The 237997-nt window shown below is 44.3% G+C and overlaps 2 protein-coding genes and 1 long non-coding RNA gene across 5 annotated transcripts; all 3 read right to left on the bottom strand.

Moving 5' to 3' along the window:
• Positions 1 to 25489: 25489 nt before the first annotated feature.
• Positions 25490 to 31367, bottom strand: LOC127693741 (uncharacterized). 2 transcript variants are annotated; one of them, XR_007979744.1, is made up of 3 exons: positions 30936 to 31367; positions 26721 to 30655; positions 25490 to 25922 (listed from the first exon to the last, which is right to left on the bottom strand). It is a non-coding gene; the product is annotated as an uncharacterized LOC127693741 (long non-coding RNA). The 2 variants fall into 2 exon arrangements; XR_007979745.1 differs by having other exon boundaries at positions 25490 to 30655.
• A 77-nt stretch (positions 31368 to 31444) lies between these two features.
• On the bottom strand, positions 31445 to 66732 carry Trap1 (TNF receptor associated protein 1). Its single transcript, XM_052194838.1, has 18 exons — positions 66599 to 66732; positions 58950 to 59114; positions 58330 to 58412; positions 55747 to 55887; positions 52758 to 52829; positions 51325 to 51485; positions 47328 to 47437; positions 46782 to 46855; positions 46034 to 46189; positions 44670 to 44790; positions 43776 to 43845; positions 40332 to 40479; positions 37407 to 37592; positions 36947 to 37085; positions 36058 to 36143; positions 35358 to 35503; positions 31785 to 31857; positions 31445 to 31684 (listed from the first exon to the last, which is right to left on the bottom strand). The coding sequence occupies exons 1-18, from the start codon at positions 66684 to 66686 to the stop codon at positions 31583 to 31585; spliced, it is 2121 nt and encodes a 706-aa protein (XP_052050798.1). The 5' UTR covers positions 66687 to 66732; the 3' UTR covers positions 31445 to 31582.
• Positions 66733 to 69503: 2771 nt separating this feature from the next.
• Positions 69504 to 198418, bottom strand: Crebbp (CREB binding protein). 2 transcript variants are annotated; one of them, XM_052197508.1, is made up of 31 exons: positions 197987 to 198418; positions 166144 to 166853; positions 141780 to 141956; positions 124239 to 124479; positions 122879 to 122992; positions 114967 to 115209; positions 113337 to 113439; positions 112953 to 113099; positions 112144 to 112261; positions 111307 to 111478; positions 110595 to 110639; positions 108034 to 108158; positions 107281 to 107469; positions 105461 to 105874; positions 103702 to 103881; positions 102741 to 102930; positions 96979 to 97097; positions 95929 to 96168; positions 95317 to 95405; positions 89329 to 89409; positions 87605 to 87661; positions 84428 to 84505; positions 84068 to 84135; positions 82876 to 83026; positions 82421 to 82567; positions 81515 to 81628; positions 80428 to 80593; positions 80022 to 80189; positions 76625 to 76786; positions 76067 to 76348; positions 69504 to 74379 (listed from the first exon to the last, which is right to left on the bottom strand). In XM_052197508.1, exons 1-31 carry the CDS (start codon positions 198312 to 198314, stop codon positions 72229 to 72231), a joined length of 7569 nt encoding a protein of 2522 aa, XP_052053468.1. In that variant the 5' UTR covers positions 198315 to 198418; the 3' UTR covers positions 69504 to 72228. The 2 variants fall into 2 exon arrangements, with proteins under 2 accessions (XP_052053468.1, XP_052053469.1); XM_052197509.1 differs by lacking the exon at positions 141780 to 141956.
• Positions 198419 to 237997: the final 39579 nt, after the last annotated feature.

The following is a 237997-nucleotide window of genomic DNA, read 5'->3' on the forward strand; positions in this document are numbered from 1 at the left end:
GTCGGCGTTAAAGAAGTGTGGTAACGGGAAATGGCTCAGCGGTTAGAGCAGTGGCTGCTCGTCTGGAGGTCCCGAATTCAATTCCCAGCAGCTCACAACCATCTCTAACTGTAGTCCCATAGGCGTCTGATGCCCCCTTCTGGTGTGTACATGTACATATGTACATGTAGACATATGCATAAGTAAACGAAAAAGGCGTGTGGTGGCATGCCTTCACGGGGCGTGTGTGTGTGTGTGTGTGTGTGTGTGTGTGTGTGTGTGTGTGTGTGTGTGTGTGTGTCGCGCGCCAGACTCAGGCTAGTGCAGCCCTAAGGGCGTGAGGCTCCGGAGATCCTAGGTAGTAGCTGAAGTTCTAATCTCAATGTTAAAAGAGCGAGAGGCAACACCCTAATCCAGAAGTCTGGAAGGAAATGAGAAGTAAAGAGAGGGAGGACGTTGTGATGATAGAGACGGGATCTGAGCTTTTGATCAGTCACTGAAATAACACTGGGAACATTTGAAGGAGGAGACCTGGAAAGAAGACATACGTTTAGTATTTTTAGAGATAGAAATTAAGGTGGTGTTGTGGGCTTTTTCGTTTGTTTCTTAAAAAACCAAGGATAAGCTTTATAGGTATGGTGAGCCTGACCCACGCTGAGGCATCCCTTCCCCCTAAGATACCAACCATACAACGGGTATAGTATAGAATAGAGTTTATTTGGGGGAATTGAGAAGGGAGTAGGGGCAGAGAGGTGGTGGAGAAAGGGGGAAGGAGGAGGAGGAGAGGGTAGAGGCCAGCCAGGAACACGTGGAGAAAGAGAGGGAGAAGCGGGGAGGGGGGAAAGGCATGGGGAGAGAAGAGAGTCAGATAGAGAGAGACAGAGAGAGAAAAGAAAGAAAGAGCGGGCAGAGAAATTGAGGAGGGGCCAAACAGTTGCTTTTATAGCAAGTGGGTATAGCAACAGTTACCAGGTAACTGTTGGGCAGAGCCTATAAGGAATGCCAACAATTGTGAAATCCTTTTAAAGTGTGTTTCAATAGACCCTTACCCACAAGAGACTATGTTGATGATAGTCAATATAGAGACTATAAGATGATAGTCTCAAGTATCATTGCAATCAAATCCTAGAACACTTTCTAGTCTCAAATAGAAACTGCTTGTTCTCATTAGCAGACAGCCCTGGTCCCTGCCTCTCAGCCCCTTAGTAATCTACTAAGTTTGTGTGTTTTGCCTGTTTATATAAACAGGATCATAAAATATGTGGCCTCTTTTGTTTGGGCTTGCATGAGTGAATATTTCATTTGTTTTAGGCTGAGTCATCTGTTGTAGCACGTACTACATATGAAGAATAGTATCTGCTCTGGGGTAAAAGGGATGGAGGTTCCTTGCAGCCAGAGCTCCACAGTGTCCAAAGGTCTTCTGGTAGACATATCAGGAACAAATAGAGCTGCTGTGGATAGAGCGCTTACATCAGAACATCCTAGTTCAGATATAAGGAAAATAGGTCTGGAAAGTAAAACATATAAAAGGTGGAGTGAAAATGTAAGGATGAGGATAAGAGGGAAGAAAGGAAAGATCAAGAGAAGGAACCAGAGTGGGAGGGAACCAAAGGGCCATGGCAGGTGGGGCCTTGTTACTGAATTTTGTGTTGTTCCCAGGCCTTTAGGCTCCATCTGGAACTGTTGGGGACCCAAGAGACCAACCTAGTGTAATCACATTAGGGTCTCTTTATTATAAACTCGAGTTTAGGGCCTGGAGAGATGGCTCAGCGGTTAGAGCACTGATTGCTCTTCCAGAGGTCCTGAGTTCAATTCCCAGCAACCACATGGTAGCTCACAAGCTTCTGTAATGGGACCGGATGCCCTCTTCTGGTGTGTCTGAAGACAGCTAGAGTGTACTCATAAATAAAATAAAACTGTAAAAAAAATTATTTGAAATAAATAAATTCGAGTTTAGGCCTACTCACTGCCGACCCTACTCACTCCCGACTGCATCAGCAGCAGGACAATGGTTTGGTGAAGCACCAAACCTTCGTTATGCCAGGAAACATCCGTGAGCCTCGACCAAGGAGCCAATTTCAGTGCTGTTGCGTTAGGGTGTCTATCCTAGCTCAAGCTCAGCCCCCCCCCCCCCCGCCCCCTGACACAGCAGGAAGCTGGAGCCCTGAGCCTGGTTTCAGGCAAGCATGTATAGAGGCAGGAAGACAGTATCTGGCCTGGCACACATCTGGTGGGGGTGGGGTGTATCATCATGGCCTTTAACATAATTGGCTGTGCCGGGAGCCAAACCATAAACTTAACTTCTGTTTTACTTCTGTTTTCCTCCTGATTGGTGGTTGTTAGGAAGTGACATGTCATGGGCAGGCTCTTAACCTGGGGATGTAGATTTGTTGGGGAATAATCTGGAAACTGATGCAGGTACCAGCCAACCTGTTGGTTAATTTGAGTTCAACCTTAGGTCAGGTTCTCTAAGGTGGAGTCTGAACCCAAAAGATTTGGCCTCTCACCTTCATTGGGACAGGGTTTTATAGGAAGTGAGAGTAAGTGGGGGGAGGGGCAGCTGTCTAGTCTGGCAAGCATCTAATAAAGTGACTGTTGTAAGCTGACAGGTGGGTGTTCTGAAGCAAGACTGAACAATCATAAATGGTCTGATAGTACATCTGAAACAATTAGACTGATCCTTGATTGACTGTTGCTAGGAAGTAGTTAGGAATTAACTGGGGTATGGGGTCAAGGATAAGCCATGGGGTCCTTTCTGGTACTTGGGTGTAGCTTGAGTTTAGCTGTAGGTCAAGTTTTTAGGCTTTTCTTTTTTTAAGATGGAGTCTGGTCTCAAGATAGAGTAGTTTTGGCCTCTCAGAACCATCTGGCTCTGTCGGTGTGGAAGCAGCACCGTTCTTAGAGGAGGGCACAAATCCCATCCTTAGCAGGGTCAAAGAGAATTCATATAAGTATGGAATACTGCAGCAGCCAAGAAATCAAGTTGGTCCCGAAGGATATTGTGCTGATCTGAATTTCTGAGAGTTGGTGAAACAGAGAGGTTAATTGATAAAAGTCTTGTAAAAGTAACTTTTGTTCTCCTGATGTAAATGTCCTCTTGCAGGCTTACTGCCTCAGTCTGCTGACCTAGGCCTAGAATGTTTTCAGTCTCTCAGACTTGCTGCTGAATAAGCTCACCCTTCTTGCTCTTTCTGAGCTCTGGCTGACTGGTTCAACTCAGCCGTTCTGGTTCATACTCCTCTCCACACGTACTAATTCAGTCTAGCTTCTCTCAGCTTCTCCTCAGTTGCTCTGCTTGGTCTCAAAACTACTGTGGCAATCTGTTCTAATCTGTCTCCTCATTTTCTGGGTTGTTCTGTCTCTGTCTGTCTGTCTGTCTGTCTGTCTGTCTGTCTCTCTCTCTCCAACCTGTCCTATACAAGTATCCCAATAAAACTGCCTCCTATCTCTGCACTGCCCCTCAAGTAGCTTTGCTTTCCTCTCCTCTTGAGAGTTGGCCACATCCTATTCTGTCAGATCTTTCTCTAATTCATCACTTTGTCTGCTACTCAATTAGACATTACTTTCAAACATTGTGCTTCCTTCTACAGACTAACTTTACCTTCATTGTTTGGGATGAAGGTGTGTACTAAGAGCATGTCTGTATTTCAACCAAAGGGATTAAAAGTTTGTGCTAGCCAGGCAGTGGTGGCACACGCCTTTGATCCAGCACTTGGGAGGCAGAGGCAGGTAGATGTCTGAGTTTGAGGCCAGCTACAGAGTGAGTTCCAGGACAGCCAGGACTATACAGAGAAACCCTGTGTCGAAAAACCAAAAAATAAAAATAATAATAATAAAAATAAGTTTGTGCTAAGGGGTGAGCCACAGCACAACTAGAAACAGGTTCTTTTGCTTTTGTTTTTTCAGTAAATAACACAGTCTCAGGATTCACTGAGGTGGAAAGTTCTGGTTGTGTTACGTGATGCAGACTCACGTGGTGTCTTGCTGAGGCAAGACCCGTGAGAAGACACGTGATGTTTAGAGGGAGTATAAATAAGACTCAACAGACAGTGGCAGGGCTGCTGGCATAGCTAGCTTTGCAATGCTTGGTTGGTCCCAAATCCTCACTGATCTTCACTTTGTTGAGAGAGGCACAGCAGAGAACTTCTCAAGGCATTCCAGCTGGACCTGGTGATTCCCACCAACTCCTGCCAGTTCTGCAGAGGCCTGGTGGTTTCTGCTGGATTGTGGCACAGCTGCTAATTTGAGTTTGGTATCCTGACACTACTGAACTGGACTACTGATATCCTGACAATGGAGAGTGGAATTACACCAAAGAACTACTACTAAACAGGTCCACATTGTTGGAGCTCTGGAATCACCTAACAAACCACATGGACATGGATCTTAGACAGGAATCGTTAGTTGAGCATACACCCCAGGACTGGTCAACCAGGAACATGGACCAGATTCAGGATCTGAACCATGACCCTGAGTTAAGATCCTACAGGGTTTTCAAGTCCAAAATCCATGAACATCTGTGCCAGTTTATCTCACAATCAGGATTTAGGGATAGGGGATTTCCTTAGGAATATGTCTTTGTTGTGCTTTTGTCCTGTTTCCATTGATTGGGGTATTAGCTGTGGCAGGGGGCCTGCCTTGTCTAATAATATTCATCTCCCAAGGATGGGATATGTCTAACATTCATGTCTTTACTTGCCGAGATATTAGTCTTTTTCTGCCAAGTATGATGTCAGTTCCAGAGAGGTCTTGAGAACTTAAAGTTTACTAGACCACTACTCAAAATGGAAGTCTTATTCTAAATTGTTTCTTATATTGGTGCAGGTGTCTCTCTTATATTGGGGTCCATCCCAGTAGCAGCTCATACCATAAGAGCTTATACACAGGTGCAGGAAGTGCTGCTGGGTGGTTGGTTCAGATCCAAGCTTATTGTGGGTAGGTATATAAAACAGTTCTACTGACTTCTATCATGACTGGTTTCCAGGGGCACAGAACATAACAGTATGTAATCAGTCTTGGCATTAGAAAGTTTCCTAGTAGCCCGGCGGGTGGTGGCGCATGCCTATAATCCCAGCACTCTGGGAGGCAGAGGCAGGCAGATTTCTGAGTTCGAGGCCAGCCTGGTCTACAGAGTAAGTTCCAGGACAGCCAAGGCCAGACAGAGAAACCCTGTCTCGAAAAAACCAAATCCAAAAAAAAAAAAAAAAAGAAAAAGAAAGTTTTCTAGTAACAGCAGACTTATGAGAAAGTTTGTTATAATGGTAGGCTTCCAGGTAACAGTTACCTAGGCCTTAACATCCCATTTAGGTCTTAATATTTTACAATCCCAACACACATCCACTTGTCCAGTTTACCATTTTTTCTCATCTACCTTTGGGACTGTGGGCAAAAATAGGGGTCAAAGCATTTGAGAACCCTTATGAAAGTAGGTTTTGAAAAATCTAATTCACAATGCGGTCAAATACTCTGCAACCAAGCCCTCAGTCTTGCAATTTCAGCTGTGAACCCTGAGAATGCCCTGAGTGGCAAGAAGAGGAATACTGGGGGGCTCATCAGCCCTCTTTTCAGGGGTCATCAAACTGCTTGAGTGGTTTGGGAACTCAGCTCTAACCTGATTAAAAGGGGTGGTGTAAGTCTGGCAGTGGTGGCACACACTTTTAACTTAGCAGGTGGATCTCTGAGTTCAAAGTCAACCTGGTCTACAGAGTAAGTTCCAGGACACCCAGGACTGCACAGAGAAACCCTGTCTCAAAAAAACCAAAAGGGTGTGTAGAGGAAATCTTTACTGTGTAATGACTCTCTCTTTGTAGACTGGATGCTGGTTAGAGTTCACTGAGGTGATGTTCTACAGTTCTAGAGATGGCCCACAGTTCCCTGGGACCTCATTGACCTTGGAGAACAAGAGGAAAATATTCTCTTTTAGTCCTGACAGTGGTAGAACAGCCTCCAAGCATGGCTACTAAATACCCAGAAGATCAGCTACACCCTTCTGTTACTTTAACTACTGTATGATATTTAATAGCCAAATTTTTCTAAATACATTTTTATTTGACATACGTTTTAGCCAGTTTTTATAATTGTTGATCTTAAACCTTATGTATTAACTTTAAGTTTTTAGTTCGATGGCCGGATACTTCTAAGCCTCCTGCGGCTAACCTGCCCTCACCTTCATGCCCAGCTCAACACCTCTGAGTCTGCCCTCAGCTTAGCTGCATTTCTAATCTCTTGCCTGCTACTCCAGGCCCAGTCAGAGAAGCAGCCAGTGGCCAGTCCACCTGAGCCCTCACATGCTCTCTCTGCCTCTGAAGCATGAGGAATTCTCTTTCCTCCTCCTGTGTCCCCTAGCCTGCCTGAGGGAGTCTGCAAGTTCGGTCTCTTCCTCCCAGCCATTGGCCACTAATATCTTTATTGGTCAATCAAGAACCATTCGGAGAACAAGACCTTCAGTGTTGACATGCAGATCCACCCCTTACATTGCTGTGATAAACACCATGATTAAAACAGCCTACAGTTTATCATGAAGGGGAGTCAGAGCAGGAACCTGGAGGCAGGAACTGAAGCAGGGACTCCAGGGGGTGCTGTTACTGGCTTGCTTCCCATGGCTTACTCAGTTTGCTTTCTTATAGAACCCAGGACCACTTACATAGGTGTGGTACTGCCCAGGTAGGATTGTTCCTCACACATCAACCATTAATCAAGTGACCCACAGACTTTCATACAGGACAACCTGATAGGAGCATTTCCTCAATTGAGGTTGCCTCTTTCCAAATGACTTGTGTCAAGTTGACAGAAACCTAACCGGCTGTCTTAGTGTTTCATTGCTGTAAAGAGACACCATGACCATGTCAGCTTTTATAAAGGACATTTAATTGGGGCTGGCTTACATGTTGGGAGGTTCAGTCCGTTATCATTGTTGACGGAAGCATGGCAGCACCCAGGCAGGCATGGCTTTGGTGGAGCTGAGAATTCTACCTCCATTGAAAGGTAGCTAGGAGAAGACTGACTTCCAGGAAGCTAGGAGAAAGGTCTCAAAGCCCACCTGCACAGGGACACACTTCCTCCAACAAGGCCACACCTCCTAATAGTGCCACTCCCTGGGCCAAGCACACTCAAACTGCGTACCAGGATAGCATCACCTCCTTTGGAGCTGGAGTCACAGGCTTTGTGATCTGCTCAACATGGGTGCTGGGATGGGAACACTGGTCCTTATGATAGAGCATAGGCATTCTTAATACCTAACTATCTCTCTGGCCCCAACAGCATTTTCATTGTTACTAAATTTTACCCTCTCAAGAGACTGAATCAGTTTCTATTCTCTTGACAACAATTGGAATGCCATGTTACTCATATTTTACTTTGACACAGAATATAATGTGAAACATTTTATTTTTGAACTGAATGGTACAAATCAGTCTTTTAGTTTGTTTTATATTTCTTTTATTGAGGAAATGTCCTATTACCTTGTAATATTCTGCAATTACTGGTCATTTTCTTTGTTAATGTAGTCTGCTGTACTTGTTTGCTTGTTGATGATACCACCTCAGACACACGTCACTACACACTCAGACCTGTACTGATGGTTGCAGACGGCAGGGCTCCCTGAAGTCCTTCCCCTTCTTCTACAGATCTGGGATGGAAACTACACAGCGTCTTGGGGATGGAGTTGGAGCAGGGACTCTGCCGCAGTCGAGGGCGTCAGGGTTACGTTCTTGCTGGCATGGGCATTCCAGGGGTTCTCACTCCTGGGAGTTTGTGTGGACCACGAGGTTCTGCTACACTCCTGCTCTGGCAGAATTTGTTGTCATGCCAGGAAATGAGTTTGTCAAAGTGGCTACTGAAGACAATGCCAGCCCCAGCATCAAAGGTGATAGTGGGTATCACAGGAGACATCCAGACCCGCTGATGCCTGTAGACCTCCTTGATGTCATTGTTGTGGCTTGAATGAAAATGTCTCCCATAGGCTCCTAGGGAGTGGCACAATTAGGGGATATGGCCTTGTTGGAGGGAGTGTGTCACTATGGGTGGGCTTTGAAGTTACGAATGCTCAAGCCAAGCCCAGTGTGTCTCTCTCTTCCTGCTGCCTGCCTATCCAAATGGAGAACTCTCAACTTCTTCTCCAGCACCACAACTACCTGTACACCACTATGCTTCCTGACTTGACAATAATAAACTAAACCTCTGAACAGTAAGCCAATCCCAGTTAAAAGTTTTCCTTTATAAGAGTTGCTATGGTCATGGTGTCTCTTCATAACCATAGAAACCCTCAGAGATTCATCACATTTGACAGCTTTTTCCGGGTGGCAGGTCAGACCCACGATGGACACATTGCAGGTAGACACAGCTCTGCCAATGAGCTTCTTCTTTGTCTCTGGTCTGACTTTCCCGTTAACCTTGGCAGTGCCAGTGGATACAGGGATTAGGATCTGGACAGCTTGACCATTCTACATTCTGTGTCTCCTAGAAGTGGAATCATTTAGTATTTTTCTAGTATTAGTATTATTTAGCATAATGACCTCAAGATTCATTCATGTGAGGGCCAGCAAGATGGCTCAATGGGTGAAGGGGTTTGCTGCCAAGCCTGAATCTGAGCCCCTGGAACCCAGGGTGGAAGGAGAAAACTGTCTCTGGAAAGTTGTTCCCTGACCTCCACCTGCTAGACAAGCACACAAATGCCAACCTGTGCCCCCGTGCACACAACATACATACATGTGAATACACATTATAGCATGTATCAGAAGACTCTTTGTAATTCTGTTTTTATTTCATGATGTATCTATATACCAAGCTTGTATTTTAGTAATCTATAGATTGACTTTGTATGACTTTGCATCTTAGCTATTGCGAATAACGTTTCTATGAACATGAAATACCTCTCTGCGACCTCAAAGCAGCATTGCTGGATCACCTTTAAGATTTGTTGGTCTTGTTAATGTTTTTACAGAACCAACTCCCTGTATTCTTTGTTTCTTTTTTAATTTCTACTTTATTAATTTTAGTCCTGACTTATATTTTCTCTTCTTGTCTACTTTTGGGGGCTATTGTTTGTTTATTTTTCCAAGGCCTCCAGGCGCATCATTAAGAAATACCATACATCTATGGGACTCGATGGCAGTCCTAAGAGGTCACTAAGTGACCACATCTAAAACCTGGAGGGATCTCATATTAGTAACTTATGATGCACCCGAAGACCTAACAAAATCAGGGCTGTGATGGCTGGTTTTGTGTATCACCTTGACACGAGCTGTAGTTATCACAGAGAAAGGAGCCTCCCGTGAGGAAATGCCTCCATGAGATCCAGCAATGGGGCATTTTCTCAATTAGTGATCAAGGGTGGGAGGGCCCCTTGTGGGTGGTGCCATCCCTGGGCTGGTAGTCTTGGGTTCTAAGCAAGCCAGTAAGGAACATCCCTCCATGGCCTCTGCATCAGCTCCTGCTTCCTGGCCTGCTTGAGTTCCTGTCCTGACTTCCTTTGGTGATGAACAGCAATGTGGAAGTGTCAGCTGAATAAACCCTTTCCTCCCCAACTTGCTTCTTGGTCATGATGTTTGTGTGGAAATGGAAACCCTGACTAAGACAAGGGCTGAGAAAGAGGAGGTACTTTAAAAAACCTATATTCCACTGAACTAGAAAATCTAAAAGAAATGGATTTATTGCTCTTCTTGGGAACATTGTGGTATAGGAGGTGCTAACTTCTGGAGAAGACATACTGTTTTGGTTGTTCACATTGTGTTTTGTGATAGGATTTGGGCACCAGTGGTGTTCTTGGTATGATGACCTTTTGTCGAGTGGGTGTTCAGATCCTTATTTTCTTTACCCCAGCCTGTTGGGGTGTGGACCAGTTGGATGGTGCTTGGGGTTCAGTCTTGGCACCACTCTGTTTATGTCCTAATGTGTTTTCTGTAAGTGAGCTCAGCTCGGCTTGGCCAGGGACAGGTGCAGCGCGGGATCAAGCCTGCTGTGGGCATAGATGAGTCATGCTGCCAAGCTTCGGAAGTCTGGAAGTCCCTGCAGGTTTCGCTGTTTCTGTGGTGGTCCTTAGGTGGCAGAGGTTGGGGTCACATTGGAATGGTGCTGCTCTGTGAAGGTGAGACCCAGCCCTGTGCTCAGGTGGAGGTAGAAGCCGGAATGGGGGACCCTACTGAGGCCGTGGTCATAGGACTCCACATGGTCCTATAGCAGCATCATGGGCAGGGTCCTGTTTGTACTTTTGAGATCTTTCTGTTTAATCCATTTACCCATCTAGTGACTGACTTGGGGTGGTTTTTTTTTTTTTTTTTGTTGTTGTTGTTGTTTTGAGACAGGGTTTCTCTGTATAGCCCTGGCTGTCCTGGAACTCACTCTGTAGACCAGGCTGGCCTTGAACTCAGAAATCCGCCTGCCTCTGTCTCCCAGAGTGCTGGGATTACAGGCGTGCACCACCACTCTCTGGCGGTTGGTTTTAATAGTATTTAATTTTTAGTCCTTTATTCTAGATATTAACTACATGTGTCAGTGGCACAGATTTCTCTCCCATTCTGTATTCTCTCTTCGTTCTCTTAATGGTTTCATTTACTGTGTAGAGGTAGGTGTGTGTGTGTGTGTGTGTGTGTGTGTGGTGTTCACAAATGCAGGTATGTGTTGAAGCACCATTTATAGAAATCAGATAATCTCAAGAGTTGGTCTTGCCTTCCACATTGAGGCAGAATTTCTTCATTGATTTTTCTACTGAATGTGTCAAGCTAGTTAGCTCCTGAGCTTCTGGGGATTCCTGTCCCTGCTGCCCATTTTCCTAAAGAACACTGGCACTCAGGGTGCTTACACAACAGCTCTTCTGCAGGTCCTGAGGGGTCAAAGTCAGGTTCTCATGGCCTGTGGCAAATGCTTTCACCCACTGAGCATTCTCCCAGCTCGTGCAGAAGCTTTTTAATTTCATGCATTCCATTTCTTAAATTCTTGCTATTATTTCCTGTGATGTTGGAGTCCTTTTCAGGAAGTCCTTGTCTACTCCTGGGTCTTGCAGTGATATATATAATTTATATATTTATATATATATGTGTGTGTGTGTGTGTGTGTGTATATGTGTATGTATATGTATATGTATATATCCTGTAGCTGTCTTCATACACACCAGAAGAGGGCATCAGATCCATTACAGATGGTTGTGAACCACCATGTGGTTGCTGGGATTTGAACTCAGGACCTTTGGAAGAGCAGTCAGTACTCTAACCACTGAGCCAGCGCTCCAGTGCGAAGTATTCTCTCTCTCTCTCTCTCTCTCTCTCTCTCTCTCTCTCTCTCTCTCTCTCTCTCTCTCTCTTTCTCTGTTTTTCTCTAAGAATGCCCATGTTTTAATTTTGGATTCATTTTAATCTGATTTGTTTTTGTATTTTGAGACTATGAAGTCTTAATTGACTTTGAACTCAGAAATCCACTTGCCTCTGTCTCCTGAGTGCTGGGTTTAATATATGTGGCACCAGACCTGGACTGAACTAGCTTTTGTACACAGCAAGAGAGAGAAAGCTAGTTTCACTCTTTGTTACCACCCCACGTTGGGCGCCAGCTGTTACCGATTGCGTGGGGGTCTGCCGCGGGGGTAACCAGGGTTCCTTGGTCCAAGAAGACACAGGTCCGGTGGAAACATGACAAACTGACATGACCACAAAGGTGGTTTAAAATCTGAGTGTATTTCTCAGGTATCTCTCAAAGTCTAGTCCAGTCAACATCTCGAATTAAACATCATATACATTTGTAAAAGACTAGCTAGGCTTTCTCGGACAATACAGGGTGTTTACCCCAAGTCCAGGGTCCATGTGGCTAAACTGCTTCTTCATCTTGGTCTTGATGTTGCACCGGCTCCAGAGCTGAAGAAAGATGGTTTTTGTGCCTAGCCTCCTGGTGAAAATGGCGGCATTGTAGAACTTGAGAAGCTGTCTTGCTTGCGCTGTCTTTTAAGAGTCCTTGTGCCTAGTCTGTTGGTTGCATTCTTCTCTGTGCCATGCTTGGGGCCATCGTAGGCCCTGGGCGATCAGCTCTAATGGTTAGCTCTGGTAGCAGCCTCTAGCCACTAGCCTGGTAAAGCTAACTGGCTGCAGCTTTATGAATTAACTAACTCATTTCTCCTCTGAGTGTCTCTCTCTCAGGTAGAGAGAATCTGTTGTCTCTCTGCAAGTCAAAAGTATCTACTGTCTCTCTGTCTGCCTCTCTGACATTCTCTCTCTCTCTCTCTCTCTCTCTCTCTCTGAGTTAGTAAGTATAAGTATAAACTGTATCCTGAATCCCTGAATCACACCTGGTTAAGCTAAGAAAAGTTGTTTTCTTTAAGGGCTCCCTGCATGAGGCCTATAAAACAAAAGGCCAGTTCCTCATAAAGCTTCCCTTGCTATTCAGGTGGGCCTGAGATAGCCTGTCTACAAACAAAAAGAGTTAAAGGCGGAACTAGATTAACTTATGGGGGGAGATAGCTAGGGACCAACTCAAATGTAAATTCTTTCTTCCTTGCCCAAATACTCATCTTTCTGACAGGGACCTTGTAAGATTATTCAGATGTAAATATCCTTAGTCCGGGCTATTGTTTGGAAACTATCTGCCCTGAAAGATAGTAGACTAGAACCTATGACTGGAATTTTTGGAATACCTTTTTACCCTAATAACATAAATGGTTAGAGCAAAACAAAGTAGAATTTTTTTGTTATATGATGGATTCTAACATATCTATATTTGCTTGGTTAGGCCATGTCTCAGCTATAAGAAAATAAGAAAGTTTAAGAAATTGCCAAGTGAGATTTATCTGCTTCTAAATATACGGAGAGTCCATTATTCCCAGGAGACATTTTTTCTTTCGCCTCTGTCTGTAAAATATCATGTTTGCAGACTTTCACTGGGCCACTGTGGCAACTCTTCTGCGTGTAAACTCCAAGCTGTCCAGAACCATTTACTGAAGAGGCTGTCAGTGTGGTACTTTGTTCTTCCTGCTCAAGACTACACTGACTCTTCAGGATCTTCTGCATGAAGTTGTGATTGTTTTTCCTATTTCTGTGAAGAATATCATTAGAATTTCAAAGAGGACTACAATGACTCTATAAATCACTTTCAGGAGTACAGCCATTTTGGCAACATTGGTTCTGTGATCCATTAATATGGAAGGTCTTTGATTTCTTGAGTGTTTGAAATTTTTCATTGTACAGGTTTTCCACCTTTGTGGTTTATTTAGTCTCAGTTTGTTCCTGGACATATTTTTCAGGCTATGATTAATGGAATTGCTTTCCTGGCTTCTTTTCTTTTTTGTTTGTTTTTTGTTTTATTTTGGTTTTGTTTTGTTTGAGGGGGCAAGGTTTGAGTCGGGGATTAAATTGTAGCCCTGGCTGTCCTGGAACTCACTCTGTAGACCAGGCTGACCTTGAACTCACAGAGATGACCTGGCTCTTGTCTCTGAGTGCTGGGATTAAAGGCGTGCACCACCAACACCCCACTGTTTTTCTAATTTCTTTCTCAGCAATTTTGTTACTAGCATATGTAGTACAACCGATTTAAGCTTGTCCCTGAGTAGCTTACAAATAAATGAGACTCAGACTATGGTTATTTTATTTGGCTTTGATAATTACTGGGGTAACCCTTAATCCTGATCGGGGTTTCTACCCTGCCTTTGACCATTTTGCTTCCAGATAAAAGACACAGAACTTTTATTATTTACAATAAGCCTTAAACAGCACAAGAGCTGGGCAGATATCTGCTCTCTGGGCTGTTAGGATCTACTTTCCTGTCAGTAACCCCGAGTAGTTCCTTGCTGTGTCTCACCTGGGCGCTCCTAGCTCAATGCATGAGTCTCCTGGCCTTCACGGCCACTTCTCCACTCCTTCGCTCTTCTCCTGTGATTTCCTATGACTTCCCAGGCCTGGGAACCCTAAAAACTACCTTTGTGTCTTCTGCCCAGCTATTGGCTGTCAGTATCTTTATTTACCAATCAGAAATAACTTGGGGCCAGGGTCACAAAGTTGCAGTCTCTGGGGCAATCAGGTCTTGGTGCTCGCTCTTAACATTATAATAACAGCCAAGACCAAATCTCAACAGGCACAAAGCCGCTCTGTGCTGTGGCTGTATCCCACTACCTTCCTGAAAAGATTTTCCAGATCTAAGTGCTTTCTTCCGCAGTGTTTGGGGTCCTTTGAGAGCCCATCCTTTTGTACAAGTTGAGGTCATGGGCTTTGTGTTTTGTTTAGTCTTCCTATTTGTATTCTTACCTTGTTCTGCCTGTTAATGCTGAACCAACCACCTCCTGTAACCAGGCAAGGCTTCTAGTGGGGGGGGGGGAGGGCTGGGGCAAAAACACAGCCACAAACCTTCGACCTACAACATGTCCTGCCTGCATAGTGTGCTGTGGTAAAGGTGGTGCCTGCAGAACTTATGGGAATAGCCAACCAATGACAGCTGGAACTTGAGATCCCTGCCACAAGAGGGAGCCCGTGCCTGACACTGCCTGGATGGCCAGGAAGCAGAGGCTAGACAGCCCAGAGACCCAGGATACAGCCAAACACAACAGGCAAGCAAGCAAGCAAAATAAAAAGTCAGTGAAATGATTCCTAATGATACTCCGCTGTATGCATAGCCTGGAGTCCAGTACCATCATCATCAGAGAGGCACCACCCAGCAACTGCCAGGAGCAGATGCAGACCCACAGCCAGACAGTAGGTAGAGTTTGGGGAATCACAAGGAAGAGGGGGGAAGCATTGTAGAGGTCAGAGAGATCAAGGGCACCACAAGAACATATCCCACAGAATCAACTGAGCAGGACTCAGGGGCTCACAGAGACTGAAGTGACAACCACAAACCCTGCATGGGTCTGCACTACATCCTCTGCATATATGCTATGGCTGTGTATGCTGTTCCTGTGGGAACGGGGTTGTCTCTGACTCTCTTGCCTGTGTTTTGGACCCTTTTCCTCTGACTGGGTTGTCTCACCCAGGCATGATGTGAGGGTTTGTGCCTAGTTGTATAATAACTTGTCATGCCATGTTTGGTTGATATCCCTGGGAGGCCTGCCCATTTCTGAAGGGAAATGGAGCAAGAGTGGATCTGGGGGAAAGGGCTGGGAAGAGGAGAGAGGGAAAACAGTGGTCAGGATGTAAAATATGAGAGAAGAATAAATTAATTAAAGAAAGAAAGAAAGAGCTGGGCGGTGGTGGCGCATGCCTTTAATCTCAACACTTGGGAGGCGGAGGCAGGCAGTTTTCTGAGTTCAAGGCCAGCCTGGTCTACAGAGTGAGTTCCAGGATAGCCAGAGCTACACAGAGAAACCCTGCCTCGAAAAAAACCAAAAAAAAAAAAAAAAAAAAAAAAAAAGTGGTAATGACAGATGTAGCCCCACTGACTGAGAAGCTGGACAGCAACCTGTCCACACCCCTGCCTCTGCAGCCTTAAGCTCTGGCACGCAGGCCTCTTAGCTTATCTTGCTTTTGTCTCACTGTGTTCCTGGGTCTGTGCACACTTCTCTTTTTTTTTTTTTCCCCATTGGCTCTTTGCAGAGGCTTCTACCTGTAAGGACTAGAATAGAACAGGTTCCTTAGAGATTTATCTGGTACAGTTGCCCTCAGGTCTGTGAGTTTATAATTTAAAGTTCTCTGTTGCTTCTTCAGATGTATGTAGTTTCCTTTGTGTGGGCTGTCAATCGTGCACACACTAAGCTGTTTGGCTTGACTGGCATGTTCTTTCTGTGGTCATTTGAACAGTTTATATTGCTGGCTCTTCCTTCAAATCACCGATCTCTTGTTTTTTCATGTTTATCTGCTGGTAACCCACCTAGCACACTGCTTAACAATTTTTATAGCCATATTTTTATTGTACAAATGTTTTGCCTGCATGTATCTTTGTTTACCACCTGTGTACCTGGTCCCTGTGGAGGTCAGGCAAGGGCATCAAATCTCCTGGAACAGGAGTTACAGGTACCCGCGAGCACAGAATTGAACCCCAGTCCTCTGCAAAAGCAGCCTGTGCTCTTAACCTCTGACCAATCTCTCCAGCCCGTACCTTTTTTTTTTTCATTTCAGGTATTTTTCCTCTGAAGGACTCAAGAGTCTTTTCATTCTTCCCGTCCCTTCCTCGCACTCCTCATGTAACTCCCTTCCTTCTTTCCCTTCCCTTTCCTCTTTCCTTCCTTCCTTCCTTCCTTCCTTCCTTCCTTCCTTCCTTCCTTCCTTCCTTCCTTCCTTCCTTCCTTTCTTTCTTTCTTTCTTTCTTTCTTTCTTTCTTTCTTTCTTTCTTTCTTTCTTTCTTTCTTTCTTTCTTTCTTTCTTTCTTGTTTTTTTGAGACAGGGTTTCTCTGTGTAGCCCTGGCTGTCCTGGAACTCACTCTGTAGACCAGGCTGGCCTCGAACTCAGAAATCTGCCTGCCTCTGCCTCCCAGAGTGCTGGGATCACAGGCGTGCGCCACCACTGCCCGGCTGACTCTGCCTTTATCTGCCACTCCCTTTAACACTGTTTCTGGATCAGCTTTCAGTGAGGGTTTTTTTTTTTTTTTTTTTTTTAAGTGTTTCGTGGTTCTAGCTTGTGTCTCCTAAAAATTTATAATAGCAACGCTTAGTTTGTCGCCTCTCTGCTCTGAATGTTCCCTGCCCTGGGAAAGGCTGGGCGCACAAGCCTTTCTTTCCCCCTGGCTGATGCGAATCTTTATCAGGAGATGGCGTTTGAGGAGAAACAGTTCCTTTTGGTTCTGTGTGTTTGTTGGTACTGTCCTCTGATGACTCTGACAAGAGGGTGTTGCCTTAGGCGTGTCCCATGGCTCGGCTGACTTCCAGCAACGTCCTGGTAAGGTCAGTGTTTTGGAAAACCTGATCTTAGTCTATAAGAACTAGCCTGCTAAAGGTGGAAGAGGCTGGAAAACCAAAGACAGAGGCCGATGGATTCAGGATTGCATAAAGTATTATTAGTTATTTAATTGTCTTGACATCGGGTCTGGGTTTGGAGCTATGGCTGGCCTGATATTCGCTGTGCAGCCCGGGCTGCCTCAAACTTGAGGCAATCCTTGTGTGTCACTCCCTTCGGTGCTGGGATTATAGATTTGTACCACCTTATCCTTACAAAGGCCAATTTATCAGAGACTTTAAGTAGAAGTATGTCCTAGATATTGGGAAGACCAGTGTCCCCACATCCAAAGGCAGGGAGCTACCAAGCTAGACAAAGGAGCTGAGATACCTTCAGCTGTTCTTCGTTCTTGACATAGTTAAAGCCCAGTTAACTGGTTAGAGCCAGCTGGACAGTTCAGCAGGTACTTACTGCAAGTGTAATCTCGATTCACCACTTAGGACCCACCTGATGAGAGGAGAGAGCCAACCCCTGAGTTGTGCTCTGACACCCACGTGTTCACTGAGACACACCCATGCCTGTCCCCATACACACATCATACACTAATAATAATAAGTCATTTTTTAAAATTTAGGGAAATGGTTCAGTAGTTGAGAGAGAGCGCTGCTTCCAGAGGGTCCAGGTTGGGTTCCCAGCAGGGTCTCAGGTGCTCACATTTGCCTGTAAGTCCAACTGCAGGGGGTGTGATGCCTTCTTTTGGCCTCTGAAGGCATTTGTATGTACTGGTGTGCGCAAAATATATAAATAAATAAATGTTAAGAAAAAAAGAGAAGAAACAGCTTAGGTGTCGGCAGATGGCTGTCTTAGCAGTGTTCATCCTTTAGGGGGTACACTGAGGGGCAGTGTACTACTAGCTGGTTTTGTGTGTCAGCTTGACCCAGGCTGAGGTTATCACAGAGAAAGGAGTTTCAATTGGGGAAGTGCCTCCATGAGATCTAGCTGTGGGGCATTTTCTCAATTAGTGATCAAGTGGGGAGGGCTCCTTGTGAGTGGTGCCACCTTTGGGCTGGTGCTCTTGGGTTCTATAAGAGAGCAGGCTGAGCAAGCCAGTAAGGAACATTCCTCCATGGCCTCTGCATCAGCTCTTGCTTCCTGACCTGACTTCCAGTCCTGACTTCCTTTGGTGATGAACAGTAGTGTGGAAGTGTAGGCCGAATAAACCCTTTCCTCCTAGCTTGCTTCTTGGTCATGATGGTTGTGCAGGGATAGAAACCCTGACTAAGACGGGCAGTTAACCAGCCAAGAGGCCGCGGTCCTGTCAGGCTGGATGCCTGCAGTGACCTCCACCCCCATGCCAGAGTGCCTTTGTCCTCCCACCACTCCTACTGACACATTCTGCCCGATTTTGTCATCACCTTTGCAGGTAGTTCGAGGCCACCAGCCGTAGAGGAACAGTAGAGGATCTTTACCATCCATGGCGGAGCGATGACCTTCCGTTTTGCCAGATCTGAACCTTGGCAGCTGTTTCCATCTGAGGTGTTGTATGGTAGTTTCTTTGGCTTCCTCCTAATGAATTCCATGTTAATATTTAATAGTCCTCTATAGGAAAGCTCTGTTGCTCAAACCGTGCACGGCCTCTGACTTCCTGAGAGGATGCTCACGGGTGTCAGGGGTTTTAAGTGTTGGTGAAGTCTGTTGTATTCCTTTAAATCATGTTGGATTTTGTTTGGCTTGGCAGGCAGAATTCCTTCAGAAGCCTGCTTCTAGGCTGACATCAAGTAGTGCAGAGCCACCTTGGCTTTGCAGGTAACTTACCCTATTTCCAAAGTGATGCCCCTCTGTGTATCCCACCCAAACTTGGGAGTTGGTAAGCGTGGGTACCCAAAATGTTCTTATCCTGCTTTGAACTCTGGAGGCTGTTCATTTGTTGATACACACACACACACACACACACACACACACACACACACACACATCTTTGGTTTATGTTTTTCCTACTTTCACGAAGTTTCCAAGCAGGGGTAAATCCCAGCTCTAGGCCAAGGGCGTTCTCTGCAGATCCTGACCCCTGGAGGCTACTCTGTGCCTCCACTTCCTCTCCAACTTGACCCTGTTAATTGTAGCCACTTCGGCTGCCCTGAACCCTGCCTTCTGAACTCAAGAGTTCCCTGACTGCACTCTGCGGTCTGGACTCTCCTTCCAGCTGGAGCTGGTATAGTCACGGGTTCCCTTGCTCATTTCCCAGCCCTGAGCTCTGCCCTGCCCTGTCGAAGCTGCTGCATCGTGTGTGTGCGCTGTGTTGTCCAGCCCTTTCAGGTTCCTGCTTGATACAAACAGAACAAGCAGAACAAGCGGGCAGGTGTGTCAGGATTGAGATAAAATTAAAAAGCAGGGAGTTAAGATACTGACCCCACTAACACTCCATTTTCTTCCTCCACAACCAGCTGCTGTGAAAACATGAGGGTCAAGAAGTCTATAGCAGTCTATAGAAGTCTATAGAGCGGTGGCCTCCTTGCCAGCCTGTCTTTCCATCTTGCTGCTGTGGTGTCACTGGTGAGCTGAGATACCTCTGAAGATTAATGCCTCCTCCCAGGAGCCCAAGAAAGGAAAGGAACTCTTGAAGACAGGGCTACTGCCTTACTTACCCCAGCGGCCCCATGGGCCCCACAAATCTACATGTCTGGCCAACCCTGGCTATGAGTTGATAAGAAGACAAAAAGCTAAACCTACCCTAGGTCCTAGGAACTCTTCCTATTCCTGCCCAAGATGGGGGAGAAGTGCTAACCTCCGATGGGCACTTGTGCTTCTATACAAGCCTCAATGTTGAGAGTCCAGAATGCCGCCCTCGCACGGTGAGTGAGCATGGGTTTAAGATGAGAAGACGGAAGAACTGGTGCTGCTCCCCAGAGTTGTGTGACTTCATCTAGGGGTTCTCACCGGGCAGCTGCCTTTCCCATTTCCCCCTTGGGGTGCCGTCCCATGCCACAGCCAGGACTCTACCCTGTGCTTCAGCTCCACTCGCCCGTAAGAGTTGTACCCAGACCCATGGCTGGAACATGGCATTGGGCTACTAAGTCTGTCTCTGTTCAGGCCACCTCAGCGACGGTCTGGAGGTGGGCGGCTTTCTGATGCAAGCCTTGGGTGATGAATGTCTAGGAGGCCATCACTGTTTTTTTTCTTGTGAATGCTGACTCTCCCTGGTCTTGTGAGCATGTCCTCACTCAAGAGAAAGGGTCAAGTAAGAGAAGAGGGCATGGGGTGTGGGAGAAGCCCTCATAGGAACTGGGGACCATGTTCTCCTCACACCTGAGGCAGAACTTCCTGGACTGGGCCTCTACTGCCCCACTGTTGCTGCACAGAGCAGAGAGCACCAGGTCCATGCTTTTAATCTCAATATTTGGGAGGCAGGGCAGGTGGATCTTTGTGAGTTCAAGAGTAGCCTTATCTACATAGCAAATCCAGGACATCCAGGACTACATAGAGAAACTTTTTTTTTTTTTTTTTTTTTTTTTTTTTTGGTTTTTTGGATTTGGTTTTTTCAAGACAGGGTTTCTCTGTGTAGCCCTGGTTGTTCTGGAACTCACTCTGTAGACCAGGCTGGCCTCGAACTCAGAGATCTGCCTGCCTCTGCCTCCCAGAGTGCTGGGATTACAGGCATGAGCCACCACTGCCTGGCGTTTGTCTTATTTTTGAAAGAGAACACAAGTAGAAACTGGCACAGCCAACAGGCCGGGACCAGGATGGGGAGTGTGAGACCGGCTGCCTCGCCTGAGGAAGACTGAGCGAGGGCTGGACAAACAGTGGTTATGACCAGAGGGGCACTGTCTGCAGCACCGTTGGCCTGAGAGTCGCTGGTACAAGACTCGAGGTTGGGTGTAGGAGGCTTCTCCCCACGGGGATGGCTCGTGGCTCCTCTCTGAGAGAGGTTGCCCTACAGTTGTCTGCCTTTTGCCCACGGCACTGTCAAGTTTCTCAGAGTGTCTTCATCTGAGCAGAGCCCCAGGGCCTCTCTCATGCGATAGCCATGCTTTGCAATTCCACACTTACCCACAGGTCACTTGTCACCCCCCTGGATTGGGGATGAGGCAGCATGAGAACAGAGGACTGAGCTGGAATGCCTCATGACAGGTGCTTGTGCTGTGGTCTGTGCCAGAGCCCAGGAAATGGCTGCTGCCCTTCCCGTCACGTGATGGGCTCTTGGGGCGCCGTGGTGATCCAGGTGCCATGTCCTAGCTCTTGTGGAGCTTAGATTACCCTCTGTCCTGTTGCTGTAAGAGAAACCATGGCCAAGGCAATGATGATAAAAGAAAGCGTTTACTTGGGGCTGGCTTATAGTTTCAGAGGTTGAGTCCACTATCAGCGTGGTGGGGACTGCGGTGCAGGCAGGCACTGGAGCAGTAGCTGAGAGCTACATCCTGATTCATAGGTAGCCTGGGCCCGGCAACCTCAAAGCCTACCCCCAGTGACACACTTCCTCCAACAAAGTCACACATACTCCAGCAAGGCCACCATTCCCAATCCTTCTAATCCTTTTAAACGGTTCCACTCCCTGATGAGTAGGCATTCAGACATAGGAGTCTAGGGCCATTCTTATTCAAACCACCATACCCGCTGGGGAGGAGACTGGTCACTAGTGTGCGTGTCAGAGGCCATTAGTGGAGGGACACGGTGTTTGGATGGTACAAATGTAACATTACATTTGACGGTTTTGCGTCACGTACTCACTAGGAACACAAGCACTCTTTTTGCCCATGGGCTTAGGTTACAAGGGCATTGACTTCTGAAGCATTTTTTCCGTAACCTTTCCATTTATATGTCCCCTAAAGCAGGTGCAGAGAGATGTCAGCAGTGGCAGCAAGGGTTGGGCATGTGGGGGAGGGGCCTGCCGGGGCTGCCGCTGATCTCACATGCCACGCAGTTGAACATCAACTGTTCACTGGTGTGTTGGGCTCAGCATGACTGGCCAAGCATGACTGTGCAGCAGCTGTGGAACTGAGCAACCCAGGTGCTGTTGTTCTGAGGAATTTTCCACTCTGGGTTAATGGCATCCTTCCAGTGAGTAGGGCCGACGAGCCTAGATTGGGTCCTGAGCCAAGGGCAGCTTGCTGAACTGAGGACTACCTGGGGCCTGCTCTGGAAACAAAGCAAAGTCATGGCAGAGATATGGCCACTGCCTTTGCCTCTGGAATGGTTGTGTTTATGGAACCAGTGGACACTGACTCTGAGGAACACCCCGTGGCTGAGAGGGAGAAGTCCTGTGGCTAGCTATAGCAGCTACCAACCTCCAGGGAGCTTCCAGCCAGGGCCATGGATGTAGTGGGTACTATTAGGGTGCCCCTATTGCTTTCTGCTCTGTCTCTGCAGGATCCCCACAAGGGATGCATATCAGGAGGCGAAGGTCTGGAAGCAGCAGGGAGGGCGAGCTTGTAGCTCAGCCATCCCATGGCTTTGTCTGTGTGATGGGCCGAAGGCACCAGAGACTTCTGCAGACAAGAGAAACATGGCCTCTGCCTCAGGAAGCTGGTATTGGCAAGAAGCTGGCTGCAAACAAGAATAAACAGTGCTCAGCACCTTAATATAACCAGGTGACGTGGGTCACGAGAAAATGGAAGCAGGGCTAATGCTGGGGGAGGGACTACAGGAAAAGTGGTTTTGCTAGAAGAGGTCACGTTTAAACCAACCCTGGAATAATGACAAGTAAGGACTCAGCGCTCAAGGGGAAATGAAGGGCTTTGAGCTCTGGTGCCTGCGGCCCGTAGGTCATGGCACGCACTGGGTTTCATGGGAAGGACAATGAGAACCTGACAACAGATGCTAAGTAGGAGAAGAATGTGATCAAAGGCCTGATTATAATTTATGAGGTGTCCTGGGAGCCCCGTGCAGTGTGGTTAGCCCTGATGCGCAAGGAGGCCATAGGGCATTGCTAATGGAGCTAGATGGTCTCGGGGTAAAAACCGAGATGTGTAGGGCCACCATGACTGGGTGCCTGCCACCTATGGTCCATTAGGACTGGAAGGTAAGGATGCCCGTCTGAGGCTAGGGCTCGCATTCCTAGCCCAGTAGGACCTGAGATGACGTCCCTGTCCCTGAGGAGTCCCAAGAGCGCTCCACACCGGTTGCTATTAGTCCCTGTCCTCAAACTCACCCACCCCACCCAGTCCCAGACCCACCTGCTCATTGTTTGCATGGGCAAGAGTCTACCTCCCTATCTCTGAGATGCAAATCTCAGAGCCAAATAACTCTGAGTTTTCATTTTTAAGTCTATTCTTGGGAGCCATACTGTATTGGTCTGTATGACTCAGGGCTATTTTAAGGAAATAAAAAAAAAGGGGGGGCTATTTGTTTATTTTTTTATGAAATATGATTGACCATGTCCCAGAAACATATGGATTTTTGTTTTTTTTTTTAATTTATAAAATTTAAAAATGATTCATGGGAAATTTCAATGTATCTAGACCATAAAAATCAATTAACCTTCACGTATCTGCCCCTGCCCTCCGGGGCTATCCTGCCAGGCTCGCCCCGACACACAGTAGCCTATGGCTGGTGCTGTCACCCCAGCACCATCAACCAAACCTGGAATCCATACACTGCTCATCACTCATCGGGCCCCATTCTTTGAAAATTAATTTTGAATACTGAGGAGACTTAAATTTAAAACTACTTGCTTGCCTCTTTTGTGTGTGTTGGGGGCACCTGCAGCCTTGAACATACTGGGTGAGTACTCTACCATGGAACTAAACAATTTTTTAACTTTCTATTTTGAGACAAGGTCTCAGTAAGTTGCTCAAGCTGGTGCTGACCTGTGAGCCTCCTGTGTCTCCCTCCTGAGTAGCTAGGAGTATATGGTGCACTACAGGTTTGGTACTTGTCTCAAATGGTTGGTTTGTTATATTTATAAGATGAAAAAATTACTGTTTTAACCCAGCATAGTGGCACATGCCTCTAATCCCAGCACTCAGGAGGCAGAGGCAGGTGGATCTCTGGGAATTCAAAGCCAGTCTGATCTACAAAGTGAGTTCTAGGACAGCCAGGGCTGTTACACAGAGAAACCCTGTCTGAGACAAACAAACAGAAAGAGAAAGAAGGAAGAAAGGAAGGAGAGAAAGAGAGAGAGAGAGACAGAGAGAGAGAGAGAGAGAGAGAGAGAGAGAGAGAGAGAGAGAGAGAGAGAGAGGGAGGGGAAGAAAAGATTACTGATTTCAGGATCTAAATAACTGTCGATGCTGCAATTATCAAGTCTAATTTGTTGGTGATACTGTGTCCCCATCTGGGTCAGCCATGTCTTCACAGTGGCGCTAATGACCCGTGTCTCCTCTAGTTGCTGGAGGCTGGCACTACAGACACAGGTGTGTCCAACACACATATCGGGATAGCTATGGATGCAGCCATAGCACAGTTATAGATCAAGTCATGTCACCATGTCACCGTGTTACAAGGTTAGATGCTCCTGATAGAGGTCTGATCAGACTCAAGACTGTCAGAGCATGACTAACTCCTGCATGTCACTGTACTCTTTAATGCAGAAGCACAGAACACTGGCTGTCCTCTGTGATATCAGTGGCCCCCGACCCTAGTCCTCACTGGGGACTGTAGAACCTGGGCTCAAAGTCTTCCTCCTTATCTTTTATCTGTGGGGAACCTTTCCCTATAGATAATGGTGGACGAGGATGAAAGGGGCAGCTGCTGAGTCTCAGACTTCGTTGTTTTGGAGAAAAGTTTGTTCCCTATCATTCCAGAGGTTCCCCCCTTATCACGGTGTGTGTGTGTGTGTCTGTATGTGCGTTCGTGCACACACAATTTTGAGAATTGGTTCTTCTCCAAACCTTTATGTGGGCTGCAGAAACTGAACTTTGTCAGGTTGGTGTGGCAAGGCCATCTAATCTCCTGTGCTGATCTCATATCAGTACAAACTCATGTATTTAAATACAGGTAAAATATGCATGGCGAGGGTTCTTAGAATGGTTCATGGAACGGAGAGTCTCTGTGTTCAGGCTTCTGTCAATACATACAGATACAGTCACAGGTACCACCCAGAATGGAGCAGGGGTAAGGAGAGAATGCACAACCCCTCTCCGGCCACACCTGACTCATCAGCTCAGCTCCCCAGACTTCCTCAGTGCACACAACTTAGCAAAGGTTGGTAATAACACTTCAAGAGGAAACCACCCACAGATGTATTTCTATTAGGAGGGCAAACCCAATCAGGATTTATGGCCTCACAATTTAGACATTTGGAAAAGTTAGCACACATAAATTTTTATTTTTATTTATTTATTTATTCATTTATTTATTTTTTTTGAGACAGGGTTTCCCTGGACATCCTGAAACTCACTCTGTAGACCAGACTGGCCTTAAACTCACAGAGATCCACCTTTCTCTGTCTGCCAAGTGCTGGGATTAAAGGACACCACTACTGCCTGTCTGGTTTTTGTTGTTTTGATTTTTTTTTTGTTTTGTTTTAAGACAGGGTTTCATATGTAGCTCTGTATGTCCTGAAACTATATAGCCCAGGCTGCTTTGAAACTCACAGTTTCTGTCTTCTGAATGCTAGGATTAAAGGTGCATACCACTGTGCATATTTTTACTTTTCATGCATTTATTGTTGCCAAAGCATGCATGTCAAAAGTCAAAGGACAACTTACAGGTGTTGGCTCTCTGCCCACCACGTGGATCCTGAGGATTAAACTCAGGGCATCAGGGCGGTAGCAGGTACCCTTAGTCACTGACCCACACATAAAATCTAAAGAGAAACTTTATTTTTAACCATAATTATTCCTGGGATACGTCCACTAGCAAGAGACATTGAAACTGCCATCCTTGCCTTGGTCTACATCAGATTTCACAGTAATGCTTTCTCAGTAGCTGCCACAGCACAGGTCACACGGATGCATACGGAAACTATAGGAAGAGAGAACGCAGTCGTCACATCGTGTCTGATGTGCAGACATGCCAACTTCACCACTTGTTGCGTTTCTTTGTGTTCCTTCTGTGTGTGTGTGTGGGGGGGGGTGAAGCAACGGCCACGCCCGCCCCACCTTGGCCTGCCCCGCTGTGACCTGCCTGATCACTTGTTTGGTCTCAGTACTTAAGAGGATTTCTTTCCGCATCCTTTGACTTGGCTTACACTTCAGTAATCCAGTGCTATTTGTTGCTTCCCGATTTGGTCTCTGTGACAAGAGTGATTTAAAGAGAACATTGTAAATCATCAGAGCTGACCTTTAGAAAGCTCACCTAATCCGGAAAAGTGGCCATTGGCTGTGAGCACATGCTTCCTTGGTGTGATTGGAAACTCCAGAAGCACGCAGCTGCATCGACCTTTCCGGGGTGCCCATTCCTGCACCTCTGGAGCAGGCCCTAGTATGGAAGGTTTGCTTCTGGTTCCACTGTTGATGTTTGTTCAGCACAGCAGAGACCACATTCAGATGTGAGAGCATCACATCTGTTATCTAGTGGGGTTTCCACTTCCCTCTTTTTGTCCTAGTCCAGTTCAGGGACAAGGACACCCCACCCCCACAGGCCAGTATACAGGTGTAAATGACTATTGCTGGGCACACTGAGCTCTGAGGCCACTGAGTGCACAGCAGTAGTGGACACAAGGAAAAGAACCCAGGAGAGAGGTGCGGCAGTGTAACATCCAGAGGCTGCTTCCCTTCTAGGAGTAAATCCTACTTAGACTAATCCTGTGTCTACTGACCCTCCAACCACAGAGCAGGCTGAGAATCCTTTACCCGGAGTGAATGTGCCCTAGATGAGTGGCTTTTGGGGAGCCCAGTTGAGGGGGCCACCACGTACAATTGGTGCTCAGGACCCAGCTGCTGCAGAAGCCTTAACCCTAACCTTTCTGTTGGCCGGAAGAAAAGTAGGGGTACCTAGGAGCTTCCAGAAGCAGGGAGTGGGCAACAGGCTTGCTTCCTTAGTTACCCGATGCTGAGAAACAGAGTGGGGCCCCATGCCAAAAGCCATACCTGTCAGATGGTCTTGATGCTTCTGCGTCCAGCTGCGGGGTCTCAGCCATCTTTCTCTGCACTCTGGTCTGCTCGCATTCTTACCATCAAGCTCTCAGATGTGTGACCAAGGTAGAAAAATATGAGCTGTGCTGAGCAGGTGCTTCAGCCGCCTTGCTGGGTGTGTGGGAACTGGGCGCCAACACTCACATCTACCCCAGCCTCAGGTGGAGAGCAGAAACATGGCACGTAGAGTTTTGAAAAGACTCAGATAGGGCTGGAGTGGAGTTTGCCGCCAAGCACCTTGTAACCAGCACACACCTGTAAACTGCACAGAATTTCAGATGTGCAAGGTGGAGGCAGGGGGATCAGAAGATGAAGATGGGGTTTCTGGCAGATGGAGAGGCAGGTGGCGATTGGATCTCTGATTTGTGCATGTGAGACATAGGAGATGTGCACCAGTGCCACTGTGACACCAGCTTCCCGGAGGTGTAGTTACCTTTGTATGGTGTATTAATTCTTTCTAGTCCTGCACACCAGGTGCCTTGGCAGCTGGCAGGTACTTTGCTGACCTTGGCTTCTTTCCGACTCCTGACCTCTAGGCTGTCCTGCTTCTGGATAGATCCAACCTCCTGTAGCTGCCCATTCCAATGTGCTACTTCCAATTCTCTCTGGGCATACAAGCTCTTCCTTCATCAGGAAGGTTCAGTCCCTAGAACATATTCATATTGTCCTTGGAGAGCCGAAACCCCTCAGCATAGAGCTTCTGATGGAGGGATAACTGGTACCCTAAAAGATGTCCACACCCTAATACTTGGCAAAAGAGACCTTTGTGGGAATTGGGAAGATGGCTCAGTTGGTGAAGTGTTCACCAGAAGCATAAGGGCTGGAGTCAGATCTGCAGCTCAGGTAGGATCGGTACGACGGTGTGTGCTTGTAAGGCCAGCACTAGGACGCAGACACAGGGAGAATACTCTGGGAGCTTGGTGGCCAGTCAGTTGAGCTCTAGATTCGGTGAGAAACCCTGTCTCAAAAATTAAGATGGAGAGTGATAGAAGACACGTGCATCTGGCCTCCATGTGCAGTTTAGGGGAGAGGACCAAGGCCAGGACCAAGGCGAGACAGGACTTTATCCTGGCCGTGTCCCAGAGGAACACAACGTAGCCCCGTCATTAGATAAAGGAGAGCTGATCCAAGACCCTACAGTGGGGCGCATATGGCCCTGCAGACACCTGGGCTGTGAACCTCTGGTTACAGAGCTTTCATAGATTGCAGTAGCTTGTTAAAGAGCCCTTGGGGATAAACACAAAGGAACTATCAAGGATTTTAAAAAAATGGCAAGACCTAGCCCTGGGTTACTCTGTCCAGTGAAGCAGGAACCTGAGGATCCCTTGAGCTTCTTGCTCCCCCAGGAAGAATTTCCATCACCCAGTACTTCCTACCCAGAGCCTCTAGCATCTCAGTGACATTGGAGGTGAGGGGTCCTTAGCCACAGAGCAGAGCAGCTGTCTTGAGAGTCCATGTTGAACATGTCAGTGTCTGGAATTTAGCTTCTGGTCTCAAGGTGACATCAACACCCCTAGACCAGAGACAAGAGTAATGCAGCCAGCCCTGCCTCCAATTCCTATTATCCATCCCTGGTAGTGAGGGCATGATGGGCAAAGGACACAAGGTTTTATAACCATGCATAAACATGGTATCAGACTTTGTTTTTACAGCAAGAGGCACCGTGTCTGTTGCTGTCAGCACGTGCCATCAGCCTGCCCAGGCCCCAGTGAGATAGCCACACAGGCAGCTCTATTGTTCTGTGCTCTCAGGTGAAGGGGACACATGTGCCCTGGGGAGGTCATAACTGCCTGAACCTTTAAAACTGGCAGAGTACGGCAGGCTGGCATTGCCTGGGCAGCGACCCGGAGAGCTAGCAGGTCTGCAATTCCACGCTACTTTTTGGTTTTTTCCCTTTATACATTTTGTAAAAAGAATTTTTCTTTAAAAGCAAAAGGAGAAATTAGTATCAGGATACTGCAGGTTTTGGCAGAATTCTTGTTGTCTCTACAGACATCTTGGTGTCAGGACTTGAGTGAACTTGCCTTGTCCATCCACAGCTCCAGAGCAGACTCGGCTCACCACACCCACAGAGCAGGTCCATTCCGCTGCTGCACCATCTCAGACTGGCTTTCACGTGAGTATAGGGCTCGCGCTGGTTCAGCACAAGCTGGGCTTCAGAGTCTTTGATGGGGATGGCAGGGTCACTGCTTCTTTGTCCTGACCATCTAATCTCACAGGATGAGGCGCACAGGGCTGATGGGAACAATGCTCACCCTGGCCAACCTGCTGCAGCTGGCCGGGACTCTGAGAATTGCAGCCTTCAACATCCGGACTTTTGGGGAGACTAAGATGTCCAATGACACCCTCTCTAGCTACATCGTGAAAGTAAGTTCATGGTGGTTGAAGCCTGAGGGCAGACATGCTGTCAGGGGACGTAGGGACCACGGTGAACCTGAGGCCTCACCATACCTGGGTGGATTTCAGGGTTGTCAGCCCAGATCACTGTCCACACTGTCTGGGGCTGCAGGTATCTGACAGGAGGGTAGGCTGCAGGGAGGGTGTACCGTAAGGAAAGGCAGCAGCTGTAGCTCTGAGGTCCCGAGCTGCTGCCCAGCCCTGCCCGCCCGGCTTGTCCTGCTCAGCTGTTGTGGTCCTACCCCAGATCCTGAATCGCTATGACATCGCTGTTGTCCAAGAGGTCAGAGACACACACCTGGTTGCTGTTGGAAAGCTACTGGATGAACTCAATCGGTGGGTGACAATTCTAGAGTCCTAGAGTAATGACAACCATTTATAGTCTCTCTCCCTGTGTGTTCCACTGTTGGAGCCTTGCTATCGGGTGCCAGGAGGTTCCCTCTGTGGTAAAAAGTACCTTTGGCTTCCTTCATTCAGGGACACACCTGACACCTATCGCTTTGTAGTCAGTGAGCCTCTGGGCCGCAAGAGCTACAAGGAACAGTACCTCTTTGTGTACAGGTAAAGCCCTATGCTGTCAAAGCCCGAGAATACAAGCACAGGGGTGTACAGACCCCAAACCTGTGCCACAGAGGCTGAGTGGTTTGGAGAGCCCAGGTGACCCTTTCACTTGGGAGGCCCTTACAGAGTAGGGGTAGCAGTGTGTATCTCAGGGCTCCAGGACAGAGTTCTGGCTGGGTGGGCGTCATCCTCTCACAGGCCTAGGGTCACCACTTGCCTGGTCTCTCTTTAGGCCCAACCAGGTGTCTGTTCTGGACAGCTATCATTATGATGATGGCTGTGAGCCCTGTGGAAATGACACCTTCAGCAGAGAGCCCGTCATTGTCAAGTTCTTCTCCCCATACACTGGTGAGTGCTGCTGTGTTTCACATCCAGCCCTACCCAGGCCAAGCCCCTCACAACTCAAGTCCAGACCTCTGGAAGCCTATGACAGGGCTCTTCCTTCCCCCAAGGAGCTCCCAGTGCTCTGAATTTATATTCAATTACAAGGACTGTATCTATCCTGCGGGAGACTGTCCCATATCTTCATCTCTGCTCCACAGCTAAAGCCACCACATGAGGGCCCCAGTGTATCCTCAGACCTGCCCCAATCCAATCTGGTCTCTGGACACTGACAATAGGATTAATGCTTCTCCACAGAGGTACGAGAGTTTGCGATTGTGCCCTTGCACGCAGCCCCAACAGAAGCTGTGAAAGAGATTGATGCCCTCTACGATGTTTACCTAGATGTCCGGCAAAAGTGGGGCCTGGAGGTGAGGCCATCCCAGGGACAGGGGGTTCTATTGACCCTGTTTGTCCCTGGACCAATAGGCATGTCTCCTGGCAGGACATCATGTTCATGGGAGATTTCAATGCTGGCTGCAGCTACGTCACTTCCTCCCAGTGGTCTTCCATTCGCCTTCGGACAAGCCCCACCTTCCAGTGGTTGATCCCTGATAGTGCAGACACCACAGTCACATCCACACACTGTGCTTATGACAGGTAAGCAGCTCCAAAGCCAAGCCAAGCCTCTGCTAGCCTGCTCCTTCCCAAGAGGCAGGAGCTCTGGTTCTCATGGCTTGGCCCCTAGCGCTCTTGTCAGAGTGGCTACCAGCGGGTGGGCTCCCACTGGGCCCTACACGCCAGCTCCTGCTAGTGCAGGGCCTTCTCCTGGTGCTCCTGGGTGTAGTGCATTTGGAGCCTGGGGCCAGCAAACCTTAGCCAAGGACTTACGTGGGAAAGAGGATGAGGGACCGTGTCCTTTGCTGTCCTACAGGATTGTGGTTGCTGGAGCTCTGCTGCAGGCTGCTGTAGTTCCCAGCTCGGCTGTTCCCTTTGATTTCCAAGCAGAGTACAGACTTTCCAACCAGCTGGTATGTGTCCTCCCTTCGTGCGGTCTAGCTTAGCCTGATGCCAAGCAGGAGCTGACTTCCTGATTCCCGACATTACTACCATTTTCACACTAGATGTGGGTGGAGTAGTTCAGGCCAGGAGCAGAAGGCTTTCTACCCACTCACCCTCTGTGGAACGGAGGACCTCACTCTGACCCCATGTCCTCTGCATCTCCCTGCCTCTGTAGGCTGAAGCCATCAGCGACCATTACCCAGTGGAGGTGTCACTCAGAAAAACATGATGTCACTGAGTGGTTCAGCCATACTGCTTCCAGTGAGGAAGACTCCACCCCAACTCTATACGGTACTGCAGCGCTCCACCATCTCAGAACAGAGACAATGTCTGCCAAGTGGACTAAGAAACGCTGTTTAATTGAGTTAAATAAAGCTGAGCTCAAGCAGCTGGTGTTACTGAGTACTGAGTGAGTCCTTCCTCCCCAGGCAGGTCCATCTATCACCCGAGGGACACTAGATCCAGTGTCCTGGCTGTCAGTGTTTCTCCAGGGCCTTGACCAGAAGGTCGTTCAGGCGGCCGACCATGGCCCGGGGGTCATCGACGAGTCCTGCTGCTATCATGGCGTTCTCATAGATCTGAAATGTAAGGATGGCATAGTGAGGCCATGACCCTCAGCAAGAGAGCAGCTTTGTAGCCCCAAGGCAGAAATGGATGTCAGACCCAGGCAGTCCTCACCTGCTCCACTAGCAGCCGGGCCAGCTCCGGCTCGCTCTCCCTCAGCTGGCTGAGCTTCTTTATAAGTGTGTGCCTGCGTCAGGGAACCAACAGAAATGTCAGCTCAGGCTGAGTGTCACCGACCTGGGGCTTCTGCTGTTACACGGGGATCATAGAACATTCAAAAAACTGCAATGTATCTGTCGAGCATGAAAAAATATCCTGATGCTTTAAGTCACCTAGAAACTCAACAATCACTGGAAGAGTGTCAATATCAAAAAATGCAGATAGGGTGCTGAGGAGCAAAATCAATTCACACTAATAGCGGTGACTTCATAAATTAAGCCCCATGTTTTTATGAAATCTAAATATATAGAAAAATAAGCTCAAAAAACCACTGAAGGGGCATTCTTGGGAGGCAGAGATGCTGACTCCTCAGACCGTTCCTACAGACCTAAGTACTCAGATTTCACGGCTAAGAATGGGAGCATTTCACGAGCAAGGAAATGGGTCGGCATACACAGTGAGGATGTGTGCCGCTGGCCAGCCAAAACCAATTCATTTTTGTCTAAGAAATGAATTCCAACACAATTCCAGAAACAGCGATCTTAAGTTATGAAGCAGATGTTTGCTTTCACACAGTACACAGATCTAGAAGATGGAAGGACAAGCCTGAGCCTACACTAGTTTCCGTCACGGGAAACCCTCTAGTGTAACCCTACAGGAAACACAAACCTACGGATTACATTTCCACTTATGAGCTGGAGAGATGGCTCAGCCGTTAGAGCACCGGGGTAGTGGCGCACGCCTGTAATCCCAGCACTTGGGAGGCAGAGGCAGGTGGATTTCTGAGTTCAAGGCCAGCCTGGTCTACAGAGTGAGTTCCAGGACAGCCAGGGCAATACAGAGAAACCCTGTCTGGGGGCGGGGGTGGGGTGGGGTGGGGGAAGCACTGACTGCTCTTCCAGAGGTCCTGAGTTCAAATCCCAGCAACCACATGGTGGCTCACAACCATCTGTAATGGGATCTGATGCCCTCTTCTGGTGTAGCTAAAGACATAGACAGTGTACGCATATAAATAAAATAAATCTTTAAAAATGTTTTTTTCTTCACTTATGCGATAACAGAAAGACATCTGACAAGCAATGACAGGGACAGAGAAATTACAAATCTTTACACAGCCACAGGAGGGCTCGACCACGAGCAAGCCTCACAAGCACCACAGGACACCCTCCCGTGCTCCTCCCTCACAGCGGAACCTGCGCAGTGGGGAAAAGGATGCTCTTAAATGCTCTCCCATGGCTGTGTGGGATGGGCCACGGTACTGTGAACTCGAGGCTGTATGGCTCACCGCCCTAGCTGCCCATTACACATTACCTGAAAGCTTTGCCATCAATGGCTGTTTTGAATTCTGAGCAATTCTACCAAATCTAAAACCAGATCGAATCAGAGTCCTCTGGCACTTTGGTGGCTCATAAACCAGTTTTGTGCCAGAGCTAGCGAGCTGACGTCTTAAATCACCCACTCTGGAGTCAGAGCATCGTGCTGGCCAGTGCGGCAGTGGGAGCTCAGCTTACTGCTGCTAGCACAAGCTAATGAGACCTCTCAACCCAGTCATAGTGTCTATGATCTGACTCAGAAAACAGGAGAAGTACCTTTATACAGTTTCTAATAAAAACTTATGCTTATAATGTGAAAAAAATGATGTGCTATATCAAAATCTCAAGTACACATAAGTCAAAGAGGAAATCAGGGGCAGGAGACTTTAGTAGCTAATAGCACATACTCTTAGAGAAGACTTAGGCTCAGTTCACAAGCCCCGTAACAGGCAGCTCATAACAACATAACTCCAACAGTATCCAACACCTCTGGCATCTGTGAACACCTGCATCCATGTCTACATACACTTATATTAAAATAATACAATATATCTTCAGAAATGAAAATAAATCAGGCGAGGTACTACTGGCGGTGAGTGATGAAGCTATAGATCTGGTTTTCTAACATTTTTAGCAATTCTATAACTTCATTAAAAACAACTATTGTTAAGGTGATGGAGCACATCTTTAATCCCAGCACTCAGGATTATATACTCTTTGAGTTCGAGGCCTGCCTAGTCTACAAAGAGAGTTCCAGGATAGCCAGGGCTACACAGAGAAACCCTGTCTCAAAAAGTGAAACAAACAAACAAACAAAAAAACAAAATAAAACTATTGCTATATGCAAAATTAATTTAGTCCTTACCCTTATACATTTCAACAGTTAAAAAAGAAAATTTAAAACACCCAATAAAGATATCAAATAACTAAAAATTGTGACATAGGCCTCTAACGCCAGCACTCAGGAAATCTGAAGCAGAAGGACTTTTGAGTTTCAGGATCAGTCTAGCCTACAACCAGAAACACTGTCTAAAAGCAACAAAACCAAAAAACCTCCGAACCTCATAAGTATGTCAGCATCTATGGTTTTGTCAGGCTTAACCTAAATATTTATATAGAAGGAAAGACCCAAGAATAGCCAGGACCTCACAGAGGAAAACTCTATGCGCCTCAGACTCACTGTTGCCAAGGAGATTCAAGGAGGATGAGGTCATTCCAGCAGACAGGATGGACAAAGAACATGGAAGGAACAGGGCTAGTGAGGCCAAACTCCCTGGGCATTCTTACAGAATGAGATGAAATCAGACCAGCCTAAAACAAAATTAACCTAAATCCTAACCGATAGAGCCTTTTAAGAAAGAAGAGATTCCACAGAAACCATAAAGCAGCTAAGGTTTCTAAATTTGATTATAATAAAATTAAGATCTTCATCTCATCAAAAGATACCTTAAAACAATAGACATCTGAAACCGACCATATCTATATTTACAAAGGCTAAGCATGGTGGTACACACCTTTAATTCCAGCACGAAGGAGAGGCAGAGGCAGAGGCAGAGGGATCTCTGTGAACTAGAAGCCAGCCTGATCTACACAGCAGGCTCCAGGCTAGTCAAGACTACATAGTCTCAAATAAACCAACTACAAATGAACACTAAATATAAGGTGTCACCACATCACGACCTGGACTTGTGCAGGAACAGGCTGAGGCAGCTCACACTGCTGCCCACCGAGGACTGCACAGTTTAGAGAAGCCTTCATGTGTTCAGAGCTCCCCGTTCCTAACAGCTCCACGTGGCAGGCTTATCAGCCTTATCAAATGTACCAACCCTGTCCTACGGCGCTCCATACAGTGAACTGCTGAAAACTGTCTGCACTCCACCACGTGTACCAGGATCTATCTGCTCCTAAAGTTAAAACGGCTTTCAGGATAGAGATGGCAAATCACCAACAGCCCAAGTGAGAGAATATCAGGTTTGTGGTTTAACTCAAGGAAATGGAACTCTAGTGGGGAACGGAAGACAAACTACATCAGCAATGTTCCATTTACACTTTCGAGGACCTTTTAACTTCTGCTTAATCCCAAGGGCTGTGTAGAACATCCTTACGTGGATGGCACAGAAGCTCTCCATCCAGACTCAGATGCTCTCCAGACATAAGATCCTATGCTCACACCTGTAGGAGCCCCTGGCAGGTGTGTACTGGAGCCCAGGCCTACCTGGGGTTGATCTCCAGGGTGGGCTGCAGCAGTTGAGCACGTTCCTCCTGGGTCTTGGCCAGCTGCTGCATGCGCAAGAAATGCCGAGCAGCCCCCATCTCCAGCACCGTCACCATGGCAGGGTGGGTATCCAGGCGGAAAGTCACCTGCAAGCAAGGGACAGGGTGAGGAAGGACCCAGTAGCCAGGGGCCAGAGGGACGGGTCTGAAGCACGGGGACGTTATGTAGGCCACCAGGTAGAAGGCAGGTTGGCCCTGTGGTGGTGCTGCCCTGGATCTACTGCTCCAGTTAATTTGTCTCCAGTCAGTGAGGACAAAGATCACAGCAAGATGTCCATGGGTACAGACTTAGGCTCAGAGCTGAGGAGACCGTCCTGTGTGGAACGGTGAAGCCTGAACTGCTCACGTGAGGTCTCTTCGTGACAGAAAGCACATACAAGACCCCTTTGTTAGTGGGGAACAAAGGAGGATTTGCAGAGGGGCACCTGCCCTGAGGCAGGGCCTAGACCAGCACTGAGACAGCAGCCAGTGGGCTTGAGACAAAGCTTTGATGGTGAGATGCTAGGCCTGTGGCCTTGGGAATGTGGCAGGAGTCCTCACCCTGGCTTCAGGGCCTTCCTATGGAGCCACACTAGGCCAGCCACTCACAGCTACAGCCAGGCTCTGGAAAGACAGGACATCACACGGGAGGGAAGCCTTACCTTCACATTGGTGACACGGGACCCCAGTGCGTTTCTCATCCACGCCATTAGCTCTTCTGTCTCCTTCTCAGAGAGGCGCTCACCAGCTGTACAAGAGGAGTGGATGAACCCAGGGCCACTAACACTGTTCCTTCTGCTTTGGAGCCTCCACTTAGCATATTCCCAGGCTATCTCTAGCTATACCACCTCACCAGGAACTAGGGATAGAGGTTCTTGGAATATAAATACTCTTCCCCCACATAGAAAACACTGAAAATAGCTGTGGTTGCTCCTGGCCTCTGTACATATTTTAGGACTTTAAAAATAAAAATCTGAAGCCAGGCAGTGGTGGCGCATTCCTTTAATCCCAGCATTTGGGAGGCAGAGGCAGGCAGATTTCTGAGTTCAAGGCCAGCCTGGTGAGTTTCAGGACTACACAGTCAGGGCTACACAGAGAAACCCTGTCTTGAAAAAACAAATGAAAACAAACAAAAACAAAACCAAACAAAAAACTCTGAGCCCAACCAAAGTTGCACACCTCAGAATGGTGAGGCAGGAGGATCAAGGCCAGCCTGAGCTACAAAATGAAAAAACAATCTTTAAAAAAAAAAAGGCGGGGTAGGGGGCGGGTGGATGGAGAGTCGTAGCAGCAGTCCCTCCCAGCTCTCTGTAAGTCTGGTCACCGCAAGAGCCTCCACAGGAGGGGCAGGAACAACTCCTGAGCCCTGGACATTTCCACTGCTGCCTGCGACTTTCCCAAGCAGCTTCCCGCACAGGCTGGTGAACCAGAGCCCAAGTGAGGAATGCTATGCACTCATGGGCAGGTCAAGAAAGTCCAGTGGGACACCTGAAAGTCTCCTGCCCAACAATCGCATGGGACCATGCCCCCCAGAGAGATATGGGAGTCAACCTGGAGATGTGTCCTCAAACTTTTCTTCCTTGTAGTGATCAACGACGATGTCGGTCTCTACAGACATCAGTTGCTTCTTGTCAAACTCCCTGAGGTGCAGCAGAGTGAGCTCATCGAACTGCTCGTAGCAGAAGAGCACCTGCAGCAGGCAGGCCCGTCAACCACAGCCATAGCCGCAGCCGCAGCCGCAGCCAGAGGGCACTGCTGTGGGTGCTGGGCTCCAGGGCCTAGGCAACAGTTCACAGAGCCGCCTAAGACAGGCTCTGGCTGTCCTGTCACATGCACACATTAGTCATGAATAAATCCACAGGCCACCTAGTGGGAATGACAGTCACATCACAGATGAGGCAGTGCCGCACACCGCATAGCCTCCAGGGCCCCAAACACAGTCATTTTCTCTCTCGCACCTAGACCCTGCAAGATACATTCTTGACCCAGCAGCAAGCCGGAGCCCACCTACCTCAGTGTGTTTCTGCTTCATGGCTTCGTAATAGGGTGAATGTTCAGCCAGGTGACGGTTAGGGGCACATAGGTAATAGATGTTGCGTGTGCCAGCCTGCATCCGGCTGGCATAGTCTGATAAGCTGGTCAGCTGCCCAGCAGGCAGGGCTGAGGACTCATACCGGAGCAGCTTTGCAATATCCTCCTGCAGACATGAGGGCAAGTCACCGCTTACTCCAGAGCCAAGACCTGAGTGTGATTCCTAACTCAGACTCTTGGCGAAGCCTGCAGCTTTCTGGCTCCCCAGCCTGGTCCCCAAACGCTATGGTAAACTCAGAGTTTCACATGGGCCTATGAACCCTACTGTATATAGGACCATGAGAAAACTGTTGAACCTAGGTGGCCTAGGGCGTCCTGAAGTGCTGGGTAAACCTCCTCAGGGTATCCAGTCCTCACTTACAGCAGAGCCTCCTTAGGGGCTCCGTATCTTCTCTCTGTCCTGAGTGACAACTGAACACTCCTCAGAGACAGGAGTGCTCATTACCAGTCTGGCTTCTGGAGCATGTGGCAAAGAGAAGGGCCTCAAGGAGACAGGACACAATACGAGCCATGCAGCCCACATGGCCGTGAAGAACAAAGAACAGAGGTGGGTCCCTGGAGTAGCCAGCGTGGCTGCTGCTGCTGCATTATCTAAGACATTGTCACCACTGACCATCCTGGCTCAGGACCTTGAGGAAAGGATGGGAAGAATATATAGGGACAGATCCAAATGAACACTACTGTGCCTTGGATTCCCCATAGACAGAAACAAAAGATTTTCAGAACCTGCCAAGGACTGGCATGGCCACACCCACATCATAAGTGCATCTGGCTCTCACCATGCACAACACACCTAGTCAAAGAATGTATTCCAAGCACTTGGAAAAGGCCCTGGCTGGCTCAGCAAATGCTAGCAGATGCTGTTAACTAAAAGTGAGATCAAGGGCTGGCAAAAAGGCTCAGTGTTACAGGAGCTTGCTGCACAATCTTCATGAGGGCTGGAATTTAGATCCTAGCACTCACATAGCAGTTGGGTGTCTCACACACCTCTACCCTAACTCCAAGCAGGGGCATTCTGGCTTCCAACCAAGCTGAGAAATATAAGTTCCAAGTTTAGGAGTTGTGGTGCCTTCCAGGGCAATGGAGAGTGCCAGAAGGACCCCGGCACACCCCTGCCCTCACAGCCACACACAGAAGTAGACACAGATGACTAAATCTTGAATAGTGAGGTCAACAAGAGTGAATGTGTCACATACTGATCATAAATGTTCCCAAGAGCTCATGAGCTTGGTGCCCAAAGCAGCAGTCTTCACAGATGAAGCCTTGAGAAGCGATTGGATCACATGACTGACAAACTCATGAGCTCATGGCTAAATGGGCTAACGGGAAGTGACAGACATTAGGACTGGGGTCTAGGTGTGGAATCACTGGGGTGTGTCCTTTAAGGGTGTGTTTGTCCATAGCCCCTTCCCTCTTTCTTGCTTCCTGTCACCACATGTTCCCAGTGTAATATCCATTCCAATGGGTCACCTCCCTCTTTCAAAGTCCTCTGCTCAGGTACTTTGTCACAGTGATGGACTAATAACAAATGGAGATCTTAAGTGCGCCAGTATGGCTAGAACCTGCTGTGGGCTGGTGGGAAGAAGGCCCAGAGAAGAACCATGGAGCCAGACTTGGCATCTGCATACCAGGGAGCTATGTATGGTCTCAGGACAGCGACATCGGTGGATTTTACAGCATGCAAGTGATATATAAACCATTTAGGAACAAATGTATTCTTTTTTAGCAATTATGCTGGCCAATGGTAGTATAAGAACTCTACCAAGTATACGGTAGCTACTGGCTACGTTTTTTGACAACTTGACATACGTTGTAGTCACTTGGGAAAGACTCCCAACTGAGAAAGAAGCCTCTATAACACTGGCCTATAGGCAAGTCTGTGGGTATTTTTCATTAATGATTGGGTGGTACCAACCCTGGGCAGGTGGTCCTGAGTTATATAAGAATGAAGGCTGAGCAGGCCCAGTAAACAGCGTTCCTCCATGGCTCCTGCTTCAGTTCCTAGCTTAAGTGTGCATTCATAAAGGATATAAATGTAAGTCAAATAAACCCTTTATCCCCAAGGGGCTTTTGGGCATGGTGCTGCATCATAGCAAAAGAAATCTTCACTAAGGCAGCAACTACCCCATCCTCAGCCCTGCTTTTCTGTTCTTTCCTTAACCTACAAACATCTGTCTTCCTGCCATCTGCTGGGGCCAGGGTGTCAGGAGACAAGAGACTTGGCCTTTCAGCTAAGACCCAATGCCTGTGGGTATGTGACGCTTGACTCTGACCATCCCCGACTGGATGGAGAAGGGCCTCGGAGACACAAAGCACGCCTCTGTATGGCCCTGTGAGGATGTTCCAAGTTCCTCCCTTGCATCAATGGATTCCAGCAGTTTCTGAGCACTCTGCTCTGTTAGTTTCCCTAGTGACAAAGTACCTGAGAAAGTCAACTTGAAGGAGCCACAGTTGACTGAGGAGGAGCACTCAGCTAATTCCTGAGTGTGAGTGGCACCGTTACATAGACTGGGGGCCCAGGTAAAATAAAAAAGAGAACAGATAGTCAGAAAGTACAGAAGGCCTGCTCCTCTCCAGCCACGCCTCTCTTGTTCACCCACATCACACCTGACACCTCTGTAAGCAGATAGATAACTTTGGCCTTGAGCAGCTTTTGTCAGGTGTTCTGTCAGTGACTGGGGCCTAGCTAACACAGGCAGACCTGCTGTGTCTACCAGGACCAACCCAGGAGCCCAGTGTTCCAACTGCTGCCTATGCGACTTGTCACCACATCTAGGACAGCTTCTATCAGCTTTCTCTGTAGCAACAGGGCTGAGGATGCCAGGGAGGACCGAGATCAGCCTACCTTGACGTCTTGCTCTGCAGTGGTCACAATGCCCTCCCTCATGAATAAGCCATAATCTTCAAAAAACTTTGCATATTTTTCAGCATCTTTTTTACTCTGGTCAATGAAGAACTTGATCAATCTCTGCTGTAGAACATCCCGGAGTTTCCTACAGAACACAAGTCACTCTCTGTGAACAAGTGTGACTCTCTCTGAGTCACTTTCTGTTAAGTACCAGGAACAGTGGGGAGTGGGGGTGGGGGGCAAGGGAAATGCACATGCACCGGAAAATGAAGGCACAGACAGGCACACCTGGAGCCAAATGGAAACCACAGAACAAAAGAGGCACTGTGCTGCCCCCTAATGGGAAACTCGCTGGGACGCCCTGCAGGAGGGTGGTGGTACAAAAGGTCAATCCCTCAGGACAATCGGCAGCAGACACCTCAAGGTATCTACTCTGAGCACCAGCAGGGATCACATATGAGAAATAAGGAGAGAGGCCTGTGCTGAAGCACGTGACAGATCACGAAGAACAGGCTCGGGGGTTAAAGCAGATCACACAGAAGCCGACCAGAAACGCTCTCTAACAGTTCTAGAGCACAGCATGTGTACATGGAAAGACTGCACGTATGCTGCAGAGCTTCTCGCCTTTCAGTCAGCTTATGTGCTACACACTGTATAGCCTGGGACATACTAAGCATATTACATGTACACTGTATAATTTGGCAAAATGTCACTCTGTAATCAGGACAGTTTTTACTGCATTAACCATAAAGGCAATTAGGATCAAGCGCACAGAAGTAGGCTTTAGTAAAAGATCGTCACTGAGGACTGGAGAGATGGCTCAGTGGTTAAGAACACTGACTGCTCTTTCAGAGGTCCTGAGTTCAATTCCCAGTACCACATGGTGGCTCACAACCATTTGTAGTAGGATCTGATACCCTCTTTTGGTGGGTCTGAAGAGAGCAATAATGTACTCATATGCATAAAATGAACAAATCTTAAACAAACAAACAAAAAAGACGGTCACTGTCTTAGGTTTTTCTATTGCTATGATAACGGTCACTGTCTTAGGTTTTTCTACTGCTATGATAACGGTCACTGTCTTAGGTTTTTCTACTGCTATGATAAAAAGAGCCATGAATCCCAGAGCCTGGTGTGCTGGGCCGGCACAAGGGCCCAGTGAGGCTTGGCTGCGGAAAGGAGAGGAGTCAGTGCAAAGGTGGTTCCCAACCAGAATAATATGAGAATACAATACATAGTGACAGGAATGATTGCCTCCTGACTGAAATGGGTAATCAGTACACACTGCAGTAAATATTTTTAAAATACTACTGAATATCGCAGAAAGGGGTTGTCTAGCATGTATGTACCTCTGAGTTCAATCTAATACCACTTAAAAATACACGATTAAGATACTGAAAATTCACCGGGTGGTGGTGGTGGTGGTGCACGACTTTAGTCCCAGCACTTGGGAGGCAGAGGCAGGTGGATTTCTGAGTTCAAAGCCAGTCTGGTCTACAGAGTGAGTTCCAGGACATCCAGGGCTACACAGAGAAACCCTGTCTTGAAACAAAACAAAACAAAACAAAACAAAACAAAACAAAACAAACAAACAAACAAAAAGATACTGAGAATTTGCTGAAGATCACATCCACACTCTTCTAAGTCAAGAAGTGCCGGAGCTGGAAAGGCAGCTCAGGGTGTGTGCTTGCCTGGCAATAACAGTAAAATCAAATGAAAACAGAAGCAAGCCCAAGAACCCAGCAATGTGTGCACTAGCTACCATGCCCACACGCGCTCTGCACTGAGAGCAGGAGTCACTGAATGTGGAGATGCCTTGAAGCCTTCCTTCCCTTACCAAAGTACCAAAGTGAACATCACCCACCAAGGACAAGTCAAACCTGCCCCACTGACAGGACAAGCTCTTATGTTCTTTCCTGGGAGCATCAACCATTTCCAAGGCAGGGCCACTTTACACAGTGACTGGTCTGACTGCCAAGGGAACCCCTCTGGGAAAGGCAGGTGAGCTGAGTTTATCTCTTCTGGCCTCCACAGGACATTGCCACCAGAAGCAAAGGACAGACTGGTTGGCAACCATGCAGTGAATGAACAGAACCAGACAACAGATAGCCTCCACTGTGGTGACATTTCCTTCTCCAGTAGGAGAGAGGGTCACAAGAGATTCTCAAGACAGAAACCAACTCTCCCTTGAGATTCCAACAATCCTCCGGCAACAGCTACACAATCTCAGAAAGGCTGAAGTGCAAGGCGTAGGATGTTGGCTGGAGAGGACCTGATGCAGCTGTCTGAGCCATCTCTCTCAGGAGACACACAACACCACAGAACCCTGGATGCTCACAACTGGGGGTAAATGCTTCAGACCCAGTGGGGCTTGAGGACAATCAGTGGCAATGATGCAGCAAGGGTAACTGCTGGGTTGGAGGTGCCACTGGGTAGAAAGAAATCCTTGTAGATTGGTGACACCCCAGCACAAAGAAGAAAACAGCCCCAGGAAGACAACACCTCAGAAGGCCCGGAGCAGACCTCTCCCCACTTGGGGAGTTCCCGATTCTCTCAACATTCTGAACAAAGCAGCTCAGACTGACCCCAGGCAGGAAGGAGGTGCTGGTTCTACACCTCTCTCTGCCATTTAAGCTCCAAGGAACATAGTGCCTCAGGGCCTAGACAGCTCTGCGCAGACATGCACATGACTGCTCAGTCAGGCCGGGGCACTGAAGCACAGGTAACTCAGCCCAAGGAGTCTACCAGCCGTGTCTCCACAGGCCTGACCTCCTGGTTTCAGAAGAGCATCTCAGACCCAAGTCAGCTATACTCTTGGTTCTAGGGTATAGAACCCTAGAACCTGCCTCACCCGACTCGCAGACATGGTGCCTAGAATCTCTCCAATTGTGGCATACTCAGGCTGGGGCAGGGATGGATCATCTCCCAACACCATAATCCTTCCAAGTCAGCCCACACGAGTGGGGAACAAGGCAGCTGTGCACGTCCCAGACATCCAGAGCTTGTACCTACACAGGTGCCACCCACCTTCACCACCAGCAATGGAAAAGCACCACCATGGAGCCCGGAGCCGCCCTGCACCACTGGCACCCATTCTCCATGTGGGGTTAGCAACATCAGAGTGGGCTGAGGAAAGGACCAAGTGATTCATTGTGATTTGTATTTAATGGGAAAGTAACTTATATTCCACCCAAGAGCCTGGGTAAATAGCGCCACTATTTCTAGGTTCAGCCTTAGCAGCTGCCCAGCCAAACCCAAATTCTTTCTGACTACAGAGTGAGTTGCTCAACAGTAAAGGCCAAAACACCTGGAAGGTCCTGGAGGGGCCCTGCCCCTGGCTGCTCTTCACCCTTTGCTCTTGGCTTCTGAAAAGCACTGGGGCAGCACCTAGTCAAGGACAGCCCTTAGCAGAGTGCCCGCCCACCAGGCGCTGCCGCTTACCGGATGAGCGCGCTCTCCTGCAGGAGCTCTCTGCTGAGGTTGAGGGGGATGTCCTCACTGTCCACCACACCTAGAAGACAGGAACTTCAGGACCCTGTGCCACCGGGACCTCGACTGTTAGTTACCAGAGCCTTCACATTCGGAACTGGCTTTTCCTCATGTGGGTGGTAAAGGAGGAGCAGGAAGGGCAGGGGAGCACTGCTCCTCAGTCCCAGGGTAAAACCCTCTCAGGGCAGGACCGGCACACCCCAACACACCCCAGCGCCCAACTCCAGAGTACTAAGTTACTATGTAATCTCAGAACTCAGAGACTGAGGCCTGGGGGACGCACAAGACCCAGTCTCAAAAGAAAAAGAAAAAATCCTAACTGTATCAAGGAGAGCACTGGTCTTTGTGCTATGAAAGTAAATGTTGTACTCTTTACTGAACTATAATCTCAGGTCCAGCATAATTCATTCGTAAATCTGATATTCAGGCCAAATTTCTTTTCTTTTCTTTCTTTCTTTTTTTTTTTTTTTAAGGTTTTTTTTTTTTTTTTTTTTTTTTTGAGACAGAGTTTCTCTGTGTAGCCCTGGATGTCCTGGAACTCACTCTGTAGACCAGGCTGGCCTCGGACTCAGAATTCCGCCCGCCTCTGCCTCCCAAGTGCTGGGATTAAAGGTGTGCGCCACCACCGCCCAGCTTCAGGCCAAATTTCTAAACATATAAGAACAGCAGCCCTCTGCTTCCAGAGGCCCCAGCTCCGCTCCTACCTGCCCCACGCTGAGCCCTGCTGCAGGGGATGGTTTGGGACAATGGAAGCAAATGCTGTGGGCAGCACAGGAACATGTGGCCATGACACTTGCAACACTGGGTCACAGTCCACAGCGCAGAGCCTGGTGTCAGCAACGGTACCTCGAGTGAAGCGCAGCCACTTGGGCAGGATGTCTGTGGCCTTGGTCTGGATGAGGACCTTGCGGCTGTACAGTGCCACGCTGGATCCCAGCTCCCTGCTCACGTCAAACATGGATGGTTTCTGGGAGAAAGGAGAGTATATGACCAGGTGGCACCAGCTGAGCCCACCAGACAAGGGAAGGAAGGAAGGAAGGAAGGGAGGAAGGAAGGAAGGAAGGAAGGAAGGAAGGAAGGAAGGAAGGAAGGAAGGAAGGAAGGAAGGGCGGACTGAAGACAGCACCTCCTGGGCTGCATGGATTATGAGCCCCAGGGGTAAACAAGGCCACAATGAGAAGAATGGACACAACTCCTGTGTTGGCTCTGTAGAATCCACAAGTGCTCTGGAGAGAATGGGGCAGGCTTCCCAAGCCATGCCCAACAGCGGACCTCAAACAAGTCTTACATGTCCCCTAAATAGAGCTACAACTTACTACAAGTTAGAACCAGCAAACCATGGCCTCCAGGCCTAAGTCAGCATGGGGTTCCCTACCACCACTGCAAGATGGCGGCTCTATTTATTTAATGTACGAGTGCTCTGTCTAGGGCATCAGATCCCACTTTAGACGGTTGTGAGCCACCATGTGGTTGGTTGCTGGGGATTAAACTCAGGACCTCTGAGAGAATTGACAGTGTTCTTAACTACTGAGCCATCTTTCCAGCCCCAGTTCTTACTTTTCTTCAAATGGTTGGGGGGAAAATCAAGCAGGAATATCTCCTGACACAGGAAGACATGAACTTCGGGTTTTGGCATTAAAGGTTCCACGGCCAGTGAGGCCCTCTCCCCACTGCGGCAGAGCTGGCAGCTCTCACATGGGGCTTGCAAAGCCCAAACCCTGCGCTCTTAGAAAACACCCACTCTGCCTCAGCACTGGCTGCAGTTGCAGTGTAGGCTGGTCTAGGAGGTCACAATGAGCTGAGACCCAGCATCTCTGCTGATCCATGGGTAGCTGAGACCCAGCATCTCTGCTGATCCATGGGTAGCAAGGGTCTTACCCAAAATCTTAGCTTATGGTCAGGGAGGGCCAAGGCCGACCCAGCCTCTTTTGACATCAATAAAACCTGGGTGCTCTCAGGGTCCACCGAAGTAAGGCAGGGGAGTAGACCCTGACTAGGCTTCTGAAGTATGGACTTGGCAGAACTGTTGTTGCTGCTGCAAGAGAGGAAAGCAGAGGGGAAGCGGGAGCAGCAGGAGCCTGCAGAAACTGCAGCCCTGCACCACAATGGCAAATACACACTGGCAAGTCTATGCTGTTCTTCTGAGGGAAGCCCTGGGTGTGGGCACTGTGTTTGCCCAGAGCTACACAGTGAGCAGCCCAGCCCCTCACCATCTCTGGCACGTAGAAGATGCTGCGGATGTTGAGTGGGGCATCCGTCTTGTAGTGCAAAGTGAAGCGGGGCTTATCATAAGCCTGAGCGATATAGCGGTAGAATTCCTCATGCTGAGATTCACTGATGTCCTTTGGGTCCATCATCCAGATGGCCTGGAAATTTATATCAAAGGGGAGGTGTCATGTTACAAACACATTTCTCAATGACTACACAGGACCCTGGCTCATGGACAGACCAGCAGGGGCTAGGAATCCCCCACACTGATGGCTCCAGCATTGGTGCAGGTTGAAGGTTGAAGCAAGAGTCCTTCTCTGTGACAGCAGGTTGGGAAGGACCACACAAGAGCATCAAGTCTGTAATCTATCCATGCAGTGGAGTACTACTCAGTCACAAAAAGGAACAAGGCTATGCCTGATACAATTTAACACCCAAATTAGGCAAATCTACAGACAGAGAAAGTTGACTGTAGCTGTAAGATCTGGAAATGAAATCTATTAGTAGGGATAGGCCTGCTTTTCAGGATGCTGAAAGTGACTCTACAACAACTGCCACTCACTGCTCTGGGCAGAGGGGCGCACTCTGTGATATGTAATTCATCCTTCAAGGAGAACTGCCAGCACTCCTTAACTCTCATCTCTTTGAGTTGAAGCACTTCCCTCCCCACCCCCATCGTCATCTTTGCCTCCACATCCTTGAGTAGGTTTCTATAGCTGTCTGAGTCTCACAGGGAGCCCAGGGCCTCACCTGCAAAGTGTTAATCCGCTTTCCATTAAGGTACAAGGGGAAGCTGACAAAGTTACTGTACTTTGTTACCACATCTGGAGGAGAAAGAAACACAGTGAAGACAGACAGCCTGCCAGGGAGGGCTTGCCTGCTCTGTGCAAGGGAGGCAGATGCTCAGGTCACCGCCCACCACGGGAACACGACACCACCTAGTGGCAGAGGAGCAGTGCTCTCAAGAGCTTTTGGTGTGACAGCCAGGGAGAGCAAAACAATGGCTGGAAGCACTTACCTTTCCTGCTCCTAGAAAACCTAGGTTTGGAAGGTCTGCCTAGCAGGTGTCAGGGTCCCAAGCCCTCATGGTATGACAGACTTCCAAGCCCAGCAGGCTCCAAACCACAAGGGCTACAGAGCCCTGCCATCAGGACTCCTGAAGCAGGGCTGGTGGGAACTTGGTTTCCACGGATGTGGGAGGCTGAGCTCTCCTGACCCTTACATGCTGTGTCGTGACCCCCATCCATGCGTGCCCCCATCCATGCGTGCCCGCTTTGCAGGCCTGGCTGGCCTCACCTTGTACCCGGGACTCGCTGGCGAAATCTCTGCAGTCTGACTTGAGGTGGATGATTATTTTGGTCCCAGGTCTAACTCCTGAAGCTTCGGCAATCTCAAACACTCCGGAACTAAAACATGAAGGAGCACAGCCAGCTGCACAGCTTGCTGCAGCCCAAGCCCTGTGCTCAGCTGATTGTTGGTTCAACAACCACTTCTGGAGTTTTCACAAGTGAAGCCCACACTTGACTGTGGAAATGGAACGGGGATCGCCCCGTTACTCCCTGTTTTCCTTTTTAAAATAAAATCTGGCTGAGTTGCACCCTGGACTCAAACTCCTCCTGCCCCAGCACCCTGCATGCTGGGCTCAGAGGCCTGGGCCACCCCGTGCAGCTCCGTAGCTCCTGGCTCTGGCAGACCTTATATACAGCATAGACATCAGGGTCAAGGACACCTGCAAAGTGCTGTCCTCAGTCATCCCATTACCCTCTGTGAGAACTTCCTGAGCATGTGACTGGAAAGTAGGCCCAGCCAGCTCCACAGCAGTGCAGGATGCTGGGTTGGGGGCTAATTGCATATGCACACTGAGTTTAAATGCAGTTAGCCTGTGATGGGCGACATCCTGCTTGACTCACAGGATAACAGAAAGCCCAGTGCCAGGAATAGGTTACTTCTCAAGTTGTTAGCTAGTGAGGTCCCATAGGCCCCCGAACATTAGGGCTTACTGCCAATGCTCTTGGGTACCCTTCGAAAGTTTATGGTAAGGGCTGGAGAGATGGCTCAGCAGTTCAGAGTACTGGCTGCTCTTCCAGAGGTTTGATTCCCAGCAACCACATGGTGGCTCACAACCATCTGTAATGGGACCTGATGCCCTCTTCTGCTGTGTCTGAAGACAGCAACAGTGTACTCATATACATAAAATAAATAAAACCTTAAACAACAACAACAAAGTTTATGGTAAGCTCTTATTACTGAAGACACAGTCACTGAGTCAAAGAACACAGAGAAATCAAGCCGGTGCTCAATTCAAAGCTTTACGCCTTGCTAGCTTTCACAGTGATGGAAGGTCCTATGCACACTCCCAGAGGAAAAAGAATTACCATTTAACCAGCTGTGAATCCTGCAAACTACAATGACTACCATGGCAAAACATGCCTGCTGGCACAAAGGTGTCACGAATGTCCTGGGAGTAACCACTACCTTCTGGTTAGACTTCGGACCTGTTCCACAAGCTGAAACCCTTACCCTGCACCATCACCAGTACCAAAAACCTGTTGGCAGACAGATCATGGGCCCTAGGGGAGAAGCTAGTACGAATACTTTGCTGAATGAACAGAGTATTAGACTGACTTCTAATAACTCAGTGACAGCCACAGATTAGTACATCTGCCACCCGTCATCAAGAAGCTTTTGTTTCCAACGTGTGGTCGTTTGGATGAGATCGGCCCTGCAGGCTCATATTTAAACACTTGGTGCCCAGTTGGTGGAAATGTTTGGGCAAGATTAGGAAGTTTGGTGGTGTTGGAGGGGTGTCACTGAGGGCAGGCTTGGAGCCTTGTGTTTTCTGAAGGGCAGTTCCCAGCACGCACCGTTCCCAGCATGCACCGCTCCTCTGCCTCCTGCTTTGGGAACAAGCTGTGGCTCTCAGCTAGCCCTGCCACCATGCTTTTGCTCCGCTATCAGTGACTCTAACTCTAAAACCATCAGCCCAATTAAATGCTTTCTCATATACCTTGTCTTGGCTGTGGTGTTTGTCACAGCAATAAAAAGGTACTTAGACAGCTGGGCGGTGGAGGCGCACGCCTGTAATCCCAGCACTTGGGAGGCAGAGGCAGGTGGATTTCTGAGTTCAAGGCCAGCCTGGTCTACAGAGTGAGTTCCAGGCCAGCCAGGGCTACACAGAGAAACCCTGTCTCGAAAAAACCAAAAAAAAAAAAAAACCAAAAAAAAAAACCCCAAAAAACAAAAAAAAAGGTACTTAGACACAGTGGATGGCAATAACTCAGAGACCCATGAAGTGCTAAGCATAAGAGATCGTGGGGTGCTCAGCCACAAATGGCCCACGGCTCCAGGATCATTATCAAGAGGGGTTGGAATGGTTGGAAGAGCCAGAGGCAGAGGATAACTACAAGGACAGAGTTTTCTGTACGGAGCAGGTCAGTTACACAGATGAATTTCACAGTAAATACATGGTATATTCAAGCCAGACAAAATCCCAGCATGGAGCAGAGAGGTGGGCACAGTGGCTAAGGAGATACTTACAAATTGAGAGTTGTTAAGAAAGAGAAAATCGCTGGGCAGTGGTGGCGCACACTTTTAATCCCAGCACTTGGGAAGCAGATGCAGGAGGATTTCTGAGTTTGAGGCCAGCCTGGTCTACATAGTGAGTTCCAGGACAGTCAGGGCTACACAGAGAAACCCTGTCTCAAAAAAAACCAAAAAAAAAAAAAAAAACCAAAAAAAAAAAAAAAAAAAAAAAACCCAAAAAACAAAACAAAGAGAAAATCACTTTTCACTTTTCAGGTTACCTGGCTGTTTGATCACGGTCCCATGAAAGGCATATACAAACATACATACATACATACATACATATCCAAGAATATATAAGCAGCACAGGTTGAAGTAGATGTGTTTTTAAAAAATGAGTGCACGAAGTTGAAAGGGCTGGAAAGAGGAATGGGTATGGGCATTGGGAAATGTGATCAAAACACATTGTATGAAATTCCCAAAGAACTAATAAAAATTGAACATCAGAAATCAAGTTTGGAAAAAAAGAAAACCCAAATTTGTCTGAGGCCCCATTCTTTTCAAATGCAACCTGAATTTATGTCACCTTATTACCCTGTCAGACATCACCCCAAAGTGTGGAGAACACTATCTGAGAGCATACAGCCCTAGCTGGACAGAAGAGGGTGACAAAGTCAGCCCTGTCTTTGGAAAGGCCCCACACAGACTTGCCTGTAGTAAGAATTTTGGTTTCTTAAAAAACCCAGGCGAATGTTTTTGTTTTAATCCCAGGTGTAGGATATGGGGCTGCTTCAGTTTGTCTATAGCCACTAACTAGGACTGGCTTGTGCTCTAGGAGGGGGCGTGGTTTCTGCCAGCTGCAGGCAGTTTAATTCTAGGGACTCTGGAGAGGGACTAAAAGCCAGAGGCCTGAGATGGCTAGGAAGTGTGCGAACAAGAAAGGGGGAGGCAGCTGCTACTGCTCCCTGCTGCTGAGCTTGCTACTGCTGGACTGCTGGGTATTCTGACAATGAAGACTGCACTTGCCCCTAGGAACTCAAGGCCCCTAATCAGCAGGAATTGGCCTAAAGAAGTCTCTGTTCCCACTTCCCCTCTAACCTTCTTTCCCTCCTACCTGGTGTTAGAGATTAGAAGGACTGGGGTGGAGTAAGAGTGGGAAGGGTGGTAGAGGCGTGAACCCAATAAATAGTTAACAGACACACCCACACTGGCCTCAGTGAGCCGGGTGTGTCACTGTTGTGTCAAGGTTAGAACGCTTAAGAGTCAGGAGGAAGAGGGGCTTCCCACAGCACCAATGCCAGCGAAGGCCAGCTTCAGGCAAGGGTACCACTGTTCTTTTACTGCACTACCAAGAGCCAGACCCAAACAGGACAGCACCACAGAGCGTTATGCCCACAGAGCGTTATACCCATGCCCAAGGCCATCTGGGTTCCCAAAGCAAAAGAGTCAGGCTTCATGTAAACAGCCAACAAAATGTACAACTGCATCTTAAGGAACTCCTAATTCTTGGATGCAATGGTGTGCATCTGAGATCTCAACCCTCAGGTGCTAAGGCAGGAGGACTGTTGTGGGTTCAAGGCTAGTATTAGCTATATATTTTAGAATAACCTGTGTTAAATATAAAGACCCTGTCTCAACATCTCTAAGTCAACTCTTATCAAACATTATCAAATGCATGCTAATGTCTAGTTTGCATGTCAGATGACACTAGCCCCTGAGTGCCATGAGAGAAAGGGGCATGGACACTGAGAGTGGGCCCTGTCGTACTTACCCATCTGAAAGCCACTGGTACCCTGGGCTCTCTGGAGCTGCCGAGCGAGAATAGACTTCGACTTTGTCAGCCACCATGAAGGCTGAGTAGAAACCCACTCCAAACTGGCCAATGATCTTGCTGCTGGTCTCTGCCTGGTTCTGCAGTGCTTCTAGGAAGGCCTGTGGTGGCAAAGACTGTTCAGAGGGTGGCCTACCACACCCGTGTTGTGCTGGGCAGGGTCCTCTATCATATGCTGAGAGTGCAGTTAGCAAGTGAGGAATCCTTCTCTACCACCCTACATTCTCATAAAGGACTAAAGCAACAGAAGCTGGAACAAGGCGCCCAAAGCCACCCAGCCGGGCCCTATTTACACTGCACTGCTCGGTGCCAACGTCAGGTCACACCGGAGAGGGAAAGAGGCAACCGGACCTTGTGGTCAGCAGGCCCAGTGGGGCTGTTATAATTGCCCCGTGTGTCACGTGTCCTAGGCTCAAAACCTTGCAGGAAACAGTACAAGTCCGGCACCACTGTCCCTTGATGCTCTGGAGTACAGTCCCAGGACCAGGGTACAAGGTCCATGGATTCTAACATCTTGTCTAAGAGCAGCTTTCTATATAATCTACACTCCTACCCCAATACTAAAAACCATTTCTACTTACAGTACTCAGAGTATAAATAGTCAGAGTGTACTGTTTAAAGGGTAAGTGTCCAGGACAGACACTGGGGGTCCCACAAACATAGAGGATGAACACATGCTCTGTAAAACACCCCAGTGCTTATTTAGCCATTTTCACATTGTCACTGTTGACTGATCCAGCCTAAGCCAGCTGCCCAGAACATCCTGCAAACATCTGTCTTCAGCATACATGCAACATGGCAGCTCCCAGCACATCTGGCTACTGTCATCAATGAGCTGACTTTACATCTCATTTAAATTCATTTAAAAGCAGCATATGTAGCTCCCAGCTGGTCTCTGAGGCAGCACAGACTACCTTGCACAGAAACTTAACAAGGAACTTCATGGGTAGAAGTCGTAGCACAGAAAATTTTTAAAGTAGAATTCCTGTGAGACCATAACAGAAACAGACAGACAGACATCTTGCCTTGCCAACGTATATTCTGTCACACCGACAATAAAATGGCCCCTAATAGCTGGTTGTCCTCAAAATCACTGCACCTGGAGGCAGAGTGGCTCAAGATCAGGTGCTGCTTGGGCGAGGTGGCCGCCTCTGGGTGTGTGGGTGTCAGGCCTCATAGCTGAGGGCTAACTGGAAGGGCAAATGGAATGGATCCTGCTGGCCTGGTCAGGCAGGCTTCAACATGTCTGTTCACTATGCCGCCGCTCTGAGCAGAGGGACTTCCGCCTCTGTTAGCCGGAGACTGCTAACAGACACCTCTCTAAGGCCCCACAGCACCTATCCTAGAGGGAAGGGGCTCTGGGCTGTACCTACCTTTGACCCCGATCTGGCGATTGTGCCAAGGTTGGACACCAGCTCCTCCTGTGTCATCCCAATGCCAGTGTCCTGAAGAAAGAGACATTGTCACACACAGGCCCTGTGTAGCTAGGCCAAAGCACATGGACAGGACCAGGAATCCCAAGTCCTCCCTCTGTGATCCTGCTAGGTAGGTTCGAAGCACACCACCGTTCATCGAAGAGTCCAGGCCTGTCAGTCCACAGCACCAGAAGGGTTGGTTGGAGGACCTCAGGGCTAGAGTGTAGTTCAGCCCATTTGTGGGGTCCTGGGTTCCATCCTCAGCCCCAAACCATAAAACAAACCAATCCCCGGAAAGAAGGTGCTGAGTCAGCAAGTTGACAGGTGACCGTGCAACACTCCTGACCAGTATGTACACCCTGGCCACACGCCTGCCTGACTCGGATCCATCCTCTGGTGGTTCCTCTATTCAGAAAAATGGAGGCAGTGATCACAACTGTTGGGTCCTGTGCAGAGTGGCAGCCCTCTGGGGGCAGTTCAGGCAATCCTGAGGCAGGAGGGACGCCCTGCAGCTGCCCTGCTCTGAGCGCTGCACCACTGCTCTTCTGCCGGCTCGTACTATCCAAGGCATGGTGACAGGACATGGGCCTCCGAAGGGGAGAAGCTCAAGGGAACAATCCCTCATGTGTGCGAGCAGTTGGTGGCCATTAAAACAGGGAGAGGCCTATGGGCTAGGGGTGGTGTGGGAGGTTGAGGCAGAAGGACTGACGCATGTTTGAGGCCAGCTTGTGCTACACTGTGACTCCCAGGCCAGTCTGGGCTACAGAACTTACAGGATGCTTGCCTGACATGCTCAGAGCCTAGGTTCCAATCCTGGGGACACACACACACATAACCCAAGCTTGGACCCCAGAACCAGGTCTGAGGAACCCACTCACATGCATCTTAGTTAGTGAGGAACCCACTCACATGCATCTTAGTGAGGAACCCACTCACATGCATCTTATGGTCACTAGTGCTGCAATGAAACACCACGGCCAACGCAACTCGGGGAGGAGGCAAGGCTTTATTTCACTCAGTTCCCGGGAACAGCAGTGAGAGCAGGAGGCAGGAGCTGATACAGAGGCCACAGAAGGCCTGCTCCTCATGGCTGGCTCAGCCTGCTTCCTTATAGAATCCCGGACAAGCAGTCCAGTGGTTGTTCCACCCATAGTAGACTGGGCCCAGTCTCATCAAGTGTTAATTAAGAAAACACCTTACAGCTGGATCTTACGGAGCATTTTCCAATTTAGGTTCCCTCCTTTCAGATGACTCTAGCCTGTATCAAGCAGATATGTAGCCCAAGCTGTACTGAATCGCACTATGTATAATATAGTATATATTATATATAAAATATATAAATAAGAACTACTATAGGTGTATACAATCTCAACCAGACACACTGGAACTTTCTAAAGATCCCTGAAAAACTCCACATTAGATGATTCAAAGGAGAACACGACTTTCTGCTTTGCTTCCTTCCAGACGGACTGTGCAGAGTCACCACACTCCATGACAATGTCCAAAGGCTTCGCATGACTCAACAAACTGACAGAAAGAGAGAACCTGGGATGCTTTTTAAAGGAACTAGTTGGAGAATGTGCAGTGGCTTAACTTTGAGACTATTTATAAAGCTGCACCAGGGGGCTGGAGAGATGGCTCAGTGGTTAAGAGCACTGACTGCTCTTCCAAAGATCCTAAGTTCAAAGCCCAGCAACCACATGGTGGCTCACAGTCATCCATAAAGAGATCTGATGCCCTCTTCTGGAGTGTCTGAAGACAGCTACAGTGTACTCACATAAAATAAACAAATAAACTTAAAAAAAAAAAAAAAGCTGCACCAGCAAAGGCGGCATGCTCTGGGCATCAAGCGCAGGGCCGCAGCTGACAGAACCCGAAGGGTCCGTGCACCCAGCAGCTAGTGCATTTCTGACCATGGTTCCAAGATGATGTGATGAGTGGGATTCTTAAGACATCACACCACACACACAATTCACTTGAAAGCATCACAGGTATTTTTTTTAAATATTTATTTATTTAATGTATTTATGTATGTATGTATGTATTTATTTATTTATTATATTTAAGTACACTGTAGATGTCTTCAAACACATCAGATCTCATTACAGATAGTTAGAAGAGGGCATCAGATCTCATTACAGATAGTTGTGAGCCACCATGTGGTTGCTGGGAATTGAACTCAGGAAGAACAATCAGTGCTCTTAACCACTGAGCCATCTCTCCAGCCCAGCATCACAGGTATTAATGAAAGAGCTAGAGTAGCACCTGATGGCATGTTGCCATGCACACATATTCACACATGTATACACACACACACACACACACACGCACGCACACACATAAATAAAAAATAAATGCTGCCGGGCAGTGGTGGCGCACGCCTGTAATCCCAGCACTTGGGAGGCAGAGGCAGGCGGATTTCTGAGTTCGAGGCCAGCCTGGTCTACCGAGTGAGTTACTGGACAGCCAGGGCTACACAGAGAAACCCTGTCTCGAAAAACCAAACCAAACCAAAACAAACCAACCAAACAAACAAACAAAACAAAAACAAAAACAAAAAAACCCCAAAAACATCTTTTAAAAACAGAGAAAGAAATGATAAACTTGACCCAAGGGCAGATCCAGCTCTGTGACAGAGCACTTAGCACACGGCAGGCAGGCCCTGGGTTCAATCCCCAGGACCGCCACAGTTCTCTTTTCAGAGACCACTGAGGTGATATAAAGGCAAGCCATACCTTTGAGTAACTTTAAATTCCATTCCCTTCCCTTCTGCCTGGGACTCTAAGAACCTAAGGTGGGTTAGTAAGTGAATGCAGGGTGCTCAGAACAGGAAGGAAATGGTCAGCTATCACTGGAGTCTAGCCATAACTAGAATGCAGTCCTCCCCACATCTGGTCATCCCAGCTGTTTCTTGAAAAAGAACTGGGTACTGTCAGGACAGAAGTACCTGGATGGTGATGGTGCCCTTCTCGGCATCTGTCTGAAGGTGAATCTCCAATTCTGGTAGCACCTGGCCTTCACACACCAGCTTGTGTCGCAGTTTCTCCAAGGCATCACTGGCATTGGAGATGAGCTCTCGTATGAACACCTAGGGAGTGGGAGCAAGAGGTAGGGAGATGAACGAATGGCACCCACTGAGACCTGGTTGCTGAGTCTGTAATGGCGGCAGCTGACGACCTGCACACAGTACCCATTCTCCCATGGTGGGTGACATCTCAGCACATGCTCTGCAGCTAACCTTTCCTTTCAGGATGTTCAGTGAAGCCTGAAGTTACGTATGAACTGAGACTTTAAGAAACCTGTGAAACAGTTGGCCAGAGGTGGCACACACCTTTAAGGCCAGGACTCAGGAAACAGAGGTAGGGAGATCTCTGAGTCTGAGCCCAACCTGGTCTATAGATTGAGTTCTGGACAGCCAGGGCTATAAGGGAAACCCTGGCTGGAAAAAAAAAGCAAAATAAATAATAAATAAGTAAAATAAACCTGTGATGGGCCCTTTCTTAATTGACTTGAACAGGATAGTAAATGTCCCCCAAATATCTGTCTCTCCTACTCTGTGTAGAAAGAGACACTGGTAAGCCAGGCCCGGGAGCAGAGGCTGTAGTCCCAGCTATTGAGGAGGCTGTGGTAGAGGACTGTGAGTTCAATGCATGAATGCAAGGGAGCCTTGGTAAATTTACTAAGACCCCCATCCAAAAGGAAAATTAGGGGCGGGGTGGTGGGAATAGAGGCAGAATGATGGTCCAATGCACACAAGGCGTGATTCAATTCCTACCACCACAAACACAACTCAACTGCTTCATTTTATCTAGTGGGGATCAAATACTAAAGCCCTGATCTTCCACAGAAATGGACATCAGAGGCCAGGAAATCCTTGCAAGGTCTGAAAGCGCCCTGATTCCACACAGAACTCAAGAGAGCAGACGAGGAAGTGGGTAACATGAGACCCAGGAGTGTTTCCTGATATTCCTGAATTCTACTTTAGAACCTTGGCTATTACTGAGGACAGTCTTTCATTCCCTCTGTCTCAGCCTCCTGAGTGCTAGCTCACAGGCGTACAACGCCCCCTGCTGGTAGCATTTCTCTTGACCTTTTCCAAGCCCTGCCATTCCTATATGGGTTTGCTACTGCTGTAACAAAAATCTCACTGTCTAGCCCAGGCTAACCTCAAATTCATAATTCTTTTGCCTTTGTCATCCCAGTACTAAGATTATGTGCACATTTCTCAGCACCCAACAATGAATGTTAATCTCCTCAAAAATAACATCTAAGAATTAGATACAGGGACACACATCTATACCACTCGAGCTCAGAGCTGGGTGAGAAGAAGGGATGGTTCACGGATTAGAGAGCCTCCATCTCCCAAGAACTTCCCCAAATGGCAAATACAACGAAAGACACGGCAAGCACCAAATGTGCCTGTTCCAGGCCTTGTAGTCAACATGTATGTTCTGGCCACATGCATGCAAGTCTAAAGAAGGTGCCACTACAGACATCGGGGAACAGGCACTGGTCACAAAGGAATGCCAACTTAAGTCTACGATCTCAGCTGGTGCAACAAGTTCAAGGCGAGATTGCTGCCAAGGGGATCCGTGGACATACTGAGCACATTAAGCCTTCTGAGTGCTGAGACAGCTTCCTGAGTGAGTGAAGGGAAATGATCAGGGGAATAAGGAAGCCAAAGAGACTGGCGCCTATGCTGAACTGAAGTGCCAGCCTGCTGCACTGTAAGGACTAACAGGAGGGGCCTGAGCTGCTGGAGCCTGTTCACTATGGATTCGTGGCTTAGGAAAGCCCTAGAGCGTATTAGAAAAAAGAAAAGAAAAGAAAAGGAAAAGAAAAGAAAAGAAAAGAAAAGAAAAGAAAGAAAGAGAGAAAGAGAGAGAAAGAAAAGAAAAGCTCCCAGACAGGCCAGCAAGGGCACCAAGCAGGTAAAGGTACTTCTGTCAAGTCAGATGAACTGTGTTCGATCCCAGGACTCAAGTGGCAGGAGAGACTCCACTGACCGACCGCTCCTTGAGTGCCCTGGAGCATGCACACAACACACACACACACACACACACACACAAATGTAAGAAAGAAACAGCTTTAAGTGCAAGGTCATCCATCCCTGGTACAAAACAACACAAGACCCTATCTTGAAAAAACAAAAACAACAAAATACAAACCGGAAAAGTTTTGTATTCCTCTCTGACCTGTGCCATACAGGTACAGGCCTGCAAGTTCAGCTGAAGTAGATAAACTTGAGAGCACATCAATAGTCCAGTTGAAACAGATCAAAGTAGCTACCTATGCCAGTATTGGGGAGATGTAAAAGTATAAGCAAAATTAACCCGCAGAAGTTGATCTATGAAACCAAAACAGACACTGTAAAAGCTCCTCTCATTAGTGGATCCAGAGTGAGGCTTGTCCTCAGTGCAAGCCCTCTCACGGGAAGCAGAGGACTTAGGTTAGGCATCTTCCCAGGATGGGATGGGAGCAGCCTTGCTAGAGCCCTGATTGGCCTGGGAACAATGCACACACATCCTACCTCTTTTTCTGAGTACAGGGAGCAGGCTACAATGTCCAAAAGTTTCTTTGTCTCTGCCTGGAACTCATGTTTGGAGACAGAACCTGGTAATGAATCACAGACATAATCAGTAAGATTGCCACTTTTGAGGAAGAACATGCTATTACATACCTTTGGAAATTTCTAAGGCTCTGACTTTTAAACACAGAGGAATGGCTAAGAGAAGTGGACATTTAAACAGTCTCTGTCAAACTAAAGGGCATGGGGCCCCTCTGCAGCCACAGAGGGGCATGGGGGTTACCCCCGAAGGTGCCAGCAAACTATGGAGCCGAGGTTCCCATGATGTGTGCTTGGGAGACTCAGGCTGGCATTATCAGGGTACAGTGCATTCTTCAGAAGCATTACTCAAAAAGCTGATTGTAAGGAGGCTTCCTTCACTTCGCAGCATCAACAGTCTGTCCTTCACTCTGTCAAAAGCCACAAATGCAGCCTGGGCCTGGGGATGGTCTTCCTGTCCCGCATCAGCAGGGTCAGCATTCCCTTTCAGTGTACTACCATATCTGTCATCATCACCAGCGGGGCAGGCCACAGTAGGTAAGAGCCAAGGGTTGGGTTGCCAAGGTGCGGGTCTCCAGGCTTACCCTGCACAGCCTCAGTGTTGCTGATGATGGAGTGCAGGGCCTCCTCCTTCTTGTCCTCGGCTGCCTGTGTGCTGTACGTCTGTCCTGTAGAGATCCTTGAAGCCAAACTTTGTATGGGGCCCCTAAACTGGACTGTGGTCTTCTGAAGGTGCAGAACTGGCTTTCCTGAAAAGACAATTGTAAAAACTGGGTGAGCATATTTTTTTTTCTTTTTTTGGTTTTTTGGATTTGATTTTTTCAAGACAGGGTTTCTCTGTATAGTCCTGGCTGTCCTGGAACTCACTCTGTAGATCAGGTTGGCCTCGAACTCAGAAATCTGCCTGCCTCTGCCTCCCAGAGTGCTGGGATTACAGGCGTGCGACACCACCGCCCAGCTGGGTGAGCATATTTTAAAGCAGGTGTCCTAGCTCACTTACACAGTGTTTAGATGTCTGGTAGAGACACAGTGGATCTGTCCAGCCCATGTCTGTGAGGATGAAGGCACAGCGGCTGTAGCAAGTAGCCTCGGTAGCCTTCCCTCATATACAGAATGTCAAATAAATGTACTTCACCAAAAGGTACTTTACCTGATCTATGTCTAGCCAGGAAGGGACTCAGAATTGCTTCTGTAACTTCCTGGAAGCCTGGTGGGTCTTGAAACCTCTGACACAGACCTAGGTGTGAGGTGTCTCCACTCGGTGGGGGAATCAGCCTAAGCCTTCACTGCCACAAAAACTCTGCAGAGTCTGTACTTCAGCCAGGGCACTGGCATTGCTTAGCAGGCCTTCAAAGAGTAAACATGTGAGTCCCCAACACCTGGCTGGAGGACTGTCTCTGATGTGGACTCCATCGCCTGCCTTTGGAGCCCTTGCAGCTGGGCTGCTTTGTCTGGCTCAGTGGGAGAGGACTCCGTCAGTCCTGAGGAGACCTGATGTGCCAGGGCAGGTTGGGTGGCCAGTCTCCCCTTCTCTGAGAAGGGAAGGGTGAGTTGGGAGAATGGGACTAGGAGAAGAAGGGGGGAACAGTGATTGGGATATAAAGTAAATAAATAAATTGATGGAAAAAAAGTCAACATTTCAGGGATACACAGTCCTCAAGGGTCTATGTGAACATCTAGACTGAAGGAAACACTCTCCTGCCGGCTATCACCCTTAACTTCTAATACATGTGAAGGAATAAACAATATCCAGAAATGAGTAGATTTTAAAAACAAATATATCTGGGCCAGTGAGATTACTCAGCAGGTAACGATGCTTGCAACCAAACCTGATGACCCAAGTTTAGTTCCCAGACTCACACTATGTCAGGAGAAGCAACTCCTGTTGTCTTCTGACCTTCACACGTGCCATGGCATATGAATGCCCACACATACAAACAAATACGCATATAATTAACTTTTCATCATTTAAATAATGAGCACGCATGCCTCTGTGTGTGGATCTCTATAGACACCAGGTTGGCAGAGCAACAATCCACGAGGCAAGATGGAACAACCTTCAACACAGCTCAACAGCTGGTGTTCTCAAACGTCTAGAGCCTGACACAGGGCAGTTTATTGTAGGTATATTTAAGTATCGTACAATTTGGATAAAAGTTTTCAGGTGTAACACAATCCAACACAATCCCCTGTGCACAATGAGGCATAATTACATCCAAACCCTTCTCAAAATACATGAAGATGGGTTCCAGAGATAGGATACCTGTTTAAGGACCTAGGGGAGGTTCTAGTGTAGTCTAGGTCATTTAGATAGTATAGAGGTCACCCAGGCTATTAGCCACTTCTGGTCCTGGATGTAGGAGCCAATATAGATCACCAGGTTATTAACCTCTTTCATTCCCAGCCTCCTAGATAGAAATCCAGGTTATACAACTCCTCCACTGAAAACACAACCCTGCATGTTTAACACTCCTATTTTCTCTAGTGCTATCTGTGAGCACAAGGATCTCTGTGCTCCCAACATCTGTGAATGAGTTATGTGCACAGAGTGTAAGTGCCCAAAGAGCTCAAGCAAAGACATTTGATCCCTCTGGAGTTGGGAGTTACAGTTATAGGTGTACTAGGAACTGAACTCAGGTCCTTTGTAAGAGCAATGGGCTTTCTACCTGCTGAGCCATCTCTAAGTACACTTTTGTGTGTATCCTAGAGCTATAGTAACATGAACGAGCTACTACACCAATGCACATGGTAAAGCACAGCAGCCAGGGCTCCTCCCGCCTCCCGCCTCCCTGGAAGAAGACCGTAGTGACCTATGAGGATGTGCATGTGAATTTCACTCAGGAAGAGTGGACTTTGCTGTATCTTTCCAGAAGAGTCTCTATAGAGATGTGATGCTGGAAACCTTTTTTTGTTTTGTTTTGTTTTTTGTTTTGTTTTTCCAGACAGGGTTTCTCTGTATAGCCCTGGCTGTCCTAGAACTCACTCAGTAGAAATCTGCCTGCCTCTGCCTCCCAAGTGCTGGGATTAAAGGCGTGCGCCACCACTGCCCGGCTTGGAAATCTTTAAGATTTCCATTGCTATAGGCTACAAATGGGAAGACCACAAATATTGAGGAATACATTCAGAGTTCCAGAAGACATGAAAAGTATTATCATCTGTCACTCGGGATGCAAGCCATGTGAGCATAGGGATATGGAAACAGCATACCTCTCTCTCCCACAATAGTCAAAAGACATATAGCAGCGCTGCTATCCTCACCATAAGCACACTTGGTAAATGTGATACAAGTTTACAAGTAATTGTGTTTCCAGTGTGATCTTAAAAATGTTTTCGAAGACGACTGAAATGTATAAGGGATTTATCAGAAAATGCGTTTTTTACTGCAGGTTACAAAGCTGACTTCCAGAAGGACTGCATATGTTAGCAAATCTATTCAGCAACCCCAGTTATCAAGGCTGAAACTGTCTTCGGTATAGACTGAGGTCAAGCATATACTAATACACTGTGAATGAGCCTGGGTCCTCAAAGCTGGAGGAAGGAAAGGGAGAGAGTTGAGACCAATATCATTGCCCTTTAAGTAAAGGTACCATGAGATCCCCTGAACATGAAGACCAGAAACAACCTGTGTGAGTACATCCCACCTCCGTATGCATTTTCTAACCCAGTCTATAATACACACACACACGAATACTATATCAACATCAATGCTATATGTCTGTATCAGTCCCAGGATGACTCATCACCCTGGGAGCAACAAGCACCATGAGGCCAGGGCCGTCTTGAACGTCTAGGAGTCACTCCTGACAAGCCTTTTCTCAAGAATACACTGGTCCTGGGCAAACTGGAATTACTCTGCATTCCCCAACGAAGGGACAAGTGCTCTGTGGAGCAGAGGTGAGCCTCGAACTCTGATGCCAGACAGTGCTAAAAACTCAGAAATGAAGGTATTTTTAGTAGAGCCTGGGATGATCTGAGTCAAAACGTTCGCAGTAACTGACTACAGACTTCAGACTAGCATGTATTAATCCATACTTTAATGTACATGGGAGAAGGGACAGCTTCTTCTTACAGGGAAACTGCTATGGAATGGTAAAAAACAGACAGATAAATCATATTCAGATAGAAATTACTGACAGATGTCAACAAACAACTATACAATATTAGTGTATCCTAAAAAACCACTTGCTGATTTCAAAGAGAAAGTCAGTAATTTTACCATGGGGGGCGGGGGGAGGCAGATCTCCTTTGATTGAGTGATTCCCACATCAGGAGAGACCGGCCAACATCATGATGTGACACAGCACTCTAAGAAAATGTTAGCTAACCCCCAAACTGACAAAGACACACTACAAGACCAATGGCTGAAACTCCTCCTAAGTGCTGCAGTCCAGACAGACAGACAGACAGACAGACAGAATGACCGATGATGGAAGACAGAGGTGATAGAATCAGGAATATAGGACTAAGAGTTCAAGAACTGCCTGGACTAAATGTATCTCAAAGAAAGACCTGAGCGGCTGGCAAGACGGCTCACTGGGCAGTGCTTGCCATAAGCCTGACGGCGTGACTTAGATCCCTGCGACCCGCAAAGCGCCAAAACCTGATCTCTCAGAGTCGTCTTCTGGCCTCTGCACACACAATAAAAAATAATTTGAATGGTGCATAGCTGTAATGCTAGCACTTGAAGAACAAAGGCAGGAAGACTCTAAGTTTTAGACCAGTCTGAACTATATTTGGGAGACAGCCTCAAAATAGAAAAACAAAAACAACACAACAACAGAAACCAAGCTCTTTCATGCTTACAAATTGTGGATGAGATGTGACCTCCCAGCTGCCGCCGGGCACCATGGCCGCCTGCCACCATGCTCCCCGCTGTGATGGCTATGGACTAACCACCTGCGACCGAGCGAGGGACAGACGAAGACTTCCTGCTGCTGGTGTGCGCACCAGGGTGATGGTCACAGTTAAGACAAAGGAGAACTAAGACAAAGGTCCATCCAGCAACGGGTCTTCAACAGCAAAAGTCATGACACGGTAGAAGAGCCGGGTGTGCTTTATTTGGAAGAGAAAAGCAGAAGACACAGTGAACACCACAGATGAGAGCTGCAGAGGAGCGTGCAGACTCGTGGCCCAGGACTACACCCAGCACAGGCTGCACTGCATGACTCTCTGGTGTATTTGTAAAATATATCCATCAAACAGTTTTTGCAAAACCACGTGGTAGTGGCACACACCTTTAATCTCAGCCCTTGAAAGGCAGAGGCAGGTGGATCCCTGAGTTCAAGGCCAGCCTGGTCTACAGAGTTCCAAGACTTTCAGAGCTACAGAGAAACCCTGTTTAAAAAAAATAAACCAACCAAACCAAACAAAAAAGTCTTTGAAAAAAAGGAGGGGGGTAAGGGGAGAAAACCAGATACTAGATTTGATTCCAGGTTAGTGTAACTTTCTGTAACAACTTACAGAATAAACCAACAACTTAATATATGTGCCTGAATCAGACACTAAACACACTATCTACACAGTACTGGTCTTCATGTTTCCTCCACATCCTAAATAAAAAGCCACAAAAACCTCAAAGCCAGGTAGGCCACAGTCTCCACCTGTTAAAGTGCTGGGTGGTTTGGGGCTTACACAATAGCACTGATAATGTGACTATGATATTGCAGACATGCATGTGTATATACTCACGCTCGCACGCACGCACACACACCCGGCTCAGGGCCTCCTGTGCGGTCGGTCCGCCCAGGCCTGCCCTGCCCACTAATCACAGCAACCTCTCACTCTTCTCTATACTGCTCATTCCGGTGCTGGTTTGGGGCACTCCTTCTATTAACTCGCTAAGAGATAATTAACCTCACTAAAATACAACAGAGACAAGCTTTTCATCTCCTGGTATCAAATTTTCATAAGCATCTATTACAAAAGCAGATTTTTCTCCAGCCTGAGACTGGTCTAGGGGAGTTGGGCAACTTGCAGAGGCTTTTTAGCAGAGCTTTCAAGAGGGGGGAAATCACCTGGACACAGGAACCACTCAAGTGAGCAAGGAGTGAAAACACATGAGCTGTGGACTTCTACTTCAAAAAGGTGACCTGTGTTCCCTCCAGGTTCCCTCACAGGTTCCCTCCCTGTGACTGTTCTTACTAGAGCTGTTCGTAATGGCAACTCATTGGTGAACAGTGATAAGTTGTGAGAGATGCTGGCTGTTCTTTTTGAATTACTGGTTTCTGTCCCTGGGAGGAAGGACCAAGGCACAAATTCTACATACCAAAGCAGATCCAGCCTCTAGGTTCTCCCAGTATCCCTCCCTCCCTACCTGGCATAACCTGCCCTAATCCTACACTTTCAGCCCAGGGGCTCCCAGAGGTTCTTTCCTATATAATCCAGACATTTTTGGTGTGTGTCTCTGTCTCTCCCTCTCTCCCCACTACACACACACACTCCTTCCCCATGTCAATGTCCCTGGCCTCAGTCCTTGGGGCCAATGAACTCGCACACCCGAGAGCAGCTTCCCAATGAACCTGCCTTTAATATAATCAAATCTGGCTTATTTCACGAGAAATAACCTATCAATTACCAATGTCAGTCAGATCATCTGCAATTTACAGAAGACACAGGTGAGAGCTAGTTACATGGAGTGCCACTTCCTGTATAGCCTCCTAGTTGCATCCTACCATGACAAGTTTATTGTAGATGGCAAGCAGGAACTTAGGAACGTAAGCAAAGTCAGAACTCAGGGACGCTCTGGAGACACAACCAGTACCACCAACCAACCGCATGGGGTTCTGGATAGCTTCCCAGAAGAAACCAACACAAGGAAGCAGGCTGAAATCAGAGCTTTAATGAAGTGGCCACCTCTCCAATAGGAAATGGAAACTACATATGTATTTTCTCCACCTAAGACCAAGGAGAATTAGCGCCACCATAGCAGAGTCAGTGAAAAGGTACATCAATGTTGCAAATAAAAGAGTTGAGTGAGACTCCAGAGTCAGCCTCTGGGAACAGACTGAGCAAACTAGTCAAGGCTGAGAAGGTGTTTGCAGAGCATGATGCAAAGATACAAAAGAAATTGTAGAAAAGATACTGATCCTCTGGTAAGTAAAAACAGTCTCTGCAGTATCCCTGAGATATGAATAACAAGAGGACTCTTCTACACAGGGCTCTTTCTCGAGGGTACTGGGGACCAATGCATGGCCTGTGCAAGCCAAGCACAAACTGCCTTTGGGACACTCATTTTTTGTTTTTGTTTGGTTTTAAAGATGCACTCAAATGTTAGAGAAGATACTATAGACAATCGATTTTGCTATTAGATACATATATAGACAAAAAGTATTTTGAGCACCAGGCACAGTGGCACACTTTAATACTAGCACTCTGGGAGGCAGAGGCAGGTAGATGAATCTCTGTGAGTTTATGACCAGCCTGGTCTATGTAGCAAGTTACAGGCTAGGCAAAACAACATAGTGAAACCCTGTCTCCCTCCCCACAACCAATAAAAAATTGAGGTCAAATTTGGCAAACTAGCTAAAACCGAAATAAAAAGGCAGACTCTGAAACCGAAGACATGTTCCTAAAGATTTAAGCAATCGCTCACTCAAATCTGTGAAACACTGTAACGATTTTTATGGCCAGCAGAAAGTTTAGTGGAGGACAGCGACAGAACTTCGTAGCCATTGGAAAGCTATGGGACCTGAATATGCGTAACATAAAAAAAAATTGTGTAAGGAATGCTAGAAACATTAAGATTCTTTAGCACAATTCATACTTGACTTGGGCCCTTTTATGTAAAAAGTTGTCAATACATATAATTTATGTGTATGTAACGCTAACACCTTAACTATTACTTGAGTGAGGGGTGGGAAAGCATAGACTGAGGTTATTCTCTCTCCTTTCCTTGTTCCTTTCAATTCCAGGGACCACACACCCGGAATTCACTGGTTCCCTCAAGTCCTGGGTGACCGTTGGTTTTGTTCATCGTAGTTACCCCAGGTTTTGACCTCTGCGAGAGCTGAGCATGTGCACAGCCGCGTGCAACGAACTTGTCAACCCAAGCGTGGGAGCCTCTGCAATCAGGAATGCTAGGAACTGACCAGAGCACGCTGTGGCTGCCGAGACTTCGCTTCCTAGAAGCGACCACACTTTCCTACTCCCGCCCAACTTAGCAGCCCCGGCGCAGTGCGGCCTCTGGGAGCACACAGCCTCAGACGCTGCGTCTGCGCTCTCGTGCCGCGCTCACCTCGCAGGACTCCCGCCAGCGCGGGGGCCCGCAGTGCAGTCTGCAGCCCGCGGCCCCACAGCAGCACAGCTCGCAGCTCGCGCGCCATGCTTCTGTTCCTGAGCGTGGCGAACAGCCTACGGGAGCGGTGAGGGGGCCTTCCGCGGGGGCGGCCCAGTGACGTCACGGCGCGCGCCGGGCTGTCCAAGGCGTTGCCTGTGCGAGAACGCGAACGCGGCAAAACGCAGCGCGGGGGGCCTAAACACCGTAGTTTTTGACCTTGGATCTCAGTGACAAGGGTGCTGATCCCTTGCGTTGTGCGTATGAGGGTTATAGTGTCCCCGGCCTGGCGGGAGCATCCCATTCTCGAGATGTCACTACCCAGGCTGAAGTGTGGGTTCGCGGACCTATCCAACTCTTGTGTTTCTGTGCATTTGAGCCACTGGAAGATTCTTTACAGCCATGCCAAAACCTACACTGACAAAGAAACTTTTGGTTTGACTGTTATTCGCCAAAACGTGAACTCAGTAACCAAGAGCTCTGGACTTACCCGTTTATTGTGACTTTCTCCCTACTGGAAGTTTGAGGATCCAGGCTTTAAACCTTGTCTCTAACGTTTGATCCAACTCCAGCCGCTTCCTAAGCAGATTGCCACAGCCCTAACCTCAGACAGAGTAAGGCCCCAGCGAAGACCTTTCTGACTGGTTCTCGCTTGATTCTGACACACGCCAGATACATTTTCCTATGATCAAATTTTACAAAAACATTAATACGGTTGTCTAGCTTGTAACCAGGCACTAGTTCCAATTGCAGGAGCAGTTAATTCCTGGATCCAGAATAGCCTTGAAATGTTGGTATATAGTGCTTGTTTAGTTACTGTTCTAGGTCGAATGTGTCAAGGATAGCTCCACATTTTGACTTTATAGATGGAAAATAGAAAAGAATGGGCAGATATAGAAGTCCAGACAGATGGCTCTGTATTTAAAGTGCTTGCTGCCCTGATAACCCCAAGAAATTGACAGAGCACTGTGTGCCTGTAATCTCAGTGCTGGGGAGACAGAGACAAGAGAATCCTTGTGTCTTGCTAGCCAACCAATCTACCTCACAACTACTACCCTTAACCACCAGACAGTTTTGCTCCTGCCGGGCCCACAACCTCCACAACCAACCCCACCCATGCTCCCTAGCGACTTTCCATGTTCGTTCTTAAGACCCTCAGTTTCTAGCTGCTTCTGCCCACAGGTTCTGTATTACGTCTTCTAATCTGCCAGTCATCACACAGAATAGCTTCTCTGGATACTACTCCTAGAGGCTTCATGTTTCATTCTTTTAATTCTCCATTCTGGAATCATCTCTTCAGTCAGAGGTGACACTGTAGACATCTGTAGACCATTAGATCTGGCTTGAGAATATTTAGAAAGGGGAAGTGACATTTAGCAAAGGAAGGGTAATCTGGACTTTAGTTAAGAAAGGGGATGTAGGGTCTGTCCGCTAAACTTCTAACATTCCAGGGAAACCAACTTTAGGCCCACCTGTGGCCCATCAGGAAACCAGTTTGGAACCAAGGGCCAGGAACAGGAAATGGCATCCCACAGAATTCCAAGGGCCATCTACATTCTAGTACAAACTACAGTGGTTGCCTAACAGTGGTCCACTTCAGATACCTCTTGACATCTGCCTGGTGTCACTTCCCAGATTGAAACTTGCAATAGTTTCTTCAATGCTCACTGCAGGAAGGACTGTGGAAAGCTAAAAGTTATCTTGTTAATGGTCCATACCTGTGCCAAGGACCGAGAAGTCCTGGGCAGTGTTTGAAATAATAAAGGAATCCTGGCAGCAGGAGGGGAAAATACCCTCAAGAGATGGCAGGAACCATCAATTGTCCCTCTCCCCCGACGCCCAACCCAATAGCATTCAGCAGATTCTCCCTGTAACTTAGAACTTTCCATATTATTCTCTTTCAAGGAGCCTTTTCCTGAATTCAATAAACCTACACATACATGTAAGTTTTCTTGTGGCAAGAGCTACAGAATATAAGCCGAAATACCTAAAGGCCATTTCAGTTTCCAAGCCTCTGGTATAGTAGAATTTTGTGGAGTGGACAAAATGCTGTCTACGTGGCTCAATTCTGTGGATAGTTAGGCTTACCTGACTCCCTCTGAATTTTTGTTTAGTGAAAAGTGAACTGTCAAAGATTTTGTAAGTCTTCTATAAAACAATGTGAGCATGATGAGACAATGTTTCAGACAATATAGATGAGCTGCAGTCCTAATTCACTCACCAAGGGCCTAGTTTTAGTTTTGCACCATTTCTTTATTATCTGATCCTTATTCTCCCCACACTGAGCCTAGAATGTGCAACAGAAATTAAACATGACCAGTGCATGTAAAACACATACGGCTCTTCACAAGAAGAAAAATCTTCAGTCACAGATGGGCAGGCAGACTATCTTTCCTACAATTCCCCAGGCTTGCTGCTGTGTCTGGACAGACCTGCTTCCCAGTGAGCTGTTCTGTATCTCCTGGCAGCACAGTGGCCACCAACACAATCAACTTAAATACAAGTGTATACCCCCTTCCTTGTTTTAGACAACTTTTATCATGCAGCATTTAAAATCTAATGATTCAAATCCCATCCTGTCCACTCCCTCTTGAGATATGCATTTCCTATATACATCAGGAAGGCCTTAAGCCCACCTGCCTCTGGCTCTTCTGATTAAAGGCATGGGCTACCACACCAGGCTAGCACTCTATCTTTGCACTCTAACAGTGCAGGATAGCAGTGTGTTATCTGTGAATGTAATGTTCAGTTCTTAAATGCTAGTATTTCTTAAGAGCTTCAAATGCATGTAGAGATACCAGGATCTTCAGTCACTGACTGGTAGTTGAGCTAATGCTAAGGGGACCATTAGCCAATCGGAACCATCTTTGAATCCAAGCAGTTTTACCAGCTTTTATTATAAACACCAGCACATTTCAAGTTCCCTCTTTTTGATCACAAATATAGGACTTTTTTCTTCTCCTCTTAAGTATACAGCATGAGACACAGTGTCTGGGCACTCCAGCTCTTACAGACATTTCCTTAGGACAAAATTAGGGATCATATCCACAGGCCCACTCTCAGCCACATCTTTGACATCCAGATGGACAACTGCATAGGATGCAGACTCCAAGGAGGTTGTACAAAGCTTTGAATTTCAGGACAGCCTGAGAAGGATGCCCCCAGTGCCCACATTAAAAGGCTACACATTGTCAAGTGCCACCTCCTGAGTGGGGCTGAGAGCAGCTCCTCTGAGGCTCCAGTTCCTCTTCTTGTTTGAACACATGGCTTGGGACTTCCCAATTGGCAGCAAAGGGAATTCTGAAGAGAGCCAAGAATGTGCAGGGACCCATCAAGTTGAGCAAGACGGAGCATCACCTCTGGAGGACTTGGGACAGGGCTTAGTTGAGGATGTTAGATGATGGTCTATTCCTTACCTGGTCTTATCCACAGTATTAAAATTCAAGATTCAAAATTCTACATTGAAAACTCTAATCTCGAATAGCTTCAAGTTTAGATTTCCAAGCACTGAGAATTTTGAAAATACTTCTGTGAACTTAAGAGGCCAAAAGGAAGGCTATTTGGGTCATGATTTCTAAATTTAGCAGCCCCCCACCCCCATCTAGACCACTCTTTTGTTGGAAGACAGGTATTTAAAAAAAAAAAAAAGTTCCCTGGGAGCAGCAGACTAGGGGCACCTTAGTCCCCTGTCAGTGGTCCTCCTCTGAGAGTGACATTTACAGTATTCCGGAGCTACCATCCCCTGCTCAGGAAGGTACCTGTAACTCCATGACTCCATAAGTGGGTAAGACCATCAAGTAGCAGCCCCCAGGGTGGCACCAGGCCTGCAAGGCCCTAATGAGGCCACACGGGGCAGGCTGAACTTTGGGGGAGGGGAGGTCAGGAACCACCTCAAGTCCCTGGAGCACCCTTTGCATTGATTGTGGGATCTGGGTAGAGAAGGGGGGGTGTCTGAAAAAAAAAAGGGCAGGAGCCCTCCCCACAGGGGCAGCTGACCAACAAAGAGGAGGACAGAAGAGTGGGCTGGAGGCAAGGAGCTGCTTCCGACCCAGTGGTGACAGTCCTTCCTGGCATGGGTGACATTCACCTGTGAGGACTAAATATGCACGGTGGTCCTGAGCTGCCCTCTCTCTGTGCAAGGAGCTCCCCTTTTCTCCCTCAGTGGCTGCAGTCTGGGACAGTGCCCAGCTGCCACACACTGCAGCCATGACTGCAGCCCCGACCGCTCCACTCTGAGCAAACAATCAGAACCATGTCTTACAAAGAACAGACTCCAAAAATATATATAAATAAATAAAAACCTTAAACATTCTTACAGGGATCTTAAAGAACAGAATACATGTTAAAAACTTCAGTAATTTATATCAATTTTAAGCGATACTTTATATACAATGGGGAAAAAAACACATGCATAGTCCAAATACAATGTTGAAAACAGCATTTTCATAACAAAAAAACCCCCGAACACTAAGTGTTAATACCATGTACATGAATTCAAGAAGGACCACCCTTTTTGTCTGTTGCACACAGTTTATTTAACAATATGATATAAGAAATGAGTTGGTACGTTACCATTCTATACAGTGATTGAATCTTCTTGAATTTTCTTATTTATAGTAATTATAGCGCTTGCATGATTTACACTAGAATTGCTTTTCCTCATTTCAAGTTTCACATAGAAGAAAGAAAAGAATGCTTCTTCTCTATTAACATTAGCATGGTCTAAGAGAGTGATCATCCCTATTTTTGTCTAAAACCAGTTTTATCAGAGAAACAAAGCAACAATTTCTACATCTGCAAGACAAGAGGCTGGCTTAAGCCAGCATGTATAGATAGATGTGTGTGGGTGTGTACATGTGTGCACGCCGTAGTCAATTCCTATCGTCCAGGGGTAATACTTGGAGATGCCCACAGAGTTCACTATAGAAAAAAATCTTCCCGCAACATCAGCTCGTTATCGGGACACATTATAAGATGCATTATTTCTGGAACCAGTTTCTGAGTATTATTTTTCTTCTCACTTTTAAACATAAATGTTTAAGTCTTGAAAATACAAATAAAAAATATGAATATAATGAACTTGTTTTTCCCGTTAAAAAAAGGCATGAGTCACCAGCAATGACGACAAAAAGAATCCAAACAACCCCCCACCCCCCAAAACAAAACAGAAAAAAAAAGAAAGAAAAAAGCTGAGAGAGAGAGAGAGAGAGAGAGAGAGAGAGAGACCAGATATTTAAATCAACTGGTTTTTAACAAAAAATATATTCTTTGTATTGTTTCTTTAAACATCAATCTGCCCTTCCATGCTTGGGAGTCACAGTCCCATCTAGGCTTAATAAAAAGAGCCCAAATGCCTGGATTTTCAGTACAAAAAGTCCAAAAACATGAAAGGGGAGGAGGGGAAGGAGAAAAACAAAAACAAAAACAAACAAAACAAAAACCCCAAAACAACAAAAAGAAAAACAAACAAAAAAAATACAAAAAAAAAACAAAACAAAAAAACCCAAAAAGGAAAAAAAAAAAAAAAAACCCTCCCAAATCCCCAAAACAAAAACAAAACAAAAAAACAAACACCCAATGCTCTCATAATGCTACAAACCCTCCACAAACTTTTCTAGCGTGTCTCCCGTGGTATCACCAACCAGGGACAGTTCACTGGACAGTGCGCTCCTGTTGGGGGTGTTCAGCTGGGGGAGCATTGCACTCTGTTCAGGGTTCCCCAGGTGTCCCTGATCCATGGAGCTGGCCATGGTGACTGCGAGTCCGGGGTGAGGGGAACCAGTCTGGGGTGAAACATGGTGTGGTGAAGGCTGGGGCTGTATCCGTGGTGACGGGCTGGAATGTGGAGGTTGGGATTGGGGCCGTGGAGACTGCACAGGGGCTGGAGACCGCACCTGGTTACTAAGGGATGTGGCGATCTGCTGGCCAGGGAGATGTGAGGCCTGTGGCTGTCCTGAGAGCATGTGCTGCTGGGGGCTCATGGGGTTCGGCTGGCCTGGTGACCCAATTTGTTGCTTCATCTGCTGCTGCTGCAGAATCCGCTGCTGCAGGGCCTGCTGGATATTAGGGGTGCTGTCTGCCCCTAGCCCAGGCTGCCCCATCTGGCCAAGTTGTCCCATTGGAGCAGCCATCTGGCCCATGGAGCTGCCCTGGATGGGGAGGTGCTGTTGCATGCGTTGCTGCTGCATGGCTGGGGCGTAGCCTCCAGGTCCCTGTGGCTGCTGGAACTGGCTGTGTCCCGCCATGCCCCCGGCCAAGCTGGCACTGCTTTGTTGCTGCTGCTGCTGCTGTTGCTGCTGCTGCTGCTGCTGTTGGTGCTGTAGCAGCTGTCTCCTCACCATTTCTCGGTACTGTGGATTCATGTTTGCCATGTTGGGGTTGTGTCCCGGGTTCATGATGTTCAGAGCCTGACCCTGGGGGTTCAGGCCTCCCATTGCCTGCTGTGGTGGAGGCACACCAGGCCGTGGCACACCAGCTTGCATTGCGTTCAGGTTTTGCAAGCTAGGCTGCTGGTGCATGCCAGGCTGGGGCTGCATGCCAGGCTGGGACTGAAGTCCGGGCTGGGGCTGCATGCCAGGCTGATTGGCCACATACTTGGCTGTGCGCTGTTTGATGAAAGCTGCCATTAGCTGTGGGTTTGATTTGAGGATATTCAGCACCTGCTGCTGCTGCTGAGGAGAGCTGGGTGACTTTAGGGTCCGAAGCAGGTCTTGCAGGGCACTTGGCGAGATGCTCCTTGGTGGCTGCACATTGGGCATCCGAGGCCCAGCCACCGCTGCCTGGGCCTGCATGGACATTACAGGCCTGGGCATGCCTGGCATCGGCTGCTGCTGAGGGATGGGTGCCTGCTGCCACTGCCCAGGTGGCATGCTAGACATGACAGGCCCACTGACTTGGTTGGGACGGGGCACATTCATGCCCACAGGAGCCATTTGGCTTCCTGGGGTTCCCATACCTGCACGCCCTGGGGGCATGCCATTGTTGATGTTTGCTCGGTACAGGTGCTGCTGCTGCTGGGCCTCGCGTTCAATTTGCCGGGCCGCTTCCACTGCTGCAGGTGGGGGCTGGGCAGGGGGTGGGGGAGCTGGCACCTGGTTGGTAGGCTTCCCAGCAGATACTATTGTGGGGGGCTGAGTCCGGGCTACATTAGGGAAGCCAGCTGGTGACATGTTTACAGGTGAAGGCTGAGGCTGGGCTGGGGGCTGTGGTGTTTGGGGTGTGCTGGGTTGCTGTGTAGGAGTCCCGGGCGGTGCTGAGGTAGGAGAAGGCAAACTCTGCTGAGGCACATTGCGGGTGTTCATGGTTGCCATTCGCCGGCGCATGAGCTGAGCCTGCTGCAGGCGGTGCTGGATCTGCTGCTGGCGGAGCTTGTGTTTGATGTTGAGGCAGAAGGGCACAGGGCATTTATTTTCTTGGCAGTGTTTGGCGTGGTAGCAGCAAAGAGCAATGAGCTGCTTGCACACTGGGCATCCTCCATTAGTCTTGCGCTTGCAGCCTTTGGTGTGCTGCACGACCCGCTTCATCTTCTGGCAAGAGGGCAGCGAGCAGTTGGCATTGCGACACTGGCAGGCATGCACCAGGGACTGGATGCAGCGTTGGATGCTGAGACGCCGGGATTCCTGGGGGCTCTTGGACTGCGGCTCACCCTGACTGCTGCCCTCGTCATCTAGGCCTAGCCCCCACTTCACCATCTTATGGGTGTGGCTCTTTGTGTTGTAGCAATTGATACAAAGGTCATAGTCCTGTAGACAAGAGGAACGAACAGACCAGCATTAGCACAGGCCCAGCATGAACAGATACTCTCAGGCAAGGGGCACATTGTAAGACAAGGTTTGAGTAGTAATTAATGGGTCCCTTCCTTCTTTATTTCATGTGCTTTAGGAAAAGCATCAAGACTTAGAACTTGAGACTTAACAAGGACTAAGAACACTGGAGTCATTTCCACCAAGCACTTATCAGTGGACTGTGTAACACTCTCCCTAGAAGAAATGATCCTTCTCCAACAACAGAAGACTTAGTGGCTGACAGACACTTGAACCTAGAAACTAAAAAGGAAGCATTAAATCTGAAGGATAGCGGGGCGGTGGTGGCGCACGCCTGTAATCCCAGCACTTGGGAGGCAGAAGCAGGCGGATTTCTGAGTTCAAGGCCAGCCTGGTCTACAGAGTGAGTTCCAGGACAGCTAGGGCTACACAGAGAAACCCTGTCTCAAAAAACAAAAACAAAACAAAACAAAAAAAAAAAAATCTAAAGGATAGGAGCTTGGGAGACAGTTCAGTGGGGAAGAGGATTAGATAGTCAAATATGAGGATGAGGACCTGAGTTTCAATCCTCAGCATTCACACAAAAATCTGGGTATGGCTGTGTGCTTTAACGACAGCACAGGACATGGAGGAAACAAGAACTACTAAGGCTTGCTGGTCAGTCACCTGCCTAGCTCAAGATTCAGTGACATTGCTTTTCTTTTCTTTTTTTTTTTAAAAGATTTATTTATTTATTATATGTAAGTACACTGTAGCTGTCCTCAGACACACCAGAAGAGGGCGTCAGATCTCATTACGGATGGTTGTGAGCCACCATGTGGTTGCTGGGATTTGAACTCAGGGCCTTTGGAAGAGCAGTCGGTGCTTTTACCCGCTGAGCCATCTCTGCAGCCCGACATTGCTTTTCTTAAGGAAATGAGGTAAAGAGCTACAGAGTAATTCTCCTCTGGCCTCTGTCCACATACATATAAATATGCTTACTCACAAATAACACACTCACACCCACCCACAGAACACATCTGAAGATGAAGTCCTACGGCTGGGCCAGGAAACTGTGCACACAGAAAGCACACACAAAATCTAAACTCAGCAAAGGAGAAAGAGGACTGAGAAAGAAGTGTGTGTGTGTGTGAAAGAGAGAGAGAGAGAGAGAGAGAGAGAGAGAGAGAGAGAGAGAGAGAGTGTGTGTGTGTGTTAAGAGGGGAAACGACTGATGACAACCGTGAACAAGAATTCAAAGGTAGGCAAAGAAGGAAGGGTAAGGCAACCTTTGACCTGGCCAGGACAAAGCTCTACGAGTGTGAAGAAAGCTACCCATACGTCAGGAGGCAGTGAGAACACCATTGGCCTACATCAAGTCTTCTAACCACATTCTGTGATCCTGCCACTGGACCTGAACAAAAGTGCCAACTTGCCAGCAGGGTCAAAGGCATCCTTAATCACGTAGCAAGTCTAGAAAGATAAATACACTGGAATCCCTGTTTTGCAGGGCTCTTTCCAGTCAGGCTGACTTGGAATATGGCCTGTAGCTGTGGTGGACAAAGCACAGATGCATAAACAATGCTATACAGATGCGAACACCTGCACCCATTCCTATCCATTCCAGATACTGTAGGGGGAAATGCTGCATATGGGGGAAGGCCAGGAGGCAGGTGGTAGGGCTTACCTCACACACAGTACAGTGCCAGCGTGTTTCTACATGGTGTTTGCACTCATTGCAGGTATAGACAAAGCGGTCCTGGCCCTGTGTGTGCAGCTCTACCAGCATGCACAGAGTGGACCATTTGGAGCGGCGTAAGGAAGAGAATTCCCAGTGCTTGTCTCTGGCCAGGGTGAGGAAGGCGTCGCGCCCATCCATGAGGTCACAGCTAAGCAGGGGGTCGGGGTCCACGATGGGGGGCTGCGTGCTGATGACAGGCCCAGCATGCAGATGAATCACAAAGAAGACCTGGAAGGAGGAGCTACATTAACCCCACAGAGAAGCAGTGCATGCTGAGAGCTACATCTTCCTGTGGACAGGAGGAAACCAAACCCAGGGGATGCTTGAGGTTCTGGTTTCCTGGGATGGAATTTAACTGATAAAAAGCCAAACAATATATGAACAAAGTACTGTTCCACCTCCTCCTGTCCCAGACTTGTGCAGGGAAGCCCAGCCCCATAGGCAGGTACCTGCTGTTTGTCTGGGTACTGACTACCCTCAGAACCCCACCAGCCTATGCACTACCTCCTTGTGCTTCTCCATGGTGGCATACAGTTTCTGAGACAGGTCGTTGGAAACGTTGGGCATGCTGGGCTTCTTCTTGTTGGCGCGGCTAATGCTGCTTTTGTTTTTGTTGGTTTTCTTGTTGTTCTTTTTCTTGGCATTCTTGCTGTCACCCTGACTGCCCTGTAATCACACGAAAAGCTGTCAGACCAACACCCATTTCCTAGGCTATGGGGTTCCACAGACTTCATATGCATCTGTGCCACATGCTACTTCCAGAGGGCTAAGAATGGAATCCTCCCAGCCTAGCCACGGCACCTGTATGTCTGGTTACTTCTCCAGGATGTTAATTTGCAATTTATGCAACAGAGGAAGTTTTCTACCACTCAGCATAATTCCACTGGCAGGAGTGCTATGCTGTCCTGCAGGCTCAGTACCCGGCCCCTGGCCTGGGGAAAGCCTGCTCATTTATGTACATTTCAGGAGATATGGGGAAGATATAAATGGGAGGCAGCGCTGGAGGGCCCTGCACACTCAATACCTCCACTAGGAGAGAGCATGTCTAAGCTTGTCTTGCAGGCTGCTACTTTCATTATTGTTGTTACTATATTCATTAGACTTAGCTGAGGTCTAAAAGGGACTCACTCATTCCCTAATCCAAATACTCCAAAGATCCTACTATGAAAAGAACTTAAGTGTCACCCATTTAGAATACAATATAGAAAAGCTAATCTGATCCAGAGACATTTTTTATCCTGTAGTACTAAGATACCTAGATCCTTTATACATGCTAAGTATACCACTGAAGTATATCCTCAGCTCCATAATATAATTTCTTTAACGGATGCTATATAACCTAGGTTTCAAACTCCTGCCTGAGGTTCTTGAGTCAAATTATTTAAAATAAAAATTATTTATGTGCATGCATGTGTATGTATTTTTGAGAGTTTCACACGGTGCCCATGTGGAGGTGAGAAAGCAGTTTTTTAGGGCTCCTGGCCATCACACATGCAGCAGGTACTCTTAGTAGACCCATTTTGGTGGCCCCCAAATAAATTTTATTTGGGATTTTTTTTTTTTTGAGACAGGGTCTCAGTATGTAGCTCTGTAACTCACTGTGTAGATAGATCAAGCTGGTCTTGAACTCAGGGAGATCTGTCTGCCTCTATCTCCCAAGTGCTGGAACCAAAAGTGTAGGCCACCACATCCAGGTTCACATCAATGTTCTAAAGCAATGGAGCGGGGATAGTGGTATATGCCTTTAATCCCAGCACTCAGGAGACAAGCCGATCTCTCAGTTTAGGCCAGCCAAAGCTAGTCATACATGTACAAAGAGACAAAAAAAAGAAAAACAAAAACAATAACTACAAAAACAAGAAAAAAAGGAGAAAATTATTTTTGATCATCTGGTGCAATGCACTTTTGGTTATTTTGCCAGTAGAACTTTACCTGTGTTTGTACTCAGGTCTTTCCCAAAACAATGGTTGAATACATGATATGGTGTCCTGTCTCCCCTACTTAATATCACCATAAACATTCCTCTACTTTCGCTAACTTGAAATTCTTCATTTCCTTATTTTTCACCTGCTTGAGAATTCCATACATGTGTAATAGTATGTAATACATGTAATACATGTATAGTAATACATGGGTAGTAGTATGCTCTGACTAAGCACTCTGTGCCCACTTCCCTTCTCCATCTCCTCCCACAGAGGATCTGAGTTTTAACAGCAGAGCAGCATCCCCTATAAAGCATTGGCCATACTTAAAGTGAATCCCACTAAAAGGTTGTAGATATCCTTGAGGAAGGCAAGGCCTTGCCCTCAGCACCTAACTGCACACAAACACAACAGCAGGTGGACTTTCAACACGCCCCTAGCACGTGCTAAGTCCTTGGAGACCCAGTGAAGGCCAGCTTAGGCACAAGACAGGTCCTCTGGATAGTTTGACTGACATCACTCGAGAGGCCAACCTGGATGCTCGGCTTGTTTTGTATTCCCTCAGAGTCCTGTCCCCTTGGTAGCAGGGGCTGTTCCTGGCCCTGCTATGCTGTGACCCAGTGATTCCTAAGGCTAGACCCACATTCCACTTCCTCAAGTGAAGCCATCTCTGCTGGCATTCATAAGCCCAGACAAACTGTTGAGGGTCAGGCCACCTTCTGGCTCTGAGGCGTGGTTTGGCGTGGTCTCCTGGTCACTACAGTACACTTGTGCCAGCCAACGAGACCTGCTTGTTCTTTAAGGCCAGGTTGAACATGGCCCCTCTGCTCCAGCTTCCTTCTGAACCATTTTGCAGTAGAGTAAGAAACCAAACTTTGGTGAGGACCAGTCAAGTTCTTGAGACAATGGAAGAATAGATCATCGGCCAGTGGAGGAACCTGGGCCATGGGCAGTTTGGGAAGCACCAGGGGCTCAAACTTGTTTCATTTAGCCTGTGCTTTCTCTGACAAAGCTGCCTTTCTGAAGACATAACTCAGTGCTGGGCAGGCTGCTAACTCAACAAATCACGTGTGCACCGAGCGAGCGTACGTGCTGACCTGTTTCTGAGGTTGCACGTGCTTCCAGCTCTCCTAGCCTGCTGCAGCCCGGGCTCAGTCACTTCCCGGGACACTGCAGGCACCACTGCGGTCCACTCTTCGCTTCTCCCTCATCAGATAATGTTCCAGCTTCGCACAAGACACTACTTAATTCATGACTTCTTATATGCCAAACATCCTGAGCAGAATTATCAGTGCACATCTACAACCCGAACCTACAACCATAAGCACTACACACCACTGTGAGCTCACACAGTGCCTTTTGATCTTCAGTACTGCACATTTCCCCACTCCCCTGAAGACCCCATCTCCATAACTCACATGGAATCCCCATGCCATTGTTTGAAAAGCCACCTCAGACCTCCCCCTGTCTTCTTTACCTTAAGCTCCTTTCTTCTCAGAGTTGCCCATCACCTGAAAACACACTATGAAGCCAGTCCCTTCCTATTCCTCCTAGTGTAAGATACCTGTTATAGCGAATAAGGACTTGTTTAATTCACTCTGTACTCCCTGGTACATAGGGATAGCAAACAGTGAACAGGTTGAGAACAGGGAAGGAAAAAAAAAAAAAAAAGAAGCAACACAAAATGAGCTGCCACAAGGTTTAGCGCACAGCCAGCAGGTCAGTGGCAGTAACTTCAGAATGCTTGCAAGTAAATTCTACCTTACTCCATGCACTTTTCTGCCTCTAATAAGACATCACTTATCCTCTCTACTCTGCAGGTCTAACCACTAAGCTGTATAGGAAGTATCACATTTGCTTATCATTGTTGATGGTGATATTCTATGTATGTGAATGAGAACATCAGAACAGAAACAGTATAGCAAACATATACTGTCCAGCCTGCCACTCCAGGGGCACAGCTCAAGGTAGGGATGTACCTCAGGAGTCTCACTCGCCGCAGTACTCTCTTCTTTTTTCCTCTCTTCTTCTTCTTGTTCTAACTCTTTAATGCTTTCTTCCAACACATTAGGCCAGAAATCTCCTTCAAAATAGGGCAATTCCTTGGCACTTGTGAGCCTGTCTTCGTTCGCTTGTTTGAAGATGTCCTGGGAGGAAGCAGAACAGAGGTGGGATGAGGTTGCTGGGGGGCGGGGGCGGGGGCGGGGGTTACTGACTGAAAGGCTCACTGCTTTGACTAACTGTACAGTTGATTCTGCAGTTTCACCAGATTATTCCAGGCTCTTGCTTTCTATTTCTTGTAAATGATCATAATTATAAAGCAGAGTGCCAGAGGAAAATACACAATGTATGTCAACCAGCTCTGACAACCCAGCACAGGAGTACCTTATAGTCGTTAATGATCCTTTCTGCGAATGCCTTGTCCAGCATCTTCTTATACCACTCCTGCAATCGTTTTGGTTTGGGGATTTTCTGGTCAGGGGGGTGGCAATGAAAGATGTAGTCATCTCCTTCACTTGGGGGACAGGCCCAAATGTGTCCTGTAACATACCTATAGGAAAAATATGAAGAAAGCCAGACAGAAGTGTCACTGAATTCAGATCTACTTTTGATGAATGATAGCTTAAGAACTTAAGGAACTAAAGAAAGGACAGAAATAAATGATAGACAAAAGTAAAAGACACGACCATAATCTTAGTGTAATTCTTATAAAATACTTGGGCTCCACACCAGTATGTGAATGGGATAGGAGTAGAGGTGTTATCTTCATCATTTGCAAATTCAACCCTATATTCAGTTCTGAGCACTTTGCTCTGAGCAATGCATGGCGCTGAGCCTGGAGGGCAGGGTTAAGGATGTGAAACACTGGTCTCCCCCTTACTTCCCCCTCTTGTGCCCTGGAAAGGCAGCTCAGGCAACTAATTCATGTCAAACAAATCTTAGCCACTCTGCGTAAGACACTTAAGCAAACACTTTCAGGTTTGGGAAAAGAAATGTAACAAGTGTGGTATATAAAAAGAAACACCGAGTATTGAATCATGATTGCCAATTCTAACAGAAGACCAGAGAAGACAAATGTACAGACACAAAGTGGATGAGGGGTCATCTGTGGGCAGGGCAAGGGGCAGCAGCAAGAGGGCCCAAGGGCTCTGTGCGGGAGTGAGGGTACTTGGAGCCTGATTAACGGGAGTAGTTACACCAGTTAAGAACACAAAAAACCATTGACTCCAAGACCTACTTTTGATGAAATAGAGCCAATAAGCATGATATGAAGATTATGTCTCAATAAAGTGGAAAGACAAGGAAAAGAAGCAAAGGCAGAGTAGACACTGCGCTCTGGGCTCAGCCTCAGCATACTTCTGAACCAACTTTGATATGTTAGAATAAAATACATAACACTAAATGAGAAAAACGTACTGCTTTACAATATAGACATAAATGTTTTTATTGATTCTGAATATTCTGGACTCACCCCAATTTCTTCACATACTCTAGATATCCAATGAGGATCTCGTGGTAAACAGCTGTCCGGAGGCAGCGGGGCCGGAAGAAGTGAATACTGTCCAGGTAAGATATGTACACACGCCTGTGGGGGGAGCAAGGGGTCATTTCTATTTTTAACTTCAGGTAACCCTCAAGATTGAAAACAAACAGCAACACCTAAAAGCCCCCAGAAATAGGGTTTGATAGCAGTCACAGGCCACCTAACAGGGTGTGGAAAAACTCTAATCCCAGCCAAAAACTAAGAAAACAAATAATATCCAGCTGTCCAACAAAAGTATGGAAACTTACTCCCCACCCCAGGGAGACAATTTAGGAGACTCTACTTCTTGGTCCCACTCACCCATAGTTCAGACTAAAACTGACTCTAGGTCAGAGGCAGTTAGTTTGAACAGGGGTATTTAGTTGTTGCTACCTTGACTCCCAAGTGACCATCTTGATGAACCTAAGACTGCACTATCACCAAGAACCTTCTTTTCCTGAGAGTTTATGGAAACAAACAAACAAACAAAAGCACTAACAACAAAAACAAAACAAAATAAAACAAAAACTAACTGGTTGCCGGGCAGTGGTGGTGCACACCTTTGATCCCAGCACTTGGGAGGCAGAGGCAGGCGGATTTCTGAGTTCGAGGCCAGCCTGGTCTACAGAGTGAGCGCCAGGACAGTCAGGGGATACAGAGAAACCCTGTCTCGAAAAACCATACACAAACAAACAAACAAACAAACAAACAAACAAACAAAAAACCTAACTGGTTAAGTAGGTTAACTATGGCTCTATCTTAACCTAGCACCAAAATATACAGCTCTAAGACACCTGAGCCTTGATCATACAAAATAGGGCTACAAGACACATTCAGAAGAAGATGGAAGACTACCTTGTATTTGGTGGAGGGCAATCAGAGCCATACTCTTGCACATGCATCCCAAAAAAGCACACATCGACTCCATCGATCTCCTCAAAGGCGAAGAGTGCTTTGGTACGATATGGGAAAGATTCAGACATCTCTCCAGAATCGACAAACCTGAAACAAGCCAAAGCCTGGTGTTTACAAATGTGTGTTCCAACTGCTTCTAAGCTGAACCTGCTCTGCAGAAGAGCTCAAGGCTTGGCAACCTCTTGCAACAACAGCCATAGCAGTTTCAGGGCTGTGCTGTAGCTCTTCCTGGTCCTGTTTTTTAGGGAAGAGAGTGGCATCTCTGCTAATAAATTGGGATTCAGAAAAGAAAGTCACATGCTAGTTGCTACAAAGCTTCTGTATAAGGACGTCACACTTGCAGTCCTTCAAGGTAGGGTCTCCTCACAGTTAGGACAGGAAGAAAGAACACACACCTTGACTTCATTCCTGGCTTGACCTCCACAGTCTTGTCTGAGCTGGCCACCACTCTGACAAAAACCTCCCCAGCTTCAGGGTGATTCTGGCGCCGCAAAAACTTGTTCACTCGGTCTTCCAAGTGGTTTCCCAATCGTGTGGTCTGCAGCCCTAAAACAGTTTCGAATGACAAAATTAGGCGGAGCTGTTGGGGCTATTTCACCTCTTTCAAGGACTCACAGCTGTTTTCTAAGAGCAGAAGAGCACCATCCTGTGGCTTCAGTGTCTTAGGAAGGAAAGTACATGTACAACTTAGGTACTGTGCTTCTTGCCAGCTACTTATCTGTCCATTTCTAACAGTAAGGGACAGGAGAACCACAAAGATGGCTAGAATAAGACAGAACTGAGGACATTGGATTCATGCCCTTTGCTTCAAGTCCTGGGTACCTCAGCAGAAGCTGTGGGACAGGCCCTGGCCTGGACCTATGCCGAGCAGAAGTCTTCTGTGTGGAGGGTGAACTACCTCACAGATGCCAACAGGCAGACTACCTATGACTCCAGAACTAACTTGAACTCTAACAGGAACATGACAAGGAACTTGGCCCAGGCAATGGCTGAGTTCCCTTCTACCTAGCTCACTTGTAGTCGAAGATGGAGTTGAAAACTCCAGGGCACTAATCCAGCATCAGCCAAGGACTGCTTACTGCATCAGGGCTGAGTGACTAGTCTGATAAACACAGGTGTAGGCCCAAAAGGCCTCACAAGACCACCATTCTTGTTGAAATCCTTGAAGGAAATTCTTTTCATTCTCACCCATACACTATAAGGCAGCAAGCCTTGTTCTCATAGGAGACAGCCTGCAGCTCAAAACCAAAAACAGCTCCCACAAGCCAGTGACAGCATCCTTTCTGGATAGGGCTCTTAGTTCTGAGCTCCTTGAGAAGGATCTGGCAGCCAATGTCCTCTTAGTATTTTTGAAACCTACTTTCTAAGCTGTCTTCACTGTTACTGAAAACATGAGCTGATCATAAATGGATCACGCTGAGTGACTCAACGAGAAATGGACACAGCACTAAAAAAACCTCAAACATGACAACTGTTGACCACTGAGCTTGGAACCCTCCCTCGCACTGAGAGGTTACAAAAGAAGAAGAGAATCTAGAGAAGTTCAAAGCACACAATCCAGGAAATAGAAATCTTTGGTAAACTTACTCTTAGCACTGAATTTGTTTTCTTTCCGAGGTCTGCCAGTTTTCTTCAAGCAGTTGTCACACACAAAACTGCACAACAAATAATGAGTGTGATCAGATTATACTCAACAGTGAAATGCAGCGCTGAACTACTTGGCTGGCAGCTGAGACCACATTGTGTGAACAGAGTGAGCAGACAGACTAGCTGGAGTCTACAATGTGTAAAGTAGGCAAACACAAGAATTCACTTTAGAACCAACTGCCACCGCCCTTAATTGCTGAATTCTTGCTGACAACAAACAAGACTTGGGAGCACAGCCACCTCCCCCATGACTTATACAGAGCTGCTCCCCCTGCCCAGAGATCACAACAAATGACGCACCCTGAAGGCCAAATGATGTCATAGTGTAGAACGCAAATCTGATGCATCTTCCGGCCACACTCTTTGCAGTCAACAAAACTAGAGACAAGAAAACCAAGTTATACACCAGGAGACACACCACCGCAGTCTCCAACAGGAGCTTGAATGTAAGGCACACACTGCTGTCTGAGCTGCTGTCTGAGCTCTGACATCATGCATGTGCTGAAGTTTCCCAGATGTGCTGAGTTTCCCAGATGTGCTTTATAAAGTCACCTACATTAGTTAGTTTTATTAGGAAAGAAACTGTCCCCCCCCCCTTTTTTTCTTGAGAAAAAGAAGTCTGGCCATGTAGTTCAGCCTGGCCTTTAACATGTGCTCCATGATTCTTTATTTGGATTCTTGGGATTGAAATCAGGTTGCCCCATTTCCATAGCAAGTGTCTTTATCCATTAAGCAATCTTGTTGGCTCCCAAAACTTTTGTTTGTTTGTTTTTCAGACAGAGGTTCTCTGTGTAACTGAACCTTGGCTGTCCTGAACTCACTTTGTAGATCAGGCTGGTCTCAAACTCACAGTGATCTCTGCCTGCCTCTGCTGAGATTAAAGTTGTGTGCTACCATACCCAAACCCTGAAACCTTATTTTTAAAAATTACTGTGATAAAAGTATATTTCACAGTTCAGTGATTCTAACGTTACTATGCCCTTTTAAGACCAATTCTTTCTCTATGTAAATTTTAAGTACCTAAATGGGCTTAATAGCCAGAAAAGTATTTTCAGTGTTATAAATATTTGCTCCTAATTTTCAGAACCCCTCCCCCCAAACTACAAAAAGAAAAGTAGCTAGATGATAGCAGCTCTTGTCGGCCTGAAGCATAGGAAATATCTGCTCTGACTTGGTGACAGAAGGCATCAATGCTTCTCTGAGTACACTCAGTTTCCTGGTACCACTTACACCATTTAGCTACAATCACTTCCAAGAGCATTCTTCTCACTCTCAAGAGCAGACTCCAATAGAACTCTCAACACCAAGCCATCCAGTGATCAAACCTTTTGCTTGCTAGTTTACTGTCTCACTGCTATTGAAATCTACATGGCAGGAAAATTTAGGGCACCAGAAAGTATCCCAGTTTCCTTGAGAGAAGCCAAGCTCTTGATAATGCCTAGTTTCTTCTTGTCCCTTCATCCCGACGTGCACCTGCTACACAACCATCCAGCTGAGGTCTGTCCTAATAATGCTGCTGTTCTCTTTAGAAAGAAGACCCATGTGGAAGGAACACTGTGGACAGTGGCAGCATGATTTGGTTGTGACAGCCAGCTAAAATGATGGTGGAGGTCCCCTCCCCATACACTACTTGGTCATTTATGGCCTTCACTCCATTATCCTACCAACCATGTGCAACACCAATCTCTGAAGTGAACCTGGTTGGCTTCCGTGCTAAGGTGAAGCAACTCTCTTGATTCATCCTATGTCTATAGGTAGCCCATTCAATTCTATGGAGCCTTCTACCTCACAGGTCCAGCTTTAGTTGAGCTCTGACTTCTGGCCTAGGTTCTCCCCAAATCTCCTAAATCTCCCCAGGAGTTCCTAGAGCCCGGAAGCTGAAATCTTATGCTTCATGTTCCCTACACAAGCCCATTCAAATGGTCTAGGGATCAGTCAGTTAGTGTGTGTGCATCTGTGTGTCTGTGTGTGTATCTATCTGTCTTTGTCTCTTTCTTTCTCTGTTTTTCTGTAGAAACAGGATATTCGTTAGCCATCCTGCCCCAGCTTCTCAACTGCTGGGAGTAGAGGGGAGTGCCACCATACCCTGCTGTAGAGGTGGTTTTTCTACACTGGAATCAAAACTGTTTCTCAGAACATGTGGTTAAATTCATTAAGTGCCCCTATCACCACATCCCATGGGAGTAGATCTTTCCCCTCAGGCTTGACTAGCCACTCACTCCTGTGGCATGTATGTTTTGAGGATCTCGTGTTTTTTCCTTCCTTTATGTTAACAATGTTTGTTCTGTCCCCCTCTCTAGCACCTGCTCTTAGGTAAGAACCACCAACTCCAGGAAGCCAACCCCAACGGTGATGCTGCTGAGCTGACCTAAAGCCTTTGGAAAAAAGGACACTGCCTCTTGCTACCTGCATTCATCTGTTGCTACAAAAAACAAAAAACTTAAATCCTACACAAAAAGACTGGAGAGATGGCTCAGGGGTGAACAACACTGGAGCCAAGTTCAGCTCCTTCCAACAAACATGGTGGTTCATAGCCAGCTCTAACTCTGACACCCCATTTTAGCTTCCAAGGGCACCAGGCACACATGCCCTACATATAGATACATTTAGGCAAACATATAAATTCATCATTAACATGGGGTGGTAGGTAGGGTTGGAGGATGACAAATGCCACGACAACATAACATGGAGAATCAGAAACAAAACTGAATTGCCACTAAAGGTACAAGTGTGTGTCGTGGGAACCATACAATCCTGTCCCGAGGTATCAGAGAGGACAGAGGAAGCAACCTTCCCGAAGGAAATGTAGCATGCATGGGTGGAGAGTCGGCTTATTCCATTATAGCAGTTGACCTCTCTGGATCTGGGAGATTTGGGGCCAGGAGAACAAAGGAATTACTGATTTCATACCTGCCCTGAGCTTTAAAAGCCATTAGACATCAACATTTGCAAATGAAGCATTTTCATGAGTGAAGGGAGTGGCACAAGACAGATTTTTAGATGGTGGTCCCAAGATGTTTTCATTTTGGAATTTCTCTGGGACATTAGCACTTCAAGTTACTGCCTCTGTCTGTTATAGAATTATTAATACTGAGCAGTCCTTAAACATGCCTATGACCAATCCGCATAATCTTATCACTATTAAAATCCAGCAATAGAAGAATGTTAGAGAAATCTACTTTGAGTTTTAGATAACATCTCAAACTCCACTTTTATTATCCCATAACCTAATCACAGGTAATAACTTTCCTCATCTAAGACTCAAGGTAAAAAAGAGCCAGGTATAGTAATGCATACTTTTAATCCCAGCACTCTTCAAGGCAAAGGTGATTTAGGATCTGTGAATTTAGGATAATCAGAGACACAAAGAGAGAACCTGTCTCAAAAACAAAGGAAAGAAAGAAGAAAAGAAGAAGGAGTAGGAGGAGGAGGAGAAACAAAAGAGGTGTGTGTGTGTGTGTGTGTGTGTATACTCACGGTTCAGGATCTAAGGTATCGTTTTTCTTCTTTTCAAATTGATCCTTGGAAATTGTCCTTGTTTAAAAGAAAAAGAAAAATCTTAATTGACTGGCATATATTCCTCTACCAACTTTTTTTTCTAAAAATATCTGTTTCTAACAACGATTAGCTTTACTCTAAGATTTAATTAAGACTCATTAGTATATGATGGCAAAATTGTGTTGAGATTTAAACATGTTTATTTTCATCAAGTTCCTATGGACTACAGCGGAATGGCAACACACCCTCAATACAAGGTGAGCATCCACTGAGGACTGCCCACTGTGGAAGGGTGGATTATTTGGGTTTCAACTGAGTGTGAGTTACTTCTGACATATGCAATTATATAACTTTTTTTGGTGGTTGTTTCTTAAGAAAAGGAGTACTCACTTGTATGTGTATGTATGTGTGGACATGTATGTCACAGTGCTTGTGTGAACCTCAGGGGACAACTTTGTCAGGTTGTTGGCTCTCTTCTTCTACCTTCATGTAGGTTCAGGGATAACTTTCAGGTTTCCAGGCTTGCAAGCAAAGTGCCTGTACCTATCAATTCATTGCAGTACCCCTTTTCTGCAGCTTTAGTTTTTATTTTAAGTGACATACAAAAACTTCCTAAGTTGGACACATCAATGATATAATATAGTACATGGAATGTGATACCTGTGCATCCTTCCTTGTAAGCTTTTTAAAAAGTACAACACATAACTGCTATCTACAGTCACCATACTGTGCAAGAATACTCCGTAGCTTTTGCTGGTATCTAAATGAACCTTAGCACTTATTGATTAGCCTTCTCCCATTCCTACCTCCAACAATTCAATGATTAACTTCAATCAGACCAAAGAATTAAGATGACAAGGGTAATGAATTATTTCTGAAGCATAGGTCTCCTGCTTTTTGAGACCTAGTAACTCTGAAGCCAGATTTCCACCATGAGCAGAAACATGGAAGACTAGGGAACTTAGTACGTAGGAAAGAAGAACCATAAACTGCCCAGCAGGCTAAAGGTAGATGGACAGGCCAGCAGGCCTTGGGTATGTTACAAAAGCCGAGTATACCCTGCGCTTTTCATTTCTCTTGTTAAGGTTTGTTTATGAGGACACTCAAAAGGAACATTATCATAAGGTAAGCAGACATATGTAGGAATGAGTTAACATACATGTTGTATGCAGCTAGGAAGCAAGAGTCAGACCACCAGCAAGGAATGATAAATATAGTTTACATTATTCTAGAAAATGTGGATGGAGAATTCTAACCTGTATTAGCTGGGCTGCTTAAAAAGACCACAGGTTTAAAAGGTAAAGTTTAACTCCAAAGGTTTTGTTTTTTGTTTTTTTTTTAAGGTGGTGTTGGTGATATGCATATAAAACTTATTTTCTGTGGATAAGGCTGTCTGGCTTCTTAGATATAACTAAAGTTAACACTTTTCAAGCAATGGTTACCCATCATCCTGAAAACTCTTCGTCAGTGAGATATATGAAGGTCAAGGACTAACTGAATTAATCCTGCCTAGAATGGAGCAAGATGGAGAATCAGTGTTGCTGTGTAGCTGACACCTACATCTTTAAGTACAAGTATACATTAGATGTGGGTATAGTCAATGCGAAGAAAAAGAAAATACAAATTGTACAAAACTCAAAATTGTACATTCTGCCTTCTTCTTCAGTCATGAACATAAGGAAGGATGACAAGATCATACTTACGTCTGAGGTTGGGAAGGGTCGTCACCCAGGGTCACATTCTCGCCCTGGATCTCTGTGAAACACTTCTCACAGAAATGATACCTGTCAGCAAGAAGGCCATACTTGGGTGAACTGGTCCATCACAACATACAGCCACCCAAGCAACGAAGCCACCAATCAGAGCAGGGCAGAGCACCACGACGAAGGGGGGGCGTTGTTGGTTGATTGATGGGTCAGTGAGGACAATGAAAGGAACAGGGGCAGGTGGGGAAGGGCAGAATTAGAGAACAGGGAAGGGGACAAATAGCACAGACACAGAGGTAAGACGCAAACACCAGACAACACAGAGCAGAAAGCCAAGGCAAAGCATTGATTAGCATTCGGTCTCATTGCACGCATCATAGGCCATCATCACTAACAACGACAGGTTTGATCCGGCTCCAAGATGCAAATGCTTTCAAGGAGTGAGTACTAGGATTGCATGGAGCCTAAATTTAGAAATCTGAATTTTGTTATAAAAATCAAATATTGAGCCATGGTTTAAAATAGAATTTTTTTCTTTCAACAACAGGATGAGAAAAAAAGCCTTTAAAAAGCAAGTTCAACTGGAATAACTTAGTTTTCAAAATGGAAATTTTATGCTTGACAGCATCAGAAGTTTTATTTCCAGTATTAAGCCAGATCTTTCAATGTGTGACAATGTTGAGCACCCAGAACCATTTTTTTGTAGTTGTTATTTTTCTCATATTAATCACTGAGTTAATAATTACGTTCCAATACAAATGAAACCAAATCCATATTCTAGACAAACACTTAACAGAAATGCAATCAGGGTCAAAGACTTTCCAGCCATTTATTAATAAAGATATACAGAGAAAAACTGTGATATATTGTATAAACAATACAATATATACAAACCCACAAACAATTTTGAAAAGTTGTGATTCATTTCTAAGCTTTGATATGAATTTTGGTACCGGGACCAATCATTCATCTTGAGATACATGGCGAATGACTGTTCTGACTTGGTAACAACCCAAGTTAAGCAAATTTAGAGAGTTAATCTTTAAATAGCACAATCTGCATTTGAAAAATTCCCCATCATCCCAATTTCTCGTGTGATAATAATACAGAGCCTGGGCTCATGCTGGTAAGTGAACACAATTAAAAATAAAGACTAGTAAATGTTTGGAAAGGACATGAATGAGAAGTTAACAAAAAGCAGGTGGATTCTGCATAAAACAAGATGAGCACACAAAAATACTAAAAATTAAACAAGCTGAATGGAGGTAAATTACACAGGCAAAAAGATGAGCATAAGCCAGCAGCAGCAGTGCAATCAATGCAGGTTTAGCTCAGAACTACATCTACAAGATGCCAAGAGGGATTAGTATTAGGGACGCTGGTGAGACTTAAGAGCGCTGAGCCAGGCCCAGTGCAGACTGAGTTGCAGCAACCGCTCACTCAGTGACTCATTCCCCACTCACCGGCATGCTCGCTCATTCACTCCTTTAATCACTCACTCAGCTACAGAATGAACCATGAGCCATGAGGAGAGGCCCCCACAAGTCCCAGTTTTCATTGTCATTAAAACATTGAGCATTTTGTCCACAAACTTTACTAACGGACACATGCAGCCAATTTAAAACAGAAACCTTCATTCAGAGCATTCATCTCAAGGTTATCTAATTTTTCACACTCTGTTGATGAACAGGGCAGATTCACTGCAGATAACTGGGCTAATTATAATTTTTTGCCAGGACAAGATTAAAAATTGAGTAGGAAGGCAGCAGTTTTGTATATTTTTAAATGAACCATAGTATTGTCTGTGTCATTTACTACTTTGTAAATATTCGTACAGATCCTTAAGAAAACCCTCCATATACAGCAGGACATGGTACAGAGCAGACATTCCTTCAAGCCAAGAATCTCACTGTTAGAAGAGTTAGAAACAAGGCAATCCATTCATTCTATAAGCAAATGTCCTATTGGGGTCCAGCGAGGGAGGACCGCTGGCAGTGTGGAATGAAACCACCACTGTCACAACTGAGTCTTGAGTTTAAAAACTTGGAAAAACTCAGCTATTTTATTCAGTCATTAAAGCCTAGCAACATCCAGGACACAAAAATAAGAACCCATCATTTTCTAGTGGTGGAAATTAATGAAGAAAGAGGCACGGATGATTGAGAGATAGTCCCAAGAGTGGCTAAGGAAACCTAAGCTCTCTAAGGTATGTGACCAAGTCCCACTACTGAGAATCTCAAGGTCACAAAATGTAAGGGATGGTGTTAAGACTCTTGGATCTGTCCCAAAGCACTAGCAATGAAATTGTAGATAATCAAGTCTGCTCACTAAGGTGAGAGGGCAGGTCCATGACCTGACCACGTCAAGCTTCACTGAGAGGAGGACAGGCATCTTTCTAAAGACAAGGAAACAGTCTGGTCTTGGATAACAGATGCCAATGCAGACTGTCTTATTTTGACAGTTTACACTTTATTCTCCCTAAAAATAAAGGTTCAGAGGTTCACTTTTAACCACTAATAGGCTTGGTAACATTTTGTCTGGTGTGCAAGAAGTAGTGTGATGAATATGGAACCACCAAGGAGAAATATTACATATAATCCAATATAAGCCCAATGCAAAATCTGGGCTGCTAAGCTGGCACATGTAACTACATGGTTTAGCTGTGAGGGTAGTTTAATGTATGATTTTTTTCAAATGCAGATTGTTTTAAGAACTCTATCGGTATTTAGTTATCTATAGCTAATTTCCACATTATCTTCAGATAATTATTAGAAAAGCTGTATCCGTTTCCTAAAAGTGAGTTATTTTCAAATTTTAAAAGGGTAGAAACAAGTGAAAAAGTAACCATACACTAGCATAAACATTAAGAATCTCACTTGTTTAAAGGCTGTGTAGAATGTTTTACTGATTTAAGTGTCTAAAACTTTAACAAAAGCGACAAAACAATTATTTATTGGAACACAACAGTGTTCATAGTTTATCTGAAAAAAATTAAAAGCAATTAGCTAGAAGGCCAAAACTTGGCCATTCCTTTCTTAGAATTGTGGAGTATTAATTTATATTCTTCATTCTAAGAACACAGAAGGAATGGTAAAAGCTTTTGAAATGTATCAGATACAGAATATGACTCCTATATTTTCATTCAAGAAAAATAAATCACTTTTGTTCAGTAAAAGTGTAGCTCTACACAAAAATAAAATTGGGCATTCTAGGACTTCCAGAATTATTTTGGTGTTTGTTCTTTACCACTGAACTTTTCCTTTTCCTGATTGAAGCTATGAGTTCAATTTACCTTTAATTATACTCAGTGGATTGGGCTCAGGTCTTTGTAAGTCATCAGAACTGGTATCTAAGCATCCAGTAAGTCAAACAATGCAAGAGCCCAAACATTTACAAAAGTGGGTAGTTTCTTATCTTCTTTCTAGATTAAAAAATATGCTAGCTAAAAAAGTATCAGGCACAGTATTCAGGGCATAATAATACTAATCCACACAATCTTGTAACTCTAACTTGTTATGGTCATTGCCTGTAATCCTAGCACCCAGGAGACTGAGGCAAGAAGATCAAGTCTGAGGCCATCTACAGCTACACAACAAAACAAAACAATACAACTTACAACTTTACACAGATCACAATGGCCTTCACAGTATATCCCTATGTACTATTCCACTGAAGACAGGACATGAGCTATTAGGGAAGATGCTACTGAGCATGTATCTTGGACAAGGTTAAATTTGATACATCATGAGATGTGCTAAGGGGACAGAACTTCTGTATGTGGGAGAATCCCATTATGGGGCGTTATGGTATCCTTTTCAATTTTGTCTTAGAATGTTTCTACTGAAAGGTTGAGGGTGGTGTTGCATGAGCAATGTCCCGGATTCTATTCACAGCACCAAACCCACCACCGCCATAGTCCACAAGATAAAACAAAATCTCCACAACACCACCCCGTCAACAAACCATTGGATTTGAGAGGGGGAAGGTTTCAATAGAAACCCAGCTATATGTTGAGTACTCAGTAGCACAGGTTGTTCACACTGCGCTTCTAATAGAAATGACCCTAAGTTAGGAGGGAGAACAGTCAGTAATACAGGGCTTAGAGTCTTCTTTTTTAAACTTTTCTATTTGTGTGTCCATATATGATTGGAGATTAGAGGGCAGCTGAAGGGAATCAGTAGTCTCTTCTACCATGTAAGAGTGGAGTTCAAACTCTGTCTGCTCACCAAGCTTGACAACAAATGCTCTAACATCAAGCTCTGTTTTTAGGGGGAAAACACCGCATAGGAGCCAACATGGAGATAGTTATATTTTCTTTGAAAATTACAAGCATTACTCTCTCTCCTTCTTGCCCTTGCTCTGTCTTGTCCCCATTCCCCTCCCTCTCCATGTGCTCATGGCCAGCCTTGTCTCCTCTACTTCTCTCTCTGCTTTCCTCTACTACCCTCTCAACTCCCCTCCCCAGGCCCTGAATAAACTCTACACTAAAAAAAAAAAAAAAAAGAAAAGAAAGAAAAAGAAAGGAAAAGAAAAAATTATGAGCATAACTCAAAAAATACACTTGAGAAAAAAATTCAAAATTCCAAACTTGTCAGGCATATATATATATATACACACACACATACACACATATACACACACACACACACACACATACATATGTATGTATGTATCTCTGAACAAATTAACAGTTTGCTTTTTATTATTATGGCCCAAATAAGAAAAGGGATATAAATATATAAATATATATATAAATATCCACAGCAGTAATCCTGATGCAATGCTTAAGCCTAAGACAGAGAACACGTACGAAGCTCCTTGGTCACAAAGGTTCTCATTTTTGGTTCACAAAATGGAGTCAATAGTGCTGACATCAGTTTAAGTCCTAACTCAGGCTTCAGTCATGAAGCCTGTGTGCCGCAGTAACAAGAGGTCTCATAAGAGAACTGACGGAAAGGAATTTAGTTTCAACTTCATCTTAGCAAAAAGCCAGGTAAGCGATTAGAATTTTCAACATAAGATCCAAACTTCAGAGTTACCTGTGGATTATCACTATTCATTCACTTTCCTCTGTGTAGGAGGAGATCTATTCTAGTCTAATCACCTTCACAGTCCAAAAGGATGGCAACTAGTTTTCAGGCAGGCCTACTACTCTCAAAGCCTTGACAGTAGTATCTCAAATAAAAATATTATTTAAAACAAACAAACAAAACAAAACACAACATCAGGGCCTTGCCATGCTCATACCAGCCTCACACTTGAAATTCTCCTTGCCTCGGTCATTCGTTCATCTGCTGGAGTACCAGGTTTACAAATAAGACCAACAGGGGAGCTATTCTTGAACCCAATAAACAACACCAGCCCTTCCTAATAATGCCGTGTTAGAAAAGAGTATTTTTGTGTTCTTTTCTTCTATTTCAACCAATAAGTTTTTCTACCAGACTAGCAAGGCTAAGTGATATAGATATGCAGTGCTGTAGAATAAAACACAACTTTCTATTTTGTAAGTATCTTAAAAGTCATTTCAGGTTTTTCCAAGGTTAGCTTCAACTTTAGCCTCTTGGTTACACTGTTCTATTTTAGGTAATTACTACAGAGCTACAGCCTCAGACTAAAGTAAGACTACAAATTTTATTATAGATGTTTGCCTTTTCCCCCCAGACAGGGTATCTCTACATAGCCTTGACTGTCCTGGAACTCACTATGCAAACCAGGCTGGCCTCAAACTCATATAGATCTCTGCCTGTCTCTGCCTCCCAAGTTCTGGGATTAAAGGCCTGCACCACCATGCCCAGCAAATTTATGCTTTAAAAATCAGGAAACCAAGGGGGCTGGCTACCTGACCGACCAAGAGGTACAGAAACTGTAGCACTTTTTATAGGAATTTCAGGGAATAAATAACACATTCAGGCTATGATCACATGCACAATCCTTGCCCTAACAACTTCCTTTGCTCTGGAATGCAGGGTCCTGCAGGATGCTTACCTATTCTGATAGCTGTAGTAAGCTGCATCACGAGGAATTGTACACAGCTGCTTTCCATAACAGCACAAAGTCTGTGGGGAGAACTCATACTGCAAAAACAAGAAGAAAATACTAAACATATATTCAATTTACCATCCTCAAGTATTCTAGCATATTATGGCATTAGACCCAACTGTTATTAACTAGAACACAAGGTAAAATTCTAATGATGTTCATAACTATTTCAGGGCATTTTCGGACTTATTGGTGTAGCTCTGGTTTCAGGTACTACAGACAGACGCAATGGGCACAGGGCATTCAGCCCTCCAAGTGAGTACCTTTCACTTTGACCATGACATCAGGTCAGGAAGTCAACTGTTACAAAAACCACACTAGCCAGGCAGTGGTGGAGCACACCTTTAGTCCCAGCACTTAGATGGCAAGGGCAGATAGATCTCTTTGAGTTCAAAGCCAGCTCCAGAATAGCCAAAGACAACACAGAGAAAGCCTGTCTCAAAACACCAAAACAAACCACAACACCCAAAAAACCCAAGAATAACAGTATGCCCTAGAATTTCCAACACTATCTTGGCTGGATTAGACAGAAAAGTTGGATTTCCAGAAATACTATACCTTTCGTCCACAGCAATATCCAAGAGACTGCATGACAGGGTCAATTTCTTGTTCAAAGACCTCTGCAAGTTTACTGCAAAATTTATATACCCGGGATGTCTTACGATTATATAGCCACGCATTGTTGAACATAAGCCAGACATCATCCACATATTGCCAGGGTTCTTGATACTGCCCTGTGTCCAGCTTTCGTTTGATGGTAGAAAGATCCATAGGATTCTTCACAATATCAAAATAATCCTTTAAAAAAAGTTAACCCCGTGAGTGGATCCCAAAAAGTTTTAACAATGAACAGAAAATACCAGATATTTTGTTCCTAAGAGTAAAAGATGGAACTAAAAATAATCCCAAATATTACAGGATTTAACTAATTCATTAACATGGCAGCTGGTAAGAGCAAGTGTAATTAAATTACTGCAAAGGCTAAACTAAAGAGAAAAGAGGAAAAAGATTATCAGAACCCATTTTTAATGAAAATTAGAATTTTAACTACTGAGTTAAAATGTATACTTCTCTAGATTCCCTTTGGTCTACATAAACAAAATACAACCAACTGAAACTATTGCTCATCAGGGCCTGTGGGTGCACATGCCTTTCCAAGTCTCCAAGGTTATCGGATATGGAGAATTGATATGGACAGCACAGTTGATATTTTAATCCTTCAAGCCAATTCTTTTAGATAAAACTTGTACACAAAGCCTCAAATGTCTCCGTGCTATGAAGTGGGCTGGAGGCCCAGCAAGTCTTTCTGATCCATCAGTAACTCTGACAGACAGTGACTTTTATATTAGAAAAATCACCTTCAGAGCAAGGTTATTTTACATCTTTTTTATCTTTTTTTTCTTCCTGGTTTTCTAAGACAGAGTTTTCCTATGTAGCACTGGCTGTCCTGGACCTCTTTTTGTAAACCAGGCTAACCTCAAATTCAGAGATCCAGCTGCCTTTCCAGTGCAGGGATTAAAGGCATGCACCACCACTACCTGGTTTATTTTATTCAATTTTAAGACATAAAACTATAAATACTCTAACATAGTTTTCATATTAACTTACTGGGATTCCTAGGAGCTGAGGATCTACAGGCTGACGAAAAGGCAAAGACTCTGGGTCCTGTCGATAGAGTGCTTCTAGAGTTGGCATAAGTGCCTGGCGTAGCTCCTCAGGTTTAAAGACTAAAGGAAGAAAACATCAGAAGAAATCACAAATGGGTGCACAGACACAGCCATTATTACCACGTTCAAACTGTTGGCTAACTGGCCTCTAGTTCCCACCACAATCCTTTCAAGTGCTCTGCCACTTCATTATCATCAGATTCCTTGGACTAGATGTGTATGTTTTGCTTTCTAAACACATTAGTGGGGCCTTTAAATCTGTCCGTGAGACAAAACACAGCACCGAGGAGTTTGTTTCAATAAAAATTTCCAATCTTCAAATATTGCTGGGATAGAAAACAAAGCTAATTCCCAACTCTCTTTCCCAGGTCAAATTAGGCAATAAATAAAACTATTACATCGAAGGGACCTTTGTGAATCCTCTGGGGGTGCTATTCTAGCCTTGGCTCACTTGAATTCAACTCACCTGAGATAAACCTTTATCTAATGCACCCTCATACACAAATGTAAACAATAACTGAGCTAAAAAAAATAGGAGGTTTCTGAAAGTCTGATGGTGTTTCTCCAACATTTGTCAGTGCCTTCTGCTCTCACCTCTTACCCATCAGATTTCCTACCTACTCTGGTGCTACCAGTATGCCTATAATTCTAGCTTGGGCTACAGAGTGAGACCCTGTCTCAAAAAAAGCCAGGTAGCCAACAAAAACTTTTAAAAATTAAAATAAAAAAATTAAAAATAAGATGGCTGCCAAATACCCTTAAGATGACACAGTCAGAAGAACTCTGAATCTGCACGGCATGGGAACATAACCTACTCCAGTCCTAGTGTGCAGGTTAGTGTGTCATAACCCTTAACTTTTTTTCCAAAAAGAAACTGAACAGAAGGACATATGTCAAAGCAGTTCTGATGACTTGGTGTTATAAGTGATGCAAACTCAGTGTTAATCCTAGCATTTGAACAGGCAGAGGCAAATCTCTGTTAGTTCAAGGTCAGTTCGTGTATATAATGAATCCCAGGCCAGGCTATACCAATCAAGAATACATAGTGAGAGGCAGAGGCAGGTGGATCTCTGAATTCTAGGCCAGCCTTGTCTACAGAATGAGTTCCAGGATAGCCAGGGTTTGTCTTGGGGGGGGGGGGGGAGGGTATATGAAGTGAGACACAGGTTCCAGCAGGGCCACAGCCTTTATCTGTCATCTCTTCTACTTAGGAGTCTATCTAACGTGTCAAATTCTAGAATTTTACTTCACTGTTTTTCTTACGTGAAAAGTTAAGAAGTTAATAGTAAATTTCAACATCCTCACTTTAGACATGTAAACAGCGGGACTAAATCCCCATAACTTATTTCCTACAGAGCCAGGACCCATCAGGTCTCTTGAACACCCAGTCACAGACACTGCCTCTTTTGCAGGACATCTGGCTATTTGACCTTCATAGACTTGGCTCAAGGTCTAGATGAGCACAGAAAGCTCCCTATGAAAACATCCCCAGCACTCAGCAACACTCTGGTTGGCCTACTCAGTCATGCAGACATACCTCAAGTAGCCTTGTAAATACATGAACAGTCTTCTTCTCTGCTAACTTCATTCTTCTGTTTATAAAAGACAGTTACAAAGGAGCACCTGACTTTCTTTTCTTCTTTTGGTATATTTTTGTAGTTGTATCTTCTGAGACAGGGACACACTATACATAGCTGTATATGACTACATAGCCCAGGGTGGCTTTGGACTCACTTCCTGCTGCCTCAGTCTCCCATGTGCTGCCCTGCCTCACTACATCTAGTATCCTGGAGAAAACTGCTCATGTGCACGCACATGTATTCCTATGCAGGTCCAAAGGCAACGCTGTCTTCTTCTCAATTGCTCTTCATTTTATTCAGAGTAAGGCTCTGTTAAGCCGACTCAGAACTTGAAGGAATGCTCGTCCTGATAGCCTGCGTGTCCCAGGCCCTTCCCTTCTACCCCCAGAGCACTACACTTGCACAGTCAAACCAGCACTTCCCCGTCACCCCGTCACGAAGTCTGGGAGCTCGGAGAGCTAGTCCCCATGTCTGCTGCCTACGCATCAAGTGCTTTAACTGCTAACCAATCTCATGGCCCCTTCCATTTTTATACAAAACCCTAATCCAGCCAGCTCTCCGCTGACTATTTGGCACGACCTCAAAATAGCCTAAAATGGCCATTACTTTTTTTTTTTTTTTTTTTTTTGGAGACAAGGTTTCTCCATGTAGTTCTGGCTGTCCTACAACTTGCTCTGTAGACTAGGCTGGTCTCTAACTCAGAGAGTTAATCCTGCTGGGATTAAAGGCGTATACCACCACCACCACCACCACCACCACCACCACCACCCTGCCAGGTCTTTACCTTTTGATAAGGACCAGGATAAGTTTTTTTTCATGACACGGTAAAAATTGAATTCAAGTTTTAGTTTCAAAAAAGAAAAAAGAAATAAAGCTTTTATTGGCACACACACACACAACCAAGTTCTCATTTACATAATGTCTGCTGCTGCCTTTGAGGTGATTAGTTTTAACAGAGACCTTATGATGTATGAAGCCTGAAACATCACCTAGGCCTTTCACAGAAAGGCTGCTGACAGGTGGGACTTACCAGGACATACATATGTCCAGGATTTGAGAGGTAAAGAAGCAGAGCGGTCTGACCTACCCAGAGACCTTATCTAAAGAAGGCTGCTCATGCTAGGTGTGGCAAGCACAAGCCTTTAATCCTAGTACTTAGAAAGCAGAGATAAATGGATCTCTGTACATTTAGGCTAGCCTGGTCTACAAAGTAAATTCCAGGTCTCATAGTACTACATACTAAGACCCTGTGTCAAAAAAAGTCTGCTCAGAGGCTAATGAGATGGAGCCGTAGTAGGTAAAGCCTTTGTTGCCAAGCCTGACACTGTGGACAGACACAGGCACACACATCTTAAAAGAAAAGGTCTGCCCACTCTCATTCCTCTCCCCAGTGAGAACTGAAATGACTAAATGTGTCTCATTGTGTTTATTAATTAAACAACTATTTAAAGCCTATGCTAAGTAAAGTATTTTCAAGTTCCTATCTTTACCATACTCTGTAATAAGACTCCTTAAGTGCTCAAAGAGAAGTCAGTAGCCGTATCAGAACCAAGTTCTCTACAACTAATCAGCTGGTGTGACACAGAATGTGTCATTCCACTTTGCTAGTATCAAAACCTTAATTCAGTAAAAATGGTAAACTATACAGTTTTCAAAGTGTGTAGATCATAAGCCTTATGCTGTCCAATGTGGTAGTAACCAGAAATACGTGGAACTAACTACGGTTCAGCAAAGCAGTTTTACATAAACTAATCAGTTTGCCAATCACCCCTGTTACAACATAAGTGGTCGAGAAGTAAACAACATTAAGCGCAGGTGTGACATATCACTGCACTGTTCTAGCACTGTGCACAGCCTTGCCAAAGGGTCTTTGAGATTAAACTACCCGCTAGTGCAGAAATGTGCTATGTCAACAGTACTAGTGAGGTGACAGATGAGTGGGTGGCTCTTTCAGTTTTTGCGGCCACTCTACTCAGAAGAAGACTAGCAGCCAGCCGAGCACACCCCCGACACTCTCAGTAAATGTCCCCTTCCCTCACGTGCCTCCATGCTATTCTATAATGGAACAGAGCACAGTGCTGTGGGAAAGCAGTCTCGGGAACCAGCAGCAATGTCAGGACTGCTTTTCTTCCAGAAGACAGACAGGAGAGTGACAGATACACAACTGTTACTCAGTTCTACTTTGCAAAGTTTTCTTTAAACAAACAACAACAACAACAAAAACAAAATAAAACAAAACAAAACAAAAAAAAAAAACAAGTGAGCTGTTACTTTAAGGACAAATGACAGTATTTGTTGCCAAGAGTAAAATCTGGGTTGTTATCAATTAAATGTTTTTAAAAACATATCTGCCACATGAGCTTGATATTTCTCAAAACTTTTTAAGATTTATTTTATGAAACTGATATTGCTATAGCAAATGTGGGTCTCTAGAGGAGCGGGGTTGTTACTACAGCATCAGGTATGTCAGTGACAACTCAGTGACCTAGTACTCCGCAGGTCACACAGGGTGACGTCAATGCACTCTCAAGAGCTTCTGCTAGCTGTCTCTTGAAGCATCTACCAAAGCAGAGTGTCTATCCCCAGTAATCCCAAAGAGCCACTCATCACTTCTCTCTTCACTAGTAAGTTATTGGGATGAGAATGGATGTCCCTCACACAGTTCAACAATATTAAGAGCCTAATTCAGTTGCCTAACTCTCTTCAAAACATTGAAAGAGTACAAAATAATGTCACACTTTTGGACTATTTTTGCTTGGAAAAAACTTTTTATACAGATGTCTTAAATGAGGGTAGCAATATCACAGGTACAGTACTAGTTTTATTCTCCAGATGGGGTGTGGTAAATGGTACCACTAACAGACTTATTTAATCTGTTAAAATAAAAATCAAATATTTTTCTCAGGTTTACTTTTTTTATTTTTTAAAGATTTATTTATTTATTATTATTATATGTAAGTACACTGTAGCTGTCTCCAGACACACCAGAAGAGGGTGTCAGATCTCGTTACTGATGGTTGTGAGTCACCATGTGGGTGTTGGGATTTGAACTCAGGACCTTCGAAAGAACAGTCAGTGCTCTTAACCACTGAGCCATCTCTCCAGCCTATCAGGTTTATTTCTTAAAGGAAAAAGTAATGACAAGATAGTCCACATAACTCCAAAGTTCTCGGACCCAGTCAGGTATAAAGGAAGTACGCAGTACGTGCTTTTCCCACCGTGGAGCTTTACTGCCTCAGCCACCGACATTCTTTGCACTATGTCTGAAATGTGTCTGTCACCTGCAGCTCTCAACTTCCACAGTCCTGCTAAGCAAGGGTCACTTGACAATTTTCCAACACCCTATTGCTTTTTACTGTGGACACAGCTTAACTGGAACACACCCAATTTCTACTTGTCCTAACTGCACATATCTGTAGCTTCACATTCCCACCTCATGCCACCTCACAGCTCCCTACTGGCCTTCAGTGCTCACACACAACTGACAATGAGACTTTGCCTCAAATTACAGCATTTTTGCTCATTTTCCTTCCTGGCTCTGTAGAACCTACACTGCTTAGCCTGCTCAAAGACCCAGAAGCATTTCAACGCTGCCTCTCTACCCAGCAATCTCCATCCCAGGGCTGTTTCCGCAGCCAGTCTGTTGTTGTCTCTTTGCCCTCTCTTTCTGTATGTGCGGAGGGGAAGAGGCTGTCTATGGTACTCGAGTGTGTATAGGTATACACGTTTTTGCACTTATTCATGGATGCTAGCGTACAGCTGGTTCCCTGCCTTATTCCTTTAAGAGCTCTCTGAACTGACTCTGGAGTTAGACCAGCGGCAGGTGGGCAGGCCGCAGCTTCCTGTCTGACTCCTACAGTGCTGGGGCTAGAGAGGCCAATGCACAGCCACACCCAGCCTCTTCCATGAGTGCTAGAGTCCAAACCCAGGTCTTCATGTCTGCCCAGCAATCTCTCCTACACATTCAATCTCTCCAGCCCTGCTGTCTCCATTCAGAGGTAAAGCTTAGAAAATGAGAGAAAAGGAACACGAAAAGGAATGTGTAATGATTTTCCTGCCTCAGCTTTCAGTCTTTGGTGTGGAAGCACAGCTTCGTCTATATGTTACAGAAAATGTGACCTACTTTTTTTGCGTGGCTGAGACGGGGATGTTGACTGTGAGGCTGTGCCATTAGCACTGTTCTCTTCTTCCTCTTTAGCTTCCACTTTTACTTCAGGTTTCTTTTCTTCTACTTCCATTGGTTCTGACTTCTGCTCTGTTGTATCTGTTTCTTCTTTTACTTGGGAAGAACCCTGTAAATCCTCTTCCATCATCTTGAGAAAAACAGAGTCACAGAAGACAGGTGACTATCAAACTCTTGTAACCCAGTCCAGCTTTCCTCTTTACGTTTTCTGGTGCACACAAGCTTGCTGATTGTTCCCTTAGTCAAAGGCACCTGTAAATATTCTTTTTAGTTCCCCACTATAAAAAGGAACAAAATATCTGATATCTACTTAGTCACTTTATATAGCACCAGTACAATCATAATTCTAATTCAATTTTTTTCAATACAAAACTACATTTACGTGCTCAAAAAAATACTGATACATCTAGTTTGAGAATAAGAGTATCTTAGAAAATCAAAATAAGGACCAAGACCCTATGCTCTGAGCTGACAAGTGTGATATGAGACTTGGACTAACTGGAAAGCCTAGGCCACTGCCATGGTGCACCCACAGCAGGTGTGACACTAGCTGCCATAAAGAAGTGCAGATGACAGAGTTGTTCAACTTTTGAGAAAAAGCAAACTATCTAAAGTTTTATTTACAACTTCCTGATTTTTAAAATACTGATTAGACCAAAAAAAAAAAAAAACCCACATTCCCAGGCTGGATGGCTTACTGATTTCAACTTCCGATCTAAGACAGTAAATGAATCTACTGCCCCCTTCTGCAGAACTAAAAATGAAAGAAGAACATTAACAAAAAGATTTGTGGAAAACTGGAACATTTAAACTGAATATCCAAACACTACGCTAGTCCCTGAGGGTATACACTGAGGCCGCCGCTGCACACTGCCATGTCCACGGCTGAGGGAGCATCTACCTCAGAGCGAGCTTCTCCCTTGGACTCAGTAGGATCAGGCTCAGCATCATCTGTCTGCACGTCCGTCTTCATTTCCAGCAGGGGCACATCAGGTCCTGGCTGCTGGGAGCTGGTTTCAGCACTGGTCACAGAGGAGGGAGTAGGGACTCTATTATCAATGCTGGCTGCTGCCTGAGAAAGCTGTAAAGAAATCAAAATCATTCACCTCTGTAAAGTAGACAACATAAATGCCCTCCAGCCAGTCATTTTAGTGTTTCTCCTTACAACCTAGGTACTTAGTATGAACGCTAAAGGGCAGAGGCTCCCTGGGGAGCTGACCAGTAAGTCACTGGGTGCCAGAAGTCCGATGACTGGCTTCTTAGCAAAATGAAGAGCTGGACAAAAAGAGTTTACTAAACTAATGACATAACATTATTTTATCTCTGCTTTTTGACTGGATTATTTTACCATTATTTCTCTTCACTAACATTCCTATTTATGGAGAAAGGCAAACTATAATCATGTAAATGTTTACAGGGGTCAGGAAATAAAAGGCCCATATGAAGCTCCCATCCCAGGACAGTAGGTGGTGAGGTAAGCAAGCACTCCACTACCACCAAACAGGCTGTACCCAATGAAGCACTACATAAACTAATAAAGGAAGATTAAAAAATTAAACAGAAATGTTTTTTTTGGGGGGGGGGGGGAAGGCATAGGATGCAGCCAGTGGCAGAGTGTTTGCCTAGTGTTTGCAAAGCCCTGGCTTGAAGACAGGAAACATAACTAATTAGAGACAAAAACAATGAGAGTAAGTATATGCCCTTATGGAGAAAGTGAAATAGTAGTGTCATCTTTGCAATTGTTGCATGATTAATTTTGTTATTCTACAAATATACCCTAAGTATCTAATAATGGAATTAATGTAAAACTGGGAGGAGGGGATCTGTTGTTTCATTATGAATAAAAAAAGTCATGGATGCTGAAAGAAGGTTTATTAGCCAAGACCTTTATCGTTTGGATGTTTACTAAACCCATAAAACTAAGCACAAAAGCACTCAAACCTGGACAGTGTCACTCTGACAGACAGCAGGTAAAAGAATGCTAGCACATACAGTTCAGTATTTCTGTCCGTGCTGTGACATTCTGATGATTATTGATTTCTTTTATTTATTTATTTATTTATTTATTTATTTATTTATTTATTTATTTATTTATTTTAAGAGAGAGGGTTTCTCTGTATAGCCCTGGCTGTCCTGGAACTCACTCTGTAGACCAGGCTAGCCTCTAACTCAGAAATCTGCCTGCCTCTGCCTGGCTGATTATTGATTTCTATAAACTACTTTGACCAAGGGAAACTATAAGTCATATCTTTTTTTTGTTTGTTTGTTTTTTGGATTTGGTTTTTTCGAGACAGGGTTTCTCTGTATAGCCCTGGCTGTTCTCAAACTCAGAAATCTGCCTGTCTCTGCCATCCAGAGTTCTGGGAATACAGGCATGAGCCACCACCGCCTGGCTAAGTCATATCTTTAGTGGAAATAAATCACACTTTACTACAATTTGAGAGAGAGGGGAAGAGGGAGAGGGAGAGAGGGGGGGGGAGAGGGAGAGGGAGAAGCACCATGACAGAATAGATTTTTTTTTATTTTATTTAAAGATAGAGTCTTTCTTCTAGCACTGTCTGGCCTCAAGCTCACAAGATAAGCCTGCCTGTGCCCGACAGAACATTCTTATGGAAAGGTGCCCTGTACGAGTTTGGCTTAATAATGACAAAGAGGCTCACCGGTGTGCCAGGAGGCTGAGTGTGCACAGGCGTTGGTTGCTGCTGTGATGACTGAGGAGTGGCCACAGATGGTGGCTGCACCGGGGTTTGAGGCTGTGGGGTCACCTGAGCCTGTGCTGCTGCCTGGACCGTAGGGGTACTCTGTGTTTGGGCAGCGCTGGGCACTGAGCCCGGAGTTGGGGTAGGAGTCTGCCCAGATGACACAGGAGGAGATGGCTGAGTAGGAGCTGCTGGCTGGGGAGGGGTCACCCCAGGTGGCGCAGGATGTTGGAGAGAGGGCATGCCAGCAGCTGTGGAGGCAGGAGGTGGAGTCGGGTGCAGTGGTGACTGTGTCACTGGTGGGCATGGCAGCTGGCTGGCCTGGGGTGCCAGCATGTTCAGGGGGTTAGGAAGAGCACCTCCAGGCACCTGACCCTAAAAGAAAGAGTGACAATATGTAAAAACTACCCACTTGAAACCATAAGGGACTTAAAGAAAAAAAATTTACAAAACTTTAATACTAGTTCCTTAATTAGTTCCGCTAGCTTCATAGGATATTACGTTTAAAAACCTTCAGACTAAGCATTCATAGCAAGCACCACACCATGTAATAAAATTAGACTAAAATGCTTCTCATACTTTGACCTGTACAACTTCAGCATCTGGTTATACTATTCATGGCGTAGACACATGTTTATGTAGCTTACTAACTTCATGTTTTGCCACATCTACTTTTAACTTAGACCACAGAAAAGGGCTCTTGGTTTTGTTTTTTAAGTAAGTTGAGACACTAGAATACTAGAACACTGGGGAGACCTCTAACTTAAAAAAAAAAAAAATCACAATGACAGTTCCAGAGAGAAGTTTGTCCTAGGAGCCAAAAACAATTTTACAGGATGACAACCACAACTGGATTACATGTTATATGTTGTCTGTAACTACTTGTACACTGTAAGAGCAGAGCTAAACACTTAAGACTAGGAGTATGGCCCTGAAAACAGAACATATTTACTATCCGACTGCTGAACAGAAAAAGTTTACTGCGGTCTTTGTGGCATATGGCTGAGATAGAAAGAGTGTAGCCTGGGCTACATGGAGAGACTCTGCAAAGGGAGGAGAGTTGGTTTCCTGATCTTTGTTCTAAAGAAATGAGATGACAGAGAAAATTAATCATTACTGAGTAAACCTAATATATTCAACATTAGCATCATTCAGCATTAATTAAGTGCTTGACAGGACACGATTTTTATATTTTGAGAAAGACTTAGCCTATTTTAAATACTTTGCATGCAGCTGACATTTGATATACTACAATTAACCAAAAGGGGGAAAGCAGTAAAATGGATGAAAAAGTCAACTTTAACTAACTAAAACATGCTGATGAGAAGAGTGCTATTCCAATGGTTCTGCCAGCCTTGATATCCCAACATGTATAGTAAGACACATAAAACTGTGTCACTAAAAGAAAATACACCCCTTCTTAAAGTTCCAGTATTTCTCAGAATGACATGTTAATCTTAGATTTCTAAAGCACACAAACAGCACCTAAAATACAGAGATAAAAATATAAAGAATAACAAAACAAAACAAATAAAAAAACAAAAACAAAAAACCAACCAAACAAAACAAAAACCCCACAACCACAATCCATTTTACTTTTTGTGTGAAGTTCACCTAGAGGGAACAAGAAGGATTAAAAACAAATTAAAAATTACAGGGCAAAATGGGAAATGGAAAGATGTATATTCTAGGATTCTAGTTTCCATAAACTAAGACAGGATCATGTCACAGAGGCTGCACTACATCAATACTGGTTGGCCAGGCTCCCACACTGAACGTACCTGGGAAACAGCTGCCTGGGCTGCTGGCTGCCCCATGCCCACACTGTTCACACTCATTGCCCCACTGGATGATGGGAACTGGTTCTGTGGCAGAAACTGGTTCTGAGTTGGTGCCTGGGCCATAATGCTGTTGGCATGGGTGCCCATCATATTCGGAGGCTGGGGCATTCGGGAAGGAGAAATGGCCATCTATAAGACAAGAATCAGAAATGTTAGGTCAGAGTCATCAGAAAATACACAGTGCAATGGAGACCCAAAGCCTTACAAGTCTAGTACATTTTGGTTTTAAAGACCACCACTTCCCAAGGACTCCCCAGTTCCTAGGCTCTTTCTACAACTTCTCAAGCAATCTCTTGAGTAAGCCAATGCTGAGCTGTCTTTAGAATGGCAATCAATAGAACAGCATTCTGTAATTTTGAATTCAATCAACCTTTACTTAGTTGAAGACTATTCCAGGAGGGCAAGCTGAAGTGAACAGACACCAACAATATAAGCCACTGGCTGCCTGGTCCACACTGACAGCAAATACCTACAGAATTATAATTCCAATCCCCCCCCCCCCAAATAAAATAAAAAATTAGCATTCAAATAGTCCTCATTTTACCAATTTTGTTTGTTTGTTTGTTTTAAGGAAACAAAAAATAAAACAAAGCTCAAAATCAAATGAATAAGTATCCTAAAATTCTCAGGTAACAATGGAAGATCCCTCCTCAGAGAACATTTGACTGAGCAAGGACTGAGAGATGCACTTACACCCGGAACTGAGGCCATGCTGTTCATCTGGACAGAGTGGTTCATGGGGGAGGCCGCACGAGGTCCCATGGGTGCCTGTGGCAACTGGACGTTCCCCAGGGACATTGGGTTAAATGAATTCATCCCTATAAACAGTTATAATAATAGTTAAGAAAAGCACTCATCAAACAACTCTTAAGACAGACACACGCGTAACAGGTAACATGAGAGCATACTACAGCAGCCTCACCATGTCTGATGGGGCTGCAGGTGGGAGGGCTGTGGGTGGGAGGGCTGTGGGTGGGAGGGCAGCAGGTGGGAGGGCTGTGGAGCTGATAAGATGAGGACAGAGGGCAGGATAGAACTAACCAGAACTAATGTGCACAGGGCACAGAAGCAACAGAACAGACAACGAGGCCTTGTGTAGTACTGAGCCTGCCCCATCTATCTGAGCACACCCTCATTTAAAAACCCTAGCAGCAATCGGCTCATATCATTCCAGGCTTCCAAGCTTCTTGGCTAGGTTGATACTATGGTTAGAATCTGTGCTAAGCAGGTCAAGGAAGCGGGAGTGGGTAGTTTAGTGAGCAAGGGGAGGGGTGGATGGGATGGGAGGTGTTCGGAGGGGAAATGTGGAAAGGGGATAACATCTGAAATATAAATAAAGAAAATATCGGGCTGGAGAGATGGCTCAGTGGTTAAGAGCACTGCCTGCTCTTCCAGAGGTCCTGAGTTCAATTCCCAGCAACCACATAGCGGCTCACAACCATCTGTAATGGGATCTGATGCCCTCTTCTGGGTTGTCTGAAGATAGCTACAATGTACTCACATAAATAAAATAATACATCTAAAATAAATAAATAAATAAAATAAAGAAAATATCTACTAAAAAAAGGAAAAAAACTTTACAACAAATAGTTGAAAGAATATCAGATGTGTATCTGAGAAATGAAATATAAAGATAAACAAATGTGAAAATAATTTAAAGTTTCAGCAAAACTAATGAATAGATAATCTTAATAATTAATTGTGATATGCTTTTTAAAGTAGTAAGAACCACAAACTGGAAGCCAAGGTTGAGTATGAAGCTGCATGTTCCTCAGTCTGGATTTTATAAAAAATGTTTATGTCAAGTTTTCTAGCTTATTTTATCTATCTCTGAATTGGAATAATACAGATGTTCTTAGAAATTAAAAAAAGAATTTGTGCTAAAACTCAAAACACCTTCTCAATTTTGCAAGTATCTTTAGCAGAAAGTCCTAAGGGCTACCGTTACACTGAAGAGTTTACAGAAATACCACACCAATGCCAAAGGTTTAGCTGGGAAGTATCTTCAGCTCACAGAGGCTAGTTCTTATGAACTTTCTATAGAAACTGCGGGCTCTAAATGCAACCTCAGTCGACGCTGTTATTCTGCCCCTCACTGCAATCTAACAGACTCCTTGACGTCTGAGACGCTTGCCTTACCACTGGTAGAACCAAGAGCAGCTTCTTATACTTTCAGCAACTATCCAGAATTGACCAAATTCCAATAAGGCCCAAGACGACTTTCTAGGGAGTATATTACAATGTAAAAGTCTCTCCTCCATACCAATTTACTAAGATTGTGCAGATATTAAAAAACAGCATGGAAAGTAATCCACATTCACAGGTACTGATATTCCCAGCAAAGAAAGGGCTGGTAAGCATGACCCGGAAACGTGTCTTCTCATCACCTGTAGCTTACTAGCTATCTTGTCAGACCCCAAGTCAGCGTGGCTCCCTATTCAGCAGCACCCATGCTCTCCCAATATTATTCAGCCACATGGCTATGGCTCAGCTGCTCCATCACTTAACCTAATCCCCCAAATGCAATCCATCCAAACAAGTTCTTGGCCAGTTTATCCAATGTCTGTCTCAGTGTGCAGTAATAGTCACACCTTTAAATCATGTACCCTGCCCTCTCAAACTGCTCTGTAGACTGCAACACCTTTCTTTGCCATCTGGATAATGCTCCCATTTTATTTCACAACCTGGAGCTGTTCAGGTCTCATTATGTCAAAAGCTGAAAAGCTTACAAATGGCCCCAAGCCCTGAAGCCCAAATAACCACAGAATCTTGAATTGAGCCTTCAATGGTTTAGACAGTTGTCACTACTCCAGGAAGGCATGGAGCTCTGTACACAGCCTCCTGTGGCTGAGACTCACTCACCAGCTTCAATTCTGATGGCCTGAAGCAGCACTGTATCTTCTCAGACCCCCATAAATGACTGCCACAGACTCCCCAGCTGTGTTTTCGGAAAGGCCTTTTCCTTTGTAGAATATGTCTCTTATACAAAATCTCCTAATAATGTCACCACTGTTTTGGTGGTGGGTTTGTGTATCACTACAAAATCCTATTTCTGACCTCTTCAAAAACTATCCTATAATTTCCAAATTTTTAAACACAAGAGACTCACATTATTTGGTGGACTACATTCTTATCAGAAAGAGGAATAGAAAGAACACAAAGGGAAAATGGGGGAGGGGCGGGGGAGGAAGAAGTCATGTCTGACACTGCTGACCGTAAAGCTAAACTATGGCTGACGATAAGTAGTGAAGTACCTTGGGAAACCTGCATGCGACTCACTGGCAAAGGCAGGGGCCCATCTGTAAGGGGGAAAATGTAATTAAAAATAAATAAATACTCACGCGCACATACGCACACAGGAGGAAATACACTGAGTCTAAAAACCACTTGCCAGCACACCCTTTTAAGCTATCTCACCCACGATGGGCAGCAGTGATACACACCTTTACTCTCAGTACTTGGCAGGGACGGGGCAGGGGCAGAGGTTCTCTGAATTTGAAGCTAGCCTGGTCTACAGAGTGGGTTCCGGAACAGCCAGAGTTACATAGAGTAACCCTGTCTTGAAAAACTTGGTAGGGAGAGAGACACCAAAAAAAAAAAAAAAAAAAAAGAAACAAAAACAGAAGATTTCTTCCCTTAAGGCAAGCTCAATGCCCCCATAGGTCACTGAGCTTTCAAAGTGCAGATTTTTGGAGAACATAATGCTATATTCTTGGATTTTTTTTTTTTTTTTTTTTGAGACAGGGTTTCTCTGTATAGCCCTGGCTGTCCTAGAACTCACTTTGTAGACCAGGCTGGCCTTGAACTCAGAAATCCACCTGCCTCTGCCTCCCAGAGTGCTGGGATTACAGGCGTGCGCCACCACCGCCCGGCTTATAATGCTATATTCTTAATAATAATAGCCCAAAGACTAAAAGAACACTAAGCAAACAGGCTAAGGACTGAAAGAAAGAATGCAGTTCTTACTTGGAGGTCTCACAGACTGGGTTGGTGGGATCACAGGGGGCTGAGCCCCAGGAGCTGGTAAAGCTGGCTGGTTACCCAGGATGCCTTGCTTATGTAAACGTGACCTCCGTTTTTCTTCTAGTTCCTTTTGTATTTTATAGATTTTCTCTGCTAATAAATGATAGTATTCATCCTAAAAAGCAATAATATTTAATATTAAGGTACTGGAAAATATGAGAACCAATCATTTATTTTGTATGTTCTAACTAATGAACTCACTTGCCCACTCACAGTTTGCTGCTGGGAACCAAACTAAGGGCACTGAACAGGCACTATACCACTGAGCACATTTTCAGTGCGCTGACAAAGGTCTGACACATTGATAAACCAAAGCCCATGCGGCCTGCCCCACCTAAATTCCTAGTGATGCCAGCACACCCTCTAATGTTCACGTTATTGAACTAGTAACTTTACCGGACTTAACAAACTGAAGGTGCTAACATTGCCTTTTCTTTTTTTTTCTTTCTTTCTTCTTTCTTTTTTTGCACGACGGAACTTTTTCTTTGATATTCACTAACACTTACAATGATAGAAGAATCCTAAAAAACACGCTCTATGAAAAAAGACATCCCAAGGATATATGTTGATTTTATAGATTGTCTATACTCTCCTATACTATGATACTTGTGCTTCACAAGAGAGGTGTCCAGGAATCTCTTTCTTACTTGGACATGTCTCTCCATTCAGGGCACTGAGGTTGGGAGTCTCCTAGACCATGCAGATTCTCCTAATTCTGGATAACTAAATAAACAAACACCATTTCCCACCTACAGGGTCAACAGCTGCTCAGCAACATACCCTGCTATTAGCAGACTCATACATGTCTCCCTCCACTTTCTTAGCATAGGCAACCAGGTTCTCCATGCGTCGATCTTTCAGAGCTGCGGGGTCAGGAGTCGGGAAGATGGCTTGAACACTGAAAGGACAATGTATTCTATCAACCTGCTTTCAAGGCAGTCACAAGAGAACTAACAAAATAAAACCAGGAATGGCTAGCTACCTGTAGAGGCCCAAATCTCACAGTTCATTCCTTGTGCAAACAATACTAAGCTGGCATCTACACACCCAGGATCTATATACTAAACACAAATATGTGCTATGCCATTTTAGGAAATAGTATGATTCCAAATTGCTACTTTGAAACTATGCATTATAAAAACATCAAAGTAAAAAGAATCAATAGTTGATTAACTTCATTTCAACTCAGTACATATAGTATGAAAACATTAATTTTCTGTACATAAAATAACTGTCAAACCACCTATACTTACCAGACCAAAATTTCCCCAATTTTTAGGGAGCTCTATAACTAGTTTCAAGTCATTGAACATGGTTGAGGTCAAAAGCAAAGAGGATGGGCTTCAGGTCATGCCTCTATGCTATCTGATGCTTTTACACAATGGGGACCAGAGTCTGAGAAAGTCAGCCTTCCTAGGTCTCAGAGCAGTGGGAATGGCTTTCTGAAACAAGCATGGATCCTGCACATCTCTGAGATGTTAAACTGGGGTTCAACATGCATATAAAAAACAAAAACATCTACACACCCACAAAGATTCAACAATTCCCTCAGCCACAAAATGTGACTCTAGTTCTCGAGGGTTACATACAGTTTATGGACTAGATGGCTCCGTAGGTCCTGAGTCACATGTTCATGCCAGCCTTTTCGAACACCAGTGCTGGAAGGAGGCGCTGCTGTGGGTATCGTGCTGAGGCTTCCAATGTTACCAGAGTTTGAGCCATCATTCATCAGTGGACTAAAGAAGAAATAAGGATACTTCAACCAGCTACTTGAGTGAATCAAATGTTCTCCACCTTCTTCAACCATATGACTTACAAAGTTTAAGAGAGGCAAGCAATGCATATCCACCAAAATTCAAAGTGTTTCATTGGTTGTCTTACATCATTTAAAAAAAGAGGCTTAAGAGATAGCTCCACTGTTAAGAGTGCTTAATTCAGAGCACAGGAGGAGTTATTTAAAACTTTGATCTTACTTGGTAGCCCCCAAGGAAGTTGGAAGAGCTGATTCTGAAATCAAGTTTGGTGGCTGCTGATCTGTTGATATTCCTCCTGCTGGAATACTCATTGGGTTGTTTCCTTTAAAGACAAAGAAAAATGAAATCAATCCCTACACTATAAACACTTGAAGTTCCTATAATAGATAAAAAAAAGTGAGCATATAAAGAACTCATATAAAAATAACAGAATATAGCAGGACAGAAGCTCTGGAAGCTGTACGTCTCATTAGTGGTTACTAACATAGGCAAGCTCCAGCATCAGCTCCTTCCTACTTACTCTATAGCCTAAAGAGATGTGCTCTGGAGCTGCAGTACTCTTAGCTCCTGAGAAAATGATCACTGCCCACATGATGCCTTCAGCTTTTCTGTTTCTTTAATGTCAAACAACTATACTGAGCTGCCTGGCACATACCTGTGTGTTAAGACTGTTCTTACATGTCAGAGAGTAAACTTACAAAAGTTAAGTTTAGGAGAAAAAAAATAGGTATTTTAAAAAATGCAAACTCAGATTAATAAAACAATTCCAAAACAATAACATCAAACAGGAAAGGAATAGACAGAATTTGGGACACCACTGATAATAATTTAGGTGTTTTTCCAGAAAGTATATAAAACAGATTTTTTTTCTTTTTTTTCTTATTTTAGAATTATTTACTTATTACATGTGAGTACACTGTTGCTGTCTTCAGACACACTAGAAGAGGGCAGCATATCTCATTACAGATGGTTGTGAGCCACCATGTGGTTGCTGGGATTTGAACTCTGGACCTCCAGAAGAACAGTCTGTGGCTCTTAACCGCAGAGCGATCTCTCTAGCCGTAACAGGGATGATTTTAATTAGTCCATCTCCTCCTCTTTTTATCTCTGTCTGTACTGCTGTATATCAGACTTGGAGCTTCATGCACACTAAACTACCACTGACTCACATCCCTAATCTTAACTGGTCATTTTTTAATGACTCAGTTTTGGCTAAAACACTAGTGGCACCAGCTACAACTTCACTGATAGCAATGCTCACCCTGTGAGAGTCTGAGATTAAAGGACAGAGGAAAAGTGCTAAGGAAACTACACTGGGAAGTAACAAAAATTGGGATTATCAATAAATGTTTAAAGCTGGCAAATGATAGGCTACAGCGACCAGAGGAAGTACCGACTTACCCATCTGGTAAGCATCTGCAGGTGACAGTAGCTGCTGTGTGCCTACTGCTAACCAGCCTGATTCTACATGGTCACTTCCAAAGATGAGAGGACCAAACAAAATGACATGGCAGGACCCTACCCAGCCATTATAAAATAAGTGGTGTACTACCTAAGAGTTCACTCAGGTTGGATTCTGCATTCTGAACCATAATCATGTCCTTCATCAACTGTCTGGATAAAGTGGTACACATAAAGCAAATCACTGCCTCACTTGAAAATGTTCTTTTTACAACCATGTACCATCTTCCCCGCACATTTACACCTCAAGTTTTCTCTATAAGGCTGTTGATCAAAAGCAATGGATCTAAAGTCAGAACAGACTGGAAATAGCCTTGGGTTCCAGTAAGCACCATCATCTTTACAATATACTTGGAGGAAGTTAGTTCTTATGTGTTCCTTCACTTACCTAGGGCATTGAGAGTCCTCATCTGCTGGTGGGCTGGAGGCTGTGCTGGTTGCTGGCCAGGAACCTGAGGCTGCAGCTGTGTCTGAGGCTGGTTCATGTAGGGGAGCCCTAGGGCAGCATAGGCCCGCTGCATGGAACTGGGGTCTATGGGATTTGGGTTACTTAGAGAAGTGGCATTCTGTTGCCCTGCACCAACAGAACCAATTGTGTTTTGAATTCCACTAGCTGGAGATCCCAGGATGGCTAGAACAGCAAACAGACAGATAAGCAAAAAAGGTAAGTGAAGGGGAGAGGCCCAGAAATAAACTGTAAATAATATGAGTCAAATAAGCCTTTCAAAGATTAGCCATTAAATCTAGCAAGAAGGAAGTAGTATGGAATTCATCTATTTTGTCTAGCAGTGGTTAAGAACAAAAATCTAAAGCAAATCTACCCTTTATATATAAAAGCAACAAAAAATAAAAAATTAAAAAGAGATCACTTTGTAAAAATTAGTAGTTATTAAAATCTACAGATACCTAGGAAGTCAGTTGTAAGGAGTGTCAAACGTATAACAAGGCAAAGCACATGATTATGAATGGGTCAACAACTACCTCTCTGTGAGGGGAGGAGTCTTCCGACAGGCTGTTACCCCACCTAGCTTTTAGTATTCACTTTTGTAAACTGAGAGAAATAGGAAAGGCGAAACCTGGTTGGACACTTCTTAATCAATAGATCTATGAGGTGATCCTCTAAATTACAAAACAGCATTTCTCTAAACTTACTTGTGTAATGACAGCATTAGCAACAGACCTTTCTTTTAAAAACCCTCTCGTGGTATTCTTTTCCAGGAGAGCACCAGGCTGGACCATATTATACTTGACTGACAGGTCTGCCCAAAATTAACAGATGGAACGAGACTTGAGGATTCCAAATGAGCTTTAATTTATTTAGGTGTCACCTCAGTATCGTTGATATGCAAGACATAGATGTGTCTCATGTAGCTGACCCAAAGCCACAAGCAGCACACAGAGCAGCTGTCTAACCCCAGGAATTACAAGGAAAAAACCGTGTCCACATAATACATTCATTCCAAACGTCTTTGGTCATTTCAAGTTTAGCCAATCCACCCCCCACAATCCATCCACTTGCTGAGTTTTCTGTATGTCGGAGGTTGGCTGACACACTGCTTTTTATTTTTTTTTAAAAGAGGTCCTTTCTTTTAAACTTGTACAATGTTTAGAGTCATGCTAAAAGTAAAATCACAAAGACATGCTTTATGTATTAAGCTTATAAAGTTGACATTATATGACTTTGACATATAAAACAGTCACAAAGCCTTTCTTTTAGTTAGTAATATTCTTACAACCAACATCTATGCAAGAATAATACAGAACTGAAATGCTTATCAGATTAATCAAACAGAAAAGTGCAAAAAGAATGTACAGCTCAACAAGAATATAGATGAAATAGTCAAGTATAAATATCAAGATTGCACTTGAAAATATAAGCATGTATCCCATGTCATCATGGTAATTTTTCAAAGAGTTATGACATAGAAAAAGAAAATAATTATCTGGTGTTCCCTTGTAGGACAAAAAATTCACAGGCCTCACTTCTCACCAAGATATTTATTTTCATTCTCTCTTTCCCTTCCTCAACCTGCACGCCCCCCACCCCCTCATCTTCTCACAAATGATACTCAAGTGTTCAGCCCCAGGTCAGGCCAATTTACCTGCCACCTTCAGCCTAAGAAAGGATGAGCTGGCTCTCCCTCTCAAGGTGAAGATGCAATGGCTGGGCTTTAATGACTGTGTCCTACTAGACTCTTTCACTCACACATCCTAAAATGTCATCTATTTTGATAAAATGCTCACCACAGGATGAAAACCATTCCTAAACCCAGAACCACATATATAGTAATCTGTCTCATTCACCAAACCTTCTGATGGGTACTGCTGACATGGTCACTCTACTTTGTTTTTAAGTTAAAAACAGGTTCCCTAAATATAAATATTATTTTCATTTTGAAACAAAATATACCTAGCAAAAAACATGTAAAAATTTAGGAACTGTACAATTTAACAAGCCAGGACCAAGAAGAAAAAAATCACAAAGAGACCTGACACTAAAACACAACAGGAGCTCCAAACAATGCTAGTGTATAAAAAGCACTAACATCTAGGGGTTACAAGAATTTACAGTGGGGAAATAGACTAATAGCAGTTATATAAAAGTAGCTACCAATATTCCCTATCCTTCTCTAAATTACCACAGGGCCCACTGGTCTGTTTATCTTTAGGCATTTATACTTCCAACATTCACACCTAGGCTCCCAGAAACACTGGCTAGCACAAAGTCTACATACTCCTTGAGCTTAGACCTACTGGGGAAAACAAGAATGATTTAATAATCATTCAATACATATTAAACCACAACTTGAGACATGGATCAGACAAAAACCCATTCATCTCATCCTGAACATCACTGCAGATTGGGACTCCCTAAGACTCAGCCCACTCTTCACCTACTCTTGTCACACAGGGCTGCTATCGCTGGGAGGGTTCAGTGTCAGCATTTACTCTTCACCTGCTACATGGGACTATGTGAAGTGCCACAGGGGATCTGTAGCCATCTGTCCGTTCCCACCCCAAGCACCTTAAGGACGAACAAGAATAAACAGTGCCTTAAAGACAGCAATGCGCACCTACCTGCATCCTAGACAAGGAGCGTTCTGTACTCATCAACTGGACATGTTAATCAAGACCATCTACTTGGTCTTTTCTCTTCTGAGGTTTCATGTTGTGACACACATCATCAGTCCCTTGGATGTAATACTATACCCTAAGGAGTCTCAATGCGCTAGCTAGTTTATCAGGTGGCACACCTGAACAGAGACACATCTTTGAGGAGTATTTTGGCTGTTATTTTGGTCTGTTTGTTTGGGGTAGGGAGACTGGGTTCTGCTATATAGCTATGGCTGGCCTGTACCTCACTATGCAGCCCAAGCAGCCTCAAGTTCACGGTCAGAAGTCATAGCTTAGGAAACAGGGCCACGTTCACTAAGGGCTCTGTACAGGACTCACCTATCAGTCCCTGAATAGGGCAAGACAGTCTTTCCCCTGTGAAGTAAATATGTTGCTAACTTAAAACACTCAATTAGTCGGTCAATGTCAGGCTCTAATCATTTCCAATATAATTGGGCTCAATTTGAAAATTCAACAAAAACTGACACGTATTAAATTTCAAACTCTGTTAGAGTGGTGGGTGACAAATCAAAACGCAAGCCTGGCAGTTACTCTATTAATTCTTAGATTGCTACATAAGACAAATAAACAGTGCTAGGTTCATTCAAATTGGGACCTCTGACAAGCAGAAGGTGCTCCCTCCCTCAAAGTCTCTTCCCTGGGAATAATGTGGGGCACAACAACAAACAAAGTCTGGAGTGCCCAAGTTCTCAAAGGTGGCTTTCCTTAGAAGCCAAGACACACAGAAGGGCAAGAAGCAACTGTTCTGATCAAGGAAGGGACAGTGAGCTTAAGGCTCTCTTACTCTGTAAAGCTTTTCAGGCCCTATTTTCCCAGCCCAATCTCTATTGGTATGTCGGAGGCATCTGGAGACCATAGGGCTCCCAAGTGAACTAAGAGCCTGATTAGCTGGATCCCAGGAGGTGCTCTATAAAATTGAATTTTGAGGTTGATTTTAACTCAATATATTAATAACAATATAAATAATAATGAAAGGTGTTTTAAGCAATCCAAAATGTGTCTAGAAGTGGGATAAAGAGCCACTCCATGAAGTAAGGGCAAAGGTGATGAGGACATTGGAGCAACAAGCTAGAGGACTGCTATCATAGTCACTGCAGATTGTCATTCTGTGGTTCAGCTTAAGTCTGGGGCTGGACCTGGGGCTATCCATGAAGCACAGGTCTAAATCCCTGTGGGATTCAGGTAGAAAAGCCAGGGTCTTCCTCAGAGAATACTTCTATCCTTCCCTGCAGCTCTGACACAAACCTGGCACTTGTAGTCACCCCAAGACACTACAGCCATATTTTAATGTACACACCAAATGCCGAAAATTTGTTAAAAATATAGGTTCTAGTACAAGAAGCATAGATGGGGCCCAAATTTCCCCATTTTCAGAAAGCATGTCTGGATATCAAGTATGAGTAACTAGAAACTCATGGGTTCCCATATGGGGACTCAAGCATGCCACACAGGATCTACTAGAAGTCAGATAGCAGAACAGAACTGATGACAGTAAAGCCCTAATGACTGACCAACTCATGGTGGTACAGTTAAAAGAGAAAGATCAACCCGACCCCAAATTAACAATGAGTTTCATTTCAAGCAATATCTCATTAATTCCTTGGTAAACTTCCCAAGATTCTGTCAGTAGAAGACACAAAAGTTTGAGAGTGGAAAAATGTACCTACCAAGGAGAAGGCACTGGTCAGTATCTGTAGGAAATATGTGTTTAGAAGGCAGAGCTTTTGACATATGTGTTGGTAGCTCCACAGAGTGAACCTCAGCACGGTTATCTCTAAGGCTAGTGTTTTAGTCACTGTTGGAGACACCACAACGGCAGCAACTCTTTTAAAGGAAGGCAATGAACTGGAGACAGGCTTAGTTTAGGAGGTTACTCCATTATCATCATGGCAGAGAGCATGGCAGCACACAAGCAGATGTAGATTGAGCTCTACATCTGGACCCCATTGAGCAGGAGAGAACCCCTGGGCCTGGTTTGGACTTTTGAAACCTCAAAGCACACCCCAGTCAAACACTTCCTCCAAGGCCACACCCAATCCTTTCAAACAGTGTTCCTCCACGAAGACTGAGCATGCAAATACAAGAGCCCACAAGGGCCATTCTTCTGTAATCCACCACACCCAGTCAGCATGATTCCTAGACAGGCTAGGTGTTCTGCTGGCATGTCACTACCAAGGTAATTGTGTTGACCCTGGGTTCCATGAGCACCTCTTCTCTCTATGAAGGTCTAGGCATATTCTCATTCCACCCAGTAAGGCCTACACAAAATACTTTATACTTATTCTTGATCCTTTAAGAGACCGTTACTACTTTAAAAAATATGACACAGCAGCAACCCCAGAAATCCTAGAAAAGCTACTCCCCTAAATTAAAAGTTAAGCATAAAACTGAAGCTCATAATTCACTGAATTAATATCAAGCAAATACAAATTAACTCAACAATAGTGGAATTTTGTTGTTTTGGTTTGGTTTTTTTGAGGGGACATGATCTAGCAATATATACTCTTAAGATAGCCTAGAATTTCATAATCCTCCTGCCTCAGCTTCTGGAGTACTAGAATAACCAACCACACCTAAATTTTAAGATAAATATTTCAATCTCTTAGAATTCAACCCTCAGACAATGAAGGGCTGGATTCACTTCTTTCTCTAGTTCCTAGTCTAGGATTATAAACCATAAACACAATTTTCTAGAGAAAAGGAGCACTGCTAAACATTCTCCCCAATGACATAAAATAAATTTTATCTCATACATCTGAAAGTATAGAGCCAAAAGACCACACTCAAAATTGAAATGTAATTTAAGAAGCATTTAGGCTGGAGAGATGGCTCAGTCGGGAAAGTGCTTGTAGCACAACCAAGAAAAGCCGAGTTCAGGTCTCCAACACTCACATTAAAAAAGAAACAAAAACAAAAAACAAAAACAGCAAACTGTTATGGTGGCAGTATGCGTCTGTAACCCTGGTGCTGAGAAGGCAAAGACAGGCAAATTCCAGGGGATCACTGGCTTATCAGTCTAGCTAAAACTATGAGATCCAGGTTCAATGAAAGACTATCTCAAATAAAAAAAATTAAGGTAGAAGGTGATTAGAACAAGACACCAGATGACCTCTAGTTTCCACAGGCTCACATATGAGCAAAATCACCTATAGATATACACACTAATTAAAACTTTAAAAAGGAACATTAAACTTTTTTAGCTTTTTTTTCCATTAAAAACTCGTGCAGAGGTCATCAACTTTCTCTGTGACTTTACATTATCAACGCCTCCACACCGCTAACACCTCAAGTTATGACTAGGAGAAACACTGTGGTTTACCACTTGAGAAAGCATGCTTTGAATCAATTTTCATACTTAGGCAATTATAAAGACATTAAGAAAAACAAACCATATTTCTTTTTTTTTCTTCCCTCTTGAACAAAAACCACATAAGTATTTCTTAAAAAGAGAAATTGCAAAGGTTTAAAATGTTCACAACAGTATGTAGATACTAAGCTCAAAAGATCCTTCTCATAGTCACATCCCAAAATTAAAAGTTAAAAAAATAAAATTCTAGTTCATCATTCATGGAATTAATAAGACCCAGTATCCCAGAACTTTATTTTATTTAAGAAATATCCAGGGGGAAAAAAAAACTGTGAATTAAAAATTCAGGAGTTACAAAGATGGCTTAGAGGCTAAAGTACTTGTCAGGCAAGTGTAACGATCTGAGTTCAAATTTCCATAGCTTGTGTTAAACCAGCCACGACAACATGCATGTAATCCCAGTTCAAATGCCAGGTGGAAATAGAAGAATCTCTAGACACTCACAGGCTACCCAGCTTATATACAGCACACATAAACAACAAAGACCTAGCCTCAAAACAAAATAAAGGGTAAGAACCAAGAACCAACATCTCTGACCTCTGAGCTATACCACAAGCTATGGCAAATGAGTAAACACACACACACACACACACACACACACACACACCTCCAATACATATACACAAAAAGAATAATTTAACTGATTCAAGAAACTAAGTCTTCAAAGAAACTTATTTGTGATACATCTGTAAGGGAAGAAGATATCAGGCCCCAACACCCTGTTTTTTTCAATGAAGCATGCTATATAGTGTGAATCAGCTCACAGAAGAAAAGTTGGATTCATAAGAGATCAAATAGCCAGCAATGGCACTCCATTCCATAGTACTCTTAGATTAGAGTGATTTGCCATGTACAGCCAGCCAGGAAGAAAGCAGCACATGTTCACCAGGCAGACCAGGAACCTGTGAAGATTTTAAGAAGATGTTCTAAGTGAAGAACCCTGAGAACACTGGGGAGAAGATGGTGAAAGATGAGCAAGGCTGTGCCACCCTGAAAGATCACTAAAGAAGGAAGGGTGTGCCTCCAATTAGAGCATGCCCACCCAAGGGCACCTTCTAGATGTGCACATGAGGAACATTGCCAAACACCACAACGTAGCCTCTGAAATGACAGCAAAGGTCCTTAAAATTGAGGTGTTCATATCCTTCCTAATGCTCTGATGCCTAAAATCAGCAGGGATCCAGAGCCTCATGTAGGAAAGAGCAACCAGTACAGAACAGGTCACATCAAGAACCACAGAGATGATTCTGAAGACAACAGAACAATGGAGATGGGCAGGATGTGTCAATCCCGAGGCTGCAATTCCCAGTCTAAAGCTCAATAAATCGATATACCAGCAGGTGTAGAAGCTGCTTAAGCAAAAGTTTACCAGACTCTTATACTGATATAACCTAACAGGTTATTCACAAAGAAAGTGTCCCTCTACTGCCCCCCTGATGTCACTGTCCTTGTGAGTAACCTGATATTCAAATAAATCCTCAAACTAAGTATTTGTCAGAAAATACCAAATCTTCCTGAGAGACATTTGATGAAAATGCCCTTGCTGTTCTGCACTCATTCAAGTCCATGCGTGTGGGTTGTGGAGGGAAATGAAAGCCCAGCACGGCTGTGGCTATTTGAGAAGTTTGCTGAAAGCCCATCTACCCACTGAGCTTGGCTGCACTAGGTCACTGTCGGCCCTACCTTACCCAGCATGTTGTGCTGGTGACCCTTGCCCACTAGCTCCCTACTCTCAGCAATCTCTTAAGAACAGTTTCTATTCTCATCTCCAAGCTTCTCTGCCCCCGTGCTCACTTACTTTGTTGGTTTCGCTTGTCACTGGCATTTTTCAAAGGGAGGCAAACAGGACAGTCATGTCGTGTGCAGTTCTTCCAATGAGAGATGATTTGTCGTGAAGATGCACAATGGGCAACTATGACCAGAAAAACAACGAGATGTTATTTTTCTATCCAAATCGTCACACTTTCAATTACACCTAAATTATAATGCCAGATTCCATTAAAAAAAAATGGTAACAAGTGTAACCATAACATAGTACAGGCAGTCTTTAACTTACAAACAGGCTGTTCAAAAGGTTTGTAAGTTGACTGTCAGTAATTCCAGCCAAAAAATTCCCATAGAAGCAATGTTATGAATGATGGGTGATTAAGGTTCCGCCCACAAAATAGAACAAAAGCCTCTGAAATACCGAGCATCTACAATGAAAGGCAGAACAGAGTTCTACAATGTCACCATTAAAAATAAAAACATTACATTATATTTAAGGATGAAACTAGCTAAGAACTACCAATGAAGAAATATAGACAGAGGAGCCAATGAGAAGTCTGTGGAGAGTCTAAAAGGAACTTGGGTTACTTTGTAAAAGTACTTGAGAGAGTAATTGACCCTGTATATTTCCTATCTTCATATTCTAAAGTCTAATCTTGCCCTGTTCTGTGTTTCCATCATGATCAGGGTTATTCCAGGGACTCAAAGGCACCATGGGACAGAGGGAAGAACAGGGAGATATTTCACCCAAGGTTTATGAACACAAGAAAGAAGAGAAGAGAAGAGAAGAGAATAAAGATTACAAGAAAGCATGGCTGTTGACAGGAAATACTTCTTTCAGTGAAACTGAGGCATATGTAAAAATAAATAAAAAATTTAAAAAGGAGAGCACACGATGTATGTACCTAATTTTCTCCCTCCCTAGGGATGATGACTTGGATGCCATCAGAGCAGCCTCAAGACAGAGGGCAGATGAGCAAGGTAGTGGGCCATCTGATAGTCTAAATCCATGAAATAACCACAAGACAGATGCTGGGGGTGCAGGAAAAGGTGTGCGCCTGCCTGTGTGTATTACTGCCCCAAACAACCACAGTACAGACAAGAAGTAACAGAGAGTCCTTCATGAAAGGAAGAAGAAAAAGAACACACCCTTGCCTCATGTGGAGCAGTTCAGAGTATCAAAACACCAAATCACCTGCCCCTCAGTAGGTGAGCTTTTCAGGGACAGCTGAGTGCCATATGTGGGGACTGTGGGAACAACACATTCTAGGTCACACCAAGAGAAGGTCAGCATCTAGGCAGTGCAGGACTCCAACCACCAAAGCTGCTGAAAAATAATAAAGGCAAAGTCCACCCTAAAAACAGCCACTAGTTCAGAAAAGGGCACTTACCTTGGCAGGCTTTCCCAGCCTGACAATGTGTCATGTGATTCAAAACATTTTTCATGGTTCGACAGTGTGGGAGAGAACAGGCCCGAACCTCTCCATTCGCTTGCTCTCGTCTTTGACATTTGTGGGCATGAAGCAGTAGAACCAGCTGCTGCTGTATCAGTTTGCGTTTTTCAGGGTCTGCTGTGGGGCCTGTTGCAATTGCTTGTGTGGGTACAATTCCCACTGATGTTTGCAACTGGGACTAAAATAAAACAAAGTAACAAAAATATCTTATTAAGATTTTAGAGTTTTGATTCACTCTAGTCATTAGGAAAGCTCATGAACAACATAACTAAAAGAATTGGTATAGTTTTCTTTAATCTACCAAAACATTGGGAAGATCCAAACACAAAAATCAACCTAACTCAGATGCAAAGCTGACTCATGATCATTTGAATACAATTATCATCCAAATTACAACAAGCAGAAACAACACCTGCTCTAGACCACAGCAACACAAACTGAATCCACCCCATTGTAAGCTCCATCAGCAGAAAGTGTGTGTCTGCTCACCCAAAGGATACTGCAGCTTATTTAGGTACCAAAGAGCAAAAGGTTGACAACTTTGTGTGGTTCAATCTAACAAAGATTGCCTTGAAGAAGTGCAGCCCACAGCTGAGGATAAGAGCCACCTGTGTTTGAAAGGTGTCTCTGCACCACCTTTACATTTCATTGTAGCACACACAGAGGACAGCCCGTGCAGTTCCACTTCACTGCGGTCACCACTTTTAGAAAGGCATGATACTTACTGAAAACACAACAATGAAGTATGATTTTTAAAACTTTCTTAAGAAAGAAGTGTTTAGTCTTTCATTTAAATTTCCAATCTACTAAAACTACTAAAACTATAGAAAGTGAGTTGGAATATTTTCATCTGTCTGAACAAGCGTGATGAGTGTAACTTGACTATAAGGTAAATGGACAAAGAGGCCTGTGAGCTCTTATTCTTTAAAAATCACTAATACTCTTCACAGATGCATATAAGTTTATCAAAAAAGAAAACTATAATGTCTGTAATATACACTATATCATCCATACACCAAGCATTTCTGATCCTTAACTATTCTGATAATCCCAACTTAAGTCAATAACACTGACTTATCTTTTCTATTTTACTTTACTATAAGAAACATTGGAGCTGGCAAGGCACTTGCAGCCAAGGCTAGTGACTAGTTAGATTCCCAAGTACCCATATGGTGAGAGGAAGAACCAACATACAAGCTGACCTGACCTTCATACACAAACATAACAATCAAACATAAAAAATTTGATTAGATTTATTAATCTTACATGTGAGTGTTTTGTTTGCATGTTTGTCCATGTGCACACACACTTGGTACCCATAAAGGTCAGATGGATGCAGAAGGCCCCCTGGCTGGAATGCGGGATGACAGTGAACTACTGTACGGGTGCTAGGAAGCAAATGTGCATTCTCTGCAAGAGCACAACTGCTCTTAACCACTAAGTCATCTCTCCAGCCTCAATTCAAAAATTAAAAAAAACAACAACCCATAACTATGTATCCACAATTAGGAGAGAAAAATTGTAAATATATTAAGTATGTATGTGTTCACTTGTGTGTATAGAAACCAAGTTGACAAGGGATGTTTTCCACCTTATTTAGTGAGAGAATGTTTTGTCAAACCTGAAGCTGTGGTTTCAGGTAGATTACCTGGTTAGTGAGCTCCAGTGATCCTCCTGTCTTCCCTAGCAGCACTGGGATAAACAGGGATTTAAAATATGTTGTAGGTCCTTTAGTTCTAAACTCAAATGCTCATGTAGGCACTTACTAACTGAGCCATCTCCCCAGCACTGGCTGGTCCAATTTTTACAAAGGTCCCAGAAACTGAGGGGCAGATCTAATTACTTCACCCAGGTTGGCATTTAATGAGCAACAGAGGGCTGCAGGTGGTCATTCAATTTAATCCAGTCCCTACTACCTAGGAAGTCACGAAGAAATCAATAGAAGGGGCTTGGACAAGACCTTCCCTTTAAAGCACAAAAGGTGGCAAGATGGTTCAGTGGCAGGAAGAGAAAACCAACCCCCAAATGTTGTCTTCTGACCTCCACACATGCATCATGAGATAGTATGAACACACCTGCATGTAACCACAGCGTGCACACACACATATGTACAAATAAAATTTTTTAAGGAATGGCACAAACTAAGTGTTGCTTTTCAAAAGTAACACTTTTGCAATAGCTTAGAAAAAATTTGAAAAAGTTAAAAAATAGAAGGGGGGGGCTAGAGAAATGGCCTGACAGTTAATAGCACTGGCTGTTCTTTCAGAGGACAGAAATTTGAGTCCTAGTACTGACGAGGTTGCTCATAACTGTCTATAACTCCAATTTCAGAAGATCCAAGCACACATGAGCTATACATATATACAAGCAGGTAAAACACTTGTACAGATATTTAACGGTTTATTTAAAAAGATAAAAGAGAGCTGGGTTTGGTGGTACATGCCTTTATCCCATCACTCAGGAGGCAGATCTCTGAATTTGAGGCCAGCTTGGTGTACATAGAAAATTCCAGTGGAATTGGAAAAGAATGGAGGAAAATTAGTTGTAAATCATAGGTCTTTTTTTTTTAAGTTTTTTTTTTTTTTCTAAATTCTTTGTTTACATTCCAAAGGCTTTCCCCCTTTCCCATAGGTCTTATTAATACCCAGCCAGGACCAAAACCACTTAAGAAAAAAAACAAAAAACAAAACACACAAACTTAAAATCCTTTAATAAGAGACAACCTTTAAAATATGCAAAGGATCTGACCAGATATTTCTCAAAAATATATAATAAATGACCAATACAGATGTTAAGCATTTCTATTACAGAAATGTCAGTCAAACCAGGCATGGTGGTACACATCTTTAATTCTAGAACTCAGGACGTAGGTAGGCAGGTTGCTGTGAGTTTGTGGCCATCCTTTTCTACATAGTGAGTTCCAGGACAGTCAGGTCTATGTATAGAGACCCTACAGCAAAAAAGGGGGCTGGGGGAAGGGGAAGGGTTAGATCAAAGCCACAGAGTATAGCTTTAGAACCAAAGAGAGATGGTAACAACAGCAGTGGTCCAGTAGAGGAGGACATGGAGGAACTGGACACACATCACTGGAAAGAATCTAAGTTGCTGGAAAAATGTCTGGCAGTTCCTCAACACAAACCAGGACATCACTCTACACACCTGGGAACATATCCAAGATAATTAAAAGGACATGTTCATACACAAACATGTGTTAAAAAAAAAGTTCACAGCAGTATAACATAGCAACCAGAAACACAAACAACTCAAGTGTTCATTAAGAGAAGAATAAAATGTGTTCTACTCTAACTAGAATATTTTTCTAACCATTAAGAAATGACTCATGAACATAGTAGAACATGTATCCTTATTACATGCTGGGGAATCCTCTGTTGGAGGAATGGATACAGAAAATGTGGTATATATACACAATGGAGTACTATTAGAAACAATGATTTCATGAAATTCTTAGACAAATGGATGGAACTGGAGATCATCATCTTAAATGAGGTAACCCAGTCTCAAAAGAATACTCATGATATGCACTCACTGATAAATGGATACTAGCCTAGAAGCTTGGAATACCCAAGACACAATGAACGTTATCAAATGATGCCCAAGAAGGAAGGAAGGAGTGGCCCCCAGTCCTGGAAAAGCTCAGTGTAGCAGTGTAGGGGAATACCAGGGCAGGGACATGGGAAGAGGTGGATTGGGGAACAGGGGGAGGGAAGAGAGCTTATGGGACTTTCGGGGAGGGGGGGTCCCGGGATAGGGAAACTCACTTGAAATGTAAATAAAGAATATATCGAATAATATATATATATATATATATATATATATATATATATATATAAATAAAGAAATGACTCATGCAGGCAGGCGGATTTCTGAGTTCGAGGCCAGCCTGATCTACAGATAGCCAGGGCTACACAGAGAATCCCTGTCTTGAAAGAACTGACCCCTCCCCCAAAAAAAGAATAAAAAGAAATGGCTCATGCAACTTGATGTGCCATGGTGAGGTGAAATGGGGGGAGGGATTCCCCCTTCTTGGAGGAGAAAGGGTAGGGGAATGGGGTGACTGTGTGAGTGTGTGGGGCGACTGGCAGGAGAAGGGGAGCTGATACTGGGATACAGAGTGAATGAGTGAATGAATGAGTGAGTGAGTGAGTGAGTGAGTGGATGTGTATGTGTATGTGTGTGTGTGTGTGTGTGTATGTAACCAGAAATGACACACGGAGTGGGGGAAACCATATATACAATTTTTGATTCCATTTCTGTTCTATGTCCAGGAATGCACAGGAATGGAACACAGATCTGAGACAGGCTAAAGCTGAGGATTCTAGAGAATTGAAAGAGTACAGCTAATGGTCCAGGGTTTCCTTTTGGGATGATGAAAATATCCCAAACTGACTGAGACCAAGACTGTACAAAGTCACTGAACCGAGCACTTTACAAGAGAGAATGTTCTATGAACGACATCTTATTAAAAGCTGGGCTCTTGCTTGGTTAGCTCTGTTGTTTGAGACAGTCTCTCACGTAGCCTAGTCTGGGCTGCTCCTGCCCTCCGTGTCTCAGGTGGAATTATGTAGCCATGCCTAGCTCAATAAATCTGTTTCTAAAACGTCACTGGTCATCAAATAAAATAAAACAGATGCTTTTTACCCATCGATATGGACAGTACATGAAATAACCACTGTGGTTGTTGAGGGTATATAAGAAGAATACTCTTAAGTACTCTGGTAAAAATACAGCTGAATGTAATATTTAAAAGACAAACTTTCAGATTTGGAAAAGAACACTATCAAAGGAAACGTGCAGTGTTTTTCTGGTTGTAGGGAGTAGGGATTGAGACAATATCTGTTTTGTAAAACCCAGAGTCTGTCTCTAGAGTGCTGAGATTACATGAAGGTGCCACCATCACTAACGCCATTTCATTTTTCCCTCCCTCTCTTCCTAGTGGTGCTGGGTACTAAACCCATGGCCTTATGAATGCTAGTATGTGCTTTATGACTGAATTACACCAACAGCCCAATATATGAATTCCTTTGGTTCATAAACCCACTTAACTCACTGCGAAGGAAGTAACCAAAGATATGCTATGATGTATATGCAAAGTTAAACATCACATTGATCAATGAAAAATTAGAAAAAATGTAAATGCCTGTCAAAGGTAGACTAAATAAATATTTTAACAGGTCTATACTGAAACAGTATGCAGCGATCAAAAATATGATCTCAAATAACCCCAAAGCATACGGAGTATTAGAATGGCCTAGTCAGCTTTACCTAAATTCCTAAGAGACAAAAAATTAGAATACATCATAAATCTGGTAGTACACATCTTTAATCCCAGCTCTCAAGAGGCAGAGGGAGGAGGAACTCTGCGAGTTTGGCCAGGACAGCCAGCACTGCTACACAGAGAAACCCTTTCTCTGAGGAAAGTCAACAACAAAATCATAAAATTACTATTACTAAAGGCAACAAACAATATTGAAACAGAGTTGTAATTTTGTTTTGTTTTTTGATTTTTCAAAACAGGTTTCTCTGTGTAGCCCTGGCTGTCCTCACATTCAGAGATCTGCCTGCCTCTGCCTCCTCAGAGCTAAGGTTAAAGGTTCTCAGCACTACACCTTGCCTTGTCTATTTTATGTGGCTTTGAAATGCCTAAGTTTTGGGAAAGGATGATTGTAGAACACGACCTGCAGTGGGGACATGTAAAAGGTTTTTGGGCTTCAATTAAAGAAAAAAAAAAAAAGACACCAATCACCAATATCCAGCTGATGTGTAAGTTTTAACAAAAAGCTGCTAAACATATTTTTGGAATCTAGTATTTAGCATAATACTATAAGGCCTTTCAGTTTTCTTTTAACTCTGAGTCTGTATCTTTTCTGAGAAAAAGCTTGACAAAAATCATCTAACAGTTCTATCATGGCAGAAGGAAGGAAAGGAGGGAGGGGGAGAGAAAAGAAAAAGAACAGAATGAGAGGGGGGGAGGGAGGGAGGGAGGGAGAGAGAGAGAGGGAGAGAGGGAGAGAGGGAGAGAGGGAGAGGGAGAGAGAGAACAATCATTAGAAAAGAATTTGGATCCTCAGAATCAACATAAAAAGCCAAGCAGGCATGGGAAGGTAGAGGCTGGAGGCTCCCCAAAGCTAGCCGGCTAGCTAACCTACCTGAATTGGTGAGCTCTGAGTTACACACACACACACACACACACACACACACACACACACACACACACGATAGTGATTAAGGAGGTAAAAGACACTAACCTCTGGTCTCTACGTGCACATACACAAAGATGAAAAAGGGAAAATGATGAAGAACTGAATATAAAAAATGGAAAAGCTCACAAATTGCTCAGTGGTTAAGAGCTGGATCCCAGCACCCAGATAACTAACTCGGAGCACACCTGTAACCCACAAGCTCTGTGGGGGATTAAGACAGCCAACAAAATGCAAGCAGGAGTTCTGATTTGTGATAGCCTGACAGCCTCTTCTGACTTGAGATACATGTGCACACGCACCCATGCACACTTGCATCTGCACTCTCAACACAAATCATTGTTTAACACATAACATAGCTATTAACACAGTACCTCACAACTATTAAAGTGGAGAGACTGTTAGTGGAGTGGCCAGTCACGCATAGGACATTAATGTCATATCATCTCCACAAGGCTCAGGGGCGATAGAAGGGAAGATTTTAAGAGCCAGAGGCTGGGGAGGAACTGGATTTGACAGGAGCTCTACCAATCAACTCAGAGGCAATGGCTGTCTGCAGGAGATCAAGCTAGTCAACACTCTAAAGTTCACACTTCACATGCACTGTGGATGGCACCATAGAGTAGGTTTTCTTAAAGGATGTGGAAGATCAACCATAACTCTACTGGGAATACATGACAGCACAAGTTGGAGTCGATTGATCACTAAAAATTATAAAAGAAGACACTAAGCTGAGGAGGTAGGGAGGGAAAAGGAGTTAGGGGGGAAATGGTATGTGTGTATTCCCGCACCCTGGCATATCAAGTCGAATATGTCTTTTGATAAATGTGCAAGGAAGTTAGTGCAGTATAAGAACCACATTGGTTAGGAGAGTAAGCTACTGAGAAACATAAACAGAACTCACTGGCCCAGACACACCAGGATGCAGTCATTCATACACAGATGTGCCTCACTAAAACAACCATACCTTTTTACATGTTGTAGCAGATCCTCGGATTTTTGAGTCTGCTTTTGGTTTATTTTGAGACAGGGTCTGTCTATGTAACCCTGGCTGGCCTGGAACTAACTATGTATACCAAGTTGGCCTCTAACTCAGAGATCTGCCTGCCTCTACCCCGTGAGTGCTGGAGTTACTAGCATACACTAGTTTTGCCAACTTGATACAGTTCAGAACCAGATGGAAAGAGAATCTCAGTGAAGAGATACAGAGCAAATTGACCTATAGGCATTTTATCTTTACTACAATAATTCAAGTGGGAAGAAGTACCCACTGGGTGCACCATTCCCAGGGTGAGTGTGTGAGTGGAGCCGTGAGCTGAGCACAACCATGCATGCACAACCATGCATGCACCCATTCTTTGCTCTCTACTCCTGACTATGCGCGTGATGCAACCAATGCCCTCGAGCACCTGTCTTCTGTGACTTCTCTAACCTAGAAAGGTGAGCTATGTAAACATTTCCCCCACTTTTCAAGATAGGATTTCTCCTTATAGTGCTCGCTGTCCTCCAGCTAACTCAGGTCCATCTGCCTGGCTCTGGGTGGCAATTTCTATGAAGTACGGGCTCATGCTTTCCTTTTATTGCACTGGGCTCTCTAGCATAATTAGTAATGAGGCTTCTTCTTCTTCCATGTTTTATTCTTATTGTGAAGATTAATTTTAGAAAACTAGCTAAAACATCAACCTAAATCGGTAAGTCGTTTGGAACTTTAACAAATAGAAATGCCTATGCAAGTGTCTCTGAGAAGAAGCAAGAGAGGTCTGTGTCTCTGTTGGTGATGGGTGAAGATTATTGCTTTCAGTTTTTTGACTAAGGCTTTTACACCTGTGCATCACAAAATATTCATCTTATCCTCTAATACTTTCCTTTATAGGCTTACTTTTTTCTTAACATTTTATTTAACTCTTTGAGGATTAATAACAATATAGAATTTGATTACTTGATTATATGCACACATACCACTTTTCCTCTGCTTCCCAAGTGCTGGGATTAAAGGTGTGCTACCACTGCTGGGCCATCAACACTTTCTACAGTTGCTTTTGTCATGGTATTTCATCAAAACAACAGAAAACAAAACTAAAACACATATGCTGTTGATCATCATAATTTAGTAGCCTATCAGTTATCACCAACCTATCAAATTGCCTTTACAGGTAAAATATCTAATACTGGTATTCCTTAGTTCTTTAAAAAAAATAAATCTAATATGAAATTTTATTAGGATTATTAAGTTTGCTTAAGTTTTTTTGTTGTTGTTGTTTTTATGAGACTGGGTTTCACTGTATAACAGCCCTGTCTGGCCTGGAACTCATTCTGTAGACCAGGCTGGGCTCAAACTCACACAGATCTACCTCCCTAGTGCTCGTATTAAAGACATGCGCCACGCCCACCTGTCTTATTTAAGTTCTGAATAATTACCCCCATGTTTTCCACAGTACTCTATACTCTATTCTCCGACAGCTCCTTAGCCTGTGGTGGCAACCCCACAAGAAACACACACCTGAGTATGGGTGCTGAGAACATCTGAAAGCAAGATAATGTTTCTGAACATTCAATGACCAAAATGTTAATTAAAAATCAATAGGACACCGGTCTTTCGAGTTATATGGCCACACTGTAGCAACTTCACACTGAACACAAGATGTGGGCTCTACACTGCACAACCCATCATGCCAACTCAACACTAACAAACACTGGCTGAAAACCCCAGGCTCAAGACAGTACATACAAACTTCTGTTCTTCAAGAATCATTTAGTTATAGAAAACAAAGACTTTGATTATTTCTCTTCAACCATTCCTCAGTAATAATGTATCAGAATGCATTTTATTTTATCTTATTTGTACGGGTGCTTTGCCTAGATATGTGTCTATGCACCACTTGTGTGCCTGGTACTTGAAGGGGCCCTGAGTTACAGGTGGTTGTAAGCCACCATTATAGAACTGAGCCCAGGGTCTTCTGAAAGAGCAATCAGTGCTCTTAACCTTTATCTCCTCAGCTTCAGTGTATCAGAATGTTTGATTTTTAAAACAGTCACTGACAAGTTTTAACTTTAAAAATTACCAAATTAAACCTTGGCTTAGGAATAGGACAGAATTTCCAAAATGTTCCCATACATACACGTTTACCATTTTGCAATATATTTACACAAAGCACCATTTTCAGCACTGATTATAAAATCAAAATATCAACTAGAAATGTCATTGAAGATGCTCTAAACCCTGTAGATATATAGACATAAGAAACCAAGCTTATCTTGCCATCCCTACTAGAAAAGTTATTTTTAATAAATGTTCAAGAATAAGCAAGGTCTTCAAAGAATTTCATGTCTCAAACACTGATATTGCTTGCTCTGATTCCTTTCAGGACTCCGAAACCACTGAGGATGCAAAACGGGGGCATGAAACAGAAAATAAAGTGTTTGTTAAATCTACACAGCTGTCAAGGACCAGCATCATGGCATATGCCTGATATTTCTGCTCAGAAGCCTGAAACAGGAATTCAAGGCTAGCTTGAGCTACATAATATGAACTGTCAACATAAAACCACCACAGCTGTTAGCTAGAAGAAGAAACAATTACTCAAGAAGCAGTGAATATGAAGTAGTGAGATGGGAAACATACCTATGCACACCTCCTATAGTCTCTACGAAAAGACGCCCAACCTTTTGACACTGTAACATAACTTCACCATTTAAAAACTTGTTGGATGACAGTCAAGCCTGTCCTGGGATACACATAGCCCACAAGCTGCAGGTTGAACATGATTATGCAGATCATCTCGAGATTACTTAAACCAGATACAATGAAAATGCAAAATAAATAGTTGTTATACCATATTGTTTGGAGAATGAAAACAAGAAACATTTTGTATGTAGTTACACAGACACATATATGATTTATTGGGTCCACGGATGTAGGCCAATTGTACTCACAGAGGAGACGCAGGCATCCAGGCAGCTCGACAGCTAAATCCGGCCCTTCCCAATGCCCAATTCATCAATCAGACCCAAGAGAAAGAAAACAAAAGTATAGCAAGTACAGGCTGAGGGAAGTAAGGCAAGTCCTTCCCACGGGGCACAGCTGGCCACTCGGCCAAGATGGCAGCAAACAGTGTCTGTCATACACTTTATATAGATGGGCTCTGAGCCGAAAGAGCACACATGTAACTGCAGATTCTAATCTAAAAGAAAGGACCACTCAGTCATCTATTTGAGAAGTATCTGAATTTCATCAAAGGGGCTTAGGAAACCATAAGCTGGGAAACTAAGCAAGAAACACAATGAAGTTTCAGAGTGACCACCACAGAAACAGATTTCTAGTCTTTTCCCTGGAGGATTCTGAATCTGGTAGATGAGGTAAGACTCAAGAATGCCCCATTATCAGCATGCACACTGAGATGCAAAGCTACTTCCTGAAGCCTAGGACACATGCAATCCAGTCCAGCGTCCATGGCTTAGTACTCAGGTGCTGAAAACATCACGGTATCAATCGGGCTATTCTGGCAGGGTGCGGAAGACAGGAACTCTCCTCTATCTGAAAATTCCTCTGACCTGCCACATTTTCCTCCCATTTATCAGCAGCTGTCTGGGTCCCTGTCCAAACTTCTACCTCAAAATTTTAACATACAATCAAAACAAAATATAAAATCATTCTCATGAGCAATTTTAAGTAAAGTAAGCAAGCTGCACAACATGAATCTCCTACCTCACATTCTTAATAATGTTGACATCTCTAGTGTTTTTTATTAGAAAAAAACTACATATAGGAATTTCCTATCAGAAATTAGTCCCTGTCCCCCCACCCCCCACCCCCCACCAGGCCGGGAGATGGGGCTTCTTTCCTTCTCCAACCCTCTGCCTGAGACAGACAAGCCCTACTTAAACACTGTTCTATGAGAACGGCTGCAGACCCAATCCAAAGTTTAGGGCAGAATGCCACCAGAAATCAAGTGCTTTTCTTGAAAATGGAGAGCCACTCAACTGTTCCTGTGTACACATTTCTCTTCAGGGAAGGTTCTCACATATCTCAAAACCAAGAGATTGGCAACATACTCTTCACTTCTGACAAAAGCATTTCTCTTCCTTCACCAATAAATTATAAGTAATTTAAAAATCTTTAGACCCACATAAAATGTCCTAGAACATTATACAATATATTTAATAATTATTTGAGTCTTATTAGATTACAAACATGTAAAGCAGTATATATACTATAATTAAGTTTAATGTGTGACTAAATCTAATATGCATCCTGATTTTAGAAGCTATCTTTCTGTGGAAAAATAAATGCAGAGTGCCTCTGAGAACCATAAAAAGACATTACTTAAAAAAAAAAAATCAAAAATCTATATACATAGACTAAAGACCAGAAGCAGAGTTACAATGAGAAATATCTGAAAATTTAAGAACATGCCTATTTCCTCTTGAATATATCCTCAAAATTGGACGCTAGCACATGTCCACCAGGATCTCTAGTTTCCAACACCAAAGCACTGGGAGCCACAGAGAGGTGACTGCAAGGTCTTCAAGCATGGAACCACACATATTCATCAGCACAGGATGGACCATTTTGGGCTGGTTTTCATGTCCTAATGATGCTCTTTAGCCTTCCTCTTAATCTCAACAAATCCACTAATTGACACCAAATCCATGCTCCAGAGGTCCCTCCTCTACTAATAGTGAATTATCCCCTACCATCTCCTACACCAGCCTTTTCCCTTCTTCTCCCTAGCTGGAGATCTATCTTGTTGCTCTTCCTGGGTCACATCATAAAGTTGTCTCTACACTGCCAGTGACTCCAAGATGGCCAGCAGCTACCCTATTCATCCATACCCCCCACTTCCTTGCCATCCTCTCTTGGGATGCAGAGTTCAGTCACCTACACCTTTGCTGCCTCCCTCAAGTCTGCTCCTCTTCCAGCTCTGTAAAGGACACCTTTCTCAGGTGTTCTCTACCAGGACATCTTTTCAGTAGATAATCGACCTAAGTGACAACCTTGTTTTCTCTCCTAACTCACTTTGACCAACCATATCCAGGCCACTAGCACCTCCACAAAGTAGCTGGGGGAAGGAAAAACAAAAACAAAAACAAACCTTTGAATGACTTAAAAAGAAAAACAGAAACTGCAGCTTATTTCCCTGCAAACTGACAGCTCTCCTTTGATTCAAGATCCCTAAACTTCACTCCAGCTTTTAAAAAATCATAAATTTATTTTTTATTTATATGGGTGTTTTTGCCTGAGTATATGTCTGCCTGGTGCTCACTGAAGCCAGGAAGAGGGCATGAAATCCCTGGAACTGGAATTACAGATGCTTGTGAGGTACCTTAAGGGCCATAGGAATTAAAATCCAGTACTGAGGAAAAATAGCCAATGCTCTCAGCTGCTGAGCCATTTCTCCAAACCAACTGCAAGATGATTTTTGCTTGGCCCCCAACTTTGTACATTCATTCCTACTTGGCCCTTCCTAAGACTCACTATTCAAAAGTACTGGCTTTCCACCATTCCTGCAAAAGCTAATACCTTTCTATCACCCTGTGGGTCGTGACCCCTTTGAGGTGATCTAATGACCCTTTCATAGGGGTTGCCTAAGACCATCAGAAAACATGTATATTTAGATTATGATTCATAACAGTAGCAAAATTATAGTTATGAAGTAGTAACAAAAATAATTTTATGGCTGGGGGGTTTACCGCAGTTTAATAACTGTATTAAGGGGTCATTGCATTAGGAAGGCTGTGGCATCATCTTCAAATCTCCTTGCCTGATGAGGCCTTTTCTGATGCTTCCATCTACGAAGGTCTTTGTGTCCATCTCAACTACTGCATGGTACACAGGCAATTGGGGTTTTCTAACTGTTTTCTATGTTAGAGTAAACTCACCTTCCCTCACAACTGCCTTCTAGGCTCTCCTCCTCCCTCCTGTACCTAAGCCCATTACGGGGCACAGCAAACATGTCAAACAAAAGAATCAAATAAGCGAGTGAATATCTTCCCATTCTCAACACCAGACAGAAATGCTGAAGCCATGCAAGAAGAAAGATGAAGAGTCCCTGGGCCCAAGACTGAGGCTTCAGTTATCCCATGAAGACCTTGACCTACACAATCTGGCATCAGGATTGGTACTAACCTGAACTGTTTAGTACCAAAGTCAATCAATCCCTAAAAATTAGCTCTTGCGCTGGCTATGTTTTTAATCAACTTTTAGACAAGCTTAGGTCATTCTGAAAAGAGAGAACCTCAACTGAGAAAATACCTCTACAAGACTGGCCCGTAGGCAACTCTGTGGGGGCATCTTCTTGATTAATGACTGGTATAAAAGGGTTCAGCTCCATTATAGGTGATTTATAGGTGGACCTGAGTTGTTTTTTAAAAATCACACTAAGCGAGCCACAAGGAATAAGCCAATGGGCAGTATTTTTCATGATCCCTGCTTCTCTCCATGACAGACAGTGATGTGGAATGTAAGCCAAATGAAGCCTTTTTTCCCCAAGTCGCTTTCGATCCTTTATCACCGAAAGAGCAAACCAACCAAAACAACTCTCCATTTCTTCCCGTCTTCCAAAAAAGGGAGAAGGCCATTATGTTCAGGGCATCATAGTCTCCTTTTTTAATGTAACAGATCTATTTTTTATAACAATGTTTCCTTGCCATGTGAAAATTTGTCATTTTAATACACCAGATATAATAGAGAAATTCAAGAACGATCACAAAACACAGTCAAGAAAGCCACTGAAGGAATAAAGTAAAGACACTTGCAGTCTGTGCCTTGACCCTTTTATCAGTCTCACCTCAATGTTCTACTAAGGGCTATTCCTCATGAGCACATGGCCTGGACATGTTCTGAATAAACAGTACAAGTAGCAAAGGACCTAGTTTTCTTCCCAAAGGCATCGATGACTCTCTACACATGACCTTTTATAAGAAAGGCGGCCTGAGTGAGCACTAAAGCTTCAGTACACGAAAATGCTTCCTTAGTTTACTATGGTTTTGAGGGGGTTAAGGGAAACAGTGTTGACTGAATTCTTCCAAAATCCTAGAAAACAAACAAAAGAATGAGACATATTGATATTGTTCCTCCTGACCACTCTTCAAAGTAGGGGCTCCCAACAGGAAAAGCTGTACCCCCAAAGAACCTATTTTGTCAGTGTCTGAAGATATTGGATTGTAACAGCCAGTATAGATGGAAGAAGGGCTATGGATAGTAGGCGAAGGTCACTACCAAACAAGACCAAGGTTCCAGGTGGCTCTGTATGCAAACACCGGTCACTGCTGAGGTTACAAGGAGCCCTGCTCTAATCCTGAAAGGAGGCCAGGCCCTCTGCCTAGTCCCTCTGTGCAGCCCTTGGCCAGAATACATTTAGCAAGTTTAGGTCTCCAAAGTAGTAGCCAAGTCTGGGAGAGGAAGCTGGAGTACAGGGATTTTATCATTCTGGAGTAATAGTGGAGAAGGGAATATAAGAAGCCAGAGAGAAATTTAAAAGCGGAAAGGGAGGGAAACATTGTCAAGAATTCCTGTATATAAAACAGAGAACATCATGGAAAAAAATTTTTTTCACTAAAGTCTAAATGTGTGCAAGCAGGCACAGGCAGCTCATGCCACTGTCCTTGTAGGGAGAACTGAAAACAAAACATGAGAGAGGGAGGCTAGGCAGTATATAAGCTGACTCTAAGATCCCAGAGGCTAAGACTGTTTCCACAACCCTGGCAACCAAAAGCTACTGAAAGGAAGGTAGCAGACTAAGAGAGCTAAGGGGATTGTCAGTAGAACAAAGAACAGAAGATCATCAATAGTTCTGAAAATGGACAGGTTTTATAGCTTTGGGAGGGGGGTGTGTGTCTTCCCAGGACATCTCACTGTTCTCATTTCCTGATTGTAGCCAATGGAGAAAAAGGCCTCAACACTTACCTGAGAACACTGCATGCTACATAAACACTGTCATTGTCTTCTCTTTGGCATATACTAAGGTCAGAGAAGATCTTACAAGGGGAAGGAGGAGATAGAGAATACTCAGGAATTCTTCTACTAGTATTTCAAAAACGACAAATTTTTCGATGTTAAAAGACAACTTTCTAAAGAGCATGGTCAATTTTCACTAAGCCTTGCCAAGTCATTATACTTTAGGAGTACATGGAAGTGTGGAGAGCCCACTGTCACCAGCAAACATAAGAAGAGGAGAAGTGGCTATGGGGTTAACCCGCAACCACCTGCATACTATGTTTTCAGTGTTCTAAATTAACAGATTATTCTGGGCAAAAGGAAACACTCCCATTGGCTTGTTAGGTTAGAGATTTCATGGACAATTTCTATTAAAGGTGGGAACTCTTAAATGGGAAGATATGTAATCATCTATCAAGTCAGACCTAATGCCGTCTCATCAGTACAAAATAATTCTTGTAATACAAAAATATAGTCTTTTGCTTAACTGCAACACAAATCAAGCTTCTACTTATTGATACAAAATTTTGTAAGTACAAGGATCAGACCCAGTCATTCTATAACTGCTATTTTAATCTGATCTGAGATGTTTAAGCCGGTGAGTTAAGGGACAAATAGCAAATTCATGGCTCTGAGTTTATCGTGCTTTCGAGATTTTAATTAGAAATAGCTAAGGGACAACAGTCCAGATTACTTTACATAGATAGTTGGTTTTCAATATGTCAGAAATCCACAGATGTGACATTTAATGTTATTTATTTCACTTGTTATTGAAACTAGTCTGCTCCTGACAGCTTTCCCTGTCTTGGATTCAAAGAAGAAATTAAGCATCTATGTGTTACTACAGTTGTGGCAAGAGAGCCATTAGGCAAGAACAGCCTCATTTCATCTACAGACATAATACTGTCAAAAGAAAGGACACAGGTTTTAGGACAGCTTGGTTCTGCAGAGACAGAATAGGCTAGTCCTTAATATTCCTGTATCTCTAAGGTATGTCAGATGACCCTGGCCAAAGGGCTGAAGAGTGTTTAAGTAAGGGACTGTCCAGGTGAGCAGCAGTCTCTTTAAATTGGCTACATTTTAGAAGCTGTGTTAGGCTTCCTGTATATTTTCAGTTAATATCAGTGGTTCTTAGACTTCTGCCAGGGTTGAAGACTGGCAGTCTCATAGCCAACCCAAGCTGTTTAGCATTGAGAAAGATGATATAGATTTGAGAGGATGATTTTCAGATGGCTTACAATCTAAAGCCAAGACATGAGTCAGGTGTGGAATGATAAGACCTCTAATTTAGGATAGATGACAATGTTCTATCTTAATGACAAAATTGATAGATTGGGTATTAGGTTTATCTATATCTTATGAATTATAAAATGGTAATAGTTGTGCTCTATACTGAGAGAAAGGTTTTGTTTTTTATTTGAACAGAAAGGGGGAAGTGTTGTGGATGGACCTGGTGCTGTTCTTGCGAACCAATGTCCTCACTAATGAATAAAAGAGCCAATCATTGGGCAAGTAGGTGGGACTTCAGGGTTGTATGAAGAAAGAGAGGAAGCGGGAGAGACTGACTTCCTTTTGGAATGAGAACAGCAGAGGGGTAAGGTGTAGCTGCTAGAGTTTCCTAGTATCATGCAGATCCACCACTGGAGGGATCAGATTTTAATAAGGCTTACATGGTTAGGTTTTAGCTGTTGCACCCAGAGTTTGAGTTTCCATTGTTTCTGAACTAAGTTTGTGTTGTTTTCTTTCATACATCGGCTCATCTGGGTTCAAGAGAAAAAGGTATGGCGGCCAAGTGTGGGTTTCCTGGGGGTGCTCCACAAAGGCTGTGGGGGATTTGAAGCACGGGAGCATGGCAGCAACTCACCAGTGGGAACCTAGAAAGCTGGGTGGAGAGACTGTTGAATTCAGAGTCAGAATCTCCACGAGATAAAAACAGGTCAGCCATTGCCTGCCAGGCCAGGCCTGGGCAGAGGCACAAGCGGGGAATGTGCTGGTTCTACTATTATAATACTTTACACAACATCTACTGACAGCTTCAACCCACTAGCAACAAGTAAGCCAGTCCTGTTGACATTTACAAATTTGGAAAGAAGGGTAAAATAATTCACGTGCATAATTCTCTCCATCAACAAAAGGACTCTAGGAGGAGCTGCTAAATTAGCCTTCCCTGCCCTTCTTGTTGCTCTTTAAAGAGCTTGTAGAAGGTGGGTTATGATTCTATCACCAGTGGCACACTCGGTTACAGCTTTTCACTTCGAGCACCATAAATCCACATGCCAAAGCACCTGCCAAAACCCTCAGGACAGAAAACAAAGGGCAACTTACCATATTTGGCACAGTGGTGACTGAAGTATTCTTGATATCTGTAGGAAAAGCAGGCAAACTATTGACCATGCTCTGTTTGCTGGCTAACTGGGGGTTCACTCCAGCGGCTCCCATCTGCTGCCCTCCAGTTTGACTAAAGGGTTGTCCAAACGGACTTGGGGTACCAGTCATTCCCATCTGAAACAAGAACAGGAACCATCAATGGCCATGACACAATCGTACATGAAAAGCAGACTTTAGCAGTGCTTGCCTGACTCACTGATGCCCAGGTGTGATTCCCTGTGAAACCCTCCCTCCAGTTATGAATGAAAGTCTCACTGTCAAGAGCTCCTTAGAACTGTGAAAGGATGAGTTTCACTCAAAAACCTAATGCTACAGACAGAGGATTAATGATCATCCCTGTCCTGACCACCATCCCAGAAGAAGCAACAACTTTCTCCTCTTCTGCTTGGTCAAGCCTTGCTCTGCCCTGCCCCAGTCCTACACAGCAAAGGCTCTGAGATAAAGACCATGGGGAACTTGTTCAGCTAATATTTAATTACTCCATAAGTGCTTTGTTTCTGATTTCAAGGGGTAATATGATGGTTGGAAACACTCTGATCCCTCTCCCACTTCTCTCTTCTCCCATGACCAACAGCCTTTTTCTTTTTCTTTTTGGTTCTGAGACTAGATTTTAACAGCTGAGCCAGCTCTCTGGCTCAAGTTTTGTTTTTTGTTTTTATTTTTGTTTTTGTTTTGTTTTGTTGTTTTGTTCTGTTTGAGACAGAGTTCTCTGTGTAGCCCTAGCTCTCCTGGTACTCTGTAGATCAGGCTGGCCTCAAATTCAAGAGATTTCATCTGCTTCTGTCCCCAGACCCCAATGGCTGGAATTAAAGGTATGTGCCCAAAACACCCAGCCTTCTTAATTATTTTTAAACTACTAAAATACAGTCTTTCAGTGTTGCTTAGGCTGGCTTTGAACTCATGATTCTCTCATCTCAGCCTGTGTGTACTACCACACTCAGCTTTCTTCAAGAACTTTCATCTTTTCTCCTTGCCAAGTTGAGAGTTTCAGCATGGCTTCAATTTCCAAATGGTAAGAATCATGGATACCAAGTTATAGATATCCAGTTCAAAGGAACTCATTACACATTTTGAAAGCTAATAGATTCCTATCCTGGGTCTGCAACAAAAAGATACCCAGACTAACTAAGGAGGCCAGAACTTGAGCACTGAGGACCATGCTCATTTCCAGCGCCAGCCTATTCTCTGGTCAGAGATAGTAATTAAAGTTTTAAGGACAAAGAAATGCACATATGCTTCCAAGGGCTACCACAGCTCATCTCACTGTAGCTTGTCCAGTTTTTGAGTGACAGATCAAATAGAAAGCAATGGACACAGCTGCAGATTTAGGGGAAAAAAAAATTCACTTTTAGAGTGTCTAGATTTCTAGGTTTTTAATTCTGTATCTATTCTCTGTTGATAAGATCAAATTATCTATGGCCTCAAGTCTAGGCAAACACACTGCTTAGAACCAGTGCTCAAAATTCAAACAATAAAATTAAGATGTCTAAATCCAATTACTGATAAAACCCACTTAGTTCTTTTAACTTCCTAACAGTTACTTATTAATAAGCTAATAGCTTTATTCTCAACTCCAGTTTTATCAGATTTAGTTTAAATCTGCTACTGAAACTGAGTAAAATCCAAAGCAAAAAAAGTAACTTTTAGTGACCATGAAATTTATTTGTAAACAAAATAAAACTTGTAGAATGTTAATATTCTTATTTACCAGTAGCCCACACAGTAAAGTGGGCTTTTACTCCTGTCCTTCCAAACAAAACCTCTTCAAGTACTTAATTCAAGTCTAATCTCAGAAAAGTTAATTACAGTAGAATCCCCAAACAACAACAAAACCTCTCATAAAGTGCCATGAAAAAGCACTGTGATCATGTGTGCCAGTCAGCCATTAAGAATCTGCTTATCTGGTAATGTCTCTCTTTACTAAGAATAAAGACAAGTGAACTGCAGCTCCCACGAGTGCAGAGTGAGCACAAAAGGGAAGGTGCTAGACCCCATCCAGCACAGCTGAGGTAGGAGCCCAGTAAGGGAAGGGTAAGGGAGAACACCCATACAAACTTCGCTCGCTGACCCGAGGACACAATTATCTAGCCACCAGCCAAAGGCTGCTCAGTCCTAGGCTGCTTAACATGATCAACTGACAGCACCCAACACAGTGGAAGGAAGGGTAGGCTATGCTTCTGCACTGGCACATCCCATCAAACAGTGCTCTATTCAACTTCAGAGCTACCTGCCACCATAGTACTTATGATCATCCATGCAGAGTCTCACTCAGACATAAAACCAGATCTTGCTTCCCAGAAACATTTGTCTTACATTGAAGGTGTTTAGTGTTTATGGAGGCAACTAAATAAATAACCACTCCAAGATATCACCACTTTAGGAAGCCTCCAGGAACAAAAGCTTAAATTAACCCTGGAGAAAGTAAGTCACTGAAGCCAGAGCACAAGAGTACAACATCCGGGGCACGCTGGGAGAAGCAGGTGTCCTATCCTGCTTTATAGAGAGGTTTCTATCCTCTAGACTGTACTGCACACCAGGAGGGCCACAACAGAGGAGTCTGTCCTGCGTTGTGTGGTGGTGTTTTTGTTTTGTTTTGAGGGTACAGATACATTATTAAATTCTCAAAGGAAGCCCAACAGGATTCCTAAGAGCTCCTCAGAATGGATATTGCTTGCCCATGAGAAAATGAACTCAAGCTAAAGCAACCCTATGCCTCATGCAAGCGCTTTAGTGCACAGATAACCACTCATGAAGCCAACCATGCCACAACAAATGAACTCTGACTGTAACTTCCAGATGACTACTCAGAATAAATACTCAGAGTCGGGTCCAACTCCAGTGAAATGCTACAAAATATGACCAAAGCTACACATGTGATGAGACAGGCCCTGTGATAAGGGGAGATACATGCTATTATGTAGGAGCTCACAAGGACTCAGCAGGGGTATGGAATGTTTCCTGTGACAACAAGCATGATATAATTTTAGTAAGAACACAAGTTAGTTTTGTAAAAAATGGACTTCAGTTTTCCTCATAATTGTATATACATTTAAAACCATATAGCTTAGCACTTAGAGGAAGTGTGTCAGAAAATAAACAGAAAAGTATGGCTTTCAGCAATAAGCTAACTTTATTGTTAGCTAACTTACTGTTAGACATTGTATAGACTTTATAGACAAGCAAAGGGTCGCCTAGAAAGTACAGGAACACTAGAACTCAGCTCAAGACTTCACTCTAGCCAGGCAGTGGTGGGGCACGACTTTAATCCCAGCACTCTGGGAGGCAGAGGCAGGCAGATTTCTGAGTTCGAGACCAGCCTGGTCTACAGAGTGATTTCCAGGACAGCCAGGGCTATACAGAGAAACCTGGTCTCAAAAAAAAAAAAAAAGACTTCACTCTAAGTGCCATATGCCCAATCGAGAGACACCGTTATACACCATAAAGCCTCTTACCTCCCCAGTGCACAGAACTACATCTTCTAAGCACAGCAGACTGAATGAGACACTGCACAGAGACCCTGGCAAACTACAGCCAGTGAGATAACGGCAGGATGCCTGATTTTAAGGGCACAACAAGTCTTATTAGTACACACCCCCAAGTAAAATGTCATCTATGGGGGTGCTAATACCTCTGAGCCAAGCCAGTGAGCTTTGGGTACTACCTTGGTCTGAATGGTGGTTTTGCCACTTGCTGTGTGTGTGTGACCTTCCTTGGGCAAAAATCTATCTATACACTGATAAACAATGGAAATGAAAACACCTCCTCTAAGGGCTGTGTGAGGATTTAAAGAAATCACATTTATGAAGCATTCCTAATCAAAGCTGTCATACAGAAGTCCATGAATGCTGGCTACCTCTACCCTCATGACTACTCTGAGGCTTTGGGGTCAAATTACACTAAATATGATATCTTTCCAAAGGTTATCTACAAAAATAATGAAATAACAGTTTTGAGAATGTCTGATGACAGGGAGCGGCTTACACTCGAGCTGGCAGATAGAGGACAGCTGGGATCACTGCGTCTGATTATAAGGCGAGTTCTGATAACTTTGAAACACATTAGGATGACAGCAAACACTCAGGGATCACTAACTATACTGATATTATGAAGAACAATTATTTTCAAGCTATCTCAGTAAATCACAAATATTTTCAACTTAAAAACTTTGCTCATAGGGAACTGGAGAAGTGGCTCAGTAGTTAAGAGCAGTGGCGGCTCTTCTGGAGAACCTGAGTTTATTTCCCAGTACCCACATGGCAGCTCACAACGGCCTGCAACTTGAGTTCCAGGGAATCTGATACCCTCACATAGACATGCAGGCAAAACACCAATGCACATAAAATAAAAATAAATTATTAAAAAAAACTTTATTCATTCCAAACTTAAAATGTATTAAGAAACAACTAGATATGGCACTCAACACTGATGGTCCCAGTATCTGGGAAGCTGAGGCAGGAGAAATCTGAGACTAAGCAATATAGAAGACTATCTCAAGAAAAATAAAATATCATAAGCAGTATGACCAGAATATACTAGTATAATGCACATGAACTGAAATGTGAACCAAACTTCAACAAGAACAAAACCACTCATGAACAAAAACCCCAATGTGCCTCCTGCTCGCATGTGGGCCACACTGCTGCTGCTCAGCTACTGCGTTTTCAGTCTAACCTGACAGGTGAGTTAAGCAGGTATTTCCACTCTTTATGTAGTGGGCTACACATAAAACCACAGATTTATGTAAGGTACATAAAAACAATTTGATCTAACAAATATAAAACAAAAAATGTAAATAATTTAAGGACCAGAAATATTCATTCTTTCTAAAGAAAAGATGAACCATTGCTAGCCTAGACTATGGCTAGATCATTTGTAAAGCCAAAGCTTTCTCTCCTGGCAACCCACTATGGCTGGAAAAAACCAAGAAGAGCAGTTTTCATGGAAAAGCTTGGCTGTATTCAGTCAGCAGCTATCACCCACTTGTTCTTGGACTCCTTCTAGTCCCTCTACTTGATGAATGGGAAGTTAAGGGATATATACCAGTAATGACAAAGCCATAGGCAACCCATTTACCAACCAGATCACACCTGGAAAGCGAAACTAGGTAGGCTGACACGGGCAGGCAATAGTTCCATTGTGGTAGCTCTGGGGAAGACACAGCCCTAGATCTGAGCACTTGCTGTCAGCAGTAATTCTTCCTTGCAAATTTGTTGCAAGCCCCTCTTATGCCTCCTCTTCAATAAGACTTCTTTTAAGGCACTGGGAGAGGGCCATAAGAATGCCAGGTCTGGGGCACTACTATTTTTTGGTAATGAAGCCAATACTCTAATATTAGTGCTGCCTCAGCAGGCCAGGACCTTTGGAGACACCATCTCTACATGGTGGAATAATATTAATTCACAAGCAAAACCCTGGGCTGGGGGCAGTAGGGAATTTGTTTCTAATTCTGCTCTGCACTAACCACATGTCAGGAATGAAGCTCTTGCCTCCAACCTTAATTTTTTCATGTATAAAACAGGAACACTCAGATGGTCATAATGGAACTTTCATGGTTCTGAGTCTAAGTCTTCTTTTAGTCTCAATCAGTACTTAACTTACATGACAGTTTTACTACTGGGAGATGCAGGAATTTACAGCGGGGAATCATTTGGGATTCCAAATCTGGGGGGCCTGGAAGGGCCTTATATCAGTGATACTCTCAATGTGGCCAATGGCCATTACAAAATATCATATAGGGTACATCCTGCTATCCGCACAGCACAGGAATCAAACATCCAAAGCTCTCTGTGTTTTAATCCAGAGTAACTTACAGAAAGTATGATGGAGTATAAGACTATCTAAAAGGGACAATAAAATGTAAGTGGATTGTTTTGCCTAATTCCTACAAATCCTAATAAAGCAATGGCAAGGGGGAGAGGAGACAAATGGGAGACATGAGGAAAAATACCATTTTCCTTTATCAACATAAATTTAATCGCACTGCAGTTCCGTTATGATACAGCAGAACAAATCTCATTGGATGAACTACCTGTGATCCAAACCCTCTACACAAAGGACAGAAATGTCATCCTCCACAACTGACCGTCCACTCACTGAGAAAAATGGCAAATAGACACTAGAGGAGGGCACATTGATTAAAATTCATATGTTCTGTGCATGTGTACCCATGGAAGCTAGAAGACTGACATATTCCTGAAGCTGAGGTTACAGACAAGTGTAAGCTGCCCAAAGTGGGCAGTGCCAGAAACAAAATCTAGGTACCCTGGAAGAGCAACAAATGTTCTTTGACCACTAATCCATCTCTCCAGTCCCAAGAACAAGTTCTTGAAAGAGGCTGTTAGCTTTACTGTGATAGTGAAAGAACAATGCATGGGACGAGCTCTGAGAGGGAGCCACAAGGATACAGACAGGTTCTGTGCTGTCCCCTCCTCATGAGCTTTATACATCAGTGACAACAGGGGGGCTAGTAAAGGTAGACTCCGAACTCTTAAATGCCATCACCTGAAGTATATATAAACCTGCCATTTGAAAACATATGAAAGCAACTTTTTAGCATTATCAAATACTAAACTGTGAAAAGCCCTATCAAAAAGATCATGAACAATCAATGTTTGCCCTCTAGTCTCCTGACTAGAGATGCTTGCTTATTAATTAGAAGGTTCAGAGGGAGTTAAGAGCATTTGGCATATAAAGAGGAGACCCAGAGAAGTGCAGAAGAGTGAGAAAGCAGTGTTAAGGGACTGGTGGGCTAGTGAGATGGCTCTCATAGTACAAAACAACATCTGATTACTGACAGGCAGAAACACTTGTAAGTTTAAATTAAAAAAAAAAAAAAAAAAAAAAAAAACCCAGACCATAAAGAGCAAGGGGAGGAGTATTGACTGGAAAACATTTAGTGATTAATCTTGAGGGGTTTCCTTCTTTCTTTAAACCCTATTTTACTTATTATTATTAGTGTGTATGAGAGAGACAATGTGTGAAGAGGTACGTGTGTGTTATGAATATGTGTGTACATGTGCACATGTTAACAGTGTGCATGCAGAGGGTAGAAGACAATTGTGAAGTCAGTTCTCTTTTCTCTCTTTACGTGTGTTTCAGAGACCAAACTTAGCTTATCAGGTTTGCATGGCAAGTACCTTCTGAGCTGCCTCAACAGTCCTAGTTTTTTATAAGGAAAATTGTTCTTTAAAATCATTTGTACTCAAACATTGTGACTCCTGAAATGACATGATGACCCACTGTCTGGCGGCACAACTATATTTAAAATATTAGCTGAAGCTGTCATTGGTACTAAATACAACTAAGTAAACCAAACTCATTATAGTTCAGAGATTATTACATGGCTGTAAACTGTCCCACCTTGCTTTAATGTATTTTAATGTGACTAGAAAAATATCTGAATGAATGTGACTTGGTCATCATTATCAGATCTTTACCACTGGGATGCAGAAAAGGGGGAAAAGAGGGAAAAGAGAAGCAAGTGTAACCAGGACACCAAAGGCTGTTCAGTTTACTGCTTCAGCAATCACACACTCGCTCCAGGTAAAACAAAGGTAAAATTATACCTGCTATGTGAGCTCTGGTTCAATTCTGGCAGCCAGAGATGCTGCTTCATTAGGAATTATTTGGTACCTGAGCTTTGGAGAGCTTAAGCAAGAGACTAGAGTGAGATTTTCCTGAATATACTTAGTCCCAAGTTCAAACACCAAGCTGTCATTATACACCGACAACAATCCAGCTTCTCTAAGGAGCAGATTCTCCCAGCAATGAGACTATATGGGACAATAGTCCAGCTCGCCTGCTACTGAACTCAGCTGCAGTCATACATACATTTACCAACCAAGAACGAAATACCTATTAATTATTTTTCAGAAGGTATTATGGAGTGGTAAGAGTACCACACAAGGGGATAAGTACTCCCAAGACCAAAGTAAAAGATATAAGACCCAAAGAAATCACAAGAGCTGTCAACTGGCTGTGGAATGGATCACTAAATAGAGAAGATTCCCAGTGCAAGAAGTCAGGCTCATTGGACCACACCAGAACTGGGCCTTGAACACCCACTCTACAACAGTGATGTTCAATATCATCACCATGAAAGAGAACATGGTAAACACTGGAGGGAGAATCCTGGATCTCTACCATTCTTGCAGTTTCAAAGTCTGTATCTACTCCAATAACCTAAACATTTATAATATCACATGTATGTAACCATCTATCTAGAGAAAAGTGTTGTTTTTTTTTTAATGTGTGGTTTTCTTTTTTTAATGTGTGGTTTTCTTGTTGTAATTGTTGAGACAGGGTTTAATCAGGTCTGCTAGGCTACCTTACCCATCCAAGACCCAAAGTCTTAATTAAACCTAGACCCTGTCTTTAATCCCAGCATTCAGGAGGCAGACAGGTAGATCACTAGTCTGAGGCAAGTCCGGTCAATACAAGTTCCAGGCTAGCCAAGGTTATATAGTTGGTCTGTCTGTCTCTCTGTATCTGTCTCTCTCACACTCGCACACACCACTGTCTCCTCTCTCACATGTGCATACACACACACACACACACACACACACACACACACACACACACGCACACGCACACGCACACGCACACACACAACCATACCCTCCCTCATTTGTCCTTATCTCGTACCCCATGCCTGTCCATTAAGGACACCAGCTCGTGACTGAGACCATATACTTCGACTTGCCATCTGTACAAGACTTTGTTTGACTTCAATGGGACAGCACATGGGAAACACTAAAAAAACTTTAAGGCACTATACAATCTTGAGGTGGCTTTAAAATCTCTTTCCAAAAGTAGAATGTAAAATATCTAAGCAACCATGAACATTGTCTAAGTTGAAAAGGACAGATAAAAATTAAGTCAGTAACTGCAAACCAATGTTTGAAGTCTGTATCACTCAGCATTACCTACCTCTTTATAGCAAGGATTTAAGATGGCTAGTTTACCAGATCATTCTTTATTACTTGGCAGAGAAATATAAAATGAGTACAGTTCAGTTTCGAGTACATGAAGTTTCTACTTAGAAAATAAAGTACTGTTACCCTAACTACAGAGCACTTACTATTTTTCAAAAGCTCAAAAAAAACCCCCCAACATTCTTATCCTTAAATATGTAATATGCAAAGATGTATATCTCCAGACATCACTATCTATAGATAAATATTCTCACTTCCTAATAAGAAAATGTCACCAATATAAAAATCCCTGGTTTTAGCAAGGAATGTCAAAAAAAAAAAAAAAAATCCAGGATGTTTGTCTCATAATACTCCAGAAAAGTACTAAACTTTCTCTGCCCACAGCCATTCTACATGACAAAATACACATTACACAGGTAAGTTAGATAATCAAATCTGCTTGAGGGGAAGTCTAATTTTAAGTATGTTTCTGTGTGAGAGACATGGCTGTTATGTGAATAATCTAGGTTGGCCTTGAGTTTTCACCCTGTCACATCTGTGCTGGTGTAGTAGATCTAAATTTTAAAAGAATTATTAAGGCAAATATCTCTTGTTGAAATTAACCTATACTTCCTATTTGAACCTCTTATAAGAAGTCATGTATACCCTCAGAAGCAAGAAGAATCAACAGAGAAAGCTGTAATAAAAAAAACTTAAGAATTCAAAAAGTCATGAAAAAGTTAAAATAAATCAATATGCATAATTTTTAATGATTACAAGGTTTTGGGTTTTTTTTTTAAAGTTTTATTGTTGTTAGGCTTTTTGTTGTTTTGAAACAGGATCTCACCATGTGACTCAAGTAATGCTGGCTGGCCTGAAACTTCTTATGAAGACCAAACTAACCTTGCTCTCGGAGATCTACCTGCCTCTGACTCCTGAATGCTGAGATTAAAGATGTATGCCAAAACAATCATCCAATAACAAGTTTTTAAACAAGATGAAACATAAATCTTCTATTTTAAACTGAATTTAATGAAAAACTATGAAAAGACAAATCTGCGTAAATAAATTAGGGGAACACAATCCCCACTCTCTGGTATGTGACAGTACAGGGAGGAAAAGAATAATGTTATAGCAGAGAAACCTAACAAATCCAAACTCCTCTGCCAGGCGTCAAAGGGCACACATCATATATGGTAATGAGTCATGCTGATGGTGTACCCTTGATGGATGAGAGAAAAATAGCAATTGCCTGAAATTGCTTTCAATAAAATCTTATTACTCCAATCTTTACAAAAAAAAGGGGGGGGGAGCTTTTTTGTTTTTATTTTTGTTTTTTGGATTTGGTTTTTTAGAGACAGGGTTTCTCTGTATAGCCCTGGCTGTCCTGGAAGTCACTCTGTAGAACAGGCTGACCTCGAACTCAGAAATCCGCCTGCCTCTGCCTCCCAGAGTGCTGGGATTACAGGCGTGTGCCACCACCACACGGCTGGGGGCATTATTTTATGTGTGTCAATGTTTTAGTATTCCCAAGGACCTAAAGTTATAGATGGTTGGGACCATGTGAGAGCTGGGAACCAAACCCATCCCCTTTGCAAGAGCAACAAGTGCTTTCCACTACACCACCTCTCCAGTCCTTATAAGAAAAATATCAAAGAAATATCAAATAGACATTCAGCAATATCCCTAATCAGTTTTTAAGATTATCAAGATCATCAAAACACAAACACTACAGAAAAATGCCACCTCCAAAAGAAATCTAAAAAACTGACAATTACATGTGGTATAGTATCTCAGATGGGCTCTCAAAACAGGATATAAAGAAGAAAAAATCCAGGAAATCAGATTCAAGCATTGCTGTGGCAATCATCTTGTGTCAGCACTGGCTCAGTAGATGAGAAAATATAGCACCAGAACATAAGACGGGTGGAAGAGAAGGGAAAAGGAAAGATGGGACCTTCTGAAAAGGTCCTTAGATCTTGAAAATCTGTGATTCTAAAACAGCACTACAAATAATAATAAAGACTACTTGAAAATGAAAAACAAATTGACAAAAATGTAAGATGTCAACAGACATTAATTTTGGACAATAAAAATACAGACATTAGTTATATTTTTCTATGTTGTGTGCACACATCCCTACATGCAAGGAAAACAAGCACATGAAATAAAGTAAATCTTCAAAAAACAAAACTCAGAATATTATAAATCAAACCTCTCTTTGCCATCATGATATAAAAAAAGATAGATAGACTCAGCAGTTAAGAGGACTTGCTACTCCTGCAGAGAACCTGGGTTGGGCTCCTCTATGCCTCCAGTGGTGGCAGGGATCTGACACCCTCTTCTGGCTTCCATAAAAACTGCATGCACACAATACTACCAGGTAATACCAACATACATACATAAAAATAAATATATGTATTTTTAAAAGACAGATATTTAGCTAGGTATGGTGGTATACAACTTTAATCTCAGCACTAAGCACTGTGAGTCTAGTGCCATCCTGATCTACATAGTGAGTTCTAAAGCCAGGGCTCTGTAAAGAGACCATCTCAAAAATGAATGAATGAAAAACATTTTAAAAGCAGGCTGCTCTACAGATTCAAAATGTGTACAGACATAATTATGGTAGCCTCCTCCATTCAACACAAACACATTTATTTGTTTGTCTGTTTGTTTATGAGAAAAGTCTATGTTCTTACGGGTCTTGTAAACCTGACTTGCTGAACAGATGCTAGAAAGCCATGGCCTGCTCAGAGGTCAGGAAATCCTAAGTGCACAGGGATACGTCTTTTTAAAACTGTAAGCAATGAATCCTTTCATACAATGAAAAATAACCCTGGGAAATGACTCTCACAGCCGTATTTTCTATACATTTTTGTATAGGTGGAACCCTGACCGATACAGAAGAAAAGGCATTATATAGTTTATCATTTGACAAACAAGTAGTTAACAAATACAATTTTTGGAGTCAAACACAGTTAAGTATAAGTCTTCTACTTTTTACAGTGCAATTTTATATGATGTCCTATACAAGCAGGACTGTGTCTCAGAAGATGTCACTCCTTGTGTAACATAGATATAGAACCCACTGCAGGCGGTTATTAAACTTGAGACAAAAAAAAATCTTTTTGCAAAATTCTCAGCACAGTACAGCAGAGTGGTATCTCCCTCCTGCTCACTCTCTTACTGTAATTCAGGAAGAATAAATATACTAATTTATAATTATACTAAACATATATGCTATGAGCATATATGCTTTTAAAAGGGCCAAAAATACAGCACCACAATCAGGGTAAAAATTCTTAGTAGCAGATGGACAACAAAATTACTGTCTATGGTAAATGTAACTCCAAAATGTACAAGAAACACTTTGGAACAGCTGGTCATCATGTTTTGGCTCAAATACATTAAGAAAAAGCACAGCGCTTCACAGGTTTGTGCAGTGAAATTACTCTGTGGACAACTCAGAAAGCAGAAATCATTTGTAAAGTGTGAAGTATACAATCACTGTAGACCACCAACTGCATTCCATACAGTATGTTCACACCATCAAAACAGTGTCCTCAGAAATACTACATCACCAGCCCCACCTGGAGCCTGTTCAAGCTGGCTGCAGGATTTGAATGCTTGGGACATGTCAACTGAACAGAAGTAGTATAGCACTGGTGACAGAAGGTCTAATTAGCCCAACTTTCAGAGCTTTGTTCACTATCCCAGGAATCTAAAGCAACCCCAAATTCTGCTTCTTTCACAAAATGGAGGGCAACACTAACCTTGAAAAGATCAGAACTGACAGAACAAATCCAACAGAAAACAAACTACATTCAGCAACATGTTATCCACATTGTCTACTACACAAGTAAGAACTTAACTGAGCATGCACAAAGGCAGGGAAATGTGACTGATACTCAGGATTATATTCCATTTAAACAAGCAAAGATTGCAAAGGAAGCCAGAGACACGAATGACAGCCATGGTGGAATAACGCTTCAAAAAAATGAGGAAGGAGAGGAAAACGGAACAAAACACCAAAGAGACCCAGCAAGGTGAGAAATGTAAATCTAGGTATCAACATTAAATACCAAACACCAGAACTAAGACTAAAAATAGCAGGCTCAGTTGGAAGGGTACTGAACTAAAGATCTAAAAGACTAAGATTGTCAGAACAAATAAAAGGTAAAATCTACCAAAATTTTGTTTAAGAGAAATACTAATTTTTTTTAATTTCATGTACATTGGTATTTTGCCTGCATGTATATCTGTGTGAGGGTGTCAGAGCCTCTGAAAATGGTAATGTATACTCTGCAATACAATTTTTGAAAGTATATAATTTGCCTTTTGATTTTACAAGGAATGAAAGTTAAGATATTGTCAAGTCTCATAAGAGATTCTCATCTTTTTAAATTGTGTTGTGATCATGAGATGATGTGTGTGTGTGTGTGTGTGTGTGTGTGTGTGTGTGTATGTGTGTGTGTAGGGGTAAGTACTGGAGAGATGGCTCAGCAGTTGAGAACACCGAATGCTCTTCTAGATGACACAGGTTAAATTCCCAGTACCCACATGGCAGCTCACTACTGTCTGCAACAAAAAGATTTGACACCCACACACAGACATACAGGCTTACAAAACACCAGTACACATAAAATGAAAATAAAATTATTACAAAAAGAAATATGATGGGGACCTTTTGAACTTGGACTAAATTCTTTTTGCATTATGTTTTGGCAACAAGACTATCTAGGGAGTACAATGTAGTGGTTTAAATGATAAGTGTTCCCATAATATCTAGCATCCCCAGTTATTACTGTTTAAGGAATCTTAACCCTTTCTTTTATAGAATGTCTTGCTCAGGGTATTTTATCAATGTGAAAGGAAAGTAACTGATACAAGATATGTTGTGGATGATAGAGTCAACTTGACAGGACCCAGAATCACTGAAGAGGCAAGCTTCTGGTTATATCTGTGGTGGATTTTCTAAATTAGCTTCATTAAAGTAGGAAGATAACCTTAAAGCAGGCAGCATCATTCCCTGAATGAGATCCGGGAACACATAAATAAGAAAGCCAATTTAGTACAAGCAATACATCTTTCTCTCCACTGAAGATGCAATGTGAAGAAGGAATGTGAGACAAGATGCCTCAAGTTCCTGCTGGAACTCTTCGTTAAAATAAATTCTTCCTTTTTTAAAGTTGCTTTTTGTTGGGGGTTTTGTTGCAAAGATGGGAAAAGTAACCAACACAGGGTGGGTACAAAGGAATCTTCTAGGTAGGAGAACTGAACTACACCTCGAAGGATGGAGGCAAAGGTATATGAATTATGAAAGATACAAGATTTGTTCATTCCTTTCCATGTTCATTATACTTCCAGATTATAAATAGAACATTAGAATATATTAAAAACTAACAGTACTAAGTCTTTAATTCCAGATAGTAAGAGTTGAGTGTTAGTTGACAAATTCCTTGACTATTCTATTTATTCATTCCCTCTACAAGTATTGGTCTTTGAGAGTTAGTAAAGAAATATTCTCTCTCTCTCTCTTTTTTGGTTTTTAAGCCAGGGTTTCTCTGTGTAGCTCTGGCTGTCCTCGAACTCAGAAATCGGCCTGTCTCTGCCTCCCAAGTGCTGGGATTAAAGGCATGTACCACCACTGCCTGACAGTAAAGAAATTTTCAATATTGCTAACATGCAAATAGTCATTCAGGTTGTATTACAGAGAATAATCATTTAAAAGGAAAAGAAAAAAGCTGGCTTCACCTCTGACTTTTAAAAGACAAATAATTACGCATATAAGCGAGCCCTGTCAGGCAGGCTAGCTTGATAACTCAAATTCCATCCTGGAGCCTATACTCTTAAATGAGAGAACCACTTCCCACACACTTGTACTTGCACACATTCAAGGTCACACCCACTATAAATAAATATCAACAAAAGACAGCTAGGAGTGGGATCACGTTTTCTCCTCTAGAAAATCCCATGCTTTTAAATTTAGTAAAATAAAAACCTACTTTTATGATTTAAACAACATTCACTGAGAACACTGCAAAAAGAGTCTCACTGTTAAAGTCACAGTCACACATTTATGGCTGTCTTATGTCCTAAAGCAAAGCAACAGTCTTCAATTTCAAAACAAACAAACAAGCAAAAACAGAGAGAGAGAGAGAGAGAGAGAGAGAGAGAGAGAGAGAGAGAGAGAGAGAGAGAGAGAGAGACACCCAGGTAATATGCTGAGAACTGCTCTCACACATCTCATTTAATCACTACCAAATCCTTTATCCCCTCAAAATTGTCAAAAACAGTTCTTGGGGGTGGGCACTATTATTAACCTCATATAAAAGGTTGTGGGGAGAGTGATTTTCATACAGGAACCTGCATATGAACCTTCACAGCTCACTTCAGAGCCCAAGCTCCACTCTTGAAGCTTGGACTTCCTCTGCAGTTATGGAGAGATTCCTGAAACTGCTCGGTACTTCTGCCCAAAAGCTGTTCCTCTCCAGACTGTATACACACCTCACTGCAACACACTTCATTGTGCCAGGTAGGTTTATTTTACAGACTACTTATCTCTGCTGTGATCCTCTAAAAGAAACCAAATTATGATATTTTTGAATAGTAAATTTCATTTAATTTGCATTATTTTTCAATTCAATTACATTGTTGGGGGAGGTGTGTGTGTGTGTTTGTATGAATGTCTGTCTGTATATATACATATGTGTTCATATGCAGTCAGAGGACAACCTTCAGGAGTCAGGTTTTCCCTTCCTCCATGTAGGTCCCCAGGGATGAACTCAGGCCATCAGACTAGCAGGAAGCACCTTTACACACTCAGAAATCTTGCTTTCTTTATGAAACCTTTCTTTCTTTATGTTACGTTAAACAAAAAATTAGATGATACTAATTCAGAGTGAAAAGCATCACATAAACACACAGTATTGTTTCATTTACTACCAATTACCAAAAATTCCTGTCTAAACAATGAAGATGGACTAACCCACTCCTTTAACAGACAACTTGATTGAATCTACTAATTCTTTAATAACTACATTCTGTTCATCTTTCCTTTAGAACACATATTCCCAGCGTACAATTTCTGACTGGCATAATTAGGTTCACCTTAGAGGAACTTGTTATAAATTCTCAGACAACACCCCAAAATTGCTGGATCAAAGTCTATCTTGCTCTTGAGCATTTTGTTTGCTTGTTTGTATGTATGTATGCATGTATGTATGTATGTATGTATGTATATATGTATGTATGTCCCAGCTTTGATTTTTAAACCAGTGGTACAACGTATGTATGTATGTATGTATGTATGTATGTATGTATGTATGTATGTCCCAGCTTTGATTTTTAAACCAGTGGTGCAAAGTAATAGTTATCTGTGGCTAGCACCTGGATATATGTGAAAACCTTTACCCTAGGAAGAGATTCCCAAGCAATATCAAGCTCTACCTTTCTGAAAACATTCTTAAAAAGAGGGCAGGAGGGGCAGTATCTCAAGAGTCCCCTCACACACCAAAAAGGGTCTATTCTTAACCCTCTGTATCTACTTATTTTGTTATATTTCCAGTTGTGTGAGAAATAACAAAAAGGATTTCTAGGGTGACATACAATAGTAAATTTCTTATAACTTTAAAATCAGAAAGAATCTGGACCACCTGACCAGGTTTGCTAGTTAGCTTTTATTGTCAAGCTGACATTACCTACCTGAAAGAGAAATCCTCAATTAAGGAGTTGCCAGATCAGATCTGGGCTTATGATTTAAGTCTGTAAAAGTGTAGACTGGTGACTGATATGGAAGGAGCACAAACTCTGGACAGGAAATAGTAGGGAGCAGAACAGAAACCAGAGAGCATCAGTGAACAGTGTTCCTTCACAGTCTGCTTCATTCTTACTTGAGTTCCCGACCTAACTTCCCCTACTGGGGCTGTTAAAAAATCATCTCCTCCCCGCTAGACTGCTTTTGGTCAGCACTTAGCAAAGCAACAGAACACAAACAGAACACCAAGGAACACACAACACTTGCCACTCTCTTCTGTAATCTTCTACACAAAGCAACATCTCTCAGCACCTATCATGGAAAACAATCTGAGTGTCTGTGTGGTTTCTAATCCCATTGAGCTTTGTCTTTTTTGGTTTCCTACTACCTGCAGACACTATTTGGTTTCCTACTACCTGCAGACACTATTTGGGTTATTTTCAGGAGCAAAAGTGACCCAAACTCCCTAAAATACAATAGCATATCAGGTATTGCTATAGTAAAATGGAGAAATGGTTTTAGTCTGTCTCCAGTCCCTGCATCTTGCTTTGTCATTACTGCCAGGTTTTTTAGACCGACTCACATGTCCTTACTGTTTTCTTGCTGGTAGGTACACAACCTGTAATGTCAGCCTTCAGCAGGCTGAGGCAGGAAGATCCTAACTCTCAGGTTTAAGGCTAGCTTAGCTTACAAATTGATATCTTAAAAACAAACAAAACTCACATTTTCTTAGTCACACACAATTATAAATAACTGAGTGTGTATTGACTGAGTGTGTATGGGTGCCACTAGAAGACAGAAAAGGACGCCAGACTCCCTGGAGCTGGAGTCACAGATGGCTGTGAGATGCCTAAAATTTTAAGTGCTGGAATCTGAACTTGGGTTCTTTGAAAAGAATCAAGCGCTCTTAGTTGCTGAGCTATCTTTCCAGCCCAGACTTATAGTAATTTTAAGATAATTAATGAATGAAAAGAATTCCCGTTAAAATATAAATTGTACAACTAACCCATTGTTCAGACTGCATAACTCATGATTAAGAAGGCTTAATGTCAGGCTGAGTAAAATACAAGAAGGTTCTAAAACTTATTGACTGAAATTGTAAAGTTATTCAGTGTCTTAACTTGTTCTGTGAAATGTCAAGAGCCTTCTGTACCTACTGTGTGCATGCACACACAGACGTTAGATCTGTTTACTTTATGTGTATAAGTTTGTCTGCATGTATGTTTATGCACTACATGCATTCCCAGTGCTATGGAGATGAGCTCAGAAGAGTTGGCTGTATCCCTGGAACTGGAGTAATGAATGGTTGTGAGCCACCACATAGGCGCTGGGACTTGAGTCTGAAACCTCTGCAAAAACAGCACGTAAACAGCATGTGCTCTTGCTCCGGCCACTACATATATTTTAACACGAAGTAAATGAAGTAAATATTTGAGTTTTTCTTAAAATCAAAGTAAATTTACACTCTCCCAAAATAAGAGAGAAACTATATCAATTCAAATATCAAAGTCCAAAATCAGAAACCTGACAAAAGATTTCAAGTTAATCTGGAAGAAAGAAGCCATAAGTTTCCACAGAAAGGAAGACAAAGACAGAAAATGGAGCAGCTTCAGGTCCCTAAGCTTGTACAGGTGACATTCTTCAAGGTATTAAATCATGTCAACACTACTTAAATTGCCCAAGGAGGAGACAGAAGGAACTTCCAAAGTCTCTTTGATTTGGTTAACACTAATAACACACACACACACCAAACAAACAAAACCCACATGATCAATAAGAAAGAAAAATCCTAAAATATAGGACTGGAGAGGTGGCTCTATGGCTAAGAGCACAGGCTACTTTTCTAGAGGACCTGAGTTCAATTCCCAGCAACCACATGATGGCTCACAACCATCTGTAATGGGATCTGGTTCCCTCTTCTGGCATACAGGCATATATGCAGGTAGAACACTGTACAAATAATGAATGTTAAAAAAAAAAAGAAATCATTAAAAAAAAAAAAACCTTAAAGAAACACAAATAAAATTCAGGAATTATATTAAGTTTTAATTTTTACAATCACAAGTGTGATCCAATTTAATATGAATAAATCTCCTGATAACCAAAGCAAAAACATTTTACTTACAAAAGAATCTTAATTACTACAGGTGTAAGAAATTGAGTATAATAAAACCTAACATTTATCAAAGACTCTGACCTAATTTTAAATTTAATAATAATAAATAAAATAAAATCATTTAAAATCATCATTGTCTTTGGTTGCAAACTAAAGCTTACATTCTACTTAAAACACTAGGTAAGCTTCCATTCAAATCAGAAACTAAACAGATGCCCAAGAGCATAAATATATCCACAAGGAGATAATAAAAATATCAATAATGTAAAAGATTCTCTTGGAAAACCCAAGAGAATCAGCTGAAGTAGTAAAATAAAAAGTTCATAAAAGCCGGGCGGCGATGGTGGCGCACGCCTTTGATCCCAGCACTTGTGAGGCAGAAGCAGGCCAATTTCTGAGTTTGAGGCCAGCCTGGTCTACAGAGTGAGTTCCACGACAACCAGGGCTACACAGAGAAACCCTGTGTTGAAAAACCAAAAAAGCCAAGCCAAACCAAACCAAACCAAACAAAACAAAACAAAAAACAAACAAACAAAAAAAAGTTCATAAAGTAGCCAGACTCTAATGACATCTGCACATTAATACCTATATTAAAACAGTCAAAAAATGAAATGGAACTTGTCCCCAATTTACTATAATAAACCAAGAAACAACAAAAATGTACTATACAAAGAGTAGTCACTTGTCTTTAAGAATCTGTTTTGATCTGCTTTTTTTTTTTTTTGACAGTGTATTTCACTGGTCTTGTGTTCATTGATCCGACTAGGTTAGCTGGCACCAAACCCTAAATCTGGTTATCTCTGCCTCCCTGACCCAGATGGATAAATACTAGGGATCAAATTCAGGTCCTCATTCTTGTGTAAAAAGCACATTACTGACGACCAACCTCTGCAGATGGAAAAAGTTCTTGTATTTACCTAAAATAATAGCCCTTAACCCTGTCTGCCATGAAAATCATCTGAGGAATATAAACGGTGACCACGTCCTGCCTATGCCCCAGAAATTCTAACCTAATTGGTCAACAATGAGATTCAGACTTTAAAACTCCTCATATAATTCTAATGTGCAGCCAGGGCTGAGAACACGTGACAGTTCAATGCCACCACCATGAACAAAAAGCTACGATGACTTTCAAGCACAGGTACAGGCAAAGATCAGTATATAGCACAAAACACAATACACATAAGACAGACTACTATAGCAAAAGAAAGTACCCTGTGACTACTATCAGTTGGAAAAAACAACACTAGATTATCTTTGGTCAAAATTAACTTATTTCTTTGGTGAATCTGTTTGTTTATTTGTTTATTTGTGAGGGGGGAATTCTTAAAGCATGGTGCTATGGTTGGAGTGCCCAGGGCCTCATGCTTACTAAAACAAGCGCTACGCCACAACCCTGAACCAAAACTGAGGTCAAGATTCAGGAAATACTTAAGAAGCATCACAGAATCCTTTTCCTTTCTTTTTGGGGGATGAGTGCAACAACAGATCTTGATTATATTGTTCACGCTGAGGTAGAACTCCAGAGCTCAAGCCAGCCCCTGATCTTTGCCCCCAAAGTTGTTAAGATACAAGTGAGTGTCACCACATCCAGCACAAAAGAACATTTATAGTTTGGAACTGGGAAAGTACTTTCAGATATATGATCTAAAAGCATAAAAGAAAAAAATGGATGTTTCCATGCAAACTAAAAATATTCTTGACAAAACATGTGACAGGCGTAAACGTGTGGGACTAGTTTGATAAATTAAAGAGGAAAAGCTATTTACTTGAAGTCTTAAACTTGTAATAAATAAAAACAGAGCTATAGCTCTGTGGTAGAACCTTACCTAACGTATGTATCCCTGTGTTGAGTCCCTAGCACTATAGGCAGGCAGGCAGGCAGGCAGGCAGACATGCACTCCCATACATATAAAACAATCTGAGAAAACAATTATTTGTGAATTTATGAACACATCCTAATAAAAACAATTTGACTAGAGTGACAAGTATGAGAATATTAGCATGTAATCACATCCAATGTTGATGAGGGTTTAAGCAGGTCCATTCAACATGGGTAATGGTAAACTCTGCACAATATTTTTCAATATATATCTATAGTAATAAATGTTCTTTTTCAAGACTTGGTTGGTTTTTTTGTTTTAAGATTTATTTATTTATTATATATAAGTACACCATAGCTAGCTTCAGACACACCAGAAGAGGGCGTCAGATCTCTTTATGGATGGTTGTGAGCCACCATGTAAGTGCTGAGATTTGAACTCAGGACCTTCAGAAGAGCAGTCAGTGCTCTAACCTGCTGGGCCACCTCCCCAGCCCCATTTTTTTTGTTTGTTTGTTTGTTTTTTTGTTTTCCAGACAGGGTTTCTCGGTGTAGCCCTGGCTGTCCTTGAACTCAGAGATCCGCCTGCCTCAGCCTCCCAAGTGCTGGGATTAAAGGCGTGCGCCACCAACGCCAGGCTCCAGCCCCATATTTTTTGGGTTTTTTGTTTGGTTGTTTTTTTGGTTTTTCGAGACAGGGTTTCTCTGTGTAGTCCTGGCTGTCCTGGAACTCACTCTGTAGACCAGGCTGGCCTCAAACTCAAGAGATCCGCCTGTTTCTGCCTCCTGAGTTCTAGGATGCGCCACCACTGCCTGACTTGGTTTTGTTTTAGAAAAGGTAGTCCTGGATGGTCTAGAAATTGATGTTTGTGTCAGGCTGGTCTTAAACCTGGCAATAATGTTCCTAACCCTGTGAATGCTAGAACTGCAGAGTACAACAGAAAACCTAGCCTGTGTCTGTTTAAATATTCTTCCATTAAAAATGTCCCCACCGTGGCTGAACAACAAGAGCTGTTCCACCAGAGAGCTTAAGTTCAGCTTCCATCACCCACAAGTACCTCCCACGATCCTATGACACAAGCTCCAGGGATCGAATGCCCTCTTCCAATGTGCCTCTGCAGACACACACACACACACACACACACACACACACACACACACACACACGGAGCATATACACACAGACACATATAATTTTTTTTAAAACTACACTTCCAAAGACTTATCCACTTATTATTCACTTGCACAAAGATGTACATGTATAAAATATGTCTGAAACAAAACTATGGCAACAGTGAAACAACGAAACAATCTAAGTATCCAGACCATAAAGCACATCTCCTATACCAAATCAGATATTACTACAGTCCTATGAAGAACTACAAACAAGGGACCATATCCATCTTAGGCTGTAATAGAATTGTCCAGATCTTTTGTAAATATATAATGCCAATGATCTTCATATTTAATGAAATGTAGACTGGTGTTTTAAATTGTTCCTGTAAACAGGAGCTAGAGAGATGCCTCTGTCACTAAGTGCGTGCTGGGTTCATTTCCAGCACTACACAGCAGCTTGCAAACACCCATAACTTCAGTTTCAGTCTCTTCTGGCCTCCATGGGCATTGCACACATGTGACACATAGACATACATACACACAGGAATATCCATCTACACTTTTTTGTGACTACAGTTGTGAAGAGACTTACATGGCATGATGCTCTGTAACCATAGCACCTTTACACAACAGATGCAGGAGGTCAGTGACAAGTTTAAGACCTGCCTGATCTATCTTCACAGTCATTCTAGTCCAGATAAAGTTACAAAATAAGACCCTCTCTCAAAATCCCAAGTGGGGTCCTTCATAATTTTTAAGATTTTGGGGACCAAAAAGTTTGACAACTGTTGCATTATGTTATGTATATTTTTAAACATAGTTCCAATTCTCAAAAAAAAAAATCCTTTTTAACTGGTTAGTTTGGAATATGAATTAAAAGGGTTGAGCAACTGATCTCCCAAGAGGCAATTTTGCTCATTAAACACCCCCCTTCCAATATAACTGTACAAAGGGTACACAGGTACAGCAAACCATTCCAATATAACTGTACAAAGGGTATGCAGGTACAGCAAACCATTCCAATATAACTGTACAAAGGGTATGCAGGTACAGCAAACCATTCCAATATAACTGTACAAAGGGTATGCAGGTACAGCAAACCATCCCAATATAACTGTACAAAGGATACGCAGGTACAGCAAACCATTCCAATATAACTGTACAAAGGATATGCAGGTACAGCAAACCATTCCAATATAACTGTACAAAGGGTATGCAGGTACAGCAAACCATTCCAATATAACTGTACAAAGGGTACGCAGGTACAGCAAACCATTCTTCTGCTGAGCACAACCATAATGTAAGTCCCTCTACTAACTTTTCAAAAAGGTAACTACGCTTTTAATGTTGGAAAATACTTTGCTTTTTATTTCTTAAGTTAAAAAAAAAATCTATCTATGATAGCATCAAGACTATACCAGTTCACCATATTCTCCTCAACCCTCCAGGAAATTGTATTCTAATAATTTCTCCCTTTCCCTTCTTCAGGATTCATTAAAGCCGCAGTCCTACCTGGAATTTGTTGAACTGTACAAACTAGGTATACCTAGAACCCTTGGATTACAAAGTCTCTGCACAGTTCGGCACTTGAACAGCAGTCAGCCTGTGCTTCCTCTCTCTGTACCCTTCTCTTCAGTCTTTTTTTTTAAGCTACTTCACATCTATCTTGACACTAACCATTCCCTCTTCTCCAAGTTCAGATTCTGTTATACATAGCAGTTGCAAGGTTGGTAGCTGTAAACTCCACAAGCCTTTCTCTAGAACATGAGATAGATAGAGACCATATAGAAAGGCCCTGGAACTACCTAAAGTCCTAGAGTATGAGGCAATACAACTTCAGTGTGCAAGGCAGTGGAGAGGGTCTACCTCTCTGACAAGTTCCCAGAAGATGCTCGTACCACTGGTCTGAGGACCCCACTTTGAGAACCGTTGTTCTGATGTTTTCACTGAGATACAAGGTTCTACAAATCCCTCTCTCCACTGTCAACAGTGGCAAGAAGCTAACCATCTAGAGACAGAGTCTTTGTGGCTAAAATGGAGACTGTGGCAGTAAACACATTCCCAAGTAATATAAAGAAAAGAGCAAGCAGGAGGGTGTGCTTTATCAGCTGAGTAAGGAAGCGTCCTTTACCCAGATCCCCTGATGCAGTAAAAAGCTAGTTCTCAGGAAACTGCCCTTCAACTGTGTGGTGCCATTTCTACATACTTTCCTCAGAAGTTAAAATCTGGCAATCAACAGATTATACCTTTAATCTGAGCACTTAGGAGGCTACAGCAGGAGGGCTATAAATTGAGTATAAGCTAGGCTTAATGGGAATTCAAAGCAAATTACCACCACCACCACCACGACCCCCCCCCTAAAAATTTTTTTTTCTTATTTTAAAGATAGAAGGAAGAGGTAGAGATTTATCTGAAAGGGATTTAAAAAAAAAAAACCAAAAACTGTTTCTTTCATGGACTTGTGAAACTTTCAAGAGAAGGGATAAAAAGGAGCCACATAGTCCCATTCTGCCATGTTACTTGAAAGTAAATGCCCATCATCATTCAAGAAACATTCAAGCACTTCAGCGCACTTACCTTGGTCATGCCTCCTGCCTGTGCCGTATTCAGTCCAGCATGGCCAGCCATTTGTGGGGAAACCTGTGTCAAGGTCTCGGCCAGCACACTGCTTGTAGCCCCCTGCATGGCTGGAGCAGGGTAGGGCATTCCGGCTCCCCTTCCTCTTCCAGCAGCCCCAAGAGATCCATTCATGACTTGAGCTTGCCCTTGTTGAGCCTGATTCATTAAGCTATGGCCAGAGTTGCTATTGAGAAGGCCTGGGTGGGTCTGGTTGAAGTTAGCATTCATGCAGATCCCAGGTCCAGTCTGTGATGTGGCAGGACTACTGGTCACCAGCCCCACTTGCTTTTGTGCTTGCGGATTCAGTGCTTGGGAGGCAGGGGGAGTGGGCCCAGAGGTGCTGGCTGCCTGTTTGGGCAGGTTGGGTGTTGATGAGTCTCCTTGGTTCAGAGGGCTCTTGCCCATGGCACCTAAGCTGGCCATGCTTGTACTGTTCGGCTGCCCCTGAGCCTGGCCACCCAGGCCCTGCTGCACAGGGCTGCTGGCACTCACATTGCCTATCCCTGGGGTGATGCTAGAGCCGCTGCCTCCTCTAAGAAGCTCTGACAGTTGTTTATGTTTGGACGCAGCATCTGGAACAAGGTTCCCACTGTTCAAAAGGCTTAGTTCTCCATTGGGGATGAGCTCATCAGGAAGATCATTTTCCAAGTCAAACAATGATCCAAAATCTAGAAATTAAGCAGAAATGGAAATGAGAATCTAAGAAAACATAACAGCTCTCTGTCATGTCATTAGAATTTAACCTAATGGAACATTTCACACAGACTACCAGCATGTCTTAAGAGTAGTATTAAACCAATAATGAAACACTACTTGGGAAGATAAAACAAGATTTTTTTTTTCAAATTCAGAAAAAGGAGACATTAAACAATAATGAGAAAAGGGCCAACTCTTTTTCTAAAAAAAAAAACATATTCTAAAACAGTAATTAAATAATATGGCATGAGGAAAAACAAAGATACACAAATTAAAGTGTAATAATGAGTTTTTAAAAATTCACTAAACTATTAAGATGCTTTGAAGAATGCAAATACTAAAAAAAGAAGAATGCAAATCTGAGGACGGTGGTACACACAGGTAATCCCAGCACGTGGCAGTGGAAACAGGAGAATCAGCTCAAAGCCAATTGTGGTAATTAGAAATACAGAGTTCAAAGCCATCTTGAGCTACATGAGGTCAAAAAATGAAAAGCAGACACACAAAAAAGTAATTAGACATGCAGTTCTATGAATAGCAAATTAGGGGAAATTAAACTCAACCTACATAATTGCATATCTGAAAGTCAAACTGTTTTTTTAAAATATACTAGAAAATAACATTAGTGGTTTTCAAAGGGCTGAAGATACATGTATAAAAATATGGAAACTAAAAAGTGGTTAAGACATAGTTAAACCTTAACGATCTTTACACTATATGAGACAAATGATCACACAGGAAAATGAAGAGCGCAGTGACTCCCTGTAAGGCATAAAAGCAGCCAACCATCCCAGAGGAAGGTGATCCAGTACACAGTATTCTTGGTCAACAACAAACTGGACTACAAGCCATTCCCTCCTCTGGCTCCGTTCACAGTGACCCTCTCCACAGCCTGGTTCCACTTGCACCACCTCTTCTTCACTCCTCAATCTCCAGTGTGCCCCTCAGCCAGCCGCTTGTCTAGGCAAATGCAAAGAATAAAGTGTGCCAACTACACCCACCACAATGTTATCTGTAACAGGAAGGAAAAAAGAAATCGAAATAGCAATAACTAAAGGCAATTCAACCTAATGAATACAGATAATGTACCAGAACCCCAACTAAGTCTCCACGCTAGCTGTACAGTCTGGGAACCTAACGAAGCCTTTCTGTATCTCACTCTCCTCATCTGGAAGATAGAGCAATAATGACTCCTATAGAAGTAGGGGTGCTATGGGTACTAGATGAATTAATGAATGGATATCACTGAGGTCTGTCAGTAATATAAACGTAATAAGAATTAACTTTTACAGTCTGGCTGCGGTAGCTCACATCTTTCATCCCAGCACTGAAAAAGCAGAGGCAGGTGAATCTCTGCGTTTGAGGCCAGCCTGGTTTATAGAGCGAGTTCCAGGACAGCCAAGGCCACACAGAGAAACCCCTATCTTGAAACAAACCAAGAAATAGCTATTACTAGTACAAAGCTTAATAAACATTCATACATTATAAAAATGTTTTAAGTAATTATGATGACTATAGAAATATAAGAATATATATGTATGATACTGAAAAGCATGAAAGTAGTAAAGTATAAATACATAGCACTAAAGTGAGATTAGACAATGGCTAATGGTAAATACTGGCAACTCAGTGAGGTAGTGAGTGCAATAGTAAGTTTGGAGGTTATCTTTCTTTAAGCTTAACACCCATCTGCCACGCCTTTAGAAATTTAAGAATGTTTCGTCCAGGGTAACAGATCATGCATTCTAGCTGCCCAATCCTCTTCTGCCACCACCACCTTTCCCTGTAGACGAACCCATGGGGTTCTGAGGTGGCTGCCTAAGAGCTTGCTTTGAGGAAGGGTAGCATCTCCCCTGGCCACAGGCGGAAAAGTAGGCAGATAAATCAAGTACCAAGACCAAATTCTGGGGCAGGAACCACAATCCCACCGGAAGCTGAACATCTTAGCCAAGATCGTCTGTTAAAAGTTCTTCCCTATTGCAAGTTCATCTTGCAACCAGAAGCAAAGTCAACACCATCCATCCACACTGTAGATGGGGACAGAAGAAAAAAAAAAAAGGCAGCATCTAAGTTAGAAATGTAATTGAGAAGGCTGAAGAAATGGCTCAATAGTTAAGACCATGTACTGGTCTTCCAGAAGATCCCAAGTTTAATTACCAGAACCCACATCAAACAGCTCACAAGAGCCTGTAACTGCAGCTCCAAAACGATCTAATGTTTTCAGCCTTCACAGAAGCACCCCCCCCCCCACCACCACCACCATACACACAAAATTAAGAAATAAGATAAGGGGGAAGGGAGAAGTTTCTGGAGGGGAAACTGGGAAGGGAATACATAAATAAAACAACCAATAAAAAAACTACATAAAGTAAGTTTTGGTTTAGTTTGATTTTCCAAGACAGGGTTTCTCTGTAGAACTGGCTGCCCTTGAACCCAGAGACTACCAGCCTCTGCCTCTCAAGTGCTGGGATTAAAGGCGGGTGCCACCACTGCCCGGCCAAAGTAAATATTATTAACAACTAAATTGGTAAAATCTGGACTGTTGGATTATCTATCCCTGGAACTTCCTACCTTCAAATACCTTGTTTTAGGAGAAAATACACTTTGTAGAGTTAAAACCATTTACCTGAACTTTTAATTCAGCTGTTCTAGCCAGCACCTCTGAATACACGCTATTTTTTAGTGATTAACACAAGCTAGAGAGGCCATGTAGATCAGTAATCCTTCTGTATCCTCTCTTGGCTGGAAATCATGCTCCAGCTCCACACAGATACTCAATCACAACTGTGCAGACTTTCTTCAGGCTTTCCCAACAGAAGTGCCAAGTCATCTTTTAACCCCTAACATTCTCTGAACCCACTAGCCTGGCAACCCGTTCTAGCACACAGCTGTATATTATCCTTATTATACTAAATGAGGTACTAAGTGCAGAAGGAGCACACACAGATAGATGGGCTTTACAGCAAGTACTATAGACCAAATTGTGAACAGTAAAGTCTAAGGACTTCAGTATGCCAGTAAGACCATCTCTTTATACAGTCACAATACATGTGTCAAATTCACAATAAACCCTTTCTACTATAGGCAGTATTTTATGTGCTGCCTTCCAGACTTTACTTCCTCATACTACAGTATATCTCTCTCTCACACACACACACTTACTCTCTATTTAGTGCTTTAAAAAACAAAACAAAACAAAACAATAACAACAAAAAAAACAACAACACTTCCTTTTTAAAATCTATGTATGTGGCAGAAGAGAGGTGTATACCCTGGAGAGGACCAGAGGAGAGCTGGAGTAAGCCAGTCAACATGGGGGTTTGGAACCAAACTCCTTTGGCTTTGGCTTTTTAAGACAGAGTTTAACTGTGTGGCCCTGGCTGTCCTAGAATCTATGTAAACTCAAGAGGTCCGCCTGACTCTGCCTCTTGAGTGCTGGGATTAAAAGCTTGTGCCACTGGTCAACAGCAGTACCCATTCTTAACTGAGCTATCTTTCCAGCCAATCATTTTGCAGAAATTCCTTCGTACAGGGTGCCTCTCATGGTCAATTTCAAGAAGGGAATCTGATCCTGGGAGGGCAAACCACCCAGAAGGCTCTCCTGAGTAATCAGCACTAGACTCTAGCCCCAGCCAGCACTTCTGCAATCTCCCTTTTTCAATGTAGTTCTCCTCAATCTTTTACCAAGAAAATAGAACTTCATCCAAACCAGTTAGGTCAAGTATTTGGTAAAATCAGATTTCCTTCTATCTGCCTGGGATGGGGATGAGGAGACCATGTCAAACACTGAATCAGCAAACACAATTCAAATATGTTAAGTTTGCAGCAACCTAAGAATTTTCTATGGACTCTTGCAAGCATCTCAAGCACTCTTCCCAGAAAAGGGAGATGAAGACAAAAGAACAGGAAATAAAACAAGTCTTTTGGAACCAGGACAGCAGAGGGGTAAGATGTAGCTGTCAGTGTTTCCTAGTATCATGGTGGATCCACAAGGATCCGCCACCAGAGGGATCATATTTTATTAAGGTTTACAAGATTAGGTTTTAGTTATTGTACTCAGAGATTGAGCTACCATTGTTTCTGAAACAAGGAAAAAAAAGAGGAAATAAAATCAAAAGAAATGTCTAGCAAATTCCTAAGGGTCATGTCAGGACCCCTGCTTGCTAGCAATGGAAATGCTGAACCTAGGAGTTCAGGTCCCTATGTAACACCTGGCAGTGTCTGTGGTGCAAACTATTTCTTTTCTTCATCCTAACACCCTCATCTATAAAGAAGAGACAATCACATAGAAGAGTTATAAAATGACAAAAGATGGACTAGTAAATCATGTGCTGCAGATAGGGATTAATTTATAATCCCCTGAAGACAAAGAGGGGCAGGCAGGGGCAAAAAGATCTCTGTGAGTTCCAAAACAGCGAAAACTACATAGTCAAGCCCAATCCAAAAAAAAAAAAAAAAAAAAAAAAATCAAAAATTAAAATTAAATAAAAAAACCTTAAGCACAAATTCATTCTTAACAAATTTTGACTTGCCAACCACTCTACCACACAACAATCAGACTTCATTTACATAGTGTTCTACTACTTAACAAATGCACAAACACTTTTATTATTGTGAGTATTTTCCCTGATAACTACTTTGGTTTCAGTTTTTACTAGCCAGTTCCCTTTTGTCTTTGTTGATCACTTTTCTCTGTAGTCCCGGCTGTCCTGGAACTCAGAGATCCGCCTGCCTCTGTCTCCTAAATGCTAGGATTAAAGGGTGCAACCACCACCACCCTGTCTCATCTATTTTCAATCCAAACATTAACAGTAGGAGTTGAGCAATTGCTGCATTCTCATCTTCGAGTTCAAACATATGAATGTGTACAACCAAATGTCCTAGGTGTGTCTTTGGGTTATTTTATTGTTGTTGTTTTGTTTTGAGACAGCATCTCACTATGTACTCCTGACTGGCTTGGAACTCACAAAGTAGGTATGTAAACCAGGCTGACTTCCCTTCCATAAGGAGTAGGGGACGACACCCCTCCCCATAAGAAACATAGCCTCACGCTCGGGGTCTGGCTCTTTTGAAAGACAAACTATCTCTGCAGACAAACTATCACTCCTCTTCCTACCACTTCTCCATATCTTCTATTTTAAAAAAAAATCAAAAGCAAGTGAAAGTGGTGAGCCAATACCCAGCTGTGTGACAAAGCACACTAGGCTTTCTGCACACCATAGTGTCCAACCGTGAGTTGAGAGACAGTAGTAATCTGTCCTATCTCAAGTCCCTACATTTCAGCCCAGAGCTCCCACTTCCAACCCCAGACACCGTCACCAAAGCCTGGGAGGATGCAAAGCTGAAGCTGCACAGGGAAAGGGACACTCTCCTTCCAGGCCCTTTCCCTAAGCAGAAGTCGAGGTCACACATCAAATACCAATATCTCCTGTCACACTTCATGGCTAGAGACAAGAATGTTCCCAGCTGGACGGTGCTGGAGCATGCCTTTAATCCCAGCACTTGGGAGGCAGAGTCAGGCGAATTTCTGAGTTTGAGGCCAGCCTGGTCTACAGAGTGAGTTCCAGGACAGCCAGAGCTACACAGAGAAACCCTGTCTCGAAAAAAAACAAAAACAAAACAAACAAAATGTTCCCAATGCTGAGGCTCCCTGTCTATCAACTTGAAGTCCAGCCCTTTAAACAAGCTTGACAACTAGAAAACGAGCTACAGTTTCCCCATTTCTACTGAAACACTGTGAAGCCAAGGAGGTACATGTGTGAAAAGAGACAAGGGTAAGGCCTGAAGACAGGAAGTGACAGCCAAGTAAAACAAAGGACACTTCACTGCTAGCTCAGAAATCCAATTCAAGTTTGTAGACCTTGCTCAGGCATCACTTGAGAACACCCAAAATGGTACCCTACCTGAGCTGTGAGCCAGAAGAGGTGGGCACCCACCTACAAACTCAGCACTGACAAGGCTGATAGAGGTTTGCAAGTTACAGACCAGCCTGGGCTATGGAGCAAGATTCTACATAGAAGAGCCAGAACAAACCTAGGGCTGGCTCAAGAGAAAGAAGAGAAATGTAAGAAGGAGGGAAGGGAGAGGGGAAGGAGGGAGAGAAAGGTGGGGAGAAGGCAAGAAGGTAAGGAGGAGGGAAGGGGAGGAGTGAATGAAGAGAAAAAGACCATGAGAAGTATCAGTATCTCAAATTTAACAATGAACAAAATACTGCCAGGTACTAGGAGAAAAGAAAACTGCTCATTTCACAGAATCAACCGCCAGGAGTGGCTAAGCACAAAGGTCTATGACTATAGTCTTAGCCGCTCAGAAGGCAGCATCCAGAAGATTACCAACACAGTGAGACTGTCCTTAATAAGACCCAAGTGTAGAAATACACAACTGTAATCCAAATTACTCAGGGGGCTGACACAGAATGAAAGCTCAAGGCTTTGGCAATTTACCAACTTAAAAACTTAAAAATAAAAAAATAAACGGGGAGGAAAGCTACAGCTCAGCAGCAGAACACTGTCTACTGGTTTAAATCTACTGGTCCTGGATTAAATTCTCAGAACCCCAAACAACCAACCAAACGCAGGGAAGTGGCTGAATCAATGTGTGCAGGCAATAATGTCTGACAGCAGTAACAAATCTACACCAGTCATCAAATCACACACAAACATACCTTCTTTGGAGTTTCTAAAATACCCTCTTTTCTTACCTAGCACAGCATACATGATACATAATTACAGCACTTGAAAGATAAAGAGAGGAAAATCAAGATTTCAAAACCAGTCAATGCTACATGAGATACTGTCTCAAAAAAAAAAAATCAAATAATCAATATAAATAGGGGCTTGAGAGATAGTTCAGTCAGTGAAATACTTGCTGAATAAGCATGGAAGACCAAAGTTCAAACCCTAGCACTCAAAGAGAGAGAGAAAAAAAAAAAAAAAGGAAGGTAGAGTATTATTCACCCTAGCACTGGGAAGCACAGGCAGAGCTGAGACTCACTGGCTGGCCAGCCTGGTTAATGAGCCTCAAGTAAGCCCGTTTCAGAAAAGGGCCTCTGACCTTCACAAACACGTACAAATATATATGCAACATACACACATACAAACACAACAAAAATTTAAAGCCAAAAATGCAGTACTATCTTAAGACCTTTTGTTTTATTTTGCATTACATTTGAAGGCCCGATTTTTCTGAACTGACAGAACTGGCATTTGCATCAAAGCATGATGAAGAGCCATCTTCTTATACCTCTGCTGGCCAGAGAGTGAGCGCTTATGCTCCACAGGCATACCAAACAAGTTGTTACAATGATACTACCAACTTCACTTTTTAACTCAATCTCAGTGACAGCACCGAGAAGTTGTGTGTTTAGCTCTCCACTGTCAACTGAGTGCCTTGGCATAAAATGTTAGTATTAGGCACTTAATAAACATCATGTGTACATCAATTATACAAAGCCAATTTTAGCAAGTTCTTATCTAGAAAAACTTATAAAGTAGTAATCTTAACATTACTATATTTTAAAACAAAACAAAAGTAATAAACTCTCTTGGAATGTTACATTGTTTAGCTCATCTTTCCCTTTCCACTTAGATTCCAGGAAGTTCTGGTGTCCTAGACTCCTTCACTCTGGCTACACCTCAGCATCCATGAGCCTGGATCCAGAGGCTGACACAAAGGCTAGCCACAGAGGAAGAAATGGTAGTGAGAGAAATAGATGCTGGGTTTTTTTCCATTTTAATTATGTGAATATGAAGGGAAGAGGTATGTACACATAAGTGCGCATGCCTTCAGATGCCAAAAACGCGGCCTTGGATCCCCTAGAGCTGAGCTACATGTCCCTGGTTGTAAGCCAACCAGTGGGAATGCTGGGAACTAAACTGTGGTCCTCTCCAAAAGCAGCAAAGGTTCCTAACTGTTGAACCATCTCTCCAGCCCAAGACTGTTTTGTTACCCTAGAATTTCCCCTAATTCCAGGACTGAAGGGCGTTCTTGGGAGTATTTTGTGTCCCATCCATTCTTTATTTCTTTCTATTATCTATGAAAAATATCTGTTTTCTTTCATTTTCCAGAATCCTCTAGTTTTTCTTTTGATATTTACTTGAACTAAAACTGAGTACTCAAGTGTTTTGAGTCTCAAATATTTTAAAAGCTGAACACTTCTACTCTGCCACCCTGGAAAAGTAAAAAGAAAAATTTAATTCCCTAATCACTCCTGGGTACAATACGAGGTAATGTATGTCTATTAGCTCAATCAAACCAGTCCAACACTCACACTCACTCTCTCTCTCTCTCTCTCTCTCTCTCTCTCACACACACACACACACACACAGTGTGTGTGTGTGTGTGTGTGTATATTATACATATTCACATACATACACATACGTATAAAAGCTTTGATGTCATATATGATAAAATATGCTTTTGTTAATTTTAAGATTCAGGGTCTGTTTTTGGTGTCCTGTCTGTCTGAGACAGTGTCCTATTGTGTAACTCTGCCTGGCCTGACTATGTAGACTAGGCTGCCCTCCAGCTGGACCAAGTTAAAACATTTTTTTGAAGACTTGGGGTAAGACATACTAGAAAATACATATTTAAAGACAGCTGGGTAGATACTTTGATGGGGACCATCCTGTACTTTCTCAGTGTATTTATTAAAGTATTACTCTTTATACACAAACAGGAAGGGCTGTCTGGTATAGTGAGATGAGCACAGTGGGCCTGGGCTGAAATGACAGCAACCATCACTGCTGTCTCCCTGACTGGACCATGCTTTCCTTGGCAAGATAAGAGTATACAGGCAAACTGTCCACAGGATATACATGAGGGAACTCAGTAATAAACTGGGTACCTGGAGCCTAGCATGTAGTAAGAGCTCAATAAACACCAGTTATTACTGAGCTCAACTTAAGACTGTAACTGTCACTATCCCAGCACTCACACCTGTCCAGGACAGGGTCAACGACTACTACATTCTCAGCCTGAATGACTTGTGACCATTCTGGAAGAAATGAGGCTTACTTAGCCTTGGATATCCTTAGTAATTATACAAATATATAACAGAATACATCTCCAATGACAGGGTTGGGAGGAAGCAACTACACCAGGATAAGTTTATCCATGCAATTATACAAGTTCCCAAAAGACACTGAACTTCTTTTTCATCAGTGACTGTTAAGAGATAATTAAAACATCTCTTTCTAAAATCTTCTGAAATTCAGGCTTTTATGCAGATATGCTATCATATAATTACTACAGAATACTAATGTTTTAATTCATTCTGGCTTGTTTGGTTGGTTGGTTTTTTGTTTACTTTATTGGTTGGGTGTTTGTTTCTTGAGACAGGAACTCACAATATCCTGGAACTCACTACGTAGACCAGACTGACCTCGAAGTCACAGATATTCTTTTATCTCTGCTTCTCAAAGGCTGGGATTAAAATCATGTACCACCATGCCCAGCTTTTCATTTTAATAGTGCTCTGTATAAAAAGTTTCATCTCATCTCTCCTCAGAATAACAAATCTGTTAGAGACTGGCTCCACTGTGGCTTCCTTCCTTAGCCCTCCCTAGAGTGGAGAACAAGACACCTGCCCTGGACCGTCCCTCTTCGCAGAAATGACTTGTCAGGGCTATGTCAGTGTTTGATAAGTCATGTTACAGAAGACTCCATTCAGAGGCACTCTAAAGTGACAAGCCGCTTCAAAAGTACTTAAAAGTATTTATATCACACACACTAACTACACCTCTCCAAGCAGACAGAAGGAAACCAAGCAAGGTATTCACTGAAATCAATGAAACAAACAAACAAACAAAAAAACATAGAACCTTACAAAGTATAGTGTAAATCACAGAGGATTTACACTATAATGTACTTTTAAAAATGTACTTTTATGGGGTTGGCAAAAATGGCTCATTGGGAAAAACTGTTTCCTGCCAAGCCTGACAAACTAAATGTGCCCCCCCCAACCTACATGTTGTATACACATACACACTCTAAATAGATAAATAATGTAATAAAAAAACAAAACAATAAAAACCTTTTTAAATCCTCTTTAAAGTCAGGTATAGTGATGAAGACCTAAGATCCCAACTGGGAGGCTGAGGCTTGCCAATATGTCTGGGGCCAGTCAGTGTTACACAGAAAGCCCCAAGCTAGCAGCAGTTTAGAGTAAGACTTGTCTCAAAATAAATGTAAAGAAAAGAAAACAAAAAACATACTTGATATAATTTTTAAGAATGATTTGACTTAGAAAAGATATTGTCACGACCACTATGATAACAGGAAAGCTTGTTTCATTGAACATTGTTTAACTTCCCACTTAAAGAATCCAAGACAAGCCGGGCGGTGGTGGCACACACCTTTGATCCCAGCACTCTGGAGGCAGAGGTAGGTGGATTTTTGAGTTCAAGGCCAGCCTGGTCTACAGAGTGAGTTCCAGGACAGCCAGGGCTACACAGAGAAACCCTGTCTCGAAAAACCAAAAAAGAATCCAAGACAGGGTTGGAGAGATGAAAGCTCAGTGGTTAAGAGCACTGACTGCTTCCAGAGGTCCTGAGTTCAATTCCCAGCAACCACATGGTGGCTCACAACCATCTGTAATGGGATCTGAGGCCCTCTTCTGGTGTGTCTGAAGACAGCCACAGTGTACTCATGTACATAAAAAAGAAAAAGTAAATCTTAAAAAAAAAAAAAAAAGATTCCAAAACAAGCACAGTATAACACACAATGCAGGGCTTTAAGGAGATGGAGGCAAGAGAATCTTAAGTTCAAGGCCAGCCTGAGATACTTAACAAGACTTCGTCATAAAACAAATCAAAACTTAACCCAAGACTGATTTATCTGAATGTTCTTTGTTATGCCCTAAACCATCAAGTCCTAGAAAGTATCATCCTCCTATATTAATTCCATAGACTTAACAGTCATACAGTAATGCCATTCAGACTACTAAAACAGCTTAAGTTTGTTTCAATGTAGTGTGTTCACTACCTTCCTCAGCCCTGAGGAATAGAGGAAAACCTTCATAAATACAAGGATGATACAGGAAGCAGCTGTTACAGCAGCAGGACACTAGAACTACAGTACATGACCTAGAAGGCCCTGCTAGTTACCTTGATTGTCTGGAGCTAGGATAGGAAGAAGGGGCTGTGTTCTGCTGCATGGCTGAAAGGGACTCAACCCCAGGGAAATACTAGAATCAGGTGCCTGCTCAAGCTACAACTCAACCAATCGCTGGGGAGAGATTATCTTGTCAAACAGTCCTAGAAGAAGAGGAATGTGGGCTCAGCTACAACTGTAGAAATGATCCCCGGCAGAAGTGAACACTAAGATCCTAGCTAACTCAGACTCTGCAACCACTTAGGCAAACAGACACCAGCAGGCCAAGTCTTTAGGCCAATAGCTGTGAGTTACAAAATCAGGAGAAAATGACACAGAACATATCCCCAATGTTAAACAAATTTAGATGTCACAATATAGAATACAGATGTCATGGGCTACTGAGTGTTCAAAACAATCCATTTAGTACAAAAATACTCCATTAAACACGGGAATGTCTCAGTGGTATAGAAAGCTTTGCCTAGTATGTGTTAGGCCTTGGGTTCAATTCCCAAAACTACAATAACATCAATAATAAATGAGTAAATAAACATATAAGAAACTATTATTGGGTTAGGTGTCTTGGATTGGAATCCCAGCACATGGGAGGCTAAGGCTGCTGCAAGGTCCAGACCAGTCTGTATCTCAAAAAAAAAATAAAATAAAATAAAAAAAATAAAATAAAATCACCTCCCCCCCCATAAAAGTTAAGAGGCACAAAAGGACAGAATTGCCAGCTCAATCGATTGAGCACTGAGCCTGTGTTGTTAGTTTATGTCTACAATATACCTCAGTATTAAAGGCTAAAGCAGGGTGATCACCAAAAGTTCAAGGACAGTCTGAACTAAATAATAAAACCATGTCTAAAAACTAAAAAGAAAAAAATGTATTAATTACTAAACTGTATCAACAAATATAAATAGACCACTTAGAGATGTTTACACTGAGCACATACATGCTGTTTTTTAAAGTTTTAAGACTTCATTATTGGGAGGCAGAGGCAGGTGGATTTCTGAGTTCAAGGCCAGCCTGGTCTACAGAGTGAGTTCCAGGACAGCCAGAGCTACACAGAGAAACCCTGTCTCAAAAAAACAAACAAAAAACAAAAAACAACCAAAAAAGAAAAAAAAAACTTCATTAACATACATGCTTTTGGTGGAAAATGTTATTAAATCAAAATTACCGAAGCAGCAAACTAGCTCAGGTGCTAAAGGTGCTTGCCACATACAAGTCTGACAGCCTGAGTTTAACTCCCCGAATCCACAAGAGTAGAAGAGAACCAATTCCAAAGTTGTCCTCGGACTTTCACATGTGTCATTTCACACACACACACATACACACATACACATACACACACACACACACCAATAATTTTAATTACAAATGCATGGCAGCAGGCTGGAGTGATGACTCAGCGGTTAAGAACATTGGCTACTCTTCAAGAGATCCTGAGTTCAATTCCCAGCAACCACATGGTGGCTCACAACCATCTGTAATGGGATCCGATGGCCTCTTCTGGTGTGTCTGAAGACAGCTACAGTGTACTCATATACATAAATAATAAATAAATCTTTTTAAAAAAATGCAGACTAACAAGATAGTTTAGCACTTAAAGGCATTTGTTGCCATGCCTGACAACCTAGATTTAATGCCTGGGACCCTGCATGGTAAGAGAACTGACTTTTACAAGCTGTTCTCTGCCACTGGAAACATAGCCATGCGTACATCTACACACACGTGCACACACAGCAAATGTGATTTTAAAAAATCAAGTTTTAAGCCAGATGTGGTGGCACATATATTTAATCCCAGCACTTAGAAGGCAGAGGCAGGCAGATCTCTGAGTTCAAGGTCAGCCTGGTCTACAAAGAGAAACCATCAACAACACACAGAGAGAGAGAGAGAGAGAGAGAGAGAGAGAGACAGAGACAGAGAGACAGAGAGACAGAGAGAGACAAAGATGCAGAAAAAGGAGCTTTGAAAAGATGACTCAATGGGTAAAAATTCCTGCCCCCAAGGCCAAGAACCTGGGCTCAATACCCAGGATACAGGTAGTGAGAGAGAAAACGCAGTCCCAAGAGTTATCCTCTCACCTTCACAGATGGCCCTGCTGTGTTTACTTACAAATAAGTAAACAAGTGTAATTTTTTTGTTTAAAAAGAAACCTGAGGAAAAAATTTACAAATGCACATGGCCTTTAACTAACTATCATATCTAGGATCTGTCTGTTCTACAGGTTTATTTGCACAATTAACTTCACAGGGCTTTACATTAAAGTACCATTTGTGAAAGAAAAAATTAGAAATACCTAGATATCCATCAGTGGGAGCTCAAACAGTAAAACATCAGACTAGAAGATGATATGGCAGCTCTTCGAGTACTAACACATGTACAAAACACACTCCCTTGGTCAGGAATGAAAAGGTGAGGAGGGAGAAGGAATCAGGCACTAACTGTTCAGGCACACCTGTCACCTGAGAGATAAGAGGTGAAGAATGGAGGAAGACTTCACTCCTGACTTCTGAGCCTTGTTAACTACTAGTGTAAGTAGTTATGAAAACTGGTATTTTTAAGGTGGTCTCCTCACTGTAGCTGCTCAGGCCCAGTGATCAGCTTCAGCACCCATGATAACAAATGCAATGGCTCCAGGTGCTCCAAGTTCCAGCTGGACTTCGCTATTGAGAGGATAAAACATGAAATAGATTCAACATTAGCTTTAAATATTGTTTTCACAAGGGCTTAAAATGATGGAAAGGGGTACTTTAAAGATGAACTTTTTTCTAAATAAATATGACAATCTACATGTAATAATTTGTATCTAAAATACAGAACTATAAATATTGCTCACATCCAGAAATCTGATATCATTTAAAACAAAACAAAACAAATCAGACACTGGTTCTTTCCAGTAATGCATCATCAATAAGAAACCACTAATATAGACTGTACAAGAGGAAGAGTGCAACAAAGGAAGTGACAACCAAAGCTACTGGCAAAATACAGTCACACTTTATCTATGTCTCACAACTACAAATAAAAATATGCGTCTATGTGAATTTATTAGTTTTTCACTTTTGTGTGTGAATGTATGTGTGTATGTGCACACAGGCACATGTGGGGAGGTACGTATATATGAGGACGACTTATAGCCGTTGCTTCTCTCCTCGGTGGATCTTAAGGATTAAACTCAACTTGGCAGCAGGAACTGTCTCACTGACTCATGTGGAGATTTTTTTCTTAAAAAAAGGTGGGTATTTTGAAATATAGAGGTAGTAGAATTCCTGGTATACACAAGTAGACTCAAACCACTGGAATGCAACCAATGAATCAATTAATTCATTGATTTTATTTGGACTTATGTTTTGAAATCCCTAGTTCAACTTCCTAAAAACATTTCTAGAGACTGTTCAACCTGTGCGCGCGCCCTATCATACATCTTTTATCCCTAAAAAAGACTTAATTTCCATCTTCGTTCTCCCTCCTGACCTTTTATTTAATGACTTTCAAACAGTCCTGCCTTCTGCACTATCCACCCCTTCTGCAATAATCAGTCCTTTCCAGATCAACTAGAACAGGGAGCTCAATTATACTTCAGAGAGGACCCCTTTTCTTACCAGACTTCTGGGATAGTTTCAGTGTTTCATAATTCCAAATTTAATTAATCGAAAGACCTGAGATTAACATAAGTATTCTTAAGATAACCAAGTAGGAAACTGACTTGTACTGCTTAGTGTAGGCTATTAAGCTACAACTAACCTATCACCTAATAAAGTAGGTAACAAAAGCCAAAGGCTTTTAGACCTTCTCTAGGAACCCAAAGCAATATATTGAGTGTGAGTAAGATCTGGGTACATGGCATGCATTTTAATTTTAATACCAGTAACAAAACTAATATTTGAGATAATGGAATTTTTTTAAAACTTCAGTTCTTATTTACCGTACAAACACTAAAAATATCATTATTTAAGCATAGAACCAAAACTTCACTGTTAAAGTAAGAACAGATTGAGGGGGCTCAAGAGATGGTTCAGCAGTACTGAAGCTCTTGCAGAGGACCCAAGTTCAGTTTCCAGCACCACCAGTTAGGCAGCTCACCTCTTGGAACTTGAGCTCTAGGGAACACTCTCCTGACTCCTCAGGCACCCATACACAAACGCGCATAAACACACTCTCTCTCTCTCTCTCTCTCTCTCTCTCTCTCTCACACACACACACACACACACACACACACACACATAGTAAAATAAACCTTTAAAGGAAAAGGGAGTTGAAGAGATGGCTCAGGCAATTAAGAAGATATTCTGTTCTTGCAGAGGACCCAGTGAGCTTCCCTGAACTCTAGGTAGCTGACAGTGGCCTCTAACTACAGCTCCAAGGAAATCCCTAACTCTGGATTCTGTAGGCACTGGCACTCACAAGCACACACTCTCTACAAACATCTATTTTTTTAAAGATAAAATATATCTTAAAAAAAAAAAAAGAACAAGACCTACTCCAATTCCTCTAAGATCCTCAGTAAAGTGTGCTGACAATGGGTCAGCATGGACAAGGGCAGTGTATAAAGAAGCCACATATAAACATGCTTAGGGGTGCACAGAACAGCTTTAAATGAGAGAGAAAAATCCTTTAATCCCTGCCTGATAAGTAGAGGCAGACAAATTTGAGTTCTAGGCCAGCCTGGTCTACAGAATAAGTTCAGGACATCCAGGGCTACAGAGGGAAACTATCTCAAAAAAACAAGAAAGAAAAAGTTTTAAAATGAGTTTTCTTTATACGCATGGCTTATGTTAGTGTTCTCGGGTTATTCACTTAGGTTATTCACGGCTGTCGTACTGTGATGTGGGCCCTGGTGATCTAGAGGGGCAAGACAGGCATACATACACATAAATAATAAGCCTTCTGGGGGAGGTAGAGAGATGACAAAAGCACTGCTGGGGATTGACAAACCAGCTAGCCATACCACTGAATTCAGTTCCACCACACAACAACTTCAGCTTTTGCACTAAGGTTATCATCATGACCTGGCCAAGTGTCCATCTCCATCCCTTACAAAAAAACACACTAAGCCCCAAAATATTTGTTGGATAAAAGAATGAAATGGTGGAGCTGAAACCAACTCCAGGAGCATAACTGCACCATCTATGTCCATGGTCTCAGAAGCTATTGAAGGTTCCTAAATTAGGGTGGCCCAGTGAACAAGACAAGAACAAAACTGATATTTTGCAAATTATTAAAGTGTTCAAGAGTTTACACCTCCAGACTTTCATTGTCTTGACATTTATGCTCTTCCTCATGTCCAGAAAAGAACCAACTGCCATCTCTTCACCCTCAGGTCTCTGAGCCCATGAGACTCTTCGGAGGAGTTTTGCCCCGCCTGGGTTGCAGACTCATTGGTGCACTCTGAGTGCTGTAACAGCAGACTGCCGAGATCTGCCTTCCCGGTGAGTACATGGTGAAGGCAGAGTCTAGGCCTGACTTCACTCAATCAACCAGGGCACACACACCACAGTATAATAACCATTACCCCAGTAAATAACACTGAAAAATTAGCCTAACTCACCAGTATTTCTAAAAGTATCCTCCATTTTTAAAAGTATTCTCTCTTGAAGTCATAAATATCTTAAAGTTAACTCTAGACAAATACAAGAAGCAAATGAGCTTAGAGCTGCACTGTTGAAAACAATGGCCACTGGTTACACAAGGCCAGCTACTTAATTTTTTTTTCAAAACTTTAAAATTTAGCCAGGCATACTGACCTACACATGAAAGTGTAGCATTTAAGAGGTGGTAGCAAAAGAAGGGCTTGCTGAGAGGAACCTGATATGGCTGTCTCCTGAGAGGCTGCCGGAGCCTGACAAATACAGAGGCAGATGCTCAAAGCCAACCATTGGACTGAGCACAGGGTTCCCAATGGAGGAATAAGAGAAAGGACTGAAGGAGCTGAAGGGATTTGCAACCCCATAGGAAGACCAATAATACCAGATCCCCCAGAGCTCCCAGGGACTAAACCACCAATCAAAGAGTACACATAGAGACCCATGGCTCCAGCCATATATGTAGCAGAGGATGGCCTTGTTGGGCATCAATGGGAGGAGAGGTCCCTGGTCCTGTGAAGGCTCGATGCCCCAGTGTAGGGGAATGCCAGGGCAGGAAGGGGGAAGGAGGGAAGGGAGTGGGGGAGCACCTTCATAGAAGCAGGGGGAGGGGGAAGGAGGATGGGATAGGGGGATTCAGGAGGGGAAACCGGAAAAGGGGATAACATTTGAAATGCAAATAAATAAAATATCAAAAAAAAAAAAAACCCAAAAAACAAAACAAAAACAAAAAAAGGTGGTGGCAAAAGATTCAGAAGTTCAAGGCAAACCTCAGCTACTCAGTGAATTTGAAGCAAGCCTGGTCTACTAAAAACCCTATCTCAAACGAATAAAAGTAAATAACTTAATAAAATTGAATAGTTCTTATATCAGTCTTGTCTTATTTCAAGTACCTGATGGTACATGTGGGCTTTTAATTCCTACTGAACAACACTGACCTAGACTCTACATCACCAATACCATCTGATCCAACCCTTTTCCCCCATACTTGAAACACTAAGAAGGCCATCACGAGAACTACAACACTGCCTTCTCTTCCTATCATCTGCATGGTCCCTGAAGAGGTTTTATGAAAAGGTCAACTGTGGGAAGGTCATACTCTAAAAAACAACATCTGATCATTAGTGTATAGGACCCTACAGTTTATACATACCTTTGGCTTTTTTTTTTCCAGTACTGTTAACTAGGTTACAAGTCTAAATTTGTAATGACACCCACAAACTAAAAGGAAAATTCTTGGTCGACTGTGGAACAATTTTTGCTAGTAAAAAGCCATGTATCTCCATAGCTCAAATATAAAAGAGAATGGAAAAATAATAACTCCCAATGAAAAAACTCCCTATCACAGAGTCTGCAGGAAGAGGAAACCCCACAATACCACAGAGCTAGAAATGCTCCCTCTAGATCCACAGATGAAACAAAAAGGGATGAATAAGGTCTCACTGGCACTCCTCTCAAAAAGTCCACCTGACAAGTTCCACAAGGAGCCCAAGGTCACTCACTCTCTCCCAATACTGCTTTCTATAAAAGACAGACAATTTTCACAATTTCTCTGCACTAAGATTTCTTTTTATTCTGTAAGTCCTAACCCATATCAAACCTTTGCTCTGAAACTGTAACTAGAAACCAGTTCCACTTAATTAGAGTTCAATTTCCCAATAAGGAACAGAGTAAAGTGAGGCACACAATTGCTTGTTTAGTAGGATTTCCGAATCTTAGCTCTCAATGCATTCTTTCTATAGACTGGAGCTGAAACTGCACTAGACTCCATATGACACGGAAAGTGAAACAGGGAAAGACAGCAACTTCCCACACTGTCCTCGTGAGAAGTAGTATGGGTTTAGATCTGGGTCAGGGCCTCGTCCCTGTATTAACCACCCCAATCCTCACTGGCCCCAAGGCTAAGTAATGTCCACTATGTTCTCAATTAATTGAACAATAATAGCTGCCTCAACTGGCTACATGCCAAGCTCCATAACAGCCTAATACACACAAAGCTAATCAAACTACTCAAAAGTAGAATGCTGCGAGGAGAAGCTCCCTTTTAGCGATCTCTGCCTCCTCCCTTTGTCCCCAAGACTAACTTATGAAGCCTCTGGCCCCAATCACAGAGCTTCTGAGTTGGGAGCAAAACTTCCATGTCCACTGAGCCAAAGCCAGGGCTCCCTCCCAAGCACACATGGCTGGCTCTCAGTATAAAAAGCTCTGACATTTCCTTCAACTCTGAGTCATGCTTAGAAGGTTCTACTTTTAATCAGGTGACAAATACTCCAAATATTTTAATCCAAAAGAACTGGGTCAAGCTTTCATAGTCCATAACTATCAATGCAAACCCTACTTATTGATAGATTTCTATACCTCCTGAGTGTCATCATTCAACTCATAATCAAATAGCAAATCTATTAAAGTCTATTTAAATGCTACCCCAGCCTTCTCCATAGGTTATCCTAATTTTCTGTTTCATCGGATATGCTAACTGTAAAGTTAGCAAGGGGAAGCTGGCAAATGACTCAGCAAGTAAAGGCCCTGCAGCCAAACCTGATAACCCCAGTTTACTCCATGGGACCATGTAATAGAGGAAGAAAAAACTCCTACATATCCTCTGCCCTCCACAAGTGTCATGGCACACAAGCACCCACACCCACTCACCCACCCCACACACAGACAAGTAATCAAACAGTAAACATGTATAGATGATAGTGAAAACTGCAAAACTATTTAGGGGAACTAAGAAGGGAAGCTTTTCTATTTAAAAAAAAAATTATATTACAAGAGAACTGTACAGCCCCATTAAACAGACCATTCTCTGTATTATAGGCTGTTTGAATTCAAAACATTAGTTGAAATACCTTGTGTATACATTGCTATTATAAAATCAAAACACAGGTAAAGACTGGCAAATTAAGAGAGTCCCAAACAACATATGAACCTGATAAAGAGAAAGTGTGGGGAATAGCCTTGAACTCAAAGGCAAAGGAAAGACTTTCTGAATGGAACACCATTAGCATAGACACCAAAGTCAACAATTAATGGGACCTCATGAAATTGAAAAGCTTCTTCATAGCAAAAGACACTATCATCCAGATAAAGTGGCAGCCTACAGAATGGGAAAGATTTCTACCAACTACACATTCAATAGAGGCCTAATATCACATATATAAAAAACTCAAAATACTATGTATCAAGAAAACAATCCAATTTAAAAATGGGCTATAGATTTAAACACAATTTTCAATAGCTGAGAAGCACTTAAAGAAATGTTCAACATTTACAGTCATTTCATTTTACACCTATCAGAATGGTTAAGATCAACAGCACAAGTAGCTGCTCATGCTGGCAAGGATGTGGAGTAAGGGGAACACTCATACATTGTTGGTTGGAACTATGAACTTGCACAGCCATGGAAAACAGTGAGGTGGTTCCTCAGGAAGATGGGAATCAATCTATGTCAGGATCCAGTTGTGCCACTCTTGGGCATCCTACAAAGACACCTGCTCAACCAGGTTCATCACTGCTTTATTCATAACAGCTAGAAATTGGAAACAACCTAGATATCACTCAACAGATGACTGGATAGAGCAAAAGTGACACATTTACAACAGAATACTACTCTGCCATTTAAAAATAAAATCACGAACTCTGCAAGTAAATGGATACAACTAGGAAAAATTCATCCTGAGTGAGATAACACAGACCCAGAAAGACAAATATGGTATATATTTGCTTATATGTGGATATTAGCCATTAAGTCAATAATGACCACATTAGCTGTGATCAATAATGACCACACTACAATCCATAGAACCAAAGAGGTTAAGTATAGAGTAAGGGACTTGGAGGGATGAATAGATTTCCCTGGGAAAGAGAAATAGAATAAACGGTTATGGAAGAATGCGGAGGTGGGCTGGAAAGGGAGGGAAGAGAGGGATGAGGAGCAGAATAAGGCAAGAGAAAGCTAACCGTAAGGACCATCTGAGAGGAAGTATGGAAAGGCAGTGTGTGCACACACACACACACTCACCATCTAAATGAAATAATAGGGGAGAGAGAGTCACCAAATGAAGCTTCCAGTACCAGGAATGGGCAATATCTAATTGAGTTGCTGACCAAAGGAGCCCCATGAGAAACCCCAAACCCAGGCTGTTACCAAGACTACAGGCTGCTTTCCACAAACTAAAAAGGCAAGGAAGGTATTGGTGTAGTTTTAAATTGCACCACCTTTCTTTCCCCCAGACCAGACAGCACTCTGGATCCTCCAGGCTTTCCTTTTGCTTTATCCGCCTTTGTTGGGGGTGGAGCTTGACCATGCTACCACCCCCACCCCAAGATCCTTGGACCCGAGGATAAAAGACATGCACACTCAGTTAATTCCTTTACTATTTCCCTTCTTGGCACAACTGCTGGGTGTTACTATCTCACGCCTGGAAAAACATGCCCTTACCAATTTATTATCTCAGACCTGCTCTAAAGTTTGTGAATAGTCCCATCTAGCCCCTGCCAAACATCCTTGGCCACCGTGTAGCGAAGGCTCCGGTACTGCTACAGATTCCAGGTCATCTTGCCTCATTCAACCTTCCAGATGGATCTAGTCAGAATTTCAGTCAAGCCCTGCAGCTTCTAAGCTTACAGAGATTGGATAACATACGCTGAAGCTAGCTTTGTTAAGTCTAACCAAATTTTCTAATCTTTCCTTCCCATCCCTTTAAAAAATTTCTCATTGCCCCTATTCAACAGATAGAAGTTATGGAGAGCTGTCAGACATAGTCCCTTAGGCTGGGGTGGATGGGTCTGGATGTTTTATGGATTATAGATATGCTGTCATTTTAAGAGACACTTTACAAATGTTATAGCTTTGGACAAGGAGAACACTAGAAAGTTTAGACTCAGGGATTTCTACCTTTCCTTCCTCTTCTTTATCCTTCCTTGCCTAAAGGAAAGTGGGTGGAAAGGGGGGATACAGTAATATCATAGAGGAGGGAGATAATGGAGGAAAAGGAGGTGGAAGGAAGGAGAAGAACCAACCATACTGCCCCGAGAGGCAGTGCAGTGATCTCTTAGCTGGGAACAGAGTAGTGTAGTGGTCAATCTGCCCAATCTAGGCCTACAGTTTATAAATATTGTAACTGAGTTGTAGGGTTTTTGCACAGGCTTGTAGGGTTGGAGATGTACTGCAACAGGAAGGCCCTACTGCTGAAGACAACAGCTACACAACTCACTGAATATTAAGTACTCGAGCTGCGGCCTATAGGAGCCTTCACCCCTCCATGCTAGTATCTTAAGTACTCTTAACAATACAAAAGGAGAAACTTAATACACCAAAACTCAGTCACAAACCCTTTGATCTACAATGATGTCCTGCCTGCAAGATACTCTAGTGCAATGGTGGCACAGAGCTTGTGGGAGCAACCAACCAATATTGGGTTTGACTTAAGATCCACTCCATGACATAAAACCATGTCAAGCCCTGGTTGTGACACTACTTGGATGAACAAGAACCTGAGACTAGAGGGACCAAATACTACTGTTCTACTAAAAGAATGTAGTAATAAAATGATTCCTAGTGACATTCTCCTGTACTCATAAACCAGCCATCATCAGAGACGCTTCCTCCTGCTGCAGATTGGGACAGTACAGAGGCGCACAGTCAGAGTGAGAGACCTTGGAATACTCAACCTTAAATGGGATGCCTCCATTCAATTCTTCCTCAGGTCTCAGAGAACCCGTGAAAGAGGAACCAGAAAGAGCATACAAGCCTAAGTGGATGGAGGGATGAGGAAACGAGGCCTCTAACGCACAGAGAGAGACAGAGACAGCATGCCCACACCTGCCCTCTGATACAGACTGACTTCCAGTTAGTGCTTTGCTAGGATTCCTGAGTGTGAACAAGAGGGCCTACATCTGTATTTATCCCTCTTGCTTTTGTTTGTGCTTGTTTCCTTCTGTCAAACGCTGATGTGTTACTTTTTCTTTAATCTTATTATATTTCTTTTTATTATCACCCCTTAGAAGGTTGATGTTTTCTAATGGGACAAAATAGGGATAGATTCAGATGACAAGGGAGATGAGAGGACCTGGAAGGAGTGGATAGAAGAAAAACCATAATCAGGATATATGAGGGAAAAAGTTTTATTTTCAATATAAGAAGAAAAAAAGAATGAGTGAAGGGGAGCCAGCTGTAGTAGCACACAACTTTAATCCCAGCACTCAGGAGGCGGAGGCAGGTGGATCTCTGTAAGTTCAAGGCTGCTCTGGTCTACATAGTAAATTGTAGGATAGCCAGGGCTACATAGAAACTGTCTCAAAAACAAAAAACAACAGGAATGGATAAAGGGCAACATAGGATTACATCAGAGGATAGAGGGCATGGCCAGGAGTATGAAAGTTTCTAAGAGACATCTGAGAACCAGAAGAAGAGTTATACAAGAGCTATCTATGTGTATGTGGCATCTAAGACGAAAAGACAGTCATGGCTAGGGTCCCATTTTCAGCCCTGAAGACTGGGAAAACAGTTGGCTTCCCCAACTGACTGATTAGCACTATAGTACAGCAGGAAAGGCCAAGCACAAGTTGGGAAGACAACCAAACCATTGACCTCACCTCAGTTTCCTGGGATTCTACAGAGTGAGACACTCAGAACACTAAGGAATAAATGCATCCCTTCTGGATTGCTCTCTCGACATTTTCACACTTAAACTGCATTTTGCATTTTCTTAGTTTTGCTTCCAAGTTTGAGTGAACACAGTTCTAAGCCACTGAAAGGCATCAACCAAAATCTTCTGTACAGTGTTAATGCCTAACAGGTATCTCAGACTGAATTTTAAGACATAGAGTAGTAAGGAACAGAATAGAATCACATATCCAATACTTATGAAGTCCATGAATTATGTTTCAAAATTATCAGGGTTAGCCCAGCAGTGGTGGTGCATGCTTTTAATCCTAGCACTTGGGAGGCAGAGGCAGACATATTTGAGTTTGAGGCCAGCCTGGTCTACAGAGTGAGTTCCAGGACAGCCAGGGCTACACAGAGAAACCCTGTCTGGGGGGTGGGGGTGGTTGGGGGGAGGATCAGGGTTTACCAGACACTGAAGTTTTTAAGATTTTAAATTTTCAAACCTATCATGTTTCTAGTTTAAAAAACAAATAAAGTGAAAGAGCTGGAGAGATGGCTTAGTAAGCTGTTTTTCCAAAGGACTTGCATCAAATTCCCAGCACCCACAGGGCAGCTAACCATCTATAACTCCAGTTCCAGGTGATTTGATGCCCTCTTCAATAGGCAAACATGGTGCACAAGCATACATGCAGGTAAAACACATGTATGTGTTTTTGATATACATAAAAAATAAATAAATCTTACATTTAAAAAGTGAAAATGGAAACAGGAATCATGAGTACTATTACAGAATTCTGGTTATCTATCCAGTGGGGATATACAACAGCCAGGACCATACATGGGAATGTGTGCTAACATGCAAAGCTATGACAGCTTCCAGTCATTAACATTCTGATAAGATTATCATCCCCAAGAAATCCCCAGAGAAGGCACATCCACATACCCTAGTAAACACATGGCCAACTCCTGTTCATTGAGCATTTTCTCCAGGCCAGCTCTTTTCCTGACATCACCTCAGACAATACTGTAATAATAATATAATCATCATCCCATTTTACGAATGAGAAAATTGAGGTTAGAGTTGAGACCTGGCCAGAACTCACCAGGTAGGTTATCAATGATAACATGAAGATGCAACACTTCAAAATTAAAAAAAGAAACATATGAGAGAGAGAGAGAGAGAGAGAGAGAGAGAGAGAGAGAGAGAGAGAGAGAGAGAGAATGAGTGCAAGTGAGAGCAAGAGCTCAAAGAGCGGTGACAAAGTCTCAGTGTAAAAGCAGAGTCTCAGGGGAAAACTAGGAGCATTTACCTCAACCATCTCCTAAGGACCTACTGTGTAAGTAAGCCTCCTTGTGTTGTGCTCGGTGCCAGTGGGGTAACTGTGGCATGTCTGCACCAGCTCTAACAGAGCCACTCACCATCTAGTCTCAGAAAAGGGAGGATGCAGGACTTGAGGTGACACAGTAGCAGGGAAAAAAATGCTCTGAGCTATGATAAGAACCAAAATGGCCAGAAAAAGCTCAAAGCCACATGCAGTTCCTGGGCTTGTTCAATGTACCTGATTTCAAACACCATATATAAAGCTATTCAGAACAACAACAACTCAAGAGAATGCCCTAAATGTGAAGTGGCACCCTATCCTACCTACTAGTCACTGTCCAGGCCAGGTGCAAAAGTCTCAGAAAACCTGTGCTACTGATATGCCCAACTGGGAACAGGCGCAGCAAGCCCAGACTCCCAAATGGGTGCTTAGACCACGAGTCCCACGCCAGCCAGTCACACCATCAAGCTGGAGCTCAAGGGAAAATTCTCCAGGTGCCAATCTTTACAGTAAAGTTTAAAAGGAGACAGCAGTGCCTATATACTATCCAAGGCTGAGTTCTTGCCAAATTGACAAAGTACAGTGGTTAGAGCAAGAGACCAGATGCCCCACAGAGCCAGAAATATGTCCTCTCTGGTCTTTTACAGAATTCGTTTACTTTACTGACCCATGCACTACGTTAAGGGGTCAGAGTGCATTCCTGGTGCTCATGAGCTGTAGGAATGTTGGGAAGTTCAGTCATGATCATTGAAGGTTCAGAGTGCCCACCAGCACAAGCGCTGAGAGACTAACACCAAAATTCCCTGGCTAGAACTAACCTCAATGGGGAACAAACCCCTTAAATTATTATTTGTTTAGTTATTTGGTTTTTCAAGACAGAGTTTCTCTATGTAGCCCTGGCTGTCCTGGAACTCACTCTATAGACTAGACCAGGCTGGCCACTGAGCAATCTCTTCAGTCCCAGCCTTTCTTTTAACCTCTTCTGAAAAACCCTTTTGTGCCCTTTAATTTCCTGAAATACAGACCAAGTGCTGATCTGAGTAAGATAAAGAGGTAACACCCTCACTAATGGACCCCAAGAACTAAGGTAACAAACTTTACGAACCTGTAATACTTCATCTTAACAAAAAAAGGCATATTAGCTACCTCATTTTAAACTATTTTGTTTTCAAACATGAAATAAACATACTAAAAGCCAGTATCTGCAAAGTCCCACACAATGGAGTGCTCTGACAGCTAACCACAATGGCAGAAGCTAAAGGTATAAACTACTGGCTTACAACCGAAGCATCAATTCCCAACTACAGAAATAAAGCCTCAGGTCCTTTCATAAGCCACTTTCAGTGATGTTTAAGAGTTACCAAATCAAGTGTAGTACATTAGAGCATATCTATAATCCCAGCAACTCAGGAGGTGGCAGCAAAAACATCAGGAATTCATGGCCAGTCTAAACTACATGAAATCCTGTCTCAAGACAACGAAAAACAACAGTGATTACAGAGCCCACCTTTGCTTTAACAGTGTGCAAACACTGGTATGCTTCACAATTACACACATTTTCTCAAGAGTTACCAGTGCAGCCCATTCCTGACCCCAAAAGGTTCGTACTTTCATGGAAAGATACAGTCATGAACAGTCCTACCTGATAAAAACTTTTACCTATTTAGTCAAGACAATAATAAAGTAAAATAAGGACCATACATTGTAGATTTCCTGGAAAGGACTGCATGTGTTTGTTGTGTATAAGCTGGGGGGAGGGGGGGATATATGAAGGAGGGAAGGGAGGGAAAGCAGACAGACAGAAATAAACAGAGAGACTAAGACTTGCTTTGAAATACAAGGTTGTCCAGAACTTATAATGTTGCCTAGGCTAGCCCTTTCCTATCTTAGACTCTGGAGTACTGGAATTACAGGTGTATGCCATAGGCCTACAGTCTTTAATTCACCAGTTCAAGTGAATGCTACTGAAACGTGGCAAACATCACTGTCCATGGGTCAGGAAAACTTTGTGTGTATGGGTGTTTTGCCTGCATGTGTATCTGTGTAGCATGTGCATGCAGTATCTACAGAGTCCAGATCCCTGGAACTAGAATTACAAGCATTTGCTAGCTGCCAGGTGGATGCTTGGAATTGAACCAGGCTCCTATGGAAGAGTGCTCTGAACCACTGAACCTTCTCTCCAGCCTCGAAGTCATGTAAACTCTTTAGAAGTATAAATATATAATAAATTCTTAAGATGTTCATTTTTAAATACATTATTACATCCATTTTTGTGTGTGTGTACATGCATACAAAGACATGACTATGTCATGATCCAAGTCTGAAGGTCAGAGGACAGCTTTCAGGAGTCAGTTCTCTCCCTCCACCATGTGCAAGACTGGGATCAAACTCAAGTTTTCAGGCTTGGTGGCAAGTGCCTCTCTTTACATGCTGAGCCATCTCCCCTGAATCTAGGACTTTGAACCATCTAGATTTGGTTCTGTCTGTAGCTCTGGAGCCCATCCTCAAGTCATGGGTCCTCAATCTAGAAAACAGCAGTAAATGTAGCTTCTCTTCATTTGCTGCTGAGATGGCTTTAGAGAAAAGCATTGTATGATACATAAAGGATTGCACACAATGAAGATTACCATTTACCAGTAAAAAGATGTTAGTAGTTAGTCATATTTACCACAAGCTCTCTTTAAATACACTTCTCTACTGCATTTTAAAGAAAACTATAGCTCCTCAGAAGGCTGAAGCAAGAGGCTCACTAGAGTCCAGGAGTTGAGGTCTGGCTCGGACAACACAGTGAGACTGTGCCTCTTGAAAAGTGAACTCTCAGGCTGGAGAGATAGCTCAGAAAAGCTACTGACTGTTTTTCCAAAGGTTCTGAGTCCAGTTCCCAGCAAACACATGGTGGCTCACAACCATCTATAATAGGCTATATAATGTCCTCTCTGGTACACTGGTGCACATGCAAACAGAGCACTTATAAAATAAATAAAAATAATTTTTTAAAAAGAAAAAAAAAAAGAAAAGTAAACTTTTGCTAGTGATCACAGAGTATGCCTATAATGCCAGCAATACTCAGGAGGCTGAGGCAGGAGAATCACAAATTTGAGGTCAGCCTAGTATATAGAGCCAACATGATGTCAGTCTTGGATACATCATCACCTTGTTTCAAGAAAATAAAAAAGAGAAAATGTTATTTGTTTTTTAAAATAAAAAGTACAGGCATTATAAAATACAACCACAACAGTTTGGGGCCACAGCATAGGCTAAAATATACCTGTGTTTGATTTAAAAAAAAATTTAAAACTTTCTATAAAATTGTATTATGTGTGATATGTGTGAGTGAGAGAGCAAGTGCTTGCGGGAGAGGGGTTCATGCAGTGTCACTCCTAAAGGTGAGAGGACACTTTGTGGAGTCAGTTCTCTCTTCCCACCTTGTATAGGTTCTGGGAACAGAATTCAGATCACTAGGCTTGCATGACAAGTACTTTTCTTGACCCATCTTGCTGGCCCTAACACTTTCTAAATGGCTTGTTATACACAAAGTTTACTGTAAATTTTCCCAAGTTACTGCTTATAATATATGCCTATAATACTAGTACTTAAAATTAAAAGGCTGAGGCAGGAGGATCCAGAGTTCTAAGCCAGTCTGAAGTAATCAGCCTCAAAAAACAAAAAAGACAAACCAAACAAAAAATATAAAAAATTAAAAACCCACCTTCATAAATATATAAACACCAATTATGTATGTTAAAAAGGCCTATTTGCCTGAATATTTATTTATTCTATACTGTTCAATCATGAATCCATAGTGTTAAAAGATTCTAGAGTAAGCTATTTTAATTTGGACATATTAAGAGAAAGTTTCCAAAATACATGACCAACTACATACTTACAACACAAAGTTCCACGCTTCTTCCAAAGTGCTTGACACTTCAACACAGAACAAGAAAGTAGCCTTCCACCACCATGTGATACCATCCAACTCTGCCCCTCCAGCCCTGCCTGGTAGGGAAGCAGTCTCTCCCTCCTTCCCTCTTCCTCTAAGTGCACCAATCCCATCGTAAGTAACAAAGGCGATCATCACCCAGATGCTGCCTGGCCCCTAGTGGAGTGCTTTATGCATACACGGACACTCCTCTTGGCGAACTTCAAGTACTCTGTAGGCCTGGTAGGCTCCCCTCTTCTCCACCCACTACCATCCCTAGAAACACAACTAAAATGCACTTGATGGATTCACAACATGGTCTCCAAAGATGTGGCCAGTATCACTAGTTCAAGTAGCAGCTGTTTCTCAGTGTCTACGGTTCTCTGCTCACTCTCCTTGTATCCCCTCCCTCAAACTTCATCTTGTGCTTAGAACACACACCCTGCCTAACCCAGCCCAATTTCCTCTTGGAGGCCTGAGATATGACCCCTCAAGAAAACAAAGATCAATTTTTTCTCAACAATATCATCCTTCTGTCTTCATCCCAGCCTTCACAGCTTTAAATACTTTTAACATAAATGCCTCAGTGTTTATTTGTTCATTTACATCTTTAAGATCTATCTTGCTAGTGGATGGCAGATTAACAGTTATTCTTAACAAGGTTTCACCTTGTTTAATGTATTCAACAATGGCTCCATCATCCTCAGAGAGCACCCTTACACCCTTTCAAGACAATGTGACGGTGCATTTCATGTTACTAAATACTCAAACCCGAATGCCATCTTATTCTTTGATCATTTAAATCAGAATCATTAGAAACTACTACTCTTTGTTTCATATATTTATAAATGTGAAAGTACTCTTCTGCTTCTCCTGGGTAAAAAGTGGAAAGGGAAAGGGACAAAGTGCTCAAGTGCAGAAGATCCTTTCTGATAGATAAGCTCTGACAATCCAGTAAGAGAAGCTACACCAAAAAAGAGGAGGAGGAGGAAGGGGAGGGGAAGGGAAGGGGAAGGGAGGAGGAGGAAGAGGCAGTGGTGGCAGCATCTTTTGGGTTCCATCTTATAAGCCTCTGGATGGGTATGGTATAGTACAGGTCTTTTGTGGTCTTACTAATTCGCCCCACTTTTAAGAAAAAAGTCTGCACCAAGCCCACTCAGTAACTGCGAAGCTGAAGCGTCAGAGGGTGAAGCTCAGGATGGAACTTGCCTGGTTCGATCTACATTGCACATGGTTACAGTCTTCTGGCTCAAGCACACCAAGACTACTACAGCAAGGGAACTCCAGTCTGCACAAGTGTACTTAAACCACTGATTCAACATTTTTCATCAATAAGTTAAGATTTTTATGAAAATAAACATCAAACTCAACTTGTCATTTAAAAAGAGAGGTGACTTTTCCCTACCTACCTGTGAATCATTTATTTACTCCTTCCTACTGCTCAACAAATTTTAAGTCAACAAAGATCTTCTGAAAAATGATGGAGGAGGGAGAACACTCCCCTCTCATTTCTACATTAACTAATGTTACCCGTCTCCTTCCATGACTGAATTCCAGGAACAGTATTCAAACTGAAGCCATGAAATCTAAGTTTTGTTTCAACAGTAGAAATATTTTTAATATGCTTGTATAAAGTCATGTAAAGAATTCCACAACTTGAACATCTGTGTCTAGCGCCAATCTGCAGGCAGCAATGTAATTTGATTTGAACCCATTCATCAGAAACTGATTTTCAGATGCCGCTACAAGTTCGTTCTGGAGAAGTGCTAGCTGCGCTGAGCCGGCATTGTTCGCAGCAGCACACAAGTTTTTATTTCGAAGGAGAGCTTAAAAGAGGACATACGAATTGGCAAGGTATCCAGAAGTACTCTGAATTACTGAATGAACAGAAAACTCTTAAGGACCCGATCACCTAAGAAAGTTTGCAATGGAAGCTATTTTGTGAGTCGGGGAAAAGATTTCAGAGTATCTTGCTTTTTTCCCCCTGAAACATTTTAAGTCCTTAATTTTTAAATTTTTCATCTCCAGTGTAAAACCATTCCAACCTCAAAGGCAGACTGGAGCCCAAATGGACTTTTAAAAGCCTGCTAGCTTCTTTTTAAGGTTACGTATGTAAATGAAAGACACCACAGCAACTTTGATGACAACTCGCACATGAGGTTTGGGGTTTTGAGAAAAAAAAAAAACTAGGTGATCAAAAAAAAAAAAAAATCAAGAGTTTCTAAATAACTACTAAGCGTCTTCCCAAGCAACACATTCCAAGAAACTTCTCAGTCGCAACTCGTAAGAAGGCAGCAGCTGTGTCCGCGACTGCACCGCCTAGAGTGGGGGTCTGATCCTGAAAGCTCTCATTACCTCTGGTCGCATTCTCTCACTCCAACCCTCCAAGGTCCCCTCCGCTGTCATCCCGGCTGGCCACGCGTGCCGACACTCGGCCGCGCCCCCCGCTTCACTTTTCCTCCCCAGCAGGGAAGCGCATCCCAAGGCCCGGGACAGAGTCTCCCGCCACTGCGACCCTCAGCTCCCTCCCGGCCGCGGACTCTGACAGCGAGCCTAGCCCCAGCCTCACCTGTGCTGTCATTCGCGGAGAAGCCGGGCGAGCTGAGTTTGGCTCGTTTGGGGTTGGGCGGTCCGTCCAGCAAGTTCTCGGCCATCTTCACCTGCTCGCGGAAACAGCCCTGAGCGCGGGCGGCTCGACGCGGCCCGGACGGGGGTCGGGCCGGCGGCTGCGAGCAGGCGAGCCAGCGAGGAGCGAGCGCAGGAGCGCGGGCCGGGCCGCGGAGGGCGCAGGCCGGGTGGGGGAGGCGGCGGCCAAATCTCAGCCTCAGCAACAGCGCCCCGCAGCGCTCACCGCCCGCCCCCCGGCCGCCGCCGCCGCCGGCCGCGGCCCCCCTCATCCCCTGCCCGCCTCCCGAGCGCGACACTCCGCGGCCCGGGCACCCAAGCGGCCCGGCCGCCTCCGCGGGCCCGGCTGGCAGCGACGGCGCCCGGCCCCGCGGCTCAGGCGGCGCCCGGGAACATGGTGGTACCGCCGCCGCCGCCTCGCCGCCCCCCCCGCGCGCGCCCCACTTAATGAATTTGCCCGCGGCCGGACGACCGGGGGGCTTTGGGCTCCGCCGCCCGCCCGCGGCCCGCCGCCGCCGTGAGGAAAAACAATGCGCCGAGCGGGGGCCGCCGCCGCGCCGCGGCCCCCCCCACCCCGTGCCGCCGCCGCGGCCGCCGCCGCCGCCGCCGCGGCCGCCGCCGGGCTCCGGGAGGCCGAGACGAGAGGCGAGCGGGGCCGCCGGGGCGGGCGCCGAGGGCCGGGCGGAGCGGGCCGGCCAGGCGGAGCGGGGTGCGCGGGCGGTTGTGGGGCCCGGGACCGGCGGGGCCGAGTAGATCGCGCTCGAAGCCCCGGTCGGATCCGCGACAAGATGGCGGCTGTTGATTCCTCAATTAAAAAAAAAAGAAAGTTTTTTTTCTTCTCTTTCCAGAGCCTGAACGGGGAGGGGGAGGGGGCGGGGCACGCCTGTACGTCACCCCCCGCGGCGTCACCACGCACGGCCCCCGCCCCGCCCCCTCCACCTGCGCCGGCCGCGGCGGAAAGAGCCGAGCGCGCTCGGGTGGAAGGGTCGAAGGCGCGGCAGCGCTGCGTGAGGCGACGGGCTGCGGCGCTGGGCTCGGCCTGCGGGACGTGAAGGGCGCAGAGCAGACGGCCACTTTTGTTCTGACGCTGCCAGAGACGCGGCACGCGCGGCGAGGGCGCCCTGGGCTAGAGCCTAGGCCCCCTAGGCGCGGAGTCGGCGCCGATCCGGGGCCCAGCCCGTCGTCCGGTCCCGCCCCGGCAGCGCTGCCTCTTCGCAGCTGGCTCCTAGCCTCCTTGCTTGCGAGCCTCCAGGGTAACATCGGACTAGGAAGACGCCAGCGCAGCCTGTGCCTCTTCCCCTCGCCCTATGCTAGTAGTGATGGCGAAGTGGCACCTGCAGGTTACAGAAGGTCCACGGGTCTGTGTGCAGATGGGGAAACTGAGGCAGGAAGGGGCAAAGCAAGTTTTTCCTAGATCACCGAGGGAGAAAATGACAGGCCGAGAGTCCATCCCTTGTTCTCCCCAAGTTTAGCACGGGCACCGCAAGACTCTTGAGCGCCCACTCCCAAGCCCAAAACGATGGGGCCAGGTCCGTCCTGTCACCTGAAGGGAGAGGCTGTCAGTTCTACCTCCTGGATCTGAGAAGGGCCAGGTACCAAGACCAAGGGCTTTGATCTCCTAGGGGTGCTCCTCACTTCGGACAACCACCCTGGCGCTGGCAGGTACCCAGAAAAATGTAGGATCGAAGGAAGACCCTCTCACTTGGGTGTGCCATACGCCTCCTCAAAAACTAAAGTTTTCCCATCTCTTAACATAAGCTCTCAAAACCTGCCAGCTTGACTCGGAAGTCCTTATCTTCCAGGTATCAGCAACACTCCTGTTTCCTAAGCAAGAAACCTGTGAGTCAGACAGACCCCTCCCTCCCCATCCGCCCAGCCAGTGATGCAGCCAGTCTCCCCCACATTCTTTACCTAAAGAATGAGCTCCTCCTACTCCTTACACCTCAGCTACCTGGTGTGTTGTCCATCATGGTGCCATCCTTTGACTGAGGCAACTTATTACATAAACTTTTCTTGTGTTTCATGTTGTTCAGCACATAGTCACAAAATTACCTTTCTGGGGGAAAAAAACTCCCTCGATGATCTTGGAAAAAGTTGCTTTCCCCCCTTACTGCCTCAGTTTCCCCATCTGCACACAGACCGGAGGACCTTCTGCAACCTGCAGGCGCCACTTCTCTATCACTAGTATAGGGTGAGGGGAAGAGGCCCAGGCTTACTTTCAACAAATGGCTCCTATACAAAGAAAAAGAAAAACACTAAGAACATATATAAAATAGACAGATACACGTATATAGCAATGGTTGGGCCAGGACTGAGTGATGCACATTGATACACTGTTCAAAACTTGTGCAACCCACACCTGTTTCATCTCCCTTCTGTCCATCACTCTGTCCCCCATCAGCATCCTACATTCACCAGGTTGCTCTCACCATCTGAAATATTTTATACTTATGTCAATGCTATCACAGTCCTGAAAACACCTGTCACTAGCACAATAATTCACTCTCCAAATCTCAGTTGCTCCAGGAAGTCCCTCTAGCACTTTAGGGCCCCGAAGATCACTTCTGGGCAAAATTCAAGGGCGCAATATTAATACATCGTTCAGTTCATTTATGTTTTATTTATTTATCAAATATTTTTCTTAAGACTCTTCAGAGTATTGCCACTGTATTAATTCCCTGGGCAAAACCATAAAGAAGTCCCTGTGTGCTCTGGTTGAGAAGTAACAAGCATGGAAACTCATAACCAGAATATTCAGCTGTCCATTTTCACAGGAGGTGAGGAAAGTCTGTGGCCACAGAGAGACAGAAGACCAGCATCCCTGCGCCTGAGGTGCCCTGGGTGTTGCTCTCACCTTGGGCCATTACATTCACTGAGGGTAGGGGCTATGGTTTCAACCCAAAAGTGAGTTTGTTAATTTTATGACTGAATGGTGGATGCAGTCTCAGATGCCCTATCCTGAGGCCTCTGGATGTTAAGAAGAGTGGGCTATCCTGATGGGCTAATCCTCCTTTGAATGAACATGGTATCTAGTCACCTAGAAAATCCAGGGCCTTCCCCCACAGGAAGCTGGTGGTAAATGCTTTGTCTACTAGTATGTCCCTGACCTTGAGTCATTCCCCTGCTTGTGTGTAGGTACTGGGTCACACAACAGTTTACAAAGAGAGCTGAGAAACCTAGTCCCTACAATTTGGAGTAAGTGTGGCAGGCCTGGACCTAGGTCACAATTCTTAGACACCAAACCTTTAGCTCTTCTTCGTCCTGCGTGCCCAATCCTGAAACACCTGCTCCACAGAAACAGAAATTTTCTACTTAGTCTCACCTGTATGGTTTTGGTCATTTCCTCTGGTTCTTGCTGATACAAATTTTTTTTCTATTTCTCCCTCAAAATGAGTCTCCTCTCATCACTGGGCATCCTCTCATTAGCTGGGCATCACTGTCAAGTTGAGAACGTCTTGAAATGTATTAAGCCACTACCACACCCCGACTTCCCCAGCCCAGAAAATGACAAGCCACGAAGGGGGTGCCTCCTCTTCTCACAATCTGTGTCGACAGAGACCCCATTAAATGAGAGAGGACTCCATAATTACAGAATGCTCAGACTGGGGGCACAGAAGTGTAACAATGTGGACTAGATTAAGGACAATTTCCTGAAAAAAAGTTCATTTGCCTTTATCCACTGATGAACTGTGTAAACCTCTCTGCCCAGTGTCAACAGTACTGGGTCCTTGAAAGGAAGGATATGTTATGTTGACAACTGAAGAAATAGGAAAGAAGTCAATGGGGGGGGGGGGAGGTGGCAGAGGCAGGAGGATCTCTGTGAGTTCAAAGCCACTCCACTTTAAGGAGCAAGTTCCAGGACAGCCAGAGTACACAGAGAACCTGCCTCAAAAGAACAACAAAGAAAGAAAGAAGAGAGAGAGAAGAAAAGAAAGCAATAGCACAAAATCCCCTGAGGGGGTATTCCCTGAGAACTGTGGGTAATGGGGACGAGAAATGATGGCTGGGAACAAACTTCCAGATCAGGTGGGTGTGATGAAACATATCTTTAATCCCAGTCCTGCGGGGAGGTAGAAGAAGCAGAAGTTTAAAGCTGTTTAGCAAATTGGAGGCGAGCTTGGGCTACTTAAGTGAGCCTCGGGCCAGATTGAGCTACAGAGTGAGACCCTGTCTCAGAACAAAACAAAATACATATAGCTGAGCATTGCTAGCAATAAGTGGACCTTAGACACCTGTTGGTCTATAGCTATTACAATCTGGTCATGTATAGAATATATAATGTGGTGAGGTGTAGATGAAATAAGATTGGCTAGGGATTGGGCTCAGTGGACAAAGGGGTTACCACACAAGTTAGCTCCCCAGAACCTAGGCAGGTCTGTGTCAGGAGGTTGAGACAGGGGATCTCTGGATCAAATTGACTCTCTAGAGTAGCCAAATGTGTGAGCTTCAGGCTTAGCAAGAGACTCTACCTTACTAAAGTGAAGAGCTTCAAACCCAGGACAAGCAGCTGAGGCGCCTATTTAACATATCAAACCAGCCTGGCCCCCAGGTTCTCCCAGCATCCTTCAGTGCCTACCCGTTACTGGGTATGAGTGCCCTACTACACCTGAATGTCCCAGCCCAGTGGCTGGGCTGCTCTTTCCCAGATGGTCTTCCCTATATAATCCAGCCATTTGGGTTACCTACCCCTTTTTGTGCTATCCTTTTGTACCTTTGGCCTGCTGGCTGCTGCACCTTGCCCCCCTCTCTCCTTTCCCCTCTCCTTCTCCCCACATGGTTCAGGGTCATGACCACTCTGGACTCTGGGATGTCTCTGCCTCTGGCTACGCTCTCCCACATATCCGTAATCAACTTTCTCCTGCACCACACTCAGGAGGAGTCATGTCCTTTTCTTTCCTTTTAATTTCTTTTCTTCATTCAAAGGGGACCTAATGTCGTCCTCTGATCTCCACACACAGCTGTACCTATGTGTATGCACACCAACTCACACACTTGAATATGTATATGCACACATACAAAAACAATTGGAACTGGTAGTCCCTGAAGCCAATGGCAGTCATAGGTGGATTTATCACACAGTTCTGAGTACCTCTGTATATTTTGAAATGTCCGTAACTAAAGATTTTTATTACATTTATTTGTATGCCTGAGGGTGTGTGTGTGTGTGTGTGTGTGTGTGTGTGTGTGTGTGTAGGTCAGAGGACAATTTGTAGCAGTTGGTTCTCTCCTTCCATGTTTCCGTGTTGGTTCCAGGGATTGAACTCAGGTGGTCAGGCTTGATGATAAATATCTCAACCAGCTAAGCCATCTCACTGGTTGAATAAAGGATTTGTAAATAGTAAAATCTAAGGTTTTCTACTCACAAACATCACTAGGCATTTTTAAAAGTTTCTTTTTTCTTGCAAAAAAGCTTCGTGATTTTTCCCCTGTTGGGATGTGGACATCTCTGGCTGATCCAACAAACTGACTTATTAGTTCTAATCTCCCTAATCATTTAATATAGAATCTCCTGAATGTCTATTGAGGTGTTTCTTTTCCCCCTCCCCCTCTCTTCCTCTCTCTGAGGTATGTTGTTTCTCCCTCTCTCCCTCACTCTCCCCTCTCCCTTCTCTCTCTCTCTCCTCTCTCGCTCTCGCTCTCTCTCTCTCTCTCTCTTTCTCTCTCTCTCTCTCACACACACACACACAAAATCTCACTATGTAACCTAGTCTGGATTTAGGCTCACAATCCTCCTGTTTCTGCCTTCTAATTGTTATATTTATAAGCTACCACATCTGGCTCTTGTTTTTATTTATTTTTTAAAGATTTATTTATTTTATGTATATGAGTATATCATTGCTTTCTTCAGACACACCAGAAGAGGACATCAGATCCCATTGCAGATGGTTGTGAGCCACCATGTGGTTGCTGGGAATTGAACTCAGGACTTCTGGAAGAGCAGTCAGTGCTCTTAACCACTGAGCCATCTCTCCAGTTCCTGGCTCTTGTTTTTAAACAGTCTTTATTGTTCAGGATCATAGACTGAGCAATAGAATAGAATAGAATAGAATAGAATAGAATAGAAAAGAAAAAATAATCTCACAGAGGGAGAATGGGATGCCCAGAGTGGAGGCATGGAATCCATCGTTGACCTCCTCCGTTTGTCGCCCACAGCATCCTGGCCTCAACAATACTTTGACTGTCTCAGAGTCTTCAGTTCCCTAATTCTGACCCATTTGTCTAATCTTTTCGCTTCTTGATAAGTTTAAGTTTCATTGTCTGCTATGACAAACACTGGTCTGCTCATAGACTCAACTCCTCCCTCACTCACGTGACTGTCCTAGCTTGGCAGAACCACACTGGTGCTAAATCTGGCTGCTTTTCACCTGAGCATGGAGAAAAATGGCACGAGCAATTGTCAAGTCTGGCGGAACACTCCTGTAATCCCAACCGTTGGGAAGGTGAGGCAGGAGGATTCCTGTGAGCCTTGGCTAAAGTGATTTCCAGATTGCCTTCAGCTATGTAGCAGGACCCTGTCTCAACGGGAATGGGAGAGCCAGCTGGGGTCAGTATCACCAATGGTCACACATCTACGGTAGGCCAGGCTGCTGGGCAATCCTATAGCTGCATGGCCGTTCAGTCTCCTCAGCTGAGGTTTCCGGCATCTCCTTCCCCTTTCTTACTTCCAGCCCACAGTTGGCTTATTATGTTAATGAGTAAACTAGAACCACCAAGACACAATTTTCACGGGTTTCCTACAATGCAATTGCTTATGAATCCACGGTGTGCCCTTAGTTCTACCGGACTTCCTGTTTGTGCCATCTGAAAACCCAAACCCTCAGGCTAGAGATATAGCTGAATTCATAGAGTTGTTGAACATGATTCTGACCATCCTGCCTCTACCCTCTCGTCCCTCAAGAGCCAGGATTACATGTATAGATGATCCCATGAACTGCAAAAGAAATTTCAAGACATCATTAAATCTAGACCATGGCAAAGTTGCTGCTCATTGCCCTTAGATCTATAGTGAGAAGGAGCAGGAAGACATGGAAACGTGCAATTTGGAGAGGAAATGCCTTGGGAGGAAGTCTGAATGGAGACGAATGGGTGTAAAGCAAATGGACAAATGCAACTGTTAAAGAAGTCGGTGTAATTTGGGAGAACGCTCGTAGTTTGCTCTGAGACCATCAGAAAAGGTTTCTTGAGGGCCAGAGTCCACCCAAAGGAGAGGGACTAAACTAAGAACGTTACTGAACATTTTCTCAGCTTGTAAACAAGCACACAGATAAGCATTTCTTTCCCAGCATCAGCAACGAAGAAATACTAAGGAATACACAGCCACCAAGAGCTGTGGCAGAAGGGAGCCAGACAACATCTTAAACTGGCGGCAGAACTCTTTGCATTGTCCACATGGCAGTCATGGTAAATGCAAGAGGTGTAGGAAGGAAAAAACTCCCACAGGTTTCCAGAAAAGCTAGGCCAGGCATAGCAGTGTCAGAATCTCTGGAGAAGGCTTGGAGAAGCCATGGTGAACGTGGAGCCAAATCTGCAGCACAGATCCCGGGATGTTGGCCATGGCAGGACCACAGTTTGCCCATTAAGGAAAGTTGCAGGCACAAAGAGGAGCAGGAGACTGGGTACCTGTGCTACCAGTAGCAAAACAGAAGGGACAGGATGCCCAAGCCACTGGAGCCAGACGATGCTAAAGCGCTCCAGATGCTGGCGGTGGTGCTACAGAGTTTGAAGTTTGTTCTCTTGGGTTTCCTTTCTGCTTTGGCCTAATGTTCTCTTTCTGTAGCCTTATTTCTCTTTTGGAATAAGATATGTTTCTTTCATGTCAGTGGGTAGAGAAGCAGGTAACTTTGCTTTTGATTTTACAGAATCAGGCTCACAGTGACAGGTCTGTCTTAATTCTCAGAAGTGACTTTGGACTCTTGAATGATGTTGAAATTGTTAAGATTTCCAGGCATGGTGGCGTACCCCTGTGTTGTAACTGTCCTCCAGGCCAAGCAACTGCTGTCTTGGGTGGGTTCAGCTGCACACTCTTGCAAGAGACTCATCCCCAGTGGGCTTGTTGACTATTGCACAGTTTCACGGAGGGTGGGGAGGCCTAGGAGATCCACATCTGAGTACCCAGCCTCTCCCTACTACACTCATTGCGTGCTATTTTGCCTTAAATTCATGTGGCCTTGGAGAGGAGCTGAGGTAATAGGCTGAGGAAGACTAGGAAAGGGAGACTCCGTTTAACTGGCTACTGTGGGAGGAGCCCTCACAGCCCTGCAAGGAACCCCTCACTTATGTTCTGTAAGGAAGCCCAATAAACTCATTGCTTCCTCCAGAATGAACTCTGGCGAAACTGTACCTCTGCCATTGGGACCTTCGGAGAAGCCATAGGTGTTATGGCTCCTCCAGAGATGAAAGGCCAAAGATTGGGATTTCAAGGTCATCTTCGATGACACAGCAAGTTTGAAACCAGCCTGGGCTATTAAATAAATAAATAAATAAATAAATAAATAAATAAATAAATAAACAAACAACAGAGATTGGCGCTACAAAGATAGCTCAGCAATTAACACCACTAGTTGCTCTCAGGGTAACCCAGAGGTCCTGAGATCAAGTCCTAGCACCCACATGGCAGCTCACAACCATCTATAAGTCTAGTTCCAATAGATCTAACACTCTCCCAAGATATACATGCAGGCAAAACACCAGAGAATATAAACTAAAAATAAATAAATCATAAAAAGAATAGCAATAAAAACAGGGGTGGGGTTGTGGGGATGCAACTCATGGCTGGAGGACTCGCCTAGCACACAGCCAGCCCTGGGTTCAGTTGATTAGCAGCACAGAAAGCCGGACAGAGCAGCCCATTTCCACCACCCTGGCACTGGGAGATAGAAGCAGTGGGAACAGAATTTCCAAGTCACTCTCAGCTACATAGCAACTTCAAGCTCTCTTAAAAAGATGAGTGAGTTTGGAGACATGGGTCAGAGCTTAAGAGTGCTTGCAGCTCTTCCAGAGGGTCTGAATTCACAACAGCCCATAACTCAAGCTCCAGGGGACCCAACACCCTCTTCTAACGTCCAAGAGCATACAGCACATGTACACATACACACTCATAATTACAAATAAAACAAACCTCTTAGCCATGAGTTCCCGGACAGCCAGAACTACACAAAGAAACCCTGTCCTGAAAAAAACCAATAAACAAACAAAAACCCAAATAAATAAATACTCTCTTAAAGACTAGTAAAATTAAACTAAGAGACAGAAGAGTAGAAAATGGAGAAGAAAAAATAGGACTATTGGGGGGAAATTTTTTTAAAGATTTTTTTTAATTCTTATATTTATATGTATGAGTCTTTTGCCTACATGTATGCATTTGTACCACATGCATAGAGGTCCAGGAGAGGGTTTTGGGTTCCCTGGAACAGGAGTTACAGTCAGTTGTGAGCCACCATGTGGTACTGGAACTGAACCTGGGTCCTCTTACAAGAGCAACCAGTATTCTTTTGTTTTTAATAATTAATGTTATTTCATGTACATTGGTGTCAGATCTCCTGGCACTGGGGTTACAGACAGTTATGAGCTATCTTGTGGGTGCTGGGGATTGAACCCGGGTCCTCTGGAAGAGCACACAGTGTGCTCTTTAACCACTGAGCCATCTCTCCAGCCCTCTGTTGGGAGTTTTGAAGTTGGAATGAATGTATTTTGCATTATACAATGCCTGTGAGCATATAGGGACCAAGATCAAAAGTGATATGCCTAAGGCAAGTGAGATTGCTCAGTGGTAAAGACCTACTGCCAACCCTGATGATCCCTGGAACCCACATAGTGGTAGGAGAGAACCAATTCCTGAAAAGTGTCCCCTGACCTCCACATGTGCACGGTGGAACACATGCGCACAAAATAAAAAATTTTCAAAAGTCTTATATTTGGGTGTCAAATTGACACGGGGTATACTTGTAAAGGTTAATCATCATTGTCAACTTGACTTGATTTGCTTTCAATAAGACACACACCTATTGACATATCTATGACGAAATCTCCAGACAGCTTTAGTGGAGGAGGGAAGACCTACCCTGGACATGAGTTGTAGCGTCTCATTGGCTGGGATCGTGTGCTGGCCAAGTGGGAAGGAGTGAGGTGCCTGAGTCCAGCATCCCCTGCTCTCTGCTTCCCGACTGCAGATGCCGTGTGACCAACTACCTCATGCTCCTGCTGTCCTGCCTTCCAGCCATGATGACCTGTATCTTTCATACTGAGAAAATGTCTCAAAATACAAAACAAAATATAACTTATTCTAGGGCAAGGATCGGAAAACCACAAATCTACCCAGAGCAGGGTGTGCTTGGCACAGGGAGGGACACTATTAGGAGGTGTGGCATTGTTAGAGTAGGTGTGGCCTTGTTGAAGGAAGTGTGTCACTGTGGGCGTGGGTTTTAAGTCCCTCATCCTAGCCACATGGGAGCCAGTCTTCTCCTGCGCCAGGCCTGCCTAGATGCTGCCATGCTCCTGCCTTGATGATAATAGACTGAACCTCTGAGACTGTAAGTCAGCCCCAATTAAATGTTGACCTTTATAAAAGTTGCCTTGGTCCTGGTGTCTGTTCACAGCAGTCAAAAGTTGTATTTGTTTAAGCTGTATTGTAGCGTGGACACACAAATTTATTATGGATGTCTAAGATTTTTTTATACTACAACAGAGCTGAGAAATTTCAGCAGAGCACAAATTACCCACAAACCTTAAAATGTTTAATATCTGCCTTTATAAGACTTTCTGGCACCTGCTTTGGGGTATAGTTCTAGGACTTCTAAGGCCGCATGTTAATCAGATACCAAGTGTCAAAGTGGTGTCACAGTCTATTCCAGCAGGGCTGCCATTCCAGTGCGGCTGGCATTGCTCTACGTAGCTCTTTTTCCAGGCCTGAGCTCTCAGTCCTCTTGTTGAGAGAAACTGGGAGCAACCCATGCCACCCAGGAAGAACTGGCTCTCAGTTCATGGCCTCTGTCACCCTTCGAGCCCCAAGGGTCTTCTCTCTCCTGAGCCTCTCCCTCCCCCGTGCGAACCCCGCTTGTCTTCAGCTACTACAGGGTTGAAAATCCGATTCCTGTCTCATCTTGGTGAGGCTGCTGTGCTCTCTCAGGATCCATTATGGCAGGATGCAGAAAGTCCACAGTTTTCTAGATAGAATTCCACTCTCAGTGTTCCACTAAAAATTGCACTTGGTAAGGACATCGGTGTCCACAGATTGCAATAGTTAACCATCTATTCTGTTGTTTCTGATTTACTGCATGGGTACACTTGTAGGTGTGGGTGCATTGCACCTGTGTGTACCTGCCTGGGGAGGCCAGGAGTCAATGTCAAGTACCTCCTAAGTCCTTCTTACTGAGGCAGGGTCTCTCACTGCACTGACTCAGTTCACAGATTCAGCTAGACTGGCTCTCCGGGAAGCATCCAGACATCCTCTGGGCTCGGCCCTCCAGAGTTTGGTTTACAAACGCCCCCAAGATGCACAGACACAGAGGTGGATATGGGGACTGAACTCAGGTCCTCCTGCTTGGGCTGCAACAGAGCCTTCTCCTTAGCCTCTCAACTGACCCATGAGCAGCCCCCCCCCCCACACACACACACACAATGGCTGATTCTTTCTCGAAGACCTAGCTTTTCTCATCCGTCCTGCTGACAGTGTTCCTCTTCGTTCTGAGCTCAGGAGTCCCCCTCTCGTTTCTTAAACAGAGTCTCTGTCTTAGCCAGTGTTCTCTTGCTGTGAAGAGACACCGTGATCAAGGCCACTCTATGAAAGGAAAGCATTTCACGGGTTCTGGTTTGCAGTTTCAGAGGTTTAACCCGTTCTTGTCATGACAGGGATCACGGTAGTGTGCATGCAGCTGAAAGTCCCACATCTGGACCCGTAGGCAGCAGGAAATGAGCCACTGGGTCTGGCTTGGGCTTTTGAAACCTCAAACCCCTCCACCCAGTGACACACTTTCTCCAAGGCCACACCCACTCCAACAAAGCCACACCTCCTAATCCTTTCAAATAGTTCCCCTCCCCGATGACTGAGCATTCAAATATATAAGCCCATGGAAACCTTTATTCAAACGGCCTCAGTCTCATACATCTAGGGCTGGCTTTTGACTGTGCCAGTGAGGATGACCCTGAACTTCTGCTTGTTCTGCATCCACCTCCCCAACAAGCCTGGTTCCTCGGCAATAGTGTCTGGGTTCAAAGCTTTACTGCGCTTGTTTGCTTGTTTGTTTAGTTTGGTTTGGTTTTTTCTGGCAAGGATTTCTCTGTGTGGCCCTGGCTGTCCTGGAACACACTCTGTACACCAGGCTGGCCTCGAACTCAGAGATCAGCCTGCTTCTGCCTCCCGAATGATGGGATTAAAGGCATGTGCCGCCGCCACCACCACCCAGGTTAATTTTAGCTCTTTTGAGACAGTGCCTTGCTATGTAGCCTTGACTGGCTTGGAGCTTGCTATATAGACCAGACTGGCCTTGAACTTGTGCTGATCTCTGCCTCTTTCTCTTGAGGGCTAGGATTATAGGCTTGCACCATCATTGGCTTTCATATCACAACTATCAATGTGGAACATCAGTCTCCATCCCAGACCTTACTTCTATGCTGTGTGTATGCATGTGTGTATGTATGTGTGGGCTTTGTGTATATGTGTGTGTTGTGTATATGTGTGTTGTTTATATGTGTGTTGTGTGTGTTTTATGGGTATGCGTTGCGTGTGTACATGCCTTATGTGTCTGTATGTGTTTTGTGTGTGTGTGTGTGTGTGTTCTGTATATGTATGTACCACAGCACATATATCCAAGTAGAAAGACAACCTCTAGCCTTGGTCTTCACCTTACACCTTGTTTGAGAAAGGGTCTCTTGTTGCTCACTGCTACAAAGCTTTTAGGGAGTCCTCTGTCTCTGCCTCCTATCCTGTCATAGGAGTGCAGGGGTTACAGGCGAGTTTGATTCTGCGTCTGGCTTTCTGGGAGCTCTGGGGACCTGAACTCAGATCTGAACTCAGGCTCACACCACAAGTGCTCTCCCACGGAAGCATCTTCCCAGGCCAGCATTCTTTATTCTCTTATTTCTGTCACCCTGGCAGCTCATTGGAAAAAATAATAAAATAAAATAAAACATTTTTAAAAATCCCAAGGCCCTATTTCAAAAATATATCCAAAGTCTAACCCTTCTCCATCACTTTCTCTGGTTCAACTGGTGTATCTTACCTAGATTACTGGAGTTCTCCCCCATTTGCCTCCTGTTCTCACTGTGCTCCACTACAATCTGCTACCTCAGTCCTCACAGTGAAGCTTCAGAATATAAGTCAGGCCATGACATTACTCTATTCCAAAGTCTCCACTGATTTTTACAACCATTCATTCACTAAAATAGTCACATAAATATTACATTTAAAAATAATTATGGTGAGTTTTCTCTGAGCCCAGAACTGTTCTGGGAACTTATAACACTTCAGTGAAGAGAACAGTAAAGAGTCTTTATCCTTTGTAGGGAGATGGCAGGGTGACAGCTAATCCATGTCCTGTAGAGAAATACATTCTCCAGTAAGCTAGAGGAGGTAAGCAGTGAATGAGAAAACAGAGAATGGTTAGGAAGAAAGAAGTCAGAAGACAGGCCTGTAATCCAAATACTCAGGAAGCTAAGGCAAGAGGATCTTGAGTTCCAGATCCACCATAAGCTTTAGAATGAGTTCAAGACCAGCCTGGGTAACTTAAGGGGATGTTGTCTCAAAATGTCAAAGAGGACCAGGAGTATAGCGAGAGTATAGCTTAGTGTTAGAGTTCCTGGCACCTTTTGTTTAATCCCTAGTACCGTATGAAAGGAGAAAAGATGGGATAGAGGGAGTGAGGAAGGGAAGGAGGGAGGGAGGAAGAAAAAAAGGGAAGAGAGAGAGAGAGAGAGAGAGAGAGAGAGAGACTGTACCAGGCAGAGTGTCTCAGAATCATAAGCCCTGTGGCCATTGGGAGGTGTGGGCAGGAAACTCAGAAGCTCAAAGCTAGCCTTTGCTGCAGAAGGATTTAGACACCAGCCTAGATGGCTTGATCCTGTCCCTCCAGCACTCAGGAGACTGGCACAGAGGATTGTTTTGAGTTTGAGGCCAGCATGGCTATATAGCAGATCTGTCTCAAAAGAAAGAAAATGGTGGATCTTGAAAAAGTGAAGCCAGCTAGGCAGGATGGTGATGCCTTTACTCCCAGCACTTGGGAGATAGAGGCAAGGAGGATCTCTGTGAGTTTGAAGCCAGCCTGATCTATGTTGGGAGTGTAGGGACTACAGAAAAAGATCCTGTCTCAGAAAAGCCACCACTACCACCTCCAAAAGAAGAAGAAGAAGAAGAAGAAGAAGAAGAAGAAGAAGAAGAAGAAGAAGAAGAAGAAGAAGAAGAAAAGAAAAGAGAAAAGAAAATGTGAAGTTTCAGAAAGCTAGAAGGAAAGATGTGAAGTTTGATGACTTCCCGAGGAGAGATGGAGGTCAGGCAGAGAGCAAAAAGTCATGGTCTAAGCCTCTGTGCCATGGTCCACAAACAAAAAGATGGAGGGATGCAAAATCAGAAGGACTAAAGGGAAGGACATGGGTAGAAGATTGTTAGGGATGTATTGATGAGCTTTAGAACCCTGTAGGGTGGTAGCCATTAGAACATTCTGAAGCATAAAAATGACGCCACCTGCAACACACACACACGCACACACACATACACACACAAGTACATGCACGTGAACCCACGAGTGCACACGTGCACGAACCTGCACGCACATATGCACATCCTGTTTTGCTTTAGAGAGGGACTTGCTGCGCAGATCAGGCGGGAACTCAGTCCTCCTGCTTCTTTTGGCATTAGAGACATATTCTACCACCTGTAGGTTTTTTCAGTTATGGGGTTGTGTTTGTTTGCTTATTGTTTTTTGAGATGGAACCTTCTCACTGTGTTGCCAAGACTGGGCCTTGAAATCTTAGACTCAAGTGATCCTTAGCCTCAGCCTCCTCTGAGTAGCTGGGACCACCTGAACATACACCCACACAGCTTAAATTACACATTTAAGTTTTGTCTTTACCTGTAGGTTATATATCCGAGAACTTGAATCTAAAATATATATAAACTGTCCTCTCCATACCAACCTGAGCTAAGAGTGTGGTAGTAGAATATGCAATTATAATCCCCACACTGGTGAGGCAGAGACAGCAGAATTCCTGGGGCTTGATGGCCAGCCAGCCTAGCCAGCATCAGGCCAAGGACAGACCCTGTCTCAAAGAGTGGGGAAGCAGTTGACCCTGAGGAACACACCTGTGGCTGACTTCTGGCCACCACATACAATGCACATTCTTAAGAACACCCACCCGCATGTATACATGCCTACACATGAATAACATACACACATATGTTATTATCCCTTATTCTTTAAGGTCTAGGGTTGCAGCTCCAGTGGCTGAGCCATTGCCTAGCATATGTAAGCCTGTGCATACCATTCACTTCACGAACATACAGAACACATACAGAAACTACTACATACAGAAACAGGAACGGAAAGAGCTCAGAAGCAAGAAAGGTCCCTTTGGACGTCCCACTGACCTTAAGGAAGGAGACATCCACAGCGAGAAAGTGGCGATGGTTTGGAGCAGGGCAGCCACGCAGATGGGGAAATGTGATCGGATGCTGGATGCATTTTGAAGGAAGGTCCTTTGAGATTTCCTGATGAGTCAGAACAAAAGACAGGTGTGGGGCAGTAGCAAATTTTAACCTGAGCGCGCAGAAGAGCAGAGCTGCTGTTCCCTGAGGGAAAGGGGACAGAGAGAAGCAGCTGGGAGGGAAGAGTGAGGTCAGATGGAGAAGTAGCCAAGGTTCCAGTCTCAACCCAGTTTCTCAGGGTAGGGGAGGTCTCCCTTCTGACCTTGGTTTACTGAGAGTTATCAAAGAGTGTTGAAGGGCCAGCAAAATGACTCAGTGGGTAGAGGGGCTCCCTGCCAAAGCCTGGTGACCCCTGGGACCCACACAGTGGGAGGAGAAAGCCAACTCCCACCAGTGTCCTCTCCATCCTCCACATGCACAGCATCGACACCTGTAAATGCGCGCGCGCGCGCACACACACACACACACACACACACATACACACACTGGATGTAATAAAAAGTTGAAACAAAAAAGGATGTTGAAGCCAGGTGGTGGTGTGTGCCTTAAATCCCAGCCCTTGGGAGGCAGAGTCAGGTGGATCTCTGAGTTCAAGGTCAGCCTGGTCTGCAGAGCGAGATCCAGGACAGCCAGGGCTACACAGGGAGAACCTGTCTGGAAAAACTAAAACTAAACAAACCTGTCCAAGAGCCAGGTGTGCTTGTGCAAGCCTACAATCCCAATACTTAGGAGCTGGTGGCAGCAAGATCAGGTGTTCAAGCTTACCCTCAGCTGTACAAGGAACGTCAAAGACGACCTGGACCAAACAAGGCCCTGTCTCAAGAAACTAAAACAAGAACAACTATCAAAATGAATGCTAAGTTTCCTGTAGCTCTCCTGAACTTGAGATGATCCCTGCGTTTTCTCCTCAGTTTATCAATGCTGTGAGGCTCACTGGGAGACTTCTCATCGCAACCTGCATCTTATTCATGGGATGAAGCCTTATATGACTGTAATTTGATTGTGAGTTTGTTTTTCTGTTGTTATCATTTTAATATACTGCTGGGTCTGGTTTGTTAATATTTGTTTAGGACTTCTGCCTCTGCTCTCATAGAGGAGCCTAGCCTGTAATTTCCTCTGTTCAAATTGCCCATCTTACCAACTAACAGCAGTTGCTTTCCCTGGAGATTTTTTTTCCTGAAGTAGTTTTTATATGATACAATGTAGTGTTCTCCTAACTACCCAGTATTGCTCTCCCTGAAGACACATGCCCCATATTTGGCTTTGTGTTGTTACTGTGTGTATCATATCTCACAGAGTGTAACATAAGGAATGAATGAGACAAGCTCCTGGTTATAAGTGCATATGTGTATCAAGTCGGTTTTTCAAAGTTGCTGCGTTCCCTTTGTTTGTGGCAGTGCTGGGATAAAAGTCAGGGCCCTGCGCATGCCCAGCAAGCCCTCTATCTCTGAGCGACATGCTCAGTCTCCAGCCATCTCTCTCTAGAAGCATTGTTGGGCTACAGGGTCTACGGGCTAACTCAGCAGTCAGGGTGATCGCTGTGCAAGCCTGATGTCAGCTCCATCCAGCCACATAAAGATGGAAGGAACAGGCAACTCCAGCTTCAAGCTGCCCTCTGACCTCTGCACGTGGGGCGTGTGCTCATACACTCATAATAAATAAAATTACATTAAAGTACACAAGTGCTCGCAAAGTATCTTTAGTACCTCTATTTTATCTGCTGTTGTATTGTTTACAATTGTATTTTTCTTTCTATCTTTTTTTCAGTCTTACTAGAGGGTTTTTTCCTTATTTTTCTTGTTATAGAACAAAAACAAAATTTTGTTTTTATTGTATTTATTGGCTCTTTATCTTCACTTTTATTAATTCTCGCCTCATTTTTTTTTCCCCGAGACAGGGTTTCTCTGTATATCTCTGGCTGTCCTGGAACTAACTCTGTAGACCAGGCTGGCCTTGAACTCAGAAATCCGCCTGCCTCTGCCTCCCAGAGTGCTGGGATTACAGGCATGTGCCACCACTGCCCGGCTTCGTCTCATTTTTAATAACTCTATCACCGTATAGGCCTGTACACTCTAACTAAGAGAAAAGTGGGGCTGAGGAGATATCTCAGTGGATAAGGGCACTTGATGTACAACCATGGAGAGCCAAGTTCAAATCTCCATCCTTAGGTGAGAAACTGGCCGTGTGTGCCACGTGTAGCCTCACAACTGGGTGGCTGTCACGGAGATCAGAGACGGTTCCAAAGAGATGTTTCCTCAGACAAGACACAAAAAAATGAGCAAGTAGGCTATAAAAATACAAGAATACCAGTTGTCATAGAAATGCAAATCAAAACCACAGAGAGCTAATACTTCCCAACCCTTAGAATGACCACACTCAAAATAAACAGTGAAACAAAGGTTGACAGGGCCAAGAGAAACTGGAATTTTCATACTTCATTGGTGGGAAGGGAAACGGTATAGCCTCTGTGGCACACAGTCTGAAGTTTCTTAAAAGATTTAGGACTGAGTGTGGTGGCCCATGCCTGTGGCCCCATCACCTGGGATTTCAGTTACACAGCAAGTTCAAGGCTTGTACTACAGGAGACCCTGCCTTAGAAAAAAAGTTTACTATTGAATTTCTATGTAACCCACAAATTTCATTCCTAGGAATAGAACAAGGAAAATGAAAATATATGCTCCACAACCCTTGTACATGAATAGGTTTAGCTATATTATCCACAGTGTCCCAAAAGTCTAAATATCTGAAGAGTCCATTAACTAATTCATGGATGAAATATATATCATCCATACAATGAAATATTACTCAGTCACAAAAAAGGAAGGAAGCACTGACATGCTAAAATGTAGGTGAACCTTGACATCATGATGACAGCCAACTTGACCCATAACTGTAAAACAGTGCACATGCCAGATGGTGGTGATGTACAGGAGGTGATCTGCCTCCTGTACTTAGGAGGCAGAGGCAGGCAGATCTCTGAGTTTGAGATTAGCCTGGTCTACAGAGTGAGTTCTAGGACAGCCAGGGCTACACAGGAAACCCTCTCTCAAACAAACAAACAAACAAACAAACAAACAAACAAACATAGCACCCTTAGGCAGAGTCAGGGATACTAGGGGTTCAAAGACAGCCTTGACTACATAGGAAATTTGAGACTAGCCTAGGCTATATAAGACTCCGACTTTAAAAAAAAAATGATTATGGTGATGGCTATGAAACTCTGAGAATATGTCATCACCATTACCTTGTAACAAAGAGTTAAACAGGCCAGGTGTGGTGAGCCATGCCTGCAACACCCCAATAGTTGGGAGACAGAGGCAGGAGGATTGATGAGAACTGAAAACCAGCCTGGTTTACCTAGTAAGTCCCAGGCCTTTGTGGGCAGAGTGAGACCCAAAGTAATAAACAGAGGATACATTTCAGATTCGAGGACAGTCGCCCAGTCCCAAGTCCACCCCCACCATTTAGAGGATCCTAGGCCAAACTATGTACAACAATGGTAAATATGCTTAAAATGTAAATTTCACAGATTAATCTAGCCATTATCAATACATGCATACCATCCCCTTACTTTGACAAGCGAATCTTCGTAACTCCCCAGAGGTCCAGACTCCACAGAAGACGTTCAGGTTCCGGACTGAGGGGATCGACGGCTGGCAATAAAATGTTTGGGGTACAAGCACGGAGTCAGAGTTCAACTTTCCAGGACCCATGAAAAGACCAGGCTGGATGGCACCTGTCTGTAAGCCTAGCTCTGGGGAAACAGTGGGGACATACATACAGAAACTCATATCCATAAGATCAAGTGGGAAAATGTTTAAATAAATAAAACTAAGATAGTGAATCAAGACACCAGTGCAAACTTCATACCTACACACCCACAGGGAGAGAGAGACACAGACACACACAGACACAGAGAGACACATACATACAGAGATAGAGACACATAGAGACAGAGATAGAGACAGAGACAGAGACACACAGCATGAATGTTCCTTGCAGTTCTGTTGCACATGAAGGGCGGGTTGAAAGCTCTGTACCCAGTCTTCTGTCCTCCAACTCCTGCATCTGGCCACATTACGGGGGAGGGCCCACGTGCATGCATCTGGATACCCCAAGTCTTATACAACTAGCTCAGGTCATGTCTTCTATAAACATGACCCTAAAACTCTATATGATAGAGGAAGAACAATAGAGGGTTATTTGTCACTCTCTAGATGACAGACCTAGAGAAGAGGCCAACAGGTCCCAGACACCAGGGTTGGTGCGGCATGGGTCCCCGGCTCCGTGTGTATACGATTCTCACTCTCATGGCCTATTTGGAGCTGTCCTGGAGTCCTTGTTCTTTGGGAAGGGGCCTGGCTGGAGGATGGCCAGGGGTCTCCCTTAAGAGGGATGCCCAACCCAGTAGATGTCTTTGCCCATGTCTCAGAGAACCCTTCCATTTTGTTGAATGAAATAGATCCACACCAAGGGGCCTATTTCATCATTGTGAATTTTTAGAACACTGGGACAAAGAGAAGATTCTAAAAACTTCCAGGAAAGGGAACAAGAGGGAGCAAGGGAGACGGCCAAGGACTGGCTTCGTGTAAGGAGCCAGCCTCAGAATGACACCAGGCAACACCCTTCTGGCACAGAGCTGGAGACTGAAGGCAGAAAGCCATGCTTTCTAACCCAGAGGGAGACGCCCGATAACCTGGAACTCAGTCTGCAGAGGCCACACGTGGAGCTGAAAGAGTCTCATGGTTAGTGTGGTCTTACAACTTGAAGGACGTGCAAGAAGCCTGAGGCAAACCCTGAGCAGGTCTGTAGGGGGATTTCCAGGAAAGATTAAGGTAAGAAAGCTCCCCCAAGAGTGGGCAGAATCCAGTGCTGGCCCAAATCTAAAGAGGTCCAGAGAGGCAGGGCTGTTTGTCTGCCCGACTTTGCCTCTTGCTCGGCTGCCTTTGCTACATCCTTCACTGGCATCGGAACCCAGCTTCTCCAGGTCCGACACAGACTGAAGACCAATGGCTCTCCAGGAACCTTTTAAGCCGTCAGCACCTGTCGAAGCATCCAGTTTCATGGACTGGGGGGAGGGGGTCACCTTATCTCGGCCTCTCCAGTGCAAAGACAGCCACTGTTGGACAAACCCTGTTGGTTGTAAGCCCTTCTAGTAAGCCTCCTCCCCCCTAACATAACACAGTCTGTTAGTTCTGATCCTTTAGAACCCTGCCTAACACAGAGTGGATGGAAAACAGTCACATCAGACTTGTAAACGTGGGCTACCCATAGTGCTTTCGAGGTTACTACAAGACGGACTGCTTTGAGCACACTGAGACAACAGGGAGGCCAAGAAGGAAGGGAAGTGCCCCACCCCTACCTCCAAATGAACGTAGCTGCTCTCTCTCTCTCTCTCTCTCTCTCTCTCTCTCTCTCTCTCTAAAGGGGAGTGATCAGTTAACTTTGGCGCACAGTTCAGAAGGAACAGTCTCTGGGAAGACATAGAACAGTCATCAGGGAAGACATAGCAGTAAGATTGGTTTCTGTTCACAACATTTTGCACACGAGGTAACTGGCTGACCATGGGGCTGGCAGTCAGGGCTAGGCTAGCTATTTAAAAACAAAAATAAAAACAAAAAACAAAAGATCAAGCTGCATATGCAGCCCAGGTTGGTTTCTTTTTTGTTTTGTTTTGTTTTGTTTTGTTTTGTTTTGTTTTGTTTTGTTAGGACAGGGTTTCTATGTGTAGTCTTGGCTATCCTGGAACTCACTCTGTAGACGAGGCTGGCCTTGAACTCAGACTCGTCTGCCTCTGCCTCCTGACTGCTGAGAGTAAAGGCCTGTACCACCACTGCCTGGCCAAGCTCAGGCTGTTTTTAAACTGAGGTAATCCCCCTCCTTCAGCCTCCCAAGTGAGGGGATTACAGTGTGAATTACTGTACACAGTTGCATTGGTTTTTGTTGCTGCGATGGTTTTTGTTGTTGCATACCGCATGCCCCAGACAGTTTAAAGCACTGTCCTTAGTCAAGCTTGGTGTTACAGACCTGTGTTTCCAGCACTTGGGAAGGAAAATCAGGAGTTCAAGGCCATCCTCAGGTTGGTCAAGAGGTTCAGGGAAGTCTGTGTACGTGAGATCTTATTTCAAAAAGAAGGAAGGGGGAGAGGGAAGAAGGAGGAAGAAGAAAACCAAAACCTGGGCTTGGTGGCACACGCCCTCAAACCCAGCATGAGGGAGGAAGCAAGCCCTCAACCCAGCACGAGGGAGGAGGCAAGCGGGTCTCTTGGTTTTCATAGCAAGTTCCAGCACAGCCATAAATTAGAAGTCGGTAGGCTTCCGTAGCTGGGTCCCCTATTTTTCCTAGGGGAGAGGTTAGAGAGAGGGCACAGTGCTTAAGGACAGGGACTGCTCTTGTAGAGGACACAGGTTGAGTTCTAAACACCCGTGTCAGGTAGCTCTTAACTGTTTGCAACTCCAGTTTCAGAGGCTCCAATGCCCTCTCTGGCCTCGGGCACTTGTATGCACATTTTACACATGAACTCACCAAGGCATACACACATGACAGAAATAGATTATATTTTAGTGCCGCCCTTTGTCTTTCTTTCCTTTTTTTGTTTATTATTTTTATTTTTTTATTTTTTATTTATTTAGGACATGGGGAGGGGAGTTGAGGGAGTAGAGACAGAGAAATACACACACACACACACACACACACACACACACAGAGAGAGAGAGAGAGAGAGAGAGAGAGAGAGAGAGAGAGAAGAGGCCAGTCATGAGCATGTGGAGAGAGGGGGGAGGGGGGGAAAGAAGAGGGGAAGGGAACAGGAGAAAGAGAGGAGAAGAGAACAAGATTTCTCTGTGTAACCCTGTCCTGGAACTTGCTATGTAGACCAGGCTGGCCTCAAACTCAGAGGTCTGCTTGCCTCTGCTTCCTGAGTATACCACCACCACCACTACCACCACCTCCACCCAGCCTTGGTGTCGTAGTCCTTTCCAATCTCAGCAGAGACAAGTGGATCTCTAAGTTCAAGGCCAGCCAGGGCTACCTAATAGATCTGTTTCAAATAGAGAGGTTTCAAATCTGTTTTCAAATAATAAATGGCATTTTATTTACTGTGAGTGTTGCGGGGGATGAAATGTGAGAGAAAAACTCTGAGGAGCTGATTCTCTTTTGCTGCTTCGTGGGAGCAAGAAATCAAGCTCTGCTGTCAGGCTACGCGACAAGTGTCCATCCGCTGAGCTATCTCAGGGTCTTCTACTTGGAATCTTTGGGGGTTGCTTCCTTATCCCCAGAACAACCCAGGCTAGTCCTTTCATTTGTCAAAGAGCAGTGGTGGGGGTGGGGACAGCTCCCAGGCCCTAGCCCAAGGCTAGCTCCATCCCTCTCATGCAGAACACCCCACAGCTGCCACCTGTGACTCCAGACACCCCAACTTCTACTAGGTCCAGAGTACAGCTCTGTGAGGAGGGACTCTCCATTCCCCATGAGCTCGGCCAGCCTGGCCGGAGAATCTCAGCTGAACGTCAACTGATCGGTAAACCCAGCCATACAAGGGGGGTTCTGTCTCCCCAGGTAGGGGTTCTGTCTCCCCAGGTAGGGGTTCTGCCCATGTCTTGGAGAAGCTCACTGGAGGGTGAGAGTCTCTAGAGTTCCTGGAGAATTGTGCAGCCACAGAGAGGATGAAGGACACCAAAGGTGACCAGTGCAGAGCAGTCCCCAGGGAAAGCTAGAGGATCCTGGGAGGCGGCCCTGCAAGATGAAATCACCTCGAGAACGAGCTCTCTATAGGGAGAGGGGGAGCAAGTCTCCCCACTCTTGATTTTTAGCAACTTCTACAAAGCAAAAGAGGCCATAGCAGCCTCCTGTCTCAGAGAAGGGAGCAGTGTCTACATAGTCCCAGCAAGAGAGACCCACAGATAGAAAAATACACCTGGGCATGCACAGGGGCAGATGCCCGAAAACTAGGTGCTCAGGAGGAGGGGCTGAGGCATTGCCAGGAGTTTGGGGCCAGCCTGGGCTACAGTTTCAATTATGGTCTAAGACTCTGCGCACACACACACACACAAAGCCTGCATGCAGCTATCGATGGAGATGGGATGCTTGAATAAAGGCACAAGGCCCTGGGCTCCTTACTGTCCTTGTCCTCTGTCAGTCCACAACTCGAACAAGAGTGAAGTAAAACCAGCCTCCTGTGTTTAATGCAGTGTTTCTGTGTTCTGGCCAAATGCACGGGGCATTCCATGCATGCGTAGTTAACATTTAGATCAATCTTCCATAAATTTTGTTTTATTTTGTTTTGTTTTTGAGACAGAGTCTCACAGAGCCCATGCTGACCTCAAACTCACTATGTAGTCAAAGATCCTCTTGAACCGATCGGCCTGCCTCTGCCTCCTGAGTGTTGGGGTCACAGGCATGGCTACCCTCCTCTGCTCACGGGGTTTGCCCCTGCAAATGTGGGAATGGAACCCAGGGCCTCTTCCATTCTAGGTGAGTGCTTTGTGGCTGACAGGAGGACCACACAACCCCGCCAAAATTTCCTTCACTGAAAATGACTCTTTTAAAATTTTTAATAAATGATTTATTTATTTAGTTCATGTGTATCGGTGTTTTGCTTCCAAGCATGTCTGTACAAGGGTGTCGGATCCCCTGGAACTGGAGCAACAGGTAGTGGTGAGCTGCCAGGAGGTTGCTGGGATTTGAACCCAGGTCCCCTGAAGGGCAGCCTATGTTCTTAACTGCTGACCTATGTCTCCAGTCCCCTTAGAATGACTGTTCATGACAAATTAAAAAGTACCATGTGACGCAGAGAGAGCATATAGGGAAGAACGAAGCCGTGTCACGGAGTGACCACAGGGCCTTTACCCAAGCTTTAACAAGGCTCTCTATTATCCTTTCTTTCTTTTAACAAAACACCCGAGAGAAGCAACTTGAGGAAGGAAGGGTTTATGGGTTAGGGCTCCTGGTTCAATCCATAATCCAAGGGAAGTCATGGTGGTGGACTCTGGCAACAGGAGTGGGAGGCAACTGGTCACGTTGTGTCTGCCGTCAAGAAGTGGAGCTGAGTGCGAGTGCTCCGCCACCGCCCTTCTCCTTTTTATGCAGTCTGGGACTCCAGCCATTTGATGGACCTGATAGCTCATGTTCTGTGGAAAAACCTTCATAGACACGCCCAGAGGCATGTCTCCTAGTTGATTTTAATTAACTATTATTATTATTGTTTGTAATGGCTATTCCTGGTTGTCAACTTGACTACATCTGGAAGGAACTACAATCCAGAATTGGAGGGTTCACCTCTGATCCAGATCTTGAGGCTGGAAGACACAAGTTTCCGACCTGGACCTTGTCGTGGAGATCTGTCGGCATAGTGGCCACGAAAAGCTTAGGCCCAGGTAGGGTAGTACACAACTTTAATCCCTGGAGACTGAGGCAAGGAGATCTCTGAGTTCAAGGTCAGCCTGGGACAAAGCAAGTCCCAGATCCAGGCGTGGTGGTACACACTTTTAATCTGGGCCACACATTCTGCAGGAGACCTAAAGGACATTGGAAGAAAGAAGATTCTCTCTTCTTCAACTGCTTGCACTTACTCGCCAGCACATCTGTCGGAACCTCCGTCTACAGAAGACCAGCGGAAACAGCTAGCCTCCTGAGACTAAGCAACTACTAGATTCTTGGACGTCACATTCACAGCTGCCTGTTGGGGTAGTTGGACTCTAGACTATAATTCATCACAATGAATTCCCTCAACAGAGAGAGACATTCCATAAGTTCTGTGATGCTAGAGAACCCTGATTAATACATTGTTATTTATTTATTGATTTTGTTTGTTTTTTTTTTTTTGAAACAGGGTTTCTCTGTATAGCCTTCACTGTCCTGGAACTCACTCTGTAGATCAGACCAGATCTTGAACTCACAGAGATCCGCCTGCCACTGCCTCCTTAAAGGTGCATGGCTCTTAGTTGATTTTAAATCTCATCAAGTGAGAAATTAACCAACATACCTTCAATGTCATCTTGCTTGGGAGCCTTGCTGTTCACAGACCCAATCCTGAGGCCATGAGTAGTTGTGGCGTCAGAATTTCAGAGAACACGATGCAAACTCGGTTTCTCTCTACCCGTGAGTGCCAGCCCTTGTGTGCTGGCTTAGATTCCCAGTTGGGAGGACAGAGGCTGCCAACGGGGTGCTCTGAGGATTGACTGTCCCTGATGGAATCAGGGTCTGGCCTTGAGAATAGGTCTCCTGAAAGGTTTGTAATGTCTTTTACAGCACCCCTTCTTTTCTAGTTCTCTTTCTGGTGCTGAGGAAAAGAAATCCTGATTAGAACCAGCTTGGGAAGGAGGAAAGGGTTTATTTGGCTCACATGTCCAGGTGGCAGTCTATCCCTAAGAGAAACAGAGGCAGGAACCGAGATGAAAGCTGTGGAGACCACGGCTTAGTGCCTTCCTCTGTGGCTCGAGAGGCTTTCTTCACAGTCTGGGATCACATCCAGGGAAGCCACTGTCTGCAACATGTGGGGCTGTTCCGCCTCAAACATCAGTTAAGGCAATCTCTCACAGACATGGCCACAGGCCAGTCTGACTCTGGCAGTCCCTCAACTGATAGTCCCTCCTCGGGTGGCTCAAGTTGATGGGGGGTGGGGAACACCTTTAATATAGGCCCAGAAGGCAGTTCAGAGAATGAATGTGGGCTGCTCTGTGCTCTTCACTTTTGGGGTGTCTAGCCACACAGTTCAGAGGGTTCAGCTTACACACACCTTCCTGCATTCTGCCAAATCCACAAGGTCTAGTAACTGAAGCCAGCCACCTACCCAAGTCAGGGCATGGATGTCAAATTGGCCTGGGAACCTCTGCTCCTGAGGAACAAGCCTCCAGGCTTGACCTCTGACCTCCTGGAGACTGCCTCAGGCCTCCTTGAGTTGCCCTCCGGTTCTGGGCCTAGGCTACAGCCCACTTCCAAGTTTCTGCCTCAAGGAAATGAAACCAGAACTTTACAGGTGGGAAGCACCTTAGGTCTGCCTCTGGCTACACTCAGCTACATCTTTACCAAGTGAAAGGAAGGTCTTACAGAGGCCGATGCTGAGGTCAACCATGAATTAAAGGGTACTGGGTCCAAGTCACTCAGCCCTCAGTGCCTGGTATCACGGAGGAAAACCCAACTAAAATAGGCACATTCATCCAGTTGTGCCTCCCTTGAATGGTTTTTAAAAATTAAATTCTGGACAGTATCTCTTGTAGCCAGGCAGTTTTCAAGTTCGATATGCAGCTGAAGATCACCTTGAGATCACTTCCGATTCTCCCTTTCCATCTCTCAGGTGCTGGGATTACAGGCTTGCAGCAGCAAGTATGGCTTTAAGTCGTTGGGTCCCCCTGCCCATTTGTAAAAATAAATAATGATCAAAGGTAAGAACACACCCCACACACACACCCCACACACACCCCACACAAACACCACACACACACACACACACACACACATACACACACACACACACACACACACACTCACACTGGTCTGGTAGTTACATGCTTATAATTCTAACATATGGGAGGTAGATGCAGGAGAATCAGCTTCTAGGCTACATAGTAAGTTTGTAGCCAGCCTGGGGTACCGGAGATCATGCCTAAAAAAAATGAAAAAATAAAAAGGGGGGGGCTCCATAGAGGGGTTTAGTGCTTCGTATACAAGCCTCAGGACATGAGCTAGAATCTCCAGAGTCCACCTAGGGGCCAGTAACTGTTATCTGTAATCCCAGCATTCCTCTGGTGAGATGGGAGGGAGGCTAGGAGAAGCCCTAGAAGCTTTCAGGGAAGCTATGGGGTGTTTGCAGCAGTGAACAGCAAGGAGACCTTATCTCAAGCCAGGTGGAAGGTGTGGACTAATCTCTGTACATATATACTGTACATATATACTATACTCTGTGGCACATGTATGCCCTCAACACACTAAGACTAAAACAGAGAAAACTGGGTGTGATGGCAGAGGCAGGAGGAGCCCTGTGAGTTCAAGGTCTGCAGAGCGAGTTCCAGGACAGCCAGGTACACACGGAAAAACAGTGTCTCAAACACACACACATACACACACACACACACACACACACACACAGAGAGATAAAGGGGGGTAAGACTGGAAGGAGGGGAGACGGGGAGTTACTATTTAATGGGACAGAGATTTGGTTCAAGAAAATGAAAACAGATAATTGGCAGATGCTGGCTGGTAGAGCCTGCCGGACATTTGGAAGGCTCACACAGACGCGACCCTTAAAGTGGCTAGAATCGTGACTTTTACGCTATATATATTTTCTGCTACAATAAACAGATAGCTTAAAAAAAATCACAAGGAAAATTTTAACGAGTGGGCCAGCTATTGCCAGGTGAGGATCAGAGTCTAACACAGGGCACTGTTGGTTCTAAGGACAGACTGGAGGAGTCCCCTGGGCATCGCTTGGGTACTTATGAATGACTCATTGTGGGCTGGGTCAGCAGTGGGTTGTGTAAAGATGCCAGGGTGGGGTTAAGTTCTGTTTAGCCACTGATGGATGCATCTCCCTAAGTCCTAAGGAGCCAGGGAAGAGGCAAAGGGGATATACTTCCTTCTCGTTTGATGCTCAGAACACTTTCTCATACGATGGAGGAAGGAGATTGTTTACAACAAGGCCTACCTGACCTGTATGGGGTGTCACGAAGAGTGCTCATTGGGTAACTCTGCAGTCAGGCGTCTGTGGCAAGCACCTGTAATTAGCCATGCTGTTGCCTTGTTGACCAGGGATATTCAGTCAGCTGCAGGGGAGGAGGGATGGGAGGGGCAGGAAATTGTGCCGAGCCCACACACACACACACATACACACACACACACACACACCTGTGCAACTGTCTGGTGTGACTCAAGCCTTGAAGGGGCTGCCTGTGAACCGGGCTGGGATGTGACGTGGGGACCCTTCCCACCCTACACCATCTTCCTCCTTCAGGACTGTTGCCACCCTGCCCCAACAGCTGGGAATGCTATGAGGAATGGCATTTATCTGACCCCATGTCCTCTTCCTGGGTCTGCCACCAAGGCAAAAGATACGGGATGGGAGGTCAGCTGTCACCAGAGCCCAGGCGGGAAGGGCCACCTTGACCGGGGCAACGAGGCTTGGTGAGGTGGCATTGAAAGCCCTGTCTCCCAAGTCTGTCCTGTAAACATGTATCTCCTGGTAAACAGCACACGCATCTCCCCATTAGAGCCCCTCCCACTACAGAGCCCCTCCCACTACAGTGCTCCTTTGAGTCCTCTGCGGCCACCATAGCCAAGCACCACCTGGAACTTTATAGTAAAGACATTTCTTCTCACAGTTCTTGAGGTCAAAGTCCAAAGCCAGGGATAAGCCCCGAGAACAGGCTCCAAGGAGTCTCCTCTGCCACTTAAGCTCGAGGGGCCTCCCGGCCTTCTCTTCTCTCTTCTCTCTCTTTTATTTATTATTATTATTTTTTTATTTTTCGAGGCAGGATTTCTCTGTGTAGCCCTGGCTGTCCTAGAACTCACTCTGTAGACCAGGCTGGCCTCGAACTCAGAAATCCACCTGCCTCTGCCTCCCAAGTGCTGGGATTAAAGGCGTGTGCCACCATCGCCCAGCACCGGCCTTCTCTTCTTAGCCTGTGGCTGCATCAGTCCGCCCCCGCCTCTGTCAATGCATGCCCCCTCTCCGTGTCTGTTTTGGCTTCTCCCTCACTTCAGGGTTATTCTCCAGAGCCTTATCTCAACATCCACAGAGGTTCACTCCACCTAAGGTAACATGGTGATGAGTCCAGAGTAGGCAGTCTTTAGGAGACACAGTTCCATTTGTGGCACTCCAGATACCTTCCTCTTCTCTCCCTCCCTTCGCCCTCTTGCTCCCTTTTCTCTCTTTCTTTCCTCCCATGTGTACATGCGATGGATGTAAGTGTGTGTGTGTGTGTGTGTGTGTGTGAATGAGGTCATGCACACGTCATGCGGGGGGCAGAGGACAGCTTCCAGTACTGGTCCTCATCTTCCACCTTGTTTGAGACAGGAGCCCTTGCTTGCTACTGGGTAAGTCAGGCTAGCTGGCCAGGGATCCTTCGGTCTCTGCTCTCCATCTTCCTGTCAGAACGCTGGGATTCCAGGCGCACTTTTATGTGAGTCCCGGGAATTCAAACTCAGTTCCTTATGCTTGTCCAGAGCTGTCTCCTAGCACACACCCTGGCTTCTTTTTCTAAAACGACACTAATGGCTAAGAATGAGCTTCCAGAGAGGTGGGCACAGGATCTGGGTTACAGTTGTTTCTGAGCCTGCAGGGTCCTTCAGAAGGGCTGGAAACAGGAAGAACTCCCTCTGCCACCGACAGGAACTACTCTCTTGCAAGGATAGTGCAGAAAACACCACAGGATGTGCAGAGGGGAGCTCCGACCACAGTCCTTGCCAACACCCCAGATATGTAGCCACCAGAAGAATCTGCCTGTCACTAGAGGATGTTAACAAGACCACAGAGGAGAAAGGAAACTGATGGCTTAGGAAACTTCCCACAGAGGATTAAATAAAATAACTATTTTCTACCCACAAAGCCGTCAAGGTTAAAACTGAAAACACCAAACCAGGTGTGGTAGCTCTAGCTCCTAGCCGAAACCCTAGAGCTCAGACAGGAGGCTGAGGCAGGAAGATTGCTATGAGTTTAAGGCCAGCCTGGGCTACATAGAGAGCTCCAGGTTGGCTTGACTCAAACAAAAGCAAATGACCACAACTACTAGTAGTAATACTACTTGGGCACTATGCTCGTGTCTGTGTGTGTGTGTGTCTGTGTGTGTGTGTGTGTGTTGGTGCTAAGGGTCAGTCAAGCCCAGGACTCAAATATGCTAGGTTAGTGCTTTCTCCACTAAGTTTATCTTCAGTCTTTGCTGTGGAGATCCTTTAGCTTCTGTGGTGCTGGAGATCAGCGCCTTTGGTGTGCTAAGAACAAACCCATCACTGAGCTGCATCCCAGCGCTCAGACGTTCTTTCTTATATAGTTTTGAGAAAGTCTCAACATTTGGTATATAGCTGAGGATGACCTTGAACTTCTGATCCTCCCGCCTCTACCTCCCGAGGGCTAGGATTGGAGGTCATGTGCCTCTGTGCCAGGCTTTCACTCCATACTCTGAAATCTTGAAACAAACCGCGTTTGGACCACTATTTGGATTCTGACCATTCCTCTTCCCTTTAGGGATCCCAAAATGTTGACATTGACAGAATAAAAGCAAAAACAAACAAAAGACTTCAGGCAAGATGAGAGAAACTTGAAACACTCTTGATCCCGGAAACTACTGTCAAGTTAAAGGTGTTTCTGGGCAAGCTAGAGATGTTTCTGTTAAAGTGCTGGGGCTTCTAAAGGCAATGACTGCAGGACCTGCATTGACTGGAATGAAGTTTGTAGTGAGGCACCTAGGTCTACCAGCTGGTGGGGCCCAGAAAATCACTGTCTTTGAGAGAGAGGATATGATTTTTATAGTTTTCTCTGTCTCTGTCTCTCTCTCTGTGTGTGTGTATGTCTGTGTGTGTCTGTATGTGTGTGTGTGTGTGTGGGTTTCTCTCTGTCTCTCATCTCTGTGCAGTCACCTAGTCCCTTAGCCCTTTTTCACAGACACAGGCACACACAGACACACAGACACACACACAGACACACAGACACACACATACATACACACATACATACACACATACACACAGATACACACAGACAGACAGACACACACATACACACAGACATACACATACACACAGACACACACACACAGATACTCACACAGGCACAGACACAGGCACATAGAAACAGAGACACAGACAGGCAGACAGACAGACAGACAGACACACACACACACACACAGGGTCCGGGTGGGGGCTGAGTCCTTTAGTGACACTGACCTTTATTTACTTTCAGATTGCCACAAGGCCATAATGAAGTCAGGGTGACCCGGGAGGAAAGGTGGTACAACAGTGTTCTCTGAGATTGAAACATTATAGAAGGAAGGCAAAAAACTCAAAACAGCTTCAGGGAGCTCCTGAAAGTGACAAGATTCTCAAGGCCCCTCCCTGCCAGAGTAAGCAAGAACAGCTGTGAAGACTATTCCTACGAGAAACAGAAATCAGGTGAGCTGCCTGGGAGAGGTGTAGACCAACTGAGTTACCTGGAAAGGACACTCTCCAACCTGCTGTGCAGTGTGCCCCAGGTTCCCAGCCGTGTGACCTGTCACCCAGGCTGAGTGGGTGGGCTTTGGTGATGCAGCTGTCTTTGAGTCATTTCTGCTCCTGTAAGAAAGTCCTCACCCACACTCCTGTAAGTAATCCTAATAAAACTCACTGGCTCACCAAGATGAACTTGGTGGTATTCACACTTCGGCCTGTCATAGGATTCCTAGACATGTATGTTGTCTCTCCCCAGGAAAAGTCTCACAGAAGGCAGCAAGCTGAGGCATCATGAACAGGGTAACTCTGGGCAAGCTGGGTCTCAGAACCTAGATTTCCCCTTAAGATGCAGTGGCCATCCAAAAAGCGTGGCGATGCTGACAAAGTCTCAATCACCAGAATCACAGGAAGCAGTTAGCTCAGTGCTGGGAGCACAGTGGGGCTTCCCTGTGTGAATGCTTCTCCTTCTGTGAGGCCAGTGTCTGTTTGCTGGCACATAAAGACGACAAGGGAGTGGGGACCGGACTTTGAATACCCCAGAGTGTGTTATAGGCATGACCGGGTGGTGGCAGGATGCTCTACTGAGGATGGTAGCTATGAAGTGATTTTGACCGTACATCTGATCGCTACGTGCTTATGATTTTGTTTACTTTGAGGACCAAGAACGTTTAATGGCTTGTCTAGGGCCAGCCGCAGCTAGAACTATGAGTCCTGACTAATAAGGGATGAAGTCATGTTTGGTCCACAGTCTCATGACACTTGGAAGCACTTAATTTGCAGCACATAGGTTTTGTGTTTTGGGCACACACGTGCGTAAATGCAGGGACTGTTTGACTATTTATCTTAAGCTCTATGTATTGCTTTGTTTTGTTTGAGACAGGGTCTATGTAGACCATGCTGTCCTAGAATTCAGAGATCCTCCTGTCTCTGCCTCTTGGGTTCTGAGATTAAAGATGTGCACCTCCATTATCAGCTTCTATTTTTTTTCTTACATTTTTATTTATTTGTATGTATAGGGGTTACATTACTTAGCACATATGATAGTCAGAGGACAATTGGAGAGAGTTGGTTCTCTCCAAGTATGTTCTGGGGATCAAACTCAGGTTGTCAAGCTTGGAGTGGGGGTAGCTGCTGAACCATCTCAACAGCCCTATCTCTGTCTTTGAGATTAAAAATTAAGCGCTAGTGCCAAACAGCAGATGGGCTGGAAATGCTAGTTTGTAACTTCAGGAAGTGTCTACCAAGCCTTGGTTTCCGTAGACAAGTGGGCGACTTGTTCATCGTGACCAGGGGAGAAAGGATAGCATTTATGTGCTCCTTGCTTGGAGTGTTGCACAAATACTGCCAGAGTTAAATGCACTGGAGATTGCATTCCTCCCCCGAGTGTAGAGACTGGGGTCCATGACTGGGTCCCCTGGGCCTCACCCTTGCCTGCTCCCTGGTGGTGTCTTCTATTTCTCTCGCCATGAACTTTGATGAGTACTTTTGAAAAACGTTATTATTCTCAAAGCTCTCAAACAGTCCAGGTGTGCCCAGGACAGACACATGGTCCCCGGGACACCAACAGCTCTGCCTGCATAAATTACAAGTCACTTCTTGCAACACAGAAATCATTCCTGAGAAACATGAACGGCTTTGGTTAAGTCTGATGTCTGTGGCTGCTTGCTCTTATCCAAGGAGATTCTGTCTATGCCTTGTGATAGTTCGGATCTTAACCCTCCTTCACAGGCTTATTTGTTGGAGGCTTGGCCCCAGGTTGGTCCTAATGGGAGATGGTGGAACCTTTAAGAGATGGGGCCTGTTGGGGAGTCCTTGGGTCATTGGGGGTGTACCACTGGATCCTTCTACCCTTTCTGTCCCTTGGCTGTTCTGTGACTCTGGTGCTTGTTGCCTCCCCTGAGACCTGAAAGCAACAGGGACGACTAACTGATCAGGACTGTACTCTCCAAAACCATGAATGCAAAGGAACCTTTTCTCTGCACCAGCTGATTATCTCTGGATCTGTTATGATGGAGAGCCGGTGGACGCATGCTCCCACCAAGAGCCCTGGGACTCTTCCTTCCACTCATATCTGACTTGTTATTGACAAACTGAAGACAAGTGGAGGCCAGAACCTGTGAGGATGGGATGGCCATGCTCCTACACTGAAGCAGAATAGCCACACCCCATGGAAACAGTCCTACGGCCGGCACCCTGGTGATGAATGAGTGAGATGGGGCCACCCTTCTGTGTGGAGGACCCAGTCAAAGGCTTCTCCCCCATTCTTCTCAAGTCCCTCAATTGTCCTATGAAGTGATGCCATTCCTATGACTCCCAACTCCCCGGGGATCTCTGAGAAGCGTCCTAAAGACAGCCCAGCTGAAGCCTAACCGAAATGGCCGCCCAAACATTCATCCCAGCTGAGAAGGTGGATTCCCCACAGCGTGGGGAATCTGCCCTTAATTGCATGGCTGGGAGTGACCAAACAAGTTCTATCACATACCGACAGCCAGTCTCCCCTGCGTCTTTGAAGATGCCACACGCACTTCCTGGCAATGGGCTGATGGCAGGGAGAGAAGGTCAGGAGAGGCCTGTGTGCTCTGTTCACTGGCCCATTTGGCCACATATTCTGAGAGCCCCATAGTGGGCTGGCCCCTCTCACACCCGGCAGTGTAATTAGTGGCATCTGAGCCCCGTTTTTACCTTAGAATTCCCCAGTGTCTGGAGCACAAACCCCTCAGGTGTTCTCTGTTTTCCAGTGGGAAAGCCATAGTCTGTGAGCCCGGGCCAGGCTAGAATGTGGACATTTTGGAGACATACGTTGAGCTGGTGGACTTGGCTACCCTAGAACTCTAGAGGCCAAGGGAATTCTAAAGAATAATGTGTAAGCAAGAAAGGAGCCAGAGACGGGAGTCAAACCCAGCATCACTGGCTTTGCCAAATGACTGGGCACCCTGGAGACTCATTTGGTATTTCCAGAGAGCTAGAAGAAAGTGGGGGTGGCAGACATGCTATAAATAAAAGCTAATGGTGCTGACTTACCCTATAAAACAGGGCCCAACACTGTTTCAGCTGTGACAGCACTGACATAACCAGGCAGGAAAGCCAGGCCCTGTGCTGGTCACTTTGAACCCAGGTGGTCGTAGTATGTGGAGACATCTCAGAGGCCATGACAAGGCCTGTGCTGACTAGGCTGTAGTGGCCTCCCTCCCAGAGGCAGAGTGGCCTTGGAGGAGTGACTTTGGTCTTAGAAGTTTGGGTTCTAATCTAGTTCCTGGTAGTGTGGTGACAGCAAGGTAATTAAAGACTCAGCATAGATGTGAACAATGCTGCCTGCTGGAGTTTAAAACAAGGTCCCAAACTCTTTGATATTCCTCCTTTGAAGAGGTGGAGCCTAATTCCCCTCCCTTCAGTGTGGGCTAGAATCAGCGACTATCTCCTAACTGGTAAAATAAAGCCAGAGTGACATTGTGCATTCAAGGATATTATATTGCAGCAAGGATGTCGGGGCTCCCTGCTGACTCCCTCTTGACTCAAGACACCAGCTACTGCATCATGAAGAGGAGCCTGCTGGTGAAAAATGGAAGACTTCAGTCAGCAGTCATGTGAGAGGCCATCTTGGTTCCTCTAGCACCAATCACCCTTCAGAGAGCAACTGCCTCTAATGACAGCTTCCAGAGAAGCCTTAAGCCAGGACCAGTCAGTCAGCTCAACTCCTTCTGGATTCCTGATCCACAGAAACCATAAAATAATAAGAGTTCATTATGTTTGTTTGTTTGTTTGTTGAGGCAGAGTTTCTCAGTGTACCCCTGGCTGGCCTGGAACTTACTTTATAGTCCTGGCTGGCCTGGAACTCACTTTATAGTCCAGGCTCGCCTCGAACTCACATAGATCTGCCTGCCTTTGCTTACTAAGTGCTGGGATTCAAGGCATGAGCACTGTCACTCAACAAAAGTTCACTAATTTTAAAATAGTATTTTACTAATATATTTTGGGGGATAAGTTGTTATGAAGCAGCAGATAACTGATATAGTCATCTCAAGGTATTTATCCATATTTACTGGATTGGGACTCAGTTTATCAACCCCTTTCTATTCAGATCTCAGCAAGGCCTTCCTCACCAGGGCTGTTTGGGTTGTGCTTACCCAGGGGCCAGTCCTCTAGACAGTTTTTCTTCCTTTCCCTCAGTGCATCTCCTGGTTTTGCCCACCAAGCATCCTGTCATATGGGGAGGCCTGCTCTCTCTTTTAAACAAAAGATCAAAGAATTAGCCTGTATCCTGTCGCAACACCGTGCACAACTTCCCTGCTCAACCTTATCTTCCACTAGGAGCATGAATGAGATGTCCCGGATGGAAATCACTTCATACCATTTCCTCAGACTATTCAGTGGGGGTCCCTTTTGTAGAGTAGAAATCCCAATGAGTTACCACAGCTGTAAGACCATGCACTATGCCCCCTCCCACTTTCAAATTCCTTTCCATGGCCCTTAAATATGTTAGGCCATACTGTCTCTCCTGCATGAAAACAGTTTTTCCTTAGACCTTCCTATTGTTCAGATCTCTCTTCTTTTCAGAACTCCACACTGGGTCCTCTCTGCTTTATGGTTTGATTATTTTTTTATCACCAGCTAAAACATCCCGGCACACTTACTGTTTGAAGCCCAGACCAGCATTAAAGACGGCGTAGGCCTGTACCACAGCTCTCCATACCCAAAGCTCGCAGAGAGAGAGCTGGTCTCCCAAGAGTGCTGACACACCTGAGAGCACAGGTGAGACCACCACTTCTGTTCAAATTCCTGGCCCAAGAGTGACCTACCCAAAGTCGTCAGGACACAGGAACCAAGGAACACCCTGGCACAGAATCCTTCCAGTTTCTGTCTGCACCCCAGAGCTGACCCTGTGCCACAGCTCTCCAACCCCAAATTCCTCCTGGAGAGAACTGGTCTCCCAGAAGTGCTGACACAAAGGCTTACAGGAGGGACAAGCCACAGTGAGAGACAGCAAGATCAGCTAACACCAGAGATCACCAGAGGGCAAAAGGCAAAGGCAAGAACATAAGCAACAGAAGCCAAGGCTACCTGGCATCATCAGAACCCAGTTTTCAAACCATAAAGAGCCCTGGATAGCCCAACATACCAGAAAAGCAAAACTCTGATTTAAAATCATATCTCATGATGATGATAGAGGACTTTAAGAATGACATAAATAACACCCTTAAAAAATACAGATGAACACAGGTAAACAGGTAGAAGCCCTTAAAGAGGAAACACAAAAATCGCTTTTAAAAAACAGGAAAACACAACCAAACAGGTGAAGGAATTGAACAAAACCACCCCAAGTTCTAAAAATGGAAATATAAACAATAAATAAATCACAAAGGTAGACAACCATGAAGATAGAAAACCTAGGAAAGAGATCGGGAGTCATAGATGCAGGCATCACAAACAGAATACAAGAGATAGAAGAGAGAATCTCAGGTGCAGAAGACACCATAGAAAACACTGACACAACAGTCAAGGAAAATGCAAAATGCAAAAATCTCCTAACCAAAAATATCCAGGAAATCCAGAACACAATGAAAAGACCAAACCTAAGGATAATAGGTATAGAAGAGAGTAAAGATTCCCAACTTAAAGGGCCAGTAAATATCTTCAACAAAATTATAGAAGAAAACTTCCCTAACCTAAAGAAAGAGATGTCCATAAACATACAAGAAGCCTACAGAACTCCAAATAGATTGGACCAGAAAATAAATTCCTCCTGTCACATAATAGTCAAAATACCAAATGCAAAAAACAAAGAAAGAATATTTTAAAAGTAAGGGGAAAATGTCCAGTAACATATAAAGGCAGGCCTATCAGAATTATACCAGACTTCTCACCAGAGACTATAAAAGCTAGAAGATCCTGGCCAGATGTCATGCAAACCCTAAGAGAACACAAATGCCATCCCAGGCTACTATGCCCAGCAAAACTCTCAATTACCATAGATGGAGAAACCAAGATATTCCATGACAAAACTAAATTTACACAATATATTTCCACAAATCCAGTCCTACAAAGGATAATAGAAAACGCCAACACAAGGAGGGAAACTACACCCTAGAAAATGTAAGAAAGTAATTTTCTTTCAACAAACCCCAAAGAAGATAGCCACACAAACATAATTCCACCTCTAACAACAAAAATAACAGGAAGCAACAATCACTATTCCTTAATATCTCTTAATATCAATGGACTTAATTCCCCCAATAAAAAGACAAAGACTAACAGACTAGATGCATAACCAGGACCCAGCATTTTGCTGCATACAGGAAATGCACCTCAGAGACAAAGATAGACTAAGAGTAACACTCCTCCACTGCTGGTGGAAGTGCAAGCTGGTAAAACTACTCTGGAAATCAGTCTGGCGGTTGCTCAGAAAATTGGACATAGCACTACCTGAGGACCAAGCTACACACCACTCCTGGGCATGTACCCAGAAGATACTCCAACATGTAATAAGGACACATGCTCTACTATGTTCATAGCAGCCTTATTTATAATAGCCAGAAGCTGGAAACAACCCAGATGTTCCTCAACAGAGAAATGGATACAGAAAATGTGGTGCATTTACACAATGGAATACTACTAAGTTATCAAAAACAATGACTTCATGAAATTCTCAGGCTAATGGATGGATCTAGGAACTATCATCCTGAGTGAGGTAACTTAGTCACAAAAGACCATACATGGTCTATATTCACTGATAAATAGATATTAGGCAAAGAGCGTAGAATACCTATGATACAACTTACAAAGCACATGAAGCCCAAGAGGAAGGAAGACCAAAGAGTGGATGCTTCAGTCCTACTTAGAAGGGGGAACAAAATAATCAAGGGAAGTAGAGGGTGGGAGGGACATGGGAGGAAGAGAAGAGGGGGCGGGGATAAAGAGAGGGCAGAATGAGGTAAGGGAGGAGAGGGAGGAGATGTACAGAGGGTCAGGAAATTAAACAAAGGTGTGTAGCAATGGGGGATAGGGAACTGGGGGTTAGCAACCAGAAAGTCCCAGATGCCAGGAAAGCAAGAGCTTCCTGGGACCCCACAGGAATGGCATTCGCTAAAATACCCCACAAAGAGGAGGGAGAACCTGTAGAGACCATATCCAGGGTTAGGTATGGCCCCTTGGTTAAGGTAGGAGGCCATCCACTCATTTCCAAACTTTTAACTTTTCTCCTGTCTAAAGGAAATACAGAGACAAAGAGTGGAGCAGAGACTGAAGGAAAGGCCATCTGAGACTGCCCCACCTAGGGATCCATCCCACATGCAGACATCAAACCCAGACACTATTGTGGATACCAAGAAGTGCTTGCTAACAGCTGTCTCCTGAGAGGCTCTACCAGATCCTGATGAATACAGATGCGGATGCTCACAGCCAACCATCGGACTGAGCACAGGGACCCAGTGGAGGAGGTAGGGGAAGAACTGAAGGAGCTGAAGGGGCCTTATCTGGCATCAATGGGAGGGAAAGCCCTGGATCCTGTGAAGACTTGATGGCCCAGTGTAGAGGAATGCTAGGGTGGTGAGGCTGAAGTGGGTGGTTGGGTGGGGGGGAGCACCCTCATAGAAGCAGGGTAAGGGGGGATGGGATGGGGGTTTGCAGAAGGGAAACCGGGAAAGGGGCTAACATTTGAAATGTAAATAAATAAAATATCCAGGGCTCAGCAGCTAAGAACACTGACCGCTCTTCCAGAGGTCCTGAGTTCAATTCTCAGCAACCACATGGTGGCTCACAACCATCTGTAATGGGGTCCAATGCACTTTTCTGGTGTGTATCTGAAGACTGTTACAGTGTATTCATATAAATAAAAATAAATAAATCTTTTAAAAAATACCCATTAAAAAAAAATAAAGGCCACTTAGGAGTAGAGCTCTTCTATGCTTGCTACGGGACCTGGGAGGTTGCTGGGACACCACAGGAACTCTGTGAACCTTGTGGGGCCTATAAGCTTTATGGATGTCATCTAAGTTTTCTTCTGAAAATGCTGGAGGCAGCTATCTCCTTATGGAACCCCCTTTAACATTAATTTTTTTCAAAGCCTATTTTTAATGATGGTTCTGAATGCTTTAACCTCTCTTTTAGCCCATCATCCACCAGAGGTCGTGGGAAAGAATGGGTATGGAGAAGTGGACCAGTTTAGAAAGGTTCTTTGGAGCCACTCCCATC

This window comes from Apodemus sylvaticus, chromosome 10 (assembly GCF_947179515.1).
Source record: "Apodemus sylvaticus chromosome 10, mApoSyl1.1, whole genome shotgun sequence".
NCBI lineage: Eukaryota > Metazoa > Chordata > Mammalia > Rodentia > Muridae > Apodemus > Apodemus sylvaticus.

Excerpts from the sequence above, each read along its gene's own strand:
- Trap1 (XM_052194838.1), bottom strand. The coding sequence starts at position 66,686 with ATGGCGCGCGAGCTGCGAGCTGTGCTGCTGTGGGGCCGCGGGCTGCAG. Across the intron at positions 59,115-66,598 it reads GCTGGCGGGAGTCCTGCGAG|GAAAGCCAGTTCTGCACCTT; the intron begins GTGAGCGCGGCA and ends TTGTCTTTTCAG. Across the intron at positions 40,480-43,775 it reads CAGGAGAGCGCGCTCATCCG|GAAACTCCGGGATGTTCTAC; the intron begins GTAAGCGGCAGC and ends TGTGTTCTGTAG.
- Crebbp (XM_052197508.1), bottom strand. The coding sequence starts at position 198,314 with ATGAGGGGGGCCGCGGCCGGCGGCGGCGGCGGCCGGGGGGCGGGCGGT. Across the intron at positions 110,640-111,306 it reads CCAGTCTGTGAGACCTCCAA|ATGGGCCCCTGCCTTTGCCA; the intron begins GTAAGAACTGCA and ends TCCCCCTTACAG. Across the intron at positions 102,931-103,701 it reads AGGGAGAAGCTCGCTCTGAG|ATGATGGAAGAGGATTTACA; the intron begins GTAGATGCTCCC and ends GTTTTTCTCAAG.